Raw genomic sequence first — 272,581 nt, 5'->3', positions numbered from 1 at the left:
AGCTTCCCTCGCCTCCCCTCCCCCTGCCAAAAAAAAACTTCTCTCCATATTGCCATCAGACAACCAGTCCTTGTGCCTTTAGACCCTTTTATTGTTCACAGCATCCAGTTCCATTACATATTGTAGGGGGCTGTAATAGAACCTAGCAAGCACTTACCCTGCACTGGATTTAGTTTATCATGGTCCCTTGAGGTCTAAAGGGGCCTACTCTCCAGACAGCAAAGCTTAGCCTCCATTTCTTTCCACTGCCCTGTCCTATACTCAGGCAGGTCTCTTCCTGTAAGAGATGTGTGGGACAATACAGTTGCCACTATTTGTGTGTGGGTATTTAAATTTGAATTAATAAAATTAAATAAAATTGGAAATTCAGTTCATGAATTTTCAATAGAATTCAGTTGTTCATAGTAGCCACATTTCAAGTTTTCTTTTTTTTTTTTTTAATATTTTATTTATTTATTTTTAGAGAGGGAAGGGAGGGCGATAGAGAGAGAGAGAGAGAGAAACATCAATGTGCGGTTGCTGGGGGTTCTGGCCTGCAACCCAGGAATGTACCCTGGCTGGGAATCGAACCTGGGACACTTTGGTTCCCAGCCCGTGCTCAATCCACTGAGCTACGCCAGCCAGGGCGCAAGTTTTCAATAAGCCACATGTGACCAGTGGCTTCTGTCTTGTACAGCATGAATAAAGATAACCTCATTGTCACAAAAAATTAATTTTAGAACTTTAATTAGAGAACACCCATGCCAATTTCTTCCACCTTGCTTCATCCCTTTTTTAAAAATTATATTTTTATTGATTACTGAATTACAGTTGTCCTGATTTTCCCCCTTTGCCTCACTTCACCAAGCACCCCCTACTCCCTCAGGCAATCCCACAGCATTGTTCATGTCCATGAGTCATGTTATAAGTTCTTTGTCTCTACTCCATTTCCTGTACTGTACTTTACATCCCCACAGCTATTCAATAACCACCTATTTGTAATTCTTAATCCCCTCACCTCTTCACCCATTCTCCCCACCCCACCCCCAAATAACTAACTTCTTTTCTCTTGCTTTTAACCGTGTCTTTCTCTTTATTTTTAAACTTTGGTCTTTTAATAATGATGTGTCTTGGAGTGGGCCTCTGTGTATCCATCATAATTGGGACTCTTTGCACTTCCTGGACTTGCATGTCTATTTCCTTCACCAAATTAGGAAAATCTTCTTTCACTTTTTTCAAGTAGATTTCCAGTTTCTTACTCTTTCTCTTCTCCTTCTGGCACCCCTATGATGCAAATGTTGAACCTCTTGAAGTTGTGCCAGAGGCTGCATATACTATCCTCATTTTTTAAAATTCTTTTTTCTTCTTGTTGTCCTGATTGGTTGTTTTTTGCTTTCTTATATTCCAAATCATTGATTTGATTGTTGGCTTCATCTACTCTCATGTTGTTTCCTTGTAAATTGTTCTTTATTTCAATTTGTATGTTCTTTGTTTCTGACTGGGCCTTTTTTATGCTGCTGAGGTACCCACTAAGTTCTTTAAGCATCCTTTAAAACAGTGTTTTGAACTCTGCATTTGATAGATTGCTTATCTCCATTTCATTTAGCTCTTCTCTGGAGTTTTGATCTGTTCTTTCATTTGGGCCATATTTCTCTGTCTCCTCATTTTGGCAGCCTCCTTGTGCTTGTTTCTATGTATTAGGTAGAGCTACTTTGATTCCATGTCTTGGTAGTGTGGCCTAATATAGTAGGTATCCTGTAATGTTCAGAGGCACAGCCTCCTCTATAACCAAAGCTGGTAGTTTAGGTGCACCCTTTGTGTGGGCTGAGTACGCCCTCTTGTAGTTGAGTCTGGATTGCTGTTGGTAGATCAATGGGAGGGATTTACCCAGGTCAGTCAGGTGCAAGGACTGGCTGTGGTCACTGACCACCAATCTCTGCACTCCTTGGTATATCAGCTGTGCAGAGGCAAGTGTGGTGGTACTCCGACATGATCTGTAGCTGTCCACTGACAGCTGTCCTCTCTGAGTGGCCCTTGGGTTTCCCAGGTGGTACAAGCCAAGGTCAGCTCCCACCTGTGTTTCACCTGGGACACCCTGCCTGAGCTATAAAGCAACCAACCTTATGTGGCTGCTACTTCGGCTGGGCTTGGGGATTCCTAGGTGAGGTCGAGCTGTGATTCTAATCTGGCTGCCACTAGGGTTCCCTGAAGCCAGCTGTTGCTTGTTTGATAGGATTTAGGAACCAAGACCAGCCATCCTTATGAAAAAGCAGCATGGATGGGCCCATAAGATGGGTGGGGCAGAGCCTCTGTGGATCTTCAAGATGGGTCACACAGTGTTAGCCAAGTTGATGGAGTTTCACATATGGCACCAGCCTACTGGCTCTGTAAGGGGAGGGCTCTGCAAAGGAATAATGGCCTCTGAAGAAACTTCAGTTTCTACCTGTATACTACTGGTGCCCTTCAAGCTGACACTCCCGTGCTCAAAGAGAGTGAGTTCAGACTCAAAGTGGGTGAGTCCATGTGAGGGCTTCATAAGAGGAACTGCTTAGGGCTCCAGCAGCCTCCTCCACTGACTCAATCCCTGCTGGTTTTCGCAGCCAGAGTTGTGGGGACTTATCTTCCTGGCACTGGAATCCTGGGCTGGGGGACTTGGTGTGGGTCTGGGACTCCTCACTCCCAAAATATCCCAAATTTTTATCCACGTGGATGTGGGGCCAGCCTGTTCTGTGTCCATGCCCCTCCCACCAATCTGGATGGATGTAGTTTCTTCAATTCCATAGGTGTCAGACTTCTATTCAACTCGATTTCTGGTGTTCCTGAGTGATAGTTTTCTATATTTTAGTTGTAATTTTGATGCGGTTGTGCAAAGAGGCAAGCCATGTTTGCCTACATGACCGGAAGCCTCGCTTCATCCACTTTTATCAGCTAGCTCCCTCACTTGTGGATCACTGAATTTCCAAACATTGCATAAGATCTTTGACAAGGGACAAAATACACACAGCAGTGATAGCCTAAGGGAATAAGGGAAAGTTTACCAGAGGAAGTGGTGTTTAAGCTAAGACCTGAATTATCAGAGGAAGGTAGCCAAGTGAAGTGGAGAGAAGGAGCTTCCAAACAAAAAACCATAGGTGCACAGGCCTTAAAATGAGGAAGAAGAACAAGGTGGGTTCTGAAAAGCCATAAGAAATTTCATCTGACAAGCTGAGAGTGCAAGAAGAGAAGAGGAAGGAGATGAGGCTGTAGAATTATTTCCTTTCATTTTATTTCCTCCTTCTTCCTTGGAGTTCTCTAGCCAGCATGCATCCCAATGTCTACAATTGCTAAAGCCTCCTATTGGTGCTAATTCCACTGGAGGAAAAGAGAATATAAATGTCACAGACAGCCTCCAGAATGGCCCCAATCACTTTTCTCCTGGGAGTCCTGCCATAGTGTATAGTCTTCTCCCACTTTGAATCAGAGCTGGTCTGTATAAACAATAAGAATATGGCAGAACACCCTCGCCCATGTGGCTCAGTTGATTGGAGCATCTTCCTGTAAACCAAAAGGTCACAGGTTTGATTCCCAGTCAGTGTACATACCTAGGTTGCGGGTTCAGTTTCCAGTCAGGCTGCCTTTGAGAGGCAACTGATTGGTGTTACTCTCTCACATGGATGTTTCTCTCCCTCTTTTCCTTACTCTGTAAAATCAATAAGCATGTCCTTGGGTGAGGATAACATACGTGTGTGTGTGTGTGTGTGTGTGTGTATAGCACAGAAGGGATGGTGTTTCATTTCTGAGGCTAGGTTATAAAAAGCACCTTGGCTTTTACCTTGGGCTCTTATTGCTTATGCTACAGAAAGCACCTGCCATGTCATGAGAACATTAGAGCAGCCTCATGCAAAGGTCCAAATGGAGAAGAACTGAGGCCTTTAATGTGGATCCTCCAAATCCAGGAAGTCCTTAGGATGACTGCAGCTGACATCCGAAGCCTCTCTCCAATTCCTTATCCACAGGAACTATGAAAAATGACAGTTTATAGTTGTTCTAAGCTTCAATTCTAAAACAATTTGTTACACAGTAATAGATAACTAATGCAACAAATGAGAGTACTAATAGCATTCTACTAAGCACTTCATAAAAATATATAATTTAATCCTTGCAAAGATCATATGAGATAGGTGATATTATCCTCACTTAACAGAAGAGAAAACAGAGATATAAAGAGGTGCCCTAGCTGGTGTGGGTTAGTGGATTGAGTGCCAGCTTACAAACCAAAGGGCCACTACTTTGATTCCCAGTCTAGGGCACGCACCTGGGTTGCAGGCCAGGTCCCCAGTTGGGGGCACATGAGAGGCAACCACACATTCATGTTTCTCTCCTCTTTTTCCTGTCCCCTCTCTAAAAATAAATAAACAGAATCTTAAAAAAAAGTGAACTAACTTTCCCTAGGTTACACAACTACACAGGCAAGTGACTGACCTATGATTCAAACCTAGAAGGAATTCAAAGCTCCCATTTTGTTGTCCTCAAGAAGTTTGCAAACTACCAAGAGAGATAAGATGTGTCAACTCTGATGCAAAGTAGAAGACAAATGTACAAAGCAGGTAATCTGAGGCCTGTAAAATCTCTTTCAGGCAGGAATTGAAGTTGCTTTTCAGAGAGGCTTCGCTAAAAGACTGGAAAAGATTTGCATCTACAGAGAAGAGACTCGCAGGTAGAGGAAATGTTATTAACCAGGCAATCAGTCCATGAAGGCCTTTTAGGTGCTGGGGAGATGTACATAGAACTTCCTCCTCCCTATGGAGCTCATGGTGTAATGGAAAAGATGAACCTTAAACAAGCATGAACATGCAGAAAGACTGGCTCACTGCTCTGGGTATATGCAAGAGGCAAAAAGCCTAAATTTGAAAAGACTGAGAGTGGAAGGTGGAAGATAGAAACAGAAGGAAAAGTGATAGAGAAAAACCAGCTGGACTATGTCACAGAAAATATACTTAACTCCAGGGAGAATTACTGGCCATCCCTCTCACATTACTCTGTGGGAAGGAACAAGAAGAAGGGATTGAGAAAAAGTATACAAAAATCCACATTCTGCCTGGAAGGGTTGGAGGACAGGGAATAGGCGGCACTAAAATACCACTGTAAAAAAGTCTTGGAGCCTCTGCAATTTTATGGCCTTTTTCATCCCTTTTAATCCTTATTTGTATATCATCCTGGGTATCAAGATGAAACTGAGGAAGGCAAATGGACAAATTAAGATGAATACCATTTTCTTTTTTTTTTTTTTTAAAGATTTTTATTTATTTATTTTTAGAGAGGGAAGGGAGGGAGGGAGAGAGAGAGAGAAACATCAATGTGTGGTTGCTGGGGGTTATGTCCTGCAACCCAGGCATGTATCCTGGCTGGGAATCGAACCTGGGACACTTTGGTTCCCAGCCCGCGCTCAATCCACTGAGCTATGCCAGCCAGGTTATGAATACCATTTTCTAAACAAGAGGGTAGCTTCATGTATCATCAGGTTTAACATTTTTCAAGAGACTTTTGAAACTAAGAGTTTTTTATTAGAAATAAGAATAATAAAGGTTATGTGCAAAAGCCCCTGGGTTATTTTCTGTGGTGCCATAATGTGCATGATTGCTACCAGCAACCATGTTGGATTGAAAGCAGTGTTACAAGAGAAGGTTAGCAAAGAACAATTAAGTACTGCCTAGGTAGATGACAATTTTGACTGCAATAATGGGAGTTCACTTCAAATTCTGTGAAATAAAATGGGAATTTATTAGGAGAGTAGGATATCCAGGACTGTCACTGAACCCAATAGACATTCTCTTCTTCAGCTGTGCTCATTTCTTTGGACTAGAGTTTGCTGCTCACAAATAGATATCTTCATTTCCAATGATTTGCTAAGAAAATTGACTACCATCTGTCAGTCACAACCCACAGTATCTAACCCAACTATAATCACAATACTATCAAGATCAGGAAATACTACTAATATATTACCTCCTTTTGATCCTTGGATTTTATTTAAGTTATATCAATTGACTTAATAGTTTCCTTTATAGGAGAAAGAAATATCCAGTCCAAGATAAGATGTTACATTCATCTGTTATGTCTCTTTTGTTCCTCTCCAGGTCAAGGGAGTTCCTCAGTCTATCCTTGAATTTCACTACCCTGACCCTATTGAAGATTGTAACAGTAGACTATCTGTCATTTTCGGTTTGTGTGACATTTCCTCATGATTAGATTGAGATGATGTATCTCTGGCAACAATATCATAGAAGGGATGCTATGTTTTTCTCATTCTATCTAGTAGACGGCCCAAATTTCAGTTTGTCTTATTACTAATGGTGTTCACTTTGATCACATGATTAAGGTAGTACCTGCTGGATTTCTTCTCTGTATAAGATTTCTCCCCCTTGTAATTGTGTTAGTCTTCTGTGCTTGCTGTAATGATTTACCACAAACTGGATGGCTTAAAATAACAGAAATACATTCTTTTGTATTCTGTCACAGTTCTGTAGACCAAAAGTCTGAGTGCAAAGTATCAGGAGGGCCATACTCCCTCTATAAGCTCTAGGGGAGAATCCACTCTTTGCTTCTTCCAGCTTCTGCTGACTTTGTTGGTATTCTTTGACTTATGGCTGCATCACTCCAATTTCCACTTCAGTGGTCTCATTGCTTCTTCTTCTATTTGTCCAATTTCCCTTGACTTTACTCTTTAAAAGGCACAAGTTATTGAATTTAGGGCCCACCTAGATAACTCAGATGATTTCCTCAGTTCAAGATTTTTTAGCTTAAGTGATACCTACAATGTCCTTTTCCCCCAGTAAGGTAACAATCATAGATTCCAGTAGTTAGGACATGGATATATCATTTTGGGGGCTACCATTCATCCCACTATAGTTTTTTTAATTCAATTATTACTTTTACATTGATTAATTGGCATGCTAACCTAAGGAAAGCATCATCTTCCCTTTTGTACTCATTTTCTTAAGTATATCTTCATTTGGACTCTTGAATTTCTATTTTATTCAATTGTTTGTGATTCAGATACCTAAGTTTTCCTAGATTTGGTCAGTAGGACCTTCTTCAGGCTGGCTTGTACATCTTCTTTGATGTGTTCTCATTGTTGGAGCACTTTTTAATATCCTGGTACAAAAAGGCTTTCTAGCCTCATCTTGCATCTTCCCTGCCTCAGCCCTGGAACTAGCCATTTCTTCAAGAATTTCTTTTTCTTTCTTTTTTTTTTTTTTTTAGTGGAGAATGCTCTTTAGGAATCCAAGTGAGTTTGTTAGGGTACTTCTTGCCATTGGGATATCATTGCCCCAAAGCCCTGTTGGCAGCTAAAGCCAGGGAATATATGTACACACACAAATATATATATATATGTGTGTGTCATATATATTTATAGCATACACACACACACACACACACACACACACACACACACACATATATATATATATATATATATATATATATATATATATGGCAATGAGTTCAAAGCTTCCAATTCCAATCCAACACTGGAGCGTTCATTCTAGTTTTCTCCCTTTTCATATGTACAAATCTTCAACAGTAAGGAAACTGACCAATCCCATCCTCTGTATATTTACTTATTAGATTAATCTCCCTTGTATACAATTGACCTGTTACCACTGCCAATCTATTTAGTAGTTGCTATTCTTACCTCTCTTGAGCTCTGACACCCTGTACCAGGCACCCCTTCCATCACCTACTTGCAAATTCCTACTTTTTTTGGCTATATCTGACTAGTTTTAGACCTAATTATTCTGCAGATAAAGAGAAAAACTTAGTAGTATTTATAATAAAAATGTTTTTTCTTCAAATAACTCATACATAATTCTTTTAAAAACTAAAAAGAATATAGGGCAAGCAAAAGTCCTTTATGACTCTCATCCCACCCAATACCCACCACTCTATGGAGTGTTATATCTGCTATGAGTCTTTCTGGATATTTATTTGGTGTCTACATTTCTCACCTGTATTATTACAGCTTCAACAGCTCTTGTGCATTCCATACTGACTTTTCTATAATTCATTTTCAACACAGCAATGAATCCTTTTAACAAGAAGATCAAATCTTATAATGCATCTGCTCAAAACTCTGCAGTTGCTCCTTATTTTATGCAGAGTACAAGCCACAGTCGTTACAGTGAGCCACACTTCAGCCATGTAGGCATAATTTGCCAATCTTCTGACCTTCCAACCTTAACTCCTACCACAGCCTCTAGGCCTTCTTCAAAATGCTCCAGGCTCAATATTCATAATGTACTCTTAACCTCTTAGGATGGTGCCCTGGCTCTTCTGCCTGGATCACTTTTCCCTTTGACATCCACATGACCCCCTCACCTCTTCCAGTACCATCTTCTCAATGATGCCTACCCTGAGCACACTGACATAATGTCCTTCACCCTCTCCTGCACACCTGAACCCCATAACCTGCTTTATTTGTTTCTTTTGCTAATACCCCTATTTTATCTTCTAACATATTATGCAATTTTCTTTTAAAAATAGGTTTATTATATGCCTATACATGGCTAGAACATACACACCAGGAAATTATGTTTTGTTCACTGGTTTTTCTCAAGTGCCTTGAAGCCTTATACAATATCTATACATCATAGTGCTCAATAAATATTAGTTGCATAAATATATAAAAGACAAGGGAAAAGTAGGTTTATAGTTGTGAATACGTGAAACACAGATTTCATTCTGGTAATTTTATTACTGCATTCCTTTCCATATGATCAATTGTAAGCCTACTTTTGCCACACCCTGTATTGAAGTAATTACTCTTGGCTTAATTTCTCTTTCTCTCTGACTTTTAATAGTAACATATTTTTGCAACTTTATTTTCTTACTTAATATGTCTTTGCATTTTATTTTAGAGGTACTAATTTAAATATTATTTTGCTTATTACTTTGGACTATAGATGAAATTTGTTATTTAACTAATCCTTTATGAATGATATATAACTATCCAATTTTTCTCTTTTATAAACAAGATCTTGGATAATTCAAGTCTCAATGTCCCATCTTAAAAAATGGAGACAGTGTTCACCTCAATAAAGATTGAGGTTTAGAAAGCATCCAAGGTAATGGTGGAGTAGGTGGAAACTACACTAATCTTTTCCCAGGACCAAATTGGAATGACAACTAAGTTATTTAAAAAATTTCATAAATAACCAGTGGAAGTCTAGCTGGATAGAAGTCTTATAACCAGAGAATTACAAAAGAAACCACATGATCACATCAAAACTTGTAGGAAGTACAGAGGTGTGAGGGGACAGACTGGGCTCCCATGGGTGTCAGCTGAAGTTCCAGAGGGATATTTCAGTGGCTGGGGAGGTCCCCCCTGAGAGGTGTGGGGTCTAAACCCTAAACTGGCTCCCATGCCTAGAGCACCAGAACCAAGAAAGGTGCCCACCTAACATCCAGCTGTGAAAAGCAGCAAGGTTTCTGTCTGCCAGGGAGAAATGGCTAGAGACACAGCCATCCTATTAAAGGGCCAATGTACAAGATTTCATTTGCAGCCACTTACTTTGAGTGTAACAGAGGAAAATTGTAAAGGTGAGAAATTGTAATCCACTCTATCATTCTTTTGACATTGTTTCTGTAAATGCTGACTCTGACTAATATATAGCTTATTGATAAACAGCGTGTTTATAAGAATCCTAGGAACTAACTTCAAAAATACAGACTCCAACCTTAAGCACCCTAGCTCTGGGAGATTTGCTAACTTTCAACCATAGATCAAGGATGATGTGAAGCCAGGCTGATGTAAAGCCAGAATGACTGAACCAGGATTACATACACAAGACTATCACTTTATTGGAATGGACTATGTTCATCTGCATGTACAGAACTTTTCAACCCCCTTCCTTGATCTCTGTTCTGTTTCCCTCTCCCTCCTTATAAAATTCTCTGCCTCCACTGAGATATGGAAATGGACTTTGAGGGAAGAGTCCCCCATCTTCCTGGGAAGATGGGCTCTGTTACATGAATCCCTAATCTTCTATATGGCTGGGATGTGAATAAACAGCTTTCCTTAACATCAGCACCTGCCTCTCCAGTATTGGCTTTTGAAGCCACAGTAAGCCAGAACTATGTTCAGTTACAGTTTTTGGCAATGCAGATGGGACAATGTTGACCCCAGTAAGGCCCAGGGAGCCCAAGCTGGGTGTCCCAGCTGCTTGTGACAGATTGACCGCATGGCAGAAATTGCAAGAATTTCCCAGGAGCTGCCAAGAGTTCTTTATCTCCAGGGCTCTCCCTCTTTACCTTCTCAAGGCATGAGCTGCCTTTAATGCTTTGCTGGTGAAAGGAAATTGGAATCTATGGAGTCAACAAATTCTAATCTGGGGAGTCAAGCACTCCAAAGTGGGTAATACCCTAGTGCAAATGACCAGGAGTCCCTGCCCTGCCAATTGGGTTCTTTGAGCCATTTGGGATTCTGTACAAACCAGTGGACAACAATCAGTGATAGGCATAGTTCAGTGATAAGAAAAATCTCAGTTTCCTAGTGTGGGAGTAATTGGAGTGCTATTTTAGCTTTAGTATATAGATTTTTGGATATTGTTTGCTGTTCTTGTTGCATACTGCCTAGTAAATATCTATTAGTTTTGTTTCTCTGTACCTTCACAGGAAGAATTCAATTTTTGTTTGAGAGCCCTCACCTGTTTCTCTCATATGTCTGTTTTATTTAAACTTGCATGGCTCACCTTCTTATTTTTAGGGGACTTGGTTTGATCTTCGCTATTCTGTACACACTGGGAATACTCCATCTCTGTTGTTTGATACAGGGAATGATCCAAAAGGAAGATATAACCTTAGTAAACACTTATGCTCCCAACAAAGAGCATTTAAATATGTAAAGTGAATATTGATGGACATAAAAAGAGAGACTGACAGAAAGGCAGTTATGTTGGGAATTTTAACACCCCATTGACTTCAATGGACACATTTTCCAGACAAAACTCAACAAGGAGATGATGGCTTGAAATAACACACTAGATCAAATGGATTTAATTGATATCTACAGAGCATTTCATGCCAAGACAGCACAAAATACATTCTTTCAGAGTGTACGTGGAATATTTTCTAGAATAGACCACATGTTAGGACACAAAACTAGTTCTTAATAAACTTTTTTTAATTGTTGTTCAATTATAGTTGTCCCAATATTTCCCTCAACATTGTCCCACTGATCTACCCACTCTCACTTCTCACATTCAAACCTCCACTCCCATTATCTTTGTCCATGACTCCTTTATACATGTTGCTTGATGATACTTCTGCTCTTTCCTCTGTTACCGCCTCACCTTCTCCTCTAATTACTGCCAGCTTGTTTTTTAAATCCATGTGTCTGGATTACATTTTGATTTCTTGTTTGTCTTGTTGATTAGGTTCCACTTACAGATGAGATTATATGGTACTTGTCTTTCACCACCTGGCTTATTTCACATAGCAAAATGTTCTCCAGTTCCATCCATGCTGTCCCAAAGGATAGGACTTCCTTCTTTCTGTCTGACGTATAGTATTCCATTGTGTAAATGTACCACAGTTTTTAGATCCACTCATTTACTGATGAACACTTAGGCTGTTTTCAGTACTTGGCTATTGTAAATAATGCTACTATGATCATTAGAGAACATAAATTCTTTTGAATTAGTGTTTCAGGATTCTTAGGGTATAATCTCAGCAGTGGAATTGCTGAGTCAAAAGGCAGTTCCATTTTTAGTTTTTTGAGGAAGTTTATAGGAGACCATTCTGCATGGTGTGGGCGCAGCTCCCACTCAGAGATACACAGGACCCACGCCCACGGACAGGTTCTCCCATGGGGAATCAGACCTACATTATACCTAGACTGCTATGAGACTTGCTTTTACTAAAACTCCCTTACCCTGAATTGAGGCAGCAAACATTTACTGCAAAGTAACTTCCTAAAATCCATGCTAAACCTTCCAAGGACCAGCATAGCTGGTTCAACTACTTTTCCCTTTTCATTTGCAAATACCCCTCTTCTGTGATGTGATTAGCAGCATCCTCTCCTAGTTTTCTGTAAAAGGTAACCACCTAGAGCAAACCTGTGCATAGTAAATGAGGACCTTCATGTAATGTGCCCAGAAAAACAATAAAAGCCCATTGAAGCAAGGGCTGAGGCTTTTGCTCTTCTTGAGAAAGAATTCGCCCACCCTTTTTCTTCACAGGATTTCTGTAGTCCGTGTGTATTTGTTCACAAGCAGCCACAACATACATGGATTCTGCCGGCCAGGATCTGACACAGAAGTTCCATACCTTTTTCCACAGTGGTTGCACCAGTCTACATTCCCACCAACAGTGTACTAGGGTTTTCTTTTCTCCACATCCTTGCCAGCACTTGTTGCTTGTTGATTTGTTTATGATAGCCATTCTGACTGGTGTGAAGTGGTATCTCATTGTGGTTTTAATTTGCATCTCTCTTATGGCTACTGATGCTGAGCATCCTTTCACAAGTCTCTGGGCCCTCCTTGGAGAAGTGTCTGTTCAGGCCCTTTGCACAGTTTATTAATTGGATTATTTCTTTTTCTGATGAGGAATTGTGTGAGTTCTTTATATATTTTGGAGATCAAATCCTCATCAGAGATTATATTAGAAAACATATTTTCCCATACCGTTGGTTCCCTTTTCATTTTGCTGTTTTCTTTAGCCATGCAAAAGATTTTTATTTTAATAAAGTCCCATTTGTTTACTATTTCCTTTATATCTCTTGCCCTAGGGGACATATTGGTGAAAATATTGCTGCGTAGAATATCTGAAATTTTCTTGCCTATGTTCTCCTCTAGGACTTTTATGGTATTGTGGCTTATATTTAAGTCTTTTATCCATCTTGAGTTTATTTTTGTGTATGGTGTAAGTTGGCAGCTAAGTTTCTTTTCTTTCTTTTTTTTTTTTTTTTGCATGTAGCTGTCCAGATCTCCCAACACCATTTGTTGAAGAGGCCATTTTTATTCCATTTTATGCTCCTGCTCCCTTTGTCAAATATCAATTGACCATAGAGACTTGGGTTTATTTCTGGGCTATCTATTCTGTTCCATTGATCTATATTTCTATTCTTATGCCAGTACCAGACTGTTTTGATGACCGTGACCTTGAAACATAGTTTGATGCCAGGTATTGTGATCCCTCCTATTTTTTTCTTTCTCAGAATTGCTTTGGCCATTCAATGTTATTTATGGTTCCATATAAATTTTTGAAATGCGTGTTTTATATCTGTGAAATATGTCCTTGGTATTTTGATAGGGATTTCTTCGAATCTATAAATTGCTTGGGTAGTATGGACATTTTGATGATGTTAATTCTTCCAGTCCATGAACATGGTATGTGCTTCTATTTGTTTGTGTCTTCCTTAGTTTCTTTCTTCAGTGTTATGTAGTTTTCTGAGTACAGGTCTTTTACCTCCTTCATTATATTTATTTCTAGGTATTTTATTTTTCTTGTTTCAATAGCAACAAGACCTCCTCTTCATTTTTGGGCCTGGCTTGATACTTTAAAAAGTGGATTCCAAGCTTGGGCATTCTGGCCAAGCCATTATATGAGGCAATAAAAGGACCCTTACAGGAACTGATACCACCTGCAAAGCCCATTGAATTATCCTTTTAGGAGCTAAAAGAGGCTCTAACCAAAGCCCCTGGTCTGGCCTTTTAACCTCAATAAGCCCTTTTTCCTATACACAGATGAAAGACAGGGCATTGCTTTAGGTCTCTTAGTACAGAAGTCAGGCCCAGACCTAAAAATTATAGCCTATTTATCCAAACATTTAGACTCCCCCCCGCCCACAGTCATAGGTTGGCCTACTCCTGCTAGCTTTGCCTTTCCACCCATAGCTGGGGGTATGTCCAAGGCCTACTGCCAGGTCAGTGGGGTAATGTCTCTTGCAATGTTGACTCCACAACCACCTACACAATGGTTGGGGGCCTCAGGTTACCTACAACTACCACAGTAAGTTACCAAACACCTTCTCCTCCCACTACTGGCACTCTTCTAAAAGCCCCCTATTCTCTCACATCATTAATCACCTGCACACCACCTACCCCTTCTTCATCATAAGTCAAAGTAGTGGGGGAACCCCAACTGGCTCACTTAACCCAAGCCAGCACCAATGGAGCTTCACAATCCCACAACCCCCTCTCAGAAACATCTCAAGACTCTCCCTAAGCTGGTGGCCAAAACTTAAGACAGGCAGAATCTAAAATCCTGGAGACTAGGCCACTTTCTTACATACTTGCCTCCCAAAACCCACAACTCTCACTAGCACAATCCCAATACAGATGTCTACCTACTGCAATGGCAGGCCAGCCAGAAAAATTAACTTTTTCACCTTCTTTCCCAAGAAGACCAGGACTGTTTCCCCCTATACTAAGATCACACTATGGCAGCTTTTTATGGGAAAAAGCAGAGTTCTATCTATTCTGAATTTATAGGCAAACTCTTCCAAAATCCCATCATCAACCCCCTAGTTGCAGCATCCCTAGTTGTTCAAGGACTTGAATAGTGGGGTATCAAGTACCCTAGGACAAGAACACTTGTTAATGGTAAATATATCTCAGTAGAAACCCAGCCCATCCTGCTTACACATTACAAACTTTCTGTAGAAATTTACCACTCTTCATGGGTATATTGGATTTGTGGATCATGAACCTATTGAAATGTGCCCCCCAAATGGACAGGGATCTGCTCCCTCGGATACATTCTTCCTGACATATCAGTCACATGGGTAAACACCTCACTCCCTTTTCCACTTAGGGGACAGGGACACTCATTCAAAAGGCCTAGCTCATTAATCCCTATAATAGCATTGCTAGGAGTTCTCTTTGCTGCTAGAGCCATGACAGGTGGCACCTCCCTAGGTATTCATTACCAATTATCTCTAGAAGCAGCAGAGGCACTGACCAACATGGGGGAAACCCTAGCTGTACCCCAGGAACAGTTAGACTCCCTAGCAGGGGTAGCCCTTCAATTCCAAAAGCCCTAGACCTACTCACAGCATCAGAAGAGGGGACATGTCTGTAGCTCAAAAAAGAGTGCTGTTTCTATGGTAACAAATCAGGCCAGGTCCACAAAATATTCAGGGTACACTGAAGTCTGCATCTAAATTTAAAAATCTGAGTCCGTCAATAAATCATAGTTCCTGGCTTGCTGGCATAACTTGGCTACTGCCTTTCCTGGGATGCCTCCTCTCAATACTCCTACTCCTTATGCTCAGACCATGTATCTTTAACCTGCTTGTAAAGTTTATATCTTCCAGGCTGGAGCAGATAAAAAAACAAATCAGGGCAGTATTTGTCCAGCAACATTACCAACCAGGGCAAGCACAAGCACAAGCAGAGCTCATAGATATGGCTTAGGGACAGCTCTATGACTCTTCCCAGAGAGAAGCAGTTCCAGAAGACAGACCTTCACCCATTTACCCCCAACCTCATGAAAATAATAAAAGCAGTCTGGGATGAAAGGGTCAGACCAGTTTCTCAACCTGCCAGACTGCTTGTGACTCAGTCAGGCCAGTTTTCCAACCTGTTGGACTGTATATGACTCAGTTACCCCAACTTGCTTGATAGCCTGTGGCTTAATCAAAACTCTCTCCCACCTTGCACAATAGACATCTGATGCCAGCCATAATGGCAGGTGGTCAGATTGACCTTCCTGTACATGGGAACAGCCCAGCCCTTTACCTAACCTGCTGTCCCTACTCACATCCTGAAACCCTGAGGCAACTGAGCTGAAGAACAAGAGACTAACCCCTTCCCTATGCCTCCATAAACCCTGCACTTTTCCTTTTGGAAACCCTGTTCTTGCCTCCCCTAGGGGCTATAGTCTGTCCAGACTCAGCCCACCTATAAGGGCAGCATCAAATAAAGGCACTTGAATCAGATTATCCAGCTCTTCCAGCCTCTATTTCTCATGCATTTCTAACAAACAGTACCAGAGAAAACGGGAGCTGGGTGACACCTGGATCTGGGAGAACAGATGGGCAGTGACTTGCTGTAACCCAGATAGACTCTGGGTTGGTCAAAGAGTTGGACTGTGTGGGAAGTCTGGCACTTGTTAGGAGCAGCAGGCAGCACCCAAGGGGACTGTTCTAAAAAAAAAAAAAGATTGAGCAGCTGTACAATGACCTTGCAAGCTCAGCAACCCAGGCAGCAAAGAGAGAGAACTGGGGACGTGATTTGCTCCCACTCAGGGCACCTCACAGATTGATCAAAAAGGGGAAGCAGGGACTCAGAGGGGCAGCAGGGGCTCAGTGAGGCAGAGGCTCCCAGAGAGACTTCTTCCAATTGCAGAACTGAGCCACCATGAAGGGATCTCACAGGTGGACAAGTGGTGGCCTGGACAACAAAGAAGGAGGAGGGAGACACAGTTTGCTCCAACTTCATTCACCTCACCAACTGATCAAAGGGTCACAAAACCAGATGGATTATTGGTGCCGGCCTGGCGCAAATGTGTAGAGTGGACAGTGTGACAGCATAGTGCTCTGAAAGCATGGGCTGAAAACTGGATACTGTGATTATTATAGCTCAGAGTGAGCCCCCATCCTTGAAGAACAACAAGAAAGGAAAATAAGGAGCCAAATGCCCCTCTGCCTGCAAGATCCTGGAAGACCTGCAAAACCAGTTTGGCAGGTGTAAAATCAGCAGGAGGCTTTTCTTTTTTTCCAAGAGTAAGGCAATAACATTGGAAATTGTGAAAAACCAGAGACTCACCCAGACAGAAGTCAGAAGGTGAATACCAACAGCTAAAACAAATTTCACTTTGCTATCTTTCACAACTTGCATGTTTTTAAAATTTATCTTCTTTCTGTTTACTCAAGTTTGTTTGTTTGTTTTTATTGTTTGATTTTTCATTCTCCCTTTCATATTGCATTTTAATTTTTCCTCTTTCACTTCACTTGCATTCCAAATAATACACTATTCTTGGTCTTTCACTTTTTATTCTTTTTATTTAGATTATATATTTCTTATCACACTATTGTTATTTCGAATCCCACACAGCACCCTTCCATGGTCTTAACCCATTTTGCGCCTTCTTAAGATTTATTACTGTTATGGTTAACTTTTTTTTCCCTTACACTACACCAAGTTTCTAACCCTTAATCTCCCTATTTCTTCCCTAGCTAAACTTGCATAAGCATTCTTCGTTCTTAAGTCAGCTTACCTTCATTTTTCCTTCCAATAAGAGACATTTCTTTTCCACCTTTTATAAACAGAGGCTAGTTTGGAGAAATATCATGGTTATTGCTGTACTTCTCCAAAATAACTCACATTTGTTCTCTACTTGTTTGTACTCTCCTGCTGTCTTACTCCATTTTGCATCTGACCTGCCCATGATCAGTCGAGTGAGGAATTTTCGAGTGAGAACAATTTCATTGTTCTCTCTCTCTCTCTCTCTCTCTCTCTCTTTCTCTTTTCATTTCTTTCTTTCTTCTCTCTCTCTCAATCTGGACTTTACTCTTTACTCTTATTAGCTTCCTTCCCCTTCCTTTCATAATCATTTATCTTTACTGCAGACACCTCATTCAATTTTCACTTTTCTACAATATTCTTATTTCCATTCCAACTTTATTAAACTTCATTCATCAGGCATTGCTATCCAGCCTGCTGTGGTTTTTCTGCAATTTTGCACCTGTTGGTTCAGTACATTTTCAATTTTACTTCAACCCTCTTCCCTCTTCTACCCTCTTGTTCCCACTGCTCTACTCTGTTTTAGTTACATTATAAATATTGCTCTCTCTCCTTCACCTCAGTTCTAACCCAACTCTTATCAATGCTCCTCCCTCTTACCACACAACATTTTCTTCTCTTTTAGTCATCTCATATTTCCTTTGCCATATCTTATAATATTCAGTCTCTCTTCAACTTTATTAATTTTAGTTCAATTGTAGTAGAGACTGCTGATGTGGTAGGAGGGTTTTTAGCTACCATAGGTTTGGTTGTCTGGTAATACTGCTGTGTTCACCAAAACCTGTACAATAGTGTACAAGACAAGGTGGGAATTGTGAATACCAGTAAACCCACTGGAAGGAAGAACCCACTAACAAAGGAGCCACCAACAGATGAAGCTCAAGTACAAGAGAGCCCACACAAATGGAAGAAAGGGCAACCCTAGAGCATCCAGACAAGGAGACTCACCACTTAATCCCATGGAACCCCTACCACAGAAGTTCACCTTATGAAGACAGCTGGCAAAGCAGAGCATCTGGAATCGCAGAACTAAATGAAATTGAAGTAAGCAAACTATCAGATATAAAATTCAAAAGAATGATTAAAAGTGACAAGTACAAGGAACTGAGTGGGAACTATAACAGCATGAAAAAGGAAATAGAAATTGTGAAAAAGAACCAGGAAGAAATAAAGAATACAATATCTGAAATTAAAAAACACACTAGAAGGAATTACAAGCAGGCTGGATGAAGCAGAAGACCAAATTAATGAACTGAAAGATAAGGTAGAAGGAAATACCCAGGTAGAAGAGCAGCATGAAAAATGACTCAAAAATATGAAGATAGCTAAGAGAACGACAGGATAACATGAAACTAACAATATTCAATCATAGGAATACCAGAAGGAGAAGAAAAGGAGCAAGGGATAGAAAGCCTCTTTGAAAAAAATAATGACAGAAAACTTTCCAAACCTGCAGAAGGGAATTACTGTGCAAGTTCAGGAACCACAGAGGGTCCCAATCAAGATGAATCCGAAAAGGCCTACTCCAAGACACATCATATTTAAAATACAATTTTAAAGATAAAAAGAGAATCTTAAAGGGAGCAAGGGAGAAAGGGAAAGTAACATACAAGGGAGCTCCAATAAAGGCTAGCAATGAATATCTCAACGGAAACACTACAAGCCAGAAGGGAATGGCAAAAAAATATTCCAAGTAAGGAAAATCAAAGGTCTTCAACCAACACTACTCTACCGAGCAAGGCTCTGAATTTAAGTGAAAGGTGAAATAAGGAGTTTCCCAGACAAAAGAAGGCTAAAAGAATATACCTCCACCAAACCAGCACTGCAAGAGACACTAAAGGGATTGCTTTAAGAAGAGGGAAAAAAAGAGAGAGAAAAGAACACAGGTACAAAAGATGACAAATGAATAAGTACTTATCAATAATAACCTTAAATGTAAATGGATTAAATGCTCCAATTCAAAGATATAGGGTAACTGAATGGATAAGAAAACATGACCCATATATATGCTGCCTGCATGGTACCCACTTCAGAACAAAAGACCTACATAGACTGAAAATGAAGGGTTGGAAAAAAAATGTTCCAAGCAAATGGTCAGGACAAAAAAGCTGGGGTAGCCATACTTATATCAGACAAAATAGACTTTAAAACAAAGGACATAAAAAGAGACACAGAAGGACACTTCATAATACTCAAGGGAAGAATCCATTCAGAAGACAAACATTACAAACATATATGCACCAAACATAGGAGCACCCAAATATATAAGGAAAATCTTGGAGGACTTAAGGAAAGATATAGACAGCAACACAATTAGAGTAGAAGGTTTTAACAACCCACTTTCAAAAATGGATAGGTCTTCCAAAAAAAAAATCAAGAAGGATATTGGAGCATTAAGCAACACCCTAGATCAAATGGACTTAACAGATATATATAGAACCCTTCATTTCAAGGAAACAAAATACACATTCCTTTCAAATTCACATGGAACATTTTCAAAGACAGAGCACATAATAGGACACAAAACAAGCCTCAACAAATTCAAGAAACCTGAAATCATATCAAGCATTTTCTTGGACCGTAAGGGCCTGAAACTAGAGACTAATCTCAAAGAAAAAGACTTAAAAGCATTCAAATTCATGGAAATTGAGTAGAATATTATTGAACAATGAATGGGTTAATGATGAGATCAAGGAAGAAATCCAAAAGTTTCTAGAAACAAATGAAAATGTACACATAACAGTCCAAAACCTATGGGACACAGTGAAGGCAGTGCTCAGAGGGAAGTTTAAGTGATACAAGCCTACTAAAAAAGATAGAAACATTTCAAATAAACAACCTAACCTTACATGTACAAGAACAACAACAAACAACACCCAGAGCCAGTAAAAGAAAGGAAATAACCAAGATCAGAACAAAATTAAATGACATAGAGACTAAAAGAATAATTTAAAGGATCAATAAGTCCAAGAGCTGGTTCTTTGAAATGATAAAGAAAATTGACAAGTATTTAGCCAGACTATTCAAGAAAAAAAGACAGAGGACTCCAATAAATAAAATCAGAATAGAAAGAGAAGAGATTACATACAACTGATACCATAGATATACAAAGGATTGTAAGAAATTACTACAAACAACTATATGCCAAGAAATTTGAAAACCTAGGTGAAATGGACAAATTTCTAGAAAAATATAATCTTCAGGACTTCTGGCCAAGATGGAGGTGTAGGTATATATGCTTTGCTACACCACACAACCTAAAGGACAACAAGAAATTTAAAAACAAAGAATAACCCCAACTGCCAGAACATTGAACTGTGTGAAAATCTGACAACCAAGGAGTGAAAAAAGTAACATTCATCCAGACTGGTAGGAGGGGAAGAAACAGGCATCCAGGGAAGAGAGGATGCATGACAAGGGGGTGGATGAGGTGGATGAGGCAAAAGCTGGCAGACCAGGCAGTCCCACATTTGTGTGCAAATAAGCCAGGAGGAACAACTGGGGAGAGAGAGAGACTAAACAACCCAGGGTTCCAGTGCAGGAAACTAAAGTCTCAAAACCTCTGGATGGAAAATCCTTTGCGGATTTTTGTGGCAGGAGAAACTCCCAGCATCACAGGAGAGTTCATTGGAGAGACCCATGGGGTCCTAGAATGTACACAAACCTACCCACCCAAGAATCAGTACTAGAAGAGTCCAATTTACTTGTGGATAGCAGGGGAAGTGACCAGAAGATGACTGAGAGCCCAGAAAGTAGCATTGTTTCTCTCTGACCTTTCCCTCACATACAGCACCAAAACCCAGTGAAGTGTGTTCCTCTGCCCTGGGGAATATGGAAGGATTCCCTATTACAATGTAACAAGTGTACAGAGACAAAGAAGTATGGCCCAAATGAAAGAACAGATCAAAACTCCAGAAAAAAACAAAGCAACAAGGAGATAGCCAACCTATCAGATGCAGATTTCATAAACACTGGTAATCAGCATGCTCACAGAACAAAAATAGAGGAAGAAGTAAAGGCTATTCAAAGTGAAATAAAGAGAAATATACAGGGGATCAACAATGAAGGAAAGGGAACCAGGAATCATCGACGATTTGGAGCAGAAGAAAGAAAAAATCATTTGAACAGCACAGAACAAAGAAACACTAATTCAAAAAATGAGGAGAGGGTTAGGAGGCAACTAACTCTGGGGCAACTTTAAAAATTCCAACATCCAAATTATAAGGGTGCCAGAAGGAGAATAGGAGGAGTGAGAGACTGAAAAGTTATTTGAAAAAATAATGAAGGAAAATTTCCCAATCTTGGCCAAGGAAATAGACTTGTAAATCCAGAAAGCTCAGAGAATCCCAAATAATTTGGACCCAAGGGAGCACACACCAAGACACATCATATTTAAATTACCCAAGATGAAAGATAAGGTGAGTATCTTCAAATCAGCCAGAAAAAAGGAGGCAGTTACCTACAAAGGAGTGCCCATAAGACTATCAGCTGATTTCTGAAAAGAAACCTTGCAGGCAAGAAGGGACTGGAAAGAAGTAGTTAAAGTCATGAAAAGTAAGGACCTACATCCAAGATTACTCTACCCAGCAAAGCTGTCATTTAGAATGGAAGGTGAGAAAAAGTGTTCCCAGATGAGGTCAAGTTAAAGGAGTTCATTATCATCAAGCCCTTATTATATGAAATGTTGAAGGGACTTATCTAAGAAGAAGAAGATAAAAAATATGAACAGTAAAATGACAAAAAACTCACAACTATCAACAACTTAACCTAAAAAAAAAAAAACTAAGCAGACAACTAGAACAGGAACAGATTCACACATATAGAGATAACATATAGGGTTATCAGCAAGGAGGGGAAGGAGGAAGAATGGGGAAAAGGTACAGGGAATAAGAAGCATAATTGGCAGGCACAAAATAGATAGGGTGGTTAAGAATAGTATAGGAAATGGAGAAGCCAAAGAACTTACATATGCAACCCATGGATATAAACTAAGTGGGAGGTAATGCTGGTGGGAGGGTGGGTGCAGGGTGGAGGGGTATAATGGGGAGAAAAAAAATGGGACAACTATAATACCATAATCAATAAAATATACTGATAAAAGAAAGATATAATTGTCCAGAACTGAATGAAGAAGAAGCAGAAAACCTGAATAGACCAATAACAGCTAGTGAAATTGAAACAGTAATCAAAAACCTCCCAGGACACAAAAAAACTTTGGACCAGCAGGTTTCACAGGAGAATTTTACAAAACATTTCAGAACTAACCCCTATCTTTCTCAGATTATTCCAAAAACATCCAAGAAGAGGGAACACTTCCAAACTCTTTTATGTGGCCAGCATCATCTTTATGCCAAAAACAGAGATGGATACAACAAGGAAAGAAAACTACAGTCCAATATTGATGATGAAAATAGATGCTAAAATCCTCAACAAAATATTGGCAAACCACATCCAGCGATACATCAAAAAGGTCATATACCATGATCAAGTGGGATTCATCCCAGGGATGCAAGGATGGTACAATATTTGCAAATGAATAAACGTAATACATCACATAAACAAAATGAAAGACAAAAATCACACAATCATATCAATAAATGTGAAAAAAGCATTTGATAAGGTGCATCACACATTTATGATAAAAACACTCAGCAGAGTGGGAGTAGAGGGAGCATACCTCAACATAATAAAGGCCATATATGAGAACTCACAGCATACTCAACAGCAAACTCAATGAGCATAAACAGAAGCTTTCTCACTAAGATCAGGAACAAGGCAAGGATGACCACTTTCACCATTTCTATGCAACATAGTATTGGAAGTTTTAGCCTCAGCAATGAGACAAGAAAAAGAAATAAAATGCATCCAAATTGGAAAGGAGGAAGCAAAACTCTCACTGTTTGCAGATGACATGATAGTGTACATAGAAAATCCTACAGACTCCACCAAAAAACTACTCAACCTAATGAGTGAATTTGTCAAAACATCTGGATACAAAGTCAATATTCAGAGATTGAAGGCATTTTGTACACCAACAACAAAATATCAGAAACAGAAATTAGGAGAAAAATCCCATTTACTATAGCAACAAGAAAAATAAAGTACCTAGGAATAAATCTAACCGAGAAGGTAACAGACCTGTAATCAGAAAACTACAAACCCTGAAGAAAAGAATTAAGGAAGACACAAATAAATGAAAGCATAAATGGTGTCATGGATTGGAAGAATAAACATCCTCAAAATGTCCATACTACCCAAAGCATTTTTTAGATTCAATGCAATCCCTATTAAAATACCAATGATATATTTCCCAGATAGAGAACAAACATTTCCAAAATGTATATGGAAACATAAATGACTCTGAATATAGCAATTTTGAGAAAGAACAACAAAGTAGGAGGGATCACTATACCTGGTATCAAAATATATTATAACACCATGGTCATCAAAACAGTCTGGTACTGTCATAAGAACAGAAGCGCAGGTTGGGGGAACAGGATAGAGAGATCAGAAATAAACCCTTGTCTCTATGATCAATTAATATTCAATGAAGGGGGCAGGAGCATAAAATGGAATAAAAATAGCCTCTTCAGCAAACATTGTTGGGAGATCTGGACAGCTACATTCAAAAACAATAACAAAAACAAAACCTGACCACCAACATATACCATACACAAAAATAAACTCAAGATGGATAAAAGACTTAAATATAAGCTGTGACACCATAAAAGTCCTAGAGAACAGAGGGATGAAAATTTCAGATATTCTGTAACAGGGTGCAGCCAATGAGGGGCCCCAAATAGGGATTTGTAATGGGGTCCAGAACTCAGTGTCCAGGAAATATTAGAAAAAGAAATATACATAGGTTGTCCTCACCCCCACAAATCTGAGCTGGGGGATGGGACTCATGGAGCAAGGCCATTCAGAGTTGTTCTGAATAGCAACAGTTTTGCAGATAACCTCTAGAATTGTCGTTTAACACATCTATAACCTTTAACTGGTTTCATAGATATATTAAACAGCTGTGGCCATGCTTTGATCCAGAGGAATGGGAGTGACTTCAACCCATGATGTAACTGGGAGACAACTCCTCCTGGTTACAGAGCCTATGTAAGAACTTGGAGATGATTGGCTCTACACCACAGGGCCACACCTGCTGAACTTACTTTGGCAGCCTAGTAAAGCTGGGAAAAAAAAATAGGGTAATACTGGCAGCTGTTGCCAGTTGTGGGAGGAGTCGGAAATGGTGTAGCTGAGGAAGATTGGCGCTGGGATTTAAATCTAGGTGCGGCAACCGTGCAGTGTCTTTTTGGGATCATGCGGCTTGGGCAGAGAAGAACCACGGACTTCTATTTCTTTTTCTGAGATATAGTACGCTGGACTGGGCAGAGGGGGAAGGAAGGACTGTGCTTTTGTAGGTATTCTAAAGGACTTTGGGATCTCAATGAAGACATTAAGTTATTACTCTTAAGTTTGTATACCTTTTAAAATAAATAATCCCTTTCCTTTTCACCAATCTCTGGCATTGAGAGACATTTTTCCATGGTGGCAGGCAAGGCAAACCTAGTACAGGGTGGGGAGACACCCAGAGCAAAAGGGGGGGGGCGTTTGGTAATAGTATATCATTCACTCCCCTGGCTGTTCTGTAACAATTCCACCACAGCAATATTTTCACCCATATGTCCCCTAGGGGAAGGGATATATAGGAGAGAATAAACAGATGGGACTTCCTCAAATTAAAAAGCTACACAGCTGAAGTAAACATGAGCAAAATGAAAATGGAACCAACTGTATGGGAAAACATATTTGCCAATGATATCTTGGACATGGGTTTGAGTAAATATTTTTTGAGCACCAGAAATGTATTATTCATTAAGTTAGATGATGAGCATGGGGCAGGGAATAAGATCAGCAACAACTGTACACTCAAGGAACCTTAGCCCAAAAGTGTTGTTAGTCTTATAGTACATACTGAAAAACAAAAAAGGCAAGGCAGGGTGGGAAGGGAGACATGTCTCACATGTCTCACTCATTAATTCAGCAACCTTAAGCCTGGTCAGATAAAATTACCAGGTATTCCAAAAACCACAAGAAAAATCATAACTGTGCTGGAGTAGAGGATTCCTTGAAGTTCTGTATCTATTATTTCCACTATCTGGGAAAGCCTTTGAAACTGTATTAATCTCAAGGTTTGGAAAAGGAAGGTGGAGGGGGAAACTAGAAGCTGGCTACAAACATAAAACCCCTAAAATCCCAATAGTTGGTTGCACTCAGATTAGCTGAAGCCCACTTGCAGCTTTGTGATCAAGTATATTTTACAAATAAACTTTCTTATTTCACTTAGCATAATGCTCTGTAGTTCTATCCATGCTGTTATGAAGGGTAGGAGCTCCTTCTTTCTTTCTGCTGGGTAGTATTCCATCTTGTAAATGTACCATAGTTTTGTCCACTCATTTACTTGTGGACATTTAGGTTTCTACCAGCAATTGGCTATTGTAAATTGTGCTGTTATGAGCAGTGAAAGATAAATACCATATGATCTCACCTATAAGTGGAACATAATCAACAAAACAAGCAAGCAAAATATAAACAGAAACCTTGAATTAAAAAACAAACTGACAATAACAAGAGGGGAAGAAGAAGAGGGGTAATGGGGGAAAATAAGGAAACATCCATCAAGGAACATGTGCAAAGGACACATAGACAAAGCCAAAGTGGGTAGGTTCAAGGGTGGGAGGCTGTCACAGACCCCTGCTCATGGAGTCCACGGGTGTTGTAGCTGAAAGAAAAGAAATTCAGAAGGACTACCGAATCCTGTGGAAAAAAAAGGGCGAGTGGCTTCTCTCTCAAGGGGAGCAAAAGTTTTGCCCTCGCTTCGATGAACTTTTTATTGTCTTACTGGGCACGTTACATGAAGGTCCTCATTAACTATGCACAAGTTTGCTTTAGGTGGTTACCTTTTACAGAAAACAAAGGAGAGGATGCCAGTAATCACTTCACAGAAGAGGAATATTTGCAAATGAAAAGGCAAAAGTGGTTGAACCGGTTACACTGGTCCTTGGAAGGTTTAGCATGGTTTTTAGGAAGTTACTTTGCAGTAAATGTTTGCCACTGGGGACAGGGCCCATGCCCCACAGAATGGTCTCCTACATCTCCCTCCTTGTTTTTATTTAGGACTGCTATACATCCCACAAAGCTTGCTACTTGCTGGTGTCTCATGCGACCCAGGGAAAATAATTTGCAAACATATCAAATTACACAGGGCATTATTATAGTCAGTAAGCAACCCACAATTTCAGATTAAGTTCATCAATCACTGTCAGAGAGTAATGATCAAATAACATTAAAAGAACTCTGAGGGCCAATTATGAGTCAGGGTCAGATAACTAAAGGGACATAAAATTCTGGGGAAACAAACTCATTTCAGGCTTGAACCCTTATCATTTAAATTGAGGGTACTAGCAAAGTAGGTTTCATAAGATTTTATGCATTCCTTCTTAGGCCTGACTGCCCCGGAAACCTGCCCTCTTCACCACAGGGCTACACCCACTTCCGTCATTGTTTCAGGCTTAGGTGGAGTAGGGAAAGGCAGGCAGCCAAGAGATTAGGAGACTTCTTGCAGGCAGAATGAGGACTCAGGCTATGTCAAAGCTGAGGGTCAGGGGTCCATCACCCCCTTTTTCTATAGCCCCCTAAGTACTTCCCTGAGGGCCTCCCATGTGATCGTGCCTGTCTTAGATTGCCCCTCCCATGTGGGGTCTTACCCATCATTGGCTAACCAACCAAGCATTGGGGGCTAGGCAGGGTGAAGTTCAGTGAGCATGTAACAGGGTGCAGCCAAGAGGGGTTCCCCAAATAGGGATTTGGAATGGAGTCCAGAACTCAAGGTGTTCAGGAAATAGTAGGATGTCTTCATTCCCTCCCCCACAACCAGGTGTGGGTTGGGGGAAGGGACACATGGAGCAGAGCCATTGAGAGCTGTTTTGCATAGCAACAGCTTTGCAGCTAACCTCTGGTGTGGTCACTTAACATATCTATAACCTTTAACTGGTTACATAGATATGTTAAATAGCTGTGGCCAAGCTCTGAGCCAGGGGAATGGAAGTAACTTCCCTACCAAGACGTAACTGGGGGCAGATACCCCGAGTTAGAGCATCTGCGTGGGAGCTTGAAGAAGATTGGCTCCACAACATGGGACCATGCCTTCCCAGACTCATGATGGCAGCCCAGTAAAACTGAAAGGATATGGGAGTGCTGGCAAGTGTAGTCAATAATGGGAGGAGTCAGAAATGGGACTGCAGAGGAGGATTGGCACAGGGATTTAAATCAAAATGTGGCAGCCACTGGAGGGTAGAACTATGCAGTTTTGGCTGAGTGGGGACTCCCACAGCCCTGCGAGAGAGAATCACCATGCGGCTTTAGCAGAGAACCACCACTCAGCTTTGGCAGAGTGGCGATACCCCCTCCTCTCAGCCAGTGGAGAGGACCACGTGGCTGGGGCAGTGGAGAGAGAACCTGGTGATTTTGCCAGAGTGGGGACCCCCGCAGCTTTAGAAGGGGGAACCACCACCCGGCTTTAGCAGAGATCCTGGCGACACAGCTGATTACTGGGAAGAACTGGGGGCTCCCTGAGCCACGGACTTCTATTTCTTTTCCTGAGATATGGTACCCCAGACTGGGCAAAGGGGAAGGAAGGACTATGTGTGTTTGTGGGTGTTTAAAGGGACTTTGGGATTTTGATGAAGACATTAGGTCACTACTTTAAGTCTGTACAGCATTAAATAAACATTTCCTTTCCTTTTCACGAATCTCTGGCATTGAAAGACGTCTTTCCTCTAACAGCAGACATAACAAACCTGGGGGGTTCCTTTCAGGTAATAGTACATGTCAGGATGGGCGGGGTAGGACAAAAGGAAGCCTAATTACAATCAATTATACTGTTTGGACTATAACTAGTATGGCAGCTGTTTTGGGCTACAAGTAATATGGCGGCTGAAGTATGACCTGGAAGAGATGGCTAATGTCAGACCATGAACCACCAATGATATGTTGCTGGTTTGTTCACAAGGAACCAAACCCCATGTCCCACAGAGAGCCAGCCCTGAATAAAACCCCGCCATTTTTCCTGCTTGGTGCGAATTCTCTGGCCCCCTTACTTGGGACCAGAGAACCTCGCCCAGAAGTGCAATCCCAATAAAATCCTGTTTTATCCCCTTTGTGGCCAATTCGATTTTCTTCCTTGGTGGAAAAACCTTACAGTACATTGTCCTACCCACCCCGCCTCCCCTCCCCCCACTGGCCCCTTGTCCTCTGTAATAAGCAGAGGTGGTGCTCCTGCCAGGAGGATGAGCTTTGTCTCCTCAGTGGCTTATGGTCCCAAGGTCTCTCACTCAGCCTTAGCCACGGCGGGTTTACAGCTTCTGAAGCCAGGCGGGGTGGTTCCCAACATCTAATCTCCCTCCTATTTTCTATTGGAAATGCAATTGCAGCTGTTAAGCCTGTGAAACCTACTATTTGCTGTTCCCCAACAGAATCTTAAGAAAATAATCTATATATATATCTTAAAGCACAAATAAGGATTAAGACAAAGAGGCATCCAAGGGCTACCATGACCCAAACCAAAAAATTCAGTCCATTGAACCAGTTTTTAGGGTTCAACCATTGAACATTATGGGGCACCAAGGGGTTGTTGCCTTCTGCAAAAGGCAATTGAGCCTTGGCCCCTGTCATCGGGGCAGGCCCCATCCTCCTCCGGGGGTGGACCTAGGCCTGTGAGTGATGGCGTGGGTGTCCATTTTCCTTCTGGTTGTGCAGGGTCAGCTGGGCCATCTAGTCTCTCAGTTGAGTGGTTGTCATCTCCAGATAGCGGTGGAGCTTAATGTCTATCACAAGTGTCAGCGGACTATCTGGTCTGTCAGTTGATTGGTTTTTATCTACAGATAGTGGAGTTTGTTGTCTGTCTCGCTCATGATAAGGCTTCACCCATTTTGCTGGTATCCAGATAGGGCCTATAGGAATAGAAACACAAGCATACCCTCTTCCCCAAGTTAAGTGGTCTACCAGGCCTGCCAAGAGTCATCTCCCAGTGGATCTCTATATAAAACCTGAGGATAAGATGACTTTGGCTCTTTTCTTCTGAAAATGTTTCTCAGTTGGAGTACAAAGTGATTCATCACAATTTAGAAAATTATATGTAAACATGGCTAACAATCAAATTTTGGGGGGAGGACTTGTGGCTCCCCATTTTTTGTTTTTTAAGAAGATTTTTAAAAGTATGATGAGCCCATTCTACAATTGCCTGACCAGTTGGATTATAAGGTATTCCTTTTTTATGTTGGATATTCCAATGCTAAAGAAAAGCCTGAGTAGAATGGGCAATGTATCCAGGGACATTATCAGTTTTAATTTGCTGAGGCTGTCCTAAATGACTAAAGGCCTCCAGCCAATGGCTTGTATATTTTCAGCAGATTCCCTTGTCAAGGCAGATTCATGTAGAGCACCAGATTAAGTATCAATAGAAATATTAATGTATTTGAATTTTCCAGAAGGAGAGTAATGAGTGACATCTGTTTGCCAAACTATTTGAGAACTTAGTCCTCAAGGATTAACTCCTGTGGATGGGGTTGCCTTGTTAAAGGCTTGGCAATCAGAACATTCTTTAATAATTTGCTTAGCTTGGGAGCGAGGAATATTAAATTGTTTTCAGAGTGCCTGGTTATTTTGGTGAAAAAACTGATGAGAAGCTGCTGCTTCCTGGAACGCAGTAAGGACACTGACAAAGGCATCCGCCTTATTGTTACCATCCACCAGGGGGCCAGGCATGCCTGAATGGGATTGAATATGAATAATGAAGATGGGTTGTGCTGGCTTGTCAAGGAGGCACTATAGGGTCAAAAATAGGTTCAGTAAATTGGGGTCAGAAGTCCTAATTAATGCCTGATCTAGTATAAAACAGAATAGTATAACAGTATATCTTGAGTCACAGACTATATTCAGAGGTTCTTGGGGCCATTGCCACAGGGCCATGATTGCAGCAAAAAGCTCAGCCCCTTGAGTAGAGGAGTGTCCTGAGGATACAAAATTTCTCCAGTTTTTGCCCTCTTGCCAGGCAATAGCAGCGCGCCCAGTTTTTCCGGATTTGTCAAGAAACAGTTCTCACCCCAGTTATTGGCATTGGGCTGACTTTGTCTGCTAGCCTTATTTGAAGGAATGGAATGTTTTGAAGCAATTTATCTGAGGGCAGGTTAATTTCCAGTCCTCCTACAAAGTCAGCTATGGCACACTGAAATTTTAAAGATTGAGCTGGCAATTGTTGTAAATAGACTTGAGTTAAGGGGACATGACTAAAAGCAGGATCATATCCAAATAACTGCTGTGTTCACTCACGTCCTTTTATAATAAGATGGCACAACGCACTTATATAGGTGGTAATAGTGCATTGCGGCTGGTGAGATAGGAAAAGCTACTCTATCATAGTTAAGTGAGGATATAACTGTCCTATAAGGCTTGTAGGTGTTCCTAAAGTTAGAAATCAGAAAAGCCAGACAGGAAACTGTGAATTAATTCTAATTAGTTGTCACTGCTGAATATGTTGATTTATTATAGTTAATTCTTGTACAGCCTCGGAGGACAGTTTTATGGAGGAATTGAGATCTGAGTCTTCTTTTTTTTTTAAGATTGTATTTATTTATTTTTAAAGAGGGAAGGGAGGGAGATAGAGAGAGAGAAACATCAATGTGCGGTTGCTGGGGGTCATGGCCTGCAACCCAAGCATGTGCCCTGACTGGGAATCAAACCTGCGACACTTTGGTTCATAGCCCGCACTGAATCCACTGAGATACGCCAGCCAGGGCAAGATCCAGGTCTTCTTTAAGGGCATTAAATAAATGAGTTAATTGTTGGGTAGGTATTTCAAGGCTGGGTCGCACCCAGTTGATTGCTCCCAGGAGTTGTTGGAGGCAATTAAGAGTCAAATCTTTGGGTGGATTAATCTGAAGGACTTGAGGCTGAATTATCCTATTAAAAGGAATATAGCCTAGATATTTCTTTTTCTCAATATTTTATTTATATATATGTTTTTATTTTAATCATTGTTCAAATACAGTTTTCTCCCTTTTACTCCCAATCCAGCCCCCCCTCCCAAACCTCCCCACTTCCCTCCCATTACCACCTTCCCCCTCGTTTTTGTCCATGTGTCCTTTAAAATTGTTTCCATGAACCCTTCCCATTGTCCCCTGAAATTCCCTCTTCTCTCCCCTGTGGTAGCTGTCAGCCTGTCCTCTATTTCAGTGTCTTTGGTTATATTTTGCTTGTTTCTTTGTTTTGTTGTTTAGGTTCCTGTTAAAGGTGAGATCATATGGTATTTGTCTTTCACTGCCTAGCTTGTTTCACTTAGCATAATGTTTTCCAGCTCCATCCAAGCTGTTGCGAAGGGTAGGAGCTCCTTCTTTCTTTCTGCTGCATAGAATTCCATTGTGTAAATGTACCATAGTTTTTTGATCCATTCATTTACTGATGGGCATCTTGGTTGCTTCCAGGATCTAGCTATTGTAAATTGTGCTGCTATGAACATTGGGATGCATAGGTTCTTTTGTATTCGTGTTTTAGTATTCTTAGGATAGAGTCCGAGCAGTGGAATCACAGGATGAAAAGGCAGATCCATTTTTAGTTTTCTGAGGAAGTTCCATACTGCTTTACATAGTGGTTGTACCCGTCTGTAGTCCCACCAACAGTGCAATAGGGTCCCCTTTTCTCCACAACCTCTCCAACACTTGTTGTTTGTTGCTTTGTTTATGATGGCCATTCTCACTGGTGTGAAGTGGTATCTCATTGTGGTGTTAATTTGCATCTCTCTGATAGCTAGCGATATTGAACATCGTTTCATGTGTCTTTTGATTTTCTGTACGTCCTCCTTGGAGAAGTGTCTGTTCAAGTCTTTTGCCCATTTTTTAATTGGATTCCTTGTCTTCTTAGAGTGCAGTCTTGTAAGTTCTTTATATATTTTGGAGATTAAACCCTTGTCTGAGGTATCATTGGGAAATATGTTTTCCCATACAGTTGGTTCTCTTTTAATTTTGATACTGTTTTCTTTAGCTGTGCAGAAGGTTTTAATTTTGATGAGGTCCCATTTGTTTATTCTTTCCTTTATGTCCCTTGCTCTAGGGGACAAGTCAGTAAAAATGTTTCTGCGTGAAATATCTGAGATTTTCCTACCTACGTTCTCCTCTAGGACTTTAATGGTGTCACGGTTTATATTTAACCATGCACCTTGCATTTATCGACCTTGCATTTATTTTTGTATATGGTGTAAGTTGGTGCTCAAGTTTCATTTTTCTGCATGTGGCTGTCCAGTTCTCCCAACACCATTTGTTGAAGAGGCTATTTTTATTCCATTTTATGTTGCTGCCTCCTTTGTCAAATATTAATTGACCAAAGAGACTTGGGTTTATTTCTGGGCTCTCTGTTCTGTTCCATTGGTCTATGTGCCTGTTTTTATGCCAGTACCAGGCTGTTTTGATTACAGTGGCCTTGTAGTATAGTTTAGTGTCGGGTATTGTGATCCCTCCTACTTTACTCTTCTTTCTCAAAATTGCAGCAGCTATTCGGGGTCGTTTATAATTCCATATAAATTTTTGAAGTGTTTGTTCTATGTCTGTGAAACTTGCCATTGGTACTTTAATAGGAATTGCATTGAATGTGTAAATTGCTTTGGGTAGTATGGACATTTTGATGATATTCATTCTTCCAATCCATGAACACGGTATATGTTTCCATTTGTTTGTGTCTTCCTTGATTTCTTTCCTGAGTGTTGTGTAGTTTTCTGAATACAGGTCTTTTACCTCTTTGGTTAGGTTTATTCCTAGATATTTTATTTTTCTTTTTGCTATTTCAAATGGGATTTTTTCCTTGATCTCTGTTTCTGCTGTTTCATTGTTGGTGTACAGAAATGCCTTTGATTTCTGGATATTGACTTTGTATCCTGGTGTTTGTTGCGCGTGGGTCACCGGCCAGCAGTGACCACGGAACTCTGTGGATGGCTCGACGATAAACACACGAGAAAGAACCACACATGCACAGAGATAGACTAGTTTCTGTGGGGAAGTAGGGACAGAATGGCCACCCCCCCTAGTGGGGAGTGCGCTGATTTACCGTCCATACCTGCTTTTATTAGGCTCATTTTGCATAATAATTCAGGTAAAGTATAGTACTCATTAGGGGGAAGTAAGAAACTATAGAAAACAAAGAACTCTGCCGGTCTATTGAGTTGGGGGTCAAAGAGCTGTAAGACTGAGGAACAAACTAACTTCCTCCTAAGACCCTTCTCATTCAACTGAGAGCATTCTAAACAAAGAAGGTTTCACAGTAATTTACATGTTCTTTCTTAGGCCTGATCACCCCCGGGGAATCCGCACTTCTCAGCACAGAGCTGCAACACCCTGTCATTGTTTCAGGCTTAGGTGGAGCAAGGGAACTAAGGCAACCAAGAGATAAGGAGATTTTTTCCCAGACACTGAGAACTCAGACTATGTCAAAGCCGAGGAGCGAGGGTCCATCACCCCCTTTTGCTGCAGCCCTCCAAGTCCTTCTTTTGGGGGGCCTCCCAAAGTGATCGTGCCTGGCTTAGGTTGTTCCCCCTGTGGGGAATCTTACCCGTCTTTGGCTAACCGACCAAGCTTTTGGGGGTTCAGTCATGAATAAAGCAGCAGAAGCAGCATTCCTGCCAGGGAGATAAGCTTTTGTCTCCTTGCTGGCTCACGGTTCCAAGGGCATTCCCTTAGCCTTAGCTAGGTGGGGGTTTCAGCCTGTGATACCAGTCAGGGCGGTTCCCAACAGTGTTTTGCCAAATTCATTTATTAGGTCAAGCAGTTTTTTGGTAGAGTCTATAGGATTTTCTATGTACACTATCATGTCATCTGCAAACAGTGACAGTTTTGTTTCCTCCTTTCCGATTTGGATGCCTTGTATTTCTTTTTCTTGTCTGATTGCTGTGGCTAAAACTTCCAGTACTATATTGAATAGAAGTGGTGAAAGTAGCCTACATATTTCCAAAACTCTGAATGCTGGATTTTTTTTCTGTAGCAATTACTAGCCCAGCAGAAGCTACAGAAGTTTTAAGAAAGCAGGCAGTTCTTCCTAAAATATCTTGTGAAGGAGCTGCAATGAGGATGTCATCCATGTAATGATAGATAATTGAATCAGGAAACTGATCTCTTACTTGCTAAATGGCAATATGAATGAAATGCTGGCAGATTGTTGGGCTGTTAAGCATTCCCTGAGGCAAAAGTCTCCATTGAAACCTCTGTAAAGGCTGAGAATTGTTAATGACTGGGAGGGAAAATGCAAAACACTTCTGACCTTTTCTGCTAAAGGGATTGTAAAGAAACAATACTTTAGGTCAATAATTAAAAGTGGCCAGTTCTTTGGAATGCAAGCTGGATTGGGGACTCTTGGCTGCAGGGGGCCCATAGGTTGGAGGGAGTCATTGATTTTTCTTAAATCATGAATACGCCTCCATTTACCAGATTTCTTTGGTACAACAAAAATAGGCATATTCCAAGGGCTATTAGAGGGTTCAATATGACCTGCTTCTAATTGTTGTTTAACTAAAAGGCAGGTCTGTTCAAGTTGATCTCCTTGAAGTGGCCACTGATCTACCCATACTGGCATATTAGAGAGCCAGGTAAGTGGTAGGAGAGTTATAAGAGCAGTGGCCACTAGGGAAAATGCGGCGGAGAGATTTGCATCCCCCACTGACTGAAGAGATCACGGCCCCAAATATTAAGGGGCATAGGCAGGATATATGGTCGAATTCTCCCTACCTGTCCATCTGGTCCATAACACTTAAGAGACCATACACTGACTTGTGGTCGAGAAACTCCTCAAATCTCTGTTACAGGCATTCTGCTGTCTGTTAGAAGCCATTCCAGAGGCCAAAACTGATTTGAGATAACAGAGACATTGGCTCCAATATCTATGAGGCCATGAAAGGTTTTATCCTTTCAAATAAGGTATCTTTATTTGTAAGATTGGTTTATTTAATTTTATTGATTCTGTCCAAAAAAACGGATCGATTTTCTGTATTACTGAAGCCTCCCTCTCCCCTCACTGTATTCTGAGTCTTTGAGATTATATAGGGGAGTAGGAGCAGCTGGGCAATATGAGTTTGGGCAAGAATAACATGATAACCAGAAGCTTTAAGCATGATTTTAATTTCCCCTTGGTAGTCTGAGTCAATGACCCCTGGCAGAACAAAAAATGCCTTTGGTAGTAATACTGGATGTCCCCAAGATTAAACCAACTGTTTCAGAGGGTAGAGATCTCCAGACACCAGTGAGAGCTACAATTACTTGATCCTGTTACTTTAAGATGAGCTCGTTGGTGGTGACCAAGCCCAGCCCTGTGCTTCCGTGAGTGGCTGCATGATGGTCCAAAACTGTGCATTTCCCTGCATTCCCTGATACTGACTGCTGTTCTGAAAGTTCCGATTGGGGTTGGGGACTCTGGAGTGGGCAACCCCATGGAAGTTTCCCTGAATAGGTTGGCCATTTGTCAAATTTAGAATGGCATTCCTTTGCCCAATGTCTGCCTTTGCCACAGTGCAGACAATCCTTTGGGGGAACCTTGTAATTACCCTTTCCCCTTTCCGGTGTGGACAAACAGTCCTTGTGCAGGTGACCAGGCTTTCTACAATTTCTACAATTGTAACATTTGAGATCTCCTTTAATTGCAGCAGCCAAGAGAGAAGCCTTATGCTACTCTGTGATGACATCTTGGCAAGCTTTGATAAACTCACTGATGTCTTTGGTGGTATTTCCAAGGGGTCCTATAACGGTCCTGCAGTCTTTGTTAGCATTTTCATAAGCTAGCTGCCACAAAAGAGCTTTGGCTGCTCTGTCATTATCTATTTGCCATTCAATAGCTTCTTGAAAGCGATCAATAAAGTCAATATATGCCTCCAAAGCACCCTGAGGGATATTGGTGAAGGAAGAAGTTTCCCTGGCCTGAGAATCAGGCACAGCCTTCATGGCCCTGAGAGCAATTTGAGCACTTTGACTATAAGCATGAGGATCAAGCCTGGCTTGAGCCACAGTGGTGGCAAAATTACCAGACCCAAGCAGCATAGGGAGGCTTACAGGATTATTCATCTGTGCATTCTCAGCCACTTGGTGGCCAACTTGCTGAGAGTACTCCAAATGCCAGACCGTGAACTGAGCTGGGGTTAAGACTGCCCTGGACAGAGCAATCCAGTCACAAGGGGCCATTCTATACCTGTCAGTGATGGTTTGAAATAGCCCATTAGTAAAAAGAGACTGAAGCACATTTTCTTTAATGCCCCTTTTTAGGTCCTTGTAAGGGGAAAAAGGAAGGGGCTCATGGATATTTCTTTGACCACTGGCTCTAAATGGGGAGGCTGAAAGGGCATCTAAATCTTCAGCCTCTGCTGACTGTTGAAGGTACTGTCGCATGGCCCTAAGATGCTATCTGTCTAAATTTTCTGGCTCCCTTGGTGGTGAGTAATCCTGTGAGGAGGAACTCTCCCAGGGTTGATGTAAGGAGTGATGGTTACGAAGCAGGTTCTCGGGTGGTGCCGTAGGCAGAACTTTCATAGCTGCTTCTTCCACTACATCACATACAATTTCCTCCTCTGAACTAAACTCTTTATCCTCTCTTTTGACAAGTTCTGATCTCCTAGACCATATGGGCATGAGAGCATTCCTTACTGGCCCCCAAGTTATTAAGGTTTGAGTTCCAATAGAAACACCAACATCCTGTAAAGTTCTTAACCTATTGCCTACTTCTTCCAAAGTTTTTATATCTAAGGTTGCCTCATCCAGAAAAGCAGGGTAGTATTCCTTTATAATTTCTAAAAGCTGAATGAGATGTTCTTCTTTCACCTTGTAACCCAGTCCCCTGAGGAGTTGCTGTAACACTCTTGGATAAACTTTCTGCTCTTTAGATGAATCAGAGCCCATTATTGCTATTGAAAGACTTTACTTTTGATTATTGTCTTTTCAAATTCCTCTGCCTGTTCTGAACCCTAACTAGTTAGCTATTGAGGGACATAGTGTGGTGGGTCTAGATGTACTGTTGGTGAAAGACAGTCAGGGAGAGGGGTATTGACTTTCTGAGTACTCTCACCCCGCTTATGGGTTTTGGGTTCTCCCCCAAGTGTTTAGGACTTCAAGCGGAGGGGGGGCGGCGCGGGACGGGGGCTCGTAGCACTAGGTAACAAGCCTTTAGATGGCGCTTCCTGGATGAGCCAGAAGTTATATTAAGCAGTGCTGGAGGTCCCTATAAAGCCCCTGCATATCTTGGAAATTGATCCCAGACACTCTCGCAAGGTTGACTCACATGGGAACACCCAATTTCTCAAGCCAAGGGGAGAAAGTGCCTTTTGCCTTCCGAGCTTGGTGAATGTGAAAAGCTCTCATACAAAGCCTATGACTAACACTAAATTCTTCTGGAAAGCGATCTTCGGAGTCTGCTTGAAACTGAAACACTCATTCACTATCCCCTTTTCCTTATGCAGGTGGATGGAAAGAAAAAGCAAAATCAAAAGGACCGCAAGAGGCGGCTTAAAAGAAAAAATTTACTGAGACTCTTGTAAATTGTCCTGTAACTAGTTGATATTTTTTAAGCCAGTTAAAGGGAAAAATCTTTGCTCTTTCTCCCAAGCCTAGACCTAGTTGGGGGTTGTGCCGTGGGGATAGGCTTATGAATATTTTTACAGTGTGCCTCTCATTGGGTGGACTTTTGCTTGTGGCTGGCAGAAGCCTAGTGTTCTAATCCCATTCACATACCAGCTAATCCTTCACGGGTGGCTTCTAGTGGCGAGCACCCTTGTGGCTTTTAACTGCTTGACCTGTGCCCGTGAGGTTGTAGCGAATTCCTGGGAGAGACAGCAAGGTTCCTATCTTATTAAAGAAGGTACAGTTGCAAAGCGACCCCAAGAGAAAGCAACCTAGGGAGAAATCCCTTTTCCTCTATAATCCAACACACCCTATGACCTTGTCAATAAGTGCTCGTTGTCGTTGGCTCTTACATGGGCTAATGCATGCACTCCAGCCAAGTTGGTGTATTGTCTACAACAACAGCTCTTGGCCTCTGGGTCCCTGTTCTCAGGTGCCAGCTGTTGTGGACCCCCACTTGTGGGGTCCACGGGTGTTGTAGCTGAAAGAAAAGAAATTCAGAAGGACTACCGAATCCTGTGGAAAAAAAGGGCGAGTGGCTTCTCTCTCAAGGGGAGCAAAAGTCTTGCCCTTGCTTCGATGAACTTTTATTGTCTTACTGGGCACATTACATGAAGGTCCTCATTAACTATGCACAAGTTTGCTTTAGGTGGTTACCTTTTACAGAAAACAAAGGAGAGGATGCCAGTAATCACATCATAGAAGAGGAATATTTGCAAATGAAAAGGCAAAAGTGGTTGAACTGGTTACACTGGTCCTTGGAAGGTTTAGCATGGTTTTTAGGAAGTTACTTTGCAGTAAATGTTTGCCACTGGGGACTGGGCCCATACCCCGCAGAATGGTCTCCTACAGGAGGCAGGCATGGATGGGGCAGGGAGCTGAGGGGGGTGAAAATGGAGACAACTGTACTTGAACAACAATTAAAAAAACAACAACTTCCTATCTCATTTCCACTATATGTGTTGTCTTTCACCTGAATTCTTCTCTTGTAAGCAAGGCAAGAACTGAGGAGGGGGATCCCCCATCTCAGGTCTCCCCAGTGACAATATGAAGGAGTAGAAGAAGAGGCTTCCACAAAAAAAAATGTCATTTAAATTGAGACCTGAAAGACAGTAGAAACTTGTCAGCTGATTTTGTGGGGTGGAGGATTCCAAGCACCTGCATAGCCCCCGTGCTGGAAAAGAGCTTGTCTTCTTAAAGGAACAGAAAACAAACGAACATACATGAAAATTACTGAAATGGGAAAGATCAACTCAAGATGTAGTTGGGGTGTTAGCTAGGAGGTAGATCACAGTGATTTTCTGAGACCTTTGGAAAGGAGTTGAGACATTATTCTAAGAGTAAAGGAAACTTCTGAAGGGTGAGGGTGGTTATGGTTTTGAGGGGCCAGAGTGAATGCAGAAAGATAAGAGAAGCATTACAATAACAATCCAGTCCAGAGGTGACAGGGACCCAGAGTGTAATGATTTGAGTGGTGACAATAGTGACGATAAACAGGAAGCAGACTTGGTTAATAATCAGAAGGTAGAAGCAATATACAGTCATACCTCAGTACTTGTCAGCTTCAGAACTTATCAAACTCTGTACTTGTTGCATTTTGACAAGAAAAAAAGTGTTTCGGGACTTGGGGCTTGCTTGGGACCTGTTGCACTTGCTAGAACTTGTATGAGTCACTATGCCATGCCACAAGAGAAAATGCTTCATTGTTCAGTACTCATTGGTTTTGGTACTCATCATGAGTTCTGGGATGAATCAATGATGAGTACCGAGAAACTGTTACAGAACAGAACAAGGGGGGGCCTGGGACGATATACTATTATTTAAAAGGCCCCCAGGTCCGTCATGTCCGCCGCCCGAGGAAAGACATCTCTCAATGCCAGAGATTCGTGAAAAGGAAAGGAAATATTTATTTAATGCTATACAAACTTCAAGTAGTGACCTAATGTCTTTATCAAAAACCCCAAAGTCCCCCAAAACACCCACAAACAGACATAGTCCTTCCTTCCTTCCCCCTTTGCCCAGTCCAGAGTACCGTATTTCAGGGAAGGAAAACGAAGTCCATGGCTCAGACAGTCCTCTGGTTCTTAGTCCTCCTTCTCGACTGGGAGACCTCCTGGGTTCCCGGCACCCTCGGCTGAGTCGCCAGGATCTTTGCTAAAACCAGGTGGTGGTTCCCCCTTCTGAAGCTGCGGGGGTCCCCACTCCGTCCCAGGCCTCGTGGTTCTCTCTCTCTGGGATGCGGGAGTCTCCACTCTGCTAAAGACGCATGGTTCTCTCTCTCAGGGCTGCGGGAAGGGGAGAGCCCCCACTCTGCCAAAGCCGCGTGGTTTTCTCTCCTAAAGCAGCATGGTTCTCTCTGGGATGCAGGAGTCTCCACTCCGTCAAAGCCGCGTGGTTCTCTCTCCTATGGCTGCGGGAAGGGAGAGTCCTCACTCTGCCAAAGCCGCGTGGTTCTCTCTTTCTGGGATGCGCATAGTTCTCTCCCCAATGGCCGCCAAGTCTGGGTTTTAAATCCCCGCGGCCAGCCTTCCTCTGCAGCCTCATTTCCGACTCCTCCCACACTCGGCTTCACATGCCAGAACTCGTATCCTTCCAGCTTTACTGGGCTGCCATCATGAGTCTGGGCAGGTGTGGCCCCATGTCCTGGAGCCAATCCTCTCCGAGCTCCCACGCAGGCGCTGTAGCCTGGGGGATCTGCCCCCAGTCACGTGTTGGTGGGGAAGTTACTTCCATTCCCCCCGCCCCGCTCAGAGATGATCACAGCTATTTAACATATCTAAGCGACCAGCCAAAGGCTATAGATATGTTAAATGACCACGCCAGAGCTTAGCTGCAAAACAGCTCTCAATGGCCCTGCTCCATTTGTGCCTTCCCCCAACCCACACCCTGGGTGGGGGCGCATGTTTGGAGACATCTTAAAATCTCCTGGACACCTTAAGTTCTGGACCCCATTTCAAATGCCCATTTGGGGTCCCCCCTCTTGGCTGCACCCTGTAACAGTACCACTATACTGTCTTATATTCTGTAACAGTTTCAGTTGTGTTTGCTGTCACTTGTAATTCAAAGTGTTTCAACTACTTCAAAATGTGGTACCAGGGGTAGAGAAGTAACAATTTAGTGATGAGGGTAATGTAAAGTTCAGGGAAAGGGAGGAGACAAGAATAATGGCCTTTTGGGATAAAGCAAGGGGTGGAGGTTGGTGACATTTAGTGGCTTAAAGAAATATTAGGAAATCATGTTGAAGGACAGCTTACTTTTTTTTCAACCACAGATTACATTCAGTATTATTCTTCACCAGTTTGAGATGTGTAGCAAAGTGGCAGGAAAACCAGGCACTCTCCAGACGGGTCTCTCACTGCCCCAAGTATCCACCTGGACCATACCTCATTATCTCAATGTTATTGACTATCTATGTTCTCCATGCTGCAATCCACATCTATGTGGCTATTCTGCAACCACCAATTTGTGCCCCCTAACCTCTTCACCATTTTCACCCAGCCCCTAACCTCTCTCCCTTCTGATAGTTGTCAGCCTGTTCTCTATGAGTCTGTTTCTATTTTGTTTGTTTGTTTTATTCATTACCTTCCACATATAAGTGAAGTAATATGATATTTTTCTGATTGGCTTATTTCACTTAGCATAATACTATCTGGGTCCATCCATGCTGTCATGTCACAAAAGAGAAGATTTTTATTTTTTACAGCCAAGTAGTATTTCATTGTGTAAATGTACTGTTACAGGGTGCAGCCAAGAGGGGGGACCCCAAATAGGCATTTGAAATGGGGTCCAGAACTCAAGGTGTCCAGGAGATTTTAAGGTGTCTTCACCCCTTCCCCCACAGGTGTGAGTTGGAGGAAGGGGCACACAGAGCAAGAACATGCAGGGCAGCTTTGCAGCTAATCCATGGCATGGTCATTTAGCATACCTATAGCCTTTGGCTGGTCACTTAGATATGCTAAATACCTTTGGCCATGCTCAAGGCCGGGAGGATGGAAAGGGACCTCCCCCCCAAGATGGGACCTTGGGGGCAGGTCCCCTGAGTTACAGCACTTGTGTGGGAGCTGGGAGAAGATTGGCTCCACGACATGGGGTGACACCTGCCCAGACCCATGATGGCGACCAGAAAAGCTAGAGAAGACAGCAGATTGAGGGCAAGTGTGCCCAAGTGTAGGAGGAGTCGGAAATGGGGCTATAGAGGAAGATTGGTGCGGGGGATTTAAACCCACACACGGCAGCCATTGAGAGAGAACCATGCAGCCTGGACAGAGTGGGGACTCCCGTAGCCCTGGGAGAGAGGACCACGTGCCTCTGCCAGAGTGGGGACCCCCACAGCTTTAGAAGGGGGAACCACCACCTGGTTTTAGCAGAGATCCCGGAGACTCAGCGGAGGGTGCTGGGAACCCAGGGAGGTCTCCCAGTCGAGATGGAGTACTAACTGGGAAGAACAAGGGGACTGCCTGTGCCATGGACTTCTATTTCCTTTCCTGAGATACGGTACTCTGGACTGGGCAAAGGCAGAAGGAAGGAAGGACTGTGTGTGTTTGTGGGTGTTTTAAGGGACTTTGGGATTTTGGTGAAGACATTAGGTCACTACTTTAAGTTTGTATAGCATTAAATAAACATTTCCTTTCCTTTTCACAAATCTCTGGCATTTAGAGATGTCTTTCCTTGGGCAGGGGACATAAGGGACCCAGGGCCTTCTTTCAATAATAGTATATCGTCCCAGGCCGCCCCCTTTGTTGTGTTCTGTAACAGTATCACTGCTTTTGAGATGCATATGGGCCAAAGGTCCTGATAAGGAAGCAAACAAACAAGATTGCAGTGAGAATGGCATAACTACTGAAGGCAGAGATTCTCAAACTTTGCACTTATGATCCTTTAAAAAGACAGGGAAGACAGAACTTCAGCAAGCAGATCCTCTGGTAAGTAAACATCTGATACCACGGCACTCAATTGCCATTCCTTCAATCTTATATTCTTTAAAAAATCAATTTTTCATTTATTTAGAGATGGTAGGGGACCACAAACAGAGAATTTTTAGCACTTTGAAATTTCATATTTTTAGGTTATTTCCTCACAACAGTCTCCCCCAAGAAGGGTCATCATTAGTCCTGTTCTAGTAGGTGAGAAGTCTGAAGCACAAAAAAGGTTAATAAGTTTGTACCTGTCACACAAAGTCATAAAATTGCAGAAGTAGGATTAAACTCAATTTTTTCTAAATACAGTGCCTGAATCTTCACTGTATCTCATATAATAATTTGATGTGGGTTCCCAGTTACTCCACAAAACTATATTCAGGTATCTTAGCATTTTTTAATGTTTTAAAATGTAAGAAGAAAACTCAATAGATGAAGTGAATACCTTGTGCTTATTTTAAAAAGACTAGGTGGCCGTGGTCAGGTTGCTCATTTGGTTGGAGTGTCATCTTGGTCAGGGATCTGATTCCTGGTCAGAGCACATACCTAGGTTTCAGATCAGAGGCAACAGTTCAATGTTTCTCACATCGATGCCTTTCTCTGTCTCTCCTTCTCTACCTTTGTCTCTCTCCAAAATCAATATATATATCCTTGGGTGAGGATTTAAAAACGGTTTTTATCAGTCTTTTTTTTTATCATTGTTCAATTACTGTTGTCCCCATTTCCCTGCGATCACTCTCCCCCACCCAGTCCATATAATTTGTTTAATGATTTTATTTATTTATATACTCTTAGAGAGAAGGAAATGAAAAGAGAAAGAGAGGGAGAGAAACATCAATGTATGGTTGCCTCTTGCATGCCCCCTACTGGCATGTGCCCTGACTGAGAATCTAACCTGGGACCCTTTGTTTCGCAGTCCAGCACTCAATCTACTGAGCCACAACAGCCAGGGCTTACTGTGGTTTTGATATTTATTTTCCTAATAGCTTGTGAAGTTAAACATCTTTTCATATATCTGTTGTCCATTTGTATGTCTTCTTGGGAAGAGGGTCTGCTTGGGTCCTCTGCCCATTTATAAATTGGATTTTATTTTTGTTTTTAAGTTGTATAAGATGTTTATATATTTTGGGTATTAACCCCTTTCCAGAGCAATTGTTTGCAAATCTCCCATTCAGTTGGATACCTTTTGTTTTGTTGATGGTTTCTTATGCTGTGCAGAAGATTTTTAATTTGATACAGTCCCATTCATATACTTTTGCCTTTACTTCCCTTGACTTTGGAGTCAAATTCACAAAACCCTCTCTGAGACCAGGGCTCATATGGTAACTATGTTTTCTTTTATGTAATTCATTGTTTTATGTATTATATTTAGGTCTTCAACTCATTTTGAGTTAATGTTTATATATAGGGACAAAGAGCAATCTAGTTTAATTCCTTTGCATGTGTCCTCCCAATTTTCCTAGCACCATTTACCTTTTCTCCATTTTATATTTTTGGCTCCTTTGTCAAAAATTAGTTTCCCATGTACAAGTGGGTTTATTTCTGGACTCCTAATTCTGATTCATTGGTCTGTGTGTCTGTTTTTTCTTTTTGTCAATATCATTCTATTTTGATTATTGTAACCTTTTAGTATAATTTGAAATCAAGAGTGTGATGGCTCTGTCTTTGGTCTTTTTTCTTAGGATTTCTTTGGCTCTTCAGGGTCTTTTGTGGTTCCATTTGATGATATTTTTGTTCTATTTCTTTAAAAAGTGACATTAGGATTTTGATGGAGAATGCATTAAACCTGTATATTGCTTTGGGTGTGGTGACAATTTTAATTATGTTGATTCTTTCAATGCATGAACATGGAATATCTTTCCATTTCTTTGTGTCTTCAGTATCTTTCAAATATGTCTTGTAATTTTCAGTGTATAGGTCCTTCACATTGTTTGTTGAGTTTATTTCCAGGTTTTTGTTCTTTCTGTTGCAATTGCAAATGGAATTGTTTATTTTTCTAATTTTAGTGTTAGCATGCAGACATGCAATGGATTTTTGTACATTATTTTTGTAACCTGACACTTTTACTGTATTTATTGTTTCTAATAGTTTTGAGTGGACTCCTTAGGGTTTTCTACTTAAGGAACCATGCCATCTGCAAAAAGTGACAATTTTACTTCTCCATTCCCAATTTGGATGCCTGTAATTCTTTTTCTTGCTGATTTCTGTGGCTAGGATTCTAGTACTATGTTGAATAACAGTGGTGCAAGTGGACAGCCTTGTCTTCTTCCTGACCTTAGAGAAAAAGCTTTCAGTTTTTCATCATTAAGTATAATATTGGCTGAGGGCTTGTCATATGTGGCCTTTATTATGTTGAAGTACTCACCTTCTGTACCTCTTTTATTAAGTGTTTTAATCATAAAAGGATGATGAATATTTTCAAATGCATTTCCTCTACCTGATATAATTGTATGATTCTTATTCTTTATGTTGTTAATGTTGCATATCACATTGATCATTTGCCTATGTTGAACCATCCTTGTGCCCTGGGAATGAATCCCACTTGATCATGATGTATTATCTTTTAAATATATCATTATTTTCAATTTGTTAGTATTTTGTTTAAGATTTTTACATTCATATTGATCAGAGATATTGGTCAGTAGTTTTCATTTTTAAGTATTTTTTATTGATTATGTTATTACAATTTTCCCATTTTTCTCCCTTTATCCCCCCTCTGCACTGCTTTCCCAACCCTCCAGCATTCCTGACCCCTTAGTTCATGTCCATAGGTTGTACATATAAGTTCTTTGAGTCCTCTGTTTCCTATACCATTTTTTATCTCTCTGCACCTATTTTATGCCTACTAATTATGCTTCTTCCTTGTACATTTCCCCCCCATTCCTCCTTTTCCCCCTCCCCACCGATAACTCTCCATGTGATATCCATTTCTCTGATTCTGTTCCTGTTCTGGTTGTTTGCTTAGTTTTTGTTTTCATTGTTTTTATTTTCTTTTAGTTTCATTTATTGATATTGTGAGTTTGCTGTCATTTTACTGTTCATATCTTTTATCTTCTTTTCCTTAGATAAGTCCCTTTAACATTTCATATAATAAGGGCTTAGTGGTGATGAACTCCTTTAATTTGACCTTATCTGGGAAGCACTTTATCTGCCCTTCCATTCTAAATGATAGCTCTGCTGGATAGAGTAATCTTGGATGTAGGTCCTTGCCTTTCATAACTTTGAATACTTCTGGCCAGCCCCTTCTTGTCTACAAGCTTTCTTTTAAGAAATCAGCTGATAGCTTTATGGGCACTCCTTTGTAGGTAAGATTCTTCTTTCCTTTGCTTCTTTTAGGATTCTCTCTTTGTCTTTATTTAATCTTGGGTAACTTAATGATGATGTGCCTTGGTGTGTTCCTCTTTGGGTCCAACTTCTTTGGGACCCTCTGGGCTTCCTGGATTTCCTGGAAGTCTATTTCCTTTGCCAGATTGGGGAAGATTTCCTTCATTACTTGTTGAAATAAGTTTTCAATTTATTGCTGTTGTTCTTCTTCTGGTACTCCTATAATTTGGATATTGGAATATTTCAGGTTGTACTAGAAGTTTGTAAGGCTCTCTTTATTTTTTTGAATTCTTGTTTCTTCATTTTGTTCTGTTTGGATGTTTATTTTTTCCTTTTGTTCCAAATTGTTGCTTTCAGTTCTGGTTTCCTTCCTGTCCCTGTTGGTTCCCTGAATATTTTGCTTTATTTCACTTTACATATCCTTCATTTGTTTTCTCATTTTTCAACAAAGCTCAATCAGTTCTGTGAGCATTTTGATTACCGAGGCTTTAAATTCTCCATCAGATAGGTTGGCTATTGCCTCATCGCTTAGGTCTCTTTCTGAGGTTTTGCTCTGTTCTTTCATTTGGGCCATATTTCTTTGTCTAGGCGCACCTGATAAACTGTAAGGGGGTAGGGCCTTAGGTGTTCACCCATGCAGGGCAACCCTGTTTGTTGCACTGTGGCACTGCCTGTGGGGAGGGGCCAGAGAGGGAACAGTGCAGCTCTCCTGCTCATCTCTAGCACACTTTCCAACAGACTTTCATGTGAGACAGGGAGTTTCTCCCACCATGGCAACCACTGTAGCCCATAGTGAATTCTGAGTCTCAGTTTCACCTTCAGTCAGCCCTTCCCACCTGGTCTGCTGCCTTGCCATGGTTTTTCTGTGTTGGTCTGCATGGTCTGCTGCCTTATTGGTCTGGTTGTTCTGGTTGATTTTTTAATTCCTTGATCGTTGGAGTACCACGCAGTTTGGTCTTCTGGAACTTTTGGTTGTTTATTTATTCTAGATTGTTTGTTATCCTCCTTTTGGTTGTGTGAGGAAGTGAAGGGTTTCTACCTATGCCTCAATCTTGGCCAGAACCTGTAGTTTTCATTTTTGAGTGTGTTGTCCTTGCCAGGTTTTGGTATCAAAGTAATGTTGGCCTCAAAAAATATGTTAGAAAGAATTGCCTCTTCTTCAACTTTTTGTAAAGGTTATTAAATCTTTTTAAAGGTCTTGTTCCTGGACTTCTACTTTTTGAGAGGTTTTTAAGTCTTTTTGATTTTCTTACTTTTGATTGGTCTATCTGAATTTTCTAGTTCTTTGTGATTTAGTGTAGGAAAGTCATATGTTTCTAAGAACTCATCCATTTCTTCTAGATTATCTAATTTGGTGGTTTATAGCATTTCATGGTATTCTTATATAGTCTTTTTTATTTCTGTGATGCCTGTTATAACTTCTTTTTTAATTTCTGATTTTGTTTATTTGAGTGTTTTCTCTTTTATTAAGCCTAGTCAGAGGTTCTTCAATTTTGTTAATCTTTTGAAATAATCATCTCTTCTTTGCCTTACTTTTTTTGTTGTTGTTCTATATTCTTCTCAAATTTATATATATATATTTTAAATCAAATCAGTAAAAAATATATATGTATATTTGGTGCTTCATTTGTTCTTTTTCTCTAGTTTTTTACTTTATTTTATTTTTTACAGTGGAATGTTAGCCTATTTATTTGATTTTTTTCTTGTTTCTTGAAATAGGCCTGTAATGATATAAACTTCCCTCTTTTTAAAAATATTTTATTTATTTATTTTTAGAGAGAGGGGAAGGGAGGGATAAAGAGAGGGAGAGAAACATCAGTGTATGGTTGCCTTTCATGCACCCTCTACGGGGGACCTGGCCTGTAACATAGGCATATGCCCTGACTGGGAACGAACCAGCAACCTTTTAGTTCTCAGGTCAGTGCTCTTTCCACTGAGTCATGCCAGCCAGGGCTAAACTTCCCTCTTTTTTTATTGTTAAATTAATTTTTATTAATTTACTACAATTAAAAAATCATGATTTCCTCATAGCTCCTATTTTTTTAAATAAGTTTTTTTTATTTTCACAAAAATTTATGCACATAAATGAGATGAACTAAGATGATCCTGGGGAACATTCTGAAATTGTAGGTTATTCTTCTTAAAGGAGACATTTCTCAGAGCAAACTGAGAAATGTTACTAGAAGTGATTTGATTTTGTCAATACCATGATCATGTACATAGATGTTGAGGGTATCACATGGAAGTATAGGCCAACAATAAGAAAAAAAAACAAAGAACATGGCTTAGATTAAGTCATGCTCCTACAAATCAAATGTATTTATCTCACAAAGTCAATATCCTTTAAATTTTCCTCTCAATACCACTTTTGCTGCATTCCCCAAATATTGGTATGTCATATTATCATTATTAGCCTCTAGTTATTTTTTGATTACTTCTTTTACTTCTTCTTTGACCCAATCATTATTTAGTAGCATGTAGATTAATCTCCACATATTTGTGTTTCTTCCAGCATTCTTTTGCAGTTGGTTTCCAATTTTAAAAAGTTGTGGTTGGAGAATAGGTTTGGTATGATTTCAATCTTCTGAGGCTAGTTTTGTGTTCTGTGTACATTAGAAAAGAATGCATATTCTGGTATTTTGGCAAGAAAAGTTCTATAAATATCAATTATGTCCCATTGTTCTAATGTGTCATTTAATGTCAATATTTCCTTTTTGATATTTTGTTAGGATGAACTAGTCAGTGCTGTAAATGCAGTATTTAGGTGCCCTATTATAACTGTAACTTTGTCAGTTTCTCCCTTTATTTCTGATAGTAGTTACTTTACATATTTTTGTGCCCCCAGATTGGGTGTTATGCCATCTTGATATATTGTGCCCTTTACTATTATAAAATTCCCATCTCTGTTCTTGTTACCTTTTTTATCTTAGAACTATTTTGTCAGTTATGACCATGCATACACCCACTTTTCTCGGGAGGCCATTAGCTTGTAGTATCATTTTCTACCCCTTCAAATTGAGTCTTTGTTTCTCATTACAACTGTGGTGTTCTAATTTTGGGTTTTGTTTTTCATTGAACCTACTACTCTGTGCCTTTAAATTGGTGAGTTCAGACTATTTATGTTTAGAGTGATTATTGATGCATGAAGATTTTCTATAGCAATTAATAAAGCACATTTAATAATTTCTAAAATTAGCTAACATACTGCTAAACCATTTTTTAACTAGTTAGAACTTCTTACATATTGTTATTTAATATTATAAATCTTAACACATTAATTCTTTTTTCCCTTTTTAATTGTTGTTCAAGTACACTTGTCTCCATTTTCCACCCAACACACCTAAACACCAGCAATCCCTACCTCCACCCACTAACCTACTGCCCTTTGGCTTTGGCCATGGGTCCTTTATACATGTTCTTTGATATCCCTTCTCCCTTTTCCTCCTGTAACCCACCCCACACCTTTACTCTGAAACTGTCTGTTTGTTCTGTATTTCAATGTCTATGGTTGTATTTTGCTTGTTTGTTGATTAGGTTCAACTTATAGGTGAGATCATATGGTATTTGCCTTTCACCAACTGGCTTGTTTCACTTAGCATAATATTCTCCAGATCCATCCATGCTGTCTGGAAGGGTAGGAGCTCCTTCTTTCCTTCTGCTGCATAGAATTCCATTGTGTAAATGTACCATGGTATTTTGATCTACATTTATTGAAGGGAAATTAGGTTCTTTCCAGCACGTGACTATTGTAAATTGTGCTGCTATAAACATTGGGGTGCATAGGTTCTTTTAAATTGGTGTTTCAGGATTCTTAGGGTATAATCACAGCAGTGGAATTGCTGGGTCAAAAGACAGTTCCAGTTTTACTTTTTTGAGGAAATTCCACACTGTTTTCCACAGTGGTTGTACCAGTCTGCTTTCCCAGCAACAGTGCACCAGGGTTCCCTTTTCTCCACAATCTTGCTAGCATTTGTTTTTTGATTGGGTTATGATGGCCATTCTGACTCGTGTGAAGTGGTATCTCATTGTGGTTTTAATTTGCATCTCTCTGATGGCTAGTGATGTTGAGCATCTTTTCATATGTCTCTGCAACCTCTGTATATCCTCCTTGGAGAAGTGTCTATTTAAGTTCTTGGCCCATTTTTTAATTGGGTTGTTTGCCTTCCTAGAGTGGAGTCATGTGAGTTCTTTCTATATTTTGGAGATCAAACCCTTGTCTGAGGTATCATTGGCAAATATATTTTCCCATATAGTTGGTTCCCTTTTCATTTTGCTGATGTTTTCTTCAGCCATGCACAAGATTTTTATTTTGATGAAATCCCATTAGTATATTCTGTCCTTTATGTCCCTTGCTCTAGGGGACATATCAGTAAAAATGTTGCTGTGTGGAACATCTGAGATATTCTTACCTCTGTTCTCCTCTAGGAGTTTTATGGTGTCCTGACTTATATTTGTCTTTTATTCATCTTAAGTTTATATTTTTATATGGTGTAAGTTGGTGATTGAGTTTCAATTTTTTGCATGTAGCTGTCCAGTTCTCCCAGAATCATTTGTTGAAGAGGCTATTTTTACTCCATTTTATGCTTCTGCCTGCTTTGTCAAGTAATAATTGACCATAGAGACATAGGTTTATTTCTGGGCTCTACTTTTTTCCATTGATCTATGTGTCTGTTCTTATGCCAGTACCAGACTGTGTTGATTACAATGGCCTTGTAATATAGTTTGATATCAGGTATGGTGATCCCACCTACTTTGTTGTTCTTTCTCAACATTGCAGCAGATATTCAGGGTTGTTTATTGCTCCATACAAATTTTTGAAATGTTTGTGCTGTGTCTGTGAAATATGTCATTGGCACTTTAATAGGGATTGCACTGAATTTATAAATTTTGGGAGGTACTATAGACATTCTGATGATGTCAATTCTTCCAATCCATGAACACATTATATGCTTCCATTTGTTTGTGTCTTCCTTAATTTCTTTCTTCAGTATTGTGTAGTTTTTTTAATATATTTTATTGACTATGCTATTACAGTTGTCCCATTTTCCCCCCTTCACTCGCCTCCACCCTGTACACCCTCTCCCACCCATATCTCCCCCTTTAGTCACGTCCATGTGTCATACTTATAAGTTCTTTAGCTTCTACATTTCCCATACTATTCTTACCCTCCCCCTATCTATTTTCAACCTACAGTCTATGCTACTTATTCTCTGTACCTTTTCCCCCTCTCTCCTCCTCCAATTCCCTTGTTGCTAACCCTCCACGTGATCTCCATTTCTGTGATTCTGTTCCTGTTCTAGTTGTTTGCTTAGTTTCTTTTGGTTTTGCTTTAAGTGCGGTTGTTAATAATTGTGAGTTTACTGTCCTTTCACTATACATGTTTTTTGTTTATCTTCTTTTCTTAGATAAGTCCCTTTAACATTTCATAAAATAAGGGCTTGGTGATGATGAACTCCTTTAACTTGACCTAATCTGAGAAGCACTTTATCTGCTCTTCCATTCTAAATGAAAGCTTTGCTGGATAGAGCAATCTTGGATGTAGGTCCTTGCTTTTCATGACTTGGAATACTTCCTTCCAACCCCTTCTTGCCTGTAAGGTCTCTTTTGAGAAATCAGCTGACAGTCTGATGGGAACTCCTTTGTAGGTTACTGTCCCCTTATCTCTTGCTGCTTCTAGGATTCTCTCCTTCATTGTTACCTTGGCTAATGTAATTATTATTTTTTTTTATTAATCATTGTTCATATACAGTTTTCTCCTTTTTACTCCCAATCCAGTTCCCCCTCCCACCCGCCCCCCTTCCCTCCCATTACCACCCTTCCCTTAGTCTATGACCATGTGTCCTTTAAGTTTGTTCCTGTGAACCCTTCCCACTGTCCCCTTAAATTCCCTCTTCTCTCCCCTCCGGTCACCATCAGCCTGTCCTCTATTTCAGTGTCTTTGGTTACATTTTGCTTGTTTCTTTGTTTTGTTATTTAGGTTCCTGTTAAAGGTGAGATCATATGGTATTTGTCTTTCACTGCCTGGCTTGTTTTGCTTAGCATAATGTTTTCCAGCTCCATCCACGCTGTTGCATAGGGTAGGAGCTTCTTCTTTCTTTCTGCTGCATAGAATTCCATCGTGTAAATGTACCATAGTTTTTTGATCCAATCATTTACTGATGGGCATCTAGGTTGCTTCCAGCATCTAGCTATTGTAAATTGTGCTGCTATGAATATTGGGATGCATAGGTTCTTTTGAATTGGTGTTTTAGTATTCTTAGGATAGAGTCCCAGTAGTGGAATTGCAGGGTCACAAGGCAGATCCATTTTTTAGTTTTCTGAGGAAGTTCCATATTGCTTTCCATAGTGGTTGTACCAGTCTGCAGTCCCACCAACAGTGCACTAGGGTCCCCTTTTCTCCACAACCTCTCCAACACTTGTTGTTTGTTGCTTTGTTTATGATGGCCATTCTGTCTGGTGTGAAGTGGTATCTCATTGTGGTTTTAATTTGCATCTCTCTGATAGCTAGCGATATTGAACATCGTTTCATGTGTCTTTGGATCCTCTGTATGTCCTCCTTGGAGAAGTGTCTATTCAAGTCCTTTGCCCATCTTTTAATTGGATTCCTTGTCTTCTTAGAGTACAGTCGTGTAAGTTCTCTATATATTTTGGAGATTAGACCCTTGTCTGAGGTGTCATTGGTAAATATGTTTTCCCATACAGTTGGTTCTCTTTTAATTTTCATACTGTTTTCTTTAGCTGTGCAGAAGCTTTTAATTTTGATGAGGTCCCATTTGTTTATTCTTTCCTCTATGTCCCTTGCTCTAGGGGACACGTCATTAAAAAAGTCTCTTCGTGAAATATCTGAGATTTTCTTACCTACGTTCTCCTCTAGGACTTTAATGGTGTCATGTTTTATATTTAAGTCTTTTATCCACCTTGAATTTATTTTTGTATATGGTGTAAGTTGGTGCTCAAGTTTCATTTTTTTTGCACGTGGCTGTCCAGTTCTCCCAACACCATTTGTTGAAGAGGCTATTTTTATTCCATTTTATGTTGCTGCCTCCTTTGTCAAATATTAATTGACCATAGAGACTTGGGCTTATTTCTGGGCTCTCTGTTCTGTTCCATTGGTCTATGTGCCTGTTTTTATGCCAGTACCAGGCTGTTTTGATTACAGTAGCCTTGTAATATAGTTTAGTGTCGGGTATTGTGATCCCTCCTACTTTACTCTTCTTTCTCAAAATTGCAGCAGCTATTCGGGGTCGTTTATAATTCCATATAAATTTTTTGAAGTGTTTGTTCTATGTCTGTGAAATATGCCATTGGTACTTTAATAGGAATTGCATTGAATGTGTAAATTGCTTTGGGTAGTATGGACATTTTGATGATATTAATTCTTCCAATCCATGAACACGGTATATGTTTCCATTTGTTTGTGTCTTCCTTGATTTCTTTCTTCAGTGTTGTGTAGTTTTCTGAATACAGGTCTTTTACCTCTTTGGTTAGGTTTATTCCTAGATATTTTATTTTTCTTTTTGCTATTTCAAATGGGATTTTTTCCTTGATCTCTGTTTCTGCAGTTTCATTGTTGGTGTACAGAAATGCCTTTGATTTCTGGATATTGACTTTGTATCCCGCTGTTTTGCCAAATTCATTTATTAGGTCAAGCAGTTTTTTGGTAGAGTCAATAGGATTTTCTATGTATACTATCATGTCATCTGCAAACAGTGATAGTTTTGTTTCCTCCTTTCCGATTTGGATGCCTTTTATTTCTTTTTTCTTGTCTGATTGCTGTGGCTAAAACTTCCAGTACTATATTGAATAGAAGTGGTGAAAGTGGACAGCCTTGTCTTGTTCCTGATCTTAATGGAAAAGGTTTTAATTTTTTGCCCATTGAGAATGATGTTGGCTGAAGCTCTCTCATATATGGCCTTTATTATGTTGAGGAATGCTCCCTCTATTCCCACTTTGCCGAGTGTTTTTATCATGAATGGGTGCTGTACCTTATCAAATGCTTTTTTCTGCATCAATTGATATGATCATGTGGTTTTTTGTTTTTGCTTTTGTTTATGTGATGTATTACATTTACTGACTTGCGAATATTGAACCATCCTTGCATCCCTGGAATGAATCCCACTTGGTCATGGTGTATAATCTTTTTAATGTATTGTTGGATGCGGTTTGCCAGTATTGTGTTGAGGATTTTAGCGTCCATGTTCATCAGTGATATTGGCCTGAAGTTTTCTTTCTTTGTTGTGTCTTTATTTGGTTTTGGAATTAGGATGATGTTGGCCTCATAAAAAGAGTTTGGGAGACTCCCATCTTTTTGGATTTTTTGGAATAGTCTGTGAAGGATGGGGGGTTAGCTCTTCCTTAAATGCTTTGTAGAATTCTCCTGTGAAACCATCTGGTCCCGGGCTTTTGTGTGTTGGGAGTTTTTTGATTACTGCTTCAATTTCTTTTGTTGTTATTGGTCTGTTCAGACTTTCTGCTTCTTTTTTCATTGAGTTTTGGAGGATTATATTTTTTCTAGAAAGTTGTCCATTTCATCTAGGTTTTCAAAATTTTTTGGCATACAGTTCTTCGTAGTAATTTCTTACAATCCTTTGTATTTCTGTGGTATCTGTTGTAATCTCTACTCTTTCATTTCTGATTGTGTTTATTTGGGTCTTCTCTCTTTTTTTCTTGATGAGTCTGCTTAAAGGCTTGTCTATTTTGTTTATCTTTTCAAAGAACCAGCTCTTGGATTCATTGATCCTTAGAATTGTGCTTTTAGTCTCTATATCATTTAATTCTGCTCTGATCTTGGTTATTTCCTTCCTTCTGCTTGCTCTGGGCTGTCTTTGTTGTTGTTCCTCGAGATCTTGTAGACGTAGGGTTAGGTTGTTTGTTTGGAAAGTTTCTAATCTTTTTAGGTGGGCCTGTATCGCTATGAACTTCCCTCTCAGGACTGCCTTGGCTGTGTCCCATAAGTTTTGGGTTGTCGTGAGTTCGTTTTCATTTGTTTCCAGAAACCTTTTGATTTCTTCCCTAATATCATTCTTGACCCATTCACTGTTTAATAGCATGCTATTTAATCTCCATGATTTTGAGTGTTTTTGGTTTTTTTCCTTCGGGTTGCTTTCTAGCTTCAGTCCCTTGTGGTTTGAGAAAATGCTTGGTATGATTTCAATTTTCTTGAAATTGTTGAGGCTTGTTTTGTGTCCTATCATGTGGTCTATCTTTGAGAATGTTCCATGCACATTTGAAAAGAATGTATATTTAGCTTCTTTTGGATGGAGAGCTCGGTAGATATCAGTAAAATCCATTTCATCAAGGGTATTGTTCAATGCCACAATATCTTTGTTGATATTTTGTTTAGAAGATCTGTCCATTTTTGATAGTGGGGTGTTAAAATCTCCCACTATAATTGTGTTGCTGTCCATATCTTTCTTGAAGTCCTCTAAGATTTTCTTTATGTATTTCGGTGCTCCTATGTTGGGTGCATATATATTTACAATATTTATGTCTTCTTGATGGATTCTTCCCTTGAGTATTATGAAGTGACCTTCTGGGTCTCTCTTTATGGACCTTTTTTGGAAGTCTATTTTGTCTGATATGAGTATTGCTACCCCCAGCTTTTTTTTTCCTGACCATTTGCTTGGAAGATTTGTTTCCAGCCCTTCACTTTCAGCCTGTGTAGGTCTTTTATCCTGAGGTGGGTCTCTTGTAGACAGCAGATATATGGGTCATTTTTTCTTATCCAATCAGCTATTCTATGTCTTTTGATTGGAGCATTTAATCCATTTACATTTAAGGTTATTATTGATAGGTACTTATTCATTGTCTTTTATGTATGTGTGTTTCCCTCTCTCTCTCTCTCTCTCTTTCTCTCTCTCTCTCTCTCTTTCTTCTCTCCTCCTTAAAGCAGTCCTTTTAGAATCTCTTGCAGAGCTGGTTTGGTCGAGGTGTATTCTTTTAGACTTCTTTTTGTCTGGGAAGCTTCTTATTTGGCCTTCAATCTTGATCGAGAGCCTTGCTGGATATAGTAGCCTTGGTTGCAGACCTCTGGTTCTCATTACCTGAAGTATTTCCTGCCATTCTCTTCTGGCTTGAAGTGTTTCCATTGAGAAGTGAGCTGTTAGCCTTATTGGGGCTCCCTTGTATGTTATTTCCTTCTTCTCCCTTGCTGCCTTTAAGATTCTCTCTTTGTCTTGAAATTTTTTCATTTTAATTATAATGTGCCTTGGGGTGGGTCTCTTTGGGTTCCTCTTGATTGGGAGTCTCTGTGTTTCCTGGATTTGTGTGACTTTTTCTCTCGTCAAATTAGGGAAGTTCTCCTTCATTACTTGTTCAACTAAGTTTTCGATCCCTTCCTCTTCTTCTTCACCTTCTGGTATCCCTATTATACGGATATTATTACGTTTCATATTGTCTTGCATTTCTCTTAATCCCTCTTCATTCTTTCTGAGCCTCTTTTCCTTTTCTTGCTCTTTCTGGATGCTGTTTTCTACTTTGTCTTCCAGCTCGCTAATCCGATCTTCTGCTTCATCGATCCTGCTTTTCATTCCTTCTACTGTGTTCTTCAGTTCAGAAATTGTATTCTTCATTTCCTCTTGACCTTTGTTGAGAGTTTCTATTTCCTTTTTTCTTGTTTATATAGTTTGCAGTGAGATTGATGTAGTTTCCCTCTAATTTCTGAAAGCTCATTGTGAGTTCATTGAACTTCCTGGTAATCATTGTTTTGAACTCACTATCTGATAGTTGGGTTGCCTCTATTTCATTTAGCATTTTTCCTGAGGCTTCCTCGTTTCCCTTCAGTTGGGGGGTTGTTTCTTTGTTTTCTCATTGTTCGTGGGTTTCTTCTTTGTTCTTCTTGTTTGTTAATTTGAACTGTTCTGGTTCCCTGTATTTATGGTGTGAACTTCTGTGGTAGAATTTTTGTGTGTTTCAGTGGTGCAATCTCCTTCGTGTATCCTGGTGGTCACAGCTTCCCCCTACTCTTTTTTTGGGATCAGTTGGAAGAGTAAGGCAAAAAGGTTTAAAACAGCAAGATCGTATACTATGATATTTACTTTAGCAGCCAGTAGAGAAGAGATGGGTTATCCTTTGGCTCCTTATAGTGTAGCTGTGATCCTCTACCCCCCATCCACGTTTTAGAAAGGATGGAAAGAGGGTAAGACTCTTATTGGGGACGAGAGGATTGTTAGTTGGATCTAGAAAGCTGTGAGGCTGTGGGAGGTCAGCTTCTAAGGTAGGGTTGGACTAAAGATTAGTATATAGGAGTAGTGAGTAAAAGAATAGAGACAACCCCCCACAATAGTATAGTTCAGAAAATTGCAAAGTGGGCTGAGATCAGGTAGGGGTATTGAGAAGCATTTACAATTGTATAGACTAGGTCTTACTAGCAGTAATAGTAAAGTGACAGTCTTGTGGCAGAATCGATGAGGTCTAGATAACAAGAATAAAGAGTATAGAACCTTGAGAAGTGTATTAATGGAACGCAGATGAAGGATAGTAACTTATCAACATCTTGTGACTGAGATACCAGGGGGAACCTATCAAATGACAGTATAACCAGCCAAGCAAAGAAGATTATACAGAAAGAAAAAGAGTACCAATATATTATTAAAATAAAAAATGTCGAAAAAGTGAGAAAAAGATAATACAAATTTACAGTAACTTGCAAGATTAAAACAAAAGGAAAGAAAAGCAGAAGATGTGGTGCAGGAGAGATAAATTTGGAGTGGAAAGAATAATATTAGGTTGAATGGAAGAGAAACATAAGGGATTGCGATATAAAAATAATGAGAATTGAAAAAAAAGTCACATAAAACACAAGATAAAATCAGTCAACCAACAACAGCCAGAGAAACCAATAAAAAACCAAACCAAAACAAAAAAACTAACAAACAAACAAACAACAAACAAACAAAAAAACCTCTTGTTGGTTTCTAACTGGCCAGACCAGTTTTTCTGATCTTGCTAGCTTCAGCTGGCTGAGGGGCCTTTGAAATGCTTCTCTCTCTCACAACCAGAACTCAGCAAGTCTGTCAGGTACCCGGGGCGCTCCAAGACACACTGGTGCGAGAGAGTGTCTTCCCGATGAAGGTGCGGGAGCCCAGCCGTTTCCAGCTCCGTGTTCCCCGCCAAACGGCTCTCCGACGGAATGTTGGCACCTTTCCCGGCTCTCCAGTGGGGCTGGCTGGAAATCTCTGGGCCACCACTGAAGGAATGCGCCAAGCCCCTCGTCCCTCCTGGGATCGCAGCACGCGATTCCTGCCTCCCTATGGGGCGCGAGCTGAGCGCGGCCGGCTTGTGCTCACTGCCGCTCTGCACTTCCACCGGGCTAAAGATGCCCCTGGTCCTGTTGGCTAGAGGCTCTCACTTCTCGGCCTCTGGGCGGGATTTTATATTCCCTGGGCGATTTTTGTCTCAGTCCAACTGGCCAATCTATTCCTTCTAGCAACCCGTTCTCCCCTGGAGTTGCTCACCCCCGTATTCGGGGGAGGGAGGGAGCAGTAACTTCCCTCTCCCGGGATCCCTGGGGCAGAGCCCGGAGCACCGGGCGGGCCTGGGGTCTGCGCACCCCAGACCCCTTTTGTCCTGTATCCTTCTTACCGTCTGGTTTTCCAGTGAGTGCAATAATTTCTGATGTCCTGCTTTCAAAAGTGATTCGGCAATCCAGCCCACTTGCTCTGCCTCTCCACCGATCCGCGAGTTTCCCCCCTCTTCACAGAAGCCGAGAAAAACGCTGCCTACAGTAAGGCCGCCATCTTCCTCCCCTCACTTGGCTAATGTAATTATGATGTGCCTTGGTGTGTTTCTTCTTGGGTCCAACTTCTTTGGGGCTCTCTGAGCTTCCTGGATTTCCTGGAAGTCTATTTCCTTTGCCAGAATGGGGAAGTTCTCCTTTATTATTTGTTCACATACGTGTTCAATCTGTTGCTTTTCCTCTTCCCCTTCTGGTACCCCTATAATTTGGATGTTGGAACATTTAAAGATGTCCTGGAGGTTCCTTAGCTTCTCCTCATTTTTTTTTGAATTCTTATTTCTCCATTCTTTCCTGTTTGGTTGTTTTTTTCTTGCTTCTGGTCCACTCTATTGTTTTTAGTCCCAGTTTCCTTCCCCTCACTATTGGTTCTCCGTGCATCTTCCTTCATCTCTTTTATGGTACCTGCATTTTTTCATCTAATTTGTGCCCAAAATCAACCAATTCTGTGAGCTTCCTGATCACCAGTGTTTTGAACTGTGCATCTGATAGATTGGGTATCTCTTGGTCACTCAAAAGGATGAGTCCTGGGGCATTGATCTGTTCTTCTGTTTGAGACATGTCTCTCTCTCTCTCTCTCTGGTCTGGTCGCTCCGGTTACAGTGAGGGGCGGAGCCTTACGTGCTCACCGGGGCTGGCCATCCCAGTCACTAGATTGTGACGTTGTATGTGGGGGCGGGGGGGGGGAGGGAACAATGGCGGTAGCTCCGTTCTCCTGGGACCTCAGTCCCTGCTCTGGAACCCTGGCTTGCGCGCTCTGCCCTGGTCCACAATCGCGGCCTCACTGGGTCCGGCAGCTGCCGCTTGCGTATTCAGGGTTCACCCACTGCGATCTTGCATGTCCCGCATGCCTTACGTGCTCCCAGTTGCCTTATGTGCCCAGTTCTCCCTGTTCTCTGAGCGCCTCGACCTGTGCCTGGATGCTCCTCCCTGCCCCTCGTACCGGTCTGGATGAACGGGTCTACTTCAACTTCTTGGCTCTCTGACTTCCATTCAGATAAATTCTCTATCAGTTCTGGGTGTTATTCTGTTGTTTTTAAATTGTTGTTGTTCTAATCTTGGTTGTGCGTGGAGGTACAGTGTGTCCACCTCTGCCTCCATCTTGCTGGAAGTCCCTATTGTGTAGTTCTCTTAGTACAGGCCTTTCACCTCCTTGGTTAGGTTTGTTCCTAGATACTTTATTTTCCTTGCTGCTGTATCAAAGGGATTTTTTTCCCTGATTTTTGTTGATGATATTTTATTGCCGTTGTAAAACATATCTTTGACTTCTAAATATTGACTTTGTATTCTACTGTTTGCCAGATCACTTATTAGGTTCAGTAGTTTTTTGGTGGAATCTATAAGATTTTCTACATACACTATCATGTCATCTGCAAAGCAATGACAGTTTTGCATCTTCCTTTCCAATTTAGATGACTTTTATTTATTTTTCCTGTCTGATCTCTGTGGCTAGAACTTCCAATACTATGTGGATAGAAGTGGTGAAAGCAGACATCTTTGCCTTCTTCTTGATCTTAGTGGGAAAGCTTTTAGGTTTTTCCCATTGAGTATGATGATGGCTGTAGGTTTCTCATATATGGCCTTTATTATGTTGAGGTATGCTACCTCTACTCCCACTCTGCTGAGTGTTTTTATCATAAATGGGTACTGTACCTCATCAAATACTTTTCTGCATCTATTGACACAATCATGTGATTTTTGTCTTTGCTTTTATGTAATGTATTACTTTTATTGATTTGTGAATATTATATCATCCTTGCATCCCTGGGATGAATCCCACTTGACCATGGTGTACAATCTTTTTAACATATTGCTGGATGCATTTTGCCATTATTTTGTTGAGGATTTTAGTGTCTAAGTTCATCAGCAATATTGGCTTGTAGTTTCCTGTCTTTGTTGTGTCTTTATCTGGTTTTGGAATTAGGATGATGCTGCCGTCATAAAAAGAGTTTGGGAGTCTTCCCTCATCTTGGACTTTTTTTCAGTAGTCTAAGAAGGATAGGGGTTAACTCCTCCCAAGTTGTTTTGTAAAATTCTCCCGTGAAACTGTCCGGATCATGGCTTTTCTGTGCCTGGAGTTTTTTGATTATTGCTTTGATTTCACTAGCTGTTATTGGTCTGTTCAGGCTTTCTGCTTCTTCTTCATTCAGTTTTGGAAGATTATGTTTTGCTAGAAACTTGTCTATTTCAGCCAGATTTTCAAATTTCTTGGCATATAGTTGTTCATAGCAATTTCTACAACCTTTGTATTTCTGTGGTTATCAGTTGTAATCTCTCCTCTTTCATTTCTGATTTTATTTATTTGGGTTCTCTCTCTTTTTAACACATTAAATCTTTATGTAAGAAAAGAAACACAATTCCAAATTAATACCAAAAGACATGTTTTCTAAAGCATTTAATTTAAATAGGTAAAACAGGAAATGATATTTAAAAAGACTAGACAGTAATTAAATCATAACAGTTATATTCCTTTTTATTTGATATAATAACTCTTTTTCTTTAGAGTATTTTCTTATGCTATCACTCCCAAATACTAAAAATAGTTTTCCAACTTAAAAAAATGTATTCAGTTTCTCCTTGGGAGCTATAAACAATGGGTGCACTTTTAAGTGACAATGCAAACATATAAAATTGATGAGGCAGAAATTGCATGTGATTCTTATATGTGCATGCACATGACAATACAAACACAAATGCTTGATCTTGAAGTCTCATAAAAATATTTCCAGTTTTGTCCTGTGAAGAACAAAAAACCAGGACAAATTTCTCTGCCAGAATAATGTCATCAGGTACAATCTAGCACTGTAATTGTGAAATGATATGACATAAGAGTTCACTATAATTCCTCAGTTCATAAATCACAACAGATGGTGACTCTTCTAAAAGGCATATGCTTTGTGTGTGTGCACACATGTGTATATGTATGTATGTATTTTGTGCTTTTTTAATTTTTAGAGAATTATTATCGTAAAGATTTGACCTAATGATTAGAACTTAGTCCTGCCTCCCAGGGATTGCCAAGTTCTGTAACTAATGACAAGAAAGGGAAAAATTTTAAAAAAGAGGAAGGTAAAAAAGTAAAAAAATAATACGACATAAGAAAGATTCCCTACCATTCTATTGAGTGAAAATATGATTTGCACTTTCATGCAATTAAACATATTTCTGAATTCAACTTATTGCTGAATTTGATCATAAAATCATGTTCATTTTAGTTTATCTAACATCCAATTTATCTTTTTAGTATAAATATCAGGTACTATTTATACATTTACCTAAGTTTTCATGAATGTTGTCTTGTTTCAAGGTGGTTTGAAGTGGTTATTCCATTATTGGATCATTATTTTATGACTGTGAATAAGGTTTTTATGGTTTGTTTTAGGAAATCATAATTGTAATAAGATAAATATTCTGACATTGCTATGAGTCTGTCCAAACACCCATTTCAATAATAAATTCAGTAAAAATAACAATTTACAATGGAATCATTGAAAATGTAGTAGAAATCTCAAATAAATAGTAAAGCTTGAAGCATTATACCCTAAATGCTAAATTGTCATTTTGGAAGTTAAAGGAAAGCTTAAATAGATTTTCTAGCTAGTCAATTTTTTTAAAAAATATTGGAACTTCCATGTAAGTCACAATTTCTGAAATCTATATTGGGAAAAAATTCAGCAAGAAAAAATATTGTCAGCATTTCTAGTTACTCAGCTAATGAAAATCTCAATCTCAATACATACAAAAATATTGTCACATTTTGCTGTAAAAAGGTGTTTTTCATTTTCCAGTGGAATTCATAGTCATATTCACTAAACATAACTTTAAAGGAAATGAGAAGAGGAGAAGACAGGACAGGACAAGAGAGGACAGGACAGGACAGGACAGGAGAGGAGAGAACCAGTCTTATGCCTTTTCCATAGAGATTCAATGTGGTATATTAGGCAAAACACAGACTGCGGACTATATGTTTTAGGTGTCCACTGAATTAAAATTTGTAATTACCAAATTTCCAAGGCACTAATGTAGTAGTTTCCTGGGATTCAAAGGCAGAGAACATTCTACCTAATGGTAACATCCTAACTATAGAAAATAATAACTTCAAGCAGCAGGGAATGGGAGAGCAAATTTTCTCTAAATTCTCCATCATGCTACCTAAAATTTCAGGATAGAGAAAAAGGATTCCAAGGCAGGAAACCACACCAAATTTTAAGATTTTACATTCTTATCATACATCATTCTAGAACATTCTTGAGTTCTATATTGACCTTTGCTGGAAATCCTATTCTGCATGTTAAGACCAGAGCCAACAATTGAGAGTTCTAGGTAAACCTGGCTCTCATAAATCAAAAGGCATTGCTGTATTAAAAATTGCTATAGCAGTTTTTTGGGTCTTGCCAAAAGAAGATAGTAACTTCTTTAGGTCTGTGAGCCAACAACAAACCTAAATGACATTTGTAGGCTTTACTGGCCATGCTGAATAAACACGAAGAAAACTGTAATGGAAGTCAGGGAATCATGTTCATATCCTGGCTCTTTTACTAAAATCCTATTTGTAGGTATATAGGATGCATTGTCCCATCCAAAAACAAGTCCAAAAATTACCACACCCTTCAGATATAAAATGATGAATGATGCCACTTTTAGTGGTAAAATATGGTAAAATGAGAAAACATAAAATACAACAACAAAGATAGTAATTTCCTTAACAAAAATAATAAACTGCAAGGCACCCAGATAATCAAAGAGAAAATACAGGTTATCATTCTAACATTTTGTATTTAAATTTGTTACTACCATCATGGTACTGCATACCAATATTGATTAATATGTATGTATTATACATATTTGTATATGTGTTTGTATTGCTGAAATTTTCACTTATTTTTTCAGGGTAAGACTTTTTTTCTGCTGATTTAGAAACTATGATGTCCTATTGGATTCCCATATATAAGATAGTACATTATATTAAGAAAATAATATTTTGATGATCTGTTTTCAGATTGTTGTTTACATATAATGAAAAGCATTTAACATTTGCTTCCAAATATTTCTCTGTAAAATAGGATGTATCTTATACATATCTCTACATTTTGTAGAAAAGCAAATATATTGGGTATGTTTGTTTCTTTATGTTACAATTTACTTATTTGACCAGTGGAGATAATATGAGTTCTTACTAAATTCATAGGGCTGTTACACACATCAAGGAGATCATTTATGCCCAAGTTTTTTAAAGTAAATAAAGCATTATGCAAAACACCCTTATGCTGATACCAGCTACATGAGTAACTAGGATCATTCCCTTTGGGGAATAGAATACAGAACTTTCCATACTATAACTAGGTGATAAGACCTGCCTCATTCTTACGCTAAACGCTGGGTAACCCGAGAGGAAAAAAAAAATTTAAAGAGACCTTTCTAAGGCTGGTAGGCAGCTGAATTTTCTGGCCAATGAATCAGCTGAACTATTTATGTTGTACAGATTAAATTCAGAGTTGCCCAAGAGTTTAAAAAGAGGAGGTCATGCCTACTGATGATGTAAGAGATAAAATGTTTTTGTCTGTGGGCAAACACAAAATTCTATCTCTTTGCTAAACAAACTTCTTAGGTATAACACAATTACTCAATTGTTTTCCAAGGGCTCTGGTTGCATAGACATTTCTTATGATTTACTCTTCTACAGATCTAAACAAGTTTTCTTAGAGAAACACTCTCAGATATGCTTTATTATTTAACACCGCCCATTTAGCGGAAACCTGAATGCTTCTCCCAGGTGTATTTTAAATAAAGTACTGTAAACATAATCATTTTGTCTACCTTGTTAGTCTCCTACATAAAAATCTCTAGCTTTAACTCAAACTACCTATTTTAGATATGTGTTACAGTGGAAAACAAAACAGGCAAGTAAATCTAGAAATAGGGAAAAACCTAGAAGAAACTATATTAAAATAACAATCTTTTTCACTGGTTAGTAGGATTATGGCTAATCTAATCTTGATTTTGGTTCAATGAACTATATTCTTGATAAATTTTAAAAATTTGTTTTACAATGAGCATGCATTACTTTGATTACAAAGGTGTGGGTAAGCTAACTGGATAGAAAGACTTGAAGAAATACAATATAAATATATCACAATTGCCACTGATATTGTCTCAGACATTGAACAGAAATTGAAAGACTGACAAAATTTTCTTTTCACAGCTAGTTCAACCTGCTTGAACAATGATAAATGAGTAATTATATATATATATATTAAAAATAGATAAATCACATTTAGAAAAAAATAAAGCCTATTTACTTATAGGGGCAACTAATTTAGCAATATTTGACAAGGCTTTTAAAACTCAGTTTTCATGGAGCACCATTTAATATTCACACAAAGAAGATCCAGGCAGCTTAAAGATGACTATTTCCTCATTCATGAGATGCCTAGTTGATTTGCAATAAGATGAAACATTCAGTACATCTGGTTGGAACCAATGTGGATGATGATGTGCTTCTCATAAGCCCTTTTCATTGTTTTCTCAATTTGCTTCAGAAAAACTTGTGGGATTCGTCCACATAAAGTATGTACAGTTTCCAAAAACTTTAGCTGAAGAGGGTAATAAATGGATTGAAAGAGATTATCTTGAAAGGGAAACTGAAAGATAATTTGTTAAAAAAAGAAAGAAAAGAAAAAGTTTATTTTAGTTACTAAAATTACATTTTTGATTGTTGTTCGGTTACAGTTGTCCCACCTTTTCCCTGTTTTTCTCCCCATCCCATCACCCCACTCCCACAGTCAACCCTCCCCATAGTCCATGTCCATGAAACCTCTGTTCAAGTTCCTTGACTTCCCCCTGCCCCTTCTTTTGCCCCTTACCACCCACTCCCACACCTCTGTTCACTAAAGTACCAATAACTTTTACTAATAAATGAAACAGGAAATTACTGTAAGCATGCAGACACAGGTTTGTATATACATAGTAGAAAGGATCTCTGAGGACCCAGGTTCAAATCCTCATTCAATACTGTGCCATCTCAAGCAACATTAACCAATTCTTGGCCTCAGTTTTTACACTTCTAGAAAATAAAGAAGATTTATTTGAGTCCTTAAAGCTCTTAATATCTAAAAGCATGCTCTTGCAAAACTCAGGTACATACTTGAAATTTATTATAATAAAAACACTAAATTCTTCAAATTTTTGATATTGTAGCAATTTTAATTAATAAACTTTAGCAAACCCACCTGAATGGCCTCAGCAATTTTGAGAAAGAACAACAGAGTAGAAGGGATCCTAATACCTGATATGAAACTATATTACAAGGCCACTGTAATCAAAACAGCCTGGTACTGGCATAAGAACAGACATATAGATAAATGGAACAGAATAGAGAGCCCAAAAATAAACCCATGTCTCTATGGTCAATTCATATTTGACAAAGGGGGCAGAAGCATAAAATGGAGTAAAAATAGCCTTTTCAACAAATGGTGTTGGGAAGTCTAGACAGCTACATGCAAGAAAATGAAACGACCACTACCATATACCATAAACAAAAATAAACTCAAGATGGATAAAGATTTAAATATAAATTGTAACATCATAAAAGTATTAGAGGAGACTTTTAGGATACTGCTAGAAGAGACATATAGGCAGGAAAACTTCAGATATCCCATGCAGAAATATTTTCACTGATATGTCCCATAGGGCAAGGAATATAAAGGAAAAAATAAACAAATGGGACTACATCAAATTAAAAAGCTTCTGTACAGATAAAGAAAAATCAGCAAAATGAAAAGGAAACTAATCATGTGGGAAAATATATTTACCAATGATACTTCAGACAAGAGTTTGATCTCCAAAATACATAAAGAAGTCACATGACTCCACACCAGGAAGGCAAACAACCCAATTAAAAAATGGACAAAAGACCTGAACAGACACTTCTCCAAGGAGGACATACAGATTGTGCAGAGACATATGAAAGGATGCTCAACATCACTAGCCATCATAGAGATGCAAATTAAAACCATAATGAGAAACCACTTCACACGGGTCAGAATGGCCATCATAACCAAATAAACAACAATTGCTAGCAAAGTTGTGGAGAAAAGGAAACCCTAGTAGACCATAGGTGGGAAAGCAGACTGGTGCAACCACTGTGGAAAACAGTATGGAATTTCCTCAAAGAAAAACCCCTAAAACTGGAACTGCTTTTGACCCAGCAAGTCACTGCTGTGATTATACCCTAAGAATCCTGAAACACCAATTCAAAAGAACCTATGCACCCCAGTGTTTATAATAGCCAAGTGCTGGAAACAGCCTAGGTACTCATCAGTAAATTTAAAAAAAATAAAAGGAAATTTTAGGGCATGACTATGGTAACCTTTTGAGTCCAGAGGTTAGCAATTACTACTAACATTTATTAGCAATGAACTTTATTTTCATAATCCAGTTACCAAATACTAGTTGATATCTATTTCCCTTACTATTAAGCTTAAAAAAAATTCTCTTGGAGGGAAGATGTCGGAGTGAGTGGAAGTCATGCTGACCTCCTCCCAGGGCCAAGCTGGAATTACAGCTCAATTGTGGAGAAACCACCCAGAACAAACAACTGAGCAATAGCCAGAGAGAAGTGTATAACTTTGGACAGGCAGAAGAACCAGCTTTGGCACAACCTGTCAGCTAAAGAGTGCAGTAGAGACTCAAGAAGACTGGCTGGGCACCCACAGGCAGCAGCACCAGTAGGATAATTAAGTGGCTGGTTGCATCCCCTGGAGAAGATTGGGGTCTAAACCCTAAGCTAGGATTCCCAGCCTAGAGCACCATAGCCCAAAAAGTACACAGATAACAACCAGTGGAAAAAGTGGCATGGTTACTCTCTGCCAGAGACAGACAGTTGGAGATGCAAAGGCTGTTTAAAGGGCCAACAAACAAATTTTCATTTGAAGCCACTTACCCTGGGCTCAGGCAAAGGTGGAAGCAGAGTGGGCTGGAAACGCCTGAGGAGAGACAGGGAACAGAATGTGTGGGGAGAGAACTGAGAGAGGAGCTGCCAGGATCCTGGCGCTGAGTCATTGCTCAGATGGTAGCAGCCTTTATGCTCAAGCAGATTACTCCCCTCCCAGAAGTAATAGCCTAAGGGCAAATAGCCCCCACTGCAGGAGGGTTTCAGTACCACCATATGTTTCTTAAACCTGACTGCTTAAGACAGAGTGACCAGATTAACAATTGAAGGGGACAGCCAATGACAGCAGATCATTGCAAGTATCTAACAGGCTGCCTAAAGTCAGACGTGGTCAACATCTGACATCACCAGAGGCAGATCCAGAAAGAAAAAAAAAAACAGTGGTAAATACAAGAGGCTACCCAGATGAAAGCCGCTGTGGTCTTCTTTATGATTTGTGATATTTTCTTTCCTGCAGAGCTTTATAACATTCATTTCTTGTCCAGAGAGTTTGTATATATTAAGTCACCAGATTTTTTACTATAGTGTATTTCAATTCTCATATTTTGCCTGTCCCTTCTCTTAGCCCATTTTACCTTCTTTCCTCACAATATTTTCATTTCAAATTTGGTTTTCTCTCTAGCTACAACTTTTTTCCATTCCATACTCTTACTATTTCTCCTTTGTCTAGACACTCAAAATGAAATTTTTTTTTGTCAAGGGTTATTTCACATCCTTTTTCCCATCTCTTAAAATGCCTGTGTTCTCTTTATATCTTTAACAAAGTTTGCTAATTGGTTGTGGGTAGGGTAGTTGTTGTTGCACTGTTTTTTCAAGGTTATCTCTAGAGCTTCAGTATGTATTTCAAGTATCAAATTTTACTTGAACTCTCTCCTACTATTTTTTCATCTCAAATTTTAATTTTGTCATCTTAGCCTGTTATTTTCTTTTTATTTTTTGTCTTTCTTCTAGTCTTCTTCCATCATGCCCTTTTATTTTTCTTTATTCTCTCTTTTTTTTCTTTTCTTTTCCCTTACATCCCAAATTTTAATTTTTCCCTTACATAGTCTGGTTTTAGTTCCTCACTCTTAGTATTCCCTCTCCCTCTATCATTTCAAAATCACTTCCCATTCCTTTAAACATCTCCTAGATTTTGTTTCTCTTTTCCTTCTTATTCCCATACCACCTATATTAATTTTAGCTCATTTGTTGTTGAAAGTACTATGGAGCACCTTTCTCTCCAATTAGGCTCTTGTATTTTTATTAATTATTTAATAGTTTTACTTCCTTTCTCTTTCTCTCTCTCACTTTATTTTATATGATTTTAATCTTTTTAAACCTAATATTATATGCTTCCCTTCTCATACTCCATTCCACACTCTTCATTCCCTTTTTTATTCATGAGGTAAATTTCACCTTCTCTCTTTCCATTGTTCTAACTCCCAACACTTATTTATTAGTGCTCCTCCCTCTACCCTCTCAAAATCATCTTTCTTTCAGGAGGTAATCTCATATCCACTCTCCTTTATTATAATATTCTTAATCTCATTACACCCTTACTAATACCAGTTACTTGCTATTGATAGTGGGATTGTGTGCGGGAGTTATATTTTGGGATGTGGGTTTGTTTCTTGGGCTCTGTGTTTTTTTTTTTAATCAGTACCTGCACAACAGCACACAAGACATGGAGGATGGAATGACCCTCAGTCAACCAGGAGCTGCAAAGGATTCATGAAAGAACAACCCAACAACCACCAAAACTCAATTACATCCAGAAAACCAAAATAACAGGCATAAAGATCATCTAAAGAGCATCAAGTTCAGGTGATCAAGGAGATAGCACCAATGTACCTCACAGGCCTCCCCCATAGAAGTTCACACTGTGAAGTCAGAAAGTCAAATCAATTTAAAGTCAGATCAATTTAAGAAGCAGAATCAAACAAGAAGAATCTCCCCTAAAATGGGAAGACAAAGAAACAACCTCCAAATGAAAGGAAAGGCAGAATCCTCATAAAGAGTGCTAAATAAAATAGCAGCAAGTCAACTATCAGATATTGAATTCAAAACAATGACTATAAAAAAGCTCAATGAACTCAGTGCGAATTACCAAAAACTATAGGAAAACTGAGGAAATTACTGCAAACTATATCAGCATAAAAAAAGGACATAGAAACAATCAAGAAGGGCCAAGAAGAAGTGAAAATATATAATTTCTAAATTAAAAAACACAGTAGAAGAAATCAAAACTGGGCTTGATGAAGCAGACGATCAAATCAGTGAGCTGGAGGAAAAGTAGAAAAAATTCCCCAAAAGAGCAAAAAAGGAAAAAGACTCATAAAGAACAAAGGTGTTAAGGGAACTGCAGGAGAACATGAACATAACAATATCCATGTAATAGGGATAAAAGAGAGAGAAGAAGGAGCAAAAGACAGATAATCTGTTTGACAAAGTAATGATGGAAAACTTCCCTAATTTTGATAGGGGACACAGAAGTTGGAAAATTTTAATTTAAGGTAAAAAGTTATAAGCCTAGTAAGTAATGTATACATTAAAGCATTTGTTTCAGAAACTACAGAAAAGGCCCATCCTGGCTCCTGAGAAAACAGCTGACCTCCTGTGGCACTGTTAAAGACCACTGCTTGGGGACAAGTGGAGGCATCCAGGCCTTTGTGTTCCAGGGAGATACAGACAACCACCTGCCCCTGGGAACAGCTAACTGCCCAGGACAGGGATGTTGCAGTTTCTTTCACCTAATCCTCCCTGAATGTTGAAAATCCTCACTGCACTTTGTTTATTCCCTGGTATAAAAACATTGGCCTGGAAGGAAAAGACAAGATGGTCTGTTAGGGTATGAATCCACCATCTTCTCAGATCACCAGCCATCTGAATAAAGCACCCATAAAAATTCAATAGCTGTCATTACTTATTGGGTTTGGTAGTGACCGGCAGCCCGAACCCTAGTGTCTTTTCCAGTTTCAATTTGATGAGAGAAAAAGCCACATGAGTCCAGGAAGCAGAGGGTCTCCATCAAGAGGAACCCAAAGAGGCCCATTACAAGACACATCATAATTAAAATGCCAAAACTCAAAGTCAAAGAGAGAATCTTAAAGGAAATAAGGAAGAAACAGGAAGTAATATATAAGGGAGCTGACTTCTAAACAGAAACAATACAAGACAGAGAAATGGCAAGAAATTTTCCAAGTAATGGAAAGCAAAGGCCTGCAACTAAGACTACTCTACCCAGCAAGGCTCTCAATTAAAATGGAAGGCAAAATAAGGAGTTTCCCAGACAAAAGAAGGCTAAAAGAATACACCTCCACCAAATCACCATTGCAAGAGATGCTAAAGGGACTGCTTTAAGAGTAGGAAGAAAAACAGTGAGAGACAAAGGAACAAAGGTACAAAGAAAGTAAAATGGCAATGAATAAGTTCCTATCAACAGCAACCTTAGGAGATTTGGAAGATGGAGATGAAGTAGGTGGGAGCAGAGCCCACTTCCCCTGTGTACAGGTGGAACACCTAGCCAATCTTCTGAGGATCAGAGGGAACAGCCAGTGGTATCCCAGCATATATGAAGGTTGAAGGCCAAAATTGTAGAGGACATTGAAAAACAGATGGTAAGGAAATTGTGTTGGGACAGTCAGGTCCCTGGAACCAGTGTGGGGACCAGGGCTGTTGCAGCCCCTGGCCCTGTACCTGTTCGCGCCTGCCACAGGATCCTTGGAAGAGAGCCAAATTAACAGCTCCCTTCCCTGCCAAACAGGGAGGATAGAGTGGCACGAGGATGGACCTGGATGTTTGAAGTCACTGGGGGGAATAAAGATGAAGTGGGAGACACAAAAGGGCAGTGTTCACCCACTGTGACTGTGGACACTGGCTGGGTCATTACCAGAGAAACTGGGGAACTGGGTGACACCTGCAGAAGGGAAAAGAGTTGGACCATGATGGACCCTGACCCAGATAGCTCCGATATGGTTGGAAAGTTGGACTGTGTGAGAGGCTGCACCCTTGTTAGGAGCAGCAGCCTTGAAAAGGAGGATTTTGTTCAAAATACAGCTTCGGTGGCTGTTTAGGGAACTCTCTCACAGTGGCCGCCCCCACTGCCATGGCTGCACCCCCACTGTCACATTAAGAGGAAGGAGGTGGGCACCCCCACAGAGGAGAGCAGCATGGCTCAAGGAGTTAGCAGTCCCCAGAAAAACTTAACTTGGTGGGAGCTGAACTACCCTGAAGAGACTTTGAGAGTGCCTAGCTCCTAGGAGAGCAAAGAGCAAGAAGGTGGTATGTGAGTTGCCTCTAATTAGTGCACCTCAAGGATGGCATAGCTGGTGGATTGAAGGTGCCAGCCTGGAGTAGACAGACAGTGGGGGCATGGTAGTGAACTGAGGAACTGGACTGGAAGCTGGACAACAGTGAAGATTGAGGCTCAGACCTGGCCCCTTTCCTCCCAAAACCATAGAAAGGAAGAACAGTGAAGTCCAACCCCCCTCAGCCTGCTGCAGCCAGGAAGACTAGCAGAACTTGCTTGGCTAATTTAAAGTCAGCAGGAGGCTTTTCCATTTTTTTCTTTTTCTCTTCCCCTCCCCCAAGTGAGACAGTAAGACCTGGAGCTGTGCAAGGACCAGAGTCAGACCCAAAGAGCGATCACAAGGCTAATCCCAACAATTGTGAACTGAGACAAATTTCATTTTGCTATTCCAGAGAACTAGCATGTTATTGTTTATTTATATTATTATTATTTTCACTTCTTTTCTTTTATTAGCATTTTTTATATCTTTCTGTTTAGTTTTCTTCCTTTTACTTGTTTAATTGCATTGTTTGTTTGAACGGATTTCCTTGTTCTCTCATATTGTATTTTTAATTTTTCTTCTTTCATTTCACTTGTGTTCCAATAGTAGACAACTCTATGTCGTGTACTTCCTATTTTTGTTATTCAGATCATATGGTTCCTGTCATATGATTGTTGTTCTAGTATTATTGTAAATAATTGCTGTTCCATACAAATGTAAATACTAGACAGCATGCCTCCTGGATCTTAGCCAATTTCAATGTTTTCTGGAACTTTATTACTCTTGTGGTTAACTCTATTCTCTTGCACACTATGCCTATTTTCTATCCTTTACTCTCACTATATCTCATAATCTGATCTCCCACAAGCTCTCTGATTTCTGAATTCAAATCACAATCCTTCCCCCCTCTAACAAGAGTCTTATCTCTTTTCCACCTTTCCTAAAAAGTGGCTAGTTGGGTGAAGTATAACAGTTAACATTATACTCATCCAAAGGATCTCCTATCTCTTCTCTACATGTTGGTACTTTAAATCCCATAGAATACATTTCCACTGTCTTAAACCATTTTGCCTCCCCCCTCTAACTGATCATATAAAAGAGGTGGGATCTGTGAACACCAATATACCTGCTTGAAGAGGAAACACACCAACAAAGAAGCCACCAACAGATAACAATGGAAGAAGGTGAAGAGGGGAGTGGAAGCCACATTAACCTCCACCCAGCACTGATCTGGAAAGACAACTAAATGGTGGAGAAATTACCCAAAACAACTGAACAATAGTGAGAGAGAAGCCTCATAACTTTGAACAGACAGGAGAATCAATTTGGACCCAATAGGTCCACACCTGCACAAGAGCATACAAGACGTGGTGGGCAGAGTGACCCTCGGTTAACCAGCTGGAGGGAAGGACCCGCCAACAGGCTTTTTCCCTGTTGGGAAGGAATGACCCAACAACAATCAAAACCCCAATACATCCAGAGAGCTGACATAAATGACATCCTAAGAGCAGTAAATTCAGGAGATCAAGGAGACTGCACACTGAATCTCACAGGTCTCATACCATATAAGTTCACACCACAAAACTAGGGAGCCAGACAGATCAAATTAAGAATCAGGCTAACAAGAAGAGACTCACAAACAATGGGAAGACAAAGAAATAAACCCTAAACAAAAGGAATAGAGGAAGTCTCATTAAGAATGCTAAATGAAATAGAGGCAACTCAACTACCAGATATTGAATTTAAAGCAATGGTTATAAGGAAGCTTAATGAGCTCACTGAGAACTACCAAAACCTACAGAGAAACTATGATGAAATCACAGCAAATTATATAAACATGAACAAGGAAATAGAAACTATCAACAAGGGCCAAGACAAAATGAAGAAGACAATTTCTGAATTGAAGAACACAGGAGAAGGAGTCAAAAGCAGGCTAGATGAAGCAGAGGAGTGAATCAGTGAGCCAGAGAACAAGGTAGAAGAAAACACCCTGAAAGAGCAAGAAAAGGAAAAGAGACTTAGAAAGGACAAAGAGGTATTAAGGGAACTGCAGGACAATATGAGTTGTAACAATATCTGTACAATAGGGATAGAAGAAGAAGGGGGAGAAGAAGAAAAAGGAGGAGGAAGGGGGGAGGGGGAGAGGGAAGGAGGAAGAAGAAGAAGAAGGAGGCCCACTCCAAGACACATCATCATTAAAATGGCAAAATTCCAAGACAAGGAGAGAATCTTAAAGGCAGCAAGGGAGAAACAGGAAGTAACATACAAGTGAGCCCAAATAAGACTATCACCTGACTAATAAATGTAAACACTCCAAACCAGAAGGTAATGGCAAGAAATATTATAAGTAATGAAAACAAAGAACTGCAAAAAAGAGTACTTTATCCAGCAGGGCTCTCAATTAAAATGTAAGGTGAAATAAGGGATTTCCCAAACAAAAGAAGGCTCAAACAATAGACATCCACCAAACCAGCTTTGTAAGACATGCTAAAGGGACTGCTTTAAGAAATGGAAGGAAAAGAGTGAGAGAGAGAGAGGATCACAGGTACAAAGGAAGTAAAATGGCAATGAATAAATACCTATCAATAATAATCTTAAATACAGATGGATTAACTGCTCCAATCAAAAGACATACAATAGCAGAATGGATAGGAATACATGACCCACACATGACCCATATGCTGCCTACAAGAGACCTACTTCAGAACAAAGGACTTACACAGACTGAAAGTGAAAGGCTGAAAACAAACATTCTAAGTAAATGGACAGGGACAAAAAGCTGGGGTAAAATACTCATATCAGTCAAAATAGACTTCAAAACAAAGGTCATAAAAACAGACCCAGAAGGTCACTTCTTAATATTCAAGGGAAGAATCCATCAAGAAGACATAGATACTGTAAATATATATGCACCCAACATAGGAACACCCAAATATATAAGGAAAATCTTGGTGGACTTTAAGAAAGATATTGACAGCAACACAATTATAGTAGGGGATTTTAACACCCCACTGTCAGAAAAGGATAGATCTTCCAAACAAAATATCAACAAAGATATTGTGGCATTGAACAATGTCCTACATCAAATGGACTTAAGTGATATATATATATGGAAACTTTCATCCCAAAGAAGCAAAATACACATTCTTTTCAAATTAACAAGGAACATTTTCAAAAATAGACCACATGATAGGACACAAAACAAGCCTCAGCATATTCAAGAAAATTAAAAACATATCTCTCATTACAAGGGACTTAAACTAGAAACAAACCTCAAGAAAAAAACTCAAAAACACTCAGACTTACGGAGATTGAATAGCATGCTATTAAACAATGAATGGGTTAATAATTAGATCAAGGAAGAAATCAAAAAGTTTCTGGAAACAAATGAAAATGAACCCACAACAGTCCAAAACTTACGGGACACAGTGAAGGCAATCCTGAGCACGAAGTTCATTAAAAAAAAAAGACAGAAACATTTCAAATAAACAACCTAACCCAAATACCATATGATTTCATCTTTAAGGGCAGCCTAATCAACAAAACAAACAAGCAAGCAAAATATAACAAGAGAAACTGAGGTTAAAAACATCTGACATTTTCCAAAGGGGAGGTGGGAGGGGATAAAGAGGGGGAAAGGGGGCAGGGTTTTCAGGAACAACTATAAAGGACACATGGAGAAAACTGACAAAACCAAGGGGAAGGTGGAATCAGGGGAGGGCAGTGTAGATGGATGGTATGGGGAATGAATTGCGGGGGAATGCAGACAATTGTACTTGAACAACAACAAAATAAAAATAATAATTATCTTATTTCCCCATAGAATATGTCCATGAGCAATATTTTCTAAAATGAGTCTTTCAGACCACTATTTATGAGCATGTATCAAAGATTTATTACAATATTGTTGAAAGGGAAATTACTATAGCAACTCAAGTCAAAAATTCATTGTTGGAAAGGGCATTTTATACCAAAAGGCTAGAGGAAAGAAAAGAAATCAAAGAATAGTGAAAGGCCAGTATAGTTTTTCCTAACGGAAGTGTGGGTAGGTGTGTGGTATCTATAATAAGTCTCAATCCTGTTAAAGTTCATCAGAAATAGTACTTAAGCATGTTTATCAGAAATGGGAATTTGTTACTTAAAGGAGGTCATGCATCATGTAATTCAATGTGGTTCTGTTCAATACCACATTTAGGACACTTTTTTCTTTTTCAAATTTTTTTTTTTTACCATTTTTTGTTGTTCACGTACAGCTGTCTGCATTTTCCCCCACTTCTCCCCATCACCCCAGCCCTCCCCACATCCTTCCCCTGTTTCCATGCTCCCCTTGTTATTGTTCATATATCCTTTATAATTATTCCTATAAACCCTTTACACCTTTCCCCCATTATCCCCTCCTCTCTCCCCGATGGTCACTGTCATCCTGTTCTCAATTTCAATGTCTTTGCTTATATTCTGCTTGCTTGTTCATTTTGTTGATTAGGATCCTTTTAATGGTGAGATCATATGGTATTTCTCTTTCACCACCTGGCTTATTTCACTTAGCATAATGCTCTCCGGTCCCATCCATGCTGTTGCAAACGGTAAGAGCTCCTTTATTTTCTCTGCTGAGTAAAATTCCATTGTGTAAATATGCCATCGTTTCTTGATCCATTCATTTACTGATGGGCACTTAGGTTGCTTCTAGCACTTGGCTATTGTAAATTGTGCTGCGATGAACACTGTGGTGCATAGGTTCTTTTGGATTGGTGTTTCAGGGTTTTTAGAATATAATCCTACCAGTGGAATTGCCAGGTTGAAAGGCTGTTCCACTTATAGTTTTCTGAGGAAATTCCATACTGTTTTCTATAGTGGTTGCACCAGTCTGAAAAACCACCAGCAGTGCACTAGGGTTCCCTTTTCTCCACAACCTCTCCAACACTTATTGTTTGTTGCTTTGCTTATGATGGCCATTCTCAATGGTATGGAATGTTATCTCATTGTGGTTTTCATTTGGATCTCTCTGATGGCTAGTGAAACTGAGCATCTTTTCATATGTCTCTAGACCCTCTGTATGTCCTCCTTGTAGAAATGTCTGTTCAAGTCCTTTGTCCATTTTTTTAATTGGGTTGCACGCCTTCTTAGAGTGGAGTTACATGAGTTCTTTATATATTTTGGGCATCAACCCTTGTCTGATGTATCATTGGTAAAATGTTTTGCCATAAAGTTTGTTCTCTTTTCATTTTAATGCTATTTTCTTTAGCCATGCAGAGGCTTTTTATTTTGATGAGATCCCATTTGTTTATGCCTTCCTTTATGTCCCTTGCTCTAGGGGACATATCAGTGAAAACACTGCTGTGTGGAATATCTGAGATTTTTCTGCTTATGTTCTCTTCTAGGTCTTTAATGGTGTCATGACTTATATTTAAATCTTTTATCCATCTTGAATTTATTTTTGCGTATGGTGTATATTGGTGCTTGAGTTTCTTTTCTTTTCTTTCTTTTTTTTTTTTGCATTTAGGTGTCCATCTCCCAACACCATTTGTTGGAGAGGCTATTTTTATTCCATTTTACACTTCTGTCCCCTTTGTCAAATATTATTTGACTGTAGAAACTTGAGTTTATCTAGGCTCTTCTATTGGTCTATGTGTCTGTTCTTAAGCCAATACCAGGCAGATTTGATTACAGTGGCCTTGTAGTACAGTTTGATATCAGGTATTGTGATCCCTGCTACTTTGCTTTTCTTTATCAAAATTTCTGCAGGTATTTGGGGTCATTTATGGTTCCATATAAATTTTTGAAGTGTTTGTTCTATGTCTGTAAAATATTCTGTTGGTACTTTAATAGGGATTGCATTGAATCTATAAGTTATTTGGGTAGTATGGATATTTTGATGATGTTAATTCTTCAGATCCATGAACACGGTATGTTTCCACTTGTTTGTGTCTTCTTTAATTTCTTTCTTCAGTGTGGTGTAGTTTTCTGAGTACAGGTCTTCTATCTCCTTCATTAGGTTTATTCTTAGGTACTTTATTTTTCTTGTTGTTATGTAAAATGGGAATTATTTCCTGATTTCTGTTTCTGATATTTCATTGTTGGTGTAAAAAACTGCCTTTGATTTCTGAATATTGACTTTGTATCCTGCTGTTTTGCCAAATTCATTTATAGGTCAAGCATTGTTTTTAGTGGAGTCTATAGGATTTTCTATGTACACTATCATGTTATCTGAAAACAGTGATAGTTTTGTTTCATCTTTTTCAATGTGGATGCATTTTATTTCCTTTTCTTGTCTAACTGCTGTGTCTAGAACTTCCAATACTATGTTGAATAGAACTGTTGAAAGTGGACAACCTTGTCTTGTTCCTGATCTTAGTGGGAAAGTTTTTAATTTTTCCCCATTGAGTATGATGTTGGCTGGGCCTCTCATATATGGCCTTTATTATGTTGAGGAATGCTCCCTCTATTCCCCCTTTGCTGTTTTTTTTATCATAAATGGGTGCTGTACCTTATCAAATGCTTTTTCAATATCTACTGATATGATCATGTAATCTTTGTCTTTGCTTTTGTTTATGTGATGCTTTACATTTATTGATTTGCAAATATTGTACCATCCTTGCAACCCTGGGATGAATTCCACTTGGTCATGGTGTATAATCTTTTTAATATATTGCTGGATGTGGCTTCCCAATATTTTGTTGAGGATTTTAGTATCTATGTTCATCAGACATATTGTCCTGAGATTTTCTTTCTTTGTTGTGTCTTTATCTGGTTTTGGGATTAGAATGATGCTGGCTTCACAAAAAAGAGTTTGTGAGTCTTCCACCTTCTTGGATTTTTTGGAATAGTCTGTGAAGGATAGGGGCAAGTCTTCCTTAAATGCTTTGTAGAATTCTCCTGTGAAACTCTCAGGTACAGGGCTTTTGTGTGTCAGGAGTTTTTTTTTTAAGATTTTATTTATTTATTTTTAGAGAGGGAAGGGATGGAGATAAAGATAGAGAGAGAGAGAGACATCAATGTGGGGTTGCTGGGGATCATGGCCTGCAACCCAGTCATGTGCCCTGACTGGAAATCGAACCTGCAACACTTTGGTTCGCAGCCCGTGCTCAATCCACTGAGCTACGCCAGCCAGACAGGAGTTGTTTGATTACAGCTTCAATCTGCTGTAATCAATTTCAGCAATTTCATCTGCTGTTATTGGTCTGTTCAAGCTTTCTTCTTCTTCTTCATTGACTTTTGGAAGATTATATTTTTCTACAAATTTGTCTGTTTCACCTAGTTTTTCAAATTTCTTGGCGTATAGTTCTTCAGAGTAATTTCTTAAATCCTTTGTATTTCTGTGGTATCAGTTGTAATCTCTCCTCTTTCATTTCTGATTGTGTTTATATGGGTTCTTTCTCTTTTATTCTTGAGGAATCTGCTTAAAGGCTTATTGATTTTGTTTATCTTTTCAAAGAATCAGCTCCTAGATTTATTGATCCTCAGAATCATGCTTTCAGTCTCTATCTCATTTAATTCTGCTCTGATCTTGGTCATTTCCTTCCTTGCTCTGGGCTGTCTTTGTTGCTGTTCCTCGAGTTCTTGTAGGTATAGGGTTAGGTAGTGTATTTGAAATGTTTCTGTCTTTTTTAGGTAGGCCTATATCACTACGAATTTCCTTCTCAGGACTGCCTTAGCTGTGTCCCATAGGTTTTGGGTTGTTGAGTTCATTTTAGTTTGTTTCCAGAAACCTTTTGATTTCTTCCTTGATCTCATCTTGACACATTCAAGAATGTGATAATTGTTTAATACCATGTTATTCAATCTCCGTGAGTTTGAGGGGTTTTGCTTTTTTTCCTTGAGGTTGGTTTCTAGTTTCAGTCTCTCATGGTCTGAGAAAATTCTTGATATGATTTTAATTTTCTTGAATTTGTTGAGGCTTGTTTTGTGTCCTATTATGTGGTCTATCTTTGAAAATATTCCATGTGCATTTTAAAAGAATGTGTATTTTGCTTCTTTGGGATGAAAGTTTCCATATATATATCGCTTAAGTTCATTTGATGTAGGACATTGTTCAATGCCACAATATCTTTGTTGATATTTTGTTTGTAAGATCTATCTACTTTTGACAGTGGAGTGTTGAAATCCTTTACTATAATTGTGTTGCTGTCAATATCTTTCTTGAAGTCCTCCAAGATTTTCTTTATGTATTTGGGTGTTCTTATGTTGGGTGCATATACATTTACAAAATTTATGTCTTCTTGATGGATTCTTTCCTTGAGATTTATGAAGTGACCTTCTGGGTCTGTTTTTATGGCCCTTGTGTTGTAGTGTCTTTTGAGTGATATGAGTATTGCTACCCTATCTTTTTTTTCCCTGACCATTTGTTTGGACAATTAGTTTCCAGCCCTTCACTTTCAGTTTGTGTAGGTCTTGTGTCCTGAGGTGGGTGTCCTGTAGGCAGCATATGTGTGGGTCATGCTTTCTTATCCATTCAGCTATTGTATGTCTTTTGATTAGAGTATTTAATCCATTTAGGTTTAAAGTTATTATTAGTAGGTACTTATTCATTGCCATTTTTTTCATACCTGTGATCCTCTCTCTCTCACTCTTTTCCTTCCATTTCTTAAAGCAGCCCCTTTAGCATCTCTTGCAGAACTGGTTTGGTGGAGATGTATTCTTTTAGACTCCTTTCATCTGGGAAGCTCCTTATTTGGCCTTCTATCTTGAATAAGAGCCTTGCTGGGTAAAGTAGTCTTGGTTGCAGGCCTCTGGTTCTCATTACTTGGAATATTTCTTGCCATTCTCTTCTGGTTGGGAGCATTTCCATTGAGAAGTCAGTTGTTAGCTTTACCAGGGCTCCTTTGTATGTTACTTCCTGTTTCTCCCTTGCTGCCTTTAAGATTCTCTCTTTGTCTTGGAATTTTGCCATTTTCATTATGATATGTCTTGAAATGGGCCTCTTTGTGTTCTTCTTGATTAGGACTCTCTGTGTTTCCTGGATATGTGACTTTTTCTCTCATCAAATTAGGGAAGTTTTCCATCATTTCTTTTTTCAAACAGGTTTTCTGTCCCTTTCTCCTCCTCCTCCCCCTCCTTCTCCTCTGCCTTCTCCTCCTCCTCCTCCTCCTCCTTCTTCTTCTGTCCCTATTATACAGATATTATTATGTCTCATGCTGTCTTGCCTTTCCCTTACCCCCTCTTCATTCTTTCTGAGTCTCTCTTCCCTTTCTTGCTCCACCTGGGTGTTCTTTTTCTACCTTGTTCTCCAGTTCACTCATTCTATCCTCTCCTTCATGTAGCCTGCTTGTAATTCCTTCTAATGTGATTTTTATTTCTGAGATTTTATTGTTCAATTTTTCCTGCTTTTTGTTTGTAGTTTCTGTTTCCTTTTTAATGCTGATGTAGTTCTGTCTCAGTTCCTTGTAGTTGTCTGTGAGTTCCTTGACCATCTTTATAACCATTATTTTGAATTTTATATCTGGTTGTTTGGTTACCTCCATTGCATTTAGCTCTCTTAGTGAGGAGTCTTCCATTCCTTTTGTTTGCAGGTTCTTTTGTGTCTACCCATTTTAGGTAAATCTTTTTGTTTGTCTCTCCTCTTCCTGATGTTTTGCTTTGCTAGGTGTCTTTGTAGGGTGACCTTTTATGGTAGGAATTCTGTGAGATTCAGTGGTGTAGTCTCTTTGATCTCCTTGTCTGGATGCTCTAGGTTTGCGCTTTTTTCTGTTCCTGTGTGTTCACTTGTTGTACTTGGGTTTTTACCTTTAGGTGGTTCCTTTCTTGGTGGTTTTTCTCCTCCAGGAGTTATACTGATGTTTGCACCTCCCACCTATTCTTGTATGTGATTGGTGGCAGGGAGTGAGCAAAATGGATTAAGACAGCAGGAGAGTATCTTATGGGATTTAAAGTACCAGCAAGTAGAGAAGAGATAGGAGATTCTTTGGATAAGTATAGTGTTAACTGTGATATTTTATACAACTAGCCAGTTTTTATACAAGATGGAAGAGGGATAATACTATTGTTAGAGGGGAGGAGGATTGTGAGTTGACTTCAGAAAACAGAGCACTTGTGCAAGTTTAGATGATGAGATATAGTGAGAGTAAAGGACAGAAAGTAGGGGTAGTGTGAAAAAGAATAGTTAACCAAAATGATAATAATGCTCAGTATTGAAGTGAAGTGTCCTAAGATCAGGGATGGTTGCTCTGTAGGATGTACAACTGTATGGAACAACAATTATTGGCAATAGTAGTGGAACAACAATAATGTGAGAAGAAATCTATGATTTGGATAACCAGAATAGAAAGTACCTGATCAAGAGTAGGATGTTACTGAAACACAGGTGAAGTAAAAGAAGGAAAATTAAAATATAATAAAGAGAGAATAAGGAAAATCAGTCAAACAATGCAATTAAACAAAAATAAAAAGAGGGAAACTAAAATAAGGAAGAAAAATTAAAGAATACTAATAAAATAAAGGTGGTAAAGATAATTAAAAGATAATAATAATACTCATAAACAATAAAATGCCAGCTCTACTGGATAGCAAAGTCTCAGTTTTTCAGTTTTGGGGTTTAGCCTTGTTCTACCCTTTTTGATCTGTCTCCGGACCATTCATAACTCCATGTCTATTGTCTCACGTGGGGGAAGAAAAAAAAGGAAATAAAAAAGAGAGAGAGGATCCAAACAGAAAAAAAAGCATCCTGTTGACTTTAAACCTTTTCAGGGAGTTCTGCTGGTCTTCCTAGATGGCACAGGAAGATGGGGACTGGGCTTCACTTTTCTCTCTTCCTATGTTTTGAGAGGATCAGGATCAGGTCTGGGTGGCAATATTTACAGTTTCCCAGCCTCTGCCATCCCAGGTCCTCCATGAGCTACCAGGCTCAAATCAGCCATTCAGTCTCTGGGCACAGAGCACAAGTCAGTCTTGGGCACCTGGTTCCACTCAGGCACCCAGCCTCTGGGCACACAATGTGAGACAAGCTCAGGTGTGCAGTTCCACTTAACCACTCAGTCTCTAGGTGTGCAGCTCAAATCACCCTAGGGGTGAGCCAGCCGCTGCTTAAGAGTTTCTTACAAAGCAGCTGCCTACTGTTCTTAACAAGTGCATGGCTTTTCACATAGTCCAACTTTCCAACTTGTCTGGAGACTATTCAAGTCAAGGTCCTACATGACCCAACTCCTCCCTTCTCCAGATGTTGCCTGGCACCTCAATTTCTGTGGTGCAGTTGTCCACAATCCTAGCAGGTGTAAACTGCCTCTGTGTGTCTCCTACTTTGTCTTTATTCTCCCCAGCGACTTCTAGCATCCAGGTGCTTCCTGGTGCTGGGCTGCCCTCCCTGCTCTGGCAGGAGAGGGAGCTGGTGATCTAACACTCCTCCTCATGTCTTGTGGCAGGCACTGGGCCAGTGGCCACAGTGGCCTAGGACCCTGCACAGATTCCAGGCATCTTACTGCACCAGCATAATCTCCTCACCATCTGTTTTTTAATGTCCTCTGCAATTTTTTGCCTCCAAACTTCATATAAGCTGGGATTCCATTGGCTGTTTACTCTGTTCCTCAGAAGATTGGCTAAGTGTTCTAGCTGGGCACAGGAAGAACAGCACTCCACTCCCACCTACCTTGCTGCCATCTGCTCCCAATCAGGACACTTTTTTTCATAGCATCATGGAGTCATCCTTGATTTCTCTCTTTCCCCTATATCCCTCAACAATCATCCATCAACAAGTGTTGTAATTCCATCTTGACAACATAGCCCAAATACGGCTAATGCTTCCCATATTTTTGCTATCACAGAAATGTATGCCAGCCCCATCTCTCACCTGAGTAGTTTTAACAAGTCTCTTTAAAGTGCCTTTGTATTTTCACTCTTGTACTCTTTCACCAAGTTTCCAAGGTGATATTTTAAAAGTACAAATCAGAGCATATCATATTTATGCAGGGATTTCTCATTGCAATTAGAATAAGAGTCCAACTCCTCTCTTACTCTGAAGGTTCCATGTTACCTAGAACTTTCTGTGCTTATCTCCTCTCCCTTTGTCTCATCCTTCTATTCACTGTGACTTCTTCCCTGTCCTTCAGGAACAACAAACTTCTTTCTGTCTTGGTAACTTTCACCAGGTTATTTGCTCTACTTAGCAGTATCTTCCCCCAGATTTTCCCAAGGGTGTTTCTATATGATCTAGTCTTAGGCTTGCATAGGCCACACCGAGGACCGTGGCTCATCAATGCTCCTCTTTACCTGAAACTCAGCCCATCACCCTGCCCTGGTTCACTTTTGTTCCTCCTACTATTTGATGCAATTTTTAAAATTTCTTTGTTCATATGTGTATTATCTGGCTTCCCCTACCTAGAACATATGTTTCATATACATAGGGCTTTGCCGGTATTGTTAAATTTTGACTTCCCTAAACCTAGAAGTTTTCTTGCACAAAATAGGTTCTTCTTAGGTGATTGCTGAAAGAATTACTGAAAGAATGCCATCTGATAGATGAATTTCCTTGGCTCATGAAGGAAAGAGATTGTACTTTCCCTTTATACAAACACATACACACAGGATTAGGATGTGTATGTATGCACGAAAAAGAGGGGGGTGAGAAAGAGGTGTGTGTATGGAGAGAGAGATTGAGAGTGAGAGAGGGGAAGGGAGACAGGAAAGGGAAAATATTTTCAAAGAGAGATGTGAACTGAGAGAAATATGGTGAGAAAGAGAAAGAAAAAGAGGAAGAAAGAGCAAACGAGGAAGTGTAAGCAAGGTAAGGAAATATATGTGAGAAACTTATAAAAAAAACAATTTATAATTATTGTGCACAACAATATGTTGGATGCTGTGTACCAGAAGTTTAAAGACCATCATTTTTTGAAATCTCACAATCCTGTGAGGTACATATGTACCTCAGAATACTGTGAGGTACTTATATATGAGGTACATAATCTTATCTCCATGTCAAAGATGAGGAAACTGAGGCCCAGTAAGGGAAGAGCTGAGAGCTAACAACTAATTAAGAAAAAAGTGACAAAATTTTGACCCAAACTCAGGACTGTTATTCCCAAAGCCCTGACCCCACTACACTGTGATGCACATCACTGTAGAGAATTGGAAAATACATCTTTTATAATGGAATCTGTTCACATTTACTCACATTTCATAATGGTGTTATTGTATTTCTGATGGAAAGGCTTGAATGAAAAAAGGAATTTTTAGACCCAGCTGAACAACATCATTGAGTATATTTGGTAAGACCATTTATGAAACACTCTTTTTGATCTTCCAGAAAACAAACAAGATAGAGTGTACTCAAGAACCATATTTGCTCAATTCCAATCCAGGACTGACAGATTACAAAGAAATTCCAAGAATGGCTCTGATGTGTACATACCTGCTGCATACCCCTTTATATTCCATTTGTGCTCCTTGATGGGTTTGCCTGGAGTCAGCATTTGAATATCTAAATGTGATGGTATCACTAAGTACAAAACAAGTTTCCTATTTAAGTAAATTCCCTGGCCTTTGCATACCAACACCTGGTAATATAGGAAAAGAGGGGTTAACAGGAAGCTTACAGGCTTCCAAAACTTTCTTTACAAAGAAGGCAATTCTGAGAATTTCAGATCTGAAATTCTCTGGTATTCTCCTTTGTGAAATGCACATTCTAATGAAGGCAAAATGTGTTACTGTGCTGCAGGATTCATCTGCTACCTCACTCCTGCCAAAGCCAGCTAATGAATCTGGGAGGATTCCTAAATCCTAAAGAAAAAAAAAACTTTGAAAAAGTCTACATGCTTTAAGTAAGAGCTCAGCAAACTTCTGTAAAATAATAGATATTTTAGACTTTGAGGGCTAACATGGTCAATTTACTGCTACTCATTTCTACCATTGCGGTATGAAAGCAGACATAGACAATACATAAATGAATGGTTGCCACTATTCTCAATAAGACTTTATTTACAAATGCTGAAATTTAAACTTCATATAATTTTCTCATGTCCTAAAATATTATTCTTCTTTTCATTTTTTCCAACTATTTAAAAACCCATTCTCAGATAAAAACAGGGAACTGAAAAAAATTTGAAAGAGAATAATAAAAAATTAAAAAATTCTTAGTCCACACATCTTACAAAAACAAGCAGCAAGACAGATTTGTACCAAGTTTGTTGACTCCTACTCTATGTCTTGAAATTGTCAATGAAATTAGGGGAGGAATGGATGAACTTAGTAAGAACTTCAACAAAAATATAGTAAACTTAAAAAAGGACATAAGAATCATTAAAAATAGTTAAAGTGAAGAATAAAATAACTTAAATGAAAATAACACTAAGAAATCAACAGAAGATTAGTTATATAAAAAGACTGAATCTGCAACTTAAAACACAAGGCACAGGAAAACACTAAACTGGAATAACAAAAACAAAGAAAATAATTTAAAAATGAGTAGAGTTTAGAGAACTTCTGGGACAACATTATGGGTAAAAACATTTACATTACATGGGTACCAGGAAGTTAAAAGAGAGAGAAAGGAATTGAAAATCTATTTGAAGAAATAATGACCGAAAATTTCTTAAGCAGATGAAGAAAATAGACATACAAGTTCAGAAGCTGAGAGTCCCAAACAATATGAACCAAGATGTTTTATAATTAAAATGCTAAAGAATAAAGACAGAAGACTCTTAAAAGCAGCAAGAGAAAAGGGAGTTCCCTAAGACTCTCAGCTGATTTCTCAACAGAAACTTTGAAGTCCAGAAGGTTCAAAATATTCACAGTGATGAATAAAGTGACTTATAACTAAAGTTACTCTACCTAGAAAGACAATAATTTTGAATTGAAGGAAAGATAAAGAGCTTCCCAGACAAAAAAAAAAGTCAAAGGAGTATTGACTTTTTCAGGTAGTATCAAAGGAGTATCAAACAAGTATTACAATAAATGTTAAATGGACTTTTTTAAGACAACAAGAAGAAAATAAAAGCCCAAATATAAATAATAAAATGCCAAAAATCACATACCTATCATAATCACCATGAATATAAAGAAATTAAATGGTGCAATGAAAACACATAGGGTAGATAAATAAATAAGAAAACATGACCCATAAATATGCTGTTTTTGAGACCCACTTCAGATAGAAATGCACAGACAGAAAGTACGTGAATGAGAAAAGATATTTTATGCAACAAAAAAAAAGCTGAGTTAGCAATAATGAGTAAAATAGACTTTGAAAAAACTGTATTAAGAGATAAGTAAGGACATATTACAAAGATAAAAGGATCAATCAAACAAGAGAATATAACTCTGGTAAAAAATTTACATACCTAATGTAAGAGCACCTAAATATATAAAGCAAATGCAAAAAGAGAGATAAACAGCAATAAAGTAATTGTAGGGGAGTTTAAGAACCCATTGATATCAGTGGATAGATTATCCAGACAGAAAGTATACATATTCTTTCAAGAGCATGTGGAATATTTTCCAAGACAGACCACATGATAAGCCACAAAACAAGTCTTGATAAATTTAAGAAGATGGAAATCATATCAAACATCATCTCCAACCACAATGGTATGAGACTATAAATTCATTACAAGAAGACTGGACAACACATAAACATGTTAAGACTAAATAACATGTTACTAAACAATGAATGGGTCAATAATGACATCAAGAAAGAAATAAAAAGATACTCTGAGACAAATGAAAATAAAATCATAATTACCTAAAATCTATGGAAAATGGCCAAAGCAGTTCTAAGAGGGAAATTCATAGCAATACAGACCTACTTCAAGAAACAAGAAAAACTTAAATAAACAATCTAACCTTACACCTGAAGCGACTAAAAAAAAAAGAACAAACAAAGCTCAAAGTGATTAGGAATAAAAAATAAAAATTAAATGGGAACTAAAAATACAGTCTAAAAACACAGTACAAGTGATTAATAAAATCAAGAGCTGGTTCTTTGAAAATATAAACCTTTAAACAGACTTATTAAGAAAAAAAAAGAGAGGACCCAAATAATTAAAATTAGAAACGAAAGAGGAGAAGTGACATCTGACACTACAGAAATACAAAGTACTATAAAAAATACTATAAAAATATTTGCCAACAATTTGGACATTCTGGAAGAAATGGCTAAATTCCTATAACACAAAATTTTTCAATACTGAATCAAGAAGAAATAGAAAAATTGAACAGACAAATAACTACTAATGAAGTTGAGGCAGTAGTCAAAAAGCTTGCAAAAGACAAAAGTCCTGAAGCAGATGGCATCACAGATGATTTGTACCAAAAATTCAAAGAATTAACACCCACCCTTCTGAAATTATTGTTAAAAATTCAAGAGAAGATAAGGATACAAAGCTCATTTTATGATTGCCCTAAATCCAAAACCAGACAAGGACATTACAAAAAAGAAAATTATAGGCCAATATCCCTGATGAATATAGATGCTAAAATCCTCAACAAAACATTAGAAGACCAAATTCAGCAATACATTAAAAAGATTGCACACCATGATCAAGTGGGATTTATTCCTGGGATGCAATGTTGGTTCAATATTTGCAAATTAAAGTAATTCACCACATAAACAAAATGAAAAATAAAAGGTTATGTGATTATATAAATAAATGCAGAAAGCATTTGACAATATCCAATATCAATTTATGATAAAAAAGTCTCAGGAAAGAGGAAATGTATGTCAACACAATAAAGACCATATATGACAAACCCAAAGCTAAAATCATACTCAGTGGGAAAAGCTAAAAGAATTTTCCTTGAGATCAGGAACAAGACAAAGATATCCACTTTCACCACTTTTATTCTTCATAATATTGGAAGTTCTAACCACAGCAATCAGAGAAGAAAAAGAAAGAAAAGTAAGAAGCAAGAAGTAAATTAAAAAGCAAGAAGTAAAACTGCCATTACTTGTAGATGGCATGGTACTATATAAAGAAGGCCCTAAAAATTCCCACCCAAAATTATTAGAACTGACAAATGAATCCAGTAAAGAAGCAGGATGTAAAATTAATGTTCAGAAATTAACTGCATTTTTATACACAAATAGGGAACTATCAGAAAATGAAATTTTAAAAATTCCCATTTTCTATTGCATGAAGAAATATCTAGGAATAAATTTAACCAAGGAGGTAAAAGACTTGTACTCAGAATAATATAAGACATTAAGAAAAGAAACTGAAGAAGATACAAATAAATGAAAGCATATTCTATGATCATGGATAGAAAGAATTAGCATCATTAAAATGTTTGTACTACCCAAAGCAAACTATTGATTCAATACAATTTCTATCAAAATACCAATGACATTTTTCACAGATCTAAAACAAAATAATCCTGAAATTTATATGAACAAAGAGACACAGTAATCTTGAGAAAGGACAAAGTTGAAGGTATCATGCTATCTGATATCAACCTACAGCACAAGCCTATAGTAATCAAAATAGCATGGTACTGGCATAAAAACAGAACATAGGTCAATGGATCAGAGTATAGAGCTCAGAATTGAAACCATGCCTACATGTGAGTAAAGAAATTCTCTTCAATAAATAGTGTTAAGAAAACTGGACATCAACCTGAAAAACATTAATCAAGATCACTTTCTTATACCACACACACACACACACACACACACACACACACACCCCTCAAAGTGGATTAAAGACTTAAGTATAAACCCCAAACCATAGAAATCCTAGATTAAAATATAGGCAATCAACTCTTTGATATTTCTCTTGGTAACATATTTTTTGGATCTATCTTCTTGGACAAAAAAAAAGCAAAAAAAAAAAAATAAACAAATGGGACTACATTAAACTATAAAGGTTTTGAGCGGCAAAGGAAACCTTCACAAAATGAAAAGACTACCTAGTAAATGGTAGAAGACATTTGTCAATGATACATTCAATAAGGGATGATTATCTAAAATATTGTTTAAAATATATGAAGAACTCAAACCACTTAACTACAAAAAACTCTAATTAAAAAATGTGCAAAGGACCTGAATAGACATTTCTCCAAAAAGGCTATGTAGATGGCCAATAGACATATGAAAAGATGCTCAACATCACTAATTATCAGAGAGATGCAAATTAAAACCATCATGAGAAAAACCCAGCACCATCCTTACACCTGTCAGAATGGCTATTATCAATAGATCACTAAACAGTTGCTGGAGAGAATGTGGAGAAAAGGGAATCCTCATACACTGTTGATGGGATTGTAAATTGGTACAGCCACTATGGAAAAGAGCATGAATTTTCCTCAAAAAATTAAAAAATAGAACTACCTTATGATCTAGCAATTCCACATCTGGGAGGGCTAGGGGCCTGGGGTGAAAAATATAAAGGGATTAAGAAGTGCAAATTAGTAGTTATAAAATAGTCATGGAATGTAAAGAACAGCATACAGAATATAGTCACTAATATTGTAATAACTGTGTATCATGTCAGGTGGGTTCTAGACTTATCAAGGGTCCACTTTGTAGGTTAAATAAATTTTTAATAACTATGTGGTACACCTAAAACTAATATAATATTGAATGTCAACTGCAATTGAAAAATAAAAATAATTAAAAATTTTAAATTTATAAATTAGTTATGGTAAAAATCAACAATAACTAACAGTAAAATAGAATAATTATAAGAATTTACTGTAATAACTGAGATGGCTACTAAGTGACTAATGAGCTGGTGGCATGAGAGATTTCATCATACTACTTAGGAAGGTAAGCAATTTAAAATTTATAAATTGTTTATTTCTGGAAGTTTTCATTTAACATTTTTGGATTGTGTCTCACTGTTGGTGACTGTAACCATGGAAAGTGAAACTGTGAATAAGGGGGATTACTGTATAGGAAAAAACATAGTTTATATAGGATTTGTCCCTATCTACAGTTTCAGGTATCCACTTATTTCTTATTTCCCATGGACACTGGGGGACCAGTGTACTAGGAGGCAGCACTTTCATGATTTTAGATGGTGAACCTCAAAGTAAGTTTATTTCAATCTTTCCATTTACTACAAAAAGGTAGTTCACATATATATTTTAGTTCTCCTCAACATTTGGTAATCAGTCTTTTCAAGGTAGTAAGAGAAGTCCTCAGGCTTTGAGGAGTGCAGTTCCAGGCCAAAATGCTAGGTGTGATATCTCTGACTCAACCATAGGCAGTGACAAGGCATCTTGGTAGACCTCTGGGAAAGGCTGCCCTCCCCACACCAGACTTGGCACACAAGCAGTGCACTATATTTTTCTTGAGGGAGTTGCTGTCACACTCAATGACTACCCGCCATGTTCTCGAGCATGTCTGTCTGCAGTCCTGTCCCAAGCATCTTGTTTGAAGGCTTTCTTATTAAGGGAGAGAGAGGAAACTGCTTCTGCACTCCTCCCTCTTTTCCTTCTCATCCCTCATCCCTTGGCTGAGGGGTCCATAAAATTTAAGGAGCCTTGAGATGAGTGCTGCTTTTTTGTTACAGTCACTTGATTCCTGCCCAGCACTCTTTGGTGTGTAAAAATGAAATATTGCATACCAAGGAGCTGGAGCTTCTTTTATTTTCTTTTGCTTGTACTGTTGCAGTACATAAATAAAGCACATACATTTTTTTTTAAATTTTGGATTTATTGGGGGGATATTGTTCACAAAACCACTCAGGTTTCAAGTGCACACCTCAATAAAACATCATCTGCACACAGCATCGTGTGCCCATTGACCCAAACTAAGTGTCTTTCTGTACCCATTTATCCCCTCTTTGCCCATCTCCACCTATCTCCACCCTCCCCTTTTCCTTCTAGCTGTCACCACACTGTTGTCTGTGTCTTTGTGTTATGTATATGCATATTTTTCCTTAACCCTTTCATCCTCTTTCATCCAGTCCTCCAAACCCTTCCCCTCTGACAGCTGTCAGTCTCTGTGTCCATGCCTCTGTTTCAATTTTGTTTGTTAGTTTATTTTGTTCATTAGATTCCATGTATGAGTGAGGTCATAAGGTATTTGTTTTTCTCTGACTGGCTGATTTCACTTAGCATAATAATCTCTAGGTCTATCCATGCTGCCACAAGTATTATGACATGCTGTTATAAATTTTTTTAAGGTTGAGTACTACTCCATTTAGTAAATGTAACACAGCACACCATGTTCACTGCAGTGCTATGTACAATATCCAAGATTAGGAAACAACCCAAGTACTTATCAGTAGATGAGCAGATGAAAAAGGTGTGGTACATAAATAAAGACTTAACTATTATTTTCACTTTGTCTGCTGTTCTAATTGAGCACCTCCACACCTGATTGTTCAACAGGGTAGAGCTGACAACAAGGCAACACTTAGCTTGAAGTGAGTATTATTTTCTTCTTATTGTATTATCTTTACCCTAACCCAGTATCCTCTATCATGGAAATTGACACAGGGTTTCCCTTTCTGATATAAAAGTTCTTGCTTTAGTGAATTTCAGGGAACCAAAGTGAGTGACTTACATGTAAATATTAAGTAAAGAGTGAATAAAGTATAGTATTAAGGGGCAATTGTGTATACTGAAATAGAGTGACTGAGTTTGAGGAAAACTGGTGTAACTCAGTGCTTGCGGGGAATTATTTAGCTTTGAAGAACATTATGACCAAAGTACCCATACTACTTTGTGCTGGTAAGCATATGTCTACCGAATGAATGCACTTACATCCCGTATTGCTTCATAGAGTGCTTTGAAAGTTGGCTGCTTATCATCATGATAGACACCTCGGTTTCCATGCAGAACAGACACACCTTCAAGCTCAGCCCCTTTGCAGTTGCTTCCATACATACAGTGATCAGGACGGTAGTTCCACTGGCAGGGGAACACGTAGAGACACTCTGGTGGTGACAAGAGAAAAATGTGTTCACAGTCACTGCCAGCTCTCCTCTGCACTCCTGGCAATTAAACCAAAGTTTACATAAACTGCACATAGCACAAGATTTAAATGTGCGTGTGTGATTATGACTTAGGCCAAATTTCACATTTGTTAATATCCTGAGATCAGGAATTAAAAGGGCACACATTAGTGATATTGTAGGTTTCACCCACCTCCCCCCACCACAAAAAAGGAGAACAGGGGACAAGAAGGCAAACAAGGGCATCAGACACCCCTTGTTCAGACAGTTTGTCTGAATCCCAGCTCTCTCACTCAAATACGGTGAATCCTAGGTCCAGTGACTTAATTTCCCTGTATTTCAGTTTCTTTGCATGTAATATGGGAATAACAGCACCTCCCTCTTATTTTGATGATTAAACTTAAAGAAAAAACATGCACAATGCTTGGCAGGGTGCTAAGCACACAGTTGTAGTCAATAGTGTTAGCAGATACAATCAACTCTTCAGAAAGACTTTTGTGAAATGGACAGAACCAAAAAAATAGGAGTCAAGATTAAAGCAAAAATTCCTCTTAGGATTAAAAACCAACTAGCCAACCAACAAAGAAAAAAAACATACAAAATAATAAACAAATAAGAAAAAAACTATAACAGTAAAGGGAAAAAATCCAAAGAAAGAAGCAAAGCCCCCAAATAGTTGCTATGCCAAGGTGATTATATACACTGTGGGTGAACATGTATATGCATGTACTCATGGGTGTTTATATCTCTAATCCAGTGGTACTTAGCAGGGGTAAAATTACCCCTTCCCCTGAGGCCAGCTGGCAATGTTTAGAGGGAAGGTACTGGTTGTCATACATGAGAAAGACTGAAACTAACATCTGGTGGATGGAGAACAGGGATGCTCCAAACATCCCACAATGAACAGGACAGTCCCTGCAGTAGTTGCAGTACCACGTCAAGAAACTCTGCTATAATCCTGTTGAACTCAGAAAAACTCCTCTTGGTTACTAGGATTATACAATTAGCAATAATTCATGACTCTCCAGCTTCCTGGCCCTTCAGCTTTATGGCTTTAAGGGCAGGGACTAGAGGAACATGGATCAGAGTTCTCCATGAATGTGTGTTACTGATCATGAGAAAGGCCCATTTGAGCACACAGAAGCATTAGAGCAAATAAATTAGCACTGTCAGAAGAGGGATAATGGGGGAAAATAGGGAAAGGGACATGGACAAAGCCAAAGGGGGTAGGTTCAGGGTGGGAGGCAGGGATGGGAAGGGCAGGGCGGGGGTAAGGTGAAAATGGAGATAATTGTACTTGAACAGCACTTAAAAAATAGAAAAGCAATCTAAAGATGTGCTTGTTGGTTGGGTTGATAGCATTCTCTTCTCATGGGAAGGAGCACTGCTTAGAGAGTACGCTTTCTTTAAGAGTACATCTTAAAGAAAGCTTTAAGATGAAAGCGAAGAATGAAGAGACCATTAGACATTCCTTCTGGCAGGCTGTGTATAGCATTTCTATCACTCAGTCTTAAGATAGGCCTCTGAACATCCAGGCACCCTCTACTAAATCCCTAATTGTTCACAACACACTAAGAGATTTTCCTTTCCTGTGAAGATCTACATTCCACCATTATGTTTCTCTTACTTGCATCACCTTTACCCTTGCACATACATGGTCCAGAAATGGGAGAAAATAATGCTCATCCTGAAGCCACATTATCTAGATTTATTTCCCAACTCTATTATCTGTGTGACTTTTCTGCACTTTAGTGCAAAGGGTGGGTGTCAAGATTATATGAATGAAGGTATCTGGAAGTACTTTTGTTCTTTTGTACTGTGCTTTACTCCAGCCCAATTGCTTCCTTTTATAACTCAATGAGTCATGTTACCAATTTATAATACCTGCCTGGACATTGCATTTGTAGTCCCTGCTTAAGCCCCTGCTGATTCTTTTTGCTGAATGAATTGCCTAACAAATTTTTATTAAGTACCTGCTATGTGTAAAGTTTCTGCCTTCATGGAGTTTAAGATTGGTGCTGATTTTTTCCCTTTCCCAAGTAGTGTGGGACCCACTACAAAATGAAATCTTTTTTCCTCCTGCAGTGTCCTTAGAGGACTGAGCCCTGAGAAGGCACTCTGAGGCAGAGATGAAATAAAAAGATTTTGGAGTCAGACAGATGTATGTTCAAAGTTGGCTTCTACCATCTCTTAGTCCTATAACCATGATAAGTTACTGAATTCCTTGACCTCAATTTAGAAATGAAAAAGAGAAGCTGAATTATTCTGCTTTGAATCCCAGCTTTATCATGTGTTAGCTGTGACTTAATAGCTAGCTGACTGGCAAATAGAGCATGCTCTGGAGTTGACCCACTGGGTTTGAATACAGAACTTTCCCACTAGTTGTATGAACTCAAGTAAATTATGTAGTTTGTCTGCACCTCATTTCATCATCTGTAAAAGGGGGTAGAATTATAAATATCATTTGTTCAATAGTATTTTGGGGAGTATTATGAGGTCTACCTGGAAAAAGTCCAGCCATTGTTAATATAATGAGTATGGTCTGCATGACACTGATGTTATCTGGCTGCCAAAAAGAGTGGACTGGAATGCACATGTGTGAACAATGATGACTTCACTGTACTAGTTGGTGGGGCAGTTAGACACCATTGAGTGAGCATGTGACGATGTGCCCAGTACATTCAAAATGACTGAGCAGATAAACAAATCTGCATACAGTTTTGTGTTAAGGTTGAATGTTTCTCCACGTAAACTATTGGGATGATTCAGAAGGTTGCAACTATGTGCAACTGGTAATTGGCAACTTCATCATGGACAACACACCCATTTGTGCATCATGTCTCATGCAGAGCTTTTTGGCTAAACATCAAATCACCCAGGTGTCTCCATTCATCCCTAGCTCCCACCCTCCATCCTATGAACATTGGGGTGCATAGCCAAGTGCTGGAAGCAACCTAAGTGCCCATCAGTAAATAAGTGGATCAAAAAACTGTAGTATATTTACACTATGCAGCAGAAAGGAAGAAGGAGCTCCTACCCTTCGAGACAGGATGGATGGAACTGGAAAGCATTATGCTAGTAAAATAAGTAAGGTGATGAAAGACAAATACCATATGATCTCACCTATAAGTGGAACCTAATCAACAAAACAAACAAGCAAGCAAAATACAACCAGAGACATTGAAATAAAGAACAAAGTGACAGTTACCAGAGAGCAGGGGGAGAGGGATAATAGGGGAAGGGCCATCAAGGAGCATGTATAAAGGACACATGGAAAAAGCCAAAGGGGGTAGGTTTGAGGGTAGGAGGTGGGGATGGGTGGGGCAGGGGTCATGATGAGGTAAAAATGGAGACAACTGTAATTGAACAACAATAAAAAAGAAAAAAATCACCCAGGTTACTCAGCCCCACTATAGCCCAGATTTGGCACCCTGTTACTTGCAACTTTTCCCAAAATCAAAATCAGCTTTGAAAGGGAAGAGATTTCAGACTGTGGATGAAATTCAGGAAAATACGATGGGACAGCTGATGGCAATTGGGAGAACTGTGTGAGGTCCCAAGGTGCCTACTTTGAAGGGCACTGAGGCATCACTGTCCTATGTATGATATCTTATATCTTCTTCAATAAATGTCTCTATTTTTCATATTACATGGCTGGATAACTTCTGGACAGACCATATATAAAATCTTTGTTCAAAATGTCTTATACAGCCAATGTTGCCTCACTGTTTTAGGAATTTTCATGCTTTTGTGAATTCCCTGTGCACATGTATTAAAATCTTGATTATTTGCATGTTAATCTGTCTCTGTTAATTTTATTATTAGCCCAGCCTCAAAGAAGGTGGAAGGAAATATATACATATGTGTGTGTGTGTGTGTGTGTGTGTATCCTCCCACACCTTGTGGCAAGCCAGCAGGATAATTACTAGCTGGGGCTGGGGCACTGCTGGCTCCCTGGACTGTTACGGCAGCCTCTCTGGTCTTTTATCTGCAGGTTCTGTAGAAGGTGGAAGTGGTGAGTCCTTTTCTGTCTTCTAAATTTAGATTGGCAGAAGAAAATAGTTGTGGGCAAACACAACTCTAGTAAGAATTTGTTTTGAGTCTCTTGTTTTCTATTGATCCCATTACTTCCAGAGATGGTTTTTTTTCTTGGCCAGTTGGATAATGCATATGCATCAGGTGCTTAGCTGAATAGGCTGTGGTTCCAAGTTTAGGGGATCTTAAACCTTATTCTGTTCAAAAGAGGACGAAGGACCTGGTTCCCTGTGTTTCTGGAACAGCTGTTGAAAGACAGGGCTGTCCATCTTTCTTAGACTAAATCTGCAAATGAACTGTTGGATCTGGAAAGGCTGTATCTTTCGATTTGTGCTCTTATTGGAAGTCTTTTGCTCCTAGTTAAACCAGAAAAGGCTTATTGGTTTAGTCACCATTAAAATCCTATAGTCTCTAGCCAGAAAATGAATGTCATGAATCAGAAAAACTTCTAAATTTCACAGAGCTCTCATATTGTTATAATAATTGGCCATTTAAACACCCTTAATAAGTGGAAGGACAGAAATTAGAACAAAAATCAAATCCACTCACAACTCTTGCTATTAACCTTAAGATATTTGCAGACTGTAAAAATCAGGACATTAAAAGTACAATTTCCCAGTACTTAAAAAGGAAAAATATAGATATACAGAATGATAACTTGTCTTAGGACTTTTGAATTTGCTCTTTAGTGTTTTGGGTGTAAGAGATGCTAACTGGGTTAATTAACAAGAGAATTAAAAATGCAGAAGGGCAAGTAAGAGATTTTATAACAAAGTGGAAAATTTTAAAAGGCTGTTAAGACAGAACATTATGAAACTGGTATATCTGAACAAGTTTTAAGGAATTTAATAATCAGAAATTTGATAAAATTGTATAACCAGACACTGAAATTCAGAACAGGCTGACAGTGACCAGAGGGGGGGGGGCATGGAATTTCAGGGGAAAAGGGTGAAGGGTTTGAAGGAACAAGTATAAAGGACACATGGGCAATAAAAAGGGGGGGCTGGAAATGGGAGGGAGGTGGGGAGGGCTGGCAGGGTGAGCTGAGATGGGAGTAAAAGGCATAAAACTGTACTTGAACAATAATTAAAATAAAATTTTTTTTTAAATTTAGAAAAAAAGAAAACATAATGAAGGAGAACTTCCCTAATCTGACAAAGGAAATAGACTTCCAGAAAGTACAGGAAACTCAGAGTCCCAAAGAAGTTGGACCCAAGGAAATACACACCAAGGCACATCGTAATTACATTACCCAAGATTAAAGATAAGGAGAAAATCTTAAAAGCGGCAAGGGAAAAGGAGACAGTTACTTACAAAGGAGTTCCCATTAGACTACCAGCTGATTTCTCAAAAGAAACCTTACAGGCAAGAATGGGCTGGAAAAAGTATTCCAAGTCATTAAAGGCAAGGACCTACATCCAAGATTGCTCTATCCAGCAAAGCTTTCATTTAGAATGGAAGGGCAGATAAAGTGCTTCTCAGATAAGGTCAAGTTAAACGAGTTCATCATCACCAAGCCTTTATTATATGAAATGTTAAAGGAACTTATCTAAGAAAAAGAAGATGATCAAAACTCCAAACCGTAAAATGACAATGAATTCACGACTATCAACAACCGAACATAAAAAAAAAAAAACAAACAACAACTCTGCAAACAACTAGAACAAGGTCAGAATCACAAAAATGGAGATCACATGGAGGGTTATCAGTAGGGAAGGGGACAGAGGAGAATGGGGTAAAGACACAGGGAATAAGAAGCATAAATAGTAGGTACAAAATAGACAGGGGGAGGTTAATAACAGTATGGGAAATGGAGAAGCCAAAGGACTTATATGTATGACCCATGGACATGAACTAAGGCGGGGGGAATGATGGTGGGAGGGAGGGTACAGGGGGGGAAGGAAACACAGGAGAGAAGAAAATGAGACAACTGTAATAGCACAATCAATAAAATATAATTTTTATAAAAGAAGAGGCCAAGTAAAAGTGACCAGGAAAGTGTAGAAGGTTTGTAAAGGGAAATCTTGAGAAGAAATTTTATATATGGTTAAGTTGAATAATACTGAAATAAATTTAATCAATTTAAATATCAAAAGTAAGCTGATACAGAATTAGACTTTGATTCTTTTTTCCTCTGTTAAAAAGAAAAAGTTTTTCCTGTATTTATTCTACTCCAGACAAGATAGTATGAAAAATTTTCTAATTAGAAAGCAAACATTCTATGTTTTATTAAAATATTCTGTGTCTGCCCTGGTTGTCGTGGCTTAGTGAAGTGAACACCTGCCTGTTAAGCAAAAGGTCGCCTGTTCAATTCCCAGTCAGGGTACATGCCTGGGTTGTGGGCCAGGTCCCCAGTTAGGGGCATGTGAGAAGCAATAGATTATCTCTCACATGTCAGTGTTCCTCTCCCTCTCTTTCTCATTCCCTGCCCCTCTCTTTAAATACATAAATAAAATCTTTAAAAAATAGTTTGGTGTCTGTTATATTGTTTTTTGAATTCAGCCTTCCTTCCTTCCTTCCTTCCTCCCTCCCTCCCTCCCTTTCTTTTTCTCTCTCCCTCCCTTCTTTCTTTCTTCCTTCCTTCTTTTTCTCTTTCTTTCTTTCTTTCTTTCTTTTTCTTTCTTTCTTTCTCTTTCCTTTCTTTCTTTCTTTCTTTCTTTCTTTCTCTTTCTTTCTCTCTTTCTTTCTTTCTTTTCTTTCTTTCTTTCTCTTTCCTTTCTTTTTCTTTCTCCTTCCTTCCTTCCTTCCTTCCTTGCTTCCTTCCTTCCTTCCTTCCTTCTCTCTCTCTCTTCCTCCCTCCCTACCTCTCTCTCTCTCTTTCTTTCTTTCTTTTTTCTCTCCCCCCCTTTCTTTCTATTGAATTTATTGAAGTGACATGGGATAAAAAATTATACGTGTTTCAGGTACACTTCTACAACACATCATCTCTACACAGTATTGTGTGTTCACCACCCCATGTCAAGTCTCTATCCATCACCATTTACCCCCCACTCCCCATACTCCCCTCCAACTCCCCTTCCCTGTCCCCCATAGTAATCACCACACTGTTCCATGTCCATGAGATTTTTTCCTCCTTTTTGCTTAATCTCTCCCCCCCACCCCAGCACGTCCCCAATGAGCTGTTGGCCTGCTTTCTATCTTTGAGTCTGTTTTATTTCACTTGTTAGTTTATTCTGTTCATTAGATTTCACTTATGAGTGAAATCATATGGTACTTGTCTTTCTCTGACTGGCTTATTTAGCATAATACTCTCCAGGTACATTCATGCTGTCTCAAAGGATAACATTTCCTTCTTCTTGTGGCCAAGTAGTATTCCATTGTGTAAATGTAGCATAGCAATTTTATCTACTCATTTACTGATGGAAACTTGGGCTGTTTCCAGATCCTGACTATTATAAATAATGCTGCAAAAACATAGAAGTGCATATATTTTTTCAATTAGTGTTTTGGGTGTCTTTGGATAAATTTTCAGAAGTGGAATTGCTGGGTCATAGGCAGTTCCATTTTTAATGTTTTTTGAAATGCCTTATTTATTTTTATTTTTTAATTCTTATTCAAGGACATGTTCATTAATATTTAAAGAGAGGAAAAGGGAGAGACAGAGAGAAAGAAAGAGAAACATTGATTTGAAAAACATCAATTGGTTGCCTCTGGTATGTGCCCTGACTGGGGAGCAAACACACAACGTAGTTATGTGCCCTGATCAGGTATCAAATCAGCGACTTTTTGGTGTACAGGACAATGCTCCAACCAATTGAGACACAAAAGCCAGGGCCACTTTTAATTTTTTAAGGTAACTCTATACTGCTCTCCACAGTGGCTACTCCAATCTGTATTCCCATTAGTACTACAGTAGAGTTCCTTTTACTCCACATCTGCACCAACACTTGTTTTTTGTTGATTTATTGATGACAGCCATTCTGATAGCTGTACGGTGATATCTCATTGTGGTTTTAATTTGCATTTCTGATGATTAGTGATGTTGAGCATCTTTTTACATGTCTGTTGGAAATCTACACATTCTCTTTGGAGAAATGTCTATTCAGGTTCTTTGCTCATATGTTAATTGGATTGTTTGGCAGTTTTGTGGGTGGATGTTGCATTTTATAAGTTCTTTATAGATTTTGAATATAAATATATATATATATATATATATATATATATATATATATATATATATATATATATATATAGTTTAGGTTGTCTATTCAACAGTAGGTTGTCTTTTCATTTTGTTAATGATTTCCTTCGCTGTGAAAAAAATAATTTTAGTTTGATGTAGTCTCACTTGTTTATTTTTCTTTTGTTTCCCTTGCCCAAGGAGATAGATGAGAAAAAAATATTGCTAAGTGAAATGTCACAGATTTTACTGCCTATGTTTTCTTCTATGATTTTTATGCTTTTTAGTCTAACATTTAATTCTTTGATCCATTTTGAGTTTATCCTTGTGTATGGTGTAAGAAGGTGGTCTAGTTTTAAATTTTTGCACATATCTGTTTAATTTTCTCAACACAATTTATTGAATGAACTATCCCATTGTACAATTTGCCTCCTTTGTCAAATATTAGTTGCCCATAAAGAAGTGGGTTTATTTCTGGGTTTTCAATTCTCATGGGTTTTCATTCATTTATCATGTCTATCTTTATGCCAGTACCATGCTGTTTTGATTATTATGGGTTTGTAGTATAGTTAGCTATCAGGTACCAAAATTCCTCCAACTTTGTTCTTTTGGAAGACCCCTGTTGCTATTCAGGGTCTTTTATTTTGTATTTTGCTATGTTACTGAACTCATTTATGAGTTCTAGTAGTTTTTGGTGGAATCTTTAGGGTTCTGTATATACAGTATCATGTCATCTACAAATAATGACAGTTTTACTTCTTCCTTTACAAAAATTTGGATGCATTTTATTTCTTCTTCTTCTCTGAGTATGATGTTGGCTGTGGGTTTGTCATATATGGTCTTTATGATGTTCAGGTATGTCCCCCCTATTTCCACTTTGCTGAGAGTTTTTATCTAAATGGGTGCTGGATTTATCAAATGCTTTTTCTGTGTCTATTAACTATATGATCATGTGATTTTTATCTTTTATTTTATGTGGTGTGTCATGTTTATGGGTTAATATTTGCAAATAAATTTTATTTAATCATGGTGTATAACCTTTTTAATCTATTGCTGAATACAGTTTGCTAATATTTTGTTGAGGATTTTAGCATCGATATTTATCAGGGATATTGGCCTATAATTCTCTTTCTTTGTAGTATTTTTATCTGGTTGTGGAATTTGGATAATGCTGGGCTCACAAAATGAGCTTAGAAATCTTTCTTTGTCTTGAATTTTTTAGAATAGTTTGAGGAGAGATATTAGTTCTCCTTTGAATATTTGGTAAAATTTACCTGTGAATTCCCCCAGTTCAAATCTTTATTTTGTTGGGAGATTTTTAATTACTGCTTCAGTTTCACTAGTTATACTTGTCTATTCAGATTCCCTGATTATTCCTGATTTAGTTTTGGAAAATTGTGTGTTTCTAAGAATTTATCCATTTTGTCCAGATTGTCTAACTTGTTGGCATATAGTTGTTTGTAATATTTTCTTACAATCTTTGTATTTATTTGGTGTGTTTTTACTTCTCTTTATTTCTGATTTTATTTTTTGGGGGTCCTAGCTCCTTTTCCTTGATGATCTGGTTAATATTTATCCACTTTTTAAAAATCTTTTCAAAGAACCAGTTCTTGGATTCATTGATCTTTTGCATTTCTTTAGGCTCTATTTTGTTTATTTTTGCTCTGATTGTTATTATTTCCCTTCTTTTACTCAACTTGGGCTTTGTTTATTGTTATTTCTCAACTTCCTTTAAGTGTAAAGTTTTATTGATTATTTGAGATTTTTCTTGTTTCTTGATATAGACCTGTAATGCTATGAATTTCCTTCTTAAGACTGCTTTGGCTGTGTCCCATAGATTTTGGATTATTGTGTTCTCATTTTCATTTCTTTTAAGGTAATTTTTACTTTATTTTTATTATTGAAACTATTACAGATATTCCATTTTCCCTTTTTTCCCAATTCACCTAGCTGCCACCTCACCTTCTTTCTGGCCATCACTACACTGCTGTTTGTGCCTATGGGTTATTTATGGTTATACATTCTTTGGCTAATCTCTTCACCTTTTTTCATCCAATCCTCCCCTTCCCCCTCCCTTCTGAGAGCTGTCAGTCTGTCGTATGTATATATGCCTCTATTTCTATTTTTTGTCAGGTTTTTAGTTCATTAGATTCTACTTTCAAGGTATCTTTTAATGTTTTTCTTTAATCTCATTGATAACCCATTCATTGTTTAGTAATATGTTGTTTAGCATCCATGTCTTTGTGTGTTTTTCAGCTCTTTTTTTGTGATATATAGTTTTATACCATTCTGGTCTGAGAAGATGCTTGATACAATTTCAAACTTAAATTTGTTGAGATTTGTTTGTGTCCTAACATGTGGCCCATGTTAGAAAAGTTTCCATGCACACTGAAAAAAATGTATATTCTGCTGCCTTTGGGGAAAATTCTCTGAAGATATCAATTAAATCCACTTGTTTCAGTGTGTCATTTAAAGCCATCGTCTCATTGTTGATTTTGTCTGGAATTTCTGTCCATTGATGTCAATGAGGTGCTAAAATACCCTACTGTGAGTGTATTTCTGTCAATATTTCCCTTTATATTAATCAAGATTTGCTTTACATTTTTAGGTCCCCCTATGTGTGATACATAAATAATGACAAGGGTTATATCCTCTTGTTGGATTCCTCCTGTTATCCTTTGTCTCTTACTATAGCCTTTGTTTCAAAGTCTAATTTGTCAGATGAAAGTATTGCTGCCCCAGCTTTTTAAAATTTCCATTTGGATAAAATACATTTTTCCATTCCTTTACTTTTAGTATGTATTTTTCATTCTGATTGGATCTCATATAGGTAGCATATATATGGGTCTTCTTTTTTTACCCATTCAGCCACCCTATGTCTTTTGATTGGATCATTGAAGCTATTTATAGTGATTATTAATAGATACATATTTATTGTCATTTTATTCTTTTAACTATGTTCCTCTGTTTTGTTTTTGTTTGTACTTTTTCATTTCAAGCAGGCCCTTTAACATTTGTTGTAATACTGGTTTGGTGGTAACAAACTCATTTAGCTTTTTCTTGTCTGGGAAGCTCTTTATTTCTCCTTTAATTTTAAATGATAGCCTTGCTGGATAAAATAGCCCTTGGTGGTAGGTCCTTGCTTTTCATCACTTTGAATATTTTATGCCAACCCCTTCTGGCCTGAAATGTTTCTGTTATGAAATCAGCTGAAAGTATTTTGGGACCTTCCTTCTAGGTAACTATTTTTTCTTTGTGATTTTTAAGGTTCTCTCCTTGTCTTTAACCTTTGCCATTTTAATTATGATGTGTCTTGGTGTGGGCCTCTTTGGGTCCATCTTGTTTGGGGCTCTCTGTTCCCTGGACTTGTGTGTCTTTTTCCTTCACCAGGTTAAGGATATTTTCAGTCATTGTTACTTTAAATAGGTTCTCCATCCCTTGTTCTCTCTCTCTTTTCCTTCCTCTACCCCTATGATACAGATGATGTTATGTTTTACATTGTTCCAAAAGTCCTTTAAACTATCCTCTTTTTAAAATTTCTTTCTTTCTCTTTTTTGATTCTCTGATTGGGTGTTTTTTTTCTACCTTGTTTTCTAAATTGCTGATTTGATTTTAGGTTCTATCCAACCTACTGTTTATTCCTCCCACTGCATTCTTCATATTGTATTCTTTATTTTCTGAATGGTCCTTTTTTTAATGGTTTCTATGTCTTTTTCATGCTACAGAGCATCTTTATGACCATTACTTTCAACTTTATTTCTGATAAATTACACACCTCCATTTTATTTACCTTTTTTTCTGGAGATTTTTCCTGTTCTTTCATTTGGGGCCTGTTTCCTTGTCTCCCCATTTTGGCTGCCTCTTTTGCGAGTCATAGATCTGCTATGAGTCTCAGTCTTCACAGGGTAGCCTTATGTAGTAGGTGCCTTGTGGGGTCTAATGGTGCAGTCTCCTTGATCACCTAAGATGGGTGCTCCAGGAATGTCCCTTGTGTGGTTATCTGGGCACTCCTGTTGCAATTGAGTCCTGATTGCTGTTGGCCCTTGCATGTGCGAGACTGACCCTCAAGCTGGATCACTGTGAGGCTCAACCCTGACCATGGTGTATGAGCTACTGTGTAGGTGCTGACCACACAAATAGTAATTTGTTTTAACAAGGTTTGGTGCCTGCCAAGATCTCCCTTGGGATATGCTGATGTGAAGCTTATTGGATTATTGATCTGATGTTGTCTGAATCTGTCCACTGGGTGTGTTGGTTCTGGGCCTCTTGGGAGGGACTCTGATGCCAACCAATGTAAAATGCTGCCTGTGACTGGCATTTGGCAACCTGTTTGGAACAGTTTTGATGTGGCTTTTTGTATAAATCCTTGGTTACAAGACTACTCCCAGCTAGTCCTCAGTTGGTTATTCAGTATAATTTTTCTATAATTTAGTTGCAGTTCTAGTTTAATCTTGGGAGGAGGTGAGTGCACTGCCACATACTCTGCTGACATCTTGGATTCAGATAAGTTCAGTCTTAAAGATATTATATCATATTGTATTAATGAGGTACTTGATTACTTAAAAAACAATCTTTTTAATCTTAAAAACTAAAGTTTGACAAATAATAGCTAACCTGTGTTTTATATTTGATATATTTTACTGTTACTTTGGGTAAGTGAATACTTTACTATTGTTTCATAATAATATATGATATTTTTGTTTGAATATGTTTAATCACTGTACCAGAGTTCAAATTTTAAAAGGAGACTTTCTTTTAACCTGTAAATAGCTCTGGGTTATCCCAATAGGCCCCTGAAATACCTCAAAGACTTGCCCTTATTTTCTTATCATAAAAGAGAACTTTTAAATTAATTATGCCTTTTTAATACACTTAAATTACATGGGAAGCTTTGTCAAATAAGGAAAAATAATTGTTTTATTTAAATATAAATTATTACTAAAATAAATGTTCTAGAGATTACATAAAAATCTCCAATAGTCCATAAAGTTCTGATATAATTTTAATTTGTAATTCTAATTATTATATTAAAATGCATAATACACAGAAGCAATTTTTTGTCAATTGCATTATAATCAGGTCTATAATCATATCATTCTTTGTTTTGTCATTTGCACACAGTCATTGTTTAACTCTGATGCTTTTGAAAATGTTTTCTCCTGCCTTGGCTGGTGTGGCTCAGTGGATTGAGTGCTGGCCTGTGAACCATAGGGTTGCTGGTTCGATTCCCAGTCAGGGCACATGCCTGGGTGGTGGGCCAGGTCCCCAGGTGGGGGCACACAAGAGGCAACCATGCATTGATGTTTCCCTTCCTCTTTCTCCCTTCTTTCCCCTCTCTCTAAAAATAAATAAATAAAATCTTTAAAAAAAAATGTTTCCTCTTCAGAAGGATTCATGGAAAGGACTTTGACTTGTTCAAAATTGAGCTTCTGAGAATAAAATTTCAGATCATACTTTTACACTGGATGAGAAATTACCCAAATCTATGGGATTTTCAGGCAAAGGCTGATGGGAACTATGTGGCTTCACTTCTTAACCTTGAGGTTAATTAAACTTCAGTCTGGGAATTTCTTATGAAATTTTAGCAAAGTAGATTTAAAAGAGCTTACTATGATTATTATTTTTGTGTTTATGCAAATAATCAAGTCAAATTTATTTATTTATTTTAGACATTTTATTTATTTATTTTTAGAGAGAGGGGGAGGGAGAAGAAGAGAATCATCAATGCATGGTTGCCCCTTGCACACCCCCTACCAGGGACCTGGCCACAACCCAGGCATGTGCCTTGACTCAGAACTAAACCAGTGATCCTTGGGTTTGAGGCTGGCACTCAATCCACTAAGCCACACCAGCCAGGTCTAATCAGGTCAAATTTATTGAAACTAGATTTATGAAACAAATTAGTCTTAATTTGTCTAGTTTTGATAAACAGGGTGATTTTAGGGAGAGAAACTGTGTTCCAATAGAAAAGATAATACACAGTAATGGAAATTAAATTCTAGTAGTCTTTCAAGTTATTTTTCATCTGTGAACTGGACTGAATCCTGAATTTTTCAATGTTTCTTAAATTGGCTACAACCCGCTAAACTAATGTTTCAATTTTTTCTCATTCTTTGACTTGGAATTATTGAGAACTAATTTTTTTTTTCTAAGAGGATGTAACAGGGTGTAGCCAGGGCCACCACCCTTCACAAGTCTCGCTGGGGAATGGGAGACATGAAACAGGGCCATTGAATCACTTTGCATATTGATAACAGCAGGCTAGCTTCATATCCATATGAAAAATGGTTATTTTGCATATCAATAACAGCAGACTAGTCTTCTAGCTTGAATGGAGTCAGAAAGGTATGCATGATTTAAAACCATGATGTAACTGGGAGGCAGCTCCCCCAGGTTACCATGCCAGTGCCAGAGCTTGGAAATGGTTTGCTCCATGCCACAGGGCCATGCCTGCCCAGACTAACTATGGCAATCAAGAAAGGCTGAAAATATGGTAGTGCTGGCAGGTGTAGGCAATTGTGGGAGGAGTTGGGAAGGGGGTTATGGAGGAGGTTCCAGGTGGGGATTTAAACTAAAGATGGGTCACCTCGGGGATGGAAGACAATGAAGTACTATGTGGGAAGGAAAGGGGTGAAAGGACTGTCACTGGTAGGCCATGAAGAGGTATCATGTGGTTTTGGATTAAGAACTGGAGATTGTAGCAACACAGCTGATGGTGCTGGGGGCTGCGGGAGAACTGCCCAGCTGAACACGGATTACTGGGAGGAACCGGAATTCTAGCCGAGCTACTTATAGACGTCTATTTCTTTTTCCTGAGATATGCTACCTGTGACTGACCTCACAGGGCAAAGGGGGAGAGGCAGGACTGTGTGTGTGTGTGTTTGTGAGTGTTTTAAAGGGACTCTGGGATTTTAATGGTGACATTCAGCCATTACTCTAAACCTGTATAACTTTTTGATAGGGGACTCAAAACTTGGAAAATTTTAGCTTAAGGTAAAAAGTTATGAGTCTAGCAAATAATGTGTATGTTAAAGCTTTTGTTTCAGAAACAACAGATCAGGCCCATCCTGGCTCCTAGGAAAAACAGCTGACCTCCTGGGGCAATGATAGAAGATTACCTCCTGGGGACATCCGAACCTTTGTTCCAGGGAGAGCAGATGACCACCCCTCCCCGTTGGGATCAGCTAACTGCCCAGGACAGGAATGTTGCAGCTTCTGAATCTCAAAGCCCTCACCACACTTTGTTTGTCCTCCCCCACCCCCTTATAGAAGATCTGGCCAGGAAAGAGAGATTTGTTAGGGTATGAACCTGCCATCTTTTTGGATCACCAGCCATCTGAATAAAGCACCCATAAAAGATTCAATCGTTGTCATTGCTTATTGGATTTGGTAGTGACAGGCAGCCTGAATGCCAGTGTCTTTTCCGGTTACATTTTGAATAAATAGTTCCTTTCCTTTTTTACCATACTCTGGCATTGAGAGCCACAGTTCCTAACACCTGGTGGCAGGCAAGATGAACCATAGCACAGAAAGACCCAGCAGGAAGGGGTCTTATTTCAGTAACAGTATCTGGCTCCCCATGGGATCATTCTGTAAAGACATGATACAAACTTTAGAGAAATCACCACAGCAGTTCATGCTTAAACAGTCTCAATGACTGATGCTGTGTAAGCCACAGACAGGTTATCTAAATCCCTGATGACAGCATCAGAAACATTCAAAGTGCAGGTGAGAAGGATCTATTAGATTGTCACTGTTTGCCTCCATTCATTGCAGCAAAAGAAGTTTTGAGCCTTACATCTAGAAATCTTCCCCAACTGACAGCCTTACACACTCAGAAACTGGTTTATAGTTTGCTCTGATCATTAACCTTTTGGAGTCTCTTAATAAGAGAGTACTATTTTCTGTTTTTAGACATACTTCTTATTAAATACCTAATTGCTTGCTTACACAATTTAGGCCTCACTTTGGAAGCTCATCTGCACCACTGCCTCCTGAAATAATACTCAACAATTTAACTAAACTCATTTATTTTCAGGACTGAATGATATGATCAATGAAATAGGGAGCGTTCCACCAATTTAGATTCTGAAATGTGAACCTTACTTTAAGTTTCAGATGCAGGACTTATGGAAAACAAAATTTAGCCACCCTGAAGCTGCTTTGCAGGATATTGATTTTAAAGCTGTTTATTAGGAAACAAGACTTCAAGAAAACCTTTGACCTTCCCACCCCTTTTCTTTCCCAGAGATTCAGACAGAAAAACCAGCTTTAGGAAGGAAATGTTAGGACGTTATCTTTAGCCTAATTTGAATTATGGTAAATAGGAGGGCTTCTGGCAGGTGCCTGTTACCTAGATAGCCCCTGTGTCCTGTTGTTTCTGAGTCTCCCAGCAAGAATTTTTCTGCCATGTGTATTCCATTCTTCCTCCATTACTCATAAATTGCCCATTTTCACTTCTGAAATTTAATACCCCATCCCTCCACCCCTTTTCTCCTTTGTCCAGAAGGCCTTATATACCCATAGTTGCCTCACTGCTTTGGAATTTTCCTGCCTATGTAAATTCCCCAAGGCACATGCATCAAATCTTGATATTCCATTAACCTGTCCCTGTTCATTTGATTTTGGACCAACCTAGAAGAATTTAGAAGGTGGGAAGAAAAGTGTATGTATGTATATGTGTATACGTGTGTGTGTGTGTGTGTGTGTGTGTGTGTGTGTGTATTTAGCCCCTACAGTACACTGGCGATAAATGTGTTGCTACAATTGCTTCTAGAAATTCAGGTGGCCAGTTATTCCTAACTTTTTATCAGTCACAGATCTCTGAGAATCTAATGAAAGCTTTAGGCCCTGTGTTTGGAAAAATACAACTGGTTATATATGAAGAATATTGCTTACAAGTTTAGGGTTTTTAGATCTTCATGGAATTTAAGACCAGCTAAGAACACCAGCTGTTGAATGTCAAATATGAAATTAGTTCCACACAGAATTCAATTCACAAGTATTGGTCCACCCCGTTATTGCAAAGTGTCGATTTCAATCAATGCATGATAAAGTGCTATTCCTGCTCTTAAGAAATGTATAATCTTACAAGTGAGATAGTATATCATGTCATCAAAACATGTTTTATTAGGGTTCATAGAAAAGAGGACATTTAACTTTCATTTAAACTTAGACCTTTAGTAAAGATGGAATTTTGACAGTCAGACACAGAGACGTGGAAGAGCATTTCAGGAGAAGAAAATGGCCTGATTATGATGAAAGTTTTGAGAATCAAAGTGTGCTTTAGAAAAGATATATGATTTAATTTTGCTGGGGCAAATGCAATTTCTTCAATGGCATAAGAAAATGGTAGAAATGTTGTCACATAAGTAGAATGCTGTAAGTCCCATTTGTTTCTTCTTCCCTTTATGTCCCTTGCTCTAGGGAATATATTGGTAAAAACATTGCTGTGTGGAATATCTGAAATTTTCCTGCCTATGTTCTCCTCTAGGACTTTTATGGTGTCACGACTCATATTTACGTCTTTTATCCAACTTGAATTTATTTTTGTGTGTGGTGTAAGTTGATGATCAAGTTTCATTTTGTTCCATGTAGCTGTCCAGCTCTCCCAACACCATTTGTTGAACAGGCTATTTTTACTCCACTTTATGCTTCCTCTCCCTTTGTTGAATATTAATTAACCATAGAGACATGGGTTTATTTCTGGGCTCTCTATTCTGTTCCATTGATCTATGTTTCTGTCCTTATGCCAGTATCAGACTGTTTTGATGACTGTGGCCTTGTAACATAGTTTGATGCCAGGTATTGTGATCCCTCTTACTTTGTTTTTCTTTCTCAAAATTGCTGTGGCTATTCAGTGTTATTTATGGTTCCATAGAAATTTTTGAAATGTGTGTTCTACACCTAAGAAATATGTCCTTGTTATTTTAATAGGGATTTCTTCAAATCTATACCTTGCTTTGGGTAGTATGGACATTTTGATGATGTTAATTCTTCCAATCCATGACCATGGTATGTGCTTCCATTTGTTTGCATCTTCCTTAATTTGTTTCTTTAGTGTTGTGTAGTTTTCTAAGTACAGGTCTTTTACCTCCTTGGTTAGGTTTATTCCTAGGTACTTTATTTTTCTTGTTGCTGTAGCAAAAGAGATTTTTTCCCTAATTTCTGTTTCTGATATTTCATGTTGGTGTACAAAAATGCCTTTGATTTCTGAAAATTGAGTCTGTATATTGCTGTCTTGCCAAAATCAATTATTAGGTTAAGTAGTTTTTTGGTGGAGTCTATAGGGTTTTCTATGTACACTATCACATCATCTGCAAACAATGACAGTTTTACTTCCTCCTTTCCAATTTGGATGCCTTTTCTTTTTCCTTTCTCATCGTTGTGGCTAGAACTTCCAATACTATGTTGAATGAATACTATGTTTCACCACTATGGTGAAAGTGGACAACCTTGTCTTGCTCATGTTCATAGTGGGAAAGCTTTTAAGTCTTGCCTGTTGAATATGCAATGGCTGCCCATTGAATATGATGCTGGCTGTAGGTTTCTCATATATGGCCTTTATCATTTTGAGGTATGCTCCCTCTACTCCCACTTTGCTGAGTGTTTTTATCATAAATGGGTGCTGTACTTTATCAAATGCTTTTGATATGATCATGTGATGTTTTTCTTTCTTTTTGTTTATATGATGTATGACATTTATTGATTTGCAAATATTGTATCATTCTTTCATCCCTGGAATGAATCCCACTTGATCATGGTGTATTGTCTTTTTAATGTATTGCTGGATGTGTTTTGCCAATATTTTGTTGAGGATTTTAGCATCTATGTTCATCAGCAATATTGGCCTGTAGTTTTCTATCTTTGTTGTGTCTTTCTCTGTTTTTGGGACTAGGGTGATGCTGGCCTCATAAAAAGAGTTTGGGAGTCTGCCCTCTTCTTGGACTTTTTGCAATAGTCTAAGAATAATAGGGGTTAGCTGCTCTGAAATGTTTTGTAAAATTATCCTGTGAAACTGTCCAATCCATGGCTTTTGTGTGACAGGAGATTTCTGATTACTGCTTCTATTTCAATAGCTGTTATTGGTTTGTTCAGGCTTTCTGCTTCTGCATTCAGTTTTAGAAGATTATGTTATTCTAGAAATTTGTCCATTTCATCTAGGTTTTCAAATTTCTTGGCATATAGTTGTTCATAGTAATTTCTTACAATCCTTTGTATTTCTGTGGTATCAGTTCTAATCTCTCCTCTTTCATTTCTGATTTTATTTATTTGGGTCCTCTCTCTCTTTTTTTGATGACTCTAGATAAAGGCTTATTGATTTTGTTTATCTTTTCAGAGAATCAGCTCCTGGATTTATTGATCCTTTAAGTCTCTATGTCATTTAATTATGCTCTGATTTTGGTTATTTCCTTCCTTCTGCTCACTCTGGGTTTGTTTGTTCTTGTTCCTCCAGTTCTTGTAGCTGTAGGGTTAGTTTGTTTATTTGAAGTGTTTCCATTTTTTTTTTTTTGAGGTAGGCCTGAATTGCTCTGAATTTTCCTCTCAGGACTGCCTTCGCTGTGCCCCTAGGTTTTGGACTGTTCTTCATTTTCATTTGTTTTCAGAAACTTTTTGATATCTTTCTTGATCTAATTACTAACCCAATCATTGTTTAACAGCATGCTATTCAATCTCCATGAATTTGAATGTTTTTGAGTTTTTTCCTTGAGGTTGGTTTGTAGTTTAAGTTCCTTGTGTTCGGAGAAAATGCTTGATATGATTTCAATTTTCTTGAATTTGTTGAGGCTTGTTCTGTAGTCAGCTATATTTTAATAACAATGTATCATACTGGGTAGGTACTAGACCTATCTGGGTGATCACTTTGTATGCTAAATAAATGTCTAATATTGATGTTGTACACCTGAAACTCATAGAATATTGTATGTGAACTGCAATATTGAGAAAATAAAATAAAAAAGAAACTCATTAGCTTTATTAACTGGTTGTCTATGGTGTGAAATCCTTTTGTGGTCCTTTCAGGAGTCTTACATTTATTTCCAAAGCTTCTTAACTACTTGCAAAGTACTATATGAACTGACTGTCTCTTACACTTCTGCTTATTTCAAACTCTTGGTGTCTCTAAGATTATGGAATAGATTATGCTTAATTATTTTAACTTCACAGGGAAAAAATTTTGCCACTCAGTTACTACACTGTATCCATAGAACAGAGGCTGTTTGTACTTAATAGTTTTTTGTTGTTGCTGTTGTTATTTAATTTTGTTAATGTCTCATCCTGGAACTGAGCTTTCTCAGCCTCCTCTTCTTCCATTTTCCAGAATGCACCTTATTCCAGGAAAGGAAATTAATTTTTCAAAGAATATTTACCTTCCTCCAGCTTTGATAGTTTCTTTCTCAATCCCTCACTTGTTTATTTCATAGAATTCATTACATTTTGTGCTTCTGAATGACTAGTTGTTATTAGAATAACAACTCTACCTCTTCCAATAAAAGGTAGGTTTCATGAAAATGACACTTTACCTATGCTGTCTGTTGCCATATCCCCAGTGCCTAACCCTATGGCCAGCACAGAGTAGGTGCTAAAAAAATCTGCTGAAAGAATGAGTGATGAAAACCTTATACATTCCTCTACAGACCTTTCTCCTTTCTTCCTTTATTTTCTCTCCACTTTCCTTTCCTCTCATTTTCCTTGCTATGATCTTTCTCTTCCATATACTTCTCTCTTTCACTCTATTCTCCTAATGCCATTTATTCAACCAAACAACACTTCTGAAGACCAACTCTATTTAAGGCACTGAACTTTACACTGTGAAAGACAAAGGAGACACAACCTCTTCTCATGAGGACCCTAGAATCTTCATTCTTGTGTTTTATATCAGAGTTAATGAACTTCCCAGAGTCCCAAACAACATTTTACCAGTTTCCTAGAACAGTGCTAATACCAAATAATTAAGCCTGTCAAACCCACCCCTGAAAAAAACCACACTTTTAACTGCCAGCTGCTGGGTGCTTTTGTTGAAGTAAACAATGTTGCACACTCAAGTGCAGAGCTCCGGTAATCACTTGGCTCCAGTAATCTCACAGTATGAGAACAAATCCCTAACAGGACCACTAAAGAGACATGTCCCGTGTAACTATGTGTCCCCTTCTCTATGACCCCAATAAAGTCTTCTAACTCCTTAGTATCATATTGAACTTATGGAGTGTGTATGTGTATACACACACACACACACACACACATATATATATATATGTGTGTGTGTGTGTGTGTGTGTATAAAGAAATATATATATATAAATCCTCCATGAATAAATATATAAATATAAATATGAATCTATAATCTCCCATGATTATTTCAGCTCTTCTCTCTCCCTATGGGCAGAAACCTACCCTGACTGGATGTCCTGCCTTGTCATCTACACTTGGCTCATTTTATTTCCTTCCCTGCTGAGAGCCCATTTTTCTAGAAATTGCTCCAAAGTAGAGACAGAACTAGGTGGTCGTGTTTGAGAAAGAAAAATGCTACAAAAACTTGCTCCTCTCGCCCCGATGGCCAGATTAAGAGTAGTATCACTATCTAAAGAGAACTGATTCAAAGCTAGGCTGGTAAATCATTTTATAGGCTGAGACAGGCCAATCTTTCTCTTTCTCTTGCTCTCCAAAAACTTGAATTAGGAAACACAGGAAATCTATCATCATGGTTTGGCTTGTAAGATTGTTCAACACAACCTCAGGGTTGGACCATGTGCAAACAGAAAATGCTGTCTAAAAATATAAAATAGAGCCATGGCTGGTGTGACTCAGTGGATTGAGTGCTGGCCTGAAAACCAAAGGGTTGCTAGTTTGGTTCCCAGTCAGAGCACATGCCTGAGTTTCAGACCAGTTCTCCAGTTGGGGGCATGTGAGAGGTAACCACACATTGATGTTTCTCTCCCTCTCTTTCTCCCTCCCTTTCTCTAAAATAAATAAATAAAATCTTTCAAGAAAATGTTAAGAAAGATAAAATATAGAATCATATGGGTATGGACATAAGTACAATGATGGAGAACAAGATGAATGAAAAAAATCATCTGTGGTCCTTAGCAGCTTCCCATAGCTCATTCTCATAAGGGCTGACATGATCTGATCCCTGTGTTCATGGGTCTTCCCTGGATCCTTACTTAACCTGCCTGAGTGGAGTTTTGTTCCTTGCAACCTAGCGACATTAATTCAAGCACATCTTTCTACATAGAGTTCTCTTTTGTCCCTTGTCAAAGTTATCCTTTCTATAGAATTCTGCTCTTGAACTCAAATTCACCTGGAAAAATGTGAGCTCAGTCTTCTACCCCTTGAAGAAGGTTCCTTAGCTCAACTGCCAGGAGAATGTCCTGTAGACTGACCTACCTGCATACCCTCAGTGGGCTTTAGCATCTCCTCCTGAGTCAGCTTATTACCCAGCACTGCAGTTACCACCCCACTACCGCAAGCTATGCACTCTCTTATTATATCAAGAGTTTTAAAATACTTTTCTAGCTAATGACTTTTAAACACATTTTAAAAGTGATATTATTGGCTACATGAGGTTGTAATAATAACATTCTAGTTATATGCTCCCGTTTTGTATGCATTTCTTCTCCTGTGGCAACCCAAAGAACCATAACAATAAGCAAGTTTACTTCCTGTGTCAGGGCCAGTCTTTTATCCCACTCTCCTTGCCAGGGATAAAGATGAAAAAAATCTTTTTTTGTTTTCAAATATAGTTTGTTCAAGTTTATAGAAAGTGCTCACCTTTCAATGTGATGGATATCACTGGATTTTTGTCTGCCCTTAGTTTCTATGAGATAATAGTTTGTTTATAAAAAGTATCTTTTGTCCTTAGACTATCTCCAGGAGTCTTTTATTTGCAGTCAAGTATTCTAACCAATACATCTACACCTAGAAAAAAAGATGAAATGTGCTAAACAAGAAAAAGCAGAAGGTTCAGACTTGAAAATCTCTATTATTATCAGACTGAAATGGATAGAAACCCCACCAGTGAATGGCAACATTTTCCCTTTGTCTAATGAATGTGTATTGGGTATCTCTCCCAGAAACTCTGTATCAGTGTGCTTTTGTTTCCCCCAGGATTTTATCCTTTTAGATTCAAAGATATATGAGATTAAGTTTTATTTCAGGGTTTTGTTAAAGAGAATAAAACTATGTAGTGGGGGCTTCCAGGGTAATTTGCAACCATATGCAAAAGTCTTTAAAAATAAGAGTCTCTACTTCAGAATTTTTTAAAGACAAAGGAAAGAGGCCTGAGTAGGTTGGAGTAAAAGTGTTTTTTATCCCCAAAGATATTTTTAAGAAGAATACATGGTTTTGATTTTAATAACTTAAATAAGATTTTAGAAAGAAAAAAAGGAAAACAAATTTTGTTAGATTTAGGTGTTGAAATAAAAAGATAGACTAGAAATGTTTGCCTCCCTTCTTCCTGAAATTCCACCAGATCTCTGACTTAATAGTATAAAAACTTCTTTTGCCCCAGATGAAAAAAAAAGAGGGATTTGGGAATTTTAGTCCTTATTTTAGGGTTTGTTTGTTTGTTTGTTTGTTTTTTACCTCTGAACAAGTCACTTTACTGTAAATGTTCCAAGAATCAATTTCCTTCAATCTAGCAATTGCTCAGACTAGGAGGGTCTCATGTCTAGATTATAATGTTTTCATTAAGTTCTGTGCTTCCTACTAATTTTGACTGTATTTCTTAGAAGAATAGTGTTGACAAAATCTAAAACAGATTCCCCCAAATGGAGTCCAGTGTTTCATCATTTAATTGGAAGTTTCATCATTTGGCATTTTGCATCAGCAGCACAAAGATCCACCTCCATGAGATCCTAGGGGTGCATGAAATGCTGCACCTCCCAGCACAAGGCTGTGGAACACAGGAACAGGTCAAGCTTCCTTAATAGCAGATCTGGCTGGAATGTGCTTGCTGGGGTGAGGTGAGCATACTCTCATACAAATGACATTCTGGAAAAGCAGCCTACCTGGATTGAAGTAAAAAATAATATTTAATAAATCCTGGTCTCCCCATGTGATGACATTCTTGTACTTCTGGTACAGAGGATACAACATGTCCTCCCAAGCTAAGCCCGTTGGAATCACGCTATTCTGGAAAAGAGAAAACCGTTAGAGCAGCAGAGGCAAAGAAATCCATCTTGTCTGCTGAGAAACAACATAGAAGGACCGATACTCTCTATCCAAAAGAGCAAATAGAGGAGGGGTCCTGCTGAGCTTAAGGCATATGACAAAGCAAATCTAGTGCTGTAGATTGTAGCATTTTAAATGTACACAACATGAATACTACATGGATCAGGAACTGGAAGTTAAGGCATAATTTCTACTTAGAAAACAATGTCCCAAATGGACACTCTTTTTTAAGAGTTTTAATTTTGCCTCTGAAGTGGAGGAATAACAGAATTATGGCATCTTAACAAAAAACATCCTTGTCTTGTCTTAAAATAATCATTTAGTTTAAAAATAAAAGCAACACATTCACAAAATAAATATTCAAACAGCATACAAAAATCTAAAATACAGTAAAATTACTCTTCCTCCATCCTCCTGCATTCCCATTCCCACTCCCCCTAAAATTATCCACAATTAACAATTAATTGTCTGTTAGATATTTTTATGGAAAATTACAAGGCATAAAAGGGATAACACTCTATAATATTATGCTTTGTTGTATTTTAATTTTTTCACTTAGTATTTTTTGTGATCATATTTATCTCACTTATAGATTTACTTACTTCTTTTTAATAAAAGGATAATTTTTTGGACTAATTCTCTACTAATGTTCATTTAAGTTCTTTTCAATTGTTTTCTAGGATAAAAAATGAGGCCATGTACAGCTTTGTACAGATAACTCTGTGTACCTATGTAAATATGTCCCTATGATAATTTCAAGAACTTTGGATGGTTCCCCATGGTTATTGAAGCATGAATACACACAGCATTCAAACATTATGGAATTCAGAAGTGCAACATAATAGTCCTGAATAGTACATCTGCTGAAGCTTTAAATTCAAAAACCACCTGGGCTTTCCCTGAGCAAATATTCCATAACTTTCCAAACACTTTTTCTTCCCTGGCTCCTAACATCATTGCCTGTAAGTCACCTACTTACAACATTAGTACACTGATACTCTAGAAAAGACAAAATTCCAATTTTTAAACAAGTAAATACAAAATACCTCCTTACCTTGAATTGGGCAGTTCTTATACGAGTTAAATTCATTAGCATGACTCCTGAATTAATTCCTGTAGAGCCATAGAAAGGGTGTTGAGCAAAGCGGCTGTACCAGCCAATTTTGGGGATTTCATGCTCTGGGGCCATGGCTGCAAGCTGGGTAGAATTAAACTGCCTCAGAAATTTCCAGATGTCATCAACAGGTCTCAGAAAGAGAACGTCAGTGTCCACATAGAGAAGTGAGTCCACATCCTTTAAAATCACCTTTGTGTGTATTGGGGAAGGAGAGGAGGAAGAAAACAAGACATAAACAAAGGAAGTGATTTCAACAATGCCACCAATTTCATTAATTAATGTTGAATTTTAGAAAGGGCACCACTCTTAGCTCCTCTTCTCCATCTCCTTTAACTTGAGTGATGAGTGTCAATCAAGGATAGAGACTTAAAGGAAGATAAATCTTGATCTAGACTGGTCCAATTTTAGGACCCTGGACTATCTTTGATATGGGCTGAACTTTCAAAGGAATGAAAACACCAGAAATTACTATGGCTCTATGTTCCTCCATCCTTCAATAAAGCCATCTATTTTTCCCTCTTAGGATTTTTTTTTTGGTTGTTTTTTGTTTTTTGGAACAGTGAGGTCTGACATTAGACAATTTGAAGTGGACAATCTCAAAACTAGTTCATGTCAGGCTTTGGAATAAATACTCTGTCTCTGGATCCATTAGTTCTGTATCTTTTTGAAATGATGTATTGAGCTAAGATTTAGACTTGGGAATAGGAAAAGCAAGTCATTGACCAGGTTTGTTTAAAGATTGAAGAATGGGGGGAAAAAGAAATGAAAGATTTAAAAAATGCATAAAGATCAAAGAATGACAAACTTTTCCTCTAAAGGGCCAGAGAGTAAATATTTTAGGCTCTCTTGAAATCACTGAACTCTGCCATTGTAGCATGAAAACAGCCATCAATGATGTATAAACAAATGAACATGGCTGTATTCTAAAAACTTTATTCAGGGACACTAAAATTTGAATTTCTTATAATTTTTAAATGTCACATAGTCTTTTTTTGAATTTTTCAACCATTTGAAAGTAAAAGCCATTCTTGGCTCATAGGCTGTGATTTGTCAATGTCATTTAAGCAAACCACTTAAGTACATGAGTTCTGTGCTAACTGCTTAGCCCTGGGTTTCAAGACTACAAAGCTTTAGTTAATAATAATGTTATTCACCTTATTTTGCCATTGTTTCCTAAATTTAGGAGTAAATTAAAACCAAGGATTTTAGTCCTCCTGGATCCCTGGCCTAACATCATTATAACACCATAACAACTACTTGTTATGGACAGAATGTCTGTGCCTTTCCAAAATTCACATGTTAAAGCCTAATCACTCAGTGTGATGGTATTCGGATGTGGGACCACTTTGAACAGTAATTAGGATTAGATAAAGTTATGAGGGTAGAGCCTGTGTGATGGAATCATGCCCTTAAAAGAGACACCAGAGACCTAGCTGTTCCAATAAAAAAACTGAGACAGATAGATGGCTTTATCAGAGAATGGAAGAACACAGAGCTACTGTAATTTGCTGATGTTTTCACTCCTTTGAAAGTTCTACCATTACCAGAAAGCTTGCTCTCTCTCTCTCCACCACCTGAGGATACAAGAAGAAGACAGCCTTCTGTTAGCAAAGTAGGGGGCTCTAAACAGAACATGACTGTGCTGGCACCCAGATTTCAGACTTTCAACTTCCAGAACTATGAAAAACTAAATTTGTGCTGTCTAAGCCATTCGGGCTATGCTATTGTGATATGATAAGCTGACTAAGACAACATTCCATTGCCAATATTTAAAATTGATGAACATTGTACTATACGAAGCAGGTATCACAGAAGTTTCATTTTTTAATAATTATTGTTTAAATAATCTCAAAGCTTACAGGACTTATATTTCTCACCTACTAGAGGAATAAATTTTACAAACCAATAAAGTAAAAAACAGCCATCATCTACCATTTTACAAAAGATTATCTTGACATCCATATTAACAAATTGAAAGTCCTAATTTCACAGTTAGGATAAATATTTTATTTTATTTTTTTGCTTTTGTTGAGAATACGTTTTCTTTTTTAACTATATTTTATTGATTATGCTATTACAGTTTATACAATTTCTTCCCTTTTATCCCCCCTCTGCCCTGCACACCCCCATCCTCCAGCATTCCCTGCCACTTAGCTCATGTCCATGGGTTGTATATATAAGTTCTTTGAGTTCTCTGTTTCCTATACCATTTTCATCTCTCCCTATCTATTTTATGTCTACCAATTATGCTTCTTCTTCTCTGTACCTTCCCCCCCTACTCCTCCCTTCCCCCTCCCTACTGAAATCTTTCCATGTGTTGTCCAATTCTCTGATTCTATTCCTCTTCTAGTTGTTTGCTTAGGTTTTTTTTTATTGTTGGTCTTCTCTTTTAGGTTCATTTGTTCATAGTTGTGAGCTTGTTGTCACTTTGCCATTCATATTTTTAATTTTCTTTTTCTTAGATAAGTCCCTTTAATATTTCATATAATAATGGCTTGGTGATGATGAACTCCTTTAACTTGACCTTATCTGGGAAGCACTTTTTCTCACCTTTCATTCTAAATGGTAGCTTTGCTGGATAGAGTAATCTTGGATGTAGGTCCTTGCCTTTGATGACTTTGAATACTTCTTTCCAGCCTCTTATTGCCTGCAAGGTATCTTTTGAGAAATAAGCTGATAAGCTTATGGGTACTCCTTTGTAGGTAACTCTCTCCTTTCCTCTTGCTGCTTTCAGAGATTCTCTCTTTATCTTTAATTTTGGGTAAATAATGATGATGTGTCTTGGTATGTTCCTCCTTGGGTCCAACTTCTTTGGGACCCTCTGGGCTTCTTGGACATCCTGGAAGTCCATTTCCTTTACCAGATTGGGGAAGTTTTCCTTCATTATTTGTTCAAATAAGTTTTCAATTTCTTACTGTTGGTCTTCTCCTTCTGGCAACCATATAATTTGGATACTAGAATGTTTAAAGTTGACCAGTGGTTCCTAAGCCTCTCTTCATTTATTTGGATTCTTGTTTCTTCATTTTGTTCTGGTTGGATATTTACTTCTTTCTTTTGCTTTCAGTCCTGGCTTCCTTCCCGTCACTGTTGGTTCCCTGAATATTTTGTTTTATTTCACTTTGGGCATCCTTCATTTGTTTTTTCATTTTTTGACCCAGCTCAATCAGTTCTGTGAGCATTTTGATTACCAGGGCTTTAAACTCTCCATCACATAGGTTGGCTATCTTCTTATCCCTTAGCTCTCTTTCTGAGGTTTTCCTCTGTTCTTTCATTTGGGCCACATTTCTTTGTCTTGGGGCACCTGTTAAGTTGTAAGAAGGCAGGTCCTTAGGTTTTCATCAGGGCAGGGCAATTCTACTTGCTGGGCTGGGGCACTACATGTGGGGGTTGGACTAGAGAGGGAACAATGCAGCTCACCTGCTCAGCTCTAGCACACTTCCCAATGAACTCTTGTGTGAGACTGGAAGTTTCTCCCACCAGGGCAACTGCCCTAGTCCACAGTCAGTTCTGAGTCTCAGTTTCTGGTTCAGCCAGCCCCATACAGTTGGCCGCCTCCCCAATGTTTCTCTCAGCCAGCCCCGCTTGCATGGCCTGCCACCTCATGGCAGGTTCTTACTGGTCTTGTTGTTCTGGTTGACTGTTTCCTTAATTCCTTGGTTCTTGGAGCTCCATGCAGTTTGATTTTCTGGGACTTCTGGTTGTTCACTGATTTTAGATTTGTTGTTATCCTCCTTTTGGTTGTGTGAGGACAGGAAGGGTTTCTCCCAATGCCTCCATCTTGGCTGGAACTAGGATAAATACTTATTTTTTTGTTTTTTTTTTTTAAATTTTAATCATTGTTCAAATACAGTTTTCTCCTTTTTACTCCCAATCCAGTCCCCCCTCCCAACCCTCCCCACTTCCCTCCCATTACCACCCTCCCCTTAGTTTATGACCATATGTCCTTTAAGTTTGTTCCCGTAAACCCTTCCCACTGTGCCCTGAAATTCCCTCTACTCTCTTCTGTGGAAACTGTCAGCCTGGCCTCTATTTCAGTGTCTTTAGTTATATTTTGCTTGTTTCTTTGTTTCGTTATTTAGGTTCCTGTTAAAGGTGAGATCATATGGTATTTGTCTTTCGCCTGGCTTGTTTCGCTTAGCATAATGTTTTCCAGCTCCATCCACGCTGTTGCAAAGGGTAGGAGCTCCTTCTTTCTTTCTGCTGCATAGAATTCCATTGTGTAAATGTAACATAGTTTTTTGATCCATTCATTTACTGAGGGGCATCTTGGTTGCTTCCAGCATTTAGCTATTGTAAATTGTGCTGCTGTGAACATTGGGATGCATAGGTTCTTTTGAATTGGTGTTTTAGTATTCTTAGGATAGAGTCTCAGCAGTGGAATTGCAGGGTCAAAAGGCAGATCCATTTTTAGTTTTCTGAGGAAGTTCCATACTGCTTTCCATAGTGGTTGTACCCGTCTGCAGTCCCACCAGCAGTGCACTAGGGATCCCTTTTCTCCACAACCTCTCCAACACTTGTTGTTTGTTGCTTTGTTTATGATGGCCATTCTCACTGGTGTGAAGTGGTATCTCATTGTGGTTTTAATTTACATCTCTCTGATAGCTAGCGATATTGAACATCGTTTCATGTGTCTTTTGATTTTCTGTATGTCCTCCTTGGAGAAGTGTCTGTTCAAGTCCTTTGCCCACTTTTTAATTGGATTCCTTGTCTTCTTAGAGTGCAGTCTTGTAAGTTCTTTATATATTTTGGAGATTAAACCCTTGTCTGAGGTATCATTGGGAAATATGTTTTCCCATACAGTTGGTTCTCTTAATTTTGATACTGTTTTCTTTAGGTGTGCAGAAGCTTTTAATTTTGATGAGGTCCCATTTGTTTATTCTTTCCTTTATGTCCCTTGCTCTAGGGGACAAGTCAGTAAAAATGTTTCTGCGTGAAATATCTGAGATTTTCCCACCTACGTTCTCCTCTAGGACTTTAATGGTGTCATGTTTTATATTTAAGTCTTTCATCCACCTTGCATTTATTTTTGTATATGGTGTAAGTTGGTGCTCAAGTTTCATTTTTTTTGCACGTGGCTGTCCAGTTCTCCCAACACCATTAGTTGAAGAGGCTATTTTTACTCCATTTTATGTTGCTGCCTCCTTTGTCAAATATTAATTGACCATAGAGACTTGGGTTTATTTCTGGGCTCTCTGTTCTGTTCCATTGGTCGATGTGCCTGTTTTTATGCCAGTACCAGGCTGTTTTGATTACAGTGGCCTTGTAGTATAGTTTAGTGTCACGTATTGTGATCCCTCCTACTTTACTCTTCTTTCTCAAAATTGCAGCAGCTATTCGGGGTCGTTTATAATTCCATATAAATTTTTGAAGTGTTTGTTCTATGTCTGTGAACTATGCCATTGGTACTTTAATAGGAATTGCATTGAATGTGTAAATTGCTTTTGGTAGTATGGACATTTTGATGATATTCATTCTTCCAATCCATGAACACGGTATATGTTTCCATTTGTTTGTGTCTTCCTTGATTTCTTTCTTCAGTGTTGTGTAGTTTTCTGAATACGGGTCTTTTACCTCTTTGGTTAGGTTTATTCCTAGATATTTTATTTTTCTTTTTGCTATTTCAAATGGGATTTTTTCCTTGATCTCTGTTTCTGCAGTTTCATTGTTGGTGTACAGAAATGGCTTTGATTTTTGGATATTGACTGTATCCCACTGTTTTGCCAAATTCATTTATTAGGTCAAGCAGTTTTTTGGTAGAGTCTATAGGACTTTCTATGTATACTATCATGTCATCTGCAAACAGTGACAGTTTTGTTTCCTCCTTTCCAATTTGGATGCCTTTTATTTCTTTTTCTTGTCTGATTGCTGTGGCTAAAACTTCCAGTACTATATTGAATAGAAGTGGAGAAAGTGGAGAGCCTTGTCTTGTTCTTGATCTTAGTGGAAAAAATTTTAATTTTTGCCCATTGAGTATGATGTTGGCTGTAGGTCTCTCATATATGGCCTTATTATGTTGAGGAATGCTCCCTCTATTCCCACTTTGCCGAGTGTTTTTATCATGAATGGGTGCTGTACCTTATCAAATGCTTTTTTCTGCATCAATTGATATGATCATGTGGTTTTTGTCTTTGCTTTTGTTTATGTGATGTATTACATTTACTGACTTGCGAATAATGAACCATCCTTGCATCCCTGGTATGAATCCCACTTGGTCATGGTGTATGATCTTTTTAATGTATTGTTGGATGCGGTTTGCCAGTATTTTCTTGAGGATTTTAGCGTCAATGTTCATCAGTGATATTGGCCTGAAGTTTTCTTTCTTTGTTGTGTCTTTATTTGGTTTTGGAATTAGGATGATGTTGGCCTCATAAAAAGAGTTTGGGAGACTCCCATCTTTCTGGATTTTTTGGAATAGTCTGTGAAGTATAGGGGATAGCTCTTCCTTAAATGCTTTGTAGAATTCTCCTGTGAAACCATCTGGTCCCGGGCTTTTGTGTATTGGGAGTTTTTTTTGTTTTGTTTTGTTTTGTTTTGTTTTGTTTTTGCTATTTTGTCTTCTTTATTTCTTTTCTTTTTTTATTTTAATCATTGTTCAAATACAGTTTTCTCCTTTTTACTCCCAATCCAGTCCCCCCTCCCACCCTCCCCACTTCCCTCCCATTACCACCCTCCCCTTAGTTTATGACCATGTGTCCTTTAAGTTTGTTCCTGTGAACCCTTCCCACTGTCCCCTTAAATTTTCTCTTCTCTCCCCTCCGGTCACCATCAGCCTGTCCTCTATTTCAGTGTCTTTGGTTATATTTTGCTTGTTTCTTTGTTTTGTTATTTAGGTTCCTGTTAAAGGTGAGATCATATGGTATTTGTCTTTCACTGACTGGCTTGTTTCGCTAAGCATAATGTTTTCCAGCTCCATCCACGCTGTTGCAAAGGGTTGGAGCTCCTTCTTTCTTTCTGCTGCATAGAATTCCATTGTGTAAATGTACCATAGTTTTTTGATCCATTCATTTACTGAGGGGCATCTTGGTTGCTTCCAGCATTTAGCTATTGTAAATTGTGCTGCTATGAACATTGGGATGCATAGGTTCTTTTGAATTGGTGTTTTAGTATTCTTAGGATAGAGTCCCATCAGTGGAATTGCAGGGTCAAAAGGCAGTTCCATGTTTAGTTTTCTGAGGGAATTCCATACTGTTTTCCACAGAGGCTGCACCAGTCTGTAATCCCACCAACAGTGTACTAGGGTTCCCTTTTCTCTACATCCTCTCCAAAACTTGTTTGTTGATTTGTTTGTGATGGATATTCTGACTCGTGTGAAGTGGCATCTCATTATGGTATTAATTTGTATCTCTCTGATGGCTAGCAATACTGAGCATCTTTTCATATGTCTCTGGACCCTCTATATGTCCTCCTTGGAGAAGAGTCTGTTCAAGTTTTTTGCCCATCTTTTAATTTTTTTGGTTTTGTATTCCTGGAGTGGAGTCATGTGAGTTCTTTGTATATTTTGGAGATCAAACCCTTGTCTGAGGTATCATTGGCAAATATGTTTTCCCATATAGTTGCTTCTCTTTCTATTTTAATGCTGTTTTCTTTAGGTGTGCAGAAGCTTTTTATTTTGATGAGATCTCATTTGTTTATCCTTTCCTTTATGTCCTTGCTCTAGGGGACATACCACTGAAAATGTTGTTGTGTGGAATATCTGTGAATATCTGAGATTTTCCTGCCTAAAACTCCTAAAGGACTTTTATGGTGCCACAACTTATATTTAAGTCTTTCATCCACCTTGAATTTATTTTTTTGTATGGTGTAAGTTTGGGTTCAAGTTTTATTTTTTTGGAATGTACCTGTCAGGATCTCCCAACATCATTTGTTGAAGAGGCTATTTTTGCCCCATTTTATGCTTCTTCCCCTTTGTTAAATATTAATTGACCATAGAGGCTTGAGTTTATTTCTGGGCTCTTTATTCTGTTCCATTGGTCCATGTGTCTGTCTTTATGCCAGTACCAGATTGTTTTGATTACAGTGGCCTTGTAATACAGTTTGGTATCTGGTATTGTGATCCCTCTTACTTTGTTTTTCTTTCTCAAAATTACAGCAGCTATTCAGGGTCATTTATGGTTCCATATAAATTTTTGAAGTGTTTGTTCTATATTTGTGAAATATGTCATTGGTTGTTGAACAGGTATTGTATTGAATCTTTAAATTTCTCTGGGTAGTGTGAACATTTTGATGATGTTGATTCTTCTGATCCATGAACATGGCATATGTTTCCATTTGTTTGTGTCTTCCTTAATTTCTTTCTTCAGTGTTGTATATTTTTCTAAGTACAGGTCTTTTACCCCCTTGATTAGGTTTGTTCCTAAGTACTTTATTATTCTTGTTGCTATAACAAATTCGATTTTTTCCCTGATTTCTGTTTCTCATATTTCATTGCTGGTATACAAAACTCCCTTTGATTTCTGAATATTGATTCCCTGTTTTGCCAAATTAATTTATTATGTCAAGCAGTTTTTTGGTGGAGCCTATACAATTTTCTATGTACACTACCACGTCAACTGCAAATAATGACAGTTTTATTTCCTGTTTTCCAATTTGAATGCTTTTTATTTCTTTTTACTCTCTGATGGCTATGGCTAGGACTTCCAATACTATGTCAAATAGAAGTTGTAAAAGTGAACCAACTTGTCTTGTTCCTGATATTAGTGGAAAAGTCATAATTTCTGCCCATTGAGTATGATGTTGGCTGTAGGTCTCTATTATGTGGCCTTAATAGGTGGAAGAATGCTCCCTCTATTGCCACTTTGCTGAGTATTTTCATCAGAAATAGGTGCTGTGCCTTATCAAGTGCTTTTTCTGCATCTATTGATATGATTGTGTGATTTTTGTCTTTCATTTTGTTTAGTGATGTATTATGTTTATTGATTCATGAATATTGTACCTTCCATGCATCCCCAGTATGAATCGAGTTGATCATGATTTATGATCTTTTTAATGTATTTCTGGATATAATTTGCCAATACTTTGTTGAGGATTTTAGCATCCATGTTCATCAGGGATATTGGCCTGAAGTTTTCTTTCTTTGTTGTGTCTTCATCTACTTTTGGGATTAGGATGATGCTGGCTTCATAAAAATTTTGGGAATCTTCCGTCTTCTTGGATTTTTTGGAATAGTCTGTGAAGCATAGGAGCTAGCTCTTCCTTAAATGCTCTGTAGAATTCTCCTGTGAAACCATCTGGTCTAGGGCTTTCGTATGCTGGGAGTTTTGGATTACTGTTTCAGTTTTGTCAGCTGTTATTGGTCTGTTCAGGCTTTCTGCTTTTTCTTCATTCCATTTGAAAGATTATATTTTTCTAAAACTTTGTCCATTTAAGGTAGATTTCCAAAACTTTCTTAGCATACAGTTCTTTGTAGTAATTTCTTACAATCCTTTGTATTTCTGTGGTATCAGTTGTAATCTGTCCTCTTTCATTTCTGATTGTGCTTATTTGGGTCCTCTCTCTTTTTTTCTTGATGAGGCTGCCTAAAGGCTTGTCAATTTTGTTTCTCTTTTCAAAGAACTAGCTCCAGGATTTACTGATCCTTAGAATTGTGCTTTTAGTTCCTGTGTCATTTAATTCTGTTCTGATCTTGGCTATTTCCTTCCTTCTACTTGCTCTGGGCTGTCTTTGTTGTTGTTCTTTGAGTTCTTGTAGGTATAGTGTTAGGTTGTTTATTTGAAATGTTTCTATCTTTTTTAGGTAGGTCTGTATCACTATGAATTTCCTTCACAGGACTGCCTTCACTGTGTCCCATCAGTTTTGGATTGTTGTGGGTTCATTTTCATTTGTTTCCAGAAACTTTTTGATTTCTTCTTTGATCTCATTCTTGACCCATTCATTGTTTAATAGCATGCTATTCAATCTCCATGAGTTTGAGTGTTTTTGAATTTTTTCCTTGAGGTTGGTTTCTAGATTTAGTCCCTGTGGTCAAAGAAAATGCTTGGTATGATTTCAATTTTCTTGAATTTTCTGAAGCTTGTTTTGTGTCCTATCATATGTTCTATCTTTGAAGATGTTCCTTGTTAATTTGAAAAGAATGTGTATTTTGCTTATTTGAGATGAAAGGCTCTATATATATCAGTTAAGTCCATTTGATCTAGGACATTGTTAATGTCACAATATCTTTGTTGATATTTTGTTTGGAAGATCTATCCATTTTTGTCAGTGGAGTGTTGAAATCCCCTAGTATAATTGTGTTTCTGTCAATATCTTTCTTGAAGTCCCCCATGATTTCCTTTATGTATTTGGGTGCTCCTATGTTGGCTGTATATATATTGGCAATGTTTATGTCTTGTTGATGGATTCTCCCCTTAAGTACTATAAAGTGACCTTCTGGGTTTCTTTGTATGGCCCTTTTTTGGAAGTCTATTTTGTCTGATGAGTATTCCTACCCCAGCTTTTTCTTTCTGTCCATTTGCTTGGAATATTTGTTTTCAGCCCCACACCTTCATCTGTGTATGTCTTTTGTTCTAAGGAGGGTCTCCTGTAGGAAGCATATGTGTGGGTCATGATTTTTTATCCATTCAGTTTTTTATGTCTTTTGATTGGGATATTTAATCCATGTACATTTAAGGTTATTATTGATAGGTATTTATACACTGCCATTTTTTCATACCTGTGTTTATCTCTCTCTCAGTCTTTTTCTTCCATTTCTTAAAGCAGTCCCTTTAACATCTTGTGTAGAGGTGGTTTGATGGAGGAGTGTTCTTTTAGATATCTTATGTCAGGGAAACTCTTTATTTGGCCTTCCATTTTAATTTAGAGCTTTGCTGGATAAAGAAGTCTTATTTGGAGGACTTTGGTTTTCACTACTTGGAATATTCCTTGACATTCCATTCTGGCTTGGAGCATTTCCATTGAGAGGTCAACTGTTTGTCTTATTGGGGCTCCCTTGTATGTTACTTCCTGTTTCTCCCTTGCTGCCTTTAAGATTTTCTCTTTGTCATAGAATTTTGCCATTTTAATTATGATGTGTCTTGAAGTGGGCCTCTTTGGGTTCCTCTTGATTGGGACTCTCTGTGTTTCCTTGATTTATTTGATTATTTCTGTCATCAAATAGGGAAGTTTTCCATCATTAGTTTTTCAAACAGGTTTTCCATGCCTTGCTCTTTTTCTTTTCCTTTTGGTATCCATATTATATGAATATTATTCCATTTCATATTGTCTTGTAGTTCCATTACTATCTGTTTGTTCTTTCTGAGTATCATTTCCTTTTCTTGCTCTGTCTGGGTGCTTTTTTCTTCCTTGTTCTCTAGCTCACTGATTCACTCTTCATCCAGCCTGCTTGTAATTCTGTCTACTGTGTTCTTTGTTTCCAAGATTTTTGGTTCACTCCTTCCTCTTTTTTGTTTATCCTTTCTTTTCCTTTTCCATACAGTTGTAGTTCTCACTCAGATCCTTTTAGTGCCTGTGAGTTCCTTGAGCATCTTTATAACAATTATTTTGAATTCTATATCTGATTGTTACCTCAATTTCATTTAGCTCTTTTAGTGGGGAGTCTTCCATTGCTTTTGATCGCATGTTCTTTTTTTTTGCCTCCACATTTTAGGTGACTCTTTTTGTTTATTTCTCTGCTTCTCAATGTTCACTTTGCTAGCTGTCTTCATAGGGTTAACTTCTATGGTAGTAATTCTTTCAGGTTCAGTGGTGTGGTCTCTTTGATCTCATTGTCTGGATGCTCTAGGTTTTCCCTTTCTTTTGTTTGTTTGGGCTATCTTGTTGTGCTTGGGTTTTTACCTTTAGGTGGTTCCTTTCTTGGTGGTTTTTCTCTTCCAGCAAGTATACTGATATTCACAGCTCCCACCTCTTCTTGTATGTGATAGGTGGCAAGGGGTAGGTAAAATGGATGAAGACATGGGGAGAGTATTTTATGGGATTTGAAGTACTAGCAAGTAGAGAGGAGATAGGGGATTCTTTGGGTAAATATAGCATTAACTGTGATATTTCACCCAACTAGCCATTTTTTATAACTGATGAAAGAGAGATAAGACTCTTGTTAGAGAGGAGGATGACTATGGGGTTAATTCAGAAGACAGAGTGCTTGTGAAAGGTTAGATGATGAGATATAGTGAGAGTAAAGGAGAGAAAGTAGGCATAGTGTGAGAGAGAATAGAGTTAACCACAACAATAATAATGCTCAGGGATAAAAAAGTGGGCTAAGATCAGGGAAAGTTGCTGTGTAGTATGTACAATTGTATGGAACAACAATTATTTACAATAGTGCTGAAACAAGAACAATATGACAAGAAATATATGATTTGGATCACCAAAACAGAAAGTACCTCATCAAGAATAGTGTGTTATTGGTAAATGAGTGAAGTAAAAGAAGGAAAGTTAAAATACAATAAACAGAGAATAAGGAAAACCAGTGGAACAATGCAGTTAAACAGAGAAATGAAATGAGAAAATTTAAACATAAGGAAGAGTAATAAAAAGTATACTAATGAAATAAAGGTGGTAAAAATAATGAGAAAAATATTAATAATGCAAATAAACAAATAAAATGCTGTTGGGAACCACCATGCCTGGTATCAGAAGCTGTAACCCCTGCCAGGGCTAAGGCTGAGGGAATGACCTTGGACCGTAAGCCAGCAAGGAGACAAAAGTTTATCTCCCTGACAGGAGCACCACTTTTGCTCCTTTTATTTCACCCTGCCTGGCCCCCAATGTTTGGTCAGTTAGCCAATGACAGGTAAGATTCCCCAATGGGGGAACGACCTAAGACAGGCACTATCATGTGGAAGGCCCCCAAGGAAGGACTTTGGGGGCTACAGCAGAAGGGGGTGATGGACCCCCACCCCTTGGCTTTGACATAGCCTGAGTCCTCATTGTCTGAGAGAAAATCTCCTAATCTCTTGGCTGCCTTGCTTCCCTTGCTCCACCTAAGCCTGAAACAATGACAGAGGGTGGTGCAGCCCTGTGCTGGAAAGGGCAGGTTCCCCGGGTGATCAGGCCTTAGAAAGAATATGTAAAATCCTGTGAAACCTGCTTTGTTTAGAATGCTCTCAGCTGAATGATAAGGGTCCAAGGAAGAAGTAAGTTTGTTCCTCAAAGTTTTACAGCTCTTTAGCCCTGACTCAAAATAGGCCCTCAGACTTCCTTGTTATCTACTGTTTGATCCTTACTTCCTAGCAATGAGTAATGAGCTTTACCTGAATTCTTATGCAAACGAAACCAATAAAAAGCCTCTCCGGTGGGGGAAAGGGGTGCTCCCCACTAGAGAGAGTGGCCATTCCGTTCCTACTTCCCCACAGGAACTGGTTGTCTCTGTGTATGTTTTTCTTGCGTATCGACGAGCCATCCACAGCATTCCGCAGTTACTACTGGTTGGTGATCGCAACAAAATGCCAGCTATATGGGATAGCAAAGTGACATTTGTCTCAGTTTCTCAATTTTTGGAGTTAGCCTTGTGCTCCCCCTTTTGATCTGTCTCTGGACCCTTCTTAACTCCATGTCTTATTGTCTCACTTGGGGGAAGGAAAAAAAAGAAACAGGAATGAAAAAAAAATAAGCCTCTTGCTGACTTTAAACCTGTTCAAGGAGTTCTGCTGGTCTTCCTATATGTCACAGTAAGAGGGGGTCTGGGCTTCACTTTTTTCCCTTCCTATGGTTTTGAGCAGATGGGGACCAGATCTGGGCCACAATATTCAGTTTCCCAGCCTCCAGCCCAGGTTGTCCTTGAGCTACCAGTCTCAAATCAGCCACTCAGTCTCTGGAAGCACAGCATGAGTCCATCTTGTGTGCATGGTTCCACTCAGGCACCTAGCCTCTGGACATGCAGCATGAGACAAGCTGAGGCGTGCAGTTCCACTTAGCCGCTTAGTCTCTGGCCTTGAAGCTCAAGTCACCCTCGGGGTGAGCTAGCCACTGCTTGAGAGTTTCTTATAAAGCAGCTGCCCACAGTTCTTAACAAGTGCACAGCTTTTCACACTGCCCAGCTTTCCAAATAGTCTGGAGACTATTTGAGTCAGGGTCCAACATGGCCCTTCTCCAGATGTTGCCTGGCACCTCAATTTCTCTGGTGCCGGGGTTCACAATCCTAGCAGGTATACACCACCTCTGTGTGTCTCTCACTTCATCTCTATTCCCCGCAGTGACTTCCAGCATTCAGGCCCCTCCTGGCGCCAGGCTGCTCTTCCTTCTCTGCTAGGGGAGGGAGCTAGTGATCTAACTCTCCTCCCCATATCCTGCAGTAGGCACTGGGCCAGGGGGCCACAGCAGCCTAGGACCTTGCACAGATCCCAGGCATCTCACTGTCCCAACAATCTCCTCACCATCTGTTTTTCAATGTCCTCTGCATTTTTTGCCTCCAAACTTCATATAAGCTGGGATTCCACTGGCTGCTCACTCTGTTCTTCAGAAGATCGGCTAGGTGTTCCAGCTGGGCACAGGGAGAACTTGGCTCTGCTCCCACCTACCTCACCACCATCTTCATCTTCCAAGAGTTTGTAATTTTAAATATATGATTGGGAAGGTCTCACTCAGAAGGCAAATATGTACATTTAAGTTAGGCCTGAACATAGTAACATGCACTCCAAGAACACCAGGGTTAGTTGGGCTGGGCCACAGTGGGCAATGGAAGAAGAGCAGGAGATGGGGCTAGATAGGTAAAAGTTGGCTAGCTACTTAGGCTTTTATTTGCTCTTGAAAAAAAATACTGGCTTTTACTCTGAGTAAGATGGGAGCCACTGGAGGGTTTTTAACAGAAGAGTGACATGATCTCTCACTTAGCTAAAAGAATCATTTTGGATGCTGCACCAAGAAGAGAAGATTGGGGAACACAGCGCAAGCAGGAAAACCAATCAGGAAGCTGATAATTCAGGGAAGAAGCAATGGTGACTTGGCCCAGATAGTAACAACCCAGGGAGTTAGAAGTTGTGGAATCCTAAATATCATTTGGAGATAGAGCCAACAGGATTTCCTGATGGATTGAATGTGTAATGTAAGAGAAAAGTCAAGGGCAACTACAAGGATTTTAATTTAAGTAACAGGTACAATGGAGTTGCCTTTATGTGACACTGCACCTGATATGTGTCATTCCTGAGTAACCTACCTGGCCCTGAAAGGTAAATGTTGGAGTTTGTAGCTGAAGAAGCCTACCTTCCTTCCTCCTCTCCCTTCCTCCTTCCCTCCTCTGTATCTCTTCCTGAATATAAAGAAGCCCATGGTGGCCCTGAGATGATACATTTATGAGGGGTTTCTGGGGCAATGGTATTATTTTCTAGTTCTTGGCCATTATGGTGGTTACAGAGGTATGAACTTGGTCAACTGAGCATATAAAGTTTTGTGTGCTGTTTTTGGTGTCATATCATATTTAAAACAGACACACAAATGTAGCTTTAATATGATATATCTTTTTTCAAAGATTTTATTTATTTATTTTTAGAGAGAGAAGGGAGGGAAAAAGAGTGAGAGAGAGAAACATCAATGTGCGGTTGCTGGGGGCTGTGGCCTGCAATCCAGGCATGTGCCCTGACTGGGAATCTAACCTGCGATGCTTTGGTTCACAGCCCACGCTCAATCCACTGAGCTACACCAGCCAGGGCTAATATGATATATCTTAAAGACATGTTAAAGGATAGTCCTTAAGAATCTTGAGTCTGGCATTCTTGTTTCAAATCCTGGCATCATGGCCCTCTAGCCCTGTGACTTTGAATAAGTTCCTCAGTCTTTCCAAGCTTCTGTTTCCTGTTTGTAAAAAGTGGAAAGCAATGTCACCACTATTCTGTTTCTCCCTGAGTTGTCACAATGGTCCAGTAAAATATAACATGCAAGGGATACAGTATGTGGCTGGTAGATAGCAAGTACTCAATAAACAGCAGTGTTGCTGTGAGAAGTCCTGGTCTTCTCCCTTTGAAAGTGCTGAATGGAATTAGTTACCATTCATATCAGTTCTCACAGCACTTCCAAACACTATATAGGCACAGTCAGGCAGGGGAAGAAATGAAGTTTTTGAACTTTCTATTATCATAATCCATTCATTACCTTGACTGAAAACAAGTGCATGAGTTCTCTCTTATTTTTTTTAACTTTTTATGTGAAAAAACAAACACCAGAAAAAATCCTCAATCATTTTATAACATATCTCTGGGGGATAATTCTGCAGTAATTATTGCTGGTATTAATTTGAAGAGGAATATTAATCCACATTATAATGGGAAGAGAAATGTTTACCAAAAGGACAAAAAATTAGCCATTCTAATTCTCTTATGTAAATTAGTTAGTACTGGAAATAAGGCTTTTGTATCTTAGAAATGGTGGGGGTGGGGAAGATTGCACACAGTAGCTATTTGTGCCCCCGCGGCGTTCCGTGACCCAGTCAGGACCTCTGCCCTGCTGGCCTCTGTGTTGTAAGTACCCAAGCTCAGCCACTAAGCAGAAAAATTATCAGGGGTTCACCAGCTCACCTTCAACTTTGTTTTGCTCCAACTTGGATCTGACTTTGACAGTAAAACTTGGTAGTTGAAAGTTTTGATTTAATATCTAAGTATCTGTGTTCAAATTGTTTCCACTACTAATAAGTATGGTCTTGGGCAAACTGCTTAAGCCTTCTAAGCCTCATTTTCCTCATTTTATAAATGGGATTGGTAACCCACTTCATAGTGCTGCTGGGATGATTAAATGAGATAACATGTGCAAAGCCCCTGGCACACACTTAGGAAGGTCTCAATAAATGCTATGCAATATTATTATCGCCCCACTCTCATGGGGATTAACTTCCATGGCTCACAACCCAGGTAATGAGTAACTGGATATAGTAGCAGTACTAGTGAAAGAAAATGAGGCATGTTCTCTGCTCTCAAGGTGTTGTAGTGGGGGGAAGATAGATAAGAGGCAAAGCAAAATGAGGTGTCAGTGATGATGGGATAACACAGGAGCACATAGCAGAGCCCTTAAACCATCCTAAAGTGAAAGCAGAAAAGCCTTCCCAGAAGAAATGACATCTAAACTGAGAATTAAGTAAGTAAAGAAGCAGGCAAAGAGTGTTGAAGGTAAATGGTAGAGAATATGAAAAGGCCCCGTGACCAAGAGAGTGCTTGGCATGGGACAGAGGAGGATGGCAAGTTGGTTAGTGGGGATAGTGTTTACAGAGCAAGAACAAGGGGTCATGAAGAGATTAGGCTAGCAAAGTGGGCAGGGGCTCAATCATGAGCTATGTTAATAAATATGGACTTATCCCAAGAGCAATGGGGAAATGTTAAATGAGCCAGAAACCTCCAGGTCTGATGCTTCCTCTCATACCTGCATCACCCACATCCAATCCCCACTAAGTCCCATAGGTTCTATCTCCAAAACACATCTGAATCTGCCCATTTTTTCTCCCTCTGCACTGCCTTAACCTGAGTTCATGACACCATTCAAGTTCCTCTAGAATTCTGGAAAGATCCAGTCACCAGTCTCATTGTGTCCACAATTGCTTCCCTCTAATCCATTCCTCACAGAACAGACAAAGGAATTTTTAAATTTCCTCTGTTATAATTCTTTGACCTATAGGTTATTTACAAGTGTGTTGTTTGATTTCAAAATGTTTGGGGTTTTCCAGACTTTTTTCTTTGTTATTCATGTCTAATTTAATTCCTTTGCACTCAGGAGCATACTCTACATGATTTCAATCCTCTCAAATCTATTGAAACTTATTTTATGGCTCAGCATATGGTCTATCATGGTGAATGTTCCCTGTACATTTGGAAAAAGTAGTTTATTCTAAATTCTATAATTGTTGATCAGATCAATTGGTTGAAGTGTTATCAAGGACTTCTATGTCCTTATGGATTTTCTGTTTGTTTATTATAATGATGAGAGCTCTGTAGTCTTATCTTCAGACACAAAGAAGGAGAGAAATGTGAAGTTACTGCAAATTCACTTATATCAACAGATGTGGTTTGGGAACCATAACTGATTTTCACACTTATCATAGTCAGTTATTAAAAAAGGAGTGTTGAAGTCCCCAACTCTGTGGATTTGTCTATTCATGTACTTGTCTAAGTATGTCTTTGCTTTGTAGATTGTGAAACTCTTAGTAGATGCACACTCATTTAGGGTGGTTACATCTTCCTGATAGATTAATCTTTACATCATTATAAAATACCCAGAGAGCTTTTAAAAGAACCTTACATTAGAGGGCCTCACTGATCTTTAAACTCCCTCAAAACTTTTCACTGCATTTAAGTCACACATTTACCTTGGTCCAAAAGAGGCTCTATAGGATGGACATGCTCTGTTCACATTCCTACATATTCTATCAGTGCTATTCATTTACCTTCTAGCACAACCTAAGGGTCTTCTTGATTCAGGGCCTTAAACTTTTTATTATGGGTTTGTAACTGTCAAAGTCAGCAGAGGTTGAGGAGTAAAATAAACTTGATAAGGAGACAGTGAACCACTAATTCCTTCTCTGGCTACAGCCTGCAGATGTTCTTATGCCTTTGCTTATACAGAAAGTAACACCTAAGTCCTCTCTGTCAGAAAGAAAACAAAGTTCAAACTATGAGTTTCTCATTTAACAAAGGTTTAGTCTTTTAGATTGTTTTCTCTCACTTCACTCCCTAAGTTCATGGCATCCAAGGTGAAGAAGATAAAATCTTCAAATGTGCTTAAGAATAGCATTTTTATTGATTATGAACTTCATGTGCAGCTCCTCATGCTTTAGTCATTTCCAAGGCTTGCGAACTATCACCTAAAAAAATTGTGTAGAGCATCAAAACTATGATTAGTATGAAAATTAACAATGTTTTCAAATCATAGATGTTAATGTAAATGAATGACTAGTACCTTCACATTTCTCCCCACTTTTCTTGGGTCTGGAAATTAAGCTCCATGCAGCTCCTGTGAGCTTCCCAGTCTTATTAGTAAAGTGCTACCAAAGCTTCTCCAGATGTAAGGCAGAGCTTTTCGCATATGTTCTTTTTATTAAATTTTATTTTATTTTTTGCTCTCAATATTTTTATTGTTTTTCCATTACCATTTAGTCCCTTTACACCACCCTCCCCACCACAATCACCACACTGTGTTCATGTGCATGAATCCTTTTTCCTTTTTACTCAATCTCTCCACTCCTTCCCCTCCCCACCTTAGCTGTCATCCTGCTGTCTCTCTATGAGTCTGTCTCTATTTGGCTTGTTAGTTCAGTTGTTCATCAGATTTCACAGACAAATGAAATCATGTGGTATTTGTCTTTCTCTGACTGGCTTATTTACTTAACTGTAAGGTTCTCCAGATCAATCCATAATGTCACAAAGGATAATACTTTCTTCTTTTTTATGGCCAAGTGGTATTTCATTATGTAAATGTCCCATAGTTGTTTTATCCACTCATCTACTGATGGCTACTTGGGCTGCCTCCATATCTTGGCAATTGTAAGTAATGTTGCAATGAACATAAAAGTGCTAGTGTTCTTTTGAATTAGTGTTTTGGGTTCCTTCACATACATTCTCAGAAGTGGTATCACTAGGTGAAAGACAGATTCGTTTGTAGCTTCTTGAGGTATCTCCATACTGCTTTCCACAGTGGCTACACAATCGTATCCCCACCAACAATGCAAAAGGGTTCCCCTTTTGCCACACACTTGCCAGCATGTGTTGTTTGTGGATTTATTGATGATATTCATTCTGACAGGTGTGAGATGATATCTCATTGTGGCTTTAATTTGCATTTCTGTGATGATTAATGACACTGAGCATCTTTTCAGGTATCTATTGGCCATTTGTATGTTCTCTTTGGAGAAGAGTATATTCAGGTCCTTTACTCATTTTTTTGTTGGGTTGTGTTTTTTTGGTGTTGAGTTTTGTAAGTTCTTTATAATTTTGGATATTAACCCCTTACCAGATATATTGGTGAATATGTTCTCCCATTCTGTGAGTTGTCTTCCTTTGTTGTGAAAAGTTTTTTAGTTTGATGTAGTCTCATTGTTTATTTTTTTCTTTTGTTTCCCTTGCCAGGGGAAATGTATCTGATAAAATATTGCTATGAGTGGGCTGGGATTGGAGTAAAAGACAGAAAACTGTACATGAACAACAAAATAAAATGTAAAAATATTGCTATGAGTTTGTTGGAGACTTTGCTGCCTGTTTTCTTCTTTGATTTTTATGGTCTCAGTCTAACATTTAAGTTTTCAATCAATTTTTAATTTATTCCTGTGTGTGGTAATAGAACATGGTATAGTTTCAATTTTTTGCATGTATTTGCCCAATCTTCCCAAGACAACTTATTAATTAATCTATCTTTAGCTCATTGTATGTACTTGCTTCCTTGGTCAAATATTAATTGACTATAAAGGTGTGGGTTTATTCTGAGATTTCAATTCTGTTCCATTAATCTATATGTCTGTTTTTATCCCAATACCATGCTGTTTTGGTTACTATGGCCTTGTAGTATAGTTTGATGCTATGTAGCATAATTTCTCCAACTATGTTCTTTCTCAGGATTGCTATGACTATGTGGGGCCTTTTGTAGTTCCATATAAATTTTTGAAATGTTTGTTTTAGTTCTGTGAATTATGTCATTGGAATCTTGATAGGAATTGTGTTGAATCTATAGATTGCTTTGGGTAGTATGAACATTTTAATGATATTAATTCTTACATGAACATAGTATGTGTTTCCACTTATTTGTATCTTCAATTTCTCTCTTCAATGTCTTATAATTTTCCTAGAATAGTTTTTTACATTTGGTTAGGTTTATTCTTAAGTATTTTATTATTTTTGAGGCAATTGTGAATGGGATTGTTTATTAACTTCCCTTTCTTTAGTTTGTTTTGGCATATAAAAATGCAACTGATTTCTGGATATTAATTTCATAGCCTACTATTTTGCTGAATTCATTTATCAGTTCTAGTAGTTTCTTGGTGGAATCATTTGGGTTCTTATGTGCAGTATCATGTCATCTGCAAATAAAAACAGTTTTACATCTTCCTTTCTAATCAGGCGCCTTTTATTTCTTTTTCTTGCTTGGTTGCTGTAGCTAGGACTCCCAGTGCTATGTTGAATAAGAGGTGAAAGGGGACATCCCTGTCTTGCTCCCAATCATAAGGGGAACACTTAAAATTTTGCTTGTTGAGTATGATGCAAGCAGTGGGTTTGTGATATATGGTCTTTATTATGTTTAGGTATGTTCTCTCAATTCCCACTTTGCTGAGAGTGTTTATCATAAATGGGTGCTAGATTTTATCAAATGTTTTTTGTGTATCATGTGATTTTTATTCTTCATTTTGTTTATGTTGATAAATCACATTTTTAAATTGTGAATATTTTACCAACTTTGCATCCACAGAATAAATCCCACTTGATCACGGTGTATGATCTTTTTGATGCATTGCTGTATTTATTTGTTAATATTTTGTTGAGAATTTTAGTGTCTATGTTCATTAGGGACATAGGCCTATAATTTTCTTTTTTTGTAGTGTCTTTATCTGGTTTGGAAATAGGGTAATGCTGGCTTTATAAAAAGTTTGGGAGAATTTCCTCCTGTTGAATTTTTTGAAATACTTTGAGAAGGAGAGGCATTAGTTCTTCCTGGAATGTTTGACAAAATTCACCTGTGAAGCCATCCAGTCCAGAACTTTTATTTGTTGTTGTTGTTGTTTTATTTTATTACTGCTTGAATTTCACTAGGTATAATGTTTATTCAGATACTCTGATTCTTCCTGATTTAGTTTGGGAACATTGTATGCTTCCAGGAATTTATCCATTTCATCCAGGTTGTCCAGTTCGCTGGCATAGAATTGTTCATAATATTTTCTTATAATCCTTTGTATTTTTTGGTGTCAGTTATTATTTCTCTTCTTTCATTTCTGATTTTATTTATTTGGGCCCTCTCTCTTTTTTTCTTGATGAGTTTGGTTAAAGGTTTGTCAATCTTGTTTATCTTTTCAAACACCCAGCTCTTGGATTCATTTATATTTTTTGTCATTTTAGGACTCATTTTATTTATTTCTATTCTGATCCTTGTTATTTTCTTTCTTTTACTCACTTTGAGCTATGTTGCTCTTTTGCTCTTTTTCAGGTTCCTTTAAGCATAAATTTAGGTATTTTATTTGAGCTTTTTCTTTCCTTTTTTTTTGAGATAGGCTTGTAATTCTATGAATTTCCCTCTTAGAGTCACCTTCCCTTGGTGCCATGGATTTTGGATTGTTGTGTTCTTATTTTCATTTATTTCAAGTTATCTTTTGATTTCTTTCTTGATCTCATTGCATGTTATTTAGTTTACATGTCTTTGTGTGTTTTTCAGTGTTCTTGTTTTTGACTTCTAGTTTCATATCATTGTGGTCGGAGAAGATGCTTGATACAATTTCAATCTTCTTAAATTTACTGAGACTTCTTTTGTCTCCTAATATGTGGTCTACCCTAGAAAATGTTCCATGCGTATTTGAAAAGTATGTATATTCTGTTGCTTTGGAGTGAAATGATCTGAAGATATCAATTAAATCCATTTGATCAAGTGTGTCATTTAATGCCACTGTCTCCTGGTTGATTTTCTGTCTGGAAGATCTATTCATGGAAGTTTAAAGGGTGTTAAAAACCCTTACTGTAACTGTATTTCTGTCTATCTCTCCCTTTTTGTCTATCAAGATTTGCTTTACAGATTTTGGTGCTCCTATTTTGGGGTGCATAAGTGTTTACTAGGGTTATATCCTCTTATTGGATTGTTCTCTTTATCATTATGTAGTGTCCTTCTTCGTCTCTTACTATAGCCTTGTTTTAAAGTCTATTTTGTTGGATATTAAGTATTGCTATCCAGCCCTGGCTGGCATAGCTCAGAGGATTGAGCATGGGCTGTGAACCAAAGCATCACAGGTTCAATTCCCAGTCAGGGCACATGCCTGGGTTGCAGGCCAGGTCCCCAGTGGGGGCCACATGAGAGGCAACCACGCATTGATGTTTCTCTCTCTCTCTCTTTCTCCCTCCCTTACCATCTCTAAAATATAAATAAATAAAATATTTAAAAAGTGGTGCAATTATTAAAAGAAAAAGTATTGCTATCCCAGCTTTTTTTCCCTTTCTGTTTGTGTGAAATATCTTTTTCCATCCCTTTACTTTTAGTCTGTATGTATCTTTCAATCTGAGGTGGATCTCTTAAAGATAGCATATGTATGGGTCTTGTTTTCTCATCCATTTAGTTACCATAAGTCTTTTGGTTGGAGCATGTAAGCCATTTACATTTAAGGTGACTATTGATAGACACATATTTAGTGCCATTTAATTGTTAGACTAATTTCCTCTGTTTTTCTTCTTTCTGTTTTTCTCCTCTTTCTCCTCCTCCCCCTTCTCATTTTCCTCCCCCTCCTCCTCCTTCTTGAAGCAAGTCCTTTAGAATTTGTTGCAGTATTGGTTTGGTGTTAACAAACTCCTTTAGCTTTTCTTTCTGGGAAGCTCCTTATTTCTGCTCAATTTTAAGTGATAACCTTGCTGGGTAAAGTACTCTTGGCTGTAGGTCCTTGGTTTTCATCACCTTGAATATTTCATGCTACACTCCTCTGGCCTGAAATGTTTCTGTTGAGTAATCAGTCTAATTTGTGCTCTCTTGTATGTAACTACCTGCTTTCCCCCTTGCAGCTTTTAGGATTCTCTCTTTGTCTTTAATCCTTGCCATTTTGATTATGATGTGTCTCAATGAAGGCTGTTTCAGATCCAACATTTTGGGACTCTCTGAGCTTCCTGGACTTGTGTGTCTTTTTCCTTCACCAGATTAGAGAAGTTTTCAGTCATTATTTTTTCAAATAGGTTCTTGATCCCTTGCTCACTCTCTTCTCCTGGTATTCCCATGATGTGGATGTTGTTAGGCTTCATGTCATCCAAAATGTTTCTTAAGCTCTTCTAATTTGTTTAATTCTTTTTTCTTTTTGCTGCTTAACTTGGGTGTTTTTCCTACCCTGTCTTCCAAATCACTGATTTGATCCTCTGCTTCATCTAACCTACTATTTATTCCTTCTGGTGTATTATTTATTTCAGATATTGCATTCTTTATTTATGATGGGTCCTTTTTTATGGTGTCTTTGTCTTTTATTTGTGCTGTTGAGTATCCTTGTAATCATTATCCTAAACTTTTTGTCTGATAGATTGCTTGCCTCCATTTCACCTAGTTCTTCTGGAGAGTTCTCTTGTTCTTTCATTTGGGGCTTGTTTCTTTGTCTTCCCAATTTGGCTGCTTCATTTTGTTTATTTCTATGTATTAGGTAGATCTGCAAAGACTCTGGTGTAGACCTATGCCAAACCTTGCCTGTGACTGGTCCTGGGCAATCTCTTTGGAACTATCATTGATCCACAGTGTGTGGCTCCCTCTGCTGGGCCTGTTTTGTGTGCAGAAAAAAAAAACAGGCTGCACACTAAAGCCGGCTCTAACTAGCACCAGCCCTGTGGGAGAGCCAGCCAAAGTCTCAAACTTCCCAGAGATCTGCCTCTGTCTGCAGGATTTCTGTTAGACTTAAAGATGAAAGTCTTCTATTGTACTGCTCGGAAGCTGGCCATAAGTACCACAGGGTGGGCCAGAGTAATGCCTATATGAGGGGCTATTGCTTCTACCCAGGCTATTGCCACTTGGAAGGGAGTGCTCTACCTGAGAAAGATAGCTCCCACAGTATATGGAATGATGTGGTACAAGGATCCTGGCAGCTGACTGTTCATTTCTCCCCCCAGGGCCACCAACCCAGACTCTCCTCACACATCTCTAGTCTACTCTGCCCTCCCTCTACCAGAGCCTAGGGTAAGTACTCACAAACAGAATTTTCTACATTAGTTCTTAAGAGGTTCTGTGTGTTTCTAGCCATCTCCCCTTGGTGGACAGAAATCTTGTTGCTTTTCATAACTGTGTGTTATTTGGGTTCCTTTCATAGTTTTGGTGCTGTAGCCTGGGAGCCAAGATTGGGGTTTAGACCCCACACTTCTCAAAGGGAACCCCCCATCCACTGAAATGTCCCTGTAGAACTTCAGCTGCCACCTGTGGGAGCCCAGCCAGCCCTCTCTTACCTCCTCTACACTTCCAACCTGTCACATTGTGGTGATGTGGCTCCTTTTGTCTGTGTGGTTATAAGGCTTCTCTCCAGCTAGTGTTCAGCTGGTTATTCATGATGATTTTTCTATAATTTAGTTGTAATTCCAGTTTGGTCCTGGGAGGAGGTTAATGTAGCTTCTACTTACTCCTCCACCATCTTGGGTCTGCCACTGATACTGGCCCTTCTCAGCCACTTCACTCCTTCTTGCTTGGCTGGGTTCTTGCATCTCACATGTTCACCAACCTAGAAGCTCCTGTTTGCTAATTTATTGATGATATCCATTCTGACAGGTATGAGATGATATCTCATTGTGGTTTTAATTTTCATGTCTCTGACATGAAACTAGTGACACTGAGCATCTTTTCAGAAGGCAGTCTCTTCAGACATCTACCATCTCTTGTTTCTTCCTTCAGTGAGCCTTTTAATATCTTGCTTCTCCTCTTCCCCACTAAGGAAATGTCTCCACATATTATTCTTAAACACCCAGCTCTGAATTATCCTTTAGATCTGAGTTTAGATATTACCTCTTCAGTAAGGCTTTCCCAGAGAGCTCTCTCCACTTTCCCTCCAAAGTCTCTTTATCAAGCCACCTACTTATCTCTTCCCAACAGTTCTCACAACCAGTGGCCTTTTGTTAAATTATTTTCTTATGTATTGCTTGACTCCCCTGATGAAAATAGAAGCTCCAGGAGATCCAAGATGGCAGTAGAGTAGGGGAAGTTACACTCACGTCCTCCCAGGACAAAACTGAAATTACAACTAAATAAACCTGAGTAGCCACTAAAGACTACTGAAAAGAAGTCTTATAAGTAAGGATTTACAGAAGAAGCCACATAAAGACTGCCTCCATGCTCATGCTGGTGGCAGTGACCTTGGTACATGGCTTGGGCCTTTCTGTATACACCCAGGCTCAGCAGAGACAGCCCAAAACTGTGGATTTTGCTTTGTAGCTCTAAATATGTAGCACAGGGATGGTCACAGGCAGTGTCTGGCATTTAGCTGCACTAGAGTTCCTCCCAAGAGTCCCCAGAACCAACATATCCAGTAGCAAGCTTCAGGCCACATCAGAGCATGACTCAATTAGCTCCACTAGTGGCATACTGAAATGTGTATCTGTGTAGGCACCAGTCCCTGCTGGGGAAATTTTTGATCCATGGGGTCAGCCCCTGCATAGCAGCTCACATGGTGGTTGGGGTGAATCTGCATAGTTAGCCAAGGTTAGCATCAACCCCAACCACAAATGGGCCAACATCAATCAAGATTCAACTAAAACAGAAGGATTTACATAACCCACACAAGGGACATTCCTGGAGCATGTAGCTCAGGAAGTTAGGGAGACTGAAACACTGAGCCCCATAAGGGCACCCTACCAAGACTGGAAGACGTAATGGATCTATCACTATACAGAAACAAATACAGAGAGGCCACCAAAATTGGGAGATGATGAAAATATCACAAGTGAAAGAACAGGAGAAACTCCCAGAAAAACAAAACAAAACCACATAAAATAAAGGCAAGCAAGCTATCAGATACAGAATCAAAACAATGGTTATAAATATGTTCAAGGCAGGTAGAGGAAGAATAAATAAACTCTGGGAAAACTTCGACAAAGAGACAGTAACATAAGAAAGGACATAGAAACCAGAAAAAATAACTGTTCAGTATCCAAAAAATGAAAAACACAGTATCTGAAATGAAAAATACACTAGAATAAATCCATACCAGATTAGATAAAGCAGAAGATAAACTCAGCAATTTGGAAAACAAGGTAGCAGAAAAATCCTATCAGAACAGCAAAAAGGAAAAATAATTAGGACAGTTTAAGGGACCTCTGGGACAACATCAAGCATAACAATATTTGTATCATAGGGGTACCAGAAGCAGTAAAAAGAGAGAGCAAGGTATGGAGAACCTATCTGAAGAAATACTGACTAAAAACTTCCCTAACCTAGTAAAGGAAAAAACCACACCTGTCCAGGAAACTTAGAGTCCCCAAAAAGATGAACAAATAGAGATCCTCACCAGGACACATCATAATTAACGTGACAAAGGTTAAACACAAAGAGAGAATCTCAAAAAGCAGCAAAAGAAAGACAAATCCTTAAAAAGAGCTCTCATAAGTCTGTCAGCTATTTTCTCAACAGAAATTTTGTAGGTTAGAAAAAAGTGGCATGAAAATATAAAGTGATAAAAAGCATGGATCTATAACCAAGACTGCTTTACCTAGCACCAATATCATTTACAACTGAAGATAAATAAAGAGCTTCCCAGACAAGAAAATGCTAAAGGAGCTCATTTCTATTACTGCCAAGCCAGTATTACAAGAAACATTAAAGGGAATTCTTTAAGGAGAAGAAAAAGAAAAAAGAGGAACATAATTATAAGAAGTAAAATGGCAAACAAAGGGAAGATCCATGAGGGTAGGGGCTTTCTGTGTCTGGTTAATTAGTAAAGCCCATGTGCCTAGAACAATGCCTGATATGTATATTAGGCATCCATAAATATTTACACAAAACTAAAGAATTCAACTGATGAACTACCTTGGAACCACTGTAACTTTAAATATGCTTCAAGGCTGATCGTGGAAGAGGACAGGTTTTGAAAACCAAGAATAACTGTGGTATAGAAGGCCCAAGTTCCTGAGGAGAAATCCTACATAACACCTACCACACTGAATATCTTTCATTTGCTTTTATGGTCCAGTATGTCCCTTTCCAGACTAAGTTGCTAAGTATTTAATTTCATTTCCTTACCTCTCAAGGAATAGAAAAGGAAGTGAAGGATGGAAGGACAGAACAGAATCAAAGACAAAGGAGCCATTTAGATTTAAGTGGAAGCAAACTCTACAGAGGAAACCTTTGGAAAATGATGTTGATGATAATCAGGAGAAGGAAAAATATTTAAAGAAGGTTAAAGCAGAAGGTGGAAACAGAGAAGGAAATAACAAGGTTTCAAAAAAACCCCACTTTATTATTTTTTGCCAAGTGAAGACATCTACATATGTATATGAAAAACAAAAGACTTGAATATAACTAAAATAAGCACAATTCAAGTATAGAGAACCATCAAGTCCTAATCTCCATATATACCAAATCAGATTATGAGAAAAGAAATGATGCTGCCTATGCAAAGGTACAAGAAATAGACACCATTTCAGATTGGAAGATAAAATAGTTCTGAATGTGGATGATGGCACAACAATGTTCTGTTTCTGTTGCCACAAAATGACATAAAACTGTATGCTTAAAAATGGTTAAAAACATTTTATGTTATACATATGTATTTGCCACAATTAAAATGGGAAAAAGACACCATTATATATTTTTTCAGTTAAAATGGTTTGCTTTACACAATGTATTCTACTGTATTTCCTCACCTATATGTATCCTTGTGAATTTTCATTGCCCTGAACCAAATATATTTGAGGAGTTTTCCTAAGATATTCTTTCAAGTCCACAATTATATCAGTATCTTTTCCTATTTTAATTTTCTTTTTGTTTTAAAACATCAATCATTCCTGGAGCACACACTTCTCCAGATAAAATGTGTATCAAGGCTAACCAAGAGGCTATCTTTGCCAAGAAAGGAATATGGACAGCATCCTCTCTGATACCTGCTTTATTCCATCACACAGAGCTTTCTCCTTGGAGGAAGATTCTAGGAAAATGTTTGAGGTCTACATCTCTCCTGCTTATTCTACAGAAAAATAATTGGATGAAGTAAATAAAATGGCTCTACGGCTGTCTAAATTTTCTCCTCTGGGACCAAAATTCTTAATATAAGACCCCAAACCAAACAGAAAAAAGGGAATTCTATATTTTAGCATATATTTTCAATTTGATAAAAATTAAGTCCTCTTTTTCCTATCTTTTGATCACACTTATTTTTTTTTCAAAAAATAAATCCTGGGCCTATGTTGAATCAGGCTCTTCAAGAGACAATAATTATTGAAGAAAAGGAAAATGCCAGATAATAATGAACATTCCCACTGATGGCTGGGTAACCTCTGAGACATCTTCCAGTAAACAGAGGTGAAAATGTGGAAAATGCAAAAACCATTGTTAAAACAGGCAATAGCCTAAGATGTCTATATAAACAATAATATTATAAAATAATTAAGTAGAGGAGATGAGAAGATGGCAGCCAAGTAGGTAGAAGCTGTGCCCACTTGCTAGTGCATCCAGCACAGATTTTTGGTTGATTGTCTGACAAGTGACATGAACAATCAATGGAATTGCAGCTGATAAGAATTTTGGAAGCCAAGGAGTACAGAGGATGCTTTGCACCATCTGGTAAGAGATTTTATAAGTTAAAGGGTAAATACCCTGTACAAGGCACCTGCAGAAGAGGAGAGACCAAACAAAAAACACAGCTTAGTAGCTCCTTCCCACCTGGAGTGGGGGCCCCTGGCCCTACACAGGGAACCCACAATCCTAATTGGGACAGACTTAGGAGTATAGACAGAGTCTGGGAGTCTCAGACTGCATACACACAGAGAGTAGTACATCCATTGCTGCAGCACCAAATAAGAGAGTTCCAGAAAGAAATTCTATCTCCTAAAATTATTGGAGGCACCAGCAGGCTGTGGCCAGCTCTGACCAAGAGATTTTTCACTTTCTGTGGAGGTGGAGTATGTGAAAAACTGGGCAGTGACTTAGTGCCACAGTGTGGGTGCCACACAGAGATGTTTTAAAATGGGAGCAGAGCCTGTCTGGCAGGTACCTTGGTCATGTGTGTAACTGCCCTGCCAGCAAAGAAACCAGATTGAAAGTACAGTTCATACTGACAGAATCCAGCTGGGTAGACATATTAAAAAGCTGCATGACAAGCTTTTTAATGGAGCCCTGTGGAGTGTGGCTGGTGAGTGGAGTGTTGTGTGCAGAATGGAGAGTTCAAGTCAGTGCCTCCTGTGAGAGCAGTGGGCTGGAAGGTAGATGGGTAAGACATGACACCTGAAATTCTTTGCAGGCAGGCAGATCTCACAACATGGAGCACAAAGCTCTTGGAAGAGGAAGGCATGCCAAATCCCCTCCTACTGGATTGCAAACTCTGCAGAACAGTAAGGCTAGGCTCAAGAACACCATGCCAGGTGCATATCCACAGAGGAAAGAAAGAGAATCTCCAAAAGAGCCCTTTATGAACTTTTACTGGATGTGACAAATTACACCGGTTGCTCCTTGGGCCCTATTCCACTGAAAATAGCAGAGCAGAGAGACTAAAAATTGGCACAGCAATGGGTATGCAGGGCCTCAGCTCTTATATAGAGCTGCCATCAGCACCAAGCAGGAAAGAGGTGACCCTTTTACACAGATTGGCCATTCTTATGAGATAGATAATTCGCAGAAACTACATATTATTGAAAATAATATGGGACAGACCAAGAGATGTGGCTGGGGTTGGGGGTGTGGTGGGGCGGGGCAACACATCCACCATCTTCACAAAAAAAACTAAACATTGCCTTACAGGGGAGAACCAGGATCACACCCTCCTGATCGCACCAGAAGCCCCCTCTAGAGGCAAGTGGAGGTGGTACACGTGGTGCTGTTGGGTGTTAGATGAATCACACCAGGGCCTTGTGCTGATAAAAAGCCAGCAGGGCAGAACAGCGAGGACTAGCCAATTGTGAAGGAGAGAGCCATAGACTATGGATTACTTGTAGCCTCAAATAGGTTGTCTAAAGCTAGACTGGAGCACCATCTGATATTATCAGAGGCAGATCCAGAAGGAGAAGACAGTAGGCTGTCACTATACTCTGCTGAGAATCCCACCTCATTCCTTTTCATTATCTGTGTTATTTTTTCTCCTCCATAGCTTTTTAAACCTTTTTTCCTTTTCTTCAATTATGGTCCTATTATTTCACTATTTTTAAAATTTTAGTTTTATTTCAAATCTTATATTTTACTCTTCCTTCTCTTAATACATTTTGCCTTCTTCATCCCATTTTCATTTTAAAATTTATTTTATTTTTCCCCCTTCTATGCTTTGTTTCTATTCCTCACTCTTACTATTTCTCCTGCCTCCATCCTCTCAAATCCATTTTTATTTCCATTAGTCATCTCATTCTTTTTTCCTTTCTTATAATAACGTCATTCTCTTTCTATCTTTATTACTTGACATTGTGGTTGTTGCATGTATTCAGTTATATTCTTAGATGTTCAATATTTCTTATTTGAAATCTCATATTTTACTGTTCCCCTTTCCTATTCCAATTTGCCTTCCTCCTACCCTTTCATATTTTGGTTTTAAATTTTACTTTGTTCTTTTATTGGCATGGTTTCTAATCTTTATGCTTATTATTTCTCTTTCCTCTAAACACTTTTCTTTCCTTTAAACACATCATGATTCTTTTCCTTTATTTTCTTTAATATTTCCTTCTTACATTATTCTTATTCTCTTTTCACATTTGTTATCTTTGCTCATTTGTCATAGATATGGCTCCAGTGGTTGTTTTTCTTCAATTTGGTTCCTATTTTTTCACTTTTTAAAATTTCAACCTCATATACTCTTCCATCATCCTACTACATTTTGCATTATTCCCTCCCTTTTGTATTTATGTTGTAAATTTTATTTTCTCCTTTTCTTTGCCTTGTTTCTATTCCCTACTTTTATAATTTCTTCTCCCTCTGCCCTCTCAAAAATCATTTTTCATTCCATTAGTCACCTCATATTATTTTTCTTTCTGTTATATTCTTATTCTCTTTCCATCTCTATTAATTTTTGCTCATTTGTTGTTGATATTGTGGTTGTGGCTGGGTGGGTATTTTTGCTAGTGTGGGTTTTTGCTGGTTTGTTTTGTTCTGGCAGCACCCATACAACAGCATACAAGATGTGGTAGGGGTAGTGACTATCAGTCAGTCAGCCAGAGAGGAGAACCCCCAATGAATGAGTCAACAATAACCACATCCCAATTATAGCAAGAGAGTCAATATAAACTGCATAAATGGCATCCCTGGAGAAGCCACCTCAGGTGATCAAGAAGAGTGAGTCTCACAGGTCTCCTACCAAAGAAAACCATCCCACAAAGGCAGGGAGTCAAAGTAGATCAATCTAATATGTAGAAACAAACAAAGAGTCACCCAAATGGAAAAACAAAGAAACAACCCTCAATCAAAAGGAAGGAAGAATCCTCAGAAACAATGCTAAATGAAATGTAAGCAAACAACCTGTCAGACATAGAGTTCAAAGTAATGGTTATAAGAATGCTTAAGAAGCTCAGTAAGAACTACAAGAACTTTATGGAAACTACAAGGAACTTAGTGGGCATTACATCAGCATTAAAAAGGACATAGAAACTATGAATAAGAACAAGGAAGAAATGAGGAATACAATATCTGAAATGAAGAATATAGTAGAAGGAATTAAAAGCAGGCTAGATGAAGCAGAGGATCAAATGAGTGAGTTGGAAGATAAGGGAGGAAATAAAACCCAGTTAGGGCAACAAAACAAAACAAGGTTCAAAAAGAACAAATATAGTTTAAGGGGGCTGCAGGACAACATGAAACATAACAATATTCACATATAGGGATACCAGAAGGAGAAGAAAAAGAACAAGTGATAGAAAACCTGTTTGAAAAAATAATGACAGGAAACTGCCCTAACTTGGTGAGGGAAAAAGCAATACAAGTTCAGGAAGCACACAGGGTCCCAATCAAGATGAACCCAAAGAGGCTCACTTCAAGACACATCATAATTAAAATAGCAAAATTTAAAGACAAAGTGAGGATCTTGAAGGCAGTAAGGGAGAAACAGCTAGTAACATACAAGGGAGCTCTGATAAAGCTGGCAGCTGATTTCTCAAAAGGAACACTACATGCCAGGAGGAATACTGTGAAGCATTCCAAGTAATGAAAAGCAAAGGCCTGAAACCAAGACTACTTTACCCAGCAAGCCTCTCAGTTAAAACAGAAGGTGAAATAAGGAGATTCCCAAACCAAAAAAAAAAAAATAAAGTCTAAAAGAGTGTATCTCCACCAAACCAGCATTGCAAGAGATGCCAAAGTGACTGCTTTAATAAGAGGAAGAAAAAATACAGCAAAAGAGCGGAACATAGGTGCAAAAGAAAAAAATGGCAATGAATAAGTACCTATCAATAATAACCTTAAATGTAAATGGATTAAATGCTCTAATCGAAAAACATAGGGCAGCTGAATGGATAAGAAAACATGATCCGCATATATCCTGTATACAAGAGAACAACTTGGAACAAAATATCTACACAGGCTGAAAGTGAAGGGATAGAAAAGATTTTCCAAGCAAACTGATGTGAAAAAAAAAAAAAGCCTGGATAGTAATACTTACATCAGACAAAAGAGACTTCAAAATAAAGTCCATAACAAGAGACAAAGAAGGTCACTACATAATACTTAAGGGAGTAGTCCAAAAAGAGGATATAACCCTTGTAAACATATATGCACACAACATAAAAACACCTAAATATATAAGGATAATCTTGGAGGACTTTAAGAAAGGTATCAATGTCAATATAGTAATTGTAGGGGATTTTAATACCCCACTCTTAACAATAGATAGGTTTTCAAAGATTCAACAAGGATATTGTGGCATTGAATGAAACCCTAGATCAAATGGACATAATTGATATTTACAAAGCATTATATCCCCAGGATAGGAAATATTCATTCTTTTCAAGCACTCTGGGACCATTTTCAAAGATAGACCACATGGTAGGACACAAAACAAGCCACAACAAATTCAAGAAATTTGAAATCATATCAAACATCTTCTCAGATCACAATGGCTTGAAACTATAAACCAACCTCAAGGAAAAAAACTCAAAATACTCAAATATATGGTATCTGAATAACAGAATAACATGTTATTAAATAATAAAAGGGCCCTGTTTGGTGTGGCTAAGTGGATTGAGTGTTGGCCTGTGAACCAAAGGGTCGCTGTTTTGATAGCCAGTCTAGGTCATGTGTCTGGGTTGTGGGCCAGGTCCTCCATAGGGGTGCACAAGAGGCAACCATACATTGATGTTGTTCTCCCTCTATTTCTCCCTCCTTTCTCCTCCCTAAAAATAAATAAATAAAATCTTTAAAAAATAATGAATGGGTTAACAGTGAAATAAATAATACCAAAAAGTTTCTGGGAACAAATAAAAATGAACATACAACAACCTAAACCCGTGGGACACAGCAAAGGCAGTCCTAGGAGAGAAGTTCATAGCAATACAGGCCTACCTAAAGAAGACAGAAAAATTTCAAGAAAACCATGCAATCCTACATCTATGAGAGCTAGAGAAACAACAACAAACAATGCCCCAATAGAGTAGAAGGAAGGAAATAACAAAGATCAGAGCAGAATTAAATATTATAGAGACTAAAAGAATAATTAAAAGGATCAATAAATACAGGAGCTGGATCTTTGAAAAGATAAAAAAATTGATAAGCCTTTAACCACTCATCAAGAAACAAAAAGAAGACAAATAAATAAAATCAGAAATGAAAGAGAAGTTACAACCAATACCACAGAAATACAAAGGGTTGTCAGAAATTACCATGAACAGCCTTGGCTTGTGTGGCTCAGTGGATGGAGCGCTGGCCTGTGAACCAGGTTGCTGGTTCGATTCCCAGTCAGGGCACATGCCTGGGTTGTGGGCCAGGGCCCCAGTATGAGTGCACGAGAGGCAACCCCACATTGATGTTTCTTTCTTTCTTTTTCTCCTTCCCTTCCCCTCTAAAAATAAATAAATAAATCTTAAAAAAAGAAATTATTATAAACAACTATATGGCAAGCATACAATGAAAATGGAGTAAAAATAATTTCTTCAATAAATGGTGTTGGGAGAACTGGACTGGTACATAAAAAAATGAAACCAGACCACCAACTTATACCATACAACAGAATAAATTCAAAATGGATAAAAGACTTACTTATAAGTGATGATACCATAACAGTCCTAGAAGAAAACATAGGCACTAAAATTTCAGATATCCCATATAGCAATATTTTTGCTGATATACTTTCTAGGGCAAAGGAAATAAAGGAAAAACAAAATAAACAAATGTGCCTACATCAAATTAAAAATCTTCTGCATGGCAAAAGAAACCATCATCAAAATGAAAGGAGAACTGACTGTATGGGAGAACATATTTGCCAATGATACATCCAACAGGGATTTAATCTAAAAAATATATAAAGATATATTGAGATATAATAAATATATTTAGATAAAGAAATAATGAGATAAACTCATATGACTCAACACCAGGAAGACAAACAATCCAATTAAAAAATGGTCAAAGGACCTGAACACAAAGTTGTCCAAAGAGGACATACAGATGGCCCATAGACATACAAAAAAAATGCTCAACATCACTAGCCATCAGAGAGATGTAAATTAAAATCACAATGAGATATAGCCTCACACTTGTCAGAATGGCTATCAATAATGAATCAATAAACAACAAGTGCTGGCAAGAATGTGGAGAAAAGAGAACCCTAGTACACTGCTGGTGGGAATGCAGGCTGGTGCAGTCACTGTGGAAAACAGTATGGAATTTCCCCCCTCAAAATAAAAATGGAACTGCCTTCGACACCAGCAATTCCAGTGCTAGCAAAATACCCTAAGAATCCTGAAATACCAATTCAAAAGAACTTACACACTCTTTGTCTAGAGCAGTGCTATTTACAATAGCCAAGTGCTAGACACAGCTGAAGTGCCCATCAGTAGATGAGTAGATTTAAAAATGTACATTTACACAATGGAATATTACACAGCAGAGAAAAGAAGGAGCTCCTACCCTTCACAACAGCGTGGATGGAACTGGAGACTGTTATGCTAAGTGTAATAAGACAGTTGGTGAAAAAAACGTATACTCTATGATCTCACTTATAAGAGGAATCTAATGAACAAAGTAAATTAACAAGTAAAACAGAAACAGAGGCATGGAATCATGGAACAGATCGACAGCTACCAGAGGGGGTGTGTGAAAGAAGATAATGGTGGAAAGAAGGGGAAGGGATCAGTCAAGAACATGCATGAATAACCCATGTACATGGACAATGGTGTGGGGATTGACAAATGGAGAAGGGGGTTGGCTGGGTGGAGGATGGCAAAGGGAATAAAGTTGGGACAATTGTAATAGAATAACTAAAAAAATAAATAAAACAATTTGGTAGACAATTTACTATCTTGACTAAATAGTTATAAAATTGTGTATACCCATATAGCACTTATTATGTGCTAGATACTATTCAACCAGATTTCACATTTTAACTCGGTTAATCCTCACAACAACCTAATGAAATAGTACTATTATGATCCCCATTTTATAGATGATGACACTGAGACACCAGAGAGGTTTAGTAAGTTGCCCAAGGTCACACAGCTATACTAAATATTCAATCAGAAGATGTTTAGGGCAATAAATTAAATTGTAAATATAAAGAAACAGTAATATCTTTGTTTCTTAGCACCTGTTATGTGTTAAGCACCATTCTGGACATTTCATAGACATTATTTGAGTGCTTCAAAAATGTTATAAGGTGGCATTATTACCCCCACTTCACAGATGAACTTAAATACCTTATCTAACTAAGATCACCACTAGTAAATGGCAGCACCAAGATGAAACCAGGACTCTTTGATTCCAAAGCTCATGTTCCCTCTGCTCTACCATGCTGATTTTCACCAAAATGAAGCAGTAACCATACATGTTTACATTGCAAATGACTGACATGGTCAGTGTTAGAGAAGTTGTTCTTAAACTTCAGTTGACATGACAATCACCTAAGAAGCTTGTTTAAAATGTATACTCTCAGGTCCTACCTCCAGGTCTTGTATAGGCTGCAGGAAATTACATGTATGTATGTGTGTGTGTGCATACATGCATGTATGTATGTTTTTACCTTTTTTATTTTAATATTTTAAACTTACAGAAGAGTTGGAAAGAGCCCAGAGAGTTCCCAGGATTCTTCACTGAGCTTCCTGTAAAAATGTGTTAATATTTTACATGATCACTGAACATTTATCAAAATGAAGAAATTAACTCTGGTACAATACTATTAACTAAACTGTAGAATTTACTTTGATTTCACCAGTTTTTCACCAATGTCCCTTTTCTGTTCCAAAATCCCGTGGAGGATCTCACATTGCATTGAGTTGTCACGTCTCCTTAGCCTCTTCCAATCTGTGACACTTCCTCAGTTGTTCCCTGTCTTTTTGTGAGCTTGACATCTTTGAAGAGTATTGGTCAGTTATTTTATAGTCCCACAATTTGGGTGTCTGGTGTTTCCTCATGATGAGACTGAAGTTAGGCATTATTAAGAGGAACACCATGAAGTTGAGGTGCCCTTCTCAAAGGGCATGCATTATGTTGAATATATATTACTACTGATGTGAACCTTGACCACTTGGCTAAGGTGCCATCTGCCAATATTCTCCATGGTAAACTTATTATTTACCCTTTTGTAATTACCAAATATTTTGGAGGAAACACTTTGAAATCATGCAAATTCCTGTTCCTTGTTAAATTTTCACCCCCTAATTTTAGTATTCACTGGAAGATTTTACCTGTGGTAATTAGTACTATCGTATTCTAATCGGATTTTTTATTTTACTCATGCTTTCTATATGTATTATTTGGAATTCTTCTGTAAGAAAGAGTTTTAATTTATTCTCACTAGTTTATTTATTATTATTTATTTATACCTATATGGACTTATGGAATATTATTTTATTGGGAGAATTATATTTCAATATTATCATTATTTATTTTTTGCTCTCCTTTCTACTACTACCAGACACTCCAGATTTATCTTGCACTCTTTTTGCCCTCAGCACTGAATCAGTTCTCCAGGGTGCCTGGTTTCTTTTATTGGAGGATGGAATTTAGAAACAACGATCTGGGACCTAAGTGTGCTTGCTACTGAGCTATCACTGCTTTTAGCCTCTCTCGGTTGACAGAGCTAGTATACATATGTATGTATACTAACCAATGTATATACACATATCTATAAATTATCTGTCAATCTAACTTGTCTATTTATTTAAAAAAAAACAAACATGAGTCTACAATGATACCTGATCTTAGAAGCCCGTGTGTGTTTTTTAGAAATAATTTGTTAGAGGGGAAGAGAATTTTGAGCTTAGATTATTAGGGTGTTGGGGTGAGTTTTGAATTATTGGGTATGATTTTAACAAGTGAGGCTGGAGGTGAGGGAGTGGAGTGGCCAGGATTTGGTCTTCAAGCAACAATATGAAGGAGGGTAATGTGCACAGCATTTTGGGAGAACAGTGACAGACCAGCCTAGCTAGATGGGAAACCATGATTTAGAACAATGCTGGAAAGTTAACAGGTAAATTCTGTCAGAATACGAAGGGCCCTGAATACCAAGCTGAGAATCTGGACTTGAGCATATTATAAACAGGAACTTCGGATAGATTTTGAACTAAAAATTCACATGATGAGAGTAGCATTCAAAAACCAAACATCCAAGAGTGTAATGCAGGAGATGAGGGACACAGATGGCAGGAAGACAAGTAAACAGGTCAGTACAATCACCCTTTTCTCTGTTATCATTGCCACTTTTATTTTTTGTATTAATATAACTACATCAAGACCAAGAACACCTTGTCAGAAAAAGGCCTATACCTTCATGGCTCTATAAATTCTGGTACATCTGTATATCCTTGCAAATATGAACAGATAGTGTTCATACATCTTTCTTATTGGTTTGTCATTTAAAAGAATCAGTTTAAATTATATAATACATAAAATCACTGTTGTGTATTATAAAAACACTAGGGACAATCAGCACTCTACACAGTAAGAAATTCAGATTTCTCTTTTCTTGCCTATTCCTATCACACCACCACTCCAAGCCCTCACAACCCTCTCTTCTCTTTCAAATTAACTAAAATTAACATTTCATTGAAAATCACCCTGGTCTGTTTCTATGCATTGCTTTATGTGTGTAATCTTTGTACAGTCAGGAATTCAGATTTCAACTCTACTGTTAGCTCCTCAGAGAGCCCCAATCTCCATCATTCTCTAAACATTTATTTTTGCACTCAATCCTATTACTACTTCAAATTAACTTGTAATTTCATAATCATATTTCCAGGGCTAGTCACATAATTGGGACTTAATAAATATTGCTGAATGAATGGCTGTGTGTATAAATGTTTGTGCATATAAATGCTTGTGTGTATATATACAGACATACACACAAACACATATACTTTAGAATTTTTTAAGATAGTAATGGAATCCTACTATACACACTTTCTAAGTGACCACTTTGAAATATTTCCCTTTTGTTTTGGATGTATAGAGAACAAAGACTTTGTGTTCAATGCTGTATATTCTTAAACATTCTTTTTTTATATATGTTATTAAGTTTATTGGGGTAACATTGGTTAATTCAAACATTCTTTTTGATAATAGTAAAATAGTTTAAGACAGGTGAGAGAATTATGAACACTTGGAAAGTATCATTCTTCCTTTTTTAAAATACATTGCAAATTTATAAAAAAATATTCTTTTTAAATGAAACAGGCAGCTTTTTCTTTATTATTTATTATAATTTTAAAAAATTACAATTGACAATATTATGTTTCAACTGTATAGCATAGACATTTATATAATTTATGAAATGATTTCTCTAATAATAATTGATTAAATAGTAATCTACTATTTTAATTTTTTTGAGATTTTAAGGTTGTTCATTATTATTAGGTTAAAATGGCACAAAATTAAAGTACTGTATTTTTCGGACCATAAGAGGCACCTAGGCTTTAGAGGAAAATAGGAAAAAAATTTTGACGCAAAAAATGTGGTAAAATATTTAATAACATAAATAACATAATATTTCACCAATGTAAATGTAAACAGAACTCAACAGTAGCATTAACAACCATTATTCCTCCCAAATTTTGTGGGGGAAGTGCATTTTATAGTCTGAAAAGTACGGTATATTGATTTTTATTTTTTTGTGCCCCCTTTTGGAATTATATGTAGTTTACATATTCATTTTTGGGATGTTTTAAAAAAGAGCAGAGTGTACCATAATCACCGCTACATTCAGACATGTTACCATCAATGAAGAAGACTCATCTGATCAATTTAATCTCTGATTTCCAAGCAAACAAGTTTCAGATTGCCTCTGAACTGGGCAAATCAATGGTGGCTTTGTTCGGGATGGTTGTCCTAAAGTTCTGGCTGAACAAACTTATATTTGGTCTTTGATTTCATCATCTCAGCTGTGTGGCCATCTGTTACATCTGTATGCAGGGCATTTTCCACAGGTCTTGTAAGCAAAGGTATCTGGTTTCTTTGGCACATTCTGAGATAATGGCTGTCTCAGAATTCCATTTGCTTCCTTCCTTTTTGGCTTGCTTTCTCTTGTTATCAGGTGTTGTAATCGCAGCCAGCAAGTACACACTATCTTTTCTTTTTGGCTGTAGACATTTTAGTAATGGCAATTGTCAATTAAAGCAGAATCCAGTTTCTCAGTTAGATGGTGCCTCTCCAGATGATATGTTCTCAGCTAGGAAGTTGCTAAAAACAGGATCATTGGATTACAAGGAACTATAGATCTTGGCTCAAATTGGATTGTTTTTTTTCAAAGAATGTATTCCTTTTCCTTATATTTGATAATCAAATCTAACTAACATTTACTGAGTATATGTTGGGTCAAGCCTAGACGATTTTGTGTTATATCTTCAAATCCTTCCTACTGCCCTTTGAAGCACTTGTGAAAGCCCTTGTTATGAGTCCATTCAGCTATGCATACATGCATGCATATGCCCCCTGCTAATATGTGCCTAGCACTACCCTGGGTGGTGGAGATAAAAAATCTTTCCCCTGGTAAGGCTTGCAAGGTGGTGAGCGAAGCCAAAAATAAAACAAATACATAAATAATGTAGTTTTCTAACTCCAAAGGTAATATAATGGGGAGAAAATAAAGCAGGAGAGGGGGAAATTTTTATTTTTGATTTTCTGCTTTTTCCAGTTTTTTAAAAAAGGATGATTTTTATCTTGTTTTTAAATTAAAGTTGACATTCAATATTATTGTATATTATTTTCAGGTGTACATTATAGTAGTTAGACATTTATATAATTTATGAAGTAATCCACAGGGGAACAATTTTAAATACAACAGCCTCACTAAACCTGAGCAAAGACTTATGTATTATTTTTATACTCATTCAAAAATTGAAGAATGGGAGCTTCAGGAGAATCTTCCAAAGGAGATATTTGGGAACACTTGGGAATGCTTTTTATAAGTACAGGAGAAAACTCTGGAACTTAGAAACTGCAAGCAGGGCAGAATAACTATATTATACAAGAAAATTGGTCTCCAATCCAGTCTCGAAAATTCACCCCAGCAAAATGATTTAACTTCCTTAAACTACAGGATCTTCATTTCTGAAACTGATATAAATCATTACATTCCACATCAATCACACATCAATGAAGCAGATGTGTGATCTTTGGCCACCTTTCTCTTTCAGAGATTATGTCCTGAAGACACATTTTAAAGCTTCATTTCCCAAACAATGTTCAACTATGCCTCACTGTAAGAAATGCATTATAATTACATCACAATTCTAGTACATACAAACATAAATATATAAAGCAGAAAAAATTCAAAATGATATAGCAATGCATGGTCCTTATTCTATTCTATTCTACTTTATTTTACATTTTTATTCTTTAAAAATTTTATTGCTGCTCAAGAACAGTTGTCTCCATTTCCCTCCATCCCAGGCATCCCCACTTTCCACCCTTGATCCTACCCCCTTTGGTTTTGTCCATGTGTCCTTTATATATGTTCCTGAACACCCTTCCCCTTCCCCCCCACTTTATCCCCTCCCACCTCCCCTCTTGTTACTATCAGTTTGTTCTTAACTTCACTGTCTCTGGTTATATTTTGCTTGCTTGTTTGTTTTGTTGATTAGGTTTCAATAATAGGTGAAATCATATGGTATCTGTCTTTCACAGCCTGGCTTATTTCACTTATAATGCTCTCTAGGTCCATCCATGCTGTCACAAAGGGTAGGAGCTCCTTCTTTCTTTCTGTTACATAGTATTCCTTTGTGTAAATGTACCATTGTTTTTTGATCCACTCATTTGCTGATGGGCACTTAGGTTGCTTCCAGCCCTTGGCTATAGTAAATTGTGCTGCAATGAACACTGAGATGCATAGGTTCTTTTGAATTGGTGTTTAATTTTTTAAAAAGCTGATTATAATCCTGATTATAAAATGATTATAAACTGATTACAAACTGATTATAAGATGATTATAATCCTGATTATAAACTGAATTGATTTTAAGTTACTTGTAGGTAAGTTTCCATAATTTGATAAACATTAGGGTCAAACAATTAAAGGCTTGGTAGATAATTAAATACAGACAGATATTTGGATAAATTAAAAAATTTCTTCAGTGTCTCCTACTCCATTTTCCTCTTTTACAGTAAACAGCCAATTCCAATTCTTTAAATCAATTCTTTGAGTATACAATTCCACATGTCTAAATAACATGCAAAAAGAAAAAAACACTTCTCTGAACTCACAGCACTTCTGACACCAAATGTGTTTGGCTTTTTCTCCCCATGCTAACCAATTCTCCAACATTGGGTATCCCATTCAATTATGACACAAACTACCAAAGTTAGTACAGATACCACAGGTTATGGGCCCAGGCCCAAAAGATTGCCCCCAATACAGATACCAGTTGTAAGTATTGGACCCCCAGGTTACTTACACTTCTATCTACAAATCAGGGTTCCCATGATCTCATCTTCAGGTTTGATAGTTTGCTGTAATGGCTCACAGAACTCATGGAAACACATATTTTTATGATTTATTATATAAAATACAATAAAGAATGCAGATAAACAGCCAGATGAAGAAGTACATAGAATGACATCCAGAAGGTTCTGATCACAGGAGTGTCTGTCCTGTGGACAGGTGGGGTGCACTACAATGCTGGCAGGTGGATGTGCTCAGCAGTCCAGAGCTCTCCAAAACCCAGTTTACAGATTTTTATAGAAGCTCATTATGTAGGTATAATCAGTTATTTTTTAATTTAAATTACTTTATTCTCCAATTACCTTAGAAAGTCAGAAAGAACACTGGGGAGTCTCCTCCATTGGCCAAGATGGTGGCAGGAGGGTTCTTACAGAGTGCAAGGAAAGCTAGATATATTAACAGATAGGGCCCAAGAGTGCCAAAAACTAGAAATAAGAATGGAAAGGGCCACAGTACACTGAACACTAGAAAAATAAATGGATAGGGCTCCATGTACCCCAAAAGCTGGAAAGACAATTGGATGGGGGGAAAAAATCCCTCCACTCCCTACCCCTATAAGAACTACAGGTTTGAGTAGGAAGATGAGAAGGTCTTTGAGATGGGAATCCACCATTCTCCCAGGTTGTGCAGCACCTGAATAATAAAAGTTTGGCTTTTATAGTGGCAGGCAGTTGAACATCTTTTTGTTTGGCTACATTTACATACAATATTACTAGCTTCAGGTGTACAACATAGTGATTAATGATTAGACATTTATGTATCTTACAAAGTGATCACCTTGATAAGTACAGTATCCATCTGACACTATAGTTATTAAGATATTATTGACTACATTCTCTATGCTTTTCTTTACATCCTCATACTATTTTTGCAACTATCTATTTGTACTTCTTAATCCCTTCATCTTTTTCATCCCTTCTCAAAGCCCACTCCCATTTGGCAACCATCAGTTTGTTCTCTGTATCTGAGTCTGCTTTTGTTTTGTTTGTTTATTTTTTTTAGATTCCACATATAGGTGAAATAATATGATATTAGTCTTTCTCTGTCTGACTTATTTCACTTAGCATGATATCCTCTAGGTCCATCCATGTTGTTGCAAATGACTAGGTTGTGGGTTTGGTCCCCAGTCAGGGCACATGTGAGTCAGCCAACTGATGTTTCTCTTCCCCACTGATGTTTTTCTTCCCCTCTTTCTCCCTACCTTTTCCTCTCTCTAAAGAATTAAAGAGCATGTCCTCAGGTGAGGATAAAAAAATGGACATTCAGGCTCCTTCCACATCTTGCCTTTTGTAAATAATGCTGCAATAAACATAAATCTACATATATCTTTTTCAATTAGTGTTTTGGATTTCTTTGGATAAATACCCAGAAGTGGAATTCCTGCGTTGTGTGATTAATCTATTTTTTAATTTTTAAAGGAACCTCCTTCCTGTTTCCATAATAGCTGCACCAATTTACAATCCCAATAATAGTGCATGAGGGTTTCCTTTTCTCCACATCTTTGTGGGGTTTGTGTGTGTGTGTGTGTGTGTTTTGCATTTTCATGATGGTGAGTAATGTTGAGTATACTTTCATATGTCTATTAGCCATTTGTATATCTTCTTTGCAGAAATGTCTATTCAGGTTCTTTGCCTATTTCTTAAATGGATTGTTTGGGTTTGTGTGTGTGTGTGTGTGTGTGTGTTAAGTTATAAAAGTTCCTTACATATTTGGATAGTAACTCCTTATCAAATGTATCATTGCCAAATACTATCTCCCATTCAGAAGACTGTCCTTTTGTTTTGTTGATAGTTTTCCCTGCTTTGCAACAACTTTTTATTTTGGTGTAGTCCCATTTGTTTTTTTTGTTTTTTGTTTTTTCTGTACATGTGTCCCTTGCCTTAGGAGGTATATCTAAAATATACTGCGAAGAACTATGTCAAAGAATTTACTATCTGTGTTTTTTTCTAGTAGTTTCATAGTTTTTGGTCTTACATTTAGATATTTAATCTATTCAGTTTATTTTTATGTATGGTATAGGAAACTGGTATAGCTTTATTTTTTTTACATGTATCTGTCCATTTTCCCCAATACCATTTATTGAATAGACTTTCTTTGCCCCATTGTATATTCTTGCCTTTTTTTCTGCTACAGATTAATTGACTGTAGGGGCATGGGTTGATTTTTAGGCTCTTTATTCTGTTCTTTCGATCTAGTGTTTCTTTCTATGCCAGTATCATGATGTTTTGATTACTACAGCCTTATAGTAGAGTTGAATGTCATTCTTCTTTCTTAAAATTGCTATAGCTATTTGGGTCTTTTGTCATTCCATAAAAATTTTAGGGTTATTTATTCTAGTGCTATGAAAAAAGCCATTGGTATTTGATAGGAATTGCACTAAATTTGTAGATTGTTTTAGGAAGTATGAATATTTTAAAGACGTTCATTCTTTCCATCCATGAGCTTAGTATATTTCCATTTATTTCTGTCTTCCTCAATGTCTTATAGTATTCTGAGTCTTTTACTTCCTTGTTTAAATTTATTCCTAGGTATTTTATTTTGGATGCAATTATAAATTAGATTATTTTCTAAATTTCTCTTTCTGATAGTTTGTTATTGATGTATAAAAATGCAACTAATTTCTGAATATTAATTTTGTATCCTGCTAATTTTTGTATTTTTTTGTTTTTTTAGCTATGTGATTTTATTTTTAAGTATATTATACTGATTATGCAACTAGTTTTTTCCATTTTTTTCTACCCTTTATCTCCCTCTGCCATTCACCCTCCTTTCTACCAGTGTTTCCCCCTCTGCTTAGTTCATGTCCATGGGTTGTACATTTAAGTTCTTTGCATTCTCCATTTCCTATACTAGCTATTCTTAACCTCCCCCTGTCTATTTTGTACCTATCATTTATGCTTTTTATTCCCTATACCTCTTCCCCCATTATCACCCTCCCACCTCCTGATAACCCTCCATGTGATCTCCATTTCTGTGATTCTGTTCCTGTTCTAGTTGTTTGCTTAGTTTGGTTTTCTTTTAGGTTCATTGATAGTTGATAATTGTGAGTTTGTTGTCATTTTACAGCTCATAGTTTTGATCTTATTTTTCTTAGGTAAGTCCCTTTAACATTTCACATAATAAGGGCTTAGTGATGATAAACTCCTTTAGCTTGACGTTATCTGGGAAGCACTTCATCTGCCCTTCCATTCTAAATGATAGCTTTGCTGAATAGAGTAATCTTGGATGTAGGTCCTTGTCCTTTAGGACTTTGAATACTTCTTTCCAGCCCCTGCTTGCCTGTAAGATTTCTTTTGAGAAATCAGCTGATAGTCTTATGGGAACTCTTTTGTAGATAATTCTCTCCTTTTCTCTTTCTGCTTTTAAGATTCTCTCCTTATTTTTAATATTGGGTAATTTAATTATAATGTGCCTTGGTGTATTCTTCCTTGAGTCCAATTCCTTTGGGACCCAGTGAGCTTCCTGGACTTCCTGGAAGTCTATTTGGCAAAGGTTTCCTTCATTTTTTTTCTTCAAATAAATTATCAATTTCTTGCTCTTGCTCTTCTCCTTCTGACACCCCTATGATTCAGATTCTGCAGTGTTTAAAGTTGTCCTGGAGGTTCCTAAACCTCTCCTCATTTTTTGAATTCTTGTTTCTTCATTCTGTTCTTGTTGAATGTTTATTTTTTCCTCTGCTCCAAATCTTTGATTTGAGTCCCAGTTTCCTTCCCTCCACTGTTGGTTCCTTGTATATTTTTTCCTTATTTCACTTTGCACAGTCTTCACTTCTTCCTCCATTTTGCATCCATACTCAATCATTTCTGTGAGCCTCTTGATTCCCAGTGTTTTGAATTCTGCATCTGATAGGTTAATTATCTCTTCCTGGCTTAGTTCTTTTTCTGGAGCTTTGATCTGTTCTCTCATTTGGGCCATATTTCTTTGTTTCAGCTTACCTGTACATTTTAAGGGGTGGGGCCTTGGGCATTTATTTTCCAGGGCAGGGTAACCCATGTCTATGCATTTGTGGTACTGTATGTGGGGGAGGGGTCAGAGAGGGAACAATGTCTCTTGCTGAGCTCTCGCCCCACTTTTAGTCACTTCCCCCACTATCCACAATCAAATTGGGCCCTTTTGGTGCTAATTCCCAGGTGGGTGGGTTTGTGAATGTCTAGGACCCTATGGGTCTCTACAACAAACTCTCCTGTGAAAGTGGGAGTTTCTTCTGCTGCTGGATCCTCCACAAGTTCTTAGAGCCAGAAGTTTTGAGGCTTTAGTTTCCCCTGCTGGAACCCTGGGTTATGCCGTCTGCCTTGCTCCCCAGTTGTTCCTCCTGGCTTATCTGCATGTAAATGTGGGACTGCTCAGTCCACAACCTTGCAGTGCATCCACTCTGCCTTGGCTGCCCAACTCCACCCCTCCTACTAGTCTGGATGAATGTTTCTCCTTTAACTTCTTGGTTGTCAGACTTCCATACAGTTCAATTTCTGCCAGTTCTGTTTTTGTGTTTTTTTTTTTAATTGGTTGTTGTCCTTCTTTTGGTTGTGCGAGGAGGCAATGCATACCTACTTATGCCTCCATCTTGGCTGGAAGTCCCTGTATCCTGCTGCTTTACTGAATTTATTTATTAATTCTAATAGAGTATTTTTTGGTGGATTCTAGAATATTCTGTATGTAGCATCATATCATTTCACAATAATAACAGTTTTACTTCTTCCTATCCAATTAGGATGTATTTTATTTCTTTTGTTTTTTTTTGATTGCTGTGGCCGGGACTCCAAAACTATGTTGGCACTCCAACTAAGTGGCTGCTTAGTTAGAACATTATAGGCCAAGACTGGCCACCACTTTTACCTGTTTGGGAGCTACCTAGTGAAAGTTAAAATGCAAATTGAAGCTGTTTGCCACATATGCTGGGTTTGGGGATGTTTGGCAGCAGCTACAATGTACGCCAAGGCCAGCCACTGCTTGTATAGAGTTTGTGGACATTTGAGAGTCTGTAGCATGAACCAAGGACAGGCTCCACTTGTGTGGGATTTCCAGTACTTTGAGTGTGTCTGCAGCATAAACTGAGGTAGGCCCCTCCTGTGGAAGAGTCACTGCAAAGGGTTTGGGCCAGGTGAATGAGTTGGGTGGAATGGAGTCTCAGAGAATCACCAGGGCAAGGCATAAGATGTTAGTCAGGTAAATGGAGAGCACAGATTTTGAATCTGCCTGCCCCAGGCTGGCTGGGTGGAAGGAGAGTTCAACGAAGGAACAATGGCACTTACCAGCATTTTTATCCCAGAAGACAGTTGCCCTGACTCTTGTCCCACTAGAGAGTCTTTGCCCTTTAAAAGCAGTGTGTCTCAGTATCCTATAGCCCTTTGTCTCTTGGGACACAATTCCTTCCTTCCTTCCTTCCTTCCTTCCTTCCTTCCTTCCTTCCTTCCTTCCTTCCTTCCTTCCTTTCCTTCCCTTCCTTTCTTCCTTCCTTCCTTCCTTCCTTCCTTCCTTTCTTTCTTTCTTTCTTTCTTTCTTTCTTTCTTTCTTTCTTTCTTTCTTCCTTCCTTCCTTCCTTCCTTCCTTCCTTCCTTCCTTTCTTTCTCCCCCCTCCTTCTTCTCCTCCTCCTTCTTCTCTCCCTCTCTCTCCCTCTCTCCCTCTCTCTCTCTCCCTCCCTCCCTCCCTCCCTCCCTCCTTCTTCCCTCTCTCTCTCTCTCTCTCTCTCTCTCTCTCTCTCTCTCTCTCTGAGCCCCTAATCATGGCTTGGTTTTTCTGGTGACCAGCTCCCATCCAGAAGCTATTAGAACAAAAGACACTCCTATCACCCAGAAAACCCCAAGGGATTTAGGAGCTCTGTGTAAGATGTTCCTGTCACACCCATTAGTCAAAATTACAAGTTTTGGGGGAGTTCTGACAGGAACAGGGGTCAAAAACCAAATATTAGAACATAAGATGCTCCTAGCAGCCCTATCACTCAGGAAATTACAAGGGTTTTAGGGGCACTATAACAGGAACTAGAGACAGAGACCAAATATATATTTTTCATGTGTCACACATGCCTTATTTATTGACTGCCTATGCTTAAAGAAGAGAATTTAGTTCCCTTTCACACAAACACCCAATCCCACTACACTGCTCGTATACATACTTTTCATCCCCAAATACAAAGATATGAAAATATCATTTAGATCAATATGCAGTATTTTCTAACGATGGCCATGGAAACACCATTTCCAATTACACCATGGAGTAAACCATGATATGTTCCCTTTATATACAACTCTGTTTTTCTTGGACATAATAATTTTCTTTTTTGCTGTTGTTAGTTTGCTTAGTTTTCTCTATATTCATAAAATTCCTTCACAGTTACCTCATTTGCACCAATCAAAATGCTGTGCATCTGTCATTTCCCTTCCCCCCAAGACTCTCCTTATATGTCTTTTGTGTGGGATACCCTGCTTCCTGAATCCCTTGTCTTCCTCTTGCTTGATGTATTCCTTTTTTTAAGTGGAGAACACTCTCCATTGGTTCCCTGAGAAAAGACTCAGAAGGGAGGTAAATATTTTGAAACTGTGCACATCTAAAAGAAAATGTCTTTGTTTAAGTTCCAATGTTATATTTATATAAAACTAAAATTATTATACTTTAAGTTTACTAGATTTAAAGAAGCTAACTTTTCAAATATGAGGTCTGTATAGAAAGTATCCAGCCATCCAGCCATGGAATATTAAAAATAAGCACATTCACTAAAGAAGATACAATTTACAAGAAACATTGTACACAGGACAATGACGCCTCAGTCCTCTTCAAAGTAGGCACCTTGGGACCTCCCACAGTTCTCCCAATCACCATCAGCTGCCCCATCATATTTTCCTGAATCTCATCAACAGTCTGAAATTTCTTCTCTTTCAAAGGTGTTTTAGTTTTGGGAAAATCCAGAAGATACAGAAGGCCAAATATGGGCTGTAGAGGGGCTGAGTAACTTGGATGATTTGATGTTTTGCCAAAAACCCTTGCACAAGATGTGATGCATGAGTAGGTGCATTGTTGTGATGAAGTTGCCAATCACTGGTTGCCCATAGCTATGGCCTTCTGAATTATCCAAAAAGTTTCCACATAGGAATGTTCAAGTTTAATGCAAAATTTGATGCAGATCATTGATCTACTTGCTCAGTCATTTTGAATGAGATGGCCACACAGTACACATGCTCACTCAACAGCGTCTACCTCATCCACTGACTAGTACAGTGAAGTTGTCATTGTTCATGCATGCGCATTCTAGTCTGCCAGATTACATCGATGTTGAGCAAACCATCAAGAAGTGTTGGACTTTTCCTGGAGAGACTATAGTGGCCACATTGGTTTATAAGTTTATATAAGTTTCAGAAGTACAATATTATAATTTGTCATTGTACTCACCACAAAAAACCTAGTTTCCATCCATCACCATACAATTGACCTCCTTTAGCTGTTATGTTATGCCCTCCCTCCAGGCTTTCTTCTCCTCTGGTAACCACTTACCTGCTGTCCCTTTATGTGGTGTCCCTTTATGTGGTCCCTTTACCAGCCTTTATGTGGTGGTTTTTTGGTTTTTGCTTGTTTCTTTATATATTATCTTGTTTTTATTTACCTATTCCACATAAGAGTGAAATAATATGGTGTTTGTCTTTTTCCATTTGAACTTATTTCCTCAAGGTCCATCCATGTCATCCAAATGTAAGGATTTCACTTTTTAAGGCTTAGTAGTGTTCCATTGTATAGTTACCACATATATACTACATTTGGGTTGTTTCCATATCCTGGTTATTGTGAATAATGTTCTAATGAATATAGGTGTGCATATATCTTTTCAAATTAATGTTGAAAGTATCTTGATTCTACCTATACAGTTGATTTGTAGTTGGCTGAGTATGGAATTCTAGGTTGGAAATGATAATGCCTTTGACTTTTAAAGACATTTCTCCAATATTGTAGTAATTTCCCTGTTGCTATTGAGAACTCTGAAGCCCTTCTGATTTTTGATTCTTTGTATGTGAACTCTCTCCACCTTTGCTAGCACTGAATGTGATATTTTATTCCTATTGTTCTAATAGCTTAAGTCCTTTATTCTATTTTATTCTGCTGTTGAACTCCTCTATTGAATTTTCCACTGCAGTTATATTCTTCATCTCTGTGATTTATTCGATACTTTTCTTTGTTGTAAATTTTACTTTATTCATATATTATTCTCTTGACTTCAGTGACATCTTTATTGCAGTAATTTTGAGTTCTCCATCAGATAAGCTACTTAATTCCATTTCTTTAAGGTCTGTTTTTAGACATTTTATCTTATTCTTTTGTTTGGAACATATTCCTCTTTTTTTTTCCTTGTCTCTGTATATTAGATAAAATAGTCTCCAAGTATTAAAAAAATAGTTTTGTGTAGGAAATCAAACTTTTTGATCAGCCTCTTGGTTATCTGTCAAATCTTTGTGACTGTACACACCACCTTCTTTGTTCTGAGTGGCTGCCAGTAGTTGAGAATGTGCCAAGATCCATTTTGATGTTGGGTATTTTTGTGTTTGCCCAATGTGTGGGAACCCTCCAGCTAGTTTCCAGATTTCTTTCAGAAGAAATCCCTCTCTGCGTAACTATAGATTCAGTGTGTCCATGGGAAGCTAAGAATTCAAGAGGCTCCTATGTTGCCATCTTGGACTGGAACCTCTGAAAGTTCAAGTCATTTTGCCTGGTGCTGTGTATCTTTTTTCATGTAATGTGATACTCTCTTGGTGAATTCCCTAGACCTGGGAACTTGTGTCTTCTTAGTCTGGAAAATTTTCTTAAATTAATTCTACCATTGATTTTTCTATGCTTTGTGTTCTCTGCTCTCTCTCCCAAAGCCCCTATTTGTTCAGATGTTGGATTATCCTCTGTCTTTCTGATCATTTTTTTATATTCTCTATCTCATTGCTTTTTATTGTTTTTTTTAAGTTTTTTTAAAATTTATTTTTAGAGAAAGGGGAAGGGAAGGAGAAAAAGAGGAAGAGAAACATCAACATGTGGTTGCCTCTCATGTTCCCCCTACTGAAGACCTGGTCCACAACCCAGGCATGTGCCCTGACTGGGAATGGAATTGGCAATCCTTTGGTTTGCAGACCAGAACTCAATCTACTGAGACACACCAGCCAGGGCTTTTATAGATATACAAAATCTTTCACAAAGATTTCCTCAACTTTTTCTTCCAGTTATTCTATTGAGTTGTTCATTTCTGCTATCATATTTTGAATTTATAAGAATTTATGTCTACTCCTGTAAGTGTTTTATTTTTTTTTCAGAATCCTGTGTCTCTTCATGTATTCTTTTATTTATCTGAGGATACTAATGATAATTCCTTTAGAAGTTTTACTCATTATGTATATATTATTTTCTCTAAGTTGATGTTTTCTCCTTACTTGTTTTCATATGTGTCCTATTAGCGTGTTTCTTCAAATTTCTAGTGATTGCTGGATTTCTATTAATACTCAAGAGCTGTTTCAAAGTATGTGGAGGGGACCTGTCAGTGTAGGAAGCTCTGACTGGGTCACCTTAATGGGGAATACCCTGATGTTAGTTAGTGTTCTTAAATTCCTACAGATATTTCATCCAAATCTGCTTGGAAGGCATAATTTTCCTTGTGAGGTTATGGGAGCTATGTGGGAGAAAAGGGCCTAGGATCTCAACATTCATCTGTAAGTTTTCAATTGAACCTCATGTTTTCTACATGATGCCCTCAATTATGCCTGGAGTTCCTTAGTCCAGAGACCATCTGCTTTATTTTCTCTCGAGAGTAAACCTTCAACATTTTGCCCAGGGAGGAGCAAGACAGATTCCTAGTTACATGTTGTAAAACAGGCAATCTGGGACTTCAGTTAGTAACAGTTTTATTGAGACTTTTAATCAAACCCTAACCTCCAAATTCTAAGCTCTTCTTCACTGCTACTTCTAGAGGTAGCTGATGCCACCAATTTATTGGCCTTTTGAAGGCTGTATCATACAATTCATTTGCTTCTGGGGTTTCTCTACTGCAGATTATATATGCAGATATCTCAAGAACACTAAGGTGGCTACCACTACTCTAAATCTAGTTTGAGCTTCGGTTTCCTGATCCCTTGTTTTTTTTCTCCTAAAATAAAAGGTTAATGGCCTTTAACATATTTAATTATCAATTTTAATATAGTTTTTGGAACAAATGAACATTAATGCAAATGGTTTGCTTGCAATCTTTAATCATACACAAGCTTAGTTGACTAAACTTCTCTTCCATTCTGAGAAGCACTAACATCTTTTCAAGCAAGTCTTCAGACTAACTTAGCTGGAGTCAATTATGCTTGCTTGCAACCAGAGGATTATGTTACAGTAGGCAAACAACAGAAATTAATTATTATTCTTATAGTATGCTTCATAACAAACATAGTGATTCCAGAACTACTAGGATGATAATCATGTTGAGGTCAAAAACAGTTCCCTACAATGTACTTGATGTCATTACAGGGGTGTTCTCTGCTGTAGTATGTTGTAATTGTGCTGTTGGTTGTAGCTTGGCCAACCAGATCAAATTTATTTTTTGTTGATATTAACCAATATAAGATCCTTTTTGGAAAGCAGTCAGTGATCTCAGTAGTTTCACTGCCACTTATCAGTCCCTATAACAATAGAAGTAGTGATAAAAATAGCAGTTAAAACTTACTATGTGCCAGGCAGTGTTCTTAAGGGTGTTAAGTACACAAACTAAATTTGAGTTTACACACACTATGAGATAAGTAATATTCTTATTCCCATTTTACAAATGCGTAAATTAGGGGAAGTAAAAATTAAGTTATTTCCCCAGGTTACAAAGTCCTAAGTGGTAGAAGCAAGATTTGAACACATTTTGCCTTCCTCAAGAGATGTGGTCTTAACAACTATACTATACTGCTTCAATACATCTGAAATTATTTTTATCACCATTAAATGCTTCCTAATGTAGTAGCTATTAAATTTCCTAGAGGTCACACATTATATATTATCTCATACCTTTTACCTTAATAAAGTAGATGGAAGGATCTCTTGAAAGAAGAGATTATATAGAACTAATCATTCTCAAGTCAGAAAGATATCTATTGTTTTGCCTTCCCAGCATATCTTTCTCCATCTTCTGAAAAGAGCAACACTCTCTCCTGTGGGAAAAAAAATGGAACCCTGGCCAAACCATTATGCCAGTATAATGGTTTGGTTACCATAGATTTGTAGTAAATTTTGAAATCAAGAAGTGAGAGTCTTACAATTTTTCCCCCTTTTAAATACTGTTTTGAATATTTCAGGTCCCTTGAATTTAAAAAAAAAAAGACAATTTAAGAGAAGTTTTAGGTACACAAAAAAACTGAGAGGAAAGTACAGAGATTTCCCATATACCCGCTGCCTCCACACATGCGTAGCTTCTCTTTATATGCATACTATACACCATGACAGTATATTTGTTACCAGGGATGAACCTATGTTGACACATCATAATGACTTAAATCATAGTTTACATTATGGTTTGCTCTTGGTGTTATACATTCTATGAGCTTGGATAAATATACAATAATATATATCCATGATTATAATATAAAGAATATTTTCACAGCCCTAAAAATCCTTTGTGCAGTGCCTATTCATCCATCCCACAGTCCCCCTTCCCCACCCAGGCAACCACATTTTTTATCATCTCCATAGTTTTGCCTTTTTCAGAATGTCACACAGTTGAAATAAGAGTATGTAGCCTTTCTGATGCGCTTCTTTCACTTAGTGATATGCATTTAAAGTTCCTCCTTGACTTTTCATGTCTTGAAAGCTCTTTTTTAGTGCTGAATTATATTCCACTGTCTGGATGTACCACAATTTATTGAACCATCTACCTACTGAGGGTCATCTTGGTTGTTTCCTTTTGTACCTTGAAAATATTTATAGTGGCTTATTTGAAGTCTTTTTCTACTAAATCTGACATCTGGGCCCTCTCATAGGCAGTTTCTGTTGTCTGTATTTTTTCCTATGAATGAGTCTTACTTTCTTCTTTCTAGGGTGTTTTAGATGATATACTATAACAACTGTGGCTACTGATCCTTTCTCTCACCACACATACATATGCCAACATGAGGGCCTGTTGATGTTGTTTGCTTGTTTATTTGTTTAGTATTGTGACTATACTATTTTAGTGACTCCATTTCACCTACCAGGTGGAACCTATAATGTTATTTCTTGGTGGGTACATCCCTGGGCATGTGCACAGTCATCCTGAAATGACTGGTTTTGTCAGGGCTCTCTTTGACTGACTCCTCTAATCTTTCTGTTAAGCTATCTGCTATTGTTGATATTACACTTAGTTATTAGGCTCCACTAATTGCCAGCTCATTATTTTATTGTTTTTGATAGTGGCCTGAGGCACAAAATACTCCTGATCCAATACAGCCTGATCCAATTAAATTCAGAACCATTTTCAGAAATAGTTTTTAAAGTCTGAACTTTGTTCTGACACCAGGAGGGTACTTTTTATATGTCTCTTCTCCTAGTTCTCTCTTATAAACTAACTGACCAATAGTTTATCTTGTTCCTCTCCTGAAGTTAGAAGCTTCCTCTTAATTGAGGGAGCCCCTGAAATTTTGACCATAGTTGACTGAAATTTAAACTCTGTGACACATAGCTAGTAGAGATGAGGATATTGGTGATCTGCCCTCTTCCTTCAAAGAAATACCATATCCTTCAACTGGGACCTGTGGAGAAAAGGATCCCTGAGTACTTGACTGAATTGTCTAAAACTGAGTTTTCATCATACTGAGCTGGAAGGGAAGAAGGAGGAAGTAAGTCACGGTTTAAATGATACAGAGTCTCACTTTCTTACTGAGTTTTAGTACATTTTCTTGAATAATAAACATGTTTCTCCAAGGGCCTTTGCTCAGGCTCTTAGGTCAATTTCCATAAACTATAAATAGTTGTTTTAAAAATAATTTTTTCCAGCTATGTTTGTTTTACTGGGGAGCAATTCCATGGAGCTTCTCATGCCACCATTTTGGATGTCACCACCCTACTTGGCTCTTTTTCTGCTGCAGTAACTAAATTTCTAGAATTTGGATCTGGCTGCTTCAAGCAATCATCATGCTCATGGATAAGTCTTGCAAGGGACTGAGGGAGAGACAGAATGCTGGTGATATTATGAGAGCCCTTAGATCTAGGCATGCTTGGGGTTAGTCCTATCATCTGCACTTTGCAGTCAGATAAGTCAGGAAATTTCCTTCTTTGCTTAGCTAGTTAGAATTGAGTTTCTCTCACATGAAACCAAGAGTTGCAAATAATACCCTGAATGTCTCACCTTTAATAGTAAATAATAAGTACTGTGGAAAGCTTGTTCAACAAAACTGGGTCTAGGGTCATTTTTATGTGATTTTTTTGGTAGTTGATCTCATCGATTAATTTTTGGCCTCTTAGTGCCTGATGAAATATAAAGGCATCATTTACAATTATTCTAATTGACATACCTCTTAATAAAGATTTTAAAATATTCCAGTTGCCAGTCAATATTTTTTGATAGTTAAAGGGTTGTTCCCAAGGAAGCCTCAATGTAAATTGCTACTGCTGAGGTTTAAAATGAATAATAACGCAGAGGCCTGACCTTATTTATAAAAATTTCAAATAAGTCAGGTAAATCTTTCTTTTCCATTAGCCTACAGCAAATTCATTACAACCTCTCTGGTAAGTATACAGTTTTGCAAACAACAGAACCAGTTCCATACCTCTTCAAGATTATATGCTGTTGCCCTTGATGTGATATTAAAAACATAGGTAACAAGGTTTTTGTTTATTTGGTGTGCTACTCCTCTGAAATATTAAAGAATGGAACAAGTTTGTTGGAAATAGATTGAATTAGAAAACTCTCAGAACAAATTACAAGTCAAGGCTATAAGCAATTTTATCCTGTTTCTCTTGACAATATTTTTCCCTAACTTCCTCCTTAAATGGGGATGCTTGAAGCAAGTATTGAGACCAAGAAAGACATCAGACGTTATTATAATCTTGGAACTTACTGCAACTTGCTTAAAAAAGTCTTTCTCCCTGGTAAGACCTATATTGTGCCTTAATCTAATTTATATTACAATATTGGGTATGACATGACAATAAAGTATCTGCAGATTCTATAAATCCAGTTATCTTTGTAATATTTTAAATATCTCTAGGATCCCCAGTGGGCCATATATTGAGGACAAGGGCCTTGTAATCACATAGGCACAACGTGTAACAAAATATATAGGCCCATTATAAAATCTCACTAATTCCTATTAAGTGGGTGAAAGGTGATATGCATTTATGAAATTCAATTACTTTTTTTACTAATGGAAGAGGGGAAAATGTCCTCCAGGATCAATTTTAATGAACAGTTTTTATTTATTTGCAATTGGAATATTGTTTTAAATACCTTAAGCTTCTGAATTACCTGAAATCAGTATTCAGCTTAGAGAGCTTAATTGAGTTATCTGAAGTTTAGTGTGCACTAATAACTGTCCTGTTCTTAGGACCACTATTCACAGAACTAGAAAAGTAAATTTCCACCAGTTTTAGGAGTTCATAAGTCTTGAGCTGGTGGGATTGAAGTAACAGTGAGTGTACTTGAAAATCTAATAGGCTTGAGTTGCAAAGACATGTGCTCTGATCATTGCCATACTAAAATATTACTTAACAAAAAGTTTCTTCTACAGGTTTGAGGTAGATGAGATTCCTTCAGAAAATGGGTAAGAATGTGTTCTTCAGTCAACTGACTGACCACCTGTAGAATGTTTACATTTTAGAATCTCCATCTTCCCTGTGTTGCTGAGATTTAGCTTTATAGAGATTTGGTTTTACAGAGATGAATTTGTTTTTATAGAAATGCATTCCAAAGAAAACATCACCTAAAATTTATTTCAAAATATCTCTAGGATCAATACATTTCACTGATGCCCCAAAATGCCAAGTTCATAATCTGCTGTTATGATATGATTTAAACAAAATAAATGTCCTGTCAGGGACAATCTCTATTATTTTAAGCAGCTTTACTTTCCATTATCAAAAGCAGATAAGGAATGCCAGCACCATTTGTCATTCAAAACTGAATACTTACTTCGCTGGGATAAGTGAAAAGCATCATGTGGGAGGGTTTTTTTAAAAGATTTTATTTATTTATTATTTATTTTCAAACAGAGTGGAAGGGAGGGAGAAAGAATGTGAAAGCAATATCAATCTGTGGTTGCCTCTCACATGCCACCTACTGGGAACCTGGCCAGCAACCCAGCATGTTCCCTGACTGGGAATTTAACCAGTGACCCTTTGATTTGCAGGCCAGTGCTCAATCCACTGAGCCACACCAGCCAGGGCAGGGTTGTTGTTGTTTAGTGGCAATAAATTCACAATTCAAGGTCAGGGAAAATTAAAATTTGTTGCTAATTTTTTTAGAGAGGTTTTGGAAACAATTTTCCAACACTAACTTTGGCTATATAATGCATTTTCCCCCAAAATGAAGACAATAAGCAGAAACACGACAATTTTTTTCATCTTCTCAAATGGTAATTAGTTTTAAAATCACCAACCAACAGACTTTATTGCTATTTTGAGGCTGTTTTTCTTAGCCCCGTTCATATGCAATTAGACCCATATAACTACATATATACAGATCTGTGGCGTGAAAAAATAGGTGATTTAATGAGTGGGCACCAACTGTACATTCAGGTCTTCTTCATCTCATAGGTTCAGTGTAAGAAATGTTAAAAATACTATCTGGCATTTAGGGTTTCAGATCAACAGAAAGTAAGATTTCCCTGTGTGGATATGTTCCAGGCATTTCAAAATCAAAATATGACTCACATTAGTAGACTAGGTATATTGGAGGAAGATGGCAGAGGAGTGAATAGAAGTCACATTAACCTCCTCCCAAGACCACCCTGGAATTACAACTAAATTGTGGAGACTGCACCCAAAACAAACAACAGAGCAACAGTGAGAGAGAAACCTTATAACCTTGGACAGACAGAAGAATTAGCTTCAGCACAACCTGTCTACACCTGAACGATAGCATACAAGACATGGTGGGAGGAGTAACCCTCACTCAACCAGCTGGAGTTAAAAAACAACCAAACAAACACCCAACAAAATAAAAACCCAATTACATCCAGAGAACCAACATAAATGGCAAAAAGGACATTCCAAGAGCATCAAGTTCAGGTGATCAAGGAGACTACACCACTGAATCTCAAAAGCCTCCTACCACAGAAGTTCACACCACAAAGTCAAGGAGTCAAAACAGATCAGTTTTAGAAGGAGAAACAAACAAGAAGAGTCTCACAAATAATGGAAAGACAAAGAAACAATCTTTGATTAAAAGGAAAAGAGGAAACCTCAGAAAGAGTGCCAAATGAGATAGAGGAAAGTCAACTACCAAATATTGAGTTCAAAACAATCGTTATAAGGAAGTTCAATGAGCTCAGTGTGAATTACCAGAAACTACAGAGAAGCTATGAGGAACTTACTGCAAACTATACTGGCATAAAAATGACATAGAAACAGTCAACAAGGGACAAGAGGAAATGAAAAATACAATTTCTGAATTGAAGAATACACTACAAGGAATCAAACACAGGCTGGATGAAGCAGAGGACTGAATCAGAGAGCTGGATGACAAGGTAGAAAAAAAACTTACAGAAAGAAAAAGAAAAAAAAGAGAGACTAAAAAAGAATGAAAGGGGTTTAGAGTACTGCAAGACAGCATGAAATAAAATAATATCTGCATAATTGGGATACCAGAAGCAGAGGAAGAGGAAAGAATAGAAAACTTGTTTGAAAAAGTAATGGTGAATAACTTCCTTAATTTGATGAGAGAAAGTTCCATATAAGTTCAGGAAGTACAGACAGTTCCAATCAAGATGAACCTAAAGAGGCCCATTCCAAGACACATCATAATTAAAATGGCAAAATTCCAAGATAAAGAGAGAATCTTAAAGACAGAAAGAAAGAAACATGAGTTAACATACAAGAGAGCCTTGATAAGGATAGCGGCTGACTTCTCAATGAAAATATTACAAGCCAGAAGGGAATGGCAAGAAATATTCCAAGTAACGAAAAACAAAGTACTGCAACCAAAACTACTCTATCCAGCAAGGCTCTCAATTAAAATGGAAGGTGACATAAGGAGATTCACACACAAAAGAAGACTAAAAGAATACACCTCCACTAAACCAGCATGGCAAGATACACTATTGGGACTTCCTTAAGAAGAGGAAGAAAAACAGTGGGAGAGAGGAACACAGGTGCAAAGACAGTAAAATGGCAATGAATAAATACCTATAAATAATAACCTGAAATGTAAATGGATTCAATGCTCTAATCAAAACAAGGGTAGCTGAATAAGAAAACATGATCCACATATGCTTAAAAGAGACCCACCTAAGAACAAAAGACCTACACAGACTGTAAGTGAAGGGTTGGAAAAACATAATCCAAGTAAATGGTCAGGGAAAAAAAGCTGGAGAAGCAATGCTTATATCAGACAAAAGAGATTTAAAAACAAAGGCCATAAAAAAAGACATTGAAGGACACTTCAAAATACTCAAGAGAAGAATCTGAAAGAAGACATAAACATTATAAACATGTATGCACCCAACACAGGAGCACCTAATACATAAGGAAAATCTTGGAGGACATCAAGAAAAATATAGACAGCAACACAATTATAGTAGGGGATTTTAATACCCACAGTGAACAATGGATAGATATTCCAAATAAAATATCAACAAGGATATTGTGGCACTGAATGAAACATTAGATCAAATGGACTTAACAGATATATATAGAAACTTGCATTGCACAGAAGAAAAATACAGATTCCTTTCAAATGCACATAGAAGATAGACCACAAGATAGGACACAAAACATGCCTCAACAAATTCAAGAAAATTGAAATCACATCAAGCATTTTCTCTGCTCACAAGGGACTTAAAGTAGAAACCAACCTCTAGGGAAAAAACTCAAAAATGCTGAAATTAATGGAGATTGAATAGCATGCTCTTAACCAATACATGGATTAAGAATGAGATCAATGAGAAACAAAAGATTTCTGGAAACAAATGAAATGAGCTTACAACAGCCCAAAACTTATGGGACACAGCAAAGGCAGTCCTGAGAAGGAAATTCATAGTGATATAGGCCTACCTAAAAAAGACAGAAACATTTCAAATAAACCACCAAACCCTACACCTGTAAGAACTGGAGGAACAGCAACAAAGACAGCCTAGAGCAAGCAGAAGGAAGGAAATAACCAAGATCAGAGCAGAATTAAATGACATAGAGACTAAATGCAGAATTCTAAGGATCAGTAAGTCCAGGAGCTGATTTTTTAAAAAAGATAAATGAAGTCCACAAGCCTTTAAGGAAACTCATCAAGAAAAAAAGAGAGGACCCAAATAAACACAATTAGAAATGAAAGAAGACAGATTACAATTGATATCTCAGAAATACAAAGGACGCTAAGAAATTACTATGAAGAACTATATGCCAAGAAATTTGAAAACCTAGGTGAATATGACAAATTTCAAGAAATACATAATCTTCCAAAACTGAAGGAAGAAGAAACAGAAAGCCTGAACAGACCAATAACAGCTGATGAAATCAAAGCAGTAATCAACAAACTCCCAAAAACACAAAAGCCCTGAATTGTACAGTTTTACAGAAGATTTCTACAAAGCATAGCTTCTGAGGAGGAGCTAACTGCTACTGTTCACAAACTATTCCAAAAAGTCCAAGAAGATGGAAGACTCCCAAACTCTCTTTATGAAGTCAGCATCATGCTAATCTGAAAACCAAATAAAGACATAACAAAGAAAGAAAACTACAGGCCAACATCTCTGATAAACATAGACTCTAAAATCCTCAACAAAATATTGTCAAACCCCATCCAGCAATACATTAAAAAGAACATTCACCATGATCAAGTGGGATTCACCCCAGGGATGCAAAGATAGAACAATATATGGAAACCAATAAATGCAACACATCATATAAACAAAACAAAAGACTAAAATCACATGATCATATCAATAGAAGCAGAAAAAGCACTTGATAGAACAGCACCCATTTACAATAAAAACACTCAGAAAAGTGGGAATAGAGGGAGCATTCCTCAACAAAATAAAGGCCATATATGAGAGACCTACAGCCAACATCATACTCACTGGGCTAAAACTAAAAGTTTTCCCAGTAAGAGCAGGAAAAACACAAGGATGTCTGCTTTCACCACTTCTATTCAACACAGTACTGGAAGCCCTAGGCAAGTAAGTAATCAGATAAGAAAAAGAAATAAAAGGCATCCAAAATGGAAAGGAGGAAGCAAAACTCTCGTTGTTTGCAGATGACATTATAGTGTACATAGAAAATTGTATAGGCTCCACCAAAAAATGACTCAATCTAAAAAGTGAATTTGGCAAAACAGCATGATACAAAGTCAATATTTGGAAATCGAAGCATTTGTATACACCAAAAATGAAATATCAGAAACAGAAATTAGGAAAACTACCCATTTGATATAGCAACAAGAAAAATAAAGTATTTAGGAATAAACCTAACCAAGGATGCAAAAGACCCAAACTCAGAAAACTACACAACACTGAAGAAAGAAATTAAAGAAGACACAAACAAATGGAAGCATATACCATCTTCATGGATTGGAAGAGTTAACATCATCAAAATGTCCATACTACCCAAAGCAATTTATATATTTAATATAATGCCTATTAAAGTACCAATGGTATATTTCACATATATAGAACAAACCTTTCAGAAATTTATATGGAACCACAAATGACCCAAAGTAGCTGCAGCACTTTATGAAAAAACAACAAAGTAGGAGGGAATCACAATACCTGATACCAAACTGTATTACAAGGCCACTGTAATCAGAACAGCCTGATACTGGCATAAGAACAGACACATGAACCAATGGAACAGAATAGAGAACCCAGAAATAAACCCAAGTCTCTATGGTCAATTAATATTTGACAAAGGGGGAAGAAGCATAAAATGGAGCAAAAACAGTCTCTTCAACAAATGATGTTGGGGGAGCTGGACAGCTACATGCAAAAAAAATGAAACTTGATCACCAATTTACGCCACACACAATAATGAATTGAAGGAGGATAAAAGACTTAAATATAAGTCATGACACCATAAAAGTCCTAGAGAAAAACATAGGCAGGGAAATCTCAGATATTCCATGCAGCAATATTTTCACCGATATGTGCACTAGAGCAAGTGACATTAAGGGAAGAATAAATAAATGGGACTTCATCAAATTAAAATGCCTCTGCATGGCTAAAGAAAATAGCAAACTGATAAGGGAACCAACTGTATGGGAAAATATATTGATGAATGAAGTCTTGGATAAGGGTTTGACCTCCAAAATATATACAGAACTCACAAGACTCCACTCCAGGAAGACAAACAATCCAATTAAAAAATGGGCAAAGGACCTGAGCACACATTTCTCCAAGGAGGGCATACAGAGGACCCATAAACATATGAAAGGTTGCTCAGCATCACTAGCTATCAGAGAGATGCAAATTAAAACCACAATGAGATAGCACTTCACACCGGTCAGAATGGCCATCATAAACACATCAACAAACAGTGCTGGAGAGGTTGTGAAGAAAAGGGAACTCTAGTGCACTGTTGGTAGGAATGCAGACTGGTACAACCACAATAGAAAACAGTATGGAATTTCTTCCAAAAACTAAACATGGATCTGCCTTTTGACCCAGCAATTCCACTTCTGGATTATACCCTAAGGACCTTGAAACACTAATTCAAGAGAACATATGCACCCCAAAATTCATAGCAGCACAATTACACTAGCCAAGTACTGGAAACAGCCTAGGTGCCCATGAGTAAATGAGTGGATCAAAAAACTGTGGTACATTTACACAATGAAATATCACAGAGCAGAAAGAAAGAAGCCCTTACTCTTCAGAACAGCATGGGTGGAACTGAGAAGCATTATGCTAAATGAAGCAAGCCAGGCAGTGAAAGGCAAATGCCATATGATCTCATCTATAGTGGAACCTAATCAGCAAAATGAATATGGAAGCAAAATATAACCAGAGACATTAAAATTAAGAACAAACTAACAGTAACCAGAGGAGATGGGGGAAGGAGATAATGGGAAAAGGAAGTTAGGGTCATCAAGGAACATGTTTAAAGGACCTAACAACAAAGCCAAAGGGGAGAAGGATGGAGGGTGGGAGGCGGCAGTGGGTGGGGCAGGCGAAAGTGGTGGCAGGAAAATTGAGACAACTGTATTCAAAAAACAATTAAATAAATTAATTAATTAATTTGTAAAATGGGAAAAATATATGCTTTACATTAAAATTATCCCCCCTTTTACTAAAACATATCTTTTTCTAATCTCTTCTATCTCTACATAGCACCACTATCAATTTAGTAGTTTGAACCATATGAAACTGCACCTCTTTGTAGGTCATAAATAGCTGAATATTGGCAGCTTCAAACAGATCAACTTTAATAGTTGTTCAGGTCAGCAACCTGGGTGAAATTCTTATTACCTTATTTCCCTTCAACTCTTACAACAAGCCCATCATGAGGCCTGGTAAATTCTATTTCTCAGGCACATTCTGAATCCATCTCTAAGTCAACTAACATAGCCCAAATTATCATTTATTGGCCACAGCAATTCCACTGTCCATACTGTTTTGAACCAGTGTGGCCTCTTTAAAACACAAATTGGGTCATCCTACTTCCATGCTAGAAATCAGTCAACAGCTTCTCACTGCCCTCAACACAAAGAGCAGATACTCATCATGGCTTGGTAGAGCCAAAAAGTTCCAGCCCCTGCTGACCTCTTAAATCCTTTCTCACACTATTTTCTGGTTGCTCTACTTTCTGAATATTCTCAGATAGGCTCCTTCCCAATTCAGGGCCTTTGTACAAACTCTTCCTTTTGCCTGGAGCCCTTTTCTCTTGTTAACCCTCAGGCCCTTGTCACTCAGTGACCCTTACTTCTTTTTCATCAGTGTCTTAGCATAAAGGCTTCAAGAGAACATTCTAAGACAACCTCCCGACCAGAGATGAACCACATGTTCCATCAATGAGACTCTGTTCTCTACTTCAGCACAGATCACACTTCCAATTACCTGCTCAATGTCCTGTTTGATTCAGACTCCAAGAGGTAAGACCACAACTGCCTTGTTCATCACCATATCACCACCACTAAGCCATACCTACCACCTAATAGGCACCCAATAAATGTTTGCTGAATGCATGACTCCCTCAAAAACATCAAGATTAAAATTCAAAGCTGCCATCTTGGCTCAGTGATATCCTAGTTTTGATGTGTGTTCAGCAATTTTTCTATTTAGGCTTTTAAAAAATGAAATAGAAACATTCTATTAAAATTTCAAAATCAAAAGGCTGAACCTTTTCTGAATTATTCCCCACCATGGCTATGTTACTGTAGGTAGCAGCTAAGAATGAGCAGCCAGAGGGGAAATAAAGCAGAGTTCCCACAATCACAATCTAACAACTTAAAACAGGAAACTAGAAAGAAAAGGGAGATGTATCTCACTCATTGACCTAGCAGTCCTTAGCCTGGTCTGATAAGATTGCCAGGCATTCCAAACATCCCAAGCAAAACTATAATAGCACAGAAGAAGGGAGCCTTGTAAGTCTTTGTATATCATCTCCACTAGCTAGGAAAGCCTTTGTGACTGTATTAATCCCAAGGTCTGGGGAGGGGAAGGTGGAGGGTGAACCTAGAAGGCAACTAAAGTATATTACCTCTGAACCCCAATAGTCATCACACTCAGATTAGCTGAGTGCCAACTTGTAGCCTTGGCTGAAGTGTGTAGAATAAACTTACTAACAAACTTACTATCTTATTTCCTCTATAGATTTCATAAACAAACTTACTATCTCATTTTGACTACATATTTGTCCTTTGATTGAATTTGTCTCTTGTGAGCAAGGCAAGAACTGAGGAACAAGCTTGGGGGTGGGTCCCTGACTTGAGTTTCTCCCTGGTAATAGCTACATTTAGTAGTAGTTATTGTTATAAGAGAAATAATAATCATAACTAATATTTATAGAAGGTCAACTTTGTGCCAAGCTGATTCAGGAAACTGAGGTGTACAGAAAGAAACTGGGAGTTTTCTGAGGTGTACATAGCTAGTAAATAGTGCCACAAGTCAGAAAGACCCTTAATTCAGAACAAGCTTTAGATGTTCTCAGTCCCTCAATCTTCAGGAAAGATAATTTTTCAAATACAGAAAACCTCTCTACACCCTGAAGACTAAGAGCATGGACTACAGAATCCAAGAGAAACACATTGCCAGCTCTATATAAATGTTTCTAAATGGATTTCAGTTAATGTCACCACATTCTCAGGAATGTTATCACCCAAGCAACATCTTATTAAAAGCAGGTGCTCCTACCGGAAGAAAGAGTCTCTGGGCAGCACAGGGTTTGAATAATTTCTTCCATTCTTGAGAGTTTCCCACTGAAAATGTGATGGGGTAGATTCTGTGCTCAAACTTCTTTGTATATGAATCAGGCCACTGTCGTAACTGAAAAACATGGAAGAGAAGGAAAGGTTAATTAGACTCAAGAAATATGGAAAACACCTAAAGCTTTTGAAAGGTCAAGTGGAATTTATTCAGGCAAGTTACATAAAAAGTAACTTTGTCACCATTACTACTCACTGAATGAAAGACCATTAGTAGAAATAAAAAAAAATCCAGAAGTGGCAAGGGTGATGGGAAATACAGAAACACTGTGAGGAGAGCATAAATTTGAACAAATTTCCAAGAGGGCAATTTGGATATTGGTAACCACAGATCTCAAAAGACAAAGATACAGACTTTTACCAAAACCTATTAAAAAAACACTTGGGAAAAACTAAATGCCCAAATTTCATTATTATAGGAGTATACAATTTGAGGGATTTGTAAGATGGCAGCCAAGTACACAAAAACCCAGTCCATTTGCTCTTGCACCCAACTTGGACACTTGGCTGATCTTCCAAAAAATAAACTGAACATTCAATGTTAACATAGCTGATATGAAATTTGGAAGCCAAGGAATACAGAAGACACTTCACAATGGGTGGAAAGGAGATTATACAGGTGGAAGAGGAAATTTCCCAGGTGAGATGCCAGCAACCATGGCACCTACAGCCAGGGCCCGCATCGTGCAGAGCCTGGTCAGAGATTGCAGCATTGTGGCTCCCTCCCCTTCCAGGGCAATAATTATCTTGGATCACAATGGCTTGAAACTATAAAGCAACCTCAAAACCTCAGGAAAAAAATAAAAAACTGAATAACATGTTATTAAATAATGAATGGGTCAACAATGAGATCAAGGAATATATCAAAAAAGATATCTGGAAATAAATAAAAACGAACACATAACAACCCCAAAATGATGTCAAACAGCAAAGGCAGTACTGAGAGAGAAGTTTCATAACAATACAGGACTACCTAAGAAAGACAGAAAATTTTCAAATAAACAACTTAATCCTACATCTATAAGAACTGGAAGAACAACAAACAAAGCCCAGAGCAAGTAGAGAGAAGAAAATAATCAAGATCAGAGTAGAATTAAAAGACATAGAGACTAAAAGAACAATTCAAAGGATCAATAAACCCAGAACCTGGTTCTTTGAAAAGATAAACAAAATCAACAAGCCTTTAACCAGAATCATCAAGAAAAAAGAGAAAGGACCCAAATAAATAAAGTCAGAAACAAAGAGGAGAAATTATAATGATACCACAGAAATATCAAAGGATTGTTAGAAATTACTATAAATACTATATGCTAAGAAATTTAACAACATGGGCAAAATGGATACATTACTAGAAATATATAACCTTCCAAAACTGAATCAAGAAGCAGCAGAAAGCCTGAAAAACCAATAACTAGTGAAATCATGGAGGTAAATAAAAAAGTTCCAAGCACACAAAAGCCCAAGACCAGACAACTTCACAGGCCAATTTTACCAAACAGTGAGGAAAGAGCTAACTCCTATCCTTCTCAAACTATTCCAGAAAATTCAAGAAGGAAGACTCCCAAACTCTTTTTATGAGGTCAGCATTATTCTAATCCTAAAACCAGGTAAAGACACAACAAGGAAAGAAAACTATAGGCCAGTATCACTGATGAACATAGATGCTAAAATCCTCAACAAAATATTGGCAAACCAGATCTAGCAATACATAAAAAAGATCATACACCATGGTCAAGTAGGATTCATCCCAGGGATGCAAAAATGGTACAATATTCACATAATACATCACATAAACAAAAGGAAAGACAAAAATCACATGATCATATCAACAGATGCTGAAAAAGCACTTGATAAATTACAAAACCTATTTATGACAAAAACACTCAGGAAAGTAAGAGCAGAGGGAGCATACCTCTATATAATAGAGGCCATTACAAGAAACCTACAGCCAACATCATACTCACTGAGCTAAAATTAAAAGCTTTCCCACTAAGATCAAGAGCAAGACAAGAATGTCTGCTTTTGCCACTTCTATTTAACATAGAATTGGAAATCCTAGGAACAGAATGAGACAAGAAAAAGAAATAAAAGGCATCCAAATTGGAAAGGAGGAAGTAAAACTGCCATTTTTCACAGATGATATGAGAGTTTACACAGAAAATCCTAGAGTCCATCAAAAAACTACTTGATTTAGTAAGTGAATTTGGCAAAACAGTGGGATACGAAGTCAATATTCAGAAATCAAAGGACCTTGAACACCAACAATGAAATATCAGAAACAGAAATCAGGAAAAACATTGAATTTGATATAGCAACAAGAAAAAAATAAGTACTGTAGGAGACCATTCTGTGTGGCATGGGCCCAGCTCCCACTCAGAGATGCACAGGACCCACACCCATGGATAGGTTCTCCCATGGGGAATCAGGCATGCAATGTACCTAGGCCACTTTGAATCTTGCTTTCTGCTAAAAATTCCCTCACCCCGAATTGAGACAGCGAGTGCTTACTGTAACTTCCTAAAATCCATGGTAAACCTTCCAAGGGGGAGTGTAATCAGTTCAACCACTTTTCCCTTTTCATTTGCAGATATCCTTCTTCTGTGATGTGATTAGTGGCATTGGCTCCTTTGTTCTCTGTAAGAGGTAACCACCTAAAGCCAACCGGTGCATAGTAAAGGAGGACCATCATGTAATATGCCCAGAGATAGAAATAAAGGCCTGCCATGGCAGAAGCCAAAGCTTTTGGCTCCTCTTGAGAACAAAGCTGCTTGCCCTTTTCCTCCACAGGACTTGGTAGTCCGTGTGAATGTCTCTCCCTCAACCACAATGTCTCAGACCCCACAAGCTGGGGTAATAAACCTAAGAATAAACCTAAACAAGGAGATAAAAGACCTGTAATCAGAAAACTACACAACACTGAAGAAAGAAATTAAGGAAGATGGAAATAAATGGAAGCATATATGGTGTTCATGGATTGGAAGAATTAACATCATTAAAAATCCATAGTACCCAAAGCAATCCATAGATTCAATGCAATCCCTTTTAAAATACCAATAACATATTTCACAGATAGAAAAGAACTGTTTCAAAAATTTAAATAGAAACATAAATGACTCTGAATAGCCTAAGCATATGTGTGAAAGAAGAACAAAGTAGGTGGGATCACAATACATGACATCAAACTGTATTACAAGTCCACTGTAATCAAAACAGCCTGGTACTGGCATAAGAACAGACACTTAGATCAACGGAACAGAACAGAGATCAAAGAAATAAAGCCATGTCTCTATTGTCAAATAAAATTTGACAAAGGGGACAGGAGCATAAAATGAAGTAAAAATTACCTCTTTAACAAATGGTGCTGGGAGATATGGACAGCTACATGCAAAAAAATGAAACTTGACCACCAACTTATACCATACACAAAAATAAAATTCAAAGTGGATGAGAATTAAATATAAGTTGGGACACCAAAAAAGTTCTAGAGGACAATGTAGGCAGGGGAATCTCAGATATTCCATGAGGCAATATATGCAGTTATATGTCCCCTAGAGCAAGGGACATAAAGAGAAGAATAAACAAATGAGACTTCATCAAAATAAAAAGTTTCTGCAAGGCTGAAGAAAATATCAGCAAAATGAGAAGTAAACCAACTGTATGTGAAAATATATTTGCTAATGATACCTCGGACAAGGGATGATCTCCAAAATATATAAAGAACTGACAGGACTCCACACCAGGAACACAAACAATCCAATTAAAAAATGGGCAAAGGACCTGAACAGACACCTCTCCAAGGAGGACATCCAGAGGGCCCATACTTGTATGAAGGAATGCTCGACATCACTGGCCATCAGAGATGCAAATTAAAACCATGATGAGACACCACTTTACACTGGTCAGAATGGTCATCACCAACAAATCAACAACAAGTGCTGGCAAGGTTTTGGTGAAAAGGGAACCCTAGTGCAATGTTGGTGGAAATGCAGGCCGGTGTAGCCATGTGGAAAACAGTATGAAATTTCCTCAGAAAACTGAAAATAGAACTGCCTTTTGATCCAGTGATGCTACTGCTGAGATTATACCCCAAGAATCCTGAAACACCCATTCAAAAGAACCTATGCACCCCAATGTTCATAACAACATTACTTACAATAGCCTAAGTGCCCATCAGTAAATGAAGGCATGAAAACAATGTGGAACATTTATCTAATGGAATACTATGCAATAGAAAGAAAGAAGGAACTCTTACCCTTCACAACATCATGGATGGAACTGGAGAGTATTATGCTAGGTGAAATAAGTCAGTTGGCAAAGACAAATACCATATCATCTCACCTATATGTGGAAGCTAATGAACAAAACAAACAAATGAGCAAAATAGAACCAACACATGGAAATAAGAAACAAACTCACAGTGATCAAAGGGGTGGGTGGGAAGGATAATAGGGGAAAGAAGGGGAAGGGTCTTGTTAAGGAACATGTGTAAAGGACCTATGTACATGGACAACAGGGTGGGGACTGATTGTGGAAACAGAGGATTGGTTGGTGGGGAGACAGCAAGTGGGGGAAAATTGTGACAATTGTGACAATTGTAATTGAACAACTTTAAAAATTGAAAAAAAGAAATATACGATGGATTACTATACAGTTAGAATAAAGCAGATCTGTATGTGCTGACATGCAAATAATGGTTATAATATTAAGTAAAAAATGAAATATAATATGCTTATTTTACAGGGAAAATATATGCATATATTTTATAAGTAGAGAAAAATCTGAACAGATGTGCACAAGATGTTAAAAGTAGTTACCTGTAGAAGTGGTAATGGTGTTTATTTTCTAGGTTTAAATTTTTGTATTTTAAAGAACTTTTACTTTCTTTGCACATATTAATTTTACAACAAAATTATTATACTTAATGTACTTTATTTTATTCTTCATATTTTATGGTTTATGCTATTACAGTTGTCCCAAATTTCCCTCTTTGTCCCCCTCCACAAAGCCCCTTGCCCACTCCCTCAGGCAATCCCACACTGTCGTTTATGTCCATGGGTACTGCATATATGTTCTTCTTTTCCCTATGCTGTACTTTATATCTCCATGACTATTCTGTGACTACCAATTTGTACTTCTCAATCCTTTCACCTTTTTTATCCATCCCCTGACACCCCTCCCACAAAATGTTCTGTTTCTGTTATGCTTGTTCATTTATTTTTTAATATTTTATTTTTTAATGAACTAAACAAAGTTTTAGTGTATTTTATTACCATTTAGTTCTATTACACTGCCTTCCTCCCCCTGTAGTCATTGTCCATGTCCATGAGTCCTTTTTCCTTTTTGCTTATTTCTTCCAACCCCTCCCCTCCCCTTAGCTGTCATCCTGCTCTGTTTCTAGGAGTCTGTCTCTATTTTGCTTGTTAGTTCAGTTTGTTCATTAGATTCCACATATGAGTGAAATCATATGTTATCTGTCTTTCTATGACTAGCTTATTTTATTTAACATATGTTCCTCATGTCCATTCACACTGTCACAAAGGATAAAATTTTCTCTTTTACAATTGAGTAGTATTCCATTATGTATGTGTCCCATAATTTTTTTATCCACTGATCTACTGATGGACACATGACCTCTTCCATATCTTGGTGACTATAAATAAAGTTGCAATGACCATAGGGTTGCTTATGTTCTTTAGAATTAGTATTTTGAGTTCCTTTGTATATATTCCCAGAAGTGGGACTGCTGGGTCAAAAACTAGATTAGACTCAATTATGGATAGACTCATATTGTTGTTGTTGTTGTTGTTGTTGTTGTTGTCCTCCTCTTTCTTCTTCTAGAAGACTGTTTACCATTTCATAAAATACTGGTTTGGTGATAGTGAACTCCTTCTTTGATTCTAAATGATACCTTTATTGGGTAGAGTAATCTTGGTTATAGGTTCTTGCTTTTCATCCTTTTGAATATTTCTTGCCAATCCCTTCAAGCCTGCAAAGTTTCTTTTGAGAAATCAGTTGACAGTCTTATGGGAATTCCCCTGTAGATAACTGCTTTTCTCTTGCTGCTCTTAGGTTTCTCTTTGTATTTAACCTCTGGCATTTTAATTATGGTGCCTTGGAGGTAGGCCTCTTTGGGTCCATCTTGTTTGGGACTCTCTGTGCTTCCTAAACTTGTTTGTCTATTTCCTTCACCAAGCTAGTGAAGTTTTCTTTCATTATTTTTCCAAATAGGTTTCCAATTTCTTGTTCTTTTTCTTATCCTGCTGGCACCCCTATGATGTGAATGTCGGTATACCTGAAATCATCCCAGGAGGTCCTTATACTATTTTTATTTTTTTGGATTGTTTTCTTATTGCATTTTTAAATTTTTTTTTGCTTCCTTATGTTCCAAATCTGTGATTTGATTCTTGGCTTCATCCACTGTACTGTTGATTCCCTCTAAATTATTCTTTATTTTAATTAGTATATCCTTCATTTCTGATTGTTGAGGCCATCCCTAATTTCCTTGACCATCCTTATTACCAGTGTTTTGAACTCTATATCTGATAGATTGCTAACCTCCATTTTGTTTAGTTCTTTTTTAGTTTTAGTTCTTTGTTTAGTTTGTTTAGTTCTCCCCACTGAAAACCCTCCATGTGATGTCCATTTTTCTGGTCCTGTACCTGTTCTAGTTGTTTTCTTAGTTTTTGTCTTTGTTGTTTTTCTTTCTTTTATTTTTTTAGGTTCATTAGTTGATAGTTGTGAGCTTGTTGTCATTTTACTGTTCATATTTTTTACTTTCTTTTTCTTAGATAAGTCCCTTTAACATTTCATATAATAATGGCTTTGTGATGATGAACTCCTTTAACTTGACCTTATCTAGGAAGCACTTTATTTACCCTTCCATTCTAAATGATAGCTTTGCTGGATAGAGTAATCTTGGATGTAGGTCCTTACCTTTGATGACTTTGAATACTTCTTTTATCCAGCCCTTTCTTGCCTGCAAGGTTTCTTTTGAGAAATCAACTGATAGCCTTATTGGCACTCTTTTGTAGGTAATTATCACCTTTCCTCTTGCTGCTTTTAAGATTCTCTCTTTGTCTTTAATCTTGGGTTACTTAATGATGATGTGCTTTGGTGTGTTCCTCTTTGGGTCCAATTTCTTTGGGACTCTGTGGATATCCTGGACTACTTGAAAGTCTATTTCCTTCACCAGATTGGAGAAGTTTTCATTATTTTCAATTTCTTGCTCTTGTTTTTCTCCTTCTGATGCCCCTATAACTTGGATACTGGAACATTTCAGGTTGTCCCAGAGGTTTGAAAGCCCCTCTTCGCTTTTCTGAATGTTTGTTTCTTCATTTTGTTCCAGTGGATGTTTATTTTTTCCTTTTGTTCCAAATCATTGCTTCAAGTCCTAGTTTCCTTCCTGTCACAGTTGGTTCCCTAAATATTTTGCTTTATTTCATTTTGGGTATCTTTCCTTTGTTCTTTAATTTTCGACCAAGCTCAATCAGTTCTGTGAGCATTTTGATTACCAGGGCTTTAAATTCTCCATCACATAGGTTGACTATCTCCTCATCGCTTAGTTCTCTTTCTGAGGTTTTGTTCTGTTCTCTCATTTTGGCCCTATTTCTTTGTTCAGGGCCCCTGTTAAGTTGGAAGGGAGCAGGGAAACCCTCTTTGCTGTGATGTGGGGCTGCTTATAGGGGAGGGGCCAGCGAGGGAAGAATGCAGCTCTGCTGCTCATCTCCAGCCCACTTTTCAGTGAACTGTCATGTGAGACTGGGAGTTTCTCCCACAGAGGCAACTTCTGTAGTCCACAGCAAGCTCTGAGTCTCAGTTTTCCCTTAAGTCAGGCCCTCCTGTGCAGCCTGCTGCCTCACAACAGGCAGTACCACCTAAATGGTCCACTGCCTTGACACGGTGTCTAGTCAGCCTCACCCCCACAGTCCACCACCTTGCTGTGGTTTCTCTCCATCCGCTGCCTTACCAGTCTGGTTGTTCTGTTTGACTATTTCTTTAATTCTGTGGTTGTAAGAGTTCCATGCAGTTTGATTTTCTACCACTTCTGGTTGTTTATGGATTTTAGATTGGTTGTTAGTCTCCTTTTGGTTGTGCAAGGATGCGAAGGGTTTCTACCAATGCCTCCATCTTGGCTAGAACTCTATTGATGGACATCTTCATTGCTTTCAGTTTGAAAACTGATGTAAACATTCATGTACAGGTTTTTGTGTGGACAGTCTTTCAATTATTTGAACAAATACCAAGGAGAACAATTGCTAGATTGTATGGTCAGGCCACATTTAGCCTTTCAGGAAACTGCCAAAATGCCTTCCAAAGTCTCTATACCATTTTGCATTCTCACCAGCAATAAGTGAGTGTTCCTGTTTCTCCACATTCTCTCCAACATTGGTGTTATCTGTGTTGTAAATGTTAGCCATTCTAATAAATGTGTTCTGGTATCACATTTTAATTTGCAATTTCCTAATGGTGAATAATGTTGCATATCCTTTCATATGCTATTTGCCATCCATGTGTCTTCATAATTTTGTGAGTAAATGTTTTCCCATTGTCATAATAATTCTAATTCTAGGAATTTATCCTTAGGAAAATCCCCAAAGTGTACACATTTATTACAAAGTTGTTTAATCTCTTGTTGTTTGTTGTAGTAAAAACTAGGCAACTACCTAAATATGAGACTGGTTAAATAAAGGAGTATGTCTGCATAGCAGAATACTATTCAGGTGATAATGCTGTAACAAGGGTCAGAAAAGAATGGTAGTGAAAGTGCCAACCCTGATGGCTACACACAGCACACAGCCAAAAATAATCATACATTTTTAAAAGGTGAAAAAATAAAAACAATAATAATATTTTGCAATGTAAAAAATCACATGAAATTTGACTTTCAGTGTTTATAAGTAGAAGTTTTATTGGAACACAGCCACATCCATTTCTTTACATATTTCTATGGCTGCTTTTATGGTAAATAGTATAGTGAGTAACTATGAAACCACACAGCCTGTAAAAAGTTACTAAAGCCTAAAATAGTTACTATCTGGTCTTTCACAGAAAAAGTTGGTCAACCCCTATTTTAGAAGAAATTCAATAATATAGGTATCAGTAATATAAGAGAGAATCTAGGATATGATCCCATTTCTGATGTTAACAAGAAAAAGAGGAATGTAAATAAATACACCAGAACTGTTCTCCCTGAGCATTAGTATAATAGCTAATGTTTTTTTCTTTTACAATTTTGTGACTTTTTTTCAGTGTACATGTGTTGCTTATACCTCACACAAAATTTTTTGAAAAAAAAAAGCATACTATTGGGAACACTTTAAATTTGTAATTTTAAGATGGATATTTAGGAGAGAAATCTCACAATGAGAAAAGAATGATAGTCAAAGTATTTGACAACTGACTAATGAAGGGTACTGATCAATCAGAAGCCACATCAGGCACAAATATTCAGTACAATTACACAAACACCTAAAGAACTGATACTAGGCTAAAACATTCAATACAACAGTACCAACCAGTCAGAACAGACACTGGGCACAAATACCCAGTACAATTGTGCTACTGTACAACAGCCCAAAATCAGACCAGGAGGGAGAATGGGAAGGTCTTGGATCTACTGGTTTCCTTAATAATTTGATCTTCACCATCCTATCTTCAGGAAGATTTTATCTACATTTGTCAATCTGTCTTTTAACTGGAATGTTCAATTCATTTACATTTTTAACTATGAGCATATATAAATTGTGTACTGATTGCAGACAATGGACATCCTATTGCCACTTTATCCATGGCAAGCTAAACACAGACACAGAGGCTGTTGATGCCCCAGTGTCCCCACCAGAATGGATTGGTGGCCATATCCATTTCTGTATCACACTATTTTCTATCACTGAATTTAGAGCAAGAGCATATATTAGCTAAAAATAAATAATATGTCTGATCTCAAGCTTCCTGGAGAGTCTAGGAAATCAACAAGCTGTCACTTTCAGCTTTTATATTAGAGATGACAAAATTAAATAAAACTTTTAAAATTAATCTTCTACAATGTAGATGGTAATATCACCATACAGTACTTAAGCAGTTTGAAATAAATTTTACTTAAATAAAACTCACCCACATGAAATTTCAAAAGGAATAATGAAGTCAATTAGTACTTTTTTATCTTTGTTTTCACCCTGAGTTATGTGACCCAGCAATTCCAAGGAAGTTATCACGAGAAACTTTGGATAGTCCCACAATGACTCAGTGTTGGAACAGACAGCTTTTTCTTTTTTCAAGCAATCAAACTGGTCTTTCATTTTTCTAAAGATTTTTTCTTTTATTTTTGTTCAATTACAGTTGTCCCACTTTGACCCCATTACTCTCCCCTGCCCTACCCACCACCCACCTCCCACATTAAGGTCCTCCCCCCTTGATTTTGTCCATTAGTCCTTTGTACATGTTTCTTGACTTGACCCTTCCCCTTCTTTCTCCCACTATACCCCTACATGCTCCCCTCTGGTCACTGTCAGTGTTATTTCCATGTCTATAGTTCTATTTTGCTAGATGTTTGTTTTGCTGACTAAGTTCCACTTATAGGTGAGATTATATGGTATTTGTCTTTCACCTTCCGGCTTATTTCAATTAGCACACTACTGTCCAGATCCATCCATGTTGTCACAAAAGGTAGGACCTCATTCTTTCTTTCTCTTGTGTAGTATTCCCTAGTGTAAATGTACCACAGTTTTTTTGATCCACTCATTTCCTGATGGGAACTTAGGTTGTTTCCAGGCCTTGGGTATTGTAAATTGTGCTGCTATAAACATTGGGATGCACAGGTCCTTTAGAATTGGTGTTTCAGGAATCTTAGGGTATAATCACAGCAATGAATTGCCAGGTCAAAAGGCAGTTACATTTTTAGTTTTTTGAGAAAATTCCATACTGTTTTCCACAGTGGCTGCACCAGTCTGTATTCTCATCAACAGTACAATAGGGTTACCTTTCTCCACAGTCCCTCCAGTACTTGTTATTTGTTGATTTGTTAATGATGACCACTCTGACCAGTGTGAGGTAGTACCTCATTGTGGTTTTAATTTTCATCTGTCTGATGGCTAGTGATGTTGAGCATCCTTTCATAAGTCTGTGGGCCCTCTGTATGTCCTCCTTGGAGAAGTGTCTGTTCAGATCCTTTGCCCATTTTTTTAATTGGGTTGTTTGTGTTCCTGGTGTGGAGTCCTGTCAGTTCTATATATCTTGGAGATCATCCCTTATCCAAGGTATCATTGGTAAATACATTTTCCCACAGGGTTGGTTCACTTCTCATTTTGCTGATATTTTCTTTAGTCATGTAGAAACTTTTTATTTTGATGAAGTCTCATTTGTTTATTCTTCCCTTTATGTCCCTTGCTCTAGGGGACATATAACTGCATATATTGCCTCATGGAATATCTGAGATTTCCCTGTCTATGTTCTCCTCTAGGACTTTAATGGTGTCATGACTTAAGTTTAAGTCTTTTATCCTTCTTGAGTTTATTTTTGTATATAGTGTAAGTTGGTGGTTGAGTTTCATTTCTTTTTGTGTGTGTATATGAGTCGAACTCTCCCAACACCATTGGTTGAAGAGGCAATTTTTACTCCATTTTTTTGCTCCTGCCCCCATGTTGAATATTAAATGACTACAGAGACATGGCTGTATTTCTGGACTCATTATTCTGTTCCATTGACCTATGTGTCTGCTCTTAAACCAGTACTGAACTTCTGATTACAGTGGCCTTGTAATACAGTTTGATATCAGGTATTATAATCACAAGTACTTTGTTCTTCTTTCTCTAAATCACTGAGGCTATTTGGGGTCCTTCATGTTTCCATATATATTTTTGAAATGTTCTATATCTGTAAAATATGTCATTGGCACTTTAATAGGGATTGCAATGAATCTATAAATTGCTTTGTGTAGTATGGACATTTTGATGATGTCAGTTTTTCCAAACCATGAACATGGTATAGGCTTCCATTTATTTGCATCTTCTTTAATTTCTTCAGTGTTGTGCAGTTTTCTGAGTACAGGTCTTTTACCTCCTTGGTTAGGTTTATTCCTAGGTATTTTATTTTTCTTGTTGCTATAGAAAATGGGGTTTTTCCTAATTTCTGTTTGTAATATTTCATTCTTGGTGTACAAAAAATGTACTTTATTTCTGAATATTGACTTTGTATCCTACTGTTTTGTCAAAGTCACATATTAGGTCAAGTATTTTTTGGAGTTAGTTAAAGTATTTTTTTGGTGGAGTCTGTAGAGCTTTTTGGTACAATATCATGTCATCTGCAAACAATGACCATTTTGCTTCCTCCTTTCCAATTTGGATGCCTTTTATTTCTTTTCCTTATCTCATCACTGTGGCTAGAACTTCCAATATTTTGTTGAATAGAAGTGCTGGCAGAAGATGCCCTTGTCTTGTTCCTGATCTTAGTGAGAAAGCTTTTAGTTTTGCCTGTTGAGTATAATGTTGGCTGTTGGTTTTCATATATGGCCTTTATTATGTTGAGTTATGCTCCCTCTACTCCCATTTTGCTGAGTTTTGTTTTTTTAATCATAAATGGGTGTTGTACCTCATCAAATACTTTTTCTGCATCTACTGATATGATCATATGACTTTGTCTTTCATTTTATTTATGTGATGTATTACACCTATTGATTTGTGAATATTCTAACATCCTTGCATCCCTGGGGTAGATCCCACTTGTTCATGGTATACAATATTTTTAAAATATATTTTATTGATTATGTTACTACGGTTGTCCCATTTCCCCCCATCATTCCCCTCCACCCTGCATACCCTCTGCCATCCACATTCGCCCCCTTTAGTTCATGTCCATGGGTCATAAGTTCTTTAGCTTCTACATTTCCCATACTATTCTTGCCCTCCCCCTATTTTCTACCTACCTTCTATGCTACTTATTCTCCATACCTTTTCCCCCTCTCTCCTCCTCCCACTCCTCTGTTGCTAACCCTCCATGTCATCTCCATTTCTGTGGTTCTGTTCCTGTTCTAGTTGTTTCCTTAGTTTGTTTTTGTTTTAGGTGTGATTGTTAATAATTGTGAGTTTGCTGTCATTTTACTGTATATGTCTTTGATCTTCTTTTTCTAATCTTCTTTTTCTTAGATAAGTCCCTTTAATATTTCATATAATAATGGCTTGGTGATGATGAACTCCTTTAGCTTGACTTTATCTGGGAAGCAATGTATCTGCCCTTCCATTCCAAATGAAAGCTTTGCTGGATAGAGCAATCTTGGATGTAGGTCCTTGCCTTTCATGACTTGGAATACTTCCTTCCAACCCCTTCTTGCCTACAAGATCTCTTTTGAGAAATCAGCTGACAGTCTTATGGGAACTCCTTTGTAGGTTACTGTCTCCTTATCTCTTGCTGCTTCTAGGATTCCCTCCTTCATTTTTACCTTGACTAATGTAATTATGATGTGCCTTGGTGTGTTCCTTCTTGGGTCCAACTTCTTTGGGACTCTCTGAGCTTCCTGGACTTCCTGGAAGTCTATTTCCTTTGCCAGATTAGGGAAGTTCTCCTTTATTATTTGTCCAAATAACTTTTCCACTTGTTGCTCTTCCTGTTCTCCTTCTGGTACCTCTATAATTTGGATGTTGGGACATTTAAAGATGTCCTGGAGGTTCCTAAGCCTCTCCTCATTTTTTTGAATTCTTATTTCTTCATTCTTTTCCAATTGTATGTTGTTTTCTTCCTTTTGGTCCACTCCACTGATGTGAGACCCAGCTTTCTTTCCACCACTATTGGTTCCCTATGCATTTTCTTCATTTCACTTATTGTAGCCTTCAATTTTTCATCTAATTTGGGACCAAAGTCGACCAATTCTGTGAACATCCTGATCACCAGTGTTTTGAACTGTGCATCTGATAGGTTGGCTATCTCTCGGTCGCTTAAAAGTATTGGTTCTGAGACTTTCATTTGTTCTTCTGTTTGAACCATCTCTTTTTTTCATCAAAAACATATGAGGGGCGAAGCCTTAGGTGTTCACCAGGGCGGGGTACCCCAGTAGCTGGGTTGTGATGCTGTATGTGGGGGCAGAGTCCAAGGGGAAACAATGGTGCTTGCTTCACTCCATCGGACTTCAGTACCTTCTGCCACTTCCCCCAAGCAAACTGGGCCTTTCTGGTGCTAATTCCCATGTGGGTGGGCCTGTGCACCCTATGGGTCTTTCCAATGACTTCTCCTGTGAGGCTGGTGGGAGTCTCTCCCTGCACCTCAACCCCCCACAGGTGTTTTCAATCAGTGCCCAAGACTCTTATTTCCCGGTGCTGGGACCCTGGGACCACCGGGTCAGCCAGCTGTCTAGAGCACAGTGCCTTGCTTCACAATCGCTGCCTCACCGGATCTTCCAGTTGCCACACCTCGGCTGGGGTCTGCCAGCCGCTGCTTGCATTCTCAGGGTCTGCCAGCCGCTTCTTGCATGCTCAGGGTCTGCCCATTGCAGTCTTGTGTGCCTGGGATGCCTTACGCTGGTCTGTTCCGCAACCCCTCTCCATCCAGCTGCCCAACTCTGCCCCTCCTACTGGTCTGGATGAAAGTGTCTATTTTAACTCCTTGGTTGTCCAACTTCCATACAGTTCAGTTTAAGGTCAGTTCTGGATGTTATTCTGTTTCTAAATTGTTGTTGTCCCTATCTTGGTTGTGCGAGGAGGCAGAGTGTGTCTACCTATGCCTCCACCTTGGCCGGAGGTCTCGGTATACAATATTAATATATTCCTGGATGTGGCTTGCAAATATTTTGTTGAGGATTTTAGTGTTTTGTTTTTATCAGCAGTATTGGCCTGTAGTTTCCTTGCTTTGTTGTGTCTTTAACTAGTTTTGTGATTAGGATGATGCTGGCCACATAAAAGAATTTGGGAGTCTTCTCTCTTCTTGATGTTTTGGAATAGTCTGAGACAAATGGGGGTTAGCTCTTCCTTAAATGTTTTGTAAACTTCTTCTATGAAACGGTCAGTCCAGAGCTTTTGTGTGACTGCAGTTTTTTTTATTACTGCTTCCATTTCAATAGCTGTTATTGGTCTGTTCAGGTTTTCTGCTTCTTCTGCATTCAGTTTTGGAAGATTATATTCTTCTGGAAGTTTGTCCATTTCACCCAGGTTTCCAAATTTCTTGGCATATAGTTGTTCAAAGTAATTTCTTACAATCCTTTGTATTTCTGTGGTATCAGTTCTAATCTCTCCTTTTTCATTTCTAATTTATTTATTTGGGTCCTTTCTCTTTTTTTCTTGATGAGTGTGGTTAAAGGATTGACAATTTTATCTTTTCAAGCAACCAGCTCTTGGACTGATCAATCCTTTGAATCATTCTTTTCATCTCTGTGTCATTTACTTCTCTCTGATCTTGGTTATCTCCCTCTTTCTACTCACTTTTGGTGTTGCTTGTTGTTGTTCCTGTAGTTATTGTAAATGTAGTGTTAGGCTGTTTATTTGAAATGTTTCTATCTTCTTTAGGTAGGCCTGTATTGCTATGAACTTCCCTCTCAGAACTGCTTTTACTGTGTCCCATAGGTTTTGGACTATTGTGTGTTCATTTTCATTTGTTTTCAGAAACTTTTTGATTTTTTCCTTCATCTCACTATTTACCCATTCATTGTTTAATAGCATGCTATTCAGTCTCCATGAACTTGAGTGTTTTTGAGTTTTTTTCCTTCAGTTGGTTTCTAGTTTCAAGACCATGTCGTCTCAGAAAATGGTTGATATGATTTCAATTTTCATGAATTTGTTGATACTTGTTTTGTGTCCTGTAATGTGGTCTATTTTGACAATGTTCCATGTGCATTTGAAAAGAATGCATATTTTGCTTCTTTGGGATGAAAGTTATGTATATTTCAGTTAAGTCCATTTCATCTAGTGCATTGTTTAGTGCTACAATATCTTGTTGATTTTTTTTTGGAAGATCTATCCACTGTACAAAATGGAGTGTTAAAGTCCCCTAGTACAATCCCCTAGTGTGTTGCTGCCTATATCCTTCTTGAAATCCTCCAAGATTTTCTTATATATTTGGGTACTCCTATGTTGGGTGCATATATGATTACAATGTTTATGGATTTTTAAAAAGATTTTATTTATTTTTAGCAGAAGGGAAAGGAGGAAAATAGAGAGGAAAATAAATATCAATGTGTGGTTTCCTATCATGCACCCCATACTAAAGACCTGACCAGCAACCCAGGCATTTGCCCTGACTGGATATCAAACCAGCAACCCTTTGGTTCACAGGCAAGTACTCAATCCACTGAGCCACATCCACTTTCCTGGTGGATTCTTTCTTTGAGTATTATGAAGTGTTGTTCTGTGTCTCTTTTTTCTGGCCTTTGTTTTTAAGTCTCTTTTGTCTGATATAAGTATTGCCACCTCAGCTTTTTTTTTCCTGTCCATTTGTTTGGAATATTTTTTTCCCAACCCTTCACTTTCAGTTGTGTAGGTCTTTTGTTTTGAGGTGGGTCTCTTATAGACAACATATATATGGGTTATGTTTTCTTATCCATTCAGCTACCCTATGTCTTTTGATTGGAACATTTAATCCATTTACATTTAAGGTTATTATTGATAGGTACTTATTCATTGCGATTTTTCCCCTTTGTAGCTGTGTTCCTCTCTCTCACTCATTTTCTTCCTCTTCTTAAAGCAGTCCTTTTAGCATTTCTTGCAATGCTGGTTTGAGGGCAGTGTATTCTTTTAGGCTTCTTGGTCTGGGAAACTCTTGATTTCACCTTGCATTTTAAATGGCAGCCTTGCTTAGTAGAGTAGCGTTGGTTGCAGGCCTTTGCTTTTCATTACTTGGAATATTTCTTGCCATTCCCTTCTGGACTTCAGTGTTTCTGTTGAGAAATCTGTTGCTGGCCTTATCAGAGCTCCCTTGTATCTTATTTCCTGTTTCTTCCTTGCTGCATTTAAGATTCTTTGTTTTTCAATTTTGGCATTTTAATTACCATTTATCTTGGAGTGAGCCTCTTTGGGTTCATCTTGATTGGGATCCTCTATGTTTCCTGGACTTGTGTGACTTTTTCTCTCATCAAATTAAGGAAGCTCTCCATCATTACTTTTTCAGTCAGGTTTTCTAGCCCTTGTTCCTCTTCTTTTCCTTCTGGTATCCCTATTATATGGATATTATTATGTTTGATATTGTTCTGCAGTTCCTATAACCCCTCTTCCTTTTTTTTTAGTCCTTTTTTCTTTTCTTGCATTTTGTGGGAATATTTTCCTACTTTGGCTTCTGGCTTCCTGATTGATCCTCTGCTTCATCTAGCTTGCTTTTGATTCCTTCTATTGTGTTCTTCAATTCAGAAATTGTATTCTTCATTTCCTCCTGGCTCTTGTTGATAGCTCCTATGTCCCTTTTCATGCTGATATAGTTCACAGTAGGTTCCTTGTAGCTTTCCTGTAGTTTTTAGTAATTCTCACTGAGCGCATTGAGGTTCCTTATAACTACTGTTTTAAACTTAATATCTGATAGTTGACTTGTCTCTATTTCATTTAGCACTCTTTCTGAGGATTCCTCATTCCCTTTCAATTGTGTTTTTTCTTTGTCTTCCCATTTTAGGGGAGACTCTTCTTGTTTGCTTGTGCTTCTTAAATTGATCTGCTTTGACTCCTGTCTTTGTGGTGTGAACTTCTACTTTAGATCTGTGGGATTCTGTGGTACAGTCTCCTTGATCTCCTGAACTTGATGTTCTTGGGATGCTCTTTATGCCATTTATGTTGGTTCTCTGGATGTAACTGGGTTCTGATTGTTCTTTGTTGTCTTTGATGGGTCCTTCCGGCTAGCTGATTGACTAAGGGTAACTCCACTCTCTAAGTCTCATATGCTGTTGTGTAGGTGCACTGTTTTTTCTTTGTGGATCTACATTTGCTGATATCAGATGGCGACTCTGTCTGGCTTTAGGCAGCATGTTGAGACTACCAGGGATCTACTGTCTGTAGCTGACTCCTTCAGTTGTTAATGTAGTCAATCTGCAATTACTAGCCAGACTTAAGCACTATAGCTGGCATAGTGTCCCTCCTGGGGGTGGGGCTGTTGTTTCCCCTCAGGCTGCTTCCACTCAGAAGGAAGTGGTCTGCCTGAGCAAGACAGCTGCTACAGTGTGGAGAATGACTCAGCACCAGAATCCTGGTGCCTATTGTCTCAGTTCTCTCCCCAAAGCCTCTGTCCCCAGTCTCTCATCAAGCACCTCTAGTCCACTCTGCCTATCCCCTTTGCTGGAGCCCAAAGTAAGTGGCTACAAATGAAATTATATGGTTGGTCCCTTTAAATGGCTCTTTGGACCTCCAGTTTCCATCTCTGGTAGAGAGAAACCCTGCCACTTTTCACAGCTGATGTTATCTGTGTACTTTTTAGGCTCTGGTGCTCTAGGCTGGGGATTTCAGCTTAGGCTTTATACCTCACACTTCTTAGCATGATCCAACTGGCTGCTTAAATATCCCTCCAGCACTTCAGTTGCTGCCTGTGGGTGCCCAGCCAGCCCTATCATGCCTCCACCGCACTCCCTACCACTCATGTTGTGCTGAAGCTATTTCTTTTGTCTGTCCATAGTTATAAGGCTTCTCTCTCTCTGTTGTTCAGTTGTTTTTTCTGGATGATTTCTCTACCATTTAGATGTAATTCCAGATGGTTCCTGGGAGGAGGTTAGTGTAACTTCCACTCACTCCTCCACCATCTTGGTTTTCTGGAACTGACAGCTTTAAGAGTACCCCTCCACTATCTCCTGGGCTGAGCAGATACCAACTGCTGCTGATCTACTACTTTAGGACTAACATATTGCTCAATATAGGAGATGTTTCAAAGAATCTTTGTGGAATGAGAGAATATATAGATTATTTGATTCAGCCTCACAACTACACTGTGCAACAAATAGAGGAAGAATAATTTGTTCCCTTTGTGTATCTATGTACTAAAGTTTTTGCTTACCTTTTGATACAGATGAAGAATTTGGGACTTAAGAGTTCTATGACTTATGTGAGAGTCAATATTTTAAATAAAATCTGATACCATAATTCCAGTATGAAAAAGAAAGGGGTGACACTGTAGGCCCTGCTCAGCTTTTAACATCTTATTATATTAATATCCTTTGTTAGTTGAGGTTCACTGGTCTAAAAAAGACCTGAGGAAATGAGCCATCAAAGGGATAAAGGCATCAGCAAATTCAAAACATGGCACAGCTTCACAAGTATCTACAATAATTTTCCCCGTGTAATTTATTTCCTCATCTATAATGTTCCAGTTACTATGGCTCATCAATTACTTTAAAATTTAGTGATTTTTTAAAAAAATATTTTATTTATTTATTTTTAGAGAGAGGGGAAGGGGAGGAGAAAGAGAGGGAGAGAAACATCAGTGTGTGATTGCTTTTTGTGCACCCCCTCCTAGGGACCTGGCCTGAAACCCAGGTGTGTGCCTTGACTGGGAATCAAACCAGCAATCCTTTGGTTCACAGGCTGGCACTCAATCTACTGAGCCACACCAGCCTGGGTTGAAACTTAGCAATTTTTTATTTATTATGCTCATAGATTCATATTTCAGAAATTTGGACAAGGCACAGAAAGGACAGCTTGACTCTGCTCCACAGTGTCAGGGGCCTCAGCTGGAAGCCTGGAAGTCTGGAGGTTGGAGTCATCTGAAGTCTCATTTACTCACATGTCTGGTGAGTGAGGGTAGTTATTAGATGCAGACCTCAGATCCTCTATGAATGGACCTCTGTGTGTCATCTCTCCATACAGGCTATTTTGAGCCTTATCACACTGTGGTGGAGAGGTTCCAGGGGAAGGTATCCGAACTAAGAACCAAGCAGAAGCTGTATCCTTTTTATGACCTAGGCTCAGGTGTCACACAGCATTATATTTGTAACACCATATTTGTATGTACATACATATTATGTATGTCAATATATATGTAATAGCTATTGCCTTATAACAAATTACCCCCAAACTTAGTATTTCAAAACCAAAAAACATTTATTTCATATTGTTTCTTAAGGTAAGGAGCCTGTGAACTGCATTGTTCTGGCTCAGGGCTTCTTGTGAATTTGCAGCCCAAGTATTGGCTGGAGCTGTTGGAGTTGAGAGGGCCTTGTGTTAGCAGAAAATATTTGGGTTACTGTCAAGCTTAGGTAATAAAAAGCAAAGCCATGATCCACTAGTCTCTTTCTCCTGTAGTGACATCCTAGGAACTGTAGAGGACACATATTCTGGAAGGTACACCTATAAGCAGAAACAGTCTGTCAATTGCCAGACAGGCAGCAGGCATACAGAAATTCTCTGAGAGTTGTTACTGCAGCCTGACCTGGCCTATCCTGATTACAGATATATCATATCTTTTATCAGTCCAGTTGGTCCCAAGTTGTAGGTAAGGAAACTGAAGGTCAGAAAGGCCACAAGGCTTGTGGAACTCAGTTTGTAAAATAGGGAACATGATTGTTACCTTTTACAAAGCGTTGTTATGAGGATTAAATAATATTAAATCATAAGCCCTTGAAAAATGCTTATTATAGTTATCATTTCTCTACACTTCAGCTTCAGAGCAACTAACTATTTGTCTTTTAACCTTTTTTTCTTTCCCCTTCCCCTGACACAGATAGTTTTCAAGGCATTTAGCAAACCATTTTAAAGTCTCAAGAATATTTATTCCCCTGGCTTCTCTTGATGAAGATGCCATGGTCATAATTTTCTTTAGAAAACATGTAACATTATTTTATAGTTTTCTGTTATTAGCCTTTCTATATCTAATGTGCTTCCTGGGCATTTCTCACCTGCATGGCTCCTGATGGCAGGATGCAGCACTGATAATTCAAGCAAGTAGACATAATACAGAGCAAGTGCTCACTCTGCCACCATTTAAGAACCTACAGCAAAAGATTTTCAAGGAAAACAAAGCTTTGTCTACAAAGTAACACATATACCTAACTGGGAAGAAGAGGCATTTCCAAAGTGATCCTCATGTACTGGTTAAAAAATTATTATTTGTTCCTCAGCGTGGGAACAGTCAAATAAATGATGACCCAGCCACATAATAAAATACTATGTAGTACCAAAAAGGATGATATATGAATCCTGACCTGAAGCAATGCTGACAATATGGTTTTAAGTGAAGACAAGCAAGTTCCAGAAGCACACATAGAGAATAATCCTGATTTTGTAAAAGAAACGTATTTTTAGCTGGGTACATAAATATTCATGTATCATGTATATACCTATATACATATGAATATACATGTATATACATATACATACCCAAATAGATAAACACACATACACACACACCTGTATAAGAAAAACATATAGAAGAATCACTCAAAGTTGTTAACTTTGATAGTTTCTTAGGTAACTACACCAAAGGACTGCACCTTTTAGCTTACAACATCTATATTGTTTGAATTTATTTATTTTTTATTTTTTAATCCTCACCCAAGAATATATTTTTATTGCTTTTTTTAGAGTGAGAGAGAGAGAGTGAGAGAGAGAGAGAAATCAATGTGAGAGAGATACACTGATCAATTGCTTTCCTTATGTGTCCCGATCAGGGATCAAACCCACAACTTAGGTTATGTGCCCTGACCGAGGATTGAAGTCACAACCTTTTGGTGTACAGGATGACTCTCCAACAAACTGAGCTCCCTGGCCAGGGGTGTTTGCATTTATTTTAATGTATATATTTTACTTGCCATTCACAAAACATATTTAAACAAAATAAGCTGTCTGCCTCCCAAGCAAGAACCATGTTGATAATACCAAAAAGGATTTAGCTGTAAGTCAAATGCTTTATGTGCATTATCTAAGTGAATCCACACCATATCTCTATCTCTACAGGTGTGACTATTCCTATATTATAGATAACAACAGTAAGGCTCAGAGTCAAAGGTTCATAGTCATATAGTTCAGTATGTAGCAAAATATATTAGTTAATAGGATATGCATTTCCCAAAATGCACTCTAGTTGTACTCAGTACATACTGTACTACAATTTCTGCAAATTTACCTGCTTATCAAACTCAGACTTCAGTGATTCTTCTGTGAAAATGTGGAACTGCATTTTCCTGTGGCTAAAAAGCACAGCTGATTTTAGCATGACCAGCGTCTCCTCTAACCGACTGCCACAGGCCACCACAGCCAGGTGGATCCAGAGCTTGGGTGGCAGCACAGCATGAGAACTCCTGGGTTCTCCAGGCCTCCTAGAAAGAAGAAAAAAGTTAAAGCTATTACTAAACTTATTTTTTAAAAAGGTAGTATGTGGCTGGAATATTTCAAAAATGAACATGCATAACCTGTTATATTGTATAAAGTGATAAGTATTTTGACAATTCTGCTTGCTTGGAGAAAAATACCATTTTATTCCAATATTTATCCTGGTAATAACAGGATGAGTCACTGTTCAGAATGCTATAGGTATCTGGAAATTTTCTTCCAGCACTCAGTTGTCTAATGCCTGCTGGCTGCCTAATGCTCCATGTTTGGAAGTTGCATTGCCGAACTTGACAGCTGAGACAAGTGCTGTGGAACTCCTACTTACATGGGCCATGGAAATTAGATTTGAATGCAACTTGAATAAGAGGACAGGTCATGGCTTTCCCATGTGAAATGAGCAACATGATATTCCCATCATCTGGGTGGTTTTAGGTTGCAATGGAATATATGACCACTGAACCAAAGGAAAATCATGCAAGTCCAGAAGTTGAACACAGAAACCAGTGGGCCTCCATTACATGTTGGGAAAGTCTTTAAAAAACAGGTGCTAATCTTAACCATTTCACTCAAGGTTGCTGACACAGTACGTGTGAAATTCAGCTTCCATATGAAACTGATATTAATGAGAAACAGGCAGGAAAGGGGGCAGGTTAAGCTGAAAATTACCAATGTATCAAATATCAAGTTAACAGCTGAGAGGGGACTTGGATCCAAGAGTCCAGAATCATCGTTCTGCTATTTCCTCGCAATAAAAGATTTGTTCCAGACAAAGGAGATGCAGCCAAAGCTCAGACATACCACTAAGAAACACTTGCAGGCACTTTGGAAGAAGCTGGCCTAGAAAAGGTGGCCTGAGATGAATGAAACTAATTTACTTGTACTAAAGGTTCAGAGACCAGGGAAACTTGGATGTTGGATGCTACCTTCCTTCCAAAAACTTTCAGTACAGTCAGCGTGGTGCTCCACTCTTCAATGCTCTGTTGAATAATGGAAGTTTGCTCTAGATTTCTTTCACCAGTAAGAAAGCTAAAGATGTGGGTGAAGCTCTTTGGATAGCTTTCTAATTTGATTACTTAGGGGCATGCTTAATAGAAGCCTGGCCTCCTGGCTCAGCTAAGCCCAGATGCAGAAAGTTACTCAGATTCCACTTATTTCAGCAATCACAGGAAAAGACAGTAGAGATGTCCTAAGCATCTCCATAAATTATCCAAGTCTCTTAATCCTCCTGTTGAAGACCACTGTTTTCCTTCACTATCATAACTGTGATAGCTTCCCTGTAAGTGAAAAAGTGAATGCATTACAATAAGACATTTTGAGAAAAAGAGAGACTATTCACATAACTTTTATTACAATATATTTTTATCATTGTTCTATTCTATTATTGTTAATCTCTCAGTGTGACGAGTTTATAAATTAAACTTTATCATTGGTATGTATAAATAGGAAAAAACAGTATGTACAGTAGTACCCCTATATGTTCTAAAACCCACCCCTCTGTGGATGCCTGAAACCACAAATAATACTGAACCCTGTAAATATGTTTCTCCTATGAACACACACCTTTTCATTTAAAGAAGGCACTTTACAGCTCCTCTTTGGTATATCCAAATTACCAGCATCACCCCTCTTACCCTTTGGGGCCCTTATTAAGTAAAATAGGGGCTACTTAACATAAGCATTTTGATACCCTTACAGTTAATCTGATGACCAAAAACAGCTACTAAGTAACTAATGAGTAGGTAACACATACAGCATGGAGACAATGACAAAAGGATGATTCATGTTCTGGATGGAACAGAACTGGATGGCAGAAGGGTTCATCATGCTACTCAGAATGGTGGACAGTTTAAAACTTGAATTATTTATTTATGGAATTTTCCATTTAATATTTTCAGCCATTGTTGACCATGGGTAACTGAAACCGAGGATAAGGAGGGACTACTGTAATGAACAAATAGACCAAGATGCCTGCCCTTGCAGAAGGTACATTCTACAGGTGGTAGGGGAAAGATAAAGAAAGAAATAACAGCCCAAACAAATAGTAACTAAGCCACTGGAAGGAAATATACAGTAGAGCAGGAAAAGATATAGGAGTGGCTGCTGGATGGGCAAGTTGGGAAAGGCCCCACTGAGAAGGGGAGATCTGGAGATGACCTCAATAGATGAGCCTTGTGCATTTCTGAGTGAGGATCATTTCAGATAGGAAAAGTCAGAGCAAAGGTGCTAAATAAGGAACATGCCTGGTGAGTTAGAGTATGCCTGTCTTCAGGCCTCAGATGTCTGCTCTCTTCCTCAGCTTCATGGCTGGGTTTTCATAACCTGCTATTAAAGTCAACTTCCAATTAATTTATGCAGATGGGTGGGGAGGATGTCTCAGACGCTAAAATCACAGTTACAACTAGCCAAAATATGGTACCTATAACTCATTTGCTTAAAAATATCCTCAGTGTTTAGGAACACAGACATCATCCAAAGATACCTGAACAATGAATGCAGTAGCTTACATATCTTAAATATAAACCATTACCCCATCCCAAATAGAACAACTCTGCCTAGCTAGCTTTACATACCAGTCTTCTACACAAGTAACAAGTTTAACCTTAGTAATCTGGGAAATAAAAATTCAAACAATAAAGATAATTCATTTTATTTTCAGGTTGGCAAAAATTAAAAAATAAAATAAAAGTTGGACCATACAAGTTTTGAATTGGATGGAGCTGGGAGACAGCTCAGACACTGCTAGGGACAGTATAAATTGGCCCATCACTTTGACAAGCCACTTGGCAACATCTAGCAGGAGTGAAGATACACATATACCTTCCAGTCTTCCATTTCCAGTTTATATATATAAACTCTTGCATACTTGAACAAGACCTCTACCTGCAAGAATGTTCACAGCAACCCTGTTTATCATAGTGAAAAACTGGAAGTAACTTTGCTGTCCACACACAGGACAATCATGAATATATTTGATATGTTTAAGTAGAACACTACATGGCAGTGAAAATGAACAAACCAGAATGTCATGTATCAACATAAGGCAAAAAAAAAAGCAATTTATAGATGGAATACCATTCAGATTAAGCTTAGAAACAAGCAAAATAGCACTATATGTTGTTCACAGATATGTAAAAAAAGTAAACATGCATAAGGATAATAAACGTCAAATACAAAACTGTGGTTATCTCTGGGGACTTATGTTTTTATTTCCTAAGGTAAGTTCAGGGTACACAGAAATTCATTATGTTATTATCTTTATTTCTTTGTGTGACCATACTTTTTTTCTATTTAAAGGAAGCTTGTACTCCTCTGCCACACAACGGCCACTCCTCTTCTTTCCAGGCTTTAGTGACTTGGAAATACATAGTACAAAAAGCAGGGGCTAGAGGCAACAGTCTTTCCTGGTATTTGGTGACAGGTACTCAAAAAGAAAAGTAAAATCCTCTCCTGGTGGAAGTTCAAGTATCAGTGTTTGGGATTTAATGAGACCTTTGAGGTCCTGACTCTGTTACCTCTCATATTACATTAAAAATCTCAGGCTTCAAGTAATAAGCATTTGTGTTGTGTGTACAGTAAATAATCAAGTTTAAGGTCACTGAAATGTTGTGTCTTTCACCAACTCCTACCAATGGCACATTCAGCACCTCTCAAATGTCACTCAAGACTGTGAGGATAAAGGAAAGTCCAGTCTCCAAACCTAGGACTTAACCCCTTGAATCATGGACTTTGGTAGGGAATGGGTGATGAGAACTGTAGCAGTGCTCTAACTGATGGATATGTTAAAAAGAGGACTGAAGTGGACATCTGCTGTCCAGGAGTTTTAGAGACCTGTTGCTTAAGACTAAGAGCTAATTGTAAACATGTCAGCCACTACACTGGTAGAGCCTAAATGGGAGTCAAATTAACACAGCAGAGAGCAGAGCCAAAAGTTAATGGGTGGCACTACTTGAAAACCTGGATCCAGATGCTCCTGACCTTAATCTTGAACACTTCATTTACTGAGACAATAAATTCTCCTTTGCTTAAGTGAGTTTGATACAAACTTATAACTTAGCTTAGAAACAAGCAAAAAAGAGAGTCCTAGCATAGCTCTTTAAAATGCTTCCATTCACCTTTGACTCATTTTGCCTCTCATATTCTCTCATCTTGAGCCATTCTTTGAAATACTCATTGAATCCATTCCTTCTTTTGCTCACTGCTAGGATCCTGATCCAAATTCTCATCATTCTTCCAGATTTGCAGCTGGAAGAGATACAAGATACCATCTAGTGCAAGGGATCCCCTATCTGGCTGTGCACCATAACTATTGGAAGTGTTTGTTAATATGCAAACCCCTACACCACACAGATTCCAGCTCAGTGGGTCTTGGGTTAAGCCCTGGAGTTTGCATATTAACAAAGTTGCACTACAGCCAGCCATAGTCCACCTATAGCTGACATTTCACTTCTCTTACTCTCTCAAACTTTTCCCCCTTACCTTCAAGAACACTAATTCTATTCTCAACCTTTTCTTGCAGTATTCTCTTTGCCTCTTGCCTTAATGAAAACATGGCTGCCTTGTCAGGATGCCACCTCCTAGCAGATCCTCCAGGTGGAGGCTGGTCTTCCTCTACTTCCCAGGAGCCTCAGGACAGCAGATGGAGCTGGTGTCCTCCTTGCTCTTCACTATCCCACCCAGACATAAAGCATATCTTCAGAGTGAAGTATGTGGATGAAATGATTCCACCTTCTCCCTGTTGTTGTTGTTGGTGTCATTTCTCAGCTTCCTGGTTACTCCCCTTCACCCACTAAAGAGTTTAGCTACTCACTCACTGTATTTCTCCCCACTCAAATTCCTGTCTTCATTATTGAAGACTTCAACTACTATTTAGAAGATGCTTCCAGCATTCTGACCCTTCACTTTGGTGACCTTCACATGCATCACATTTTCCTTCTTTTTCTCTAAGATGCCCAGTGTTGAGTTCACTTCCTGGGCCTCTCTACACACTGTTCTCCACCTGAAGCATTCCTCCCTGGCTCTGTGCATGGCTGCCTCTTCTCTTTTGGATGGCAGAATGGTCCTCCTTGACTACCTCATCAAAAGAACACCCTCTCCTTTATCTGTCAGGGTCTTCCTGTATTTCCTTCCCAAAATTTGCCTCCACTGATGATTACATATTATTTTATTATAATTTACATAAAGTATACAACATTATATACAAGCAATATAAGTAAACAAAATCTCCATCTTCAGAAAAGGATAAAAATAAAATACACAATGTGCATTTTCAATGAAAAATATAAATCTTACACTAAATATATAAGGGCCAATTTATTTTTTCTTATTTTCCATGATTTTCTTAGACTACATCCCAGAAATAAAATTACTGGGTTAATAGCTACTATCCTGTCAAGAATGTAGTAATTTTGAGTTTCTCATATTTACCCAAGTTCTCAGAAAACACCAGACCATGAGAAGAAAAACAAACAAACAAAAACCCGTAACAGTCTGTTCCATATTTCCATGTCTCTGGTTCTGTTTCACTCATTAATTTTGTTCATTAGATTCTGATAAGTGAGATCTCATGGAACAGACTGACAGCTACCAGAGGGGAGGAGGGGTAGGGGAATGGTAGAAAAAAAGGAAAGGGATTAGTCAAAGAACATATGAATGACCCAAGGACATGGACAACAGTGCGGGTATTGACTGGGGGAGCAGGGGATGGACTGTGTAGAGGAGGGCAAAGAGGGAAATATTGGGACAACTGTAATAGAATAAACAAGAATAATAATAAAAAAGAAAAAAGAAACAAATTATAGGGAGATAAATGGTGACAGAAGGAGACTTGGGGTGGTGAACACACAATACAATGTACAGTTCATGTATTATAGAATTGTACACATGAAACCTATATAATTTTATTATAATTATATAATGTCACCCCCAATAAATTCAATAAAGTAAATAAATAATAATATAGAAAATAGCAAACACTATCCCAGCCACCTCTGAGTTACTTATATGACATAACCATGAAGCAGACATCTGAAACAAGATGAAACACATGGTATATTGACTCCACATTTTGTGTGTTCCAGAGGGGGTGATGCACAGGTTGTAGTTTTCACTTAGACATTGCATCAAATAGCACTGAGACTCATAGTAAGAAAGTTATTCCATTTGCAGTTCTTTTTCAACAATGTGGAAAAAAAAGAGTCTCAGCATGGTACTAAGATGTCTTGAACAATTTTCTAATGTTTCCTATCTTCTCTTTCACCTAAAAAGATAGTAAACTTAAGATGTAGATCCATCATTAAGCAAGAGTGCTAGGTTAGCAATGAACAACATTGTTTAGATTTCTCAGTGTTTAATTTGACAATTATCTTCTATTTATGTTATTGCTGACAACTTATAGTTGTGATATAATGTAGAGAAATTAGAATCCTCAAACATTACTGATGGGATTATAAAATGATGCAACCCCTTTGGAAATCAGTCCAACAGTTTCTCAAAAGGTTAAATATAGAACTACCACATGACCCAGTAATTCCACTCCTACATGTGTTCCCAAGAGAAATGAAAACATTCACACACAAAAATTCTTATACATAAATGTTCATAGCACCATTATTTATGAAGTCCAAAAAGTCTAACCTAGATGTCCATCAACTGATAAGTGAATAAATAAAATGTAGTATATCCATACAATGGGATATTATTTGGCAATAAAGAGAATAAAGTACTGACATATTACAACATGGATGAACCTTTAAAAGAGTAAACTGTGAACCTTGCGAAAATACAAAAGACCACAAATTTTATTAATTCCATGCACATGAAGTCCAGAATAAGAAAAGCCACAGAGACATAAAGCAGATTAGTGGTTACCAGGGGCTGAGGGAAGAGGCAAATGGGCAGTACTGCTTGATGGGTACAATTTTCTTTTTCTTTTTTTTTTATAAGTTTATTAACTATATGGCATGATGATTATTTTTATTTATTTTTTTAAAGATGTTATTTATTTATTTTTAGAGAGGGAAGGGAGGGGGAGAGAGAGAGAGAGGGAGAGAAACATCCATGTGCGGTTGCTGGGGGTTATGGCCTGCAACCCAGGCATGTACCCTGGCTGGGAATCGAACCTGAGACACTTTGGTTCGCAGCCCGCACTCTATCCACTGAGCTACGCCAGCCAGGGCACAATTTTCTTTTTCAAGGTAATGAAAATGTTCTGAAATTAATCAGTGATCTGATGGTTGCACAATTCTGTGAATATACCAAAAGCCTCTGCATTGCACACCTGTACACTATATTTGAATTATATGAGAATAAAGCTGCTATTAGATAAATAATAAATGTACTTTAGTTTATGACAAGGATAGACTTTTTTTTAAATTTTAAGTTATAATAGGAGTGTAGCCATATTATAAGGCTGGTGCTGATATGGAAATGACCAGAGTTTCATAAACACTGCCTCAATTGTTGTGACTCAAGTTCACCCCACACACAAATGAAAATTGATTCTAACAGAGATGTCTAACAGGAAAAAGCAGCCTCACCACTTCCATGTTGCCCAAGACAAGGCTTCTCCTTAATTGCTTAAAAGTCTCAAGTGTTTGACTTAGGCATCAGTTTCTGGAGTTTATAAATAATGAAATATGACTCTTTTATGTAGTGCTATTTACCTTGTAGCCTATTACTTCAAAACACACTGAATTATTAAAACAAGTAATAGGTTCTACCCAGACCCTCTTTTCTGCCATCTCATGCTACCTTTCTTACCAGTGCTTCTCCTTAACTGATAAATTAAATAAACTCAGGTAAACCTAATGCTGTGATACAGGCAAGCAGTGTGAGCATGATGGAAATCACAGTTCTTGAAAAGCCTGACAGTGTAATTGGTAATTAGATGTAATAAGGAAAGAAGCACAGAAATATTTCGGGAAAGATGGTAGAAAATTAATTCTAAGAAGTTGAATACGCTCACCTTTGGGAAAGAATTGATGAGTAGAATTTTTTAAAAGATGAAATATTAGCTACTTGAACATAGAAAAGGTCTGCAAATGAGGACAGAGTGGAAGTTTAGGAAATAGAAACATCTTGACATAACCCCTAGAAGGAGACTCTGGTGGTGAGTAAATATCTGTGTGAAGTGTGGACAGTGAGAGGCACTAATAAAGTTCCCTGCAAATCACAGGTTTGGAAACACATTAATCCTCTGGCAAATACTTTCCCCACTGAAGCTGTGAATAGAGCCTTCACTTAGAAACCCAGACATCACGCTAAGAATTATGCTAACAGTTAAATCATTTTAAATGACCCATGGTTTGGAGTTAAATCAAGTATCATTAATCTTCCAAGATAGACAGAAAAGCTGACATTTTTCTTAAAGTCTTGGTATTAGAGGAATGGTGTCAACATAGTACCAAAAAATTGCCATGGGGGTGCATAATACAATTATTTGATAAGTGCATTCAGCTATAAATAGTATATATTTCATCTGGATCATGATATTTGAAACATGGCTGTGTCCCTAAACAAAGTCTAGGTCTACTACACAGGTGTTCAATGCCTACAATCATTTAACTTTGCCTAAGTGACTATGTGTGCCTGTCTGCTTTAGACATTATGCTTTGTGAATAGTAAGTGGCAGAGCAACAATTCAAACCTCAGGGCTAGACTTAAAAGCCTATGCTTTTAATCATCATGCTATATTTGAGGCCACACATGAGTGAATTAGAAAAGGAACCCCTTCTGGACAGATGAACCCTTTATCTGTACTCAGGGTTTCTGACTTAGTGATCCAAACATGGATTGGATTTCAGCCTCCAACTCACAGCCTCCCTGGGTACAACTCTCAAATCATACCTTCAGCAACTCTACCTTAGTAATTCATCCATCCACCATTAGCTGAGGTCATGCACAATAATGTTCATAATTCTTCTCTCTTGAAAAGTCTATGATGCTGCCTGGACTAATTCTTATTTCATTTTTTCCCAGTATGATTGTTCCTGACACAGAAGATTCTATTTCTCCATTTCCTCTTCTTTTCAAAGTAAGATGTTACTGAGGTTTCAAAATAGGAACTAGCAGTGATAGTTTGAAATAAATGGCTGGTAATGTATAAGAGAGAAGAATGAGTATTACCTATTCTGCAAATGGGCAATTCTCATTTCCTGAAAAAGATCATAAAGAATAAACCAACTTAAAGGGAAGAAAAAATAATTTCCTCAACTATTTATTTTCCATGCTCTTATGCCTCAGAAGAGGCCAATAAAAGATTTTTAATTTATATAATAATGTACATACTTTAACTTGTTTTTATAAATTACACGTGATGCATACATTTACCATATAAAAAATTAAAATTCAGACAAGCAAAAAGGGGATACTCATAATGTCAATTCTATAACCACTGTTAATATTTTGGTATATTTGTGCAATCTTCCAGGGTTATACCCAATATATGTGGGTGTGTGTATATAAATATGTGATATATAAAAAAACTTTTTAAAGGGGGATAATTCTCATAACCTATTTTCCCTTATATGGACAAGTACAAAAAAAGAAAGATTTTTAAAATAGTAATGTTCTTCAAAGGAATTCTAGAAAGCAATCAAATAGTTCAAATTTCAAGATGTGTAACCAAGTACAGCAAGGTGGTTAGCAATTTACCTCTAGAAGCACATGGACCTGACTTCAAATTCTAGGTCAGCCACTGGCTGTCCCATCTGACTTTGACCACCTTTAACCCTCAATTTCCCTATATGTGAAATGGGCTTATTGATTATAGCGGACATGTGCTTTTGGTTTTGGTACTTCTTACTAGCATTCATTTCTAGAAATTTCAGGTAACAGCACCTTAGTTTTCTTTTTGGGAAACCATTCCTCTGCTGTTCTCAGTCCATTGAGTTGTGGAAAGGCTCGCTCATCCTCCCCCATAGGTATAGCCATGAGTAATTGTATATACATGTGACCCAAGTCATGTCAACAGAGGCAGCCCTAGGGACTTGATGAATAAAATTTTTCCCTTAGCAGTTACTAAAGGAGGAAGATGCAAGCCCGGATCTGTTGGAACTATTATATGGAGAAAACTCACCTGAGAGCATAGTCTACTCAGAAGAAAACTGAGCTAAAATACTGAGGCAAGATGGTTGAAATCCTGGATATACCTATAATAGGAGCTTTATCTTCTTTGCACTTCACAGTTTTATAAGCCAGTAAATCCCCTTTTATGATAAAGTGATATAAGTGATGAGCTAATATTCTATCACTTACATCTACCTCTTAGGTTGTTATAAAGAATAAATGAAATAATGCAGTGAAGTGCATCATACAATACCTGGAACATTTTAAGTTGCCATTAAATATTAGTTGTTATAATCATAATTACTATTTAATATTAATTTGAAATGTACCAGAAGCCTTCATTGTTCTCTAAATATTTTATATGCATGACAAAAAACAGGCAAGGGAGAGCATCAAAAAGTACATGTTAATTTAAGTATCCATGTATTATTGCAAATCAGATTTGAAGTTTTTGTACACTTTTTAAAGTTTTCTAAAAGTTTTCTTCTAAAACACCAATTTCTATTGTGTTTCCAACTTCTCTTGCATTTCTTCTAAAACACCAATTTCTAATAATCCACTGTTCCTAAGGAATAAAGTCTAATACCTGAACATTATGTTATTTTGAAGCCAGTAGTCAGGCAACTAGGGTCTGTAATTTTCACAAAACTGGGAGGAGAAAAAAGCCCAATAAGTGTTGCAGGCCCCTGAATAGCAGTATTTGTGGACAAAAAATCTGCGTTTTGGTTCCCTGAGAACATCTCCTAATTCCCACAAACTCTTTACTCACCCTTTGCTTTAGAAAAGCTGAAAGCAATAGGTTGCTGCTCTTCAGCAGTCATCACATCTACACATAAACAGAACTCCAGGTTTGAAACTTTCCAGAACAATAGTCCCACTCTTTATGATACAGTGAAAAGGGTCCTGCCTCATCTATTTCTTCAGCTTTTACTGAGGACAAGGAGATTGGGGGTTGTGTAGCACTTATTATATATGGAAACTGGGTCTTGATTTCCTCAGGTCACAACACAAGAAGAGCTTGCTTGTATCTGTATTTTAGCTATAGCTAACATTTGCTGAGAGCTTCTTACATGGCAAATATTGTGACAGCATTTTACTTGCATTATTTCATTTCATTGTTGAACTCAGGACAAAGCCAAAATTTGCTCAGCATGACTGATTAATTCAAAGCCACACAGCTAGTTAACTGGCTCTACTTAGAAGTAGAGACCCCATGATTTTGTTGACCCCATGATTTGAGATCCCATGATTTTGTTCCAGCAAACTGTGATTTGAGTACATTTGAAGGCAATGCTTTGATGCCCACCCATTCCACCTCCTCTTTACCTCTTTTAGCGATGCAAAAGATTATAATCTTCTGATAGAGATTCATCAAGGCACAAATTAGAAGCCAGGCTTTACATAAGTAGGAGACAAGAGAGAACACATAATCCCAAAATGACTGCCTTTCATGGCAGAGAAAACTGAAGTCCAAAGAGGTAAAATAATAAAAATGCGTATAAAACATTTAGCATTGGACTAGCTCTTGGTAGTCACTCAACAAATGATTCATGGTTCTGAGTACTCAAATAAGGCAGCAAGTCAAGAAACTCCTCTTTCCAGGGACAATGTTTAGAATTTTACAATCTAAAATGAATCAAGTACTCAGAAAGATTTGGAAAGAAATGTTAAATGAATTGCATCTTCAACAAGTCTTTTATATTTAAAAACATATTTTAAATAGTGGTAAAATATATACTACATAAAATTTTCTCATTTTATTTTTTTATTTTTATTTCTGTAATTACAGCTGACATTCAATAATTTTTATATCAGATTCAGATGTACAGCAGTATAGTGGTTAGACATTTATATAATTTACAAAGAGATCTGCCCAATAAGTCTAGTATCTACTCAGTACATACACAGTTACCACAATATTACTGATTTTATTCCTTATGCTGTACTTTATAACCCCATGACTATTTTGTAACTATCAATTTGTACTTTTTAATCTCATCCTCTTTTTTCACTCAGTCCCCTGTCAACTCTCCTCCCTTCTGGTAATCATCAGTTTGTTCTCTGTATCTATGAGTCTGTTTCTGTTTGGTTGTTTATTTAGTTTGTTCTTCAAATTTCATATGTAAATGGAATCATATGGTATTTCTTTTTCTCTGACTTATTTCACTTAGCACAATACCCTCTAGGTCCATCCATGTTGTTATAAATGGTAAGATTGCATTCTTTTAATGGCCTAAAATATTCCAATGTGTATATATATGTATATATACATGTAAGTATGTATATCATTTGTGTGTGTATGTTTACATTTGTGTGTATGCATGTTTATATCACATCTTCCTTATCCAATCATTTATTGATAGGCACTTGGGTTGCTTCCATAACTTCACTATTATTAATAATGTGACAATGAACACAGGGGTAAATACATTCTTTTGAATTAGTATTTTGAGTTTCTTTGGATAAATCCCCAGAAGTGGAATTGCTGAGTCATAGGCAGTTCCATTTTTTTTCATTTTGGGGGAAACTTCCATACTGTTTTCCACAGTGGCTATACCAGTCTGCGTTCCCGCCAACAGTGCACAAGGGTTTCCTTTTCTCCACATCTTCACCAACACTTTTCATTTGTTTATTTATTGATAACAGCCATTCTGACAGGTGTGAAGTGATATCTCATTGTGGTTTTAATTTTCAATTCTCTGACAATTACTGATATTGAGCATCTTTTCCTATGTGTATTGGCCACATATATGTCTTTTGTGGAGAAGTGTCTATTCAGGTGGTCTGCCCATTTTTTAATTGGATTTTTCCTTTTTGGGGTGTTATATAGTTGGAGTTCTTATAAATTGTGGATATTAAGCCCTTATCAGATGTATCATTGGTGAATATCTTCATCCATTGAGTATGTTGTATTTTCATTTGTTGATGGTTTCCTTTGCTGTGCAAAACCTTTTTAGTTTGATGTAGTCCCATCTGTTTATTTGTTATTTTGTTTCCCTTACCCAAGGAGATATATCATAAAAAATATTGCAAAGACAAATACAGACTTCACTGCCTGTGTTTTCTTCTAGGAGTATTAAGATTTCCATTCTTACCTTTAAATCTTTAATCCATTTTGAGCTTATTCTTATATATGATGTAAAAGGTGGTCTAGATTAATCTATCCAATTTTCCCAGCATTATTTATTGAATAGGCCATATTTACCCCATTGTATGTTTTTACCTCTTTTGTCAAATATTAATTGGCCACATAGGCATAGGTTTATTTTTGGGGTCTCTATTCTGTTTGTTTATCTGTCTGTTTTTCAGGCTAGTACCATGCGGTTTTGACTACTATAGACTAGGAGTATAGTTTCATATCAGGTACTGCGATTCCTCCAACTTTGTTCTTTTTTTCTCAGTATCACTGGGCTATTTGGAGTATTTTGTGTTTCTGTAGGAATTTTTGGATTATTTGTTCTGGTTCTGTAAAAATGCCATGGGCATTTTGTTAGGAATTACATTGAATCTATAAATTGCTTTGGGTAATATAGACATGACATTAATTCTTCCTAACCATGGTGTATGCTTCCACTTATTTGTATTTTCTTTCGATGTCTTTCTTCAGGATCTTATAATTTTCTGAGTACAGCTCTTTTGCATCCTTGGCTAAATTCATTCCTAGGTATTTTATTTTTTAATATAATTGTAAATGGGATTATTTTCTTAGTTTCTTTTTCTTATATTTCATTATTGGTGTATAAAAATTCACCTGATTGTATCCTGTTACTTTGCTGAATTCATTTATCAGTTCTAGTAGTTTTTTGGTGGAATCCTTAGGGTTTTCTATATAAACTATGATGTAATTTGCAATTATTGACAGTTTTACTTCTTCCTTTACAATCTGGATGCCTTTTATTTCTTCTTGTCTAGTTGCTGTGGCTAGGACTTCCAGTACTATGTTGAATAAGAGTGGTAAAAGCAGATATCCCTGTCTTATTTCTGACTTTGAGGAAATATTTTTAGTTTTCCCCTATTATTATGCTATTGGCTGTGGGTTTTTCATATATGTCCTTTATTATGATGAGGTATGTTCCCTCTATAATCACTTAGTGGGTTTTTATCATAAATGGGTGCTGTATTCTGTCAAATGCTTTTTCTTCATCTATTGATATGATCATGATTTTTATCCTTTTTTATGTGATATATCTATCATGTTAATTGATTTGTGGATATTGCACCAACCCTAGATCCCAAGAATAAACCACACTTGATCATGGTTATGATCTTTTCAATGTACTGCTGAATTTGATTTGCTAATATTTTAAAGAGTTTTTCATCAATGTTTATCAGGGATATGGGTCTATAATTTTTTCTTCTTTATAGCGTTGTTGCCTGGTTTTGGTATTAGGATAATGTTTCCCTCTTAAAATGAGCTTGGGAGTATTTTCTCCTCCTTTTTTTTGAAATTTTTGAATTTTTTGAAATTTTTTTGAATAGTTTGAAAAAGACAGGTGTTAGTTCTTCTTTGAATGTTTCATAAAATTTACCTATGAAGTCTTCAAGTCCAGGAATTTATTTTTGCTGGGAGTGTTTTCATTACTACTTTAATTTTATAGTTGTAATCAGTCGGTTCAGAAATTCTATTTCTTCTGTATTCAATTGTGAAAGATTGTATGTTTCTACAAATTTATACATTTCTTCCAGATTGTCCAATTTGTTGCATATTGTTATGTGTAATATTTTCTCATAAATTTTTGTATTTCTGTGGTGTCAGTTGTTGCTTCTCCTCCTTTATTTCTGAGTAATTCATTGTGTCCTGTCTCTTTTTTTTACTGATGAATCTGGTTAAAGGTTTATCTTCTTGAGGAATAAGCTCTTGGTTTTACTGATCTCCTGTATTGTTTTTATTAGACTCTATTGTGTTTATTTATGCTCTGATTTTTATTATTTCCTTCCTTCTACTCACTTTGGCCTTTGTTTGTTGTTATTTTTCTAGTTCTTTTAGGTGTAACGTTAGATTGTTTATTTAAGGTTTTTCTTGCTTCTTAATGTAGGACTATATTGCTATGAATTTCCCTCTTAGACCTGTTTTGACTGTTCACTGTGTCCTCTACATTTTGAGTTGTTTTTTGTTTATTTTTATTTGTCTCAACGTAACTTGATTTCTTCTTTGATCTTATTGCTAACCCATACTTTGTTTAGTAACATGTAATTTAGCCTACATGTGTTTGTGTATTTTTTTAGTTTCTTTGTTGTAATTAATTTCTCATCTCATACCATTGTGGCTGGAGATAATGCTTAACATAATTCCAATCTTCTTAAATTTATTGAGACTTGTTCTGTGTCCTAATGTGGCTTATCCTAGAAAGTGTTCCATGTGCACTTAAAAATAATGTATATTTTACTGCTTTGGTTGAAATGCTCTCAAAATATCAATTAAATCCATCTGGTCTAGTGTGTCATTTAAGGCAACTGTTTCCTTGTTGATTTTTTATCTAGAAGATATATCCATTGATGTCAATGGGGTGTTAAAATCTCCTACTATGACTATTGCTGTCAATCTCTCTATTTTGTCCATCAATACTTGCTTTATGTATTTAGGTGGTCCTATTTTGGGTGCATAAATGTTTATAAGGGTCATGTCATGTTGTAGAATAAATCCTTTTTTAATTATGTAATACCTTTCTTTGTCTTTTATTATAACCTTTGTTTTGAAGTCTTTTGTGTCTGATATAAATATTGCTATCCCAGCTTTTTACTTCCATTTTCATGAAGTATCTTGTTCTGCCCTTTACTTTCAGAGTCTGTGACTTTATTGATCTGTCTCTTATAGACAGTGTATGTATAGGTTTTGTCTTCTTATTCATTCACCACTGCTCTGTCTTTTGATTGAATCATTTAATTCATTTATATTTAAAATGAATATTGAGATAACATACTGTCATTTAATTATTCATATTTATATTTCTTTTCCCCTGTTCTTCGGAAAGAGGTCCCTTTAACATTTCTTTTCAATTTGTTGGTGATGAACTCCTTTAGCTTTTTCTTGTCTGGGAAGCTCTTTAATTCTACTTCAATATTAAATGCTATTCCTAGGAGACCGCACTACAGCTCCAGGTGCCTGGTTCTCCACATACAATTCCACTTGCCAAACTGCACAAGAAATTGCTGACAAAATTCAACAACAAAACCAGTATGAAAGAAATGGTGAAAATACAGCCAAGCTTACCATGACAATCAGAGCTTTGTTGCAGAATCTGAAGGAAAAGATCACCCTTTTGAAGGACTTATTGCTAAGAGCTGTGTCAAAACATCAGATAACCCAGCTTGAAGGGGGCCAAAGACAGAAGCTATTGGATTATCTTGTCACTTGAGAGAGACTTCTTCTGGTATCCTTTAAGAGTGAGGGCACAAAACCAGATATCATCAGGTCCAGCCTGAGGACAGCAGTGGCTAAGGGAAATATCCTAAATCCTATGCTCTTTGAGGAGCCAGAGGAGATCAGAGGCTTGGGGCTTGATGAAATCCAGCAACAGCAGTAGAAAATCATCCAAGAACAGGATTCAGGCCTTTATGCCCTGTCTTCTATCATCAGTCACCAAAAGCAAATAGGGTAAGAGATTGGGAATGAGCTGGATGAACAAAATGAGATAACTGATGACTTTGCCAACCTAGTAGAGAACACAGATGAGAAACTTCACACTGAAATCATGCATGTGAATATGGTAGACAGAAAGTCAGCATCTTGGAGGATGCTAATGGTGATTTTATTGCTACTTGTGGCTATTGTGGTCATTGCAGTCTGGCCTACCAAGTAGTGCCAATAAAGGGACCACCAGCTGTGACCTGACAGCGATGGAGAAAAGCTCAGCACCCTTTTGATGCACTAAAGCTGCTCTAAGTAAATTCTCTCAAGCTCTGAAAAATAAATAAATAAATGCTATCCTTTCAGGGTAGACTAGTCTTGGTTGTAGGTCCTTGCATTTTATATTTTGAATACTTTGAATATTTTGTTCTGATCCTTTCTGGCCTAAAAATTCTTGTTGAGAAATTAGCTGACAGTCTTGTGTAGGTAATTAACATAAGAGATCTTTTGTAGGTAACTGTTTTTCTCTTCCTGCTTTGAAGATTCTCTCTTTGTGTTTACCCTTTGCCATTGTAATTATGATGTGTCTTGGTATGGGCCTCTTTAAGTTCACCTTGTTTAGGACTCTCTGCACTTCTTGGAATTTCATGTCCTTTTCCTTTGCAGGTTAGGGAAGTTTTCGGTCATTATTTCTTGAAGTAAGCTCACAATTCATTGATTTCTCTCCTCCCTTCCTGGTAACCCTATGATGCAAATGTTGTTTATGTCCCAGAGGTCCCAAAAGCTACCCTCATTTTTAAAAATTCTTTTTTCTTTTTTGCTGTTTTTATTGGATGTTTTCTGCTACCTTGTCTTCTAAATTGCTAATTTGATCCTCTACTTAATCTAATCTGCTGTTGATTCCTTCATTCTTCATTTCAGTTATTGCGCTCTTCATTTTTCACTGGTTCTTTTTTACGGTTTCTAAGGCCTTTTTATGCTTACTTTTTATTGAAGTTCTCACCAAGATCCTTGGGCATTCTTATAATCAGTGGCTTAAATTCTGCTCCATTAGATTGTTTGCCTTCATTTAATTTAGTTCTTTTCCTGAAGTTTTCTCCTCATCTTTCATATAGACCTGTTCCATATTCTCATTTGGGCTACTTCTCAGTGTTTGTTTTTATGTATTAACAAGATCTGCTATGTCTCCTAGTCTTAACAGGATGGCCTTATCACAGGGTATGCTGTGAATCCCAGTGGCATAGTCTCCCTGATGACCTGGGCTGAGTGCTCCAGAAGTGTACCTTGTGTGGACTGTGGGTGGCCTCCTGTTATAGTTGAGCCTTGATTGCTATAGACATATCCATGGGTGGGATTGAACTGGCCCCAACCATGGCATACAAACTACTATGTGGGGGTTGACTCCACAGAGCAGGATTTGCCCCAGTGGGCTCTGGCACCTGCCAAGACAACCCTTTGGGTGTACTGATTTTGGAGCTAATTGGATGGTTCTTTGTCATCATATGAAGCCATCCACTGTGTGTGTACGTTCTGGAGCCTATTTGCAGGGTCTCCAGTGAAACCTAAGGAGAGTCACTGCCTATGACCAACCCAGGGCTACCTGATAGTGTCTACAAAGTAATCTGCAGTCGGTAGCTTCCTATGCTGATCCTGGAGGCATATCACAGAGGCCACACTGCACATCTAGGCTGACTGTCACCAGTCCTGGGCCTGGGGCCACTTAGTAAAAGGCACAGGAAGCCCTAAAATTGGTCAGTGCCTGCTAGCTGCCTGTAAGGCTCAGGCATTTGAAGAACCTCAGGTGGTTCTTGAGTTAGATTAGGATCTCAAAGAGTCCCTAGGATGGAGCCTGTAGTGTTCACCAGGCACATGCAAATTCAGATTTGACCATTGCAGGGAAGGCTCAACACAGGAAGGATGGGACTTCTGGCCAGGATGGAGGCATAGGTAGATACACTTTGTCTCCTCACATAAACAAAAGAACAACAACAAATTTAAAAACAAAAAATAACCAGAACTGACAGAAAATCAAACTGTATGGAAATCTGACAACCAAGGAGTTAAAGAAGAAACATTCATCCAGACTTGTAGGAAGGTCAGACACAGGCAGTGGGGCAGAGATGACACAGGGCAAAGAGGCAAGGCAGCAGCTGGAAGACTAGGTAGGCAGGGCGGCATCTGCTGGTCCCACATTTGCATGCATATAAACTGGGAGGAACAACTTGAGAGTGAGACACACTGCAACCCAGGGTTCCAGTGTTATAAAGCCTCAAAATCTCTGGCTGTAAAAACTTGTGGGGTTTGTGGCAGTGGGAGAAACTCCCAGCCTCACAGAAGAATTCATTGGAGAGACCCACAGGGTCCTAGAACGTACACAAATGCACCTACCCAGGAATCAGCACCAGAAGGGCCCAATTTGCTTGTGGGTAGTGGGAAAAGAGACTGAAAACTGGAGAAGGGCCCATCAAGAGGCATTGTTCCCTCTTGGATCCCTCTCCCACATACAGCGCCACAACACAGCAAAGTGGGTTGTCATGCCCTGACAAATATCTAAAGCCCCACCCCTTACAACAAAAAAGGTGTGCCAAGACAAAGAAATATGGCCCCAATGATAGAACAGATCAAACCTCTAGGGAAAGAACTAAGCAATGAAGAGATAGCCAACTTATCAGATGGAATTCAAAACACTGGTAATCAAAGCAAAACTTCTGGCCGAGACAGAGGCATAGATAGATACAATGTGCCCCCTCACACAACAACAAAAATAAGAACAACAAATTTAAAAACAAAAAATAATGAGAACTGCCAGAAAATCAAACTGATTGAAAGCCTGGCAACCAAGTAGTTAAAAAAGAAACATTCCTCCAGACCAGTAGGAGGGGTGGAAACAGGAAATAGGAGTGGAAAGGACTCATAGCAAGGTGGAGGCTGGTCGAGCGGGAAATCCTACATTTGCTGTGGATAAACTGGGAGGCACAAGTGAGGAGCAAGACAGATTTTGCAATCCAGGGTTCCAGAATGGGGAAATGAAGCCTCAAAGCTCTGACAGAAAAAACTTGTGGGTGCTGCAGCGGCAGGAGAAACTGCCATCCTCACAGGAGAGTTCGTTGGAGAGGCCCATGCGGCCCTAGGATATAGACAAACCTACCAGGAATGAGCACCAGAAGGGTCCAATTTGCTTGTGCGTAGCAGAGGAAGTGACTGAAAGCTGTCTGAGATTCAAGCAAGCAGTATCGTTCCCTCTTGGACCCCTCCCCCACATACAGCACCACAACACAGCAGCATGGGTTACCCTGTCCTGACGAATAACCTAATGCCCATTACTAAGTAACAGACATGCCAAGACAAAGAAAAAATGGCCCAAATGAAAGAACAGATCAAAGCTCAAGAAAAAAATACAACTAAGTGATGAGAAGTTAGCTAACCCATCACAGGCAGAGTTCAAAACTCTGGTAATCAGGATGCTCAAAGAATTGGTTGAGTATGGTTGCAAAAGAGAAGAAAACGTGAAGACTATGAAAAGTGGAATAAAGGAAAATGCACAGGGAACCAACAATGATGAGAAGGAAACCAGGACTCAAATCAACAATTTGGAACAGAGGGAAGAAATAAACATTCAACCAGAACAGAATGAAGAAACAAGAACTCAGAAAAATGAGGAGAGGATTAGGAACTTCCAGGACAACTATAAACGTTCCAACATCCTAATCATAGGAGTGCCAGAAAGAGAAGAAGAAGAGCAAGAAATTGAAACTTATTTGATAACATATTGGAGAACTTCCCTAATCTGGCAAAGGAAATAGACTTCTAGGAAGTCCAGAAAGCTCAGAGAGTCCCAAAAAATTTGGACCCAAGAAAGCACAGATCAAGGTACATTATAATTACATTACCCATGATTAAGGATAAGGAGAGAATCTTAAAACAGCAAGAGAAAAGGAGACAGTTACCTACCAAGGAGTTCCCATAAGAATATCAGCTGATTTCTCAAAAGAAACCTTACAGGCAAGCAGGGGCTGGAAAGAAATATTCAAAGTCATGAAAGGCAAGGACCTACATCCAAGATTACTCGATCCAGCAAAGCTGTCATTCAGAATGGCAGGGTAGATAAAGTGCTTCCCAGATAAGTTCAAGCTAAAGGAGTTCATCATCACCAAGCCTTTATTTTATGAAATGTTGAAGGGACTTATGTAAGGAAAAGAAGAAAATCAAAAACTAAGAACAGTAAAATGACAATAAACTCAAAACTATCAACAACCAAACCTCAAAAAAACAAAAAAGAAACTAAGCAAACAACTAGAATAGGAAGAGAATCACAGAAATGGAGATCACATGGAGGATTATCGGTAGGGAGGGGGAGAATGAAGGAAAAGGTTCAGGGAATAAGAACCATAAATGATAGGTACAATATAGGGGGAGATTAAAAATAGTGTGGGAAATGGAGAGGCCAAAGAACTTGTATGAATGACCCATGAACATGAACTAAGGTGGGGGAATGCTGGTGGGAGGGGGACAGTACAGGGCATAGGGGAATAAAGGGGGGAAGTAGGACAACTGTAATAGCATAATAAATAAAATATATTTAAAAAACAAAAACACTTGTAATCAGGATGGTCACAGAAATGGTTCAGTATGGTCGCAAAATAGAAGAAAAAGTAAAAGTTATGTAAAGTGAAATAAAGAAAAATATATAGGGACCAACACTGGAGGGAAGGAAAATGGGACTCAAATAAATATTTTGGAGCAAAAGGAAGAAATGAAATTCAATCAAAACAGAATGAAGAAACAAGAATTCAGAAAAATGAGGAGAGGCTTAGGAACCTCCAGGACAACATTAAATATTACAACATCCTAATCATAGAGGTGCCAGAAGGAGAAGAGGAACAGCAAGAAATTGATAACTTACTTGAACAAATAATGAAGGAGAACTTCCCTGATCTGGCAAAGGAAATAGACTTCCAAAAAGTCCAGGAAGCTCAGAGTCCCAAAGTAGTTGGAGCCAAAGAACCACACACCAAGGTACACCATAATTACATTACTCAAGATTAAGGATAAGGAGAGAATCTTAAAAGCAGCAAGAGAAAAGGACACAGTTACCTACCAAGGAGTTCCCATAAGACTATCAGCTGACTCCTCTAAAGAAACCATATGGGTAAGAAGGGTCTGGAAAGAAGTATTCAAAGTCATGAAAGGCAAGGACCTATATCCAAGATTACTCTACCTAGCAAAGCTGTCATTTGGAATGAAAGGGTAGATGAAGTGCTTCCCAGACAAGGTCAAGTTAAAAGAGTTCATCATCACGAAATCCTTATTATATGAAACATTAAAGGAACTTATCTAAAAAAATAAGAGGTCAGAAATATTAACAGTATGGGCTGTGTGAGAGGTCAGGTGCTTGTTTGGAGCAGCAGGCTTGAACAGGAGGAATTTTTTCAAAAACAAAGAAAAAAAAAAAGAGACTCCATGGCTGTTTTAGGGAATTCTCCCGCAGCTGCCGCCCCCACCTCCCCCCGGCTGTATCCCCACAGCCTCAGCTCTGGGTCTACCTCTGCTTCCAGGACTATGGCTGGCCCCTACCCTAACCCCAAACAGAGTTGTGGTTAACTCTATTCTCTTGCACATTACACCTATTTTCTATCATTTACTTTCAATTTACCTCACAATCTGACCTCCCACAAGCTCACTGCTTTCTAGATCCAACTTACAATCCTCCGCCCACAAGAAGAGTCCTATCTTTTTTCCACTTTATCTAAAAAATGACTAGTTGGGTGAAATATCACAGTTAACACTATACATATCCAAATGATCTCCTATATCTTTTCAATGGATTGGTAATTTAAATTCCACAGAACACACTCCTTCAGTCTTAATCAATTTTGCCTTCCACCTCCAAATGAACACAAGAAAGTAGATGGGAGCTATGAACACCACTATACCTGCTTGAAGAGAGAACTCACCAACAAAGGAATGACCAACAGATAACAACAAAAGAAGGTAAAGGAGGGAGTGGTAGCCACACTAACCTCAATCCAGGACCAATCTGGAAATACAACTAGATGGTCAAGAAATTACCCAGAACAAACAACTAAACAATAGTGAGAACAAAACCTAAAAACCTGGGATGGACAGAAGAAACAGCTTCAACAAGATCTGTCAACACCAGCACAAGAGAATATAAGACATGGTATAAGGAGTGACCTTAAAAAGTAAAAAAAATGGAAGAAAGGACCCACCAAACAATACCCAACAACAATCAAAACCCAAAGACATACAGGGAGCCAACATAAACGTCAGCCCAAGACCAGTGACTTCAGGAGATCAGGACTGCACTACTGTATCTCACAGGCCTTCTACCATAAGTTCAACCATAAACCCAGGGAGTTCAACCATAAACCCAGGGAGTCAGAACAGATCAATTTTAGAAGCAGAGGCTAACAAGAAGAGTCTCACAAACAATAGGAAGACAAAGAAACAACCCCTAAATAAAAGGAAAAGAAGAACCCTCAGAAAGAATGCTAAATGAAATAAAGGCAAGTCAACTATCAGATACTGAGTTCAAAGCAATGGTTACAAGGGAGCTCCATGAGCTCACAGAGAATGACCAAAAATTCCAGGGAAACTATAATGAACTCACTTCAAACTATACCAACATGAAAAAGGAAATACAAACTATTAACAAGGGCCAGAAAAAAAATGAATAATACAATTTCTGAATTGAAGCACACAGTAGAAGTAATCAAAAGCAGACTGGATGAAGATGATCAGATCAGTGAGCTGGAAGACAAGGTAGAAAAAAACACCCCAAAAGAACATAAAAAGGAATAGAGACTCAAAAAGAATGAACAGGTGGTAAGGGAGCTGCAAGACAACATGAAACATAATAATATCTGTATAATAAGGATACGAGGAGAAGAAGACCAAGGGATAAAAAACTGGTTTGAAAAGTAACGATGGAAAATTTCCCTAATTTGGTGTGAGAAAAAGTCACGTAAACCCAACACACAGAGTCCCAATCAAGAGGAACCCAAGGAGGCCCACTTAAAGACACATAATAATTAAAATGGCAAAATTCCAAAACACAGAGCGAATCTTAATGGCAGCAAGGTAGAAACAGGAAGTAACATTCAAAGGAGCCTCAAAAGGATTAGCAGCTGACTTGTAAATGGAAGTGCTCCAAGCCAGAAGGGAATGGCAAGGAATATTCCAAGTAATGAAAAACAATGGCCTGCAACAAAAACTAATCTATGCAGCAAGGTTCTCAATTAAGATGGAAGGCCAAATAAGGAGCTTCCCAGACAAAAAGCCAGAAAGAATATATCTCCTCCAAATCAGCTCTGCAAGAGAGGCTAAAGGGTCTGCATTAAGAACAGGAAGAAAAAGAGTGAGAGAAAGAGGAACACAGGTACAAAAATGGCAATGAATAAGACCTATCAATGATAACCTTAAATGTAAATTGATTAAATACCCCAGTCAAAAGATAGAGTAGCTAAATGGATAAGAAATCCTGACCCACACACATGCTGCCTACAAGAGACCCACCTCAGAACAAAAGACCTACACAGACTGAAAGTGAAGGGCTCAAAACAAACATTCCAAGCAAATGGACAGGGGAAAAAAGCCAGGGTAGCAATACTTATAAAAGACAAACTAGACTTCAGAAAAAGAGCCATAAAAAGACACCCAGAAGGTCACTTCAAAATATTCAAGGGAATAATTCACCGAGAAGACATAAATATTGTAAATATATATATACCCAACATAGGAACACCCAAATATATAGAGAAAATCTTGGAAGACTTAAAGAAAGATATTGACAGTAACACAATTATAGTATGGGATTTTAACACCCGCTGTCAAAAATGGATAGATCTTCCAAACAAAATATCAACAAAGATATTGCAGCATTAAACAATGTTCTAGATCAAATGGACCTAACTGATATATAGAGAGCCTGTTATCTCAAAGAAGCAAAATACACATTCTTTTCAAATTTATAAGAAACATTTTCAAAGATAGAACACATGATAGGACACAAAACAAGCCTCAAAAAAATCAAGAAAATTGAAATTATACCAAGCATTTTCAATGACCACAAGGGACTTAAACTAGAAACCAACCTCAAGGAAAAAGCTCAAAAACACTCAAACCCATGCAGATTGAATAGCATGCTATTAAACAATGAATGGGTCAACAATAAGATGAAAGAAGAAATCAAAAAGTTTCTGGAAACAAATAGAGATGAACTCACAAGTCCAAAACTTATGGGCCAGAGCAAATGCAGTACTGACAGGGAAGTTCATAGCAATACAGGCCTACCTAAAAAAGAAAAACATTTCAAATAAATAACCTAAACTTACACTTAAAAGAACCTGAGGAACAACAACAAAGACAGCCCAGAGTAAGTAGCAGGAGGGGCATAACCACAACCAATGCAGAATTCAATGACATAGAGACTAAACACAAAATTATAAGGATCCATAAATCCAGCAGCTATTTCCTTGAACTGATAAACAAAATTGACAAGACTCATCAAGAAAAAAGAGGGAGGACCAAATTAACACAATCCGAAGTGAAAGAGGAGAGATTACAACTGATACCACAGAAACACAAAGGATTGTAAGAAATTACTATGAAGAACTGTATGCCAAGAAACTTGAAAATCTAGGTGAAATGGACGAATTTCTAGAAAAATATAATCTTCCAAAACTCAATGAAGAAGCAGAAAGCATGAAGAGACCAATAACAGCTGATGAAATTGAAGCAATAATAAAAAAACTCCCAACACACAAAAGCCCCAGACCACATGGTTTCACAGGAGAATTTTACAAAGCATTTAAGAATGAGCTAATCCCCATATTTCACATATTATTAAAAAAAATTCAAGAAGATGGAAGACTCCCAAACTCTTTTTATGAAGCCAACATCATCCTAATCCCAAAACCAGATGAAGACACAACAAAGAAAGAAAACTTCAGGCCAGTATCACTGATGAATATAAATGCTAAAATCCTCAACAAAATATTGGCAAACCACATCCAGCAATACATTAAAAAGCTCATACACTATGATCAAGTGGGATTCATCCCAGGTACGCAAGGATGGCACAATATTCACAAATCAATAAATGTAATACATCACATAAAAAAAGCAAAGGCAAAAATCACATGATCATATCAATAGAGAAAAAGCATTTGATCAGGTACAGCACTCATTGATGATAAAAAACACTTAGCAAAGTGGGGATAGAGGAAGCATTCCTCAACATAATGAAGGCCATATATGAGAGACCTACAGCCAACATCATACTCAATGGGAACAAACTTAGAGCTTTCCTAGTAAGATCAGGAACAAGACAAGAATGTCCACTTTCACCACTCCTATTTAACATAATATTGGAAGTCCTAGCTGCAGCAATCCAACAACAAAAGGAAATAAAAGGCATCCAAATTGGAAAGGAGGAAGCAAAACTCTTACTGTTTGCAGCTGACATGATAGTGTACGCAGAAAATCCTATAGAATCCACCAAAAGAACAACTCAACCTAAGAAGTGAATTTGGCAAAATAGTAGGATACAAAGTCAATATTCAGAAATCAAAGAATTTTTGTACACTAGCAATGAAATATCAGAAATAAAAATCATAAAATAAATCCTACTTGATATAGCAACAAGAAAAATAAAGTACCTAGGAATAAAACTAATCAAGGAGGTAAAAGATATGTACTCAGAAAACTACACAACACTGAGGAAATAAATTAAGGAAGACACACAAATGCAACAAATGCAAGCATGTAGCATGCTCATGGATTGCAAGAATTAACATCATCAAAATGTCCATACTACCCAAAGCAATTTATAGATTCAACACAATCCCTATTGAAGTACCAATGACATATTTCGCAGATATGGAACAAACATTTCAGAAATTTATATGGAACCATAAATGACCCTGAATAGGTGCTGTAATTTTGATAGAGAAGAACAAAGCAGGAGGGATCACAACACCTGATATCAAACTGTACTACAAGGCCACTGTAATCAAAATAGCCTGGTATTGGCATAAGAACAGACACACAGACAAATGGAACAGAACAGACAGCCCAGAAATAAACCCAAGTCTCTATGGTCAATTAATATTTGACAAAGAGAGCAGAAGCATAAAATGGAGTAAAAATAGCCCCTTCAGCAAATGGTGTTGGGAGAGCTGGACAGCTACATGCAAAAAAATGAAACTCAAGCACCAACTTACACCATACACAAAAATAAACTCAAGGTGGATGAAAAACTTAAATGTAAGACATGACACCATAAAAGTCCTAAAGAAAAATATTGGCAGGAAAATCTCAGACATTCCATGCAGCAACATCTTCACTGATATGTCTCCTAGAGCAAGGGACATAAATGAAAGAATAAACAAATGGGATCTCATCAAAATAAAAAGCTTCTCCATGGCTAATGAAAACAGTATTAAAATCAAAAGAGAACCAACCATATGGGAAAACATATTTGCCAATGGAATCTCAGGCAAGGGTTTAATCTCCAAAATATATAAACCACTCACATGACTCCACTCTAAGAAGACAAGCAACCCAATTAAAAAATGAGCAAAGGACTTGAACAGACACTTCTCCAAGGAGGACATACAGAGGATCCAGAGACACATGAAAAGATGCTCAATATCACTAGCTATCAGAGAGACGCAAATGAAAACCACAATGAGATATGAGTTCACACCATTGAGAATGGCCATTATAAACAAAGCAACAAACAACAAGTGTTGGAGAGGTTGTGGAGAAAAAGGGACCCTATAACACTGTTGGTGAGATTGCAGGCTGGTACAACCACTATGGAAAAACAGTATGGAATTTCCTCAGGAAACTAAAAATGGAACTGCCTTTTGACTTGGCAATTCCACTGCTAAGATGATGTCCTAAGAAATCTCAAACACCAATCCAAAAGAACCTATGCACCCCAATGTTCAAAACAGCACAATTTCCAATAGCCAAGTGTTGGAAGCAACCCAAGTGTCCATCAGTAAATGAATGGATCAAAAAACTACGGTACATTTACACAATGGAAAACTATGCTGCAGAAAGAAAGAAGTAGATCCTACCTTTTGCAACAGCGTGGATGGAACTGGAAAGCATTATGCTAAGTGAAATAAGTCAGGTGGTGAAAAACAAATACCATATGATCTCACCTTTAACAGGAACCTAATCAACAAAACAAACAAGCAAGCAAAACAGAACCAAAGGCACTGAAATTGAGAACAGGCTAACAGTGACCAGAGGGGAGAGGGGAGGGAATTTCAGGGGGAAAGGGTGAAGGGTTTGCAGGAACACATGGACAATAATGTGGGTGGGTAGAAACAGGAGGGAGATGGGGAGGGCTGGGGTGTTGGGCTGTGGTGGGGGTAAAAGGCAGAAAACTGTACTTAAACAACAATAAAAAAAACCTTTGGTACATTTACACAGTGGAATTCTATGCAAAATATAACTAAAGACATTGAAATTAAGAACCATCTGATAGGAGCCCTGGCTGGTGTAGCTCAGTGGATTGAGCGCAGGCTGCGAACCAAAATGTCACAGGTTCGATTCCCAGTCAGGGTACATGCCTGGGTTGCAGGCCATTACCCCCAGCAACTGCACATTGATGTTTTTCTCTCTCTCTCTTTCTCCCTCCCTTCCCTCTCTAAAAAATAAATAAATAAAATCTTAGGAAAAAAGAACAATCTGATAGAAATCAGTGCAGAAGTAGGAGTGGATAATGGGGGGAAAGTTTTCAGGAACAACTATAAAGGACACATGGACAAAACCAAGTGGGGGTGGAAGCAAGGGAGAGTGATATGTTTGGCTGGGGTTGGGGGGAGTTGTGGGAGGTAAATGCAGACAACTGCAACTGAACAATAAAATACATTAAAAATAAAATTAAAATTTAAAAAAATTTTTTAAAGATTTCATTTATTTATTTTTAGAGAGGGAAGGAAGGGAGAAAGAGAGACCGAGAGAAACATCAATGTGCGGTTGCTGGGGGCCGTGGCCTGCAACCCAGGCACCTGCCCTGACTGGTAATCGAACCTGCGATGCTTTGGTTCACAGCCCGAGCTCAATCCACTGAGCTACGCCAGCCAGGGCTAATAATAAAATAAAATTAAAAAAACATGAACAATAAAATTACAGCCCACAACTATCAACAACTGAACTTAAAATGAAAAGCAAAAACTAAGGAAATAAGTAGAATAGGAACAGAATCACAGAAATGAAGATCACATATAGGGTTATCAGCAGGTAGGGGGAGGGGATAGAATAGGGGAAAAGGTACAGGGAATAAGAATAAATGGTAGGTACAAAATAGACAGGAGGAGGCTAAGAATAGTATAGGAAACGGAAGAGCCAAAGAACTTGTATGAATGACCCATGGGCATGAACTAAGGAAGGGGAATGCTGGTGGAAGGGGGAGTGCAGGGCACAGGGAAATAAAGGAAAGAAAAAAATGGGACAACTGTAACAGCATGATCAATAAAATATACTGTAAAAAAATACTCAGGGAAGTTAGCAACTGCCTAACTTCCAGCAGCTGTGTGGAAGTAAGACTCAACATAATTACAATGGTGGCTGTCCCTCCAGCCCTCACCTTGAAACCACACATCTTGTCTCTCCTTTGTCTCTGGTGCCTCCCAAGCCACTGTCCCTCTGCTGGAACCCAGGGTGAATGCCTGTGAAAAAATAAGTCTGTACACAAGCCCTTTAAGAGGATGCCTGGGTTCCTAGTAGCTTCCCATTTAACCCAGACAACAGAATCCCCACTGATTTCCATAGACAGATGTTGTGGGGCTCCTCTTTCTGGCTCTTGTATCCTGAGCTGGGGTACTCTGTAAGGGATTGAGATGCCTCACTCCTCAGGGGGTAACTCTGTAGCTGAGATATACAGGCAGGTTCTCAACTGCCACATGTGGGTATGGGCCAGCTTATTTCATTCCTCTATCCCTCCTACCAGTTGATGTGCCTTCTTTATGTTGCTGATTATATGACTTCTGTTCATCTGGTCTTGAGATGGCTCTCCAGGTTGATTGTTCTATAATGTGGTCATAATTTTGATGTGGTCAGCACAGCATTTACTTACTCTGTCATCTTGACTGGGACTCTCTCTCATTTTCTTACAGTGAATTATAACATGAAGAGAAGCATTTCCAAGGAAAATAAATCTGCTTTCAAATTTTCTTTCAAAGAATCTCACCTGTGAGTTTGTATGGGAATAAATGTCAATAAGGCTATTATTCACTGAATTTAATGAAGGTGCTAAAAGCAGGTGCTACATATTCAAATTAGTCAGGACTCTGGTGGTGAGTGACAAAACTCAATTAGCCAAATCCAGGAAAGAAATGAAACTCTACAGCCAGCAAAGGGAAGAAGATGGCTTTGGGAACTTAGGACCTGTCCCTCACTCCAATCACTCAGAATTGTTTCTTATTTCTCCACATCACCCTGGGTGCATGTACTTTTGATGCAGATCAGCTTTCTCCATATGGCAGAAACATGGTTGGCAATTTCTGAGTTTTGTTCTTTATAGTCTGAGCCACTAGAAACAGTTTGCCCTTGTATTGTCTCTGACCTTGGGTGGCCTTGGCCTCATCCCTAACTCAAGGGGTGGACCTTGCTTGGTTTAAGTCAATTAGCTGCTCTTATCTCACCCCTCTACTCCTTCCTAGTCCTTCCTCTGTGCTACAGGCATTTCAACAAACCAAAGCAAATTAGATGAGAGATAAGCAAGTGAAGGAAGCTGGAATGATCCATGTAAGTAATAGAGTTGGATACATTGGCATGAACCCATGTTTAGCTTAACATAACTAGAAATGGTTACATACATAAATATTTATAAATACATATACCTATACAGGTTAGTATAAACATATATGTTTTGCTTTATCACTTGTGAAGAACTACAAGTGAAAAGTACAGATAAACAGCAACAAGCATGCTGAGTGCCCAGATCTTGGTTTTTAATACCATTTTCAACAAGAGTAATCAAGATTCCTTGAAGAAATGTCTGATTCTAGGACTGTGGCAAAAAATATCCAAGATGGGCCTGGAGCATCCTGTAGCCATATAGTAAGAAAGTGTTCAAAAAACAAAAATAAAACAAAACCCAAAAACACACTTTTGAGGGAATGTAAAAGGAACACAGATACCAACTGAAAGAGCTCCTAATGGCCAAAACTGAAACAATTTCAGCAACAAAATAAAGTCACATTAGATTGTCATTCAAAGTATAAAATAAGTATTTGTAGGTTCATACCAATATAAGACTGAAAAAAATAAATGAGGGAGAAGAATCAAATCTCTCATACAGAAGAATTTCACATAATTTATACAGATACTCTGTTCTCAAGGAAGAGAGCGTAACTCTCTATTCCTCATGTGTGGGCTGTGCACAGTGACTGCCTTCCAAAGTGTATGATATGAAGTGGTGGGGTGGGGAAGAGTAACTTCATAGTAGAGAATTCTGACACTATCTCAGGTAGGTAACTAAGGTCAATATGAACAGTTATAAATCATGTTGACAGTATAAACACTTTATATGATGTGATGAAAATGGCACCCCAATAATTCATAACCCCAGTATTATCATGAACAAAATACCTAACACAGTCCAGTGGTAGAATTCCTAAAAAATATCTGACAAATGCACTTCAAAACTCTCAAGGTTATGAAAAACAAGGAAACTTTGAGGAATACCTACAGCCAAGAGGAATCTAAGGAAACAATACAACTACAATAAATATAATGTGGTATCCTGGTTGGGGTCATAGCACAGAGCAACATTAGGTAAAAACTAAAGAAATCTGAATAAATTAACATTAGTAGTAATATACATATATTAAATATATTTTATTGATTATGCTATTACAGTTGTCCCATTTCCCCCCTTCATTCCCCTCCACCTGCACATCCTCTGCCACCCACATTCCCCCCCTTTAGTTCATGTCCATGGGTCATAAGTTCTTTAGCTTCTACATTTCCCATACTATTCTTGCCCTCCCCCTATTTTCTACCTACCTTCTATGCTACTTATTCTCCATACCTTTTCCCCCTCTCTCCTCCTCCCACTCCCCTGTTGCTAACCCTCCATGTCATCTCCATTTCTGTGCTTCTGTTCCTGTTCTAGTTGTTTGCTAAGTTTCTTTTTGTTTTTGCTGTGGTTGTTAATAATTGTGAGTTTGCTGTTGTTTTACTATACATGTTTTTAATCTTCTTTTACTTAGATAAGTCCCTTTAACATTTCATATAATAAGGGCTTGGTGATGATGAGCTCCTTTAACTTGACCTTATCTGAAAAGCACTTTATCTGCCCTTCCATTGTAAATGAAAGCTTTGCTGGATAGAGCAATCTTGGATGTAGGTCCTTGTCTTTCATGACTTGGAATACTTCTTTCCAGCCCCTTCTTGCCTACAGGGTCTCCTTTGAGAAATCAGCTGACAGTCTGATGGGAACTCCTTTGTAGGTAACTGTCTCCTTGTCTGTTGCTGCTCCTAGGATTCGCTCCTTCATTTTTACCTTGACTAATGTAATTATGATGTGCCTTGGTGTGTTCCTTCTTGGGTCCAACTTCTTTGGGACTCTCTGAGCTTCTGGGACTTCCTGGAAGTTTATTTTCTTTGCTAGATTAGAGAAGTTCTCCTTTATTATTTGTTCAAATAACTTTTCCACTTGTTGCTCTTCCTCTTCTTCTGGTACACCTATAATTCAGATGTTGGAACATTTAAAGATGTCCTGGAGGTTCCTAAGCCTCCCCTCATTTTTTTGAATTCTTATTTCTTCATTCTTTTCTGGTTGTTTGTTTTTTTCTTCCTTCTGGTCCACTCCATTGATGTGAGACCCAGCTTTCATTCCATCACTATTGGTTCCCTGTACATTTTTCTTCATTTCACTTATTTTAGCCTTCGTTTGTTCATCTAATTTGCGACCAAAATTAACCAATTCTGTGAGCATCCTGATCACCAGTGCTTTGAACTGTGCATCTGATAGGTTGGCTATCTCTCGGTCGCTTAAAAAAACTGGCTCTGGGGCTTTCACTTCTGTTTGAGCCATCTTTTTTTTTTTCTTTTCCTTTGGTCTGGTCACACCTGTTATGTATGAGGGGCAGAGCCTTAGGTGTTCACCAGGGAGGGGCACCCCAGTTGCTGGGTTCTGACATTGTATGTGGGGGCGGGCTCTGAGAGGGAACATTGGCACTTGATCCATTCTTCGTGGGATCTCAATCCCTTCTGCTGCCTCCCCCGAGCAAACTGGACCCCTCTGGTGCCAATTCCCATGTGGGTGGGCTTGTGCACACTGTAGGACCCCCCAACGACCTCTCCTGAGAGGCTGGGAGTCCCTCCCTGCTCCTCAATCCCCACAGGTGTCCTCAATCAGTGCCCTAAGGCTCTATTTCCCAGTGCTGTGATCCTGGGTTGCGCGCAGTACCTTGCTTCACAATTGCCGCCTCCCTGGGTCTGCTTGTTGTCACCCCTCAGCCGGGTCTGCCAGCTGCTGCTTGTACATTCAGGGTCCACCCACTGCGGTCATGCATGCCCCAGATCCCTTGCATGCCCACACGCCCAGTCCCAACACTCTCTGCTCTCCGCCCCGTAACCGGAGCCAGGCTGCCCAACTCTACCCCTCCTACCAGTCTGGATAAATGTGTCTATTTTCTTGGTTATCCGACTTCCATTCAGATCAATTTTCTGTCAGTTTCGGTTGTTATTTTGTTTCTAAATTGTTGTTGTCTCTATCTTGGTTGTTCAAGGAGGCACAGTGTGGCTCTCTATGCCTCCATCTTGGCCAGAAGCTCACATTAATAGTAATATATTATATTTGTTAATTAACTGCACCAAATGTATCATATTAGTGAAGGTTTTAATAACACAGGAAAATTGGTGCAGGGTATAGGAAAACCCCTTTGTATTGCTTTCTCAACTTTTTTATAATTCTTAAGCTGTTCTAAAAATTAAAATCTATTAAAAGGAAAAATTCCCTCTCTTTTAATAGTGTCACTATTAAAGATCCTCACTATTCTCCTAAAAGGTGTGAGATTTTTTAGAATATTGTTAAATAACATGTAAGTTAATCATATAAGTGAAATGTCAGCATAGTGCTGGCACAAGGTAGATGCTTTATTCATTAGTTCATTCAACAAATATTTATACTATGAGATCATCTCTGTTCTAGGTGTTAGCAGTACATGAAATGTACACAGAGGAGGAGGGAGAAGCAAATAAAATACAATATTCATATAATAATGAGTATTAAAGTATTATAAAAATACATACTAAACAGGGTAAGGGGGTAGAAAATAGTAGGGAAGATTCTGTTTCTCTAAGGCAGCTGAGAAGACCCCTCTGAGGAGATTACCCAAAAGCACAAATCTGAAGAGGAAGCTAGTGATACAAAGATGTGAGCAAGGTACATTCCAGCACAGGGAACAAAAAGTACTGAGGTAGGAATGACCTCAGTGTATCTAAGTCCAGTGTAGCTGAACTGGAATGAGTGAAGTGGGGAGTGGTTGGAGAGAATGTCAGAGACTAAATAGGGTTGAGATTAGACAAAAGCTTTAAGTCTACACTAAGAAATAGAATTTTATTGTCAATGTGATGGGGTCTGTCACTATAGCAGGTGTACCCAAACTTTTTGTGTCTCTGGGCCACGCTGGAAGAAGTGTTGTCTTGGGCTGCACGTTAAATACATTGTGACACATAAATACAAAAAAAACTCATAATATTTTAAGTAAATTTACAATTTTGTGTTGGGCTGCATTCATAGCCATCCTGAGCCACATGCAGCTTGTGGGCCGCAGGCTGGACACCCCTGCTAGGCCTTTAACCAGGAAAGTGCTACTCAATGTGCTCTACATATTTAAGATTATTCTAGCAGCGGCATGTAAAATGGACTGTAGAGGACACTACAGTGAAAACATGCAAACCAGATAGTAGGCTACTACAAACATCCAGAAGTGAAATGATGTGTTTAGAAGACTGGTGGTACCGTGGAAGTGGTAGAAATTATGAAAGTGGGAATATATTTTGAGATAGAACCAATTAGGGCTTACTGTTTGAGTATGTGTAGAGGTTGAAAGTTGCAGGGGGTGGGAGGAACTTATGGGCTAATCAGCAAAAATTAATCTGAATAGAATCAACACTTATAGGACATAATATCAAAGCTGCTTTCCAAGAGCTAGAGAACTTTCATGTACTCTGGTCCTATCAGCAAATTATGGGATGGCCACAAACTTAGCACTTTGCTATATAACATTATCCCTCTTTAGTGAAACCTGTATTCAGGCTAGAACCTTGAGAAGACTTAGATACCAAATGGAACTGCAGGAGATGGTGTCTCCTGATGAGCAAGTATGTATGCTTCCTTTCATTGGAGTAGCTGGGGAGGCTGCCGAGTATAATATGTTTCTGTCTTCCCTCCTTCCCTCCTCCCACAAAAATTCTGGGAAGGAAGCAACTTCACTGACTATTATAGAATGAGTGCTTGGCCCAGAATATATGTGCAATAAACATTTGCTGAATGATAGAATAAAATGGCACAGGAGCACCACAGAGCAAATAGGTAGCCTAAGTCTCCCTTAGAGCCATATTTTAAGAGGACATAGCACTATCCAGTCCAACACAGAAGAAAAAGAATAAAAGTGCAGAAAAGGGTTCAGGTTGAATAATCAATCAAAGTTCTAGACCTGAGGCAACAAATGACAAACAGTGATTTTGCAAGAGATGCACAAAGGGCTGAACAACAGTCTTTGTTGGAATATTTTGCAGCTATACTTGACATCATCACAGAATCATCAAATGTCAGAGCTGGAAGAGATCTGAGAAAACTTTGGATCAATTCACTCATTTTACAGAAGAACAAAGTAAGATGAAATGTCTTGGGACTAGAACCCATTTCTCTGGACTCCAGATGCTACATTTTTTTTTACATGGCAGGCCTTGGCAGTTACAGTAAAACTTCCTTTCCTGTGTGTAGGCTCAAAGAGGAGTTTGCAGAAGCAGGAGTTTTAGATAGAGCTCTAAAGTTTAAAGTTTATTCCCAAGTTAAATTCTCCTTTTAAAATTTGGTTCATGAAAAATAAATCATCTCTCTTGATTAACTTTTCCTTTTATCTTTCAGTGACAATGAGGCAGCCCACTATGCTTACCTTTTTGACATGGCTACCAGGAAGCTTAGAACTAAATTGAACACTTAATCCTCAAAATAATAGTGGCCTTAGTTTTTCACAAAAAGTATTTATTTCCCCCCTCTTTATATCTTTTCATTTTTTATAAATATTTAATGGCATTATTGTATATGTGTTTTTTACTGTATGTCAAGGGTGTCAAACTCATTTTCACCAGGAGCCACATCAGCCTCGTGGCTGCCCTTCAAAGGGCCAAATGTAATTTCAACTTAACAGTTAATGAGTAGTTACATTTGTACAGTCCTAAAATTATTTCACCCTTTGAAGGCAACCACGAGGTTGATGTGGCCCTTGGTGAAAATGAGTTTAACACCCCTGCTGTAAGTCATCGCAAATTCTTTCTGGAAATCAGCCAGGTATAAGTCATCAATAAACCCAAATAGAAAGATTTCATTTCTCTCATACACTAGAATTGCTTTCAGATCTCAGCCTTGACCTAAAAGATTAGATCTTACCTCCTGGCTTTATATTTATAGAGAGGAAAGGCCACCACAGGATAGACTGCATACAGATGACTAATTACAAAATTGTAGGGTCTGCCTGCTAACTTAGACAAGTCCCTGGAAAATTCTCCAAAATTAAAACAAGATGTGGAAGAAAAGTGCTGTTTCCTGTGCTGATGTGGCAAATCTTCACTGACAGCATTACCCTGGGGGAGGCAAAGCAGTCTTGTCCATGGTTGGTTAGTCAGCAGGTGGTAAACTGTGTCACATCCAACTCCAAATTTCTGCTAAAGACTCCCCCAGGCCTGAGAAATGAGACCCCTGTAGCCTTCATCTCTTCTGGATTCTAGCCATGTAAAGAGATTAAAGCATTCATTTACTGAAAACATGAGGCTTTCTTTTCCCTCCCTAAAATAAAATTCCTCCTAAACCACAAAAATTTAACCCAGGCAGGATTAGGAATGCAATAAAGGAGTCTATACAGAGATCTTTCCTGCTCCTTTACTGCTTCAGAATCTTCTGTATCCATTTTTGTCTAGGTAGTAAAAGAAACATTAATAAATCCCAGAAAATGTCAACTTCTCCAGAGGGCACTAGACTTTTATGTTTATGCATTTGAGCTTGAGACTTCCTGTAACTCTTTTATTTTTCACTCTTCCCTTTTTAAATTCTGTTCTTTATTCCTTTGATGTTGGCCACAATTTTCATGATAACCTAAGAGATAGGTTCAAAAGAAAAACGGCTTCCAGGGTTACTGCTGCTTATGGAAATAGTCCTTCCCTAAATTATCCATTTAGATTCTGTTCATTATCTCTTCCTAGTCAGAGCCAGTTTCTTCAGATAGAGACAAGAAAATACTGTTCCAACATTCCCAATACCTTAAAGAATGAGACAGTTGCAAAAATCTATGCTGTTTCTTTAGAAAAAGCTCAGAAAAATAATAAAATACAGGCAAAACTAGTGCATGGCATCAGCATATCATGTAAGAGCTCACCTTGGGCCCCGGCTACTGCTGGGTCTTTATCTACCACATGTTGTCTATGAACCTTGGACAAAACGCTAAACTTTGTGTGTTACTTTCCTCACTTGTAAGATGGCAATAATAGTGCTTACTTCACAGAGCCCACTCTCAAACTTTATTGTGCATTAGAAACAATGGGAGGGCTTGCTAAGACACAGATTACTGACCTCACTCCCATGGTTCTGATATAGTGGGTCCAGGATAATGCCAAAAAATCTACCTTTCTAAGAATGCCCTAGGTGACACTGGTGCTGCTCATTAAAGGTCACACTTGTTGTTTAAAGACTTTGGGGCTTTATTTTTAGAGAGAGGGGAAGGGAGGGAGACATTGATGTAAGAGAGAAATATGGATGGGTTGCCTCTACTAGGCTCCCCACCTGAGGACTGAACTGCAACCTGGGCATGTGTCCTGACCGGAAATGGAACTGGCAACATTTCACTTTGGCAGATGGTGTCCAAGGACACACTTTGAGAACCACTATCATAGGATTATGGCAGAGATGTAGTTAATATACATAAACTGTTAACAATGACTATTTTTATGTACTGTTCTTAGCACTGTGACTGGTTAGCCATGTTAAACGGTGTCAGTTATTATCTTACAGGTTGTCCCATCAATTACAAATCATAGTAAACTTGTAGTTGAACTGTAATCCATTATAAGAAATTTTAGTATACAGAAAGGAAAAACCCTACTAAACTCCTAACAGAAATATCCTTTTTAAAAAAGCATACACATTCATAAGGGGTTGCAAGTGGTTTTAAATCCTTAAAAATGCTTCTATAGATCACTGGGGGTTTTTTGCTCCCAAATTTGTCAGCACCCATCTGTACAGTTATTGAGGCAGAAAAGCTGATAAAGCTACTTCTTGAGATTTCATTTCTTTTCTCTTAGTTACAGTAAAAGCACCAGAACATATTTTGTAATTATAGTCAAAAAAGAATTCTTTAACTCATTTCAAGTAATTAAGGAGCCCAGCAAACACTGACCCTGCAAAGGCAATTAGAAACATCTACAGCTTGGAAAGGGAAGAGTAAACACTGAGGCTACAAGACAAGGGGTCGTTACAAAGCTCTCCATAACAAAGGAAATAAAGGCAATCCCTAACCTGGGTCCAAGCCAGCAACCCTAAAACCAAAGATAATGCTCTCTGATGAAAAACTGTGGCATGTTAAGCTTTCCTTAGACTCAGAGAAAGAGAATATTAAACATATTGTCAAAGGTTAAGATGTTTTCTCTGTAGGACTCTGACTTGAGTCTTAACTAGAACGAGGCAGAAGGAAACCCCCACTGTATCCTTTCCGGCCACGCATCATTCGTTTCAAGGAGAAAACTTTTAATAAACTTAGGTAGAGTGCTTATTTCTTCTAAGCACAAAGTGATTCCAGGCTCAACTACAGGCAGCCAGTTTTGGGTAAACATATAACTTTTTCAACTAAATTAGATCTACGAGTCTGGTAAAAATTCTCCAGTGCAACATGAGAATTAAATAAAACATTCTTGTATCATGATGGCTCTTAAAAAATTAAACAACGGGCACATGTTTACAAGAATGCAAAAATAAGCCTTGCCTCGACAGTTAAAGAAAATATGTAATATACAAACCACTTCCCCTGACACTTCTTTGGAAAATGTAGTACGTGATTATCAGCACTAGCCCTCAAGCGTCCACGAAGGTGGTTCTTCATTTCTAGCAGGTTAAGAAATAGAAATGAGCAGCTCTTGGGTGATCTTGGACTCTGTCCCTCCAGCCCAAAGCCTCCCTAGGACTTGGCACGGGTGGAGTGGGTGAGACACGGTTTCCCAGGCGGGACTCTGGGATGCCACGACTCACCTCGCCAACTTTTCCAGGCTCGCTGCGTCCCGGCTGCGGGCTCGGGGGCGCGGATGCTGCGGCCGGCGCCTTTGAGCGCTTTGCCCCTCTCGGGTGAAGGTGCCTTCACTAAGGATGAACGCAGGGGCCGGAGGCTGGGGATGCTGTAGGGCAGACTCCAGAGGCACAGGAGGCGCTGAGGGTTTCCTACGGCTAGTGCGCAGGGTCAGCAGCATGAGCAGCAGCGCTGACAGTGAGAGCAGAAGCAGCACAGCAGTCTTGCTGCGGAGCTTCATGGTGCGGCCTGGCAGTGGCAGCCCCCGGCCAGCGCGGCCCCTCTAGGCATCGTGGCGCTCTGGGCAGAGGCCCGAGGCAGCAGAGCCTAACGACCGCCTCCTCCGCCCGCCCGTCCAGAACTGAGGTTTCGGCCCAGGACGCGGGCGACGTTGGAGGAGGCGGTGGGAGAGGAGGAGGCTCGAGCTGGGCTGAAGGAGGAGCGGCCCGAGCTTACCGTACTGTGTGGAGTAGCTGCTCGTCTGCCCATCCTCCAGGCTCCACTAGGTCCAGTTGCAGGTAGCACAGCCTCAAAACCTCTCACTTCCTCATTTACTCACTCAAGTACTCTGCGTTCATTCACTCATTCATTCACACCCTCTCATCCCGTTCCTTTCCCTTGTTTACTTCCTTATCACTCCCGTACACTTACCCTACCATTGCCACCCACTCTTCCATCTGATTCCCTAATTGTTCCATGCATTTTCCCTGTTTAGTTTTATCCATCTATCCAACCCCTCCTGTACCTATTCGTACAGTCAGTCAGACAGCGAAATCTCTATCCTGTTTGCCCAGTGCAAATTTAGATCCATGTAGCCTAAATAATCTATAAAATGAATTTCAAAGTCTGGTTTTGAAATCTGACGTTGCTGCTTACTGGCTTGGTGATGCTGAACAAGTTGCACAATTTTCCTGAGCCTTAATTTCCATACATGCAAAATGGAATTACTATATTGCATTTTGTAGGCATTACATTTTTTTCAAATTTATTGTTGTTCATTTACAGTTGTCCCACATTTTTCCACATTGCTCGTCCCAACCCTGCCCCCCCACTCCCACAGTCAATACCCTCACATTGTTCATGTCCATTAGTCCTCTAATTCTTGCTCCTTTGTTTGCCTCTTCCCCTTCTTTTCCCCTTTATCCCCCTTCACCCTCCCCTCTGGTCATTGTCAGTTTGATCTTTATTTCCAAGTCTCTGGTTCTATTTTGCTCATTTGTTTGTTTTGTTGATTAGGTTCCACTTATAGGTGAGATCATATGGTATGTCTTTCACCACCTGGTTTATTTTACTTAGCATAATGATCTCCAGTTCCATCCATGCTGTCCAAAAGGGTAGGAGTTCTTTCCTTCTGTTGTGTAGTATTCCATTGTGTAAATGTACCACAGTTTTCATTTGTTTATTTGTGTGGGGTTTTTTAATCATTTTTTTACTGTTGCTTCAATACAGTTGTCTCCATTTTCCCACCACCACTTTCCCCCACCCCACCCACTCCCACCTCCCACTCTTAATCCTATCCCTTTTGGCTTTGTTCATGGGTCCTTTATAAATGTTCCTCGATGACCCTTTCCCTTCTTTACCCTGTTATGTCTCTCCCCCCTCCCCTCTGGTTACTATTAGTTTGTTTTTTTTTATTTCAATGTGTCTGGTTATATTTTGCTTGCTTGTTTTGTTGATTAGGTTCCACTTATAGGTGAGATCATATGGTATTTGTCTTTCACCACCTGGATTACTTCACTTAGCATAATGCTCTCCAGTTCCACCCATGCTGTCCCAAAGGGTAGGAGTTCTTTCTTCTGCATGATATTCCATTGTGTAAATGTACCGCAATTTTTTGATCCACTCATTTACTGATGGGCACCTAGGTTGCTTCCAGCACTTGGCTACTGTAAATTGTGCTGCTATGAACATTGGGATGCATAGGTTCTACTGAATTAGTGTTTCAGGTTCCTTAGGGTATAATCCCAGCAGTGGAATTGCCAGGTCAAAAGACAGTTCCATTTTTAGTTTTCTGAGGAAATTCCATACTGTCTTCTACAGTGGCTGCACCTGTCTGCATTACCACCAACAGTATACTAGGGTTCCCTTTTCTCCACAACCTCACCAGGCATTAAATAAATAATGCATTCAAAGAAACTAGCACACTGCCTGGCTATAGGTGCCCAATTAAACCTCTGTAGTAGTTAACACAATAAAATGTAGCTTATCATATATACATCTGAGATAGAGCAATAACTTCACAACTAAGTGTAGGAATGAATTCTTCTGACACTTTAACAGCCACAATCACCAGATCAAGGTTTCAGAATTTCTCAACCAATGTTGGGGCATCCCCAGTCACAAATCTGAAGCAATAATACGTGTTATGTTATTCATCATGAATCAGCCATCATTCTATTGACTCTCTTTTTAGCATGGGAACAGAACAAAGAACACCAGTTATACCTGTCTCTGAATTTCTACAGGATTCCATGTTGCCTTATAAATCATCTAAAACTTCAATTAAATTTTGAATTATTCTCATATTAGCATTATATTTTAATTCTTTGAGAACTCATCATATTTAAAGTTCTAGGAATGAGAATATTTAAACACATGGAACCATAGCAGGGAATAAGCACAAACAATACATTGGTTCTCAATGAGGATGAGGTACTTTCCCAGGAAGCATTTGGAATTGTGGAAAGGATGTTTTGGACCGTCACAACAAATGGCATGTACTACTGGTATATGTAAAATCTTCTACAATGCTCCAGACATTTCAGCACAACAAAAAATTGTCCTGAGTCCTATGCCAACATGGGTGTCCTGTTGAGAAACACTGGGCTAAGGCCTTTTGTTTAGGCCTTGCAGGTTTACCACTATTATGTTGGTATGTGACCCAGTGAAGCAAAAATTCCTGGATCTGTTTTGTCACTTTCCCTCTTCCTCAAGGTGACTTTTGCAACAAGGAAAAAATAAGGCAAAGTAACCCTTGATTAGTAGCTGGGGTTTTTGGTCTCAAACAAAAGTACAACTTGGAACTAGGCTTAAACAAACAGAAGGCTGTTTTCTTAACCCTGCTAAAGCAATAGGAAAAGCCTGATTTACCTCCTTCCCCTGAATCTAAACCCAAGTTTTGGATTATACTGCTTTGATTGGTGGAAAAGTACATCTAATGTCATGGACAAAGGGTTCCAGAAACCATATCTATGGCTCACATAATTTCTCACTTGGATGTCTTACATACCAAATGCTTGTTTATTTGTCTCCCTACCCCCAAAATCTATTTGTCCCCCTGAAATTTTGACATGTTTGTCAAAAAGATAATCAGTTTCTTAAACCGTAAATTAACTATTGATAGGTACTGTCCTTGCTCTCTGTTTTCCTCACCTCCTGTATTAGTTATCTATTGTTGCATAACAATAGTTATTTGTTATGCAAATAGATACCCAAAATAGACACCCAAAATTTGGTAACTTGAGGTTGCACATATACAGTGTTATCATTTCTGTAGGTCAAGAATTCAGCACAAATTTGCTGGGTCACCCGTTTCACAGATTCTCACAAGGCTGCAACCAAAGTGTTGGCCCAGGTGTGTGGTGTCATCTGAAGGCTCCCCTGCGGGAGGAACCACCTCTAAGCTCATTCAGATGGTTGTTGGCAAGATCTGGATTCTTTCAGGTCGTTGGACTGAGAGTCTCTGTTGCTTGCTGGCTGTTGGCCAGAGGCTGGTGTCAGGTTCTCTGCCAGGTGTTGTTTCAATCAAACTAGGCATACAAGAGCAGCCAAGGAAAGAATGCCAACAAGGCTGAAGTAACACTTTTTTGTAACCTTTTTTAGAATTCACATCCTATCACTTTGTTAGAAGAAGTCATTAAATCTAGCCCACCCTCAAGGGGAGAGAATTACAAAGAGGCTTGAATCCCAGGAAGCAGGATTATTGGGAGCCGTTTTTTAATTAATTAATTAACTAACTTATTTATTTATATTGTTGTTCTCTTACAGTTGTCCCAATCCCCCACCTCGCTGTTGCACTCCCCTGTCCCACCCAGCCCTCACCTTCTCCCACTCCCCTCCTATAGTCAAATCCCCACCCTGCTGTCCATGTCCATAGGACATTCATACTTGTTCTTTACCTAGGCCCTTCCCCTTCTTTCCTCCCTAATTGCCCTCCTTGCTCCCCTCTAGTCATTCTCAGTTTGTTCCTTGTTTCCATGCCTCTGACTCTATTTTGCTCATTTGTTTGTTTTGTTGATTAGGTTCCACTTACAGGTGAGATCATATGGTATTTGTGCTGCCCAGCTTATTTCACTTAGCATAATACTCTCCAGTTTCATCCATGCTATCTCAAAGGGTAGGTATTCCTTCTTTCTTTCTGCTGTGTAGTATTCCATTGTATAAATGAACCACAGTTTTTTTGATCCGCTCATTTAATGATGGGCACTTAGGCTGTTTTTAGTACTTGGCTATTGTGAATAGCACCACTATGAACATAGGGGTGCATAAGTTGTTTCAATTGGTGACTCAGGATTCTTAGGGTATATTCTCAGAAGTGGAATTGCTGGGTCAAAAGGAAGTTCCATTTTTAGTTTTTTTAGGAAATTCCATACCGTTTTCTACAGTGGCTGCACTAGTCTGCATTCCTACCAACATTGCACTAGGGTTCCCTTTTCTCCACATCCTCACCAACACTTGTTTGATGATTTGTTAATGATGGCCATTCTGACTTGCGTGAGGAATCTAATTGTGGTTTTAATCTGTAGTTCTCTGATATCTAGTGATGTTGAATACCCATTCATATGACCCATAAGCCCTCTGTAAGGCCTCCTTGAAGTGTCTGTTCAAGTCCTTTGCCCACTTTCAAATTGGATTGTCATCCTGACATTGAGTTGTATGAGCTCATTATATATGTTGGAGATCAAACCCTTGTCCGAGATATCATTGTTAAATATATTTTTCTATACGGTTGATTCCCTTTTCATTTTGATATGTTCTTTAGCCATGGAGAAGCTTTTTAATTTGATGTAGTCCCATTTGTTTATTCCTTCTTTTATTTCTTTAAAAGGCTGCCTCTTCTACCTTGCATATCCAAAGGATTATCAAGTTCTGTCAACTCCATGTCCAAAACATAATTGGCATCTATGCACTTCTCTCCCAAACTGTCAGCAGTGATTCCTTGACAAAGCCAAACCTTGCTCAATTCTAATGGCCTCATTTCCATTGCATGTTGTATAAATTTTACCCACTCCTACCTCTTCCCCCTACCACTCTGAGTTGTATGATGTGGCTGTTTTATGACCTAGAAATGACAGCAATTACCTTCTAATTAATCCCCTTGCTTCTTCCCATGCCTTCTTCTAACTCTTAAACTAGAATAATTTTTAAGAACATAAGTAATGATTTTATTTCTTTATTTGTAGACAGAGAGGAAGGGAGGGAGAAAAAGAGGGAAAGAAAAATCAATGTGTGGTTACCTCTCAGACACCTCGCACAGGGGAACCTGGCCCACAACCCAGGCATTTGCCCCAACCAGGGAACTGAACCAGCAACTCTTTGGTTCACAAACTGGTGCTCAATCCATGGAGCCACACCAGCCTGCATCCAGGACTTTTCAATGGTTCTTCGTGGCTCTTTAAAACAAGTCTGAATTTCTTACCACAACCTCTAAATCCAGCATGATCTGGCCCTGACTACAGTTAAACTTGCATTTATCCTGGGGATTATTCCAGTTCCCCTGGCCTCTCATCAGGGCCTTTAACATTTATGGTTCTTGCTTGCTTCAGGGCCTTTGCACTTAAGGTTTCTTTTGCCTGAATCAAGGATCTGGAAGATACATTATGCTTTAGATCTCAGCTTAAAGCTCCCTATTTAAAAAGGTATTTTCTAGCCACTCACCTTAAGTAGATATTGTTCCTCCTATTACTTTCTATTGTTTGCCCATTTTGTTTCCTGTATAACACTTAACTGCAGATTGTGTGTGTATCTGTACACACAGATACATGTATAGACATATACATTCATATATATTTGTATATATTTTTATTAGAATAACTTAAATAACAAAGTATACAATTCCTTTTTAAAAATATATATCTTATTGATTATGCTATTACTGTTGTCTTCTCCCCTTTATTCCCCTCTGCCCTGTACACCCCCTTCCACCAGCATTTCCATACCTTAGTTCATGTCCATGGGTCATACATATAAGTTCTTTGGCTTCTCCATTTCCCATCCTGTTCTTAACTTCCCCCTGTCTATTTTGTACCTACCATTTATGCTTCTTATTCCCTGTATCTTTTCTCCCATTCTCCCCTGTCCCCCTCCCTACTGATAACCCTCCATGTGATCTCCATTTCTGTGATTCTGACCTTATTGTAGTTGTTTGTGCAGTTCGTTTTTCTTTTCTTTTCTTTTTTCTTTTTTGGTTTGGTTGTTGATAGTTGTGAATTTGTTGCCATTTTACTGTTCTTAGTTTTTGATCTTCTTCTTTTTCTTATATAAGTCCCTTTAACATTTCATATAATACGGGCTTGAGGATGATGAACTGCTTTAACTTGACCTTATCTAGGAAGTACTTTATCTGCCCTTCCATTCTAAAAGATAGCTTTGCGGGTAGAGTAATCTTGGATGAATGTCCTTGCCTTTCATGACTTTGAATACTTCTTTCCAGTCCCTTCTTGCCTGAAAGCTTTCTTTTGAGAAATCAGCTGATAGTCTTATGGATCTCCTTGGTAGGTAACTGTCTCTTTTTCTCTTGCTTTTAAGAATCTCTCCTTATCTTTAACCTTAGGTAATGTAATTATGATGTGCCTTGGTATGTGCTTCTTTGGGTCCAACGTTTTAGGGACTCTCTGAGCTTCCTGGACTTCCTGGAAGTCTATTTCCTTTGCCAGACTAGGGAAGTTCTCCTTCATTATGTTTTCAAATAAGTTTTCAATTTCTTGCTTTTCTTCTTCTCTTTCTGGCACCCTTATAATTCAAATGTTGGAACATTGAAAGTTGTCCCAGAGGTTCCTAAGCCTCTCCTCATTTTTTTTTTGAATTCTTGTTTCTTCATTTAGAATTGAAGGGCAGATAAAGTGCTTCCTAGATAAGGTCAAGTTAAAGGAGTTCATCATCATCAAGCCCTTATTGTACGAAATGGCAAAGGGACTTATCTAAGAAAAAGAGGATGATCAAAAATATGAACAATAAAATAACAAACTCACAACTATCAACAACTGAACCTAAAGAAAGAAAGAAACAAACAAAAAACCAAATATACTCTAAGGAAACAACTAGAATAGGAACAGAATCACAGAAATAAAGATCACATGCAGGGTTTTCAGTGGGTAAGGGGAGAATGGGTGGAAGAGTACAGGGAATAAGAAGCATAAATGGTAGGTACAGGATAGACAGGGAGAGGTTAAGAATAGCATGGGAAATGGAGAAGCCAAACAACTTATATGTATGACCCATGGACATGAACTAAGGTATGGGAATGATGGTGGGAGGGGGGTGCAGGGACGATGGAAATAAAAGGGAGAAGAAAATGGACAACTGCAATAGCATAATCAATAAAATATATTTTTAAAAAGATTAATTTTGCCTGCTTTTTGAAATGTTGCATGAATAGAAGCATATAATATATACTTCCAGTGACAATTTTTTGTGAGATTAATTCATATTTTTCCGTGTATCCATAGGTTTGTTTATATATTTGTTTATTTGTTGAGTAAGTAGTATTCTGTTACATGACTCTACCATAGTTTATTATTTATTTGTTTATTTTACTGTGGAGGATAATCCCATCATTTCTATCTATTTATGAATACACTGCTGCAAAATTTATTTTACAATATTTTTGCTGGAAATAAGTACATGTCCTTCTGGGTGTATGACCCAGAACAGAATTACTGGGTCATATGATCAGCATAAGTTTAGATGCTGTGAGTTTTTGAAAAGAGTTGTACCAATTTATACTCTCCCACCAGTAGCAGTATTTAAGCATTCCAGTTTATTCCACATCCTCACTGATACTTGATCTTGTTTTAATTTAATTTTAGCCCTTCTCATGGGTGCATAGAGGTATCATGTTATATTTTTAATTCCAATTTCCCTTGAGCACCATTTATATATTTATTGACCATTTGGTTATCTTTTTTGTGTGTGAAGTGCTTCTTCAGGTCTTTTGCCAATTTTGGGAGTAAAGTGTCTTTTTCTTATTGATTTGTGGGAATTGTTTACATATTATGAATGTATGTCTTTTGTCAGATATACATTTTGTTAATAACTTCTCTCAAGCTGTAGCTTATCTCTTCACTCCCTTAATAATATCTTTTAATGAACATAGTCCTTAATTTGACAAAGTCCAACTTATCCATCTTTTATAGTTAGTATATTTGATGTTTTGTTTAAGAAAACTTTGCCTATCTCTTTCTTTGTCATGAAGAAATTATTTTATTTTCTTCTTAGTAGAGATTTATGTGATAATGGGAATTATTTATATCTGTACAATAAATATTGTAGTCACTAACCTCATGTGGCAATTAAGCACTTAAAATGTGTCTAATGACAGGGGAATTGAATATTTAATTGTATTTAATTTAAATAGTAAAAAGAGGCCAATGGCTTGCTATATTAGATAGCACACTTTATTGTTTTAGTTTTCACATGTAGGTCTATAATCCATTGTGGATTATTTTTGTTTGTAAGGTATAAAGTGGAGGTCAGACTTTGTAGTTTTCTATATGGATATTTAATTGACCCATTTGTTGAAAAAACTGTCTTTCCTGTAGTGAATTGGTGGTGCATATGCCATAAATCAGCTGGCCATTCTAACAGAAGTAAAAAAATGACTTTGATGGAACCATTAGTAGACTGGATATGGCAGAGAAAAGAATCTCTGAGCTTGAGAATATATCACCAGAATGTTTTTAAACTGAGAAGGAGAAAAAAATGAAAAAAATAAAAAAACATGCAGAATACCCAAGAAGCTTAGAACAACTACAAAAGATATAAAATACATGCACTGGGAATACCAAAAGGAGAAAAAGGAGGGGGGAAAAAAGAAATATTTGAAGCAATAATGATTGAGAATTTTCCAAATTAATGTCCAAAAGAAAACCATAGACCCAGTTCAGAGAACACCAAGAGGGATAAATAAAAAACAAAAACAAACAAACCTATGCTAAGACATATTGTATCAAACTGCAGAAAATCAAAGCTAAAGAAAAAATATTGAGAGTTTCTAGTCAAAGTGACAGAGTAGGTAAACACTTTGCTCACCTCCTCCCATGACCACATCAGAATTACAACTAAATTATAGAACAACAATAAAGAAAAAAAAACACAAACATACATTAGTGCCCATGCTAAAGAAGAAAAAGAAGAGGCCATGATGAGACCAGTAGGAGAGGTAGAGATATGGTACCGGCAAGTCTACACCCAAGTGTGCCAATGAAAAATTTGGAGATCCACCCTGAGGAGCAAGGGGACTTAGCCCCATAGCAGGCTCTCCAGCCCCAGGCACTAGTGCCAGGAAGAGGAGTCCCCATAATTTCTGGCTTAAATACCAGGGGGGATTGCATCCGAGTGAGGTGGAGGGCTTCTAGAGTCCCAGGCATTCCTCCTGAGGGGTCCAAGCCCAGACTCGTTCCCTCACAATCACATTTGCTCTGAGCTTGCAGGGGCAGCAGCTTGAAAAGAATTAGGGACATAGAGGGAGGAATTGAATTGACTAGCTTTAGGTTGAAGGCTAGAGGGGTTGGGGTGAGGACAGCTCTCTCAGGACAAAAGTGCTGGCAAGTGTTATTTTGAGTTTGTTGAGCCCCCTGCTTATTCAGCAGGCACAGGTGGGTGCCAAATCTTTCATCAGATTCCATGAATTTTACACATTATTTAGTTTTATCTGTCTTACAGCCTTTGCCCTCCCAGCTTGGTGATTCCCTGACAGCTTCCCACTCAATTTGAATGCCCAGCCCCAGACACTTCCAGTAGCTTTTGACAGAAGCAGCCTTCCTTGGTTTATGCTGCAGTATTTTCTAAAGTCTTTTGAAGGTCCCACAAACCCCCCAAAAGCAGTGACTAGCCTCAGTGTGCCCTAAATCTCTTGCTAAGTGTCCTTGATTGTGGCAAAACTGTCAAGTTTCTCCTTGCATTAGAACTCCCACCAGGTAACCCCAGGCCTGGCATAAGCTATAGCCAGTGTTGGCTTGGAACATAGTGGCCACAAGTTCAACACAAGTGGTGGTTTGCCTCAGTTCACATCATGGTGCCTACCAAAAGATAGAAAGCTCAGCATTACTGGTACTGGCGTTGGTTCATAGTATAGCCTCTCCCTACCACCTCCATACACAATGACAAGCTTCAGACCAACAAGAGCCCCACCCAACAGGTTCACAAATGGCACCAGACACAGTTGGCACCAGAGTACCCTGCTAAGTGACTCCTGCACTGTGAGGTCAGCACTTACACAGCAACCCATCTGTTGTAATCATGACCAGCCTTCACAATCAAGCTACAGGCCAAGCCAACCCACTGAGGTGCCAGCTGCAATCAAGGCCAATTACAACAGGAGGGCAGACACAAGGGACACCCCTAGAACACCCAGATCTGGTGACAAGGGAGACTGTGCTACAGGCCCCACATGGTACCTTCTGTATAAGGCCACTCTGTCAAGACTAGAAGACACAGCAGATCTATTTAGTACATAGAAACAAACACAGGGAGTCAGAAAAAGTAAGGAGACAAAGAAACATGTCCCAATGAAAGAATAAGGCAAAAGTCCAGAACTAAATGAAGGGGAGCCAAGCACTCTACTGGATACAGAGTTCAAAACACTGGTTTATGAGGATGCTCAATTAATTTAGGAGAAGAATAGTTGAACTCAGTGAGAACTTCAACAAAGTGTTAGAAGCCATAAAAAACCAGTCAGAAATAAAGAATACAATAACTGAAATAAAGAACACATTAGAGGGAATCAACAACATATTAAATAAATTAGATTTAATCAGCAATCTGAAATACAAGAGAGCAGAAAATACCCAACTAAAACAACAAAAAGAAAAAAGATTATAAAAGTCAGGATCATTTCAAGGGACCTGTGGGACAACATCAAGTATGTCAACATTTGCATTATATGGGTACTAGAAGCACAAGAGAAAGAGCAAAGAATTGAAAAACTTTTTAAAGAAACAATGATGGAAAACTTCCCTAACCTGGTGAAGGAAATAGACATACAAGTTGAGGAACCACAGAGTCCCAAACAAAATAAACATAAAGACACCCACAAGAAGACACTTCATATTTAAAATGCCAAAGTTAAAGACAAAGAGAGTCTTAAAAATAGAGAAAAACAGTTGGTTACCTACACAGAGCTCCCATAAGACTGTCAGTTGATTTTTCAACAGGAATTTTTCAGGTAAGAAGGTATTGGCATGAAATATTCAAAGTGATGAAAAGCAAAAATCTACAACCAAGAGTGCTCTACTCAGGAGGGCTGTCATTCAGAATCAAAGGAGAAATAGAGTTCCCCAGGGGGAAAAAACTCTAAAGGAATTAATCACCACTAAACAATATTACAACCAGTGTTAAAAGAAATGTTGACAGGATTTATTTAAGTAGAAAATACCAAGAATATGAGTAAGAAAATATAGGAGAGAAAAAATGTTCATTGGCAAAGCAAATGCTTAGTAAAAGCAGTGGATGAACCAAACAAATATAAAGGCAAAAATATGAAGATCATGTGTAATTATAATAATAAATTAAGGGGGTGCACACAAACATACCCACAAAAGAAGTTAAAATATGACAAAAACAAATATGGAGGGGTGGGTAAAAAATGTAGTGACTTTAGATTATGTTCAAACATAAGCCACCATCAATTTAAAATAGACTGCTATAAACATAGCTTGCTATAGAGTGATGCAGACTCCAGCCAGCTGTGTCCGTGGTGTTATGGATGAGACAAAATTACACAGATTGCAGAAGTCCTGTGGAGAAAAGGGACAGCATGGCCACTCTCTGAGTGAGAGAGCACCCTGACCCTTGCCTGGAAAGGCTTTTATTGCTATCTGGGAGCATTACATCAAGGAAGGTCCTCATTCATCATTGTCAGACAGTAATGATCAAACAATAGATAACATTCAAAGAACTATGAGGCTTATTCTGTGTCAGGGTCAGGTAGCCAAAGGGCCATAAAACTATGGGAAATAAACTCATTTCATGCTTGGACCCTTATCAGAAAATTGAGGACATTCTTAGCAAAACAGGTTTCACAGTATTTTATGCATTCTTTATTAGGCCTGATCTCCTTGGGGAACCTTCTGTTTCTGCCCAGGGCTGCACCACCCTCCAGCACTGTTTCAGGCTGAAGTCAGGCAGGAGACATAAGACAGCCAAGAGATTAGGAGACTTCTCACAGACAGAATGAGGACTCAGGCTGTGTCAAAGTGAAGGGGTGAGGGTCCAGAACCCCTTTTTTCTATAGCCCCCCAAGTCCTTCCCTGAGGGCCCCTTCATGACCGTGTCTGTCTTAGGTCATCCCTCCTTTGAGGAATCTTACCCATCATTGGCTAACCAGTCATCTGCTTGGGGCCAAGTAGGGTGAAGTGAAAGGGGGCAGAGGTGGCACCCCTGCCAGGAAGATAAGCTTTGTCTCCTTAGCGATTTATAGTCCCAAGATCTCTTTACTCAGCCTTAGCCATAGGGGGTTGCAGCTTCTGCAACTGGGCAGAGTGGTTCCCAACAATAGAGCAAGCACATGGTAATCACAAACCAAAAGATCTACATAAGATATACAAGAAATAAAGAGAAAGGAATTCAAACACACTATAGAAAGTCATCAACATGCAAGAAAAGCAAGCAAGAGAATAGAAAAGTAATACATAAGAACAACAAAACCAAAACTTAATAAAATGACAATAATTACATACCTATCACTAATTATTAAATGAAAATAGACTAATAATAAAAAGACATGTGGGGGCTGAATGGGTTACAAAGACAAGACATATACCTATGCTATATACAAGAGACACACTTCGAATTAAAGACACAGAGAGATTGAAAGTAAAGGGATGGAAAAGGTATTGCATGCAAATTGAAATGAAAAAAGTGGGGCTAGCAATAATTATGTCAGACAAAATAGACTTTAAAACAAGGGCAGTAACAAGAAATAAAGAAGGATATTAGATAATGATAAAAAATCAATTCAACAAGAATATATGACTCTTGTAAACATCTATGCACCCAACTTAGTAGCACCTAAATACATAAAGCAAATACTGATGGACATAAAAGGAAAGAGTGACAGTAATACAGGCATAGTACAGGATTTTAACACCCCATTGCCATCAATGAATAGATTATCCACACATAAATTTAACAAGAAAATAGTGACTTTAAATAACACATTAGAATAGATGGATTTAATAAGTTTAGGAGTCAAAAGCAGCAGAATATACTTTCAAGTGCACATAGAACATTTTCTAGGACAGACCACATGTTAGGCCATAAAAAGTTTCAATAAATGTAAGACAAAAATTATATCATGTATCTTCTCCAATTACAATAATATGAAACTAGAAATCAATGGCAAAATCTGAAAAACACACAAACACATGGAGGCTAAAGAACATACTACTAAATAATGAATGAGTTAATAATAAGATCAAGGAAGAAATCTCAAGATACCCTGTGACAAACTGAAATGAAAATACAATGACCCAAAATTTGTGGGTCAAAACCAAAGTAGTTCTAAAAGAGAAACTTTTAGTAACACATGCCTACCTCAAGAAACAAGTAAAAACTGAAATAAACAATCTAAGCTTACAAATAAAAAATTCTACAAAAGAATGACAAAGGTCAGAGTAGAAGGTAGGAAATAATAGAGGTCACAGCTAAAATAAATAAAATAGTCTAAAAATTAATAGAAAAGATCAATGAAACCAAGAGTTTATTCTTTAAAAAGATAAACTAATTGATAAACCTTTAGTTAGAGTCATCAAGAGAAAAAGGAGAGGACTCAAATAAATAGGAAATAAAAGAAGAGCAGTGACAACCACTACAGAAATACAAAGGATTATAAGGAAATATCATGAAAAATGGTATGCTAACAAATTGGATAATTTGGAAGAAATCAATACATTCCTAGAAACATAACATTTTCTAAGGCTGCGTGAAGAAAAACAGAAAACCGGAACAAACTGATAATTGCTAACAAATTTTGATCAGTATTCAAAAACTTCAAAAAAAAAAAATAAAAAAAGAATGCCCTGGACAAGATGGCTTCATAGGTAAATTATACCAAACATTCAAAAAAGAATTAATACCTACTCTTTTCAAGCCAGTACAAGAAATTAAAGAAAAGGAAAGTCTTCTTTACTCATTGTTCGAGGCCTAAATTATCCTGACACCAAAATCAGAAAAACACACTATAGTAAAAGCAAATTATGAGCCAATATCCCTGAGGTACAAAGATGCAAAAATTTTTCACCAAATATTAGCACATCAAATTTAGCAACGGATTAAACAGATCATACACCATGATCAAGTGAGATTCATTCTTGGAATGCAAGGTTGGTTAAATATCCACAATTCGGTTAATGTGGTACATTTACCATGAACACAAAATGAAGAATAAAAATCATATGATCATATCAGTAGATGCAGAGAAAGCATTTGATGAAATCCAATATTTATGATAAAAGGTCTCAGCAGCATAGGGATAGAAGTAACATACCTCAAAGTAATAATAGTTATTTTGACAAACCCACAACTAAAACCATACTCAATGGTAAAAAGCTAAAATCTTTTTATTTTCTGTGTGTGTTAAATACATTTATTGTAAATTTTAGACACAACAGTAAGTTTTCCAGGCCATCAACATTGAAACCAAAAAGATGCAAAACTATAAAAATTCATATAATTATAGAAATGATACCACTCTCTGATGTTTATAGAACTTCTATCTGTGAAGAATTATCTAAAAAGCATTAGATTTCAGATGTGTTTCACTACCAAAACTCTGGTTAACACTGTAAACTAAGATTTTTGGAAGGAAGTTCCACAAGTTGTCTTATATTTCTTCTTTTTAAATCTGTTTTTAAAATTGAATTAGTTAGGGTGACATTGGTTCATAAATCATACAGGTTTTAAGTATACAACTCAACACCACCTTCACACTGCATTGTGTGCCCATCACCCCAAGCTAAGTCTCATTTTGTGTCTATTTACCCCCACTCTGCCCATCTCCACCCCTTTTTCCCTCTGGCTACTAACACACTGTTGTCTGTGCCTATGTGTTATGTATGTAAGTTTTTTGGCTAATCCCTTCACCTTGTTTTATCCAACCCCCCTACCCTGCTCTCTTCTCTCTAATAGCTGCCAGTCTGTTTCATGTATCCATGCCAAAGTTTCTATTTTGTTCATAAGTTTATTTTGATAGATTCCAAATATAAGTGAGATTATATGGTATTTCACTGTCTCTGACTAGCATATTTCACTTAACTTAATAATCTTCATGCCCATTCATGCTGTCACAAATGGTAAGAATTACTTCTTTTTTATTGCTGAGTAGTATTCCACTGTGTAAATGTATATAGCTTTTTTATCTACTCATCTACCAATAGGCACTTGGGCTGTTTCCGGATATTGGCTATTGTGAATAATTCTACTATGCTCATGGGAGTGCATATATTCTTTCCAATAGGTGCTTTGTGATTCTTGAGATATATTTCCAGATATGGAATCCCTGGGTCAAAAGGCAGTTTAATTTGTAATTCCTTTAAGAAACTCCATACTGATTTCCACAATGGCTGCACCAGTCTGCATCTCCACCAGCAGTGCACTAGTGTTCCCTCTTCTCTGCTTCCTCACAAGCACTTGTTTGTTGGTTTATTGATGGTAGCCATACTGGAAGTTGTGAGGTGATATCTCACTGCAGTTTTAATTTGCATCTTACTGATTTTAGTGATGTTGAGCATTTTTCCTTATGTCTATTGGCCATCTGGAGGTCCTCTTTGAAGAAGTGTTTATTCAGTTTCTTTGCTCATTTTTTTTCAATTGAATTGTTTGTTTTCCTGGTGTTGAGTTGTTTATATAATTTGGAAATTAACTTCTTATTATATTTATCACTGGCAAATATGTTCTTCCATAGTTGTTTCCCTTTTCATTATGTTGATTCTTCCTTTTGCTGTGCAAAAGATTTTTAATTGGATGTAGTCTGACTTATTTATTTTTCCTGTTTCCCTTGCCCTAGAAGATAAATTGACAAAAATATTATTATGCAAAATATCTGATATTTTACTGCTTGTTTTCTTCTAGGATTTGTATTGTTCTGTGACTTACCTTTAAGTCTTTTTTTAATGAAGTTTGAGTTTATTCTCAGGTATGGTGTAAGTTGATGGTATAGTTTCATTTTTTTATGCATGTACATGTGCAATTTTCCTAACACAATTTATTGAAGAGACTCTTTACTCCATTGTATGCTCTTGCCTTCCTTGTTAAATATTAATTGACCATAAAAGCATGGTTTGATTTCTAGGCTATCTGTTCTGTTCTATTTGTATATATGCCTATTTTTACACCAATACCAAGCTGTTTTGAATACAGTTGCCTTGTAGAATAGTTTGATATCAGGTATTGTGATCCCTATAATGTTGTAATTCTTTCCCAAGATTGCTGAGGATACTTTGAGTCTTTTGCAGTTACATATAGATATTTGGAATACTTGTTCTAATTCTGTGAAATACGCTACTTGTATTTAATAGGTATTATGTTGAAGCTATAGATTCCTTTTGGTACTATGCACATTTTAATGGTATTAGTTTTTCCAATCCATGAACACAGTATAGGCTTCCATTTATTTTTATCTTCCTCAATTTCTTTACTTAATGTTCTATGATTTTCTGAGTACAGCTCTTTTACCTCTTTGGCTAAATTAATTCCTATGTACCTTATATTTTGTGTCAATAGTCAATAGGACTACTTTCTCAATTTCATTTTCTGATAGTTCATTATTGGTGTATTAAAATGCTACCAACTTCTGAATATTAATTTTCTATCTTGCTATTTCACCAAATTCATTTATTATATCTAGGAGATTTTTTAAAGTGTAATCTTTAGGGTTGTCTGTGTACAATATCATGCCATCTGTGGACAATGACAGTTTTACCTCCTTCTTTCCAATTTGGATGCCTTCTTCTTGTAAAATAGCTGTGGCTAGAACTTCCAGTGCTAAGAGTCTTCCAGTTTTAAGAGTGATAGAAACAGACATCTTTGTCTTATCCCTAATATTAAAGGAATCCTTTAATTTTTTTCCCATTGAGTGTGAAGTTGGCTGTAGAATTTTCATATATGGCCTTTATTATGTTTAGGTATGATCCCTCTATTCCCACTTTGCTTAGAGTTTTTATCATAAATGGGTGCTTGATTTCATCAAATTTTTCTGTATCTATTGTTATGCTTGTATCATTTTTCTCCCTCATTTTTTAAATGATGTACAACATTTATTGATTTGCAAATATTGCACTGACCTTACATCCCCAGAAAACATCCCACTTGATCATAATATATGATCTTTTTAATGTATTGCTAGATCTGATTTGTTAATATTTTGTTGGGGATTTTGGATCTGTGTTCATTTGAGATATTCACATATAATTTTCTTTCTTTGTAGTGTCTTCTTATGTTTTTGTAATTAGGATAATGTGGCATCATAAAAAGAGCTTGAACATGTCTACCCCTCTTGAATTATTGAGAATACTTTGAGAAGGATAGGTGTTAATTTTTCTTTGAATGTTGGGTAAAATTCACATGTGAATCCATCTGGTTCTGCGTTTTTGTTTCCTTACAGTTTTTTTGATTACTGAACTAATGCCATTAGTTGTTATCTGTCTGTTCAGATATTTTCTGTTTCTTTCTGATTCAGTTTTGAAGATTGTATGTTTCTGGGATTTTGTCCATTATGCCCAGCCCAATTAGTTGGCATGTAGTTGTGTGTAGTATTTTCTTACAATTTTTTGTATTTCTGTGATGTTAGTTGATACTTCACTTCAATTTCTGAATCAGCTGGCTCTTTTAAAAAGATTTAGAAAAACTGATAAATGTTTATCCAGAGTCATCAAAAATAAGAGAGAGAAGCCAAATAAATAAAATCAGAAAGGGAAGAGGAGAAATTGCAACTAATACCACAGAAACACAAATGATTGTAAGAAATTACTAGAACAATTACGCCAATAAATTTGAAAACCTGGGTTTTCAAACATGGGTGAAATGGAAAATTTTTCTAGAAACATATAGTCTTCCAAAACTGAATCAAGAAGAATCAGAAAGCCTGAACAGGCTGATAATAGATAGTGAAATTGAAGCATTAATTAAAAAAACAAATAACACCCGGCACACAAAAGCCCCGGACTGGATGGTTTCACAGGAGAATTTTACAAAACATTTAAGGAAAAGCTAATCCCTATCCTTCTCATATTATTGCAAAAAGTCCAAGAGGAGGGAAGGCTCCCAAACTCTTGTTATGAAGCCAGCATCATCCTAATCCCAAAACCAGAGAAACACACAACAAAGAAAGAAAACTACAGGCCAATATCGCTGATGAACATAGATGCTAAAATCCTCAACAGATTATTGGCAAACTGCATCCAGCAATGCATTAAAAAGATCATACACCAAGTTTCTACAATGGCTGTGAGAAAGGTAGGAGCAGAGTCGACCTTCCCCTGTGACAGGTGGAACACCTAGTTGATTCTCTGAGGAATACAATGAACAGCCAACATTATCCCAACATATATGAAGGTTGGATTCCAAAAATTGTAGACGACACTGAAAAGTCAGATGGTAAGGTGACCAGCACAGGGACCAGGACAGCTGTAGCCCCAGGCCTGGCTGGGCCAGCTGCAGGATTCTTGGAAGAGAGCCAGGTCAATGGCTCCCTCCCCTGCCAAACAGGGAGAATAGAGAGTCACCAGGATGGACCTGGATGCTTGAAGTCACTGGGGGAATAAAGATGAAGTGGCAAATGCACAGGGGCGGTATCCACCCACTGAGACTGTAGACACTGGCTGGGACTGTAGTCATTACCAGAGAAACTGGGGGGCCGGGTGACACCTGGAGAAGGGAGCAGAGTTGGGCCATGACAGATCCTGACCTGGATAGTCTCCAGTCTGGTTGGAAAGTGGGGTTGTGGGAGAAGCTGGGCACTTGTTTAGAGTGGCAGGCTTGAACAGGAGGAATTTGTCCAAATTAAAAAAAAAGGGAGGCTCTCTGTGGCTGTTTAGGGAGTTCTCCCATGGCTGCCGCCCCCACCTCTCTGGCTGCATCCCAGCAGTTGCCATTTGTGGCCTGCGGTCTGTCCCTGACACAACATCTATGGCTGCACCCCTGCCCTCCCTCCGGCCTCAACAGCAGAGGCTGAGCGCCCACACCCACTCACCACCCCAACAATGCATGTCCACAATTGCTGACCCAGAGGCATAAATCCACACATGCTGTGGCAGCCACGGTGGTGCTACTGCCCTGTGGGGCTGGACTGGCTACCTAAGAGGAAAGAAGAGTCACCCCCTGCCAAAGGAGAGCAGCAAGACTCAGGGAGTTAGCAGTCCTCAGAAAGACTTAACTCAGTGTGTTAGCTGAACTACCCTGAAGAGACTTTGAGAGTGCCCAGCACCTGGGACAGCAAAGAGCAAGAAGGTGGTGTGTGAGTTTCCCCTAATTGGTGAACTTCAAGGACAGCACAACTAGTGGACTGAATATGAAGGCCTGGCACAGAAGGGACAAAGTGGGGGTGAGGGGGGCGGCAATGAACTGAGGAACTGGGCTGGAGGCTGTGTAACTGTGAAGAGTGTGGCCAAACCTGCCCCCTATCTGTACAAAAACACAGGAAGGGAGAAAAGTGAAACCCAACCTCCCTCAGCCTGCTAGAGCCAGGAAGACCAGCAGAACTTGCTAGGCAGGTTTAAAGCCAACAGGAGGCTTTTGTTTTTCCTTCTTTTTCTTAACAATAAGACCTGGAGCTGTGAAAGGACTAGGGTCAGACCCAATGAATGATAATCACAACAACTGAGAAACTGAGACAAATTAAACTGGTATTCCAGAGAACTTGCAAGTTATTATTTATTTGAATTACTATTATTATTTCATTATTTTTACTTCTTTTTTACTTCTTTTGGTTTAGTTTTCTTCATTTGTTTGTATTATTTCATTGTCTGACTGGATTTCCTTGTTCTCTCTTTCATAGCATATTTTTAATTTTCCTTCTTTCACTTCACTTGTGTTCCAACAGCACACTACTCTGAATCATGTACTTCCTACTCTTATTCAGATCACATAGATTCTGTCATATGACTGTTGTTCCAGTATTATTGTAAATAATTATTGTTCCATACAATTGTAAAAACTACACTGCACTTGGATCTTAGCTCATTTCACCATCTTCCAGAAATTTATTACACTTGTGGTTAACTCTATTCTCTTGCACACTATGCCTATTTTCTATCATTTACTCTCAATTTACCTCATAATCTGATCTCCCACAAGCTCACAATTTTCTGGATCCAACTCACAATCCTTCCCTACTCTAACAAGAGTCTTATCTTTTTTCCACCCTGTCTAAAAAGTGGCTAGTTAGGTGAAATACCATGGTTAACAGTCGACTTATCCAAAGGATCTCATATCTCTTCTCTATAAGTTGATAATTTAAACTCCATTGAATACTCTCCCGCAGTCTTAATCCATTTTGCCTTCCACCTCCAAATGATCACATAGAAGAGTAGGTGGGAGCTGTGAACACCAGTATACCTCCTGGAAGAGAGAACTCACCAACAAAGGAAACACCAACAGATAATAATGGAAGAAGATGAAAGAGTGAGTGGAAGCCACACTAACCTCCACCTAGGACCGATCTGGGAATACTACAAAGTGGTCGACAAATTACCCAGAACAAACTGCAGAACAATAGAGAGAAAGAAACCTCAAAACCTGAAAGAGACAGAAAAACCAGCTTGAACACAATCTGTCTGCACCCGAAAAACAGCATATAAGACATGGTGGGCAGAGTGACCCTCAGTTAACCAGCAGGAGGGAAGGACCAACCAAAGAAAGACCCAACAAAAATCAAACACAAATACATTCAGAGAACCAACATAAAGGACAGCCCAAGACCATCAGGTTCAGTAGACCATGGAGATTGCACCTCTGAATCTCACAGGTCTCTTGCCATAGAAGTTCACACCAAAAACCCAGGAAGTCAGGACAAATCAATTTAAGAAGCACTGGCAAACAAGAAGAGTATCATAAACAATGAGAAGACAAAGAAAAAATCCCAAATTAAAGGAAAGGAGGAAACATCAGGAAAAAATGCTAAACGAAATAGAAGCAAGTCAACTATTGAATTCAAAACAAAAGTTATAGTGGGGCTAAGATGAAGTTGAAGTAGGAAGGAGCAGATTCGGCTTCCCTCTGCGCAGGGGAGAAAATCCTGCCCAATCTATAGAGTAGAGAAGCAAGCAACCAACATACTTCAGCATATGTGAAAATAGGGGACCAAGGATTGTGGCGGAACCAAAAAACTGGACCCTAAGAAGAGTGCTGCAACAAGGTAGGGTCCCAGGGACCAGCGTGTGGTCCGGGGGCTGCAGCCCCAGGCCCAGGGCCCACTGCTGGGTTTGCCACAGAGTCCTTGGGAGAGAGCCGGGACAACTGCTCCGTCCCCAGCCAAACAAGGTCTGAGTGGCACTGGCAGGAATCCAGGTGCTAGCAAACACACAGGGGCTGTGAGCACCTTTGGAGGCTGTGGACACCGGAGGGGCTGGGTCGTGAAGCGGGCCCTGATCCCCCACAGTCACCGGTCTGGCTGCAGAGTTTGGCTGCGGGAGAAGCCAGGCCACTGTGTGGAGTGGCAGGCTTGAACAGGAGGAATTTCTCAAGAAGGAGGAGTGAATAGACAGACACTGTTTGGGGAATCCTCCTAAAGTGATCAATCACTCCAGCCCCCCTGCCACCCAGAGAAGGGCACGTATGCAGGGAGAGCATCCCTGCACCACAGTCCACAGCAGTAACCCTGGGGAAAGACCTGATTCCCACACCCAGGGTGCAAGGCTTAGGAGCCATGTTGGCTTCCCAGACAGTGTGGGAGCCAGTGCGAGTGCTGCTGACCAAGGAAGAAAAGCCATACCAATCACCCCTCAGCCTGCTGCAGCCAGCAAGAGCAGAAAAACCGGTTTGGCAACTTTCAAACCAGGAGACTTTTTTATTTTATTCTATTTTTTTTAACAATTCTTAACTTTTTTAATTTTTATGGTTTTTATTCTCTTTTGACTTCTTTTTTCCTCTTGTTCCCGATTTCTTGCTTTTCTTCCTTTCTCCTTCCTTTCCTCCAATTTTATCTCTTCTTCCTTCCTTCATCTGCCTTTTCTATTTTTACTTTTTAAAAATTTTTTCTAAATCCCTACAAGTGAGACAAAAATCCTAGATCTGTGAAAAGACCAAAGTTGAACCCAAAGAAGGGGCATCACAACAGCTGGGACAGTGAGACAAATTTCACTCTGCTATTACAGAGAACCTGCAAGTTATTGCATATTTGTATTATTATTATTTTTCCAGTATTCCTACATCTTTTTAAAATAGTATTTTTGTATCCTTCTTCTTTTTGTATAGTCTGCTTTGCTAGGCTGGATATATTGTATGACCTGACCGCGTTCCCCTGATATCTCTTTCCATACTGTACTGCTAATCTACTGTCCTTTAACTCACCTGTGTCCCATTAGCACACTACTCGAGGTTCTGTACTCCCTAATCTTGTTACCTAGATCTCATAGATTCTGTCATATGATTTTTGCCCTAATATTATTGTAAATAACTGCTGTTTCATGCAATTGTAAATACTTCACAACACCCCTCCCAGATCTTAGCCCATTTCAAAGTTTCCTGAACTCTACTACTGTAGTGGTTAACTCTATTCTCTCACACACTACACCTACTCTCACCTTACCTCAGAATCTGAACTCCCACAACCTCCCTGCTTTATAGATCCAACTCACAACCCTTCCTTCCCCAACAAGAGTCTTATCTTCTTTCCATCCTTTCTAGAAATCAGCTAGCTGGGTGCAAGATCACAGTTAACACTATACATAGTCAAAGGATCTACTGTCTCTTCCCTACTTGCTGCTACTGTAAATATCATAGAATTCTCTGTTGCTGTCTTAAACCATCTTGACTTCACCCTCCAACTGATGACAAAAAAGAATAGGTGGAGGCGGTGAACACCAGGATACCCACTGGAAGAGGAAACCCAACAACAAGGGAACCGCTAACAGATAACAACAGAAGAAGGTGAAGGAGGGAGTGGTAACCACACAAACCTCAATCCAGGACCTATCTGGAAATACAACTAAACAGTAGAGACAGTACCCAATACAAACAACTGAGCAAGAGCAAGAGAGAATTCTTTAAACCTTATACACATGGAAGAACCAGCTTCAACACAACCTGCCCTCACCAGCACAACAAAATACAGGAGGTGCTGGACAGAGTGACCCTCATTTAACCAGCTGGTGGGAAGGAACCACCAAAGAAAGACTCAACAACAATCAAAACCCAAAGGCAAACACAAAGCCAACTAAAATGACAGCCCAAGACCAAGTGAGCTTTGGGGGGGTCAAGGAAACTGCACCACTGAAACTCACTGCTATTCTATAAAGAAGTTCACACCACAAACCCAGGGAGCCAGAACAGATCAATTTAAGAAGCCGAGGCTAACAAGAAGAGTCTCACAAACAATGGGAAGACAAAGAAACAATCCCCAAATGAAAAGAAAGGAGGAAGCCTCAGAAAGAATGCTAAATGAAATAGAGGTAATTCAACTATCAGATATTGAGTTCAAAGCAATGATCGCCAGGAAGCTCAATGAGCTCACAATGAGCTACCAGAAACTTCAGGGAAGCTACAATGAACTCACTGAAAACTACATCAACATGAAAAAGGAAATAGAAACTCTCAACAAGGGCCAAGAGGAGATGAAGAATACAATTTCTGAACTGAAGAACACAGTAGAAGGAATGAAAAGCAGGATCGATGAAGCAGAAGATCAGATCAGCGAGCTAGAGAACAAAGTAGAAGAAAACACCCAGAAAGAGCAAGAAAATGAAAAGAGGCTCAGAAAGAATGAAGAGGGATTAAGCGAAATGCAAGACAATATGAAACGTAATAATATCCATAAAATAGGGATACCAGAAGGAGAAGAAGAAGAGCAAGGGATAGAAAACCTATTTGAAAAAGTAATGATGGAAAACTTCCCTAACTTGATGAGAGAAAAAGTCACACAAATCCAGGAAACACAGAGAGTCCCAATCAAGAGGAACCCAAAGAGGCCCACCTCAAGACACATCATAATTAAAATGGCAAAATTTCAAGACAAAGAGAGAATCTTAAAGGCATCAAGGGAAAAACAGGAAGTAACAAAAAGGGGAGCCCCAATAAGGCTAACAGCTGACTTCTTGATGGAAACACTCCAAGCCAGAAGAGAATGGCAAGAAATATTCCAAGTAATGAGAACCAGAGGTCTGCAACCAAGGCTACTTTATCCAGCAAGGCCCTCAATCAAGATAGAAGGCCAAATAAGAAGCTTCTCAGGCAAAAGAAGTCTAAAAGAATGCATCTCCACCAAACCAGCTCTGCAAGAGATGCTAAAGGGACTGCTTTAAGGAAAGAAAGGAAAAGAGAGAGAGAGAGAGGGAGGGGAACACACGTACAGAGAAGGCAATGAATAAGTACCTATCAATAATAACCTTAGACGTAAATGGATTAAATGCTCCAATCAAAAGACATAGAATAGCTGATTGGATAAGAAAACATGACCCACACGTATGCTGCCTACAAGAGACCCACCTCAGGATAAAAGACCTTCACAGGCTGAAAGTGAAGGGCTGGAAGCAAATCTTCCAAGCAAATGGACAGGAAAATAAAGCCGGGGTAGCAATACTCATATCTGACAAAATAGACTTCCAAAAAAGGGCCATAAAGAGAGACCCAGAAGGTCATTTCATAATACGCAAGGGAAGAATCCACCAAGAAGACATAAATATTGTAAATATATATGCACCCAACATAGGAGCACCCAAATACAGAAGGAAAATCTTAGAGGACTTCAAGAAAGATACTGACAGCAACACAATTACTGTGGGGGGATTTTAACACCCCAGTATCAAAAATGGACAGATCTTCCAAACAAAATATCAACAAAGATATTGTGGCATTGAACAATACCCTAGATGAAATGGTCTTTACTGATATATACAGAGCTCTCCATCGCAAAGAAGCTCAATACACACTCTTTTCAAATGTACATGGAACATTTTCAAAGATAGACCACATGATATAGGACACAAAACAAGCCTCGACAATTTCAAAAAAATTGAAATCATACCAAGCATTTTCTCAGATCACAGGGGACTGAATCTAGAAACCAACCCCAAGGAAAAAAAACCCAAAACACTCAAAATCATGGAGATTAAATAGCATGCTATTAAACAATGAATGGGTCAAGAATGATATTAGGGAAGAAATCAAAAGGTTTCTGGAAACAAATGAAAACGAACTCACAACAACCCAAAACTTATGGGACACAGCCAAGGCAGTCCTCAGAGAAAAGTTCATAGCGATACAGGCCCATCTAAAAAAGTTAGAAACTTTCCAAACAAACAACCTAGCCCTACATCTACAAGAACTCGAGGAACAACAACAAAGACAGCCCAGAGCAAGAAGAAGGAAGGAAATAACCAAGATCAGAGCAGAATTAAATGACATAGAGACTAAAAGCACAATTCTAAGGATCAATGAATCCAGGAGCTGGTTCTTTGAAAAGATAAACAAAATTGACAAGCCTTTAAGCAGACTCATAAAGAAAAAAAAGAGAGAAGACCCAAATAAACACAATCAGAAATGAAAGAGGAGAGATTACAACAGATACCATAGAAATACAAAGGATTGTAAGAAATTACTATGAAGAACTGTATGCCAAGAAATTTGAAAACCTAGATGAAATGGAAAAATTTCTAGGAAAATATAACCTTCCAAAACTCAATGGAAAAGAAGCAGAAAGCCTGAACAAACCAATAACAGCAAAAGAAATGGAAGCAGTAATCAAAAAACTCCCAACACACAAGCCCTAGACCAGATGGTTTCACAAGAGAATTCTACAAAGCATTTAAGAAAGAGCTAACCCCTATCCTTCACAGCCTATTTAAAAAAATCCAAAAAGATGGAAGACTCCCAAACTCTTTTTATGAGGCCAACATCATCCTAATTCCAAAACCAGATAAAGACACAACAAAGAAAGAAAACTTCAGGCCAATATCGCTGATGAAAATTGACGCTAAAATCCTCAAGAAAATACTGGCAAACCGCATCCAACAGTACATTAAAAAGATCATACAGCATGACCAAGTGCGGTTCATTCCAGGGATGCAAGGATGGTACAGTATTTGCAAATCAGTAAATGTAATACATCACATAAACTAAAGCAAACACAAAAATCGCATGATCATATCAATAGATGCAGA

The 272,581-nt window shown here is 38.2% G+C and overlaps 1 protein-coding gene and 1 pseudogene across 4 annotated transcripts; one reads left to right on the top strand and one right to left on the bottom strand.

The window, feature by feature from the left end:
• Positions 1-61,254: 61,254 nt before the first annotated feature.
• On the bottom strand, positions 61,255-246,514 carry GXYLT2 (glucoside xylosyltransferase 2). 4 transcript variants are annotated; one of them, XM_045832471.1, is made up of 8 exons: positions 246,020-246,512; positions 206,668-206,860; positions 184,595-184,726; positions 118,283-118,534; positions 117,066-117,189; positions 92,714-92,886; positions 67,809-67,851; positions 65,397-65,508 (listed from the first exon to the last, which is right to left on the bottom strand). In XM_045832471.1, exons 1-7 carry the CDS (start codon positions 246,292-246,294, stop codon positions 67,816-67,818), a joined length of 1,185 nt encoding a protein of 394 aa, XP_045688427.1. In that variant the 5' UTR covers positions 246,295-246,512; the 3' UTR covers positions 65,397-65,508; positions 67,809-67,815. The 4 variants fall into 4 exon arrangements, with proteins under 4 accessions (XP_045688425.1, XP_045688424.1, XP_045688427.1 ...); XM_045832470.1 differs by lacking the exon at positions 67,809-67,851 and adding an exon at positions 90,330-90,369 and having other exon boundaries at positions 65,427-65,508; XM_045832469.1 differs by lacking the exon at positions 67,809-67,851 and having other exon boundaries at positions 61,255-65,460; positions 246,020-246,514.
• LOC123814314 lies at positions 223,004-223,738 on the top strand (annotated as a pseudogene).
• Positions 246,515-272,581: the final 26,067 nt, after the last annotated feature.

Source organism: Phyllostomus hastatus, unplaced genomic scaffold, assembly GCF_019186645.2.
Source record: "Phyllostomus hastatus isolate PE091 unplaced genomic scaffold, TTU_PhHast_1.1 phas_contig_16, whole genome shotgun sequence".
Lineage (NCBI taxonomy): Eukaryota > Metazoa > Chordata > Mammalia > Chiroptera > Phyllostomidae > Phyllostomus > Phyllostomus hastatus.
This window is presented reverse-complemented; position numbering and strand designations above follow the sequence as displayed.

What these genes read in the sequence shown, in the direction of transcription:
- GXYLT2 (XM_045832468.1), bottom strand. Translation starts at nt 246,294, where the DNA reads ATGAAGCTCCGCAGCAAGACTGCTGTGCTGCTTCTGCTCTCACTGTCA. An exon ending in AGCCTGGAAAAGTTGGCGAG is followed by an intron (nt 206,861 to 246,019) that starts GTGAGTCGTGGC and finishes TCTTCTTTCTAG; the next exon opens with GAGGCCTGGAGAACCCAGGA. An exon ending in TCTATGAAGCAATACGGGAT is followed by an intron (nt 65,509 to 92,713) that starts GTAAGTGCATTC and finishes ATTATCTTTCAG; the next exon opens with TTTCCCTTTCAAGATAATCT.